The following is a 245,593-nucleotide window of genomic DNA, read 5'->3' on the forward strand; positions in this document are numbered from 1 at the left end:
ATAGAATTATGGAGACAATTATATTTACCTGCCAAAACAATTAACTACAAATATTCGAAATACAATCCCTTACCTAATAACGCTAAATTGACGCGCAACTGATAACTATATTTAGTTGTCACTTTTATTTACTTAGGAAGACCTGTGTTAATAAGAATAATGTGTTTCACAATCAAAGAAAAACTGATTGACCTTACAAGATCATATAATGTTTTGTTGTGATGCGATGTTTCTTTTCGCTCCTCACCTAGTGAGGTCATTATGAAAAATAGACAATGGAGGCATTGAGGCTTGACCGAACCAACCGCTTGATTGTAAAACACAAAGTAGATGAGAATTGTAAAAACCGAGATAAAAAAGGCATATTTAACCGCAACGATTCAAGTGATTTCGGGACTATTTCTCGTTATTTTGGACAAGTCTCGTTAAGCATGATACTTACTTAAGTGACAAATTTTTTTTCAAAATTAAAGCAACTCCTGACATTTAAATGGATGTTATACAGCATATGGCTCGGAAAAAACACTCCAGTAACATACTGGTATATAACCATTGTTGTTCCGACACTATACAGAAGCGAACAAACACCGTGCATTAAACGTGTCTAGATTGGATTTCAAAGACTTAATAAATGATTAGCCTGAAAACTTACGTATACATTTAAGATTATTCACCTACTGGATACATGCTAGTCATTTTCCAAAAGATGGATTGATTAGATATTCCTGATATAACTATACTACCAATAGTTTTATTTTACCTCACTTACTGAATAAACATTTATTTAAGGGCTATTGGCAATACCCAGATGACCAAACTACAGCAGATAGGATGAGGTTTGAACCGGTATTTAGTGGGTCTAATTCCAATTCTTTAACCATTGATCCATACCCCCACTTCGTGGTCATAAACATACTCTACAAGAGGGTAATTTTTTGAGAGGACCAGGCTCTCTGGAACCAGCACAGCCTTTAGCGGCACAATGAGGAATACTGGTGGACCGTGTTTAATATTGTGCAGCCCTACAAAAAGTAGAGTAACACTTATCGTCATTATGAAGTGAGTTAGTTATAAAAGCCACAACTAGATAGTTGATCGTAGCTTGGTCATGTATGATGGTAATTCAGACAGCTGTTTCAAATAAAGTACCTTCTAAACCCAAAGAAAACGAAAGCATGATACCATCGATTCTCCTTAGCAAAGGATAATTCTCAGTTAATATTCATCAGAAAATCTTAAAATATAGACTGGTCGGTTTACTGTAGCAGACAACTTGCAATCATTACACGTTTCGAAACTATATAAATGTGACAAAGACATCCTTATCATATACAATTGTAGCTAAGTCATTGTTATTAAAGATAATTAAAGATAATATGAAACAGTGATTGATATTTCCCTTTCTTAAAGATGACTGAAATGTTCAATACCATATTCCTGTAACTTCCTTTCCGAATGAGGATTACCTCAGTGCATAGGTAAACTGAAATAAAACTCTGCTCTTAAAGAAACTCGCTCCCAAAAAATGTAAAATTGTTAAGTCTCAAGACCTGAGATATTGATTTTTTTCGTTTTAATTTTTATCGAAGTTATTTAGAAAAACGGGACGACCCACGTCACACGAAACCTGAAGATAAAGCCTTTAGTCATTTTTTAAAACATTTATCCTAATCTTTACATGAGTAATTAAACGTCTTTGTCTCGTATTATTTAATAAACTACTTAAGAACGTTTAATGGTTAAAAATTCCTACTAAGGCTTAGTGTTGAAGTGGAGATAACAATAACTTTGTTTTACCCCAATTTACTACTGTATACAGTCAATGGAATTGGCACGACTTTTTTTCTCTTCTATTTCTTTTAGTGTTAGCTAACTGTAATCGTTAGATATTTAGCATTTCAAACAGCTTATCGACCAGTGTCAACACAGCTATTTCATAAACTCCGTAATATAAAAAATTATTTCATTACCACCTGATGGTCCCCTATCTGTCAAATTACAGTGTGTAGTAAATATAATCATTAAATCACTTAATGTCCTACCTCACTTGACAAACATACACTCTGAATGATGTTTCCCGTGAACCATAACGGTGGAGAGGAAACACATTACAAGTACAAGACATGCATAGGGGTTTATACACGCCATATGGTTATTCAACAGTCAACTTCATAAATCCCAAGTTTTCTTTCCCGAACCATCAGACTAACAAATTTATAAAGTAGTTTCGTTAAAGATATTCATGCACATTATAGCTATTAATAGATCTAAAAACTTGTGAAACGGGGTACTTATTCTGACATACGACTATTTTTAAACAGTGAAGACAAATAACTTATTTTTATTAGCCCTCAGTGTTATAAGGACCCAAGAAGCATTAGAAATAACTTAAAGTATTACCTTGTCCCTTAAAGGTCGAGGCAAACCGCAATACTGGAAAAAAACCCTACTAAGGTAACGATAAACAGTACCTGAATGAATATTACACACTAATACATTCAAGATATAGACGGAAATCGCACCGCGAACAACGTGGGCTTTATGGCAGGAGTAAAAACTTTTGACAAGTCATTTTTTGTAACTGACTCTTCTAAGGAATAAACAAGCGAAATGAAACCCAGTATTCACTCACTTAACAAGTCCAGAAATACATCTATTGTAAAGCAAGTAAAGACAGAGGAATTAAGACTTGAACAGCTAGAACAAAGAACGCTAGTAAGTAGCACACAGTGTTTCGATCGGAGACATTCTACATATTCCTAACACTATTTCTACATAACTTTCAGGCCGATTCAGTGATAACTTCCATTAAAGAGGCAAGAAAAAAAGACATTCTGAGGTAAAGGAATTTATCAGTGTTGACTGATTAAAATATCTTGAGAATGACTAGCAAAACACACGAATTTTAAAAATACATAACAGTTTGTGTACAAAAGGTAACATTTAACCGTATCTGAGGTACCATGATAAAAACTTGAGCATATAGAAAATATCAAAGACACATGAAATTCACGAAGTTTATAAAGTGGATACATTTAGTAGTCATGCTTAAAATTTGTTTTGGACGGAAAGATGGGATATTACTCTGAAGTCAGAGTTCTTCAAAAAAATGGTTAGAATATAGTGTCCCTGTTTTCACAGTATCGTCTTCATTAACACCTCATCTAGTTCTCATATTTTCTGTAGGGAAAAATTACAAAATTCAATAAGGAATAGTGTCTATTTCTGGTTAGCAAATACGAAATCAAAGTTAATGCTCTGAAAATACACAAATGAGCCGATTAGTAGTGACGCAAACAGAATTGCGAAAGGGTGTCCCTTAGCAAACCAGCAAAAGGTGCCAAATGCAGCTAGAGAAGCAGAGTATTTGAGGAATTCTTTCGTATAAGTTACAGTCCATATTATTCTTTGCGTGATACGATTGCGTGAGTTAATGTTATGAACTGTTGACTGTGATTCAAACTTACCAGATGTTTGCGAACCTTTTCTTGGCTTTACATTCAACACGCACCCACTACTAGTCCGCTTATATCCACTCTTGCAATCACATTTAAAACTACCAACTGTGTTCGTGCAACTTTCTCCTTCGCTATTACAAATATTGCTGTCAGCATTACATTCGTTTATATCTTCACATACGTCTCCGTTTCCTCTTTGGTAACCGCTTGCACAAGATTCACAATCGTTCGCAGTCGAACCAGAACATTTGTTACAAGCAGGATGACAGGGAACACATTCGTAAGAACCAGGTTTGTTTAAGCAAAAATGTGTAGACCTGTTGCAAGGACCATCAATACATTCATTTATATCAACACATCCTCGTTGATCACCGGAGTCTACTTTGATCCATCCAGCGGCACACGCAGAACAGTTTTCAGGAAATGGACCAGAACAACCACCGGAGCACGACAAATGACATCGTGTACATGATATTGGGAAGTCACTGTGGGACTGGAAATGAGTTTCAAAGGTGCACTTGTCGCATAACTCTCCTGTATATCCGTCGTTGCAAATACAATTACCTGTTCCAGAACGTGTCCCATTACCATCACACCTGCCACCAAAAAAGTAACATGGATGACATGGAAGACAAGAATTCCCAAAGGAGTTGGCAGGACAGCAAAACTTGGTCCGAGTGACGCATAAATCTTCCTCAAACCCTTGTACTTTATTAGAATCAATCCTGTATTCCCTAAGCCACCAATCTTCTAAATGATGCTCAATACTTTCTAAAAACTCATGACATTTAACTGCTTGCTTGACATCACTACAGATCCCTTCAACAATATCGTGGTAGCGCACTTCGCTAACAGAATAGCTCCCTAAGTGCTTTTCTTCCCACAAAGAATTCCCCCCTCCAAAATTTTTGCCAGCTGATTTGTGAAATCCTAAGATAAAACTTTTTGCAGCATGTTTACACTTATTGCAATCATCATCTGGATATATAGCTAATGTTGGGCATATGATATTATTAAGTAATACAAACAGTAAAAGTAACATTTTGACGCCTAGTCGTTTGTGGGTTTACTTCTAGTCCGCAGATACGTACTAAATAAATTGCAAAGATGAATGTAATTTCAGTAGTAGTACACGAATCAACCACGAATCCAGGAGGAAGAGGAAGAAATTGAGCCTAATAACTGATGGGTACCGTGAATGCAGTATGGAGAGGAAGTGAAGAAAGTTGGTAACAGTAGACAGTGAACAAACAACCAGTCGACGCAATTAAAGTGAGTCGAAACTGGGGAAAATATGAACAAGATTTCGGATGATTGTAAAACCAACAATACAAACCACCGCGACTCCACGTCCAGTAAAACTATTGGTTAACTTCGACCAACCTTCGATTTTGTCAATGAGGAGAGAAGAAAAACAAAACAGTTTATTATACACTGACATTGTGATACATAACAGATCATTCTTCATCTAGCTATTTCTCAAATATTAGTAATAACAGTAATGCGAGGACAAACTTATATGACAATTGTGGAAATGCACTTGGATGTCAAGTATGAGTTGATACGGTTGTCTAGAACGAGAGTGAAAGCTCCTGAAAGAAACTGAACGAGGAAAGTTGATACCATTAAAATCATCTAAGTAATATGCGAATTCAGTATTTTATTTAAAAGTGATTATTATTAGCCGACGAACCTCAGACGAAGAAATTGTAGTGGTAACTAAATACCCAAAACTAATGGTTTTATAAGTTTTCCGTATTGATGATGATCTCGTTATTTTTGCCAGACATACACCTAACTGAAGATACTCACTCATTAAACCCCGAACTAACCGCCACCTACGTTAAAAGGTAAGTTTACCATAACGTGGGTTTACGTAAACCTACCCATTCGGTATTTTGTTGTTGCATTCGTGCAAATGCCAGTCGTTGGAATGAACCTTGGCCCGCTCGTTGATCCAAGCAAAGGGGTATAGGTAGACAGCGATACCAAATTATCTGTATTAGTAGCTTCATTTTTTGGTCGCATGTTATGGCTGGTCATGTTTAGGCAATTAATCTGCAGCGGTAAATAAATAAATAAATTTCCGTAGGTCTTCGACGCTTGATGCTGACCTAAGTGGTTTCAATGGATAAATCCATCTGAAAGCGTTTCTCACCAGATGACGAGTAGGTACGCCGTGCTACGAATATCTTACGACTGTTAACCAGCTTAGATCAAACGCTTCCCGATATATCGATGGTCCTTTAAATATATCTTCGAACCTCTTCATTTCTGATTTGACTGGTTTGGCGTACTTCGATTACAAAGATGTTACGTGTAAAGGGCTTGTCAAACGTCGAACACTCGAGGCATCTTAAAATTCATCTACACTTCAAACTAATGATCAACAAGTACTCTTGATTGTACAAAACGCGATCAAAATTGCGTGGTGTAACGGGCATTATTGCATATCACAGCTGTACTACAGGACCACATGAATTCTCAAAAGATCATCGACCAGCTTCTGAAATGCTTAGACCAGCCCAGAACAAATTTGATCATATAATAAAGTTAGGCATTATTCTGCCATCAAGCAACTCATAGGCATCTCCTTTGCATACGGTCCCCAAAGTGGATAACAATGACTTGTCCAAATGATGATTATCGACGAGTAAACACAAAAAACAATCACGATCGTTACCTCCCGTCCCACATCCACTACCTGGTAACCATCTTAAAAGGTATGACTGTCGTTTATCAAACTGACTTAGTGAAAGATAGTAGTCAAATTCCTATGACTACGGCAACCATTCCTAGAACGGCTTACCCCACTGTTCTGAACTTCACAGATTTCTGCTCATACCTTTCGGTCTAAGAAATGCTGTGCAGACTCGTCAAGGATTGATTGATGACGCATTCAGAGATTTGAACGTCTTGCAATATTATATTAATGACTCCTTAACCGCAAGTTTGGATAGAGAATCCCACCTCAAGAATCTAGACCTCGTTTGCCAACAACACCAAAAACACAACTACAGTAAATGAGAAATGAGAAATATTAAACCCCGACGACCCCATCTATTTTCTTGCGCATACGAGTGAGGCTCAAGTAATTCACTTTGTGGGAAATAAAGTACTAGTCATTCCAGAAAACCCAAAATGGACAACAGCCAAGTGATTACAGATGTTCAATGGGCTGATAAAGTTTGCTCTTTCTAATTTATCGTTCTAATTATTTTCATACACAAGATTTTCAGTGTTCTATATAGAATAATAGAAAACATGTGCGAAATAATAAAGTGAATAAATACTAAAACTACAATATTTTGACATTATCGGGAATTTTGACCGACTTTTAACCACTCAGCTTACATTTTTACATAATCACTCTAGCTGGTCCTTTTAAGAGCTAGTTAATTTGGCCTTGATACTGAGAAACTGAGTTTTCTTTTATATTTCTTGCTAGTCGCTCCGTCTAGTCATACTTTCCTGCTAGTTTCTCTATTTCGCAATATAGGTCTTTTATGTTTTCTTCCTTTCCAGCTTTTTTAACAATGAATTTCACATCTTCTGGATATTTCATCTGTATATTTTTCTGTTGCCTTGATGATTTCTGATCTCGTTTGGTTGTGGTTAACTGCTGCCTTATTTTTTCTTCTGCAATCTTGTCTGTGCTGTCTATAAAGACCTACTCCCCACAATGTGAAAACATTACTTCTCTAGTCTTTCTTTGATTGGGTGTCCAAGACTTGGAAATTGTTGCTAAAAGCTATCTTGCATTCGTCGAACTTGCCAGCTTCTCAAAGAGAGGCTGTGACATGTTTATGCTTTACTGTTTGTTCAGCTTTTTGGCATTCTCTAACTTCAATTTGATCACCACTAAGTGGTGATCCGCAGATGTATCAGCTTTATTTTAGACCTTAGGTCTTCCGTGAACCTTTTAAATTATTTTGATGCAAATGTGATCGATCTGGTTCTCCATGGCGTGCTCCTACAAAGCCAATCAAGCAATGTCTATTGATTTAAAGGAAAAATGCTACTGCCTCTGACCATGTTGTTGAAATAATCTTTCTTGTTCCTTCCTTTCAGTATACGTCGCTAGATGATGTCATCACACCCTATGTAATTCATATCCCCATTCACGTTTCTCCAGGACAGCCTTCCACGATCTAATTCAGTCTGTAGGCCCAGTGAAACGTCACTGAGTTCTAACCAAATCATCCGGAATTTGTGTCATTAAATATCGAACAGGTCATCGATCGCTGTCGAAGTCAAGGACAACCAACGCGCATCGATTAATCGTATGATAGTGGTGGTTTCACTAACTTCTCTGTACTCGTTCTTAATAATATATTTCCGTAATAACGTCCTTTGTGTTGTGCGGTTTTTGAAGCATCCATAGTACCTTGATGCGATGAAGAGGTAATCCACGTTAGGTGCTGACCGCAAGGTGTGCTTTCGACGTTAGCTATTGGGCGAACTGTTGCCGTCTAACTCGAGCAGGCCGCCAATTATTCGACATAGGTCATCATTGTTGATGATCTTTAAGCCTCTCATGAAACCAATTCTTATCATCTCCACTTTTGTCACCGGCGGTCGCAAAGCACTGGATGATGTTTATTGTATTCCCTACCATTTTTCTTTGAAGGATGCTTTATTAATCGTAGATACATAAGATTCTCATCCAGTAAGAACGTTTTACGCTTATTTGGATTGCATCAGTGTAAATCCTTATGCGTGGTAATAATTGTATGTCTTTTGCGAATGTTTTTGTGACAAATTTATTTCAATAGTATTAGGTTGTTAGCTTCAACCTTAATTCTTTACCTGGGATTGCAACAAGCAATAATCGTAGGACGGCTCTCAATGGAAATAAATAAAAGTTAATAAACAACAGTTATTCCAACTAAATAAGAGAATATATATCTGCCAATATTTGAATAACCATTTTCATAAGATAGTCAAAGAAAAACAATGATCAACCACTCTACTCCGTGACTGTTAGTTTAATCTAACAAAACCTTATTATCAATGGCCTAACATCCTACAAAAATAGCCTCAAATAGTACAGTTGCATTTCTAACAACGTTAAATAATAAAGACCTATTCAAAGAAGATTTAGAGATATGAAATCGTCGTTATAAGAGTCCTGGGGGAAGGTTTCAATAAAACACAGGACAAACTATTAAATGTATATAAAGACTGTTCGACAAAATGATTCAGAGGGGTTTTCAAGTGATTCTTTTAACTGTCTCTTTTAACAAAATTTCCCAAGTGTAAATTAAAAAGAATTTGATAGTAACTGATATGAAGATTACGTTTGATTTGGATGATCAGCAAGCATAAATTACTGCTTGTAAACTGGCTAGTCAGCGTAAAAAGTGAGTTTAATCGTACACTGAAACTCTACCTGATGAGGTTGCTTGATCGAATTTTTAAAAGGGTTTGATTAAATGAATCCACAAAATGTTGAAATTAACACATTGACTGCGGCTGATATGAATATCAGGGGTTTGGTCAGAAATTTTATTAAATGTGTGAGAAGAACTGTGTTACCACGTCCAAGACAAACATATTTAAGACTTTAAAGCGACAAAACAGTCAAACTAGTTGAAGTTGTAGCGTGGTGTCGAGTCGACACTAACTATGAACACCGCTACAAAGGATCGCGTGCCAAATAAATCAGAAGGCCAACGTTGAACGTAACCAAATAAATCCATAAAATCCCCGAGAAGCCAAATATCAGAAGGCAGTTAATGGACCAAGTCGAGATATATTCGCTGGCGATCTCGTGGTATCGAAAGGATACCGAGATCGTGCCAGGATACAAGCTTGGTTACAGAACGTAACCGAATTCGCGCGAAGTCACAATCAAAGTGTAAGAATAAGAATGGAAGCACAATATAGCTGTCATTAGCACAGTCAAACAAAAGCACATTGAAACAAACACTGGTACAGTTGGTTATAATAATAATTGTTTTTATTAAACCAGTCGTGTTCTCGTGATAAATGTGAGTCACTACAAAGTAATGTGGGATGTGAGGTACTATTAACTGAAAATGTTCTTTCATTCTGGGGTAAGTAACGATATATATAAGTAGATGAGCGTCATGAGGTGGTTGCTGTGATTCACCCGGAAGTGACAAATATTCTAACTTTGTTTTTCGAGGTACATTGAATCTTCAAGATTCTTAGTAAAAAAGTTATATTCCAATTTTTGATCATGAGCTTTTATGAATCACATCTATTCCGTAAAGTTGGGACCTCCAATCAAATAGCGATTTAAATGAAATTCAGGGATCCAAATATTCAATCTTGCTTTATGAAATATCAAACTGTTTTCCCACATAACATTTAAAATAATAAGTTTTATAGCAAACCCTCAACATTTGGGTCTCCAGAAGGATAAACCGAAAGGGAGATGTAAAACAAAAGTCAAACAAAACAAGCAAAAACTTAGATTAAACAGATATAACAAAGTACAGTGAAAGTGGATGGTATTTACAATAATGTTTGAATACTTCGAGTTCCTTATGTACGTATGGAGTTGGCATATCTGAAAATTTGTGCGTTACTCGGATGGAGTTTTTGAAGAGAGAAGGAATGTACTGATTACTTGCTGTTTGTAAAACTAGCTAGAAAGGAAGTGTAAACTTTGAATCCCATAAAAATTATCTTATCAGAATTAATACAATAGAATAAGATTATAAACTGATGCAGTGTAGCGTCAAGCCGCGTTTGACTATGATCACCACTACAGGAAGACTACGTGTCAGTTAACCGATAAGATCCCCCATAAGCCAAATATCAGAAGGCAGTTGATGGCTGTAGTCGAGATGTATTCGTCGGCGATTTCGTGGTATCGAAAGAATACCGAGATCGTGCCAGATTACAAGTGTGGTTACTGAGCGTAACCGAACTCGTGCAAGGTCACAATCAAAGGAAGGAAGAATGTATGTGTTTTTGGTACAGTTAAACAAACAAGTACGGTAAAACAATCCCTGGTACAATTGGTTATAATAATAATTGTTCCCAATACACCAATCGCGTTCTCTTGATAAAAGTAGGTCACTACACTGGTGTAAAACCTGTTTAACAGGGTTTTTGATTTCGTAAGTACTATATTACAAGTAATACTAGAAAAATTTAAGTCACTAACACACTACATAAATCAAACATAACAATGGTCAGTTACAGAATGGATGTTTTTCAAGTTAAACGTAAGTGTATTTATACAACATGTAATAATTAACTGGATCATTGTTTCAAACAAATTTTCATCTTTAGGATATTCAGGATATTCTAATTACTTAAAGTTATTATTAAGCTAGACAAAAAGTCAGATCACTAGGAAGAAATAAAATACTCTGTGAATCAAGTGCTTTTTACTGAATATTAATATAAATATCTTATTCATTTTTATTGACGTTCAATATCACAAATGGAAAACACTACTTAGGTTGGTTGTAAACCGATCATTAAGTTAGAACAGTAATTTTTTAATCAAAAATTTACTACAATCTAGTAAATTCTATAGAGAGAGGGAGAGAAAGAGAGAAAGAAAGAGTAACAAAGTTTCTTAGAAGTCATATTTTAAAGATATTGTGCATAAATTAACTCTTTAAATAATCAATAAAAGCTATTTGATTTACGGGTCAGTTTTAAAGAGTAAGCAACATAATACATTCAGATGAATTATAATTGATGTGAAATCTAAACTGAGAATGCTTCATTTTCCCATAATTAATAATGTCTATGACATCTTTAAAGATTAATGATAAAAAACCATTTAGTAGTTGAATTCATGAATCAATTGATAATGAATGGTAATTTATGACTTCGGAATGACTTTTTGACATATGCAAATGTTATTATGTGGGACTTAATAATAAACGTTTCATTATTCTGGATCTGTCTTTTTGACGGATATTGTAGCAATACACGACTACATCACCAAAGATATGACAAGATTATATATATACAAAGAGAACATACAGTCTTCCTTTCGGTGTTTTCATAGCTTAAAATTATTTTGCTGGAATTTTGTGCTCTGGGATGGATGGGTTAGTCTTGCAGCTTTCATCGTTATTCTTAACAAAATCATCAGCACTAACTTCAAGTACAAGTGAAGTGTTCGAATTTCTCTACATATGGCTCAAAGCTTGACTTGTAGACGTCGATGTTGATTGGCTATTGTTGACCTTTAACGAGTCATTGTTTACTTCTTTATTTTGATTGTATCTTTCATTGATTTGAATCTTAGTCCGTTATCTGTTCATCGTTTTTTTTCTAATTAGATCGATGTCAATGTGTTTATCGATTGTTACAACTCTTTTAAACGATTGAGGAATTCATTCAGCACCCAACCGTATTCACTATTTCTTATCATTCTAGTACGTTCAGTTCAGTATATCAAATAACTATTCACATACAAGCAAATAAATGATTGATTATCAATGTCCGTTCACATGAAACAATCGAATAACATTAACGATCTCTAAATAGTGTTTTTTTGTTAAAAGATTTTCGATCTGAAAATTCTTATTTATTGTTAAATAATGATCCGAGATCAATAATGCAATAACGACCACAATAATTATAGCTGAAATATAAAATTACTTAAATATTCCATTAATTGTACACAATACATAATTAATTAAATCTATGTTTAATTGAAAAACGTTGATTAGAAATCAGTATTATTGAATAGTATTCTTTATTCTTTATTAATATTGCCTTTCTGCAATATCTTAAACAAATCAGCTTTCAGTAGGCCATAGTAACTATATTATCTCTATGGTCTATTACCCTTGTTTGTAACGTATCAAAAAAAATTATTCATGATATATATCATAAAGATCAACGACAACGAATTATCATTAGATTTCAGAAATGAATATCAAAACCTAGGCAATTAGTTCTTAAATTTTTTTAAGCAAAGATAGATAGTGGCTAGCAGTGGAATCCGGGACGCACAGGATGCACATATGCCAACATGAGACTGATCAACTGCAGTCCTAAATAACAATGGGAAGATACAAGTAAAACAACACTAAGTGAATTTAATTAGTTCTTAAGTTCAAACTTTTAAGAATACTATAACAGTTCTGCTTTTTTAAATAGAAAAGTTTATCAATGATTTCGTATTACTTGTTTACTGTAAAATTAACCGGAACTATTTGTTTCTGTCAAAATAAAAGTATTTTACCCTTTCGAGTGAATAATTACTTGATTGAATTCAGTTCATAAAAGTTAAGACATTGATTTTTCATTCCAATTAAAAAATATTTATTTAGTTAAATACATAAATATATTGATACAAGGAGGCACCAAATAGACATGCGCCACACAAATCATTCGATTCATGTGAGGGCTAGGATAGTGCCCGGGTGCCCAAACAGAAGCAGGTGGTTTTCCTAGAGTGTCACATCCCGAGGCTTTGACCTAAAGGTCTAATCCACAAGGCAGTGAAGCAGTGTAAGGAGATGCAATTCTACGGTAGCTGGTGATCAACGATTGGTTCGTATGCCATTTGTTCGCTCAGGACCCTAGAGCTCATGTGCACCATTGGTTTGGACTCAGGGCTTTCCAACTCCCCTAGGTGGATCCCCCGTATCCAAAACCCAGTTAAAGCGCCGGATATTCTCTTCTCGTCCTATCAATTTCGTAAACAACAACGGTGGCGCGAGGAGGCAGTGAGTAGGACTTCCATGACAGTAGTTGTATGCACGTGGCCTTGTGAGAGCATTTCGAGGGAGAGGTGGCTCTCTCCACTCCCAGCCGTACCAGGGCAAATAACTATATAATGTAATAAATAAAAGAACCAGTAATTTATAGATGGATAAAACGCACTAAACAAAGGTTTGATGCTCGTTTACACTTGGTAGTGAGAAACATAAACAATCGTAATCGTCACAATGAAAATAGAGATTTATTCTCTTTTGGAAGTGTGTTTCTCCCATTTATTCGATTTATTCATCTTTTTTTCTGATTGGTTGATAAGTCGGGTCGATTTCAGTGTGTTTTTGTTGATTGCTGATTGACCTGAGTTGTGGTACAGCTTCAATAGTACAAAAGCTGAACCAACTGTTTAAACATTTGAGAAGAATTATATTCAAGTATACTCGGAGTTTAATCGCCAACAACTATTTTTAGCGATACATAACCCTATGTATCGATAGCTTTTAGTACAAAAGATAACGCATATACTTGTGTTAGGTTTACATCACTGAATGACATTGATCGGAATATGATTGAAAATTAAGGAACATTCGATATATGTTTAGTTGAGATGACCATGTAACTAGCCTTCATAAACTACCCAGCTACATAGAAATAGTGTATTCGTTATCAGTTGCAAAGGCAACTGATCCTTAAGTTTCGAATAAGAATTCATCACCAAAAACTTTCAGTTGTAGGGCCTTCATTTTCGTGGGTGGTGGATAACCATCAAGCAAAAACTGAAATCAAATTCATAAATGATTTCTTTGAATAATGCTTATATTATTATAGATAATTCGTATAACATGTTAAAATGATTTCAACGATTTACTAGTTTATACTTGTGATTTATTTCGTTACAGTTTTGATAACTGTTATGGGGTAAATATACTTTATTTTTATCATTACCATTTTAGACATCACATGTACAGATACCTTATAAATGCCTACAAGATTTCGAATGTTTCATACTACCAAAAATATATCAGTGAATATCCTGAGAATAAAACATAACCGTGACATCAAAATAAATACCCAAATGAACCGCCCTGTCTAGTGATGAAGTTTGTTGAGTAATAAGTCGAAAGTCTGCTAATCTCTTACATCATTCTTAATTCCATGCACGAATTTTTCCGTACCTAAACAACTTCTATATTTAACATGTCATACTACCTGTTATTAGTAAGTAGTTTGCCTTTTACCGCATAAATTACTACCAAAGCACTTAATGCATCTACGGTCAACAGTTTTATTTCAATGGCAAAATAGCTATCCTTGATATCAACAAACCACCTTGTTTACAAAAACACACTTATCAGTGTCATTTCAAATTCTCCAATTTAAATCATTCAAAAGTTCTATACAGAACTAGGATGATACATAAACAACAATTTAAGTTAGTTGACTATTAACTCTCATAGTTTATAATGTGCTATTGTTAAAAGCTGGAGATCAAATATATCAGGGTAATAGATTTAATAAAATGTCAAAAAGACATTAAACAATGTTAATTAAGAAAGATGATTGTCTTAACTTAAAATGTCTGTGATATTTCAAAGCATTCACAATTTGCTTTAACGAAAACCTGAAAAACCTGAAAACGATTGTGTCACATCTCACTGTGTTTACCAATTTAAATGTGTGTGTGGCCACACATACATAGGGAGGAGTAATGGTGGTCTAAAAATTAGGATGTCTGAACATGTACCTAAATGGTTGCGGAAACAAATAAAGTCAATTGACCCAATATAAGTAGAGGATAAACATCTATCGTCCTCTAATACCAAACAATTGAAACAGGTCATGCGATTGATATTTATTCGGCTACTGTGGCTTTGTGTAACATGGCGTATACTAAGGTTTACTGAAGCCTTAGCCATACTAAAATTCAAACCCCATTTGTGTATTCAAAAATAGTTTGTTCTCACCTTAAACCTACCCTGGTAATATTGGCTTATTAGCCAGAGTGATGAGGTCTCAAATTGCTCTCATATTATTTCTTTATTATCCTTATTTTCTCTTATGCTACATTTTTAGTCTAGTTGACCTTTTATTTTTGTATATAAATGTTATTAACAAGTGTACTACGTGTGATCAGATTGTTCAAAATGCATTGAGCTAATCTACCACATAGTTCTGATAATCTTCGTCATCTTATTACACTATCGAAATTTATCAAAGGGACTAACTTTCAAATTATCAATTTGTTTCCAAGTAAAACTAAATTTGTTTTAATTAAATCTTGGACCGAAACTTTCAATGAAAATACAGACAAATTAAAGGAGTAGACACTTTATTTTATCTATTATTTAGCAGAAACAAAAACGTTAAGATTTAGAAATCATTATCTGGAAACATATTTTTTTCCTTTAAATATAATAACGGAAATCTCAGTAGTTGAGATCATGAGTCAATTGAAGCCATACCAACATAGAAAACCTGGAAGCAACCAACGGCCAGGTTTTCCATGGTGGTCTTATTTATTTCATCTTACAGTTAATATTTGTACTTAATGAATAGACCATAATACAATTTCATCAGGATAGTTTACAATAGATGCATTTGTAAATGTCTAGGCAAAGTGAATTCATTGAAACAAATCACTTGAACCATCATCTTTCGATAATTTTAAAATTAATTTCTATTAAAAATAGCGTGTATATTCATTTTGGGTTGATTCTAATTGAATATATAATAAAATGAATAACCAAATGAAAAGATACTGAAATTAAAATACAGTTTTGACCAAGGTTATCAACCGAAAATGTTTTTAATAAATAGTCAATTATGGTAGGTTGATTATTGCCATAGCTGGAATTCATTAAAATCATGAAGCTATCTAATTTAAATCACAATTGGAAATCTGAAAGCACTAGACGACTGTTTAGTGCTAGTATTGGGTCCGTTGGCAACTCTCAATCACAACAAAGTAATCGGGAATTGAACCCTAGACCTTCAGTCTTACACGTGAATGCTTAACCTCAACATAAAATGAAACAGAGAAACTTATTATGAAACTTACTAAGTCACAAAATACAACATTTTGTTTTGGTCTCAGTACAGAATGTAAATAAAAATTTCAAAATGTATTTAACTTTCATCGTTTTAAGTTTACTTAAATTCGATTAGTTAACTAATTGATAATCTACCTTTATTTCTACCATATATTTGTAGACTTTATTTCATTTTCCATTTAAAATTATGCTTGATTTATTATCTTTATTTCACTGAACTTTATACGTGATTATTATGTAATCTAAGTAAAGTAATAAGCTTATATCATGAAACAGATCTCGTTTCCGTTAACTAAATTAAACTTATTGAGTATCACATATTGTATATATAATGAAATTTACGCAGTCGAATTTCGGTTGGTAAATATCATTTAGATTCTAAACAAGCTTAAGTAAGTTATGTGAACGTTTTCATTTGTTCAATGATAGCATTTACCAAATACAAGACCTGTCATTTCAAATGTTACACAGTTTTTCATAAATTTACCATATTTCAGAAATTAAGCTTATCAATTGATGTAATTAAGTAGATATTAGGTAGATATCATATGAAAATGTAAAATTATCTTTTCTAGATAGCCTTCACTCCACATTGTATATGACGTGTGGATTCAACCATGTGCCAAGAAAGATACATGCCTAACAATAAAAGTGGAATACTATTCATATCATTCATCACTGAGTAATCTGAACTTAATGTTTCAATAGTGATGAGTATTATGTTCAGTGCAAGTAGACAATTGTGAACTCGATAAATTATAGTTTGTGTCTAAGTTTTGTTAATTAAAAGTCTGTTATTCTTTCTTGTATTAGTTTACTTTATTAGTTTATCTAAACACAAATATACATTTACATAGATGTAACAAAAATGTGACCATTTTAAGATATTTAGAAATTCTGTTAGAATTTATGAGCTTAATATTAAAATTCTTATTACTTATTTCTTTAAAATAATAAATCAAACCAATAAATTATAGTTCAACATCATCTTACAAAGTCAATCAAATGAGTTGAATAAGTTAAAATAAAGAATGATTGGTGTATTGGTTGTTTGAATCTTCCCATTGATGTTTAGAACTACAATTGATCAGTCACTTATCGGTATATGTGCATCCTATGCAGATTGACACGATATTGTCTTAAATTACAAGCATACTTGTCATACATATATGCCGATAAGGGACCGATCTTCGCCACGTTTTACAAGTTAGTAGTTATCTGAACTCGGTAGTTAATTGAATATCGCGACAACGTTTGAAGCGACCGGTACAGGGTTCGAGTCCTCGAGTGAACACCAACAATGGGATGCAAGTATATCTAGCTGACAAGTCCCAAGTAAGACGAACTGCGCTTTCTGGATTCCATTGTTATTTACCATCCATCTCTGCTTATAATGCTAATAAAAGTTCAATGTGATTTTAACATAAATTAGACGAGACTGTATTATAATAAATTAGTGTGATTTAATTGTTTTTTTATATTTTTGACATTACTTTTGTGCGAGTTTCTAAGTAAACAGTTAGTTAAAAGTTTGAAATACCAATCTCCAAGTGATTATATTAACCGGTTTGGATCAGTAATCATAGTTACATAATTTAAAATTACTGTTGTTAATGACGTGTAACTTGTAATAAGCTAAAATAATTTGGGAAAATCTTATATATTACTGATAAATCATTATTGACTGGTCAATCACTTATGTATAGTATTGTTACACAATAAACGATTATACATTTTCATAAAAGATTATATATAAATATATACAAAAGAGTATACACACGAATATACAACATTGTATTGATAAAATTCGACCAATTTGTCGAATGTAGGTATCGTTACCAAGGTTTAACTTGATAATTTCGAATAAGTTGAGCATTGGGTAGATTGTTATAAATAAAAATAATATATATGTTATATCCTAATCAGTAGGAAAATTAAATTATCTGATGTTTCGTGTCTCAGTGTAAGCCATTTCTTTAGAGAATAAATAATCAAATCCAAGGATTTGCTTTTAATTTGTAGAATGTTTAAATGTGACTTGGTCGTTACAATGAATTGTAAAAACTTACAAGGAGGCTGTTGATAATTCATTTTTGTAACTTACTGTTTTTAAATGTAATGAATGTTTATAAATGTAGATATCCTAAGCGATCAATTATGATAACGGTCAATTCTAACTAAATTTTGTCCAATAAACATCAAGAAATGAGAAATATTAGAAGTTAACACCCTTGATAAGAATGTTAAATAAATATATATATATATATATATCCCAATGAGTAGAAAAACTAGATTAGAGAAAATTTATTCTCCGAAGAAGTGGCTTACACCAAGTCACAAAACGTCAGAAAATCTAATTTTTCTACACATTCGAATATTACAAATGTATTATTTATTTATAACAATCTGCCCAATGCTCAATTTAATTGAAATGATCAAATCAAACCTTGATAATGATACCTATATATATAGTGACTAGGTTACAAACAAGACTATTCAGAGCTCTATTTACTTATAAATCTCCCAGATTAGTTACAGTAGTGAAATATTTTACGAATGGGATATTTTAATGCATTGAATAAAGTTGTATTAGCATAACATATGAAACATACCAATCAAATGTTTTATGATTAAGTAAATGAGATAAATTAACCTATTAATTATTACATCTTTGTTATTTGTATTAAATAAACTAAACTAGTAAACAATGTCGAAGAATAACACGTAACGTGTTGTTTACAAAAAAAACAATCACAAAATGTGCACACGTTGTTTTTAGTCAATAATGATGTTTAGTTTTCTATTATTTTTGGTTCGTTTTGAAAAACTATATCCATTAAGAAATGTCAAATTACTGGAAACAGTAATAGTTGTGTTGTTATTTGTTTTATTTTCAGTACACCATGATTCATTTAGCTTGACAAAACGTGAATGATCTGAATAAAAGCAATGAGTGAAACCGGAAACTAAAGTATTCATTTTAGAATTTCATCGTTCATTAATGTGCATAAATATGCGAATATGAATAATTTATTCAAAAGATTCTTTTAAGTATCGCTTTAAACTTAATCCCATGTGATGTGTGCTACGGATGTCGACAGATATATGTTTGTTTTTATCATCAACCGAAAAGAAAATACCTGGCGGAAGAAGATTAAGAAGATAGAACGAAAGAGAATGAGAACAAATGAAGAAACAGTCAAGGTTGAGACAACTGATTAACATTTTGCAAATAAAGTATTTACCGTATGTTTCTTAGATTTTATTAAGATGTTCTGCAATTTATTGTTGAAATACATTCAATTGTTCTCATTTGTGTTCTCATTCACTATAGCAATACAGAAGGTAGAAGTATTTGACTGGATTTATATCATCGTTGGTATATCACCTAAAATAATCATAGGACTGATAAATTAAATGTGTCATTTGAGTTCATTTATAAGGATTTCCGTTTACGATAAGCAAGAAATACATGGTTTAATAAAATGTTTAATTATGAAACATTCATCTTTGTTTTGGCTAAACAGAATCATAGATACAGACTTTAAATTAATATATCATTTGTCACTGAACTAAAAGTTTTTAATCATTTTAACCATTACCGTTTTTTTGAAAAAAGCGGTTATCGTATTCTGATTGAAAATATTATAATTTGAAAATTACATATTAAGCTATTAGTACTTTGATTAAGGTAAATATTTAATCGCTACATAAATTCCAGATATCTGCGCTAAATAACAAACATTAGAAAACCAAAAAATGCATTGTAGTGAACGAGAACACAAGTGAGGACAATCGAATGTAATTCAACACCAAATTACATAACATCTTAATAAAATCTGAGAACCATACTGTCAATACTTACTTATATCGACAGGTATAAGTAGTATGTCTCATCAGTCAAAAGTGAAAAATCTAGCGTCAGAAGGTTAAGAAGATCGAAGAAGAAAGAATGACAATAAAGAATGATTGCTGTGGAAATGAAGGAACAGTGGAGTCTGAGACGATTGATTGATATTTTGAAAATGAAGTATTTATCGTGTGGTTGTTAGATATTCTGTAATTTTTTGTTCAAATACATCCGACTGTCTTCACTTGTGTTATCGTTCACTACAGTATCATTATTTTTTATGATATTTGAATGAAAGCGATAAGAAATGATAAGCATGTTATTTTTCTGATGATGTTATTTACTTTAATATATCCTATATATACATCCATCAAATTGAAAAGACAATCAACTGGGTAATAATTCTACTTAATTCATTAGTTCAAGCATTAAAAAGATATTTTACTGTAAAACATCAGAAATCTGATAAAATCTAAATGTGTTGAAGAAATGAAAATCAGATTAAAAATGAGAAATTATAGTTACAAATAAATTAACATATTTGTAATATCAGAAAAGGTTTTTCTAGATATTATAGTAATCCCAATAGTTGAGATCATAAGTCAACTAAAGCTAGATCACCATAAAAAACCTGGAAGCACTGGACGGCCGTTTCGTCTAATTGTGGGACTCCTCAGCATTACGCATCCACGGTCCCACCTCGTGAAATCTTAACTTAGGACTCCTCAGTCTTGCGCGCAAGCCCTTAGGCACTAGACCACCGGGCCGGTGACTCTGAAGAAGTTGTGTATACTGAGTTACGAAACATGGAAAAACGTGTCGTCATGACCAATTCATTTATTGAATCTGAAATTCGACCCAACAACTGATATTTAATCACTATGGAAAAGAATTAGTAAAATGTAGTTCTACACTTTATATAAACATATTTATAGTGACTATAAACACTGAATATAACATTGACAACCTCTCATTAAATTGATTATGTGATTGATTATTAAACTATACTCACATTTAAAATTATTCTAAATTTACGAGTTGTGACTTCTTAACTAAAAATATCAATAATCATCCGTTTATATAGATGAAAAATTTCTCTGATACTCATTTATGTTCTATTTTCAAAGTAGTTATGATTGAATTTAATCTTTGTAATCTCAAATAAAAAAATTTGACAAAACGAACAATTGAGCGACGTCAGACTGACCTTGAGAGTGTCCACTTAATAACCAGGACTTGATGAGAGTTACAAACCTGCATGAGAAATTAGAATTATGATTTACAGTTGATGGTTATAGTTAGGAATTATATTTAGGGTTTTCATCATGAATTGACATAAACTATAATGCCATGAATCTATTTAGCCAAATGGATGAGTGAACTTCACGCCAAAACTCGAGACCTGTTATCTCATACCTGATTAGTTCATCCATAAATTATAGTTTCACTTGTTCATTCTATAAATCTACGAATGTAACTTGTTAAATATGTTGTTGTATATGACATCAACTTTTCTCTTTCGATTTCTGTTATCAACGGTTTTTAGTTATATAGAATCTATGTTTTAGTTTCATTTATTCTTACTGTTGAATTATTTATAATAAATAGTTATATCGGTGAAATTTCAACTAATTAATTTATTATTAGAATGGAGGTTTGTAGAGATTGTAGGGATTTGAATGGTTGAATCCATAAATCGATATCAATACCATTGGATGCTGGTTCACTAGTCTCGAGATTAAGTATTCGTTCGCAAAACCATGAGTCCCAGGTTTGAGTCCCACTTGCAGAATCGTGAATCTTTACTGTTGAGGAGTTTCATACTAGGACGAATCGGCCATCCAATGTTCCTAAGTTTTCAATAGTGATCTAGCCTAGATTGATTCATGAATTCAACCACTAAAATTTATTTATTACCTGAAAATATAACACTCTTAGAAGTCCTAAAGGAATATCATACTTCAACAAAATGAATTCATTTCAACTAACATTTTATACTAATGATTCAGTTATATAAAAATTCAAAATAAAAATTTGAGTATGCTTTTCATCATTTAATATCAAATTCATAAAAAACTAATGGTAAATATCTATTATTCAATAAACTAATTTTGTACTATTTTTAGAATAATGATTATTTTAATGAAGCGCAAAATTGTGAAAGAACTTTCCGGATAGAAAATACATTACCACTTCTTATTAATTAATTAATTAATTTGAGTTTGTCACTTATAATTATTCTCGAAAAGCACTATTTATTAAGAAAAATGTATGTTATAGAAGTGATAAACTTTTAAGTGAGTTGATAGTTTAATGACATAACTATAAGTTCTAACAAAGCTTTAGGTTATTGACCTTCGATGTTATAACAGAGAAAATATTAGGGAACATTTGTTAAACTTTCTAACCTATTTAGTCTGAAATCTATAAGAACAACTTGAATGTGTTCACTTTTTACTAATTTTCAATTAATAACTAGAATTCTTTACGTTGCATCTGTTTGACAACTTAAAACAGTCGATTCAAATTCTATACCTTGTGTTTGTTTACAAATTAAAACATGTCAGTTAGAAGCACATATACAGTTCTAATGAGACTGGTATGCTTTTTTCGGATTTCAATCAGTTTTAGTTGATTTCTGTTATATCCGAGCGAAGATTAAATCACGAGCAACTTCTGAAACATATTAATTGACTAATATACATTCTTATGGTATAACTATTCAATAATTAGATTACTTATCTTTATATTCCTCTTATTATAAGCTTTATTTTTACCTATAATTTATTATTGTACGATTTACTGTTCTTAAGCTATGTTCAGTTTATTGACTACTGCCTCTCACGTTCAGAGCCACTTTTTGGCTTTATTGTGTACAAATGTTATTTCCTATTTTATGGTGCGTTGCGATCTGTTAGACTGATATATAAACCCAGTATATCTGAAATAAAAGATTCGGTTCAATTCGCATATTGGAAGCTGGTATTGATGTTCTGGACCCAAGTCGACGGGCTAGGCGGACATAGGACCAAATAAGACGCTAGGCTGCGCATCGCGGTCGAACGTCATTGGTTTGGCACAGTGCTAAGATTGAATAAGTCGTATTTTGGTTGGTGGATAAAACACGTGATAACTAGCGGGACATAAAGTCATAACAGTTTCACAATTGAAAAGGATTTTAGTGATCCGTTCGATTTACTGGAATGTTCACATTAGTTAATGCTCATAATTATGAAACATTTATTCAGTGCTTATCACTTTTGTCCAATGACTTAACTCTAGTTAATGCGTTATAGGTGAATAGGATAGTTTGTTGAATACATCAAAAACTAACGGATACCATTTATATCAACATAAAGAATTAAACAATCTCATACTGTTTTGAATGGATTAACTAATCAATGTGTACTTTATATTGTCTAGTACGTATTCATTAATATCATTTCATTTGTTTAATATAAAAAGACTAAACTGTTATTGGCTTACATTATCTCGAGAACTGTGACCGATTTTATTTACTCACATGTTCACACGTTTATAAACTTCATATTTATTTTTATCAATTATTCGTATAAAAACAAAGCTTAAGCTAACACACCCCGATTGGCAATATCTATAATGTTAGTAATGATAACAATTATAATGATTATGATAATAATAAAAACGGTCATCTTAAATAAAACATAATGTTTCACTTTGTTAGTCTGGTTACATAATGATCAAATGAAATACATGAGATATTGATCACATTACCAAATAAAATGAGAATCCATTCAAACCATTTCTGATACTAAGCAGCATATTCTCACTAGACATTAATACCGTTGGATGCCGGCCAGCTCAGCTGTCTAGAGGATAAGCGTACACGCGCTAAACTGATAGGTCCCGGGTTCAAATCCCGAGAGGTGGGGTCGTGGATGCACACTACTGAGGAGTCTTACAATAGGTCGAAACGGCCGTTCAGTAGTCCCAGGTTTCTATGGTTATATAGCTTCAATTGACTCATGATATCAACTATTGAAATTAATACAATCTCCACAAAACCCCTTCTAATAATTAAAAAAGAAAACATTTCAATTAATTTCAATGTAAAAGATAACAATACAAAATTGTATATTATTCATATTGATATGAGAAATTAATTAAAATGTATTCAGCTAATAATAATGAAAATCTATTATACCCTGAATAGAATAAAGTAATTAAAGTAAACAAACAAGGCAAAAGAAATAATTACTGAAAAAATATGTGAAAACTATAGTCAGTTGTCGGGTATATTTCTTTCACATATAAAAAATTCAAGTATCAACTTAATAAAAACTTAAATTTTTAAATTTTTTATTAAGTTGAAAACGAAAAACAGATCGATTGGCTCTGGGTTTGAATCTCGCCGGACGAGGTTATGGATGCATACTGTTGAAAAGTTCCACACGGGGACTAAACGGCCGTCCAGTGTTTCCAGGTTTTCCATGGTAATCCAGCATCAATTGACTTATGAACACAACTATTCAATTTCTGATAAGATTTTATTAGATTTGAATAGATTTTATACACAAATTTAAAATCTGTAAGAGGGTAAATTGTATAATAGAAGTTAGTGTAATTTTATGATGATTAAACTAACAACCCCAACCGAATTGTAATAACTAAAAAAAACATAATGATAACCTAGTTAAACCTGTTATTTTCATATGGGGTACTTTTTTGATTGATCTAGACTAGTACTTATATTTATCAGTAAGGAAAATTGTGGAGTTCATGACAATTTTAACAGTTAAATTCATGAGTTCCATACTAGGATAAAACGGTCATCAAGTGTTTTAAGATTTTCAATAATGGTCTAGTTTAGATCGACTAGTGAATTCAACTGTTGACAGTTATATTTGTTTTAAAAAAAAACACATCACCATGTTGAATAAAAAAAATCTCTTCAAAAACAGTAACATTTTTAAAATCTAAAAGATTGATTGAATACAAGAAAAAAGTCTCATTAAAGTAATCTCGACAACTGGGATAATTTCAACTTTTATCTAGCCAATCTTGTTAGAGATTGAGTAATCAACAATAAAATTATCAAAGATAAATATGTGTACACAATATTTATCGCTAATGATTTTGAATATATTTCTGTAGAAGACTAAACATAAATGGTAGATGAAAAGTTGAGGTTATTTAAATTTTAGTCGCTGGGATTATTTCAAACATAATATTTATATCTAGTATTGTGGTGTGTGCTACTGATGTCGACAGATATAAGTAGTATGTATCATCAATCGAAAGGAAAGTGTCTGGCGGCAATAGGCTAAGAACATCGAAGGAAAGAGAACGAGAACAAAGAATGATTCCTGTGGAAATGAAGGGACAGTCAAGTTTGAGACACTTGATTGACATTTTGCAAATGAATTATCTACTGTATGATCCTCAGATTTATCAAGAGATTCTGTAATTTGCTGTTGAAATACATTCGATTTTCCCCACTTGTGTTCTCGTTCACTACAATATCTGCCACATACTGGGTATCTAATTTCTATCAGGTTATTCGTTCAATTTCTAGGAAACATTCATATAAATCTAGACGAATCAGTTAGAAACATTGTAATAATTAAAAGTTGTGAAAAAGAAACATAATAAGTTTTATTCAATTAGTTAATATGACATATGTTAAGTAAATCATATAATGTACTGTCGAACCATTGACTACTTCACTAATTCACTTCGATAATAAATACTAACAATAGAAACCATTATGCGTTTTGTCCTATTTTAAACTTATCAACTGAATAAACCTTCATCATGATATTGATGTTAACAATGAGACATGATCTTGGTTTTTATCGTTATAATTATTAACGAGTTATCCCTAGTCTATCTGTTTCAATTACTGGTAACAGAAAGATTTCATTGAGGTAATTCTCTCAGGATGCTAATAAAAACTCAAAGTTAACGGAATAATTTATAACATTTTTATTTATTATTGAATGAGATCATAAAACGATTGATATTAGACAACCATTGAAAACCTGGAAGCAATAGACAGTCATTTCGTCTTATTGTATGACTCCCCTGCAGTGCGCATCCACAATCCCGCTCACAGGATTCGAACCTAGGGCATTCAGTCTCTCGCGCGAATGCGACCTGTACTTATTATCTTTAACTCATGATGAAAACTAAGCAGTGAGTCAATTTAATAACAACTAATTAATTTGTACTTTCTTTTACTACTACCTAATTAAATAAATAAATAGCTTTAACTGAATTGTCCTTATTAGGACTTTCTCTTTTGAAACAAGAATAGATTGTTAGAATCTTTACTCTAGTTTTTTTCATCTGCATAATGTATTCAAATTAAGTTGTGTTTCTGTATTATTTTGAGTTTATTAGGGTGCCTAGTCATTGTTAATTTCTTTAAAGTCAATGTATGACATTTGATATATTATTATTTTGACATTTAATCATAAATCGATACCTGAGAAGTAACAGAAAATAAACACTTAATTATTCTAGTGAATATGAACAGAAACTATTTGATAGTTTACATTGTATGTGGTTTTCATTAATATAAAAGAGATCTTTTAATATAGCTGTAAGAGTTTGTTAGTTGTTGGTGTCTAGTAATGTAGTGAACATGTACACAAATGGGGACAATCGAATCAACACAAAAATTACAGAATCTATTGGCAAAATGTCAATCAATCGTTTCAAAGTTGACTGTTTCATTTGTCTAAGATCATTCTTTTTTATCATTCTCTTTTCTTTGAACTTCTCAATCTTCTTCCTACAGACATTTCACTTTTGATTGATGATACATACTACTGGTATCTGTCAACATCGATAGCACACATCACAGTAATGCTGAGGAGTCATCTTGTATGACGAATAGTGAAAACCAATGTGCTAGGCATGTTCTTCTTTTATGACTGATCATTTTAAACAGACTTAAAAGAAAAACATATTCTAATGATAATAATTATTATTGATTACATACTTTCTTTTTCATCTTTGTCAACACTTACCTTTATTATTCTCATTGAGATTATATTTTTACCACTTTGGTTTTCCGTAAATTTGTTTTCTTATTGCTATTACTCCCCGTTACCAAGTTACCTTAGTGTTTATATTCACATCTAAGTTCTTCTGTTGATCGTATATATACATTAGAGTAAGCATTGAGGCCGAATTAGTAAATAGCTTAGTTTTTAAAACATAGTGTCAATCAATAACATAAATGGGATCTTGCTTTCTAACTCGACTCTTAATGAACAATACACCATACTTGAAAGTGTAATCATTACCAACGCTCTAACAATCTAATTAAAGGCATTAAAGATTGGCTGTTCAACAGACAACTAACGTATTTTAAAATCGAATATAATCGAATAACAGATATCTGGATGTTATCGCATGAATAACTTATTTTAATACACGACTGAACTATGCCTATCAATGAATTGAATATCATTGTTAACCTAGTTACTACGTTCGAAGCCGTTGATAACATATGATTAAAAATCACTAATTACGCAGTTACTGGCAGTAATTTTCGAAATTTCAAATGATACTGAACTTTTAAAAAGCCTTCTTTTACACATCATAAATTGGATTTTTGTTTAAAAAATATAGCTAAGAATAAGTTTCTTCACCTGATAACAAAGAAAGTACATAATATTATGAGTGAAATAAAATAACGTATCTCCGTCCTTAAAAAGTTTATCTATATATATCTGCACGCTAAATAAATAAACAACGATGTGGTAACCTAGCAACTGTCAACCGATACAACAATCAACAAAATTAAAATTTAAAAAAAGATGGTGAACAGTAATATTAATCTGATGAAGAACTTGGCGAACAAACTAAAAGTAAACAATAAAAAAAGTTAGAAATAAGCAGCTTATATCGATTTAAATTATTCCAATGACAACAATTAATCTTTGTTTTCTTTTTTATACAACAACAGAATAAAACAAAAAAGTAAAGTAACTATGATATAAAATTTGACATATTGTATAACCCTTAATGAACAAATAACATTTTTTCAATCATAGTTCTTATGTTGTCAAACTATTTTGTAATCCAAACAAAGATTAGTTATAAAATTCGAATAGATAGAAATGATTATGGTAAATTTATATTTACTGAACTTGAAATAAAAGTATAATAATTTTTATATTAAACTACAAATTAATTTTAATAGTTGAATTTATAAGTCAATCTACGTTAGATCAAAGTTGAAAACCTGGAATTATTAGACACTTGTTTTGTCTTAGTATGGGACTCGTGAAACTGTTAAAAATACCATAATCTTCACAAATTCACTTACTGATAATAATCATGTACTCAATAGTGACTAGCTTGAAAATGGATTTCCTGGAGTTCTAATGAGAATCCGTGACCAGTGGAGTTCAATCCGTGTTGGGTGTGAGACAGTTATTCACTTAAGACAATAGGTGAAAGGTTGCGCAAATTCATGGTTCAATTGAAATTAAACATTAACGCCGTTGGATGCTGACTCAGTGGTCTAGAGGTTAAGCGTTCTGCCAAGAGATCGGAGGTTCTGGGTTCGAGTCCCGCGTGCAAGATCTTGAGTGTGTACTGCTGAGGAACCCCATACCAGGACAAAAATGCTGTCCAGTGTTTCGGTGTTTCCAATAAAACTCGAGCTTAGATCAACTCATAATTTCAACCATTAAAATTACTACAACGACCACCAACCCCCATTCTATTAATATTCGGAACAATTATCATGTTCTCTCTTCTATAGATGAATTCACAAAAAGAATATTCATGAATAGGATTAGTTGAAATATGACGGTTTTTCTCTTTTACACTTGAAACATTTACTAATTTTTCAACGCTATAAATAATAAGTTCTTTTTACTAGCCTAACCTAGACCACTGTGATGATAAACTAATTCACTTAACAGCAGATCACAATGTATTTTTACATTCTTTTGAATAATTATAAATACTCATTTATGAGAAGATTTCTTGGAAAGTTGACGACGTGAAATGGGGCAAAAATCCAAACAAAAAATAAAACCTATACAAAAGAAGCCTCTAATCTTCATCAAAACGCTTTGCAAAACCAAAGTTCCTTTTTAACAAATTATTACTGATATGATTTGATTGAAATTTTTGCTTTGAACAAAAGGGACAGGAAATAATTCTTCAAGAATAAAATCTTCATGAAAAGCAGTGTGTCAAGTGAAGTTTTGTTTTTTTCTATCATATACATCACTGTGTTTGATAATACTTGAAGCATTCTCTTGTCAATCTTAAACAAAGTTAATCTAAAACTAAATGTATCGTCTACAAAATAACCGTCATCTGTTATTAACTTTCAGATTTTCATCTAAACATAATTACTATGTTGACTGGAAAAACATTTTTATGTAAAAACATTTTTAATGGATGAATCTATTATATCCTGTTTTATTTATTTATTTAAGCAAATTAATATTGGTACAAAGAGGCATCAAATACATATGCACCACACAATTCACTTGATTTGCGCGTGTGATATGATACTGCTCGGGTACCTAAACCAAGACAAGTGGTTTTCGTAGGGGGCCACACCCCGAGCCTTTGACCTAAAGGTCTGATCCACATGGCAGTAGAGCAACATGAGGAGATGCAGTCTCATGGTAGCCGGTGATCAATATTTAGTTCATACGCCATTTCTCTCAGGATCCTGGAGCCTGTGTGCACCATTGGTTTGGGATCAGGGTTTTTCAACTCCCCTGGGTAGATCTTCCATATCCACCAACCCGGTTAAAGCGTTGGATATTCGCTTCTCGTCCTCTCAATTTCGTAAACAACATCTGTGGCGCGAGAAGGCAGTGAGTAGGACTCTATGGCAGTAGTTGTATGGACGTGGCCTTGTGAGAGAATTTTGAGAGAGTTGACTCTCCCCACTCTCAGTCGTACCAGGGAATTCGGGGGATATTATATCCTGTCGAAGCTTACTACATGGGTAATTTCTGAGAAATATTGATGGACTAATATTATACTTATACTTTTATTGTATAACTGTTGATTAACAAGATTACGTAGACTGATAGGTCCTCGGTCGGAATTTTGCTAGGCGGACTTGTGGATACGCACTGCTGAGTTCCAAAATAGGCTAAAACGGCCGTCCAGTGCTTCCAGGTCTTCCATGATGGTCTAGCTTCAATTGAATCATGAATTCAACTATTAAATTACTTTAATATCCACAAAACCCCTATCTGACTATATATATATTCTTTTTATTATAAGCTTTATTTTGACCTATAGACTATTATTATTTTTGTTTATTATTATGCGACTTACGATTCTTAAGATATTGCGTAGTAACAGTCTCTCACAATCACAGCCACTTTTTTAATTGATCTTGTACAAATATTATTCTTACTTTACGGTATAATCTAGTCTGATTTTTTTGTATATAAAACTAGTATGTTTTAAATACATGATTCGTATCTCGGAGGCTGATATTGGCGTTCTGACCTTAACAAGCACGGCTAAGCAGAAAAAAGATCAGTAAGGACGCCAAAATGCTCAGATCATTCAATACGTCAGTGTCATGTCACAGTGCTAAGATTACATAAGTCCTATTCTAATTGGCTACCTTATCACTTGATATATTAAGCGGAAACTTGTCACAACAGAATCTATCTTTAAATGTATATTTATTCACCAGAATGATATGTGAGCTTGAATACGAATAATGTGGTTGTACATCAATATTTGAAGATCATATTAGTGTCCTGTGATCAGATTGCCGTTGTTTGTAAGCATATATTGGTTCAAATTGAGTTAGTTCACATTTTCAGCTCTTCGATCATGGCAATATGATTTAACTACTGATGCTAATAATTAATCAGTTCAGTTTCTGTGATATACTCATGTATAAAGATGAAATACATCCCGTGATACGTTTGATATTATTAACTGCTCTTTATAGGTAATATGGTCTACAGTAACATATAATTCTACCTATTTACAACTATACATTATTAACCAAGATTAAACTACAAAATTTAAGCCTTGTTTTATTCAAAACTAATTTGATTGTCTACTAACGCTTTATATGAAAATTTGAAATAACACAACTTAGAGAAAAGATTTATCTTGAAATCATGTAGGTTTGGTTATATTTCTTAGGTTGTAAAAATTTCTTTCACAGGTTCATTCAACTGCTTTTACCTATCTGTTAAGCTACAATGTTTTCATTTTAATTCAATCTGAAATATAACTCAGCAAGTATAAACAATTATAAACAGGTCATATTGTGACCATAAATGTATTGTGAACTCAAAATCAACTGGTTTTGAATGTTTCTAAAAGGTTTTATTAAAACGTTGTGAATAATAACATGTTTTTGATGGATATGAACGTGTATAGTGACTAAACACTTTTCATTATGTGTCAATGTCTAAAACATTGTATTACGATTTCTCCGACTAGGTCTCTTTTATTTTTACTATCGCCATGAAACACTCATCACTTACTGGTTCGCTGATATCCTATTATGACATTTATTACCGATCATGAATTGATTTCAGTTGGGTAATACTGAAAATCAATATAACTGATACTCCTTACCAATAGCATTAAATAACCAACGGTCAATAAGTGAGAACTGTTTCATGATGGTAGTAAAAATTGAAAAGATCTAGTCAGAAATATCCTAGTACCATTTTCTAGACATTGACACATAATGAAAAGTGTTTAGTCACTATACACGTTCATATCCATCAAAAACATGTTATTATTCACAACGTTTTAATAAAACCTTTTAGAAACATTCAAAACCAGTTGATTTTGAGTTCACAATACATTTATGGTCACAATATGACCTGTTTATAATTGTTTATACTTGCTGAGTCATATTTCAGATTGAATTAAAATGAAAACCTTGTAGCTTAACAGATAGGTTAAGACAATCAAATACAAACTACAAAATGTCTATGGATGTGACAAATAAACTAGAGTTTTCTCTACGATTTCTTCCAAATTGAACATAGATTTCCTAATTATGTTATTAGTCAAACGGTTGTACATTAGGTTGTCATTTAAAAATCAATATACAATTTATGTGACGAAAATAATCTGTCTACTTTTTAGTGATATGCTAGTTCATGTTTTTTTCGTACAATATATTTACAAATAAATGTTATTACTCTTTCAACCCATAGAAGACACACCTTGTCTTTAAAAAAAAATGACCGTGAAGAATTTAATACTGTTGGTATATTTAAATATACTCATTAAACTGTAAAATATTTTGTTCAACTAAGGAATTTTTCAACAGGTTCATTGTGGTGTGATGTGTGCTACTGATGTCGACAGATATAAGTAGAATGTATCATCAATCAAAAGGAAAATTCCTGAAGGCAGAAGGTTAAGAAAACAAAAGAAAAGAGAACGAGAACAAAGAATGATTGGTATGGAAACGAAAAGACAATGAAATCTGAGACGATCGACTGACATTTTGAAAATGTAATGTTTACTGTATATTGAGATGTTCTGTAATTTTGTGTTCAAGTACATTAGGTTGTCCCTACTTGTGTTCTCGTTCACTACAATAGGTCAGCGTGTCAGGTTCAAGAAAGTTATGCACAGAGGGCAACAGAAAATGGAGGAGCAGTTTTGTGGATTGGTTAAAATTAGACCAATACATCATTGGATTCCGGTCAGAGGTTCAGTAGTTAAGGATTTGGTCAAGAAACAGAAGCCTTTGAGTTTGATTCCCAGGTGATGGATGGTTGATGTGTACCTGTCTGGTTTTCTCTAGGATTTTGTGAGTCTCAAACGGGTGTTATTTCATAATGAAATTTCATCTAAACATTCAATCATATTTGCTCTAGTAGATGCTTTCGTATGAGAACAACAGCTTCTGATCTTGCAAATGTTACCAACTAATCAGTACTGTCGAACTGAATCTCATATAAACAACAAATTGACTTGAATTTCTGCCAGTAACTGCACATTATGCTATATTTGCGAATTTCGAATACATATCAGTTTATTCCGCAACATAATTGTTTCAAAAGTCAGTGAATTATTATCGTTTATTTGAATTTGTAATTATCAATGGTTTCTCAGGTTTAACTCAGTTTATACTTTGACGTAGTGGTTCTCATGGATAGACAATTTTTCAAATGTTTCCTTATTTCGTACCAATGTTTGGTATATTACGGTCATGACATAATTCTCTTTTAATGTACTTATCGCTAAATTCATAAACGTTAGACTGAAATATTTATAATTCTTAAATAGACATACACTTTGATAGATATACTAACTTATGTAATACTTCAAAATATTAAAAATATAAAACTCGATGAATTCACCTCTAATAAACTTTCTTCGACCACATTCCGACAGTGAAGTGTACAACTATAATGCGCAATTTCCAAATAAATTCATGTCACAAAAGAAAACCAACTAAATATGAAATCGAAAATACATTCGTTTTGATACTCTTTATATCAATAAAGCAGAATATTTTCCTAGTTTCATCGAGCAACGTATTTAAAAATGTCTTCCATTAACCCTTTCTCAAGGTGTTTGTGATCTATAATATTTTACAAACGTTATTCGATTGATATATGTGTACATGTCACACAAAATTTTAATACCAATGAAAATTACTTATCGTAAGAAATAACATAAACAACTCATGGTATAATTGATATACCGTTAATATATGAGAAATTTAATAGTGTCGTAACGAGCAACTTCAAACGAACATCAATGCTTATCATCAAAGCAAACAAAATTTAAAAAAATAACACAGATCTATGAACTTATAACTTAGATTTCAAGCTACTCACCACTCGTTCACGTGAAGAAAATCAGTGTTTTCATTTATTTAACAGATTATAACATATTGTTACTCTCATTGTCCTTTAAAACATAATCCTACTGTTTGATAAACTATAACATGTCAGATTCTGTCTATTTAAGCATTTAATGTTACTTCATATTTATTTGAAGGAAAGAACTCATGTAAAATATGCTACTTATCACAAAATGTTCAAACATCGACATTGGCATTTACTCAATGTAACTAAATTTAATCTCTAAAATATGAACTTGGGTTAAAAAGAGTAGTTTATCAATATCCAGAATTGATTATTTAAAAGATAGTATTACATAATAAACTAAAGAAATATTATAGAGCTTGATTTCAATCGAATATATTAAGATAATATGTAAGTAAAATGTTTTCAAACTTCTATCTTTCATCTTCATAAGTATGAATGAAGTCAGAGTTACATGAATATGTAATTATATAAGTAACCCCATTTGTTATAAATGTTGGTTTTTGTTTACCTATATCAAGCGAATAATATAGTAGGTATCTGAATTAGTGATTGTTTTCTATCAAAATTGCATGAACTATATCAGAGATGAAAAAATAGAACAATCCATATAAAGACAGTGGTGGACGGTGGCACAATTTCGTGGATTGGTTGAAGTTAAACATTAACATGACCAGATACCGGCTCAGTGATCTAGAGGTTAAGCGTTTGACGGCGAGGCCCGTAGGTCATGGGTTTGAATCCCGCGAGTGCGATCGTGGGTGCACACTGCTGAGTCCCACAATAGCCCGAAGTGGCCGTCTAGTTCTTCCAAGTTTTTCATGGTGGTCTAGCTGTAATTGACTCATGAATTCAACTACCAAATTACTATAATATACACAAAACCCCTTTCTGTTTAAAAGCTTCACATTAATTTTTTGAATAGTAAATCAAAATTTTTTGAGCTATAAAAGTGATGTGATAAGTAATCTTTTACTGTAAAACAATAACGATTATTTCACCTTTTTCAATGTTAATTTGATGTTGACTGAACGAAATAATTGGTTTTTATAAATTCAAAATGATTTATATTTATAGTAGTTTTGTTTAAATTAATATGATAAATGTTTTAATAGGTAATAAAGATTACCTATTGCGTTTGATTTAAGGAACCTAACCGGTAGAAGCTGTTCAAACAAGTATATATGTCATCGACTGGTAGGTCACTTCTTACTTGAAACTCTCTTCTTATCATTTTGTTAGCTAGATTTTCACCCTTAACATTGTACACTTATGTACACAATCATATATGTATTATTTATTCTTATATATATCGTCTATATCATTTATCATATGTTGTGTGGACGCGAATCATGTAAATACAAAGTGTAGCAGAGCTTTGTATTCGTGTCATCAAGTTCTGTCGTGTCTAAAATAGTGTTTGTTAGTGTTAGTGTTTGTTTGTTCTCTCTCACAGAAGGTTGTTGCTGATGGTATCCGGCCAACAGATATTGAGAATCTTCCGTAAACAACTGTTTATAAATACTTATACGTTTTTTATTGTGGTTGTGGTAGTTCTCCACGTTTCAGCTTCAGTGAGTAGAACTATCTTGACGTTCGTATTGAAGATTCTCACTTTGATATTGGTTGACAGTTGTTTTGAGTTTCATATGTTCTTCAATTAAAAAATGCTATACTAACCCTACCAATCCGTATCTTTACATTCGTGTCCGATCCTCCTTGTTCATCAGTGATGCTTCCAAGTTACGTGAAAGATTCCTCATCTTCCAGAGCTTCTCTATTATGTGTGATTGAGTTGGTGTTCTCCGTGTTGTATTTGAGGATCATGCTTTTTCCTTTGTGTATACTGAGACCTACTGGTGCAAAGACTGCTGCTACACGAGTTATCTTCATCTGCATTTGTTTGTATGTGTGGGATAGAAGAGTCAGGTCATCTGCAAGGTCCATATCCAATTGATTCCGAGCTGTCCATTGTATTCCGTGCTCCAACTCAGATGTCGAAGTCTTCATAATCCAGTTGAGGACTAAAAGAGAGAATAAGGGAGAGAGTAGAATACCTTGTCTAACTCCAGTCCTTACTTGAAATGCATCTGTCAGCTGTCTCCCATGCACGACTTTGCACTGCAGTCCATCATATGAGTTCCGGATAATGTTGACAACCTTCTTAAGAACAATTTAGAATAGTAACACTTTTCATAGTCTAAAAATTCTTAGTAAAATAAAGTGTATTATTTGTAGTACCTAATAAATCACAATGACGTTACTAGTTAGCATAATGTAGAGTTACTGAGATATTTAGTTTTGACTCAAGAAACGTCTAATAAGAAGGATGGTATATCAAAAAGAAATCAACTATAAAAATAAAATAAATAATTTCAGCTATATTTAATTAATCGAAGTTTATTATTAAACTCGGTCAGTCTTAATTAGATATTTCATATAACGTTTAACACCCTTTAATAAACTTTAATGTAATTAAATGTATATATTCGCAATTAGAATATGTTTCACGTAAATGGTGTAGGTGTAATTTATTTGTAATTTTTTTTCGAACTACCACAGCCTTATATAGGACAAAAATGAAATAATTTAAATTCCTTACAATACTCCGTTATAATTGAACATGTTATTAATTTTAACTGACTCTATTTTAATTTAGTCCCTTCTCATTTAAATTCAAGGTATGTCTCCGCCGGGAGACCCCTTGGGGCTACTGTCCCGGACAAAGTGTGGTGGTTGGGCATGGGGTTAGTGACCCCATCCCGCAGAAAAATAACCCGCTAAAAAAAATGCTAACCAGAAAAAACATCCACCTGAGCTTTAAATTTTCTTCCGTTTCATGGATATACGTATATTTTATGTATATTAAAATTCAATTTAACTCCGTTCCAGATTTAAGAATGAGTTAACTGAATAGCGGTTTTTAAAAAAATACTAGTCCTTCTTTTAATACAATTCAATATGTTACCTTCCAACAAATGCTTTTAACGTTACTTAAATTTTTTCGCCATGAGATAACTCAGTTAATATCAACAAAAATATTTTCTGAGACAGGTTATATAAATAGTTTTTAATTAGTTGCTATATTTCTGATGTAGATAGAATTGTACTGTGTGATTATCTTCTTAGTTCAATACACTTATTATTAATCATTTACAATTGATAAGTATCAGTATAGGGTTGTGAAGATTGTTGAATTTTAATTGATATCATGAGTGGATGAATGTTAGACTACAATTGGAAACCTGAGAACAGTGGCTGGTTGTTTAGTCCTAGTATGGGACTCCTCAGCAGTACACACCCACGACCTCCACACGCGGGACTCGAACCCAGAACTTTCGGTATCATGAGCGGATGCTTAACCTCTAGACCACTTGGCCGGCATCGAGTGTCTAACTTCAACCAATCCACAAGATCGCGTGATCGCTCTCCATTCTCTTCAGTGAGTAACTGCCTCTATAACGGATGCGGTTGAACGCCACTGGTCACGGTGTCCTGGAGTTCTGTTGACAAGTCGCCGTCCAGTGTTCCCAGGTTTCCAATGGTGGTCTAACATTCATCCATTTCTGATATCAATTGAAATTGACAGGTAGTGAATATTCAGCAAAACCGTTTTTATCATTTCTTTCATTGATCGTTAGACAAGAGAAAATCACTCTTATTATGTCTTCGGACTACAATGAAACGATAAAATTGCTTACGTGTTACTTCCTTTGTAATTTTTTGTTGAGCTTACTCTAGCTAGATAGCTTCAAATCGTAATGATCAAATTTTCCATTGGAAAATAATGTTTCAAAATACAAATTTACATTTTAAAGCATATACCACATTCATTAATGTATTAAAATATAAACACATGACCAGGAATAGATACAGTAAGATGAACAGAAATACCTGACATGTATTTTACTGAATGAAAGTAACTCATTTGGATTTGATTTTCAATTCAAATAAAAAAACAACTTAAAGATTGATTTTTTCTATCATGACACTTCGAATACTCACATTCATTATTGGACTGTCATCACCAAGTTATTTATTATTCCATATCTTTACAGAAATATGTTATAATAAACGAGCGTCATTTGATAACAGAGTTTATTGACCTACTCATTCATGTGAACTAATTTGTCACCTAAAAGTGAACTAGATACAAATCGTTTTTGAAGGATCAATAAATCAATTAACCTATAATAAGCACTTAATACATATTGACTAAGAATATATTAAATAAACTACTTCCAAAAATGTGTATATTCATGTAAATAAGAAGTAAGGAAATTTCGAAGATTGTTATGACAACATAAATTTAATTATTTGATAAAGTAATTCAAATTTCACTCCGTGTATTCAAAACTTTCTGAATAGTCGTCTTGTTATTCATATTTACTCATGTTAAAGAGCTCTTAAGGTGAATAGAAATTCATTTGTATACTTTCTATGATTGAAGGTTCCATAAAGTTTATCTGTATTGTTAAATAAACGTCAACATTTCTTTCAAGAGGTCCTGAAGAATGTATTAATGAGTTCACTAGTTATCGAATCTATATGTTTAAAACCACGGTTGCTCAAGTGAATATTGATGAAATTATCCTATTATTCAAAGGTTTCAGGAAACTGTAAGATTTCACCATAGTCTATGAATGAATTTAACTTAACAAACCTGTATTGATCGACAAGTTGGTTTGTTAATTTGATATTGAATGAAACCAAAGATAAACTGAAATCCAGCCTTGTTACTTAATTTAATTCACTGATTAGTTCAGTGTAAGAATTAGGATATGCATATCAACAGGATTGTCGGATATATACATTATTTAAGTTTTTAAACTGTGTTGTTCAAAAAAAATACTTAATTTCAGGTTATGTACAACTAATTAATACCAAAAATTCTTCAATAGCCATGATTTAGTATGGAACATTTTGTAGATAGAAATGATTAATTGATTACCTCGGGCTAACAAAAGATACAAAACCAAAACGCATGGTATGTTGAAAAGTAAAAGTTACTCTATAAATTTACACCAATGAATTGATTATAAAAAAAGAAAACCCAAAAAATCGTTATAATAGAAAAGTTTTTTTGTCTGTCTTGCCTTATTTCAAGGATTAAGATAATTAGTATCTTAATAGATAAATTAATCACGATTTCAAAAGTTTCTTTTGAAAAGAAACTATTAATAAACTTCATGAAAATGTACACATTTTACGATTTTTTTCTAATTAACTTACTGGAATATAACTTCTTGTGTATTTAAAAAATAAGTTATGACGGATTTACACTAAGGGCATCAGAGTCGGAACGAAAAAAAATCAAGATCCGATCAAAAGTAAACGTCCACTGTAAGGAACATGTAATTCATGAATATCAACATCTATTAAACTATCCAACATGGTCATTTCATTTATGTCTGTTTTATGAAGTTGAATTATCTCTAAAACGTATGTGATATTCGTTTAGGATTTAAAACTAGAATTTACATTTTTTTAGTGCTGTTATGGTTGTATATATTCATATACATATTATAAGCAAAACATCGTTTATGGTTACTACAATTCATTACTTTTCGTCTATTTTATAATATATTGATTCACTTCATTACTGTAATTGTCTTGAATTTTCATTCCCTCATCAATTTGATTTGAAAACCAAACAAGAAATTTCTATATTTTCACAAGTCAGAGATGTTACTCTAAATGTATGAACTCATGAAAAGTTAATTATTCTATACATATGTGCATATTCATAACTCTAGAATGCCTACGCTGTATCCAACATATTACACTAAAGAATTAACGTGAAATGTTATAAGCACAGATAGATAGTGGCTAGCAGTAGAATCCAGGACTTGAGTTTCGTCCTATTAGCGATTGGTCAGCTGAAGTTACCTGCATCGGAGAGTTGATTTTTACTACAAGATTCAAACTCATTACCGTAGTTTTAAATTTTATGTTGAATATTGATGTCAGTTACGTAAAATTCAGTTCATAAATTATATGTAAACAGCTTTTTATTAAAATTTCATAAAAATCATTTCATTTTCATTATTGTAGGATTACAGAATATACCACCGCTTTTCTTAACCTCGTTTAGGAATTGTAATTTCAAAAACAATAACTTCTGTGGAACCGTTATTCTCTTCGTTCAGTACAAGAATTTGTGAGTAAATAAGTGAATTAACTAGATGGATTAATTAACGCTCCATTTATTCATTCAAATACTATGATAATAACATCATTAATGTGTTCTTAAATATAATGACCATATTATATCTAAGTATTGCATATTCCAGTTGATGAACTTAAAAATCATAATAATCTGACCGTTAACTGCAAACTAGCAATCTATAAATTCAATAGATACCACATAACTTCATCACTTCAGGTTCTGATCATTGATTGACATAATGATAATTGCTATACCAGCATAATTTCCTTTATTCCTACCGACATATAAGACAATAATACTTTTTTATATGATATGACATTATCAAGTTTAAATTAACTTTATTTTACAATTGAACTATTATTTATTTCTACAGTTTTAAATGTTTGATATTTTGTTAACGTTAGTATTTAGTTGTGAATATGACATTTCCAAATCTTGGTTACGAGTGTTAATTATTGTTTTGAACTGACGTAAACCATTTCAATTGAGAAGCAACACTTTGACCTATATTTCGACAGACCCATAATTAAATGGTGTATGATACTGTAATTGTGTGGAACTATCTAGACAACTTAGTATTAGCTAATTAGATCAACATAAACAGGTTTCAATCATCTGATAACTGAAAATCATAATCTACAACATAGACAAACCTTACAGAGATTTACACATTTTATGTTTTTCACAACGGAGTATATCACTGAATCTTATTAATAAAGATGACTATAGTAGAAAGAAGCAATAGATCACTGTCTGGATTTGAAACAAATACCGTCGCTTTACATCTTATTAACTGCTAATAATGAGTGGAGAATATAAACAAATTATGACTTATATCACTTATTTTCCAAAACATCAGCTGTATTCAGTTAAGACAATGAATCAGCAACATTTATTTTGACAACAGAGTATCCAGTTCGCATTACTCTTTTAGAAATGTTAGAATATCAAAAGAGACGTATGACCTAAAAACGTGCTATCATATTAAAAGACTGGTCTGTAACAGATCCTATTAGATAGTTTAGTATTTCAGGCATACTGAAGTTTACTAAACAGATACAGTATTTTTCATTGCTCATACTGATCTAGAATAAACAGTGAAATACAAGATTAAAACTGTTTACTATGTTTGTGACCATAGCTTATAATGGTATGCAAATGAATTGCATCATATCACATGCATACATATAGTTTACTTGATTTCATATATCAATCACCTTTAAACGAGTAATCAATGGTCAAGCTAACGCTTGATTTAAGTTCTTACTATATATTTTTGTCGAAATGTTGTTATTTTTAATAGGAAAATTATGAAGAGAAACACAAAGTGCAGTATGTGAAAGTTTAGTGAAACATTTTGATTTCTTATTCTTTAAATGATAATGAAAACGTCACTTTATTTGGTCAGAAAAAACATTATATGCAAAATGTGCTACATACAAATGTCTTCAATAATTTATAAGTCAATCAGTCAGCTACAATGTAGGACCAGGTACATATATGCACCGATCCCAGTTACCACACCTCATTAGTACTACAAGATGAACACCTAATAATTCACTATTCCTAAGACGTATTGTTAGATTACTAATTATCAAAAGTTGATATAACTGATTTATATATACCGCAATAAGTCATGCCATTTCCTTGGCGTGGTTCAATGAACAAATTTTCAATGTCTAATATAATTTGATAAATGCATTGAAATGATACAATAACTTTAAGAAATATCTTTGTAAATTATAAATCACTGAACAGAAATTTTCGTTTATCTTGGAGATACTTTAATACTTTAAGCAGTATGTCTTATCCTAACCAGAATTAATTGTATCTGGAGTACTACACCTCTCAGATTTTCATAAGATACAACTTGAGTCAGTTTTCAAGAGCATGAATATTACACAATATCACCAGTGAGCATTAATCCAAATTCTTTACGTAATTCGCTTACCGAGTCACAATGAACGCCTAGAAATTTTTAATATTCACCTAACAGGAAGTCTCTGATGAAGTTATTTATTACTATATTGAGCAATTCCTGTACTATATCCTTATTGCAATCTCTCTTTTATATATTACCACCTCTGAATAAAATACTTTTATGAATCCGGTGTCCATCTTGTTGTGTTAATGAGGTATGGCAACTTGGACCGATGCATATATGTGCCTGGTCCTACGTTGTAGCTGACTGACTGACTGACAAAGTAATTTATGAAAGTTTGGTTTTCTTTTAATTCCATTTCAAAATTATATGGTTGAAAGAGATCTAAAGGAAATGCATTCGAATTTCATTATAATCGACATTTGTCATCTACTATACTCAGTGAACTAGTTCTCCGTTTGAGATTCTAACCCATAGCACTTAGTATTACGTTCCAAACAACAGCATCAGATGTTTCTAATTAAACACTAATATTTATCAAAACATAATTTACGAAGACATCTTATGACAGTACTTATAAAAGACAGACGGGAATTCAATCAGAGTTTACTATAATCTGTGTGAAGAAACAGCAATGAATGACTTTAATAATTAACATTTTTAGTCAAATCGATGAATGAAATAGAAAACGTTAAGGATTCAGAATTATAATATTACAGTTTTATTTTCACGCCATTCCTTAATTTATACACCAGAATTACAATTTCGAAAACCAACAGTCTCAAACCACGATTCCCATGATTAATCATTTTGAAATTGTTCAAATTTGAAAATATTTAATAAAGTAGATTAACCTCAATGTAATTTCTAACAAATTCGAACCTGTTGAATATATTTTATTGTTAAGTAAACCTTATTTCGTTGATTGGTTTAAAAACTGACATAACTGAAGATCAGTTTATTGCAGCTAGACTGTGAAACGTTTTTTATAAGAAAAATTCTATAACAATCTGGTTTTAACTTTTAAGAAATGTCTAAAATATCTTTTCCCAAAAATCTTAGGCACCTTGAGAATCCTACTTTTTTTCAGTTCCATTAGATAGAGAATTGGTTAACTAAATTTTAATTATATATTACATACGTATTTATGAATTATTGTATTGTTAAGTGGGACTCTATTTCCAATAATCCATTGATAAGAAATCATTTGAAAAACCATACGTTTAACTTAACTTAAATAACATAATTTTGGGCGCCCATTATTATGTCCGACTGAAGAATAAATGCATGGCAACTGTCAGGAATTATTCATAGGCTTATATATATATATATATTCTTATCGTAAGATTATTAATTAACCCGATTATATATATATATATATTCCTTTTATCATAAATTTTCGTTTGACCTTTAGGCAACTGTGATAGGATTTATTCTTCTTGGTTTATTTCAAATCTATTAGTTAGTCTGTTATACTCACAACCACTTTCAGGTTGATCTTATATAATTTTTCTTTCATTTTATGGTGTGATGCGGTTTGGTCTGTTTTGTTATATAAATAACGTATATCTGAAATACGCAATTCACATAGTAGAGGCTGGTATGTGTGTTCTGAACTAAACAGAAATGGAAGAAATGAAAGAAGCTACCATATAGAGGACCAATAAATATACAGAGTTGGCTCTGGGTCGTTAGTACTGTTTGATACATTATTGGCTTAGTACAGGAATATGGTCATGTAAGTCGATATTTGTGATTGTTGATTTTGTCATGTGAGATTTGACTTGTCATAGGATATACAATTCACTGATAAAAAGTACCAAACTCCAATAATATGATTTCTTTACATTCTCTAGTCTAGTAATTCATTAACAATGATCAAATTGTACAATAAATAGTTTTGACTTCTTTAGTTCGATCCCATTATTAATATCTTCAAATATAAATAACAAAATCTATATCTCAATAAGAAACATAAACAGTGAATGTTTATACTTCCAATTATAAATTCTACTCATGTTTGTCAGTTCAAATTATAACTTTACTTTATATTGGATGAAGCACATAAAATAAATAAATATTGATTATCGAGTAAATGATATGTACAATAGAATGTAAAGAGTACTTTGTACCGTTGTTATATTCTAACGAAAAACTGTTCTATATAAACGATCAATATACAAACATGTATACACTAGTCAAAATTAAGAGCATAAAATTAAATAGACAATGTTAAAGAAAATGAATAAAATTTATCTTGTGGATAAAATGAATTGAATTACGAAACAAAATAAACCAAAACAGAAAGAAAGAAAGAGAGAAAGGAATAGCAACTCCATATTTTTGTACCTGTTTTATAAGTTCATAACACAAAATGCAATGTGTTGTTACGACAGTGATTAGAAATTACCTTAGTAATTATTATTACCAAGTCATTCAATGCGAAAATAATCTTTATAGTTAACTAATTAATGTATTATTTCAATTATACTATTGACCTAATATGGTATTTTATGATAATATTTATAAAGGAGAATAAAAATAAATACAATGGAAAAGTTATTATCAGATTTAAAATTACTATTATTATTTTGAATATAAATGATATTGAAAACTGTATAGTTATGATCACGAACAACGGATCTTCAGATTGAAGATATAAGAAAGAATCATATTTGGAACTAAGTAAACCATTTATAGACGTCGGTTATGATCGTTGTTGATCAATCACTGATATGTGCTATTCTGTTAAATGAAATCTGTAAGGACTGGTACGAATGCCAAGCTCACATCGGCTATTCTAGCCTTTGGACAGATCAACATATTTATTCTTCTCGAGCCACATTTTGACCTTGTCATTTATTCGCTTATTAATCTTAACTGTGATCGTATGTGTGTACATTTCTGACATGAGTCATCATGTCTATAACTTATTTTTCTTCGACTATGAATATCGAGTTATGCTTGATTAAGACGAATTGATTAGCTCACCTTCTCCATTGCCCATCATTTTATTTTGCTTCGCTCTTTGATCAATGATCGTACGAAATATGTGTATTCGAAATCCATTCTCGTATTGGACTTATTTAATTCTGTTATTCACCGACGCGATTTAAGTCGATAATTATATGCGAAGATTAGAGACATGTATATTTCGATAACAAGTAGAAACGATCTAAGTGAAATCAGATAAAGGGCCACTAAAAATCAGTATCTGATTATTGATCAATGTAAATAAGGGAAATAAAAATAAAACATATTTTGGCATTCTCTTTATATATTTCTGATATCAAATAAATCATTTGTCACCATTGTATTCCTTTGACTTTGATTTCGTCAGTTCCATATTAGAAGTAACATGTATAAACAGATGGTGGTACAGCTTAATGTTTTGTTAGCTTCTTTATATACACTGAAATTCACAGATCTTTATATTCAATGAAAACTACTAGAATAGAAACATAATGTCCAGAAAATCTTAAAAACTGCTTAACATCTCAATTGAATAATGAATATTGTAAAACCAAATTTATTTTACTATATAGAATATTGTTAATGAAACTATTCAATAGATTGGTAGAATATTTATTGTTTAATCATAACAATATAAAATAATTTAATTACCCTTAACTACCATAAAATTTATTAATGAATAGGGCTTTAACAAAGATTCATACTAACTATGTACTGATGAAAAGACTTTATAAAAGGATTATAATTAGTAAAGTTAATAGTGAAAAACTTAACCAAGTCAGAAAGGAAGCAAAAAGTAAATAAAACAATCATGAAATAGATTTAGATAAATAATTAGTAATACTTGATGAAATGCTTAAATATAGTGTTGAAACCTTATTCAGGATAAAACTAATGTATTAATAAACAATAATCTGTAAAGAAAGACTATCAACATTGCTAAAAAATATCTTGATCATAAGTTTTCAAGTATTTACAAGCTGGCATCCAATTAAATTCTAATATTATTTTAATACCTTTCTGTTAGTTGAGGCTCTTTACTACATTTCCTACTGCTAGGCAAGTGCAGGATTAAAAGAGTATGTACTTTATTTTTGGAAATAGATTACACTATACGTGTAACCAATAATAATAATGATATATATATATATAATTGTAATTTTGATTTAGGTAAGTTTGTTAATAATACGTGTACTTTAAGGTGACAAAACTTAATTTTTTAAAACAGTACTAGTCTATGACGAATATTTTCTATTGGAGCTTAAAGTAGTATATGAACTGTACTTTTCCAGGGCAAGCTTTCATCAGAACACCATACCCGTTAACAGTCCATTAGACACTGAAGAATTATAAATTAAAGATTACATTTTATTGGAAGTGCTCTCAATCAGATCCATTCTCGGATATTTTTGCGAGCGAAGCATCATAGAGACAATGATATCCTTGAACAAATTTAGAAAAACCTAAGAGTTGAATTTCGTATCCTAACCTCATGAAAGTTGTTCAAATATTTAAATATGTGTACATTTTATTGGAAGACGTTTATCACAGCATAAAACATAATCATACGTCTGAAAGAATGTTTAAGGAACTGTTTTGAAAGGCTGGAGCTCCTCCAGATGGCTACTGAAAACAGGCTTTAAAGAAATTCTAAACAAAAACATCACTTACCGCTTATTTACTGTATGATTCTTTTAATTTTTCTGTTAGTTTACACACTAGATATTTCATAGTTTACTCATGAAATCTTTGAAAGATGGAATATATTATATAACTAGTCGGCCTAAACAAAAACTGGAAATTATCTCTAAATAGAGATATACCTAAATTTTAGTGAATGAATGGCCCACTAAGAATGATATTTTAACCTTATTACCATCAATCATCAACCCATAATGGTGAAATCACAACCTAGAAATCTCTATTGATATTAAGTTACCGTTATTTTGTTTTACTTGGAGCGTTGTCATGTAAAAATTCAGTTTCACATAGTTCATAATAAAATCTGGGTTGAAGGTGTATTTGACGAACAATTATCTGGAAATAATTTCAATGAAATATTAGAATACCCACGACCATCAGATACTGGTCTTATGTATCTGTTCTACTGCAGTGATATGACAGAAAGTGTCAACTACTGGAATTTTTCCATCAAGTCGCAGTATTGAACAGGACATCAGTAGCGGACATGACATTTGAACAACATGTCCAAATTTCCTAAGCAATATTTCAATGTCGTAATACGAAGTTATTATAACATCATTCGAATATACCGCTAGACCTTGACTTAGCTAGGAATGTGTCACTACAGTGTATCAACAACCTGATGTAATAAACCATAGCAAACACAATTATTCGGAAGACTCATGTTTTATAAGTATAAAGCAGGATTTTGACAATCAAATACCTCGTCGACAATAAAGAGTATGGTTATTTTCAACTTTCACAAAGTATTAAAAAAATTCATACAATCAACTTACAATCATTGTAGAAATCAAATATGATTTGGTTATCAATCATATTCAGCGTCTGCAACAATATTAGTTGCTACCACAAACAACTGATTTTGTTGTAATCATAGGACATTTTTATTTATTTAAAAGCTATGTGACTTAACAGAAACATTGTATTCATTTACCATTACAATGATTCACGTTAAGCACCAATGTGATCAACATTGAAGTAATTTATGTTATACACTTCTTAAAATCATCTTGTCTTCCACGATTAAGTAATTAAGAAACATGTTAGTTATTTCAAAATATTATAAATCAAATAAAAACATTTCATTATAAAATTATCAAACTGCTCTCTTTGTATGCATTACGTTGATAAAATACATTATAAATACACTTGTATTCATACTTCAATCTTCTTCTAGATTCATATATTTTTCAAACTTTACGGAGGAATATGCAGCCTTTATATATTAGTACTAATTACTGAAACACATACTACATCTTTGATGGAGTTTTGTTCTTTGAGTTGGATGGTTTGGTTGTGGAGCTTTCATTGTTCTTCTCAACGACATCATCAGCATAATCTTCAAGCAGAAGTAAAGTATTTTTGTGTACATACGCTGAAGAAAACAGTTCAACTTAAAGGTAAAAAATAGAAAAATACTGGAAACATGATAAGTTTAATGATTTAAATAACAAAATCTATTAAAACAAATTGAATTGTCTATTACTCAATTAATCAAAGATATTTAATTACTAGTATAGGGGTTGTGGCGATTATTAAGTTTTTGATTGAGATCATCAACCGATTGATGTTAGACCATCACAATTGAAAGCCTGGAAGCACTGGACGGCCGTTTCGTCCTATTGTGGGACTCCTCAGCAGTGCGCATCCACGATACCGCGAGCGGGATTCGAACCCGGGGCCTTCGGCCTCGCGCGCGAACGCTTAACCACTGAGCCGGCATCTAATGGTGATAGTTTCTAACATCAACCAATCCAAGAAATTGCGCGACCAACTTCCGTTGTACTGAGGTAGATACCTGTCTCTACCCGACAAGGATTAGCTCCACTGCTCACGGCTTCTCACTAGAACTCCGAGAATTCCCTCACGAAGCTAGTTACTAGTGAGCACAATTGTGATTGTCTAACATCAATCGGTTCATGATCTCAATCAAAAAGATATTTAACATTCTTTTTTCTCTCCCCTCCTATTAAGAATCTTTGTAAACAAAAGTGTACAATTCAATGATTATACTTTGCATTAATTTCATATAATCTACCCATTAATTATAGATTATTACTGAAGAAATGAATTTTGATATTTGTATATACAATTCAATAAAAGTTTATAAAATCTTTGTAAACACGTTTCTTTTAGATAAAAATATAAATGTATAACTAATCGTTTATATATTACGAAAACACTTCATTATTCAAAAAAAAGTTTTCAGTCACCTCTCAAGGTTAAATTAGGCTGAGGAATCCCACGATGAGACGAAACGGCTGTCTAGTGTTTTCAGGTTTTCCATGATGGTCTAGCTTTAATGAACTCATGATCTCAACTATTCAAACAACTTATATTTGTTGATTTTAAATTAAATGAAATCGTTCACTATTAATTTAATATCACTATTTCTAACTTTCTAGTGACTGATATTCTAAAATCTTTCAGTATTCATCATTTATTGATTCAAGCATACATTTTTTCCGGTTGCCGTTTTTTTAGCTAGTTATTTTTTTTATACGGAAAGGGGTCGCTAACCCCATTCCCAACCCTCCTCTTTTATCCGTGCTTGAGACCGGCAGTAGCCCAAGAACGGCTTCAGGTGGAGTTTGAGCATATGTTTTACAGGAAAATATCTTTAACTCACACAGTTTTCTCAAGTGTTATTATTCCTTTATTATATTTGAAATGAAGATAAATAATCAAGAATAAATATTAGAAACATGTAGATCTCAGTATTGAACACTAAAAGTAATTATTCCCATAGTCTCAGGTTGTTTATTGCTTCTATAAACATTTAAACATACTGATAATCAATGTAGTAACAATAGATACATTATTAATTCTATAGATTTTCTATTATCATCCGGGGTGACCATGTGAAATAATCAAATTATGAATAGAAAAAGGTGAGTCTTTATATCACCTGATTATTTGGAAGTAATAATCAATTAAGTTATTCTAAGGAGATTATATATTTATCTTGTGATTTGTACCTAATTTTATTTACTTGGCTCTCCTTATTTATGAAAATGAATTGTTTTTAATAATAAAGAATTCTCAGATTATTGTATTCATTTAAAAAGAACCTTTATGTACCGATGTCTTCTAGGAATTAAGTAAATACTATATGGAATAATATTTTGATTAATATTATTAGGAATATATAAATTATGTTTAATTTATAATAGTTGACTAAATTATCATTATAGTGCTAATCAACATATACAATTGTTAACGGGATATAAATTGGATTGAAGTACGTTCCGTACAGGGTTACGTTGGGGCACGCTGATTGGTTATTTCTTATCCAATCAGTGTTGGTGGATAGTTGGAGAGAACTCTAAAATCTTGTGTAAAAACTAGGTATGAACTAACGTTTCTCATATTTTGATTCCTATTTCCATCTGTCCTTGTTATTTAGAATATAAATACGTTTATATTCAACCATGTTCTTATTTGAAGACTTGTCGAGTGAAGTATTGTCTAAAAATACTAAGCAATAAGAGTAGTTGGGTTGCAATAAAAGAAATTATAACAAGAATATCAGTGTGAGTTAGTTTTGCAAACATCATATTCTGATCATTTCTACATCTTTATTGACGATTGAAATAATCTCAAGTGGTAATAAAAAATTTGACTTGATTCATTGTTTAATATTCATTGTCAGTAAGAATTATTAAACACAGTTTTCTCCAAAGACGCAAAAGTATATATATATATATGGTTTGTAGCGCAGATAGATGTCTTTACCTTCATCATGCTCTCTGAACTGTGTGGTTTGATTTCATAGCATTGACTGACTCTCTGTATAATTGTTCATAATTTATTTGAAATTCTTTCTCAACATTTTAGTTTAAACAATTATCATAGTAAAGTCATATTTCAATGCATAAAATAAACAAAACAACAACTTACTCAGTCTGTAGTCATCTCATCATGAAATAGATTACAATGAATGAAAACTAGTAAATTAAACTTTGATATTATCAACACTAAGATCACACCATTATATATTGATGTATAAAGAAGGGCCGCAAATATATAAGTTAACTCGGTTAAAGCATAAATTTAATTACTTAACTTTTTTTACATGAAATACCAGAAGCTTTATAAAAACAAATTATGAGTAAAAAGATAGACAGCATGGATTTTTTTCTATGAAATGTAATTTAATATTATTTCAAATAACGAAATTCAATTTCATCTGATACAGTTCAAATTATTATACAATTAAAATAATTTTATGACGTAAGGTGCTTAAGTAAAGAGGGTATTGAATAATACGCAAAGATGGATAGTGGCTAGCAGTGGAATACAGCTTGACGCGCGTTTCGTCCTATTTGGGACTAGTCAGCTGGATGTAACTGCATCGCAGAGTTGATGTTCATTTAGGGAATTGAACCTAGTACCGTTCAGGACTCACTAGCTAAGTCGATAACGTGATGGCGTTTGAAGTGAACGAAACTGAGTCCGAGTGCCGAAGTGATTATCAACTTTGAGATGCAAGTAGATCCAGCTGACGTGTTTTAAATAGGATAAAATGCTCGTCCTGGATCCCACTGATAGCCAATATCCATCTTTAAGTATAAAGCTTGTATATCAAGGCAATATCGAGGCGATCCGCACAGGATGCACACATGCTAACAAGAGACTGATCGATAGCAGTCCTAAACAACAATGGGAAGATGCAAGCAAACAACATCAAGTGAATGTGTACATTCACTTATATCGAATAAATTATACAACAAGCTGAAGTGTTTTACGGTTAATTTGAAATAGAAAATTTTAGATCAATTTTTTTAAAGCCCATCACCAGCGACGATTTTTAACACTTTATTAAAGTTTATGTGAATTACTCAGATCTTTATATGACGAATAGTTAAACATACATAAATTATTGAAGTAAACATTTAATATTGTCATAAAACTAACTTAAAATACTATAATTTGTATACCTGTTAAGATGATCAAGCATATATTGGTAAAATTAGAAAATTTATAACGATACTACTCCACATTGCATGGTATACATATAATTTCAAATATCTGTCCATGCAATTATACTGATTAGATTGAAGAGAATATCCATATACCTAAATTACTTCCATTCGTGGAGATATACATTTGAAACATTATATTGTTTTGCATTGAATGAACTACAAGAGAGATATAACTTCATATTATTCATTTATCAGAGAAGTATTCAGAACGATCGGTGTGATTTGAGTTTGCAAATCGAATACCAAAATATAGGAAAAATGATTAGTTTGAATATTAAGATATAAGACTCATATACAGTTTATCATTTACTTATTTCCCATTATTCTTAGTCTGTTATTTTTATCATCATGTTTCTCACACTCTCTGTCTCATTCTATATTAGTACAAGTGAACTATTGTCGAGTTCATTTTTATTGATTAAGCTTCGCAATCGTATTGATATTAATTACCTTCAGTTCTGACACATAATCAATTAGTTTCCATGCACCTTCATAAAATAATACATGATTTTTACGAATTCCTATGTAGTATTCTACTGATATTTGTGAATTTAGTAAATTCCAACTAATTCACATTTATTGTTTTTTAATTAAAGAACAGGCAGTTACTTTTGTTTTAATTACGTTTTCTTGTTACTCCCCACACTAGAAAAATAGCATAAAAGGTTAGCATAGTGATTTGAATCAAATACACCTGTTATTTGACTTGTTTCATCAATCAATAATATTGAAATAACACTACTGAAAACCTAGTGTGGTAAAGTTTATGATCAGTTGAAAACACATGAATGTGATCTACAACCATTAGGATAGATTTAATAAACCAACATCCTCATAAAAATTCGTGATACCTACTCATTCAGCTTAGCTTCTTAACTGAAATCTAACTTGTAGAAACTGAGTTCAATCTTATTTTCTGTTGAAAGAATGTTGAAAAATCTTCAAAGTATTTCGTTTATTCTCATTACAAATATCATTGTTCATTCTGAAAGTGAAAATGATAAATTAGCATTGTTGTATAGTTTGTATGGTGTACATTATTGCTTCAGTTAAAGTCTTTCATCAACTCAATTTTTATTTATTTTCAATATTTTAATACCTAGATAGCTAACCCTAAAGAGATATGTGCACTTGTTAGAAAATCTTATAGTTAAACATTCAAGTGTTTATAAAAGTACTGCTGAATGATCAACACGGTATTTAGAGGATAAAAGTGAATATGGTGATGATAATAATAATATCAATAGTCACTAGACAATTAATAAATTGAAATATGTAACACTAACAGATTACATAATATCTAAATATGAAATCGAACATCTATAGCGATTACATAAACATAAAAACAGGAATGTTAGAGTTATGTTGAAACGAAAGAACGAAAAATTTTGAAGAAAACAAAAACGGAAAATATAGTTCATTTGTAGCACAATTAAGTTTCGACTTCCTTCATATTCATTGCAATAAAAGCAATTCTACAAATGTTTTATGAGCATAGAGAATAAATTCGTCAAAATTGATATCGATGACTAAAATAAAGTCAAGTCTGATTGATATCAGATTTTTTTAGAAAAATAAAATTATATATTAAATTTACGATTAAAAAGATGAATAAAAGAAACTAGCTTGTTTACAATTGAAAGAGGTGGGATTAAAATAAATGTTTGTAAAAACTGAAAACAAATAGATCAATGAGAAGAGAAAGGATGTATTTGTAAAATCTCAGTGAATAAATTTGAAGTAAATCCAACGTTTCGCCTGGCAGTCTGGTTCAAGCTTTTTCAAGGAAATAGATCAATGGTTACCATAATACGTAATAAAATAATCAAAGAAGTATTAAAGTATTCGATGAATAGTCAATTTTAATAGTAGATAAATGAGTATCAAGTAATGAAAATTATAATTTTATATGGAACATTAATACTTTTTTAAGAAAGTAGGATGAATTAGAATTATTTACTTTCAATCTACTCTTATATAACCTATGCTGATGCCTAAGGATCGAAGTTGTATTTACGTTTTTTTCGGTATAAAGGTTAGATTTACAGATGTGAATTCTGATAATATGATCAATGTCAAAAATAGGAACTTATACACCTTCTGTATATTTTAAAACTTCGGTCTCATTAGCAAAGTGATGACGATTCCTAACCAACATCTGTATCAATCCACTTTTACAATTTATCACTATTCACATAAAACAATAGTAATCTAAACGAAAATTTGTACAGAAATACAATTTTCGTCTACGCCAGTTATTCATTTATTTTTAAATTTAATATTGATAAAGAAAAATACGACAGATATGAGATAATGAAGTGAAACTTATTCGTAGAGTAAAAGTATTGATCCATTGAAGATGATGAAAGAGTTATCAATTTTTTTCCCTATCAAAAGATGTTTCTTATAGATACTAGATGGTATGACATGTAGACAATACTCGTTAAAAGAATTAACAAACAATTCAAATAAACTTTAATGGTTACTTAAATTAATATCAGATGGAATTTGTTGACATTATAGTAATTTCAATGGTTAAAATCATAAGTCAGTTGAAGCTAGACCACCATGGAAAACCTGGAAGCACTGGAAAGCCGTTTCGTCCTATTGTGGGACTCCTCAGCAGTGCGCATCCCCCCTGCCAGATTAGAACACAGGACCTACTGGTTTCGCGAGCGAGCACTTAACCACTAGACCACTGACCCGGCATCCAACGGTGTTAGTGTCTAACTTCAACTTAAGTTGTTCAAAATAACATTCGTCAATATTTGTAGCGTTTAACTGAATGATGAGAAAGAATAATTTGCCAGAAAATATTAATTACTGACTATTTCATCTGATAACAGAATAAGTGTGCATTAGGCTATCATAAACAACACTTTGTATAGTATCTTAATTAATTTACTTTTAGATGTTACATAGTCCATTATATTTACTACTTTCTATAATGTTGTTCGTCAGTGAATCGTATTTGTTAAGTGTTAAGGGAATCAACATAATCGTCTACACTTAGAACCTATATACATATCATCACCTGTTTTATAAATTACCCATATTTACAGTGTGTTGCATTTAATTCGAATAGTCTGTTAGTAATATTTTCACTATATATGAATCCAAAGTCTATTAAACTTTGTAAAATGATTTTTCCAAGTAGTAGATTGGTACTCGTTAGTTGTTTTCAGATAGTTGAAGAATACGTCCAATTTCTACTGTGAATTATAGTCAGTGTACATAAATCTGCAATTTACCATAGTAAATTCAAAAGTACGCACAAATCACGGAATTTCTTTAAGAAATTAGGGAACGGAAGGAAAATAATAGGGTACATAATCATTTACACTACTCATAATAAATTTGAAAAATGACTATCAGTATAGCACATTACAATCTAAAGAACAATTCATTTCATATTCTAGTTAACCTTAATAAATTACATTCAATCTAATATAGTAAATATGAACAAAACATCAGAATATATTCAGCAACTTATATGAACTGTAGTAGATAAAGAAAAATTATCTAACAGAAAACATCAATTCCATAACTTCTATAGGGTTTATATTCAAAAGTTCGAGAGGAACTAATTCAAAGTCATGACCTATATTCAAATACAGTTGAAAATATTCAAACGCACTGTTTCTCTGTAACTACATTCATGAAATATGATTTAGTTCATGTTATAGCCCAAATCCGCTAATCAGAAGCAGCGAATTATCCATCGGACCAAGGACGCGTAAAGCACGTGCGAGCAGCCTAGAGTTCTGATTGGTCCTGCTTTACGCCTAGCCCAGACAGTTAAGTCCCGAATACCAGTCTCAGCCTCTGCAATATGAATCATTGTATTTCAAGCATACTGAGTTTATATACCAATCAAATAGACCATAACGTAGCATAAAACAGAAAATAACAATTGTACAAAATTTGGCCAATTGTGGCTGTGAACGTGGGAGGCAGTGACTAATAGACAAGGCATAATTCAAGAATTGTAAAACGTATAATAATGGTTCATAGGTCAAAATAAAGTTTATAACAAGAGGAATAAGAATATGAATAGTTTAGTTATTTAACAATTATACAATAGAAATATACATTTAGTATTGGTCCATAAAAGGATCCCAAAGTTACCATTCATTATGTTTATCGGGACCTAACAGTTCATTCATAAAATTCATAAATAGATAATTTTTTTCTCTCTTCGATTCCTCTTATCGAATGATTTTTATTATCTGCGAAACAAAATACTTAGATTTTCTTCAATTTCATGTAATATCATAATAATGAATATTTTAGAATTTTACACTTTGGTAAACTCCCTATTTTTTTTGTTTTTGAGGCAATATTAATTCACCAATAAAATAAAAAAACTTTTTTCCAATAAAAAAAGAAAAAAAAATCATGATTAGGAGTTTTCTTAAAAATCAATACAATTATTAATAATGATCATATGATCACATTCATCCATTAACTGGACTATATACAAACTATGATCATATCAAATGATTATTAAATAAGTCCAATCTATTCGAATGTTTAATTATTTTATAATGTTATATAATCATCATTTTTTTCAATCGATTTTTTATTGATTTTTAACTAGAAATCGATTTATTAAATTATTTATAGATTAAATTAATAATTTAGTAAATATTTTATTTCACTACTCATCAAATATAAAGAAGTAATGAATATATGGATATAAATTTATATGATTTTATTTTATTAAAACAAAATGAATGTATTATTCAGTGATAAGTTTCATGTATAATGATCAACATAACAATTTCTAGGGAGCAATAACATAAAAGACAATTGATTAATTAAAGTTAAGTAGTTTGAGTTTTGAGTAAGTAGTATAAGTGATTGATTTAAATTCTAGCAATATACTTCAATCTACAAGTTAGTCGTGAATAACTTGATTGGATAAACTTTTATCATAACCTCTAGTAAACCCATAAGTTAAATTAGTAACTAACAGCTTTTAGATTATTAGTAAATTCTATTGACAAGTAATCAGTAAATTACTTTTACCTTCAATTCATACTGTCTAATCAGTGTTTTCCTCTCGATGAGATAGTAATTAGACGATGACATGATACTCATTAGATGACTTCTGATTTCTAAATATTAAAGAACATTTTATTGTTATTTATCTACCTTCTTCTTTGCTAACATTGAAATGATACATATCGACTAAGTCACAGAATAGTGGAAACGCTTTCGAATATCAAGATGTCAGATTTAATTATTTAAAATTATAGGAAGTAATGAATCCAGTAAAATCTAATCTCTAAAAAAACGTGATATTCACTAACTAAATCCCTAGTATGAGAAATCAGGCAAACTTTCGTTTGATAATTTTGAAAAAGTGCAAAGCAGATTCTGATTTTTTTGCATTCGTATAGCACTTTGATGTTGACATCAAACGCTCACATCTCCTTGATTATGAACGTTTATAGAGTACATCAATAAAAAGCAAATCGGCGAGACTATAGATTATGGAAGAATTAATCAGATATAAGATAACAAGTGGCGCGAAATTCATTTTTCCATTTGGCTAAATAGCGTAGTTTGGTACTTCAACTGATGTCAGTTCGTGATCAAAACCCTAAATCTAATCCCTAACACTACACATCAACTGTACATCATAATTCTAATTCCTCATGATGCGTTATAACCCTCATTTAGTCCTAGTTAGTAGGTGGATATTCTTAAGGTCAAAGATCATCCATAAATTATAGTCTCACTAGCAAATCTTTTAAACTAAATCTCTAGAATTCAGGTAGCCAATAACTTCACTCGTATAATATATATATGTATATATATAAAGAATACATTACTAATTGATGATGATTTGTAAGACATAACGCGTTAAACTTTTGTTATAACCTGAAGATAGAATAAAAACTCTATCCATTCATTCACTAAGCTACTTAAAATCTATTATTATGATTAAACTTAATATACAATTTATATTGCAATTAAATATATTTAAGGTCAATTCAATTCAAATCGTCGGAGGCTGTAAATAAACATATAATGGTCGAGCAGGGTAAATAATAAGTTTGAATGAAATTTACTTAATGTTGCCAAATGTTCAATATGTGATGGTGACTAATTTATAACTTGATAACGTTATAAACTCTCATTTGTAACTATCAACTTTATCATATTTTTCTGTACATAAGGATAATGAAAAAAATATGTGAACATTAACACAACTATGATCAGAAACCATCCATGTCACCGTATTCACTAAGCTGAAATGTGAACTCAATAGATAGGTCCATTTGTTATAAACTTATTTTACTTGTCGAAAACTAATTTACTTAACCCTCAGCAGCTACTTAAAAGTAAACTGATAAAACTTAAAGGTACATTTTCTTATCTTCAACATTAGATAGATAGAAATTAATAAATGTTGTATTGTTTGTTTGTTTTTTAACCAACAAGATCTTATTGGATAATATGGATCATATGAGCATAATAATAATAATCCTAATAATGTCAGCAAATAAACTTCAGAATGATAAAGTTACCATGATAACATAAGAACAATAATTCATTGTTATTTTATATATTTTCCTATTTTACATCAACAAAATGAAATCAAATAACAGGAAATAAATTATGAATATTTAACAAAAGAAATTGAATGAATAAAGAAATTTACGTACTGCTTTATGAAAAGCATAAAAAACACAAGTGATTTTTTCTTACAAAATAAAACTTATCCAAAGGTTTATCGAAAGAGAATGAACTTAAGTACTGATACTTTTTTTAATTACAGTCAGTCAGTCAGTTACAATGTAGGACCAGGCACATACATACATCGGTCCAAGTTGTTACATCTCATTAGCACAGCAAGGCGAAAACCGGATTCATAGACTGCAGTTAACTCAATCGTGTAATAAGTAAAAGAAAGATTTTATGTAAGGATAAATGCAATTTCATGAAGAATCATTTAATCAAACATTTAAGCTATTTGTATTCTAACTGTTCATTTATTGTATTAAACCTGCCTGTTTCATATCTATTTTAACTGAATAATTATGAATGTTAATTGTATACATCTACGTGTTTTTATGGAAGTCTTATAAGTTATTGTGATGTTAGATACTGGGAAACGTGATAGGAAAACACCTCAATTCTGAGCATATTTTCCTTGTAGTCTATTCTATGAAGAAACAAGGCTAGATTATGTTGAATTTCATGCATTTAATATAACAAACATAAAAACACCATCTCAAAAACATAAAAACAAAATACTTGAAGCAGATGAACTGGTAGGAAGTTTTCACAACTGAACTCGAGTAGTACATATAACATGTTAGAAGAAAATCTATCACATATATTTTTAAATAAGTACAGTTTGAATGTATGTTAAGGAGAAATTTGCTGAAATATTATATACTTAATACTGAGAATTGTTTACTGTGACGAAATACATAGTACTTTAACTCATAGTAATGCATTTATATGTCAAAATATCTAAAACGAGACCAGATCATTACTATGAGGTTTCTACAATTTTTTCCATGGATCAACTCATTCACCAGGTACAGATTCATGTAATTTGTTTCGAACTACAAGTTGGAGGACCAAGTGCACTGCGCGGCCGCCGAGGCTGAAGCAGATATGGTAAGGTTTAAAACTGTGATTTAATAATAATTAACCTAATAATGATTCATTAAAACTCAATCCATTTTTATTATACGCTTGATTCTTATTAGAAGTGTATTCGAAGAATATGTTAATAATTATTTATCTTAATTATACGGTACAATGATACAACACAGGTAATAAAGTTCTGGTTAATATTGAACTCAAGAAAGAAAATAATAGTGTCAATATCAAAATCATTATTGCACACTAACATTACAATGATTAGTAATGAAATACTTACCTGTCTAAAGACATTTCAAAGTGATTTCATACTTTATTCATCGTAGAATGAGAGGTTATAATGATTGTCGAATTTCCGTAGCTGTTCATCATGGTTGGTTCATTTTTCTTTCCTGTAAACGGCGTTCTTCAATTATCTTATCATCGCTTCCATTTAAACTGACGTAAAAAAAGTTTTATGCTTGGAAAACATAACTTTGTCAGTATTTTTACAGACAATGCTGATCTAATCAAATAGTTTTTTAAATGCCAATATTTTGGATTTCAAGTTCAAAATATAGTTATTTGACACGGCAATATAGCATAGAGATCGAATGTCGATGCTTTTAAAAGTGACAGATTTATCAAACGAAGTACTGACACAATGAATTAATTAATTGGGAGAGAATGTTAAGTGGCTAAACATACCTGAATTTCAAACCGATTGAAAAGATCGTAACAAGGCTCATGAGTTGATTTCTTAACAAAGAGAAAAAGCGTTGAAAAGGATAAACGGCGAACCTATTCGTAATATTTTGAATAACGCTCCATTATTTTACCTTGAGGTTTCGTTTAACAATTTGTAATACATCATGGTTGATTCAATGTGGTCTGCTGGCAAGTACAATACGATATATCTGTAATTAGCTTGGACGCGTAAACTAACTCAATAAGTGACTTTTTCTAATTCCAATCTACATGTACAATAAGTCTCCCCGTCACATTAATGAACTATACCATACATTTAATTCACCCACTTATTTAGTAGCATTTAACTGAGCCTAGTCTTTTTTTCAATGAATACTTCTTCAGCAAAAACTACATATCAATTAAATATCTCATATATAGTAAAAATAAGCTCAGTTTTACTTGAGTAAATGTCTTCAATCAGGTGTTTAAGCATATTCGTTTGCTTTTAGTAAAGTTTACATCGTGAACCAATACCAGCTATACAATCGTTAAAATTCCAGAAGCACTGTAAATCTTTCATAAACAGTACGACACCATTCACTTATCTAATCAATGTCCGGCAATCGAAATTTAAATGATATGAAATTAGTGGCTTAATGATATAATTCTAAGAAGATCGAGTTACAACCAAGCAATATGGACCAGATAAGTAATTGAAGTAACATCCCTATTTCTGAAAACCATCAACAACAATCATAATAATATATGTATATATTTTTATATTTACAATCTTTCTTTTAGGTCTCATATCAACAATAATAGTAAGAATGATATTATTAACCACAGTGAAAAATAACAGTAGAGACAAACAAAAACAGCGAACAACAGTAATAATGGTTATATATATACTGAAGATTAATTTTTTAATTCCTAAAAAATAATATTGTCATTTTGAAGTGGAAAGACCAGATTTAGTGATCAAAATAACAGAAATATATAATACACCAATAAATAATCTACAATTAAATGTTATAACTCTTTTTCAATTCATATATCAACAAAACTTATTATAAAATTATATGAAATTGTGTTGATCAATTCGTTCAGAAATCCCACCCCATCGTATACGAAATCGTTTATCACGCCAACGTACTTCACGAAAACAAGCCGCTGTTAAATGCAGTGGAAAAGCTAACAATTCAGAAAATAACCAAGCTACAAGATATTCTAATTTTGTGATACATATTGGAGTTGCCGGTGGATAAATTTGACGTAATAATATATAATCTAACAAAAACCATATAAGGGTATAACACATAAAATATACACCTGGATCAATAAAATTTGGAAAAATATAAGCAAATGTGAAAGCTCCCAATAAAGCATTTGGTAGGCATCTTGTGAATGGTTCAAATATAAAACTCAAAATCGCCATACTTATTCTTAACTGTGACCAACGTAATATTCGTAAATAAAATTGATATAGACAAGGTGATGGTGAATTTTGCCAAGCTGGTTGATGAGATAAAGTTATTTTCCAACCTCGATTAGATATATACTTTGTTATGAAATAATCTTCTGCTAGATAACAGCCAAATTGTTTAAAACCACCGGAATCACTTAATGTTGACTTACGTAATAGACATGACATGCCAGTTACACAATTCACATTAAGAAATGATGCAGTTAAATAGACTTTTGCATGCCAACATGAAAAAAAAACTAACTGTACAACCCAGGTAAATGATGGCTGTTCACAAATGGTTGGAATATAATCTAAATCTATTGATGTTCTTGCTCTCAATGTTGTCTTATGAACTTGATTACAATTAATATGTTTGGAGCGTCCTTGAAAAGATGCAATGTTTATGTCTCGTATAGATGATAAAATTCCATTATATGGCTTCATATAAGGCACTTGATGGATAAGACCAACTTTTGGATCCACTTCTAATGTTGATACCATATCCATTAATGCATCTGAACGCATCCATAAACCTGAATCTGATATTAATAGCAACGAATACTTGGAAGCTTCATAACCAGCTTGTAAATTATTAATCTTCGGGTTAATACCAAATAAATCTTTGGCTATGATAATGTGTGCATCAACATGAGGATATTGTTTAATTAAACGTTCAGCAAGCTCATAAGCTGGATCTTCTTTATCAGCTATACAAAACAGCAATTCAAATACAGGATAATCCATTTGGAAAAATGATAACAAATTAGTTTCTAAATTAGGATCTCTACCAGATAAAGGTTTGAGAATCGAAACACCGGGCCAATGCACTTCAAACTTCATATCAATCATTACGTTATTATTATTGTATATATTACCATTGTGATTATCTGTCGACAGTGGAATAAGTGTACTCTGAGAGGTAGTTATAGTATTAACGTCAGTATTTGTTGTTGATGTAATTGTAGCGTTATTATGCTTTGTTGTCGTTAGCTTGTTAACCTTACCTTTGCATTTATTACAAAATATACATTGTAAACAAAAGGTAATAAGTGAAACAATATATGATAATGGCCATTTACAAAATATTATAAACAATCGACGCATACATCGGCGATACAATGGATATTTATACATTTTCTGTAGATATATTGGATAAGGCACCTGATACAAATGTTTTTTACCATACAGTATAGCACATATGTGGAAGATAAACAAAAGGCAATTTGATGTAATACCAACAATACATAGTAAGCTGATTAAAATCTCCAAAATGAATGAATTCGAAGAGTAAAGATCAGCATAATATATATAACCATAATTTGGTAGTCCTGTTGTTAGATTTAATCGATGGAATTCATTGACAAAGTGGAAGGGATCCATTGGTAGTAATTTTTAAATAATAGTATGACGGTTATATGGAGAAAATGTTGACATGCTCACATTATACATGGTCAACTGTGGTACTGAGGCCGGTGGTAGTGTGCATTAACTGCAGCTGTTACTAGCTAGGTATAAAACGTTCCCGATCATATAATATTTCCAGCAGTAATACAAAAAACTTCATAAAATAGTTTGATTTAAAATTATCTAAAATAAAATGTTTAATATCGATTATAAATTAATAACAGAAAGTGAAGTTTTATCAGTGACTACAGAAAATATATAGGAACAGATTCAAATAAACAGCTGTGTGAATATACTATAAGTTAAATTTGTCATGCTAATTAATACTATCTTGAACGAAGTATTCGGAGAGCTAACCTAATTTTTAAATCATTGAAATAAAATTACTGACCCAAACTTGCTGCATCAATAAACGAGAACTCCAGGTTTTAATTCACTGAACTGTACAAAGTAAACATCAATGGGAATAAAACAATCGTGTTTAGTTTCTAAACAAATATCTAATTAAATTATGTACTAAGCACAGGTTTACATAATCATTTTTGTCTGTGGTGTCTGTGACATTACTAGTATTTCATCATCCGAAAACAAGCCGCTAAATCTGGAATCAAACGCAAGACGGAGTGGTTGAAACGCGCTTTATTTTGCTTGTGACTTTAGGATTATTTCACTTCAGAAAACACAAAATTACAAGTAAAACATGATCTCCTATAATATAAAGAAAAATTTTCAGTAAACGGAGATTCTTTTGAGTGACAAGCAACTTAATGTCACATGAAATTGCAGCTAAAAATTTAGATGGTAAATAACATTGACTACTTCTCTGGCAAGATATACAGTTATTCATCGCACTCAGTCTCATAAGCAACCTCTTAAAATACTTGGTAATTTATTTCCCAACCAAAACAATGAAAAGTATTCTTTCTAAATAAAAACAGACAGATAAGTCATGAATTTCACTACAGTCTCAAACACTCAGTAAACATTAAACTTGTCATTCCTCCTCGTGAACCTGAATTAATGTTGACATTTTGAAAGAAGAATATCACGAAAAAGTTCCTGTTTCAAATCGAATGGCGTTCTAAGCAAATATTTTTATCAGTTTTCTTACTAAGCATTGGTATTACGTGTTAGCGTTTAATAACAGTCTACCAGTCACGTTTAATCATATTTCTGTGACTGGAACATGATTTTTAAGAGTTTTAAATAACTTCTTGATTTTTCAGGATAATGACCAATCACATGCCTGAATAAATGACAAATAAATTGTGGTCGTCGCAATAAAAACTTGATAAGAATCTGATTAAAAGTAATCTGTACACTTTAAGTCATGCATCCAAAAATTAATTAGCAAAATAGAACCACGTACAAACATGACATACGTTTATCTCACAACATAAACAGATAAACAATCAGAAAGCATCAAGCTATGGAGATTTTTTACTATCTTGTGGTGTGATGTAGGCAAAGGAATATATTTACCAACGTTTATTACCAAATGATTTAGATAATCAACTTCTTTGCTAACACATGCTACTAATGTTAATGTAGACTTCAAATAAGCATTTTCGTAAAAGATTCAAACAAAAATGCTAAATAATTGTTTACAAAATAAATAGTCTTCCTCTTATTATTTTTAAGTAGCAAGTTTGCAAGCTAGCGGAGACAGGTGATTAAAAATTAAAAATTGCTCAGACTATTTGGGTTTAAGCAGCCAAACCACACCTATTGAAGGCGTGGTTTATAGTTTCGTAACTTAACCTGTATGTGGATCATTGTTCCTATTTTACTAGTAACAGAAACATCAGTTAATATAACTGATCAGTTTCACCAACAAATACCTTTTAAGGTCATGGCTTGTCTCACACATCTTTGTAACTCATCAAGCAAACAAACAGTAACTGTAGCTTTTCAGGAAGTTGTAGTTGTAAAACGCAGACAGATAAACAAAAATTGACCCATGAATCTAAAACCTGAGATGAAAATAAGACTCAAACAGTAGATATTTGTTAATATAACATTTTCATAACACCACTGATATCACAGAACAGCTTAGATTGCATCACATCATTAGTTATTGTATCATGTACACAAAACTGAAACGTACGTTTTTATGCTAATCTACATATTTGTTACTGAATTACTTAGCTGCTAGTTTAAACACTTGAATCCGCCGTAAGATTATGGGACAGTTAACTTAGCCTTGTATTTGCATACAGGTTTATTTTCAAGGCTGTGAGGCATAGGTATTGTGTGACAGTTTCCTACATTATGCGATATCTTATACTTCAGTAAACCAAACGCCCTAGAAGCTCCACTTATTAGACCACAGGCAATATTATTGTACTTTTTAACGATCTTTCTAAACAAAATGAATCCTAAAGTCTAGAGCTTCAGTTTATGATTTGGAAGTAGGAAAAGTATTCATCTTCATTGGCTTTTAGGTCAGATGTGGCGCTTCACGTTTACGCACAGTTAAATACTAACGCGAAATAAAAAAAGCTTAATAACCACAACTACATGCAAGTAAGTGAGACAACGAGGATCATCGAATTTATCTATGAAATTACTAGTAACAGAACTTGCCTCATTAATTTGACTAGTATTAAAACTACTGGAATTTTGGTAAAAATCGTAACATTAAGTTAGTTTTTGTAAACTGTTAGGCAAGAATCTATACTATTAATCAAGCACATGAATATTTCGATCTCTGTGACATACTCAGTAAAAGAAACGACATGGAATATTGACGAAAAATACAGTAAACAACGTAGGAACAAAATATATAGGTATACCAAAAATTCAAAAGATATTTAGATAATTCCCTCATTTAAGCAATCTCTCTTTTATAGGAATAAAAAACTAAAAACGTACACTGATGAACGTTTTTATGTGAATTAGAGATAAAGCGGTCATGTTCATAGCATTAATTTACGAGTTATATCTGCTTTGTGATTTCTTGTGTGATATAGCTAGAAGATTTTGAACGTACGCATCACCATATGTAACAACTTGATTACTACATTTGCATCACGCGCTAACTTATAAAGAGATTTTTAATTTGCTCATAAGAATGAAAGCACAGAACATAATGATGCAGTTTTAGTTAATTTCGGTTATTGGTTAATATTTTAACAAAACTCGTCTACTCAATCTTCATAAAACTAAATTAAAAAATTTCATAAATTAACCCTATGGATTTATTTCGCACCTTCAGGTATATCTCAGCTCCCTATATAGTTTGCACTCCCACTAAAATATGGTCTCTGTGAGGGCACCACAAGTTAAGCAGAACGAATTCACAGGATATTCAAGAAATCTTCTTTAGATGAAAAGTGATACAATTTTATTTCATAATGTTCGCTCAATAAAAAAATGGCAGCTTTTAAGCTATAAAAGAAATTGTTTTTCGAACTTTCAGTACACATATCTCACCGGATAACTTTGAATACAAATGATAATGTAGTGACGTAATTTTCGATAAAGTAGGCTATTCTGCTTCACAACTCAAAAGAAAGCAGATAAATTCCAAAGTTGTAAAGTCTTGACCGTATTTTGCAGAGAAGAGATATTTTGTAGCATCTTTAAGTGCTGGAAGAATATTGGCCTCGAAAAGCAAAATATAGATAGAAAATCTTCGAAGACGTCTCTGTATAGAAATAAAATTGTTGAAGTAAATAAATGCTTCCGCCAAAATAATCTAGTACAAACCTCTACCCTTGTGGCTTGACCGACATTTACTGATCCATCATAATTATTGACTGGTTGTTTCGCACAGAAAAACTTAAATTATGTACCAGTATTTCAGAACATACATCTAGACCATTTGTCTTTTCAAACCTGTCTGTATCAGCTTCGTACTAAAGTTTTAGTGGCCCGTGGATCTGACTCCATTTAGGTCGTACGAATGTTTGTTATCGCCTATTCTCGTATATAATCGTCGACTTAAATCACGTTAGCCAATAACGGAATTAAATAAGTCAAATAACTAGAATGGGATTTTGAATACATATATTTTGTATATGGAGCGAATAGAGAGAAGAGAAACGATGCAGAGTGGAGATAGCTGGTAAGCCAAATCATTTTTAGTAAGGCGTTAATCAATATTTATAGGCAGACAAAAATAAGCTACAGACACGCAATGAGTCATAGGATATGATGTGTACACACATATACGCTCATATAAAAATAGTCAAGGCTAATAAGCGAATAATTAACAAGGTCAAAATATGACTCAAGTAGAATGAATAGAATGGGATGTCCGAAAGCTAGAATAAGATATATGGGCTTAAAATAATTACTGACACTACAAAGTAATTACAGTCATTTATATTGCAATTCTTCATAACCTTTCTCACGTATACTGTCTTTAGTATGACTATTTTATATGTAAATAAATCTTTTACACCGTTTCCATCACGTTTCACACCATCCCAAACCATTTTAGTCAGCACACATTTTACCCGATCGGTCTTCGTAAGTAATACGAGTAACAAAGTTAACACTGACTTTTCAGGATTTGTTTTGGCTATGTTATCAGTCATCTGTTGATTTTCCTCTTAGTGTAGTAAAACCGGCCCCTTCTATAAACTTAATTCAGATTTCAGATTCGTATAATAGGTCCGTAAAAGTTTTTTTATTTGCCCATCTGAATTATTCTCATAATTGTGGTCAAATCTAGAACTGTAAACACTGATTCCAAATACTATATTTACTTTGGAATCGATCAAAAAGTGATCTGAGGTCATCCTTGATTTATTATTAGTGGGTCCCCCCTACCAAAAGTTCAATTTCAAATGAAATCTTGAAAATGAAGCAACTAATAAAATCGTCTATCTCACATTACTTTCCGGACCATACATAATTTGCCTCAGTGTCAAGAACGAAGGATATTAAATTACGAGTCTACTGCCCAGTAATTTGTTCCACTCCAAACCATGGCTGTGAAATGTATCCTCTAAAAATATAAAACAACTATAGTTTACAAGCATTTCATCGTGAGTGTCATCAAAGCTATGCTCGTATATTTTTTACCATCGAGTTAATAATTTCGAGGTTGGACACAGGGTACTATACAAAGATAGTGAGTTGACTGACGAGATAATTAAAATCTATCAATTGGGAAGTCTAGGACATGTATGACTATTGCTCATCCACTGACTCCCTTGACGCAAGATGGTAGCTAATGTAGGACAAGGCTGGAAGATCTCGAGTGGTGGTCAAACCATGACAAAGTATCAGCCCACGAAAACATTGACTATCTGACTGACCGACGTGCGTAGTTGAAAAGTGTCTGGTTGTGATCCCCATGACTTTTCTAATCCATAGCTAAATGTTTTGGATGACATGGTCGAAAATCGCACAAACTGGCACAGGTTCACTCACTCTTGTTTTCTTTTGGACTATAATTCTACAAATTTCTTGCAATTTTTACTTCACTAATTTTTATTTTCTTCTTGAATCATATCGTCGATACCGAAACTTCCGCAAACTTTTTTATTATTGCACGATATTTAAATGATTGAAATACGTTCAGACTTATCTATCAGACTTGATGTATCGACAACAGATACAACGATTCTAGATAACATTAAGGCGGAGTGGTTACTGAGAGTTGAAAAAACTTTGGATGCAACCAACCCAGACGAGCAATATTCTAGGTCGTTAATAAAACTCGTCAGGTGTAGTGCCTATCATGGCAACAACGTTGGGCTGTCGATAGACCACTGAACTCTAACACTGGACCAAAGCAATGTTAACATTATGCTTATTCATAGCATCTGCAAGCAGATTGAACATATGGATTTATAAACGTTTTACCACGTAAACAAATATTTTAAGATTGTAATGAAATAACATAATAGTAGCTATTCTACGAAGTATTTTGAGAATAACGATCTTACGTGAATGAGCTTTCTTGCTGGCTTGAAGTGAGCTACGACGACTGAACATTTCGACAGACATCACGCAGGAGCTTAACAAAACTCATGATGCCAATACCCACTCATTAAGAATAATTTCGTCATACTGAAACCCTGTTATCTGTATCGGTTGACACACGCCACAGACTTCAAAGAATAACTTGATTGATTTACTCTTTATAGTTAACAAAAACTGTCTAGCCGACGAACTAATGTGAAATTCTTAGGAAACAAACTTACAGATATAATCAACCCGAATATTTAGCAAACGATAAATTATTCCGAAATAAAAGGTTTATTCAGTACACTAATAAACTCCTATGACGGATGTTTATTTTCGGAATCTACTCCGAACATAACAAAGTATAGTGCATTCGGTACATATCATTAAAATGAACATATGTTCCTAACACGGTAATCTATCCACAGCGTTAACTAAAGGTCAACGTTCAAATTGTGATGTCAACATTGTAAGAGTGTCCCAACAAAGTAGAAAAACAAAAACAGTAAGTCTTCCTTACAAGTGTCGATACATTTTTCGCAAAAGTTTGCTCTATTGTCTAATATAGAACAGAGTAATTTCAAAATCACTAATCACCATTGCGAGTGAAAATTCAAGTTATAACTCCTAGTGGTCTACACTACCACAAGTTCATTTACAAGACGTAAAAGTATATCTCTCAATGATTACACTGTGCATAAACTTGGATTTTAATCTTGAAAATTCTTAGATCTTCAACTCAATTGTTCTGATCAATAAACTGTACTATACCTCCGATTCTAGTTTACTATTAGCTGGGAGACACTGTCCCAACTTTCTATTTGGGAATTCTTTACCCTCTTACACAACTGTTTGCTTGTTTACAAATGAACATAAAACGCCTATGATCACCCTTACTAACTGAAAACCAAACAACTTGTTTTGGACAAATCGTCTTATGTTTAGTCACAACAAGAAAGACTATTAGAGGTTTGCATCAGTGAGCGTAAATTTACCGTATCTTCGTATCTTTACCCCATCGTAGGTCAAAACCCAAAAATTCACATCTGAGGAAGTGGTTTACACACCCTGCCACAAACGCTGAACATCTAACTTGAGGTAAAAGAAAGTAATTACTTAGTGCACTTTTAGTGCCTTTAGTAAAACACCATGAAGGCGCGAAAGCGTTACGCAGTCTGAGGGGAAAGAAAATTGAAACATGGTTAGGTTTACTGCAATGGAAATAGCTCTAAATTTGCTAAGGAGATTCAAGTTTCGGATTGTTACTCCTCCCTGTCGGTTAATATATTACGTCAATATTACGCGTATTTGGATTGATGAGTTTCCGGAGTTTCATACTTTTAAGAATCCTCAGCTACTTTTGTGCTTTCTCTGTCCATAGCTTAAGCATTTGCTCATTCGACACATATATCGATATGCCAAAAGCCGTGTCCAAGTACCTCAGTGCCTGCCGATGTTGACATAAACGAAGGGGTGCCTCTTTGTCCTACTTAATGTTCCTTTCTGTTACTGCTATCGCTCTCGTAAATCTCCGTTTTTTGCTGTCATTTGGTTTACTCAATAATGGTCGAACTTATATTTTTGAGTTTGTGTGCTACATTTGTTTCTGGTTCACTTAATTCACTACATGGGTGAATGCGACCGGCGACCAATAGCCATAAGTTACTCTTGTCCATGTTTCTGATGATCGCAGAATATGGATAAGACAAATGGGACGACATCAGTATCAAAACGCCATGACCACTATATTTATGGTATAACCAGGTGGAAGACGATAAAGTCTCGGAATGAAAAAATTTTGAACAGAAATAAAAACAGAGATGAAGTATTAGGGTAATTATATAGAAGAGCTCAAGTAAACAGAGGCTGCTGTGGCGAACAAAGTAAACACGAATGCCGAATGTTTGCACTGTTTTTAAATTCGGGAAATTATTTCGGACTACAAATCAGATATCTAGAGAACAGGTAAAAATCATCAAACATTATTCATCAAGAAGCTATAATGATACCTTATAATATCACTGTGTTATATGAATAATTCATCATATAGGTCGACATCGACTGAACCAGAAATGATGGAAGTAAAAAGGTTTGATATTTGCACAGGATTGTGAAAGTGATCCAGTCTGAATAACATCTGGGTATGTGCGGAAACGTCTGGTAGAGATGAAAATTGAATGTAATGACGTGCACTCAGATAGCTGCATACTTTATACCAACATCTGTAGAATTGTGAAAATTTTGTTTTAACACTCGTTCCAATTACAACAAATCCCAATAAAACATTAGAAATTCATCCTCTCTCCAAATTTCCGAGGCAACGGAAAGAATTTAGGCTTCTAATGGCCTCAAATATCAACTGTGACATTAGAAATTTCAGAAGATGGATGTGAAAATAAGATATTTCAGCGATGACGAAAAACACATTCCATATGGCACAAAAAAATCTTCGGGCAACCTGAGTCTTTTAATACTGTCGACGCATCTTCGTAATGGTGGGTGACCCGGGCCTGGGGTAATAGTGAGAGACATGCCAACAGTTTTTTAACTCATGAAATATGATATAGTGCATAAAAATGTGACTAACATTCCTCAAAGCAAAATCCCTCAAACTTCGTTGATTTTTCAGACCGACACTTTTCAAATTCATCGATTGTTCACCACAATATCACGAGCATTGGATTCGCCCTCCATGCCGTGGAGTCCAGTCCTTTATTCTCATTATTTAATATTTTCATTGTCACCATTTCTTAGATACAGTTCTTCTCTTTTGCAGCCTTTTATAATTTTTTCTTGTCCTGTAAGGCCTATAGCCTAGACAGAATAAAATATTAGTTCCATAAACTGGTTGATTAAAGTTCCTTATTCACCTAATGTTGAGATTTGTAGTTTTTCGGGTGATCGGAGGCTCTTGGATAGCGCTTATATCTACCATTACATATTGGGAAAAGCAAGCAACTGTTCAAAAGTAAGCTTGTCAAACAATAACCAACAACAAATATTTGTCAAAAATTGTCTTACGGAATCAGAACAAGAATTGTCATCATCACAATTCCGACGTTATTGAGTGTAAAGTACAATAGTAATAAGGAAGAATAGACACGTTTGACACCTGTTTGTGTCCAACCACAGCAAACTTATGTATGTCAATCAGTGAAACTTCAATAAGACTAAACAAGATCTATTAGTTTCTGAACCCTAAGGTCGTTTACAGCATGAATGATTGAGCGAGTAACTCAACCTTTTATGTCCCCTAAACTCAGTAGTGCTGAATTCAACCTCAACCGTCTAATAATCTACTTAGTTGTGAATAACCTCAGCACGCATACCAAGCTTATAGTCGCTTCAAAAACGCCTGGAAACGGTGAGGTCTAAGGGTAGCAGTAACAACTAATGTTTCTTACCAAAGGCATGTGTTATTTAGAAGAGTTAATTGCAAGTTATATTGCACGTTTATACGGCTACTGAGTGTTTCTATGGTGCGGTCTAGTTCATCGGTTCACATAGCTCCAGAATAACTTAATCTTCAACGGTTATTCACACCCGTCTAAGTAAATTTTTACTTGTTACAGACTCTTTATCAGTTGAGGCGAGGCAATTCTTCAGAGATATGCTTGATACTCCCTAACCGATATTTCGTTTACGGGCTAGTTATGCTATTCTACTAAGATAATTTGTAGCACCCTAACCGAGGTTCGTGAGCACTCACCAATTGGTTGGCATTTGGTGAATAAAGAATGGTGTGGAGAATTAACAGACAACACACGATGAAGTTTCAGTTTCGGTTTAGAGAAGACAGGAGGCTAGGTAACGATGAATTCCATTTGTTGATGATTCTATGGGAGTAATCTGTGCTGGGCTTTTGAAACTTCGTAGTGTCCTCGTAAGTTCATTACTGTCGAAGACAAGAAATTTTAGGGCACGTCACATGCAAATGTATCCCTAAGTAATTCAGAAACTGTGATCAAGTCACATCTGGTTCTTTGTTATGACAATGGAAATAGGTTTAGTCTAGCTAGTCGAGCACCATACGACAGCACTGCCATTTCTGCAATCAGCTTAGATACGGTCCTTTGAACCATTTCTAACAACTCACTGTTTCTTTTTAGTCAGGGATTAGCCAAAGGTGTACGGTGCTCGACTTTAGATTTCAAGATTACTGTATACAAAGACATGGCTTAAGGCCCAATGTATGGACCACAGGGTTTGAAAATCTTGGACGGCTACTGCAAGGTAACGTGAAACTCCTAAATCATTGTCTGAACAGCAGGTGAAAAGACGTCATTCACCGTGTATGAACCTTTACCTTGGTGACCAGTATGCATCATAATACACTTCGAAGCAACTGCCAAATTTTAAACCAGTCAAATAATTTCTGAAAGTCATTTTGAAGCTCTAAGCCATCAGCCCTACATTTTATCGCTCTCTATACCTAGCTATCGTCAGCGTTTAACGAAACCGATGATGATAAGAAACTAGGAAGGTGATATAATTACAGAATGAACGGCACTGCAACTCCGCCAAATACAGTTTCCCAGTTAAGCAACCTGAGGTTAGGCTGTGCCATTTTTGATGCTCAACTAGAAAGTCATTAATCTGGTTGTAAAGACTCTCGTCAAAAGCTTTGCTGAAGGCAATGTAGGCTACATCTATACGTAATTTTAGGCATTTGAGAGCACACCAACGTTCACAGACTATTGACAAGTTTGTGAGACATGAACAATCTGTCCCAAAGCCGTGTTGCTTCTCAGAAAGAATACGGTTCTCTTTTGGATGCTTAAACGAATTCCGTATAATCTTTTGTAAAATTTTCACAACCACGTTGATTAGGTTCATGGTTCGAAAAATCTCAAGATTATATGTGTCACATTTGCTTGGAAGAAAGGACTTTGTAACGGGAAGAGAACGATGAAAACCCCTCCGCAGCTTTTTGTTGGACAGTATTGTCATTTATTTGTTTTTTCACCTCATCATGTATTTTAACCTATGTTCAGATCTCGTTTAACCATAACTTTTTTTCCTTAGTCTTCCTCGTCTGAGCTTTTATTATGTGAATTTTATCGAGGACTTATCTTTTGTTACCTAATTTTTCACTGCACATTGCCGGACTATTGACAGCAAGGTCGTGTTTGGCTAAGCTCAAGGTAGCGGCGTAGTTCAATGTGTCTCTTTCCTTTTGACTATCTGCTTGGGAGGATTGCTGGAATCCCTGAAGATAGATATTTGATCCCATCTTGTTGGGAATATTTTTATTGATACTCAGGTATCAAACCCATTTTGTATTAACTGTTTCTTTCATTGTTTAGCGAGCTACTTTGCGTTAGAGAAATTTCTGACTGTAGAACATAGGCTGTAACGTTTGAGGTATTTTGTATTTTTGGTATAATTTGTTGTATTTTCTAAATTAGATCCGTCTGAACTGTGTTTTGATATAGTTTAATACGAGTATCTCCAAAACTCTTGGTACGCTACACAGAAGAACGTAGTTTGGCCTATTCGGATAAATTTTGGTTCGTCAATCCGAACCATCAGTCCAGCGTTCAAACCGATTACTGGCAGTTCGGTCTTTACAACTTGCTGCAGTGTTTTTCAACATTTAGCAATTTACTTCAGATTCCGAACAGATTAGAACACAAGCCAAATTCATTCTTTTAGAAACCTAGGGTGCATTTCATTGGGTTCCATGGATTTGCCTATAACAACCTCATTCAGCATACCAGAGGCATGCAGTTCAGTCCAGTTTGTGTGGCGGGTTTATATGAAGTGGAGGAAACGGAATCTTTACGGTATATGCATTCATAAAGTGATTTGAGAATACCTGATCTGTACCATCATCGTCATCTTTTATTGATGCAGTACTGATGTCTCCCCATAATATTGAAATATTTCCTCTTGTTTTAGTCGTTTGGTTCATGTACAAATATAAGCGTTTAGGGTAGTCTTTAGATTCTTTGACAAGTTTTTCTTCGTACAACCTTTTAGACTTGCAGAGGGTTGGGGCCAAAATATTTCAAGCTTCCCGATATTTTGATATTTGCCTCCAGACATGTGGTGTGGCTCGGGTTGACATATGCTCGTAATTGACAACAATATGGAAATCGGAACTAGAACTTATTGATGGTATTGATGGTATACAATGGAGTTTGTGGCATCACAGTGGTTCAACATGTGATCAAGTAAGGATGATTCGGACTCCGGGTTGTATTTAATTGCTTCTTTCACGTGTCGCTTTAGTTCACATGTGATAATCCTATCAATTTGTTTTCGTTCGAATGAACGTTTTGACGGTTCAGTCTTCAGATTTTTCCGGACTACCGTTGAGTCATTAGTCCCCCAATATTAAACATCAACCACGTGATGATCAAGAGTTGAAACCATCTCGTTCACCTCGCAGTTTGGACTGCAGTAGATCTAATCAATTGGTATCCCTTGTCCTTTTTGTTTCAAGCGTCAAACAAATTATTCACACGTCTCACTTCCGCGGAATATGGTATCAATAACAGTTAGTGGAATACTGTTTTTAATGAATAGAGCTACTTCTGTTTTAAGCTTCGGGATTCTGTCGGCTCTCATGAATATGAAACCTTAAAAATCAAGTTCCCTACTGTCAACAGGCTGTGTCAGCCACGTTTCTGTGATTGCACTTACATTCGGCTTGGTAAGACCTATACGTTTACCAGGCTCCAAACTCTTGTTGAGGAAGCTCCGAACATTTGTGTGACAGATCAAAAAACAATTTAAATGGTTTTATGCTAACTCAAAGAGACTTCGGCATCACTCGCTGTTGAAGCCCCGCCACCCTAAAATTTGTGGTGGAACTGGGCCTTAACCACCCGATCCCCAAAGCTGAGCACGAGACAACTGAGAAAATAGACAGTTCACATTTAACGCGGAATAAAACCCAACGATGGAGACAGCGGGAAGATGAATTTAGTGGATTCGAATTAATCGGATGGCATGGCCCAGCCTCGCAGACGTGATTGCTCTGTAAAACGTACTTTCACTCATATTAAATATATTGTTCTATCTCCAGCCTGAATGTGCTCTCCATCATATAATGGTAGTTGTTACAGTACGATGAGCCACTGTAGACAATGGTGTGGCTTCCACGTAAGATCCCATAGAGTAAGCAGTTACATTATGACAAATCTGCAATTTTAGAATTAAATCCATAGCTAGAGCGGTATTAATATCATAGTAGACCACAATTCTACAAATTTGCAGTTTTCGGGCCCTTTTCGACAGCAGCTAACCTTGGTTTCAGTTCTTTATCAGCTTCTCGTCTTTTTATACGGTCCGCAAGTGGCAATTTTTCAGTGCAAAACTATGGACCATTTTTTACTAATGAGTCCATTTCATTGGAAAATTTCAATGCCACTTTTAGCAACCTGATTTGATTCTGCTTCGAATCTATTTGACCACTCAGTCTATAAACCTTTAGTAAGGTGATTCCGGAGATATCCTGAGGAATAGGCTGTTCTAATAGCTGTTTTATCAACTCAACGTCATGCTCAAAACGAGTTCTGGGTACTGAGCTTTTACTCTCCTTGACTATACAGAAGAAAACTGATCTATCACTATGATCAGTACCTAATTTTTCGGTTACTTTTGGTAAACTGACTTTTCTTTAGAAACGTGAGGTTGTGTATTGTTCTTAATCTGCACACACTCATCATCAGACGCTGGAGTCGCCAGCTCAGTGGCGTTATAAACAGTGCTGGATCTTCGACGACTGTAAATTACTTGGGTAGTCAGGTCGCTGCTTTCCCTGTCAGAAATGGACCTAGATTTAAGGCAGGGCTTTCTAAGTGTTTCCTGCTGGCTTCCATTTGCAGGACTTGGGATAAAAGAGACTTTTTTCTCCAGATTTTTTTTCTAACAGAACTCTCTATAGGCCATCCTTCCTCTTTTGGTCCTTGTCAGTTAGTTGATTGTGGGTGATTTTGAGAGAGCTTCTCATCATTTAGTTTATCGAACTAGTAAGTACCATTTGAGCTTTCTGATACTCCTTTTAATAGCACTCACCATTGTAATGGCTTCAGATACCGAGCTGTTTGTGTCCGAGCAGCACTACTGACACAACTACACGCAGATATTTCTGCTTAGTCGTTTGAAAAACACAGGCGTTCAGTTCGTCCAAACTCGTGGTACCATCCTTTGGAGTCATATAATGAACGCCACTTTCCACAGAGTATCGACAGCTTGAGCATTGGCAAGTGCTTTTTGCGCTATCCAGCAGCCAACGAGAGGTTTTAACAAAACTAGACACAAACAATACCCAGAGACATGAGAAACTGATAGTCATAAAGAGTAAAAAGCTGTAAACTGTCAGAATCCAAAGTGCGAACATATACAAAACATCCTTGCACTGAAAAGAAGATGTGATAAATTACTTTTTAAAAACAACGTGGTGATTAGTTTAGTTAACATAAACTCCATTGAATCGAAAACAGTAGTCTTGAGTCGTAAAGAATTACCAAAACAGTAGAAATAAACTCACCGAAGAAAAACACCACTATCCTTTTTAAATAGTGCGTGTAGCGTTTCGTCATCAGAGCTTCTAGACGCTGTAACCTATTTCGCAACAGCTTCGAGTTTAACGAACAGACAGTTTTTCTCTGACATAAACGTCCCCTTCGTTATTCATATCAATTTCACCATTTTACACGTCACTACTCACTGTTCCTTATTACTATACTTTATCTGAAAACTCGTTAACCACAACCCAACAATAGCAACTTATATGAGATCTATTTACCGGTCAGGCTTGTTGTTGATTGATACACTGTAGAAGTTCCCACATCGTTGAGGATTATGTCGATTTACCCTGCTTCCCATCCTGAACATCCATAATTTTGTATTCGTAAATACGTCCCCAAAATAAGTAGCTCTGTGAGTCTTTGACAGGGGTGCTGACCTCATCAGTTTTACTGGACAAACCTAGCTGGGGGCTCTCCGTAATGCATCTACACCAGATCACGAGTAGGTACGTTGTTCTACACATCCATTGTAACTGCTAGCCAGCTTAGATTAGACGCTTCTTGATAGTTAAATAGGCTTCAAAAAATATATTTAAACCTCCTCGTTTCTGAATTCTGAGTCGAATGTGTTGGCGAACTTAGATTATGAAAGTGTTGCATGTAAATGCATTGTCAAAACCCGAATACCTATACATCATTAGTTTCATGATTTCTACTAGTTGGTGCTACCAGGTCATTCATTACCACTAGGTATTGATACATAGATATATCTGCATATTTCTATTGTAGTAAGAACACTACAACAGTGTCTCACATGACACAATCTTTAGAAGTTTCAGCTCATCATCTTGCCAGGTTCAAGGTCACAAAAAAGTCCTGGCAAGTATTTGAAGCTGGCGGAATTTTTGAGTGTTATCTAAGACTGCACGTTGTTGGGCTGTACAACTATATTAAGTTGGCGGTCCAAAATGCAGCCGATTTGAACTTAAACCGTATTAGATGTAGTCGCTTTTCTTATGAATTCCCTGTGCTCCATCCACTGGCGTTGAGTGGCAACACGACTTCGAAAAATGTTAATAACCAATGTGGCTAATTTTTGTGTTTTGGGGAAATTTTTGCGAAGCCGATATAGAAAACTGTGGGGAAATGGCACAAAACCTCAGAAGTTTCGGCAACTTTTGAGAAACCCATTTGCGTTCTGTGATCAGACCCAATTGTTTTTTGGCATGTTAATTGCATTCTGACGATTTCGGGTTATCCCCATTACTGCATTCGGAAAACCACAAGATCGTCAGTAGTACAAGAAACCCAATCAACTTAGTAAAAGGTACCCAAAAGTTACAACTCATCTGACCCATATTTTTCAGTTAACTTGGTAACAAGAGTCGGTCTGTCGCGATAGATAAGCATTGCCGTAATTAGAAAAACTGAGATTTTTGTTAAAATTCAAAAAGAGTACAAATTGTCCATTAATGAATAACGTCTTCGAATTCTTAGCAATTGCTAATGCGTTCAGGTTGATTACATTAGGTTGATTTTGAACTTTCATTCACATTGTTCTTCAAAAAATTACTCTTCTGCATCACAAACTCAGTATCGAAACAGCCAAATTGCTAATGGTAGACTAAAGATTGCCCTGTCATACTAATTATTCACGCGACTATCGTAACTAATGGTTGGAGACTTTGTGTGACACGACTCATAATCGATCACAACGGCGTAGGTATATACACTCTCTGTCTTCCCTTAAACTGTGAGATTAAAATTGCTATATACCCTCCTTTCTATCAACTAGTTCTTTCTTCCTGTACTATATGCTTATACACAATCTTTCCTTTATATATTACTACCATTGAAGTGACTTCTATGAATTCGGTGTTCATCTTGTGCTAATGAGGTGTGGCAACTTGGACCGATGCATATATGTGCCTGGTCCTATGTTGTAGCTGATTGACCGAATCATCTAACCTATGAATCCATATTGTCATGTAAGAGTTTAATTATGTACCAAGGGTATAACAATAATGTTTGCTGAATTAAAAACTCTCAGTTAGGTCTATAAACACTTGCGAAGCCAGCTCAAAATATATGGATAAGGAATAATTATTTCAGTATAAATGTTTACCAAGTTCCCAGATTTGGTATTTACCTTGTTGTTTTGTTATCAGTGTTCTCAAGAAAATAAATGATATATCAGCTGAGACATCTCACCAGTTTTACATCTTTTTTCTTCTGACTCATGTAGTTGTATTTTTCATTTCCAGATTCATTTCTTAAAAGATCTGCCATGTCATATGCTTCAGCGGTCGATATTTCAAAAGTTTCTGACCCATCGTTTGATCAGGGTGCTCATGAAAATATATTCGCTCTAGACATCGGTGGTTCACTTGCGAAATTAGTATACAAACGCGTCTTCCGGTATAGACGTTCTATACCCCAGCAATGTCGTAAAAGTGTCAGTGAAAATGAAATACCTTTTGACTTTTATGAGTACACAGAACACGAAGACGAAGGACAAAAACTATGTTTCATGAAATTCGAAACTAAGAACATAGAAGAATGTTTGGATTTCATTCTTTTTAACATAACACATCAAGGTGCTTCATCCAAAAAAACAATTAGTAAGATCAAGGTGACTGGTGGGGGTGCTTATCGCTATCGTGAACTAATTTGTTCGAAGTTGGGAGTTGAATTGGATAAAGAAGATGAAATGGATTGTCTTGTAAGAGGATGTGTATTTATGCTTCGAAACATCCCAGATGAGTTATTTTATTATGACAAACATGCTACTCCAGCTCATGTCTTTGTTCCAAATTGCTTGGTGAGTACGTTCCCTTTCCTTTTGGTCAATGTTGGGTCTGGCGTTAGTTTCTTGAAAGTTAAAAGTCCCACGTCTTACCAAAGGGTTGGTGGAACGTCTATTGGGGGTGGCACTTTTTGGGGTTTAGGAACGCTGTTATCTGGAGGTAAGACTATATCATGAACTAGTACTCTTCACTTTTTGAAGCATATCTCTTTCACAGTAATCAATAAAACGTTAGTTAAATCACTTCGAATTAAAGCTTTAGTTTTGCTAGTTTTTGCATGAAGTAAAGCCAAGTCATCATCTACAGTCTGATTTAGTTTCAATGGCATCATTGATGTCCCAAAAAAACTTGTACAGTTTCCTGAACAGTTAAATTTTCCATATTATTAAAGTCATGACATATCGATGCCCTTATATTTATGTAGTGAATATGATAAAGACTACTACCGGTTGTTTTGTCTGAAATTCACTGTGAGCGCGATAACTTTTTTCCCTGTGTTACTGTCGTTTTCTGCTAGTAATTTTGATAACTTTAATACTATAGGAAAGTTTACTTTCGATGAGCTTCTGGAAATGGCGGATTCCGGTGACCACCGCAATGTTGACATGTTGGTACGCGATATATATGGAGGTGCGTATGAAACACTTGGACTTTCTGGGGATGTAATTGCGAGCTCATTTGGTTTAGCCGCCCGTCATCCGGAACAACCTCGTGTGTTAGGTGATATGGTGAAATCCCTACTAATTACAGTTAGCAAGTAAGTGTTCAGTATTTCTTTCACTTATCTTACAGCTAATAAATCCCGTGTTATATCCTGTAAACTTTAACAGTAAAGGCGTTAGTAATGACTTCCAATCATACATCATTCTGTCTACTGATCAGATATAATATCTTATTACTATATCAAATGGCATGATCTTTTGATATATGGTGCTTTTTATCATGGAAAAATTTTCTCCAATCTTAGCAACTGAAACTGAAGGTATCTTCAAAATCAGTAGTAGTTTCTGCTATCGATTTATGTTTCACAAGAACAAAAATAATTACTGATACATTCTTTAGACTATCGCTTAGTCGGTCACTGGTATATACTTAAATGTGTGAAAACTCGGACCCCATCAATATCTTTTTTTCTGTTTTTACATTTTTATATGTCCTCATAATTAGAATCTCCTCGAACAATAAGCAGCTGTGAAAACAGGATTTAAGGACGACAGATTTTGATTTGTAATAATAATCCTTTTTTAAAGTTTATCACTCATATGGTGATTAATTACTCGAAATTGAATCGTAAAGTCTCCCGACATCATTTTGTGGTAATGAATTTTCGGTTCTTTACGCTATGTGAATAGTTGCATAAGTTGCGATGTATCAATTAATTTCTCGACCGCCATATTTTTTACGCGTTCATAAAATTATGTATATATCATGAGAAGTTTATTGTATGATTCACTTTTGCTTTATAAAGGTTTTTTTTAATCTATTTGCCGCTTTATTTGTGAAAATTAGCATCAAACTTGAATTATCAACGTAGGTATTCATCTACTGCATTGATCTGAATCGTAATTTTGTGGTTACTGGTTCTTTTTTAACTTATAAAATCATATAAGTGCGTGTCTGTCAACTTCCGTTTGCATCAATACGTAATATCAGTCAGTCAATCAGCTACAACATAGGACCAGGCACATATATGCATCGGTCCAAGTTGCCACACCTCATTAGCACAAGATGAACACCGAATTCATAGAAGTCACTTCAATGGTAGTAATATATAAAGGAAAGATTGTGTATAAGCATATAGTACAGGAAGAAAGAACTAGTTGATAGAAAGGAGGGTATATAGCAATTTTAATCTCACAGTTTAAGGGAAGACAGAGAGTGTATATACCTACGCCGTTGTGATCGATTATGAGTCGTGTCACACAAAGCCTCCAACCATTGGTTATTATAGTCGCGCGGACCCCAACCAAGTAGTCTGCATCTACTAACATGGCTAAAACTGGAAGTTAGTGACCTAAAGCACTGATGCCACGTTTTCGTTTGGCCGCTCCTAATTTTCTTCCAACCATCCCCAACACTAGTCAGCATTTCACGTCGTGGTAATCGGCATTCAGGCATACTCAACACATGGCCCAACCATCTCAGTCGATGAAGATTTACCTCATCAACTGATTTACTATAATCCCCTAATCCCCTGTGTCTAACCTAACTATTAATTACCCAGTGATCCGAGATGTGAGAAATATTTAAAAGACATTTGTGGTCAAATACTAGTATCTTATATGTATCTTCTACTCTTAATGGTTACGTTTCGTAGCTGTAAATTGAAACAGAACGATTTGCTGTGTAGTATGTTCGTCGTTTTAGTGATAGACGAATATCTCGCCCTTGTCATAGGTGACATAAGTTGGCAAAAGCTAGACGAGTTTTCGGAATCCGTGCTGAGATTTCGTCAGACACCAACCCATTACGGCTGACCACACTTCCAAGATAAGTAAAGCTATCGACCGATTCGACTACTTCACTCCCTATCTTTAGTTGACGCAGGTCAGTTCTAGAGCAACAACTTGCATTTAAAGGGAGAGAAACGCGTCCCAAACGTCCTGGCATTGATGTTCAGTGCTACCAAAACACTGCATTTTATCAGCGTCCTCGCCAAACAGAACTATATCATCTGCATATTCCAATTCGATAAGTGGACCTTCTGCTAGGAGATCAATGTTTGGAAAGTTACTCGACGAGAGTGTTATTTCCATCAGTAGGTCTATGATGAAATTGAACAAAAAAGGAGATAGTGGACAGCCTTGACGGAAACCACTTGAGGTTGAGTTCGCCATAAGCTCTGACTCGACTAGTAGTGTTGGAGTAAAGACCTTTCACAAGGTTTATGTACTTCTGAGGTACGCCTTTCAATGACAGACATTGCCACAGAACCTCTCGGTCTACAGAGTCGAATGCTGCTTTTAAGCCAAGAAAGACCACCATTGTCGGACGCCGATAAGCATCCCTGTGTTCTAGAACCTGACGAATGGTGAGTATGCGGTCGATGCAGCCACGACCAGGTCTGAAGTCAACCTGATTTTCTCGCGTTCATAGTTCACAATTCTTTGTTAGGCGCTCCATAATTATTGAAGCTAGTATTTTAGTCAAAATAATCCCTCTATGGTTATCACAGGATGATTTTGACCCCTTCTTATATATTGGGACAATCAGTGATTGCGACCAGTCAGATGGAATTAGGTCCAACTCCCAAATTTTAGTTAAAATATTAGTCAGCCTAATCGCTAAAATTGGACCATCATCCTTAAAGACCTCTGGAGCCAATCCATTTGGACCATCTGTTCTTCCTGGTTTCGGATTAGCTATAGCCTTTTGAACTTCAGGTAGAGTCGTGGGACCTACTTCAATGTCCCATTCAGGCGGTCTGGGAATGATGAGTGGTTGTAGAGTAGCTGAACTTCTCCCTAAAGTGTTCAGCCCATCGTTCTAAACGTCTAGACTAGGAGCAGATAAGAGTGTCGTCTTTTTCCGAGATAGTCTCACTTACACTTGACTTCTTAATTCCAATTTCTTTTATTAGTCCCAAAAGCTGTCTTGTGTTACCTACAGCCGCCGCCTTTTCCATCTCTTGCTTCCGTTGCTCACCACTGCTCACGGTCGTTCCTTCGACTTTTGGTTAACCTAGACCTGATGTGTAGGTATCATTACCAAGGTTTGACTTCATAATTTCGAATAAATTGAGCATTGGGTAGATTTTTATGAATAAAAAGTAATATGTTGGTAATATCCTAATTAATAGAAAAATTAGGTTTTCTGACGTTTAGTGACTTAGTGTAGGCCACTTCTTCAGAGAATAAATAAATAACCAAATCAAAATTAATCCAAGTTTAAATAGTATAAACAAAACAACAAAAATATCATGAGATGGAGTTGTCAAGATAAATATCGAATCAATAGAAATGGTAGTAATGATAATAAAACAGAATAAACACAGAATATGATATAAGAAGAAAGAATGGAGTTGTGGGATAGCAGTATTGAACAGTTTTAAAACTCAGGATATGGGACTAGAAAAATGCGTCCGCCTTACTGCAACCATTTTTGAAACATTTCATTGTCTCCGACTATCAGTTACAATACCCATAAATACCTTGACCGAGTAGCCTGCACCTACCGTTTCTTATTTTAGCCATTTCTACCTCTCTTTCTATCTACTTCAATGCCAACCAACATTGTGCGTTAACATAGACAGTGGTTGAGCATATGCAGTACGTGTCCCAGCCACGTTAGTCGATAGAGACACATCTTCACCAACCGATTTGCTATATTTTACCAGTGTCCTGAGTCTAAGCTTACCGTTGCTTTTTCAGTGGTCTCACGATAGACAGGCTATATTCCAGTAAGATATGTAATCATATACTAGTGATTTTCGAGTATGTTTCAGATTGGTTCGTCTGTAATTATCACAAAGAGATTTATGCCCTTTCTTATAACTCGGATCAGTTAATGATGGAGACCATTCATATGAGATTGTGTCCAGCTCCTAAGCTCTACCATTTTATGAAGCTACAGATCATTAAATATACTTAAATATCGGATTCAGTATTGTATTGTTTATCGACGTAGATTATTTAGTAGGCGGCTGTCCTCCATCTTGGTTTACTTAATAAGTCATCCAGTTCTAAGATGATTCTAACAGTAAACTGATTGTAAACGGAAAACTATCATGATCCAGAGAGCCATGGACAGTGGTTTCATAACTGTTCTTAACTCACCAACTTCACTTATTTCTGATTCCATGAAGAATGAAATCCTTCCCACATAAAACTATGTTTTATCTATCTATCTATCTATCTATCTATCTATCTATCTATCTATCTATATATATATATATATATATATATATATATATATATATATATATACTAACATCATTATTTTTCTTGATTAATATTTACAGTAATATAGGTCAATTGGCTTGTCTATATGCTAAACAGCATAGCCTTACACGAATTATTTTTGGTGGATATTTTATTCGGGGACATGGGTTAACAATGGAAGTAAGCATTTTCCTTTGGGGATGAAAATTACACTTTTATTATGATATGTTCTCGTTAATGAAGCTATCAACCTCCTAGTATACATCCCACTCCTTGGAGTACATCTAGATTGTCATAGTCACAAACAACATAGAGCATGGCGTAAATGTGAGTGTCCAAATCCCCACCATTTACACGAACACAATACGATGAAATTAATATGACATAAAGTAAACGAGTAGAAATTATAATTCCAACGGGATTGATAAGTTAAATATGATGGATACCGTTCGAAAAAATGGAAAGTATATGATAATATCGAAACTTAAGATTCAGAAGAAGACTAACAATAAATTCATCCACGTCTCTGACCGACCTCATTCCACATTGCCTAATATCTTTCACGATAGATTATAATTGCCTACTAGATCTCGGTCAGGAAAATGAACACATCCCAACATAGCTTATTCCCACCGTCAGTAATTTGATTTACTGTTGCCATGTCGTGATTTGGGAACAAATAACACTTTCCCAACATGCCCTTTCCCTAACTAGCATAAAGTATCAGAGTAGATGGTAACTGCGGTAAGAAAACACTGTTTTGTGTGGAAATATAGGGATGAGTACAATTGTTTACAGTATTTGTAATTACAGTTTAGTGATTAGATTAGGATGATCCAAATACTGGAAAAATGCCTTTCTCATTTTCAAAGGAGAAAGTATATCGAAGTCTTCAAAGTCGGGCTCCACCGTACTTATGAGACTTTAATGTCAAATTATGTTTTGGGGTTATAAGATGAGAAACACAAGTAAATGCTAGTATTTGGTCATCTTTGAGAATTATTATTCCGTCAATAATAAATTTATTTTTCTGGATGATAATTATTTTCCATTTGGTTTGGATTTAATCAAATCTGATACTGAAAGTTAATAACAGTTTCATGCTTTGTTTTACTGCCACTGCGATCACGTTCTGTATGCTGCAAAAAGGTAGTAAATTGTGTAAAATGCTTCCTACTATCACTAAAATCAAGGGAATTTATCATATTCCTTGGAGTTCACTAATTCTATCCATTTAGCTTCACCGTTGACATTCTCAATTTAATGTTTCTGTCGAATTATTATGAACTGTGTAATGTTATTCTGCTTTACATTGTAAATGTTGATCTAACTCATTAACTTCATGCTTTTTGTCTATTCAGGTAATTACTTATGCCGTTCGGTTTTGGTCAGGCGGAGAATACAAAGCCTTATTTTTACGGCATGAAGGGTATTTAGGGGCAGTAGGTGCATTTCTGAAAACTTGTAAGAATAATAATTCAACGGAACGAAAAGCACTTTGGTCTGAGAACTATGTAGTTAGCTCGAGTAATACTCCTTTCTCTGATAATCCGTTTGAATCAAAACCATATGCGACCAATCACAGTAAAGGAGAAACAGATTTCAGTAAAGTTCCTCCCCATGATCTGTCAATTGTGAATTCTTCAGTTGGTAAAGTACCGAATCCAAAACACTTAATAATCGCTCAAAAAGCAGAAGAAAGCAAGTCTACTTTAAAGAGTTCTTCAAAGTCTACGTCACAGAAACACGAAATTTCAAAACTGCCTAACTTTGAACTCGATCGTGTATTTACACATTCTCTAGAAATGTTTCATTTTCTAGAGTCACCCGCAAATTATTCACCAGATACATGGGATCTAACTCACGATGAAGAAGCCAGGATTTATTGGTTAGGTTGTTTCGAAGTAAGTAGTATTAAATAGATTTAAGTGGAGTTTTGTTCTCTGAGCTGGATGGTTTGGTCGTGGATCTTCGATTGTTCATCTGAATAAAATCATCAGCACAAACTTCAGATAGAAGTGAAGTGCTCAATTAGTGGTTAAACGCCATGACGTCTCATATAAATGTATGTGGACAACTGTGGACGTACATTCAAGTAAAAAATGTTGAAATCTTGGATGGAGGGAATACCAAAAGCACTAGAGAATTTTTAGAAGCTTGATACTTAAATCAATCAGCAAACATATTGAAATCAATTCAATCTATCAATCAATCAGAAAAATAATAGACAAATATAGGACCGGAAATCGAATCAATGGGAGATACAATCAAAATAAAGAAGTAGTCAATAACAGGTTAAAGTTCAACAATAACCAAACAACATCGAGATCCACAGAACAAACTGTGAGTTATATGTGGAGAAATTCTAACATTTCACTTCTACCTGAAGTTTGTGTTGATGACATTGTTTAGAAGAATAATGAATGTTCCTCGACGAAGCCATCTAGCTCAGAAAAATTTCGAATTAAACAAAACTATAAAATAATTTTCCAACTCATTTTGATTTTGATGGTAATTTCATTTGCTTTATTTTTTAAATTCATATACATTTTAGTAGAACTGAATACTTAAAGTATTATAAAATGCATAAATAAGAAAATATTATATTTAATAAATTAACTAGGTAGAATGGAGGTACACTCAGTAAAAGCCTAATAGGATTCAATAAAAATAGTATATGACATAAGGTACAGTTCAATTAAGACTACAACTAAGAAAAAAACTACTTTTCATTGAAGTATTCATAAAATCGATTATTCAGCGAGTTGAAATTCTTTTTTTTTGCTAAGAAACAACTTTCAAAAGAAATAGGTTGTTAAATGAACTAGAAAATATAAAATTGAAATGAAATGAAGTAGAAAGTTGAAGCAGCGTAAAATTAGTTCACTTATTCTACAGTCCTTGTGAATATTGTTTGAATAGGTAGCTAAGCACAACGAGTAAATCAGTTCCTTCATTATTATTCATGTCAATAGTATGATGCTGTGTATGGAATGTGAACAGCTTCGATTGCAATTGTCTGAAAATCGTCATCCATGGATTTTTTTCAGAGTATTTATTTACTCAATATGATACTAAGCCTTTATGAACTAATAATAAATTAGTAAAAATGGCTAACGTTTACTGCAATTGACCTATAACATGTTGCGTTTCCCACTTTACCCCAACAACACTAATTCCCATGAATTGGCTACGATAAATAATAACGTCCACGGATAATTCTACTGTGCCCAATCTCCAATCTGTGCACGTTAAAAGTCAACTGACGTACCTTCGGTCATATTTTAATTTAAAGATTCACTTTTGTACATTAATTCCAAGACAACAACAAGCCATGAATACGAACTCTCAGTCTGTATAAAACTAGATCATTTATGGCACAGTACTGAATAACAGGTATCATTTTTATTGATATCACAAACTGATATAAGTTAAACAGCCATTGAGAACCTGAAAGCATTGAACAACCATTTCGTTCTAGTGTGGGGCTGTTCAGAAATTGGCATTTGCGACCCCGTAACCGAAAACTAAACCCAGGACCTTTGGTCTTGTATGCAAACACTTAGCCTTTAGACAAGTAAGCTGCAATCTAATGGCGTAGAAGCTTAACTTCGATCAATACACTATCGAATTTGTTAACTTTTCTAGATAATGCAGTAAGAAAACGGAGTTTATCGAAACTATTTCATAATTTAGGGCCGTATATTTTGAGAAAGTGGACTACACATTTACTTGTTGAAACATTCAAGCATTAATAAAAACAAGGATTGCCCCCAAATACCCTGGTACGGCCGAGGGTGGAGAGAGTTTTTTCCCCTCTCGAAATGCTCTCGCATGGCCACGCGTATACAGCCACTGCCGGGAAAGTTCTACTCACTGCCTTCTCGTGGCGGTGGTGTTGTTTACAAAATTGAGAGGACGAAAAGCGAGTTTCCAGCGCTTTAACCGGGTTGGAAAACACTGCGGGTTCACCTGAGGGAGTTGGAAAGCCCTGATTCCAAACCAATGGTGCACATGGGCTCCAGTATCCTGAAGGAACAAATGGCGTGTGAACCAATTGTTGGTCATCGGCTAACATGGGACTGCATCTCCTGACGTTGCTCCACTACCTTGTGTATCAAACCTTTAAGTCGAAGGCTCCGGGCGTGACCCCCTTAGAAAACTACCTGCTTCGGTTTGAGCACCCGGGCAGTATCATAGCCCACACACAAATTAAGTGACTTGTGTGGTGCATACGGATTCGGCGCTATTTGTACCAATATTTATGTGTTCAAAGAAAAACAAGGATCAAATCAGGCTGATTTATGAGACGAAAATGATCCAAAGTGGTATGATTCATACTGTTTTATAGCGATTGTCTTTGTTTTTCTCTTAGATTTGTTTAGTATGACCTATTTTTCACATATAAATGTGTTAACAAGTTAATATGTGATCACATTATTCCAAATGTATTGCGCTCATACATCACATTGCTCTGATAAATTTTATCGTCTTATGGCATTGATCAGGGCAATTGATTATTTTTACTGTAAGTTATGAACAGTAAAAGACAAACCAACAAATAATGAGTTAAATGAGAACTCATTGCTGAAACAGTATAAAAATACCATAAACGAATTTTTTTTACGCATGCACACTATACATACGTATTGGGTCGTCTTATAATAGTTTTCAAAGCTTTGGATTTTTAATTTGTTTGCATATTTCCAACAAAACAGATGATTTATCTCCAGGTTTGTGATCCAACTTGAGAGTCAAAAACCTAATATACTTTGATATCAATGTATATTATGAAATTTATTTGTCCTTCGCTTTATTTATTACTGAGAAATGTATTTCTCACTCACTAAATCAGTTGAACTGTAAGAACTTCTTCATTTTATCAGTGATTTGAGGAAGAATGAATAAACGTTTTATATTGTCATGGTTAACAATTTCTATTAACCAAAATAAGAATTCCAGAGTGATTACTTTTATCAGTCATCTGTAAGGAAATTTCAAACATGTCAATGGAAAGGGAATGAATTTTAAGTCTATGTTTCCTAGTCCAATCGTTTACTAATGCTAGTCGGCTTCTGTTTTTATTTCCTAATTTCTCAGTTTTCTTGGTCTAAAATGTCTCAATAAATTTTGTTTGGAATTAATGTCTGGTAACTGTTAAGTAACCAAGTTATAGAAAACATTTTATTAGTAAAACGTAACGTTTTTTATCAATTACGTCACACAATACATTCTTTTATTGCAATATTCAATATCACTCAGCTTCAATAATTATCTAATGTAATTTATTTGATTTTTGTATATTCCAGAGCTGTATAGAATATCACAGAGCAAAAGCTGAAGAAAGTCAATCTGACACATTATCAGATGCCTCTGACCGTTCACATCAGTTCGCTGAACGATATAAACGATTCCTACGTGAATTGAGTGCTGATCCAAGTGGTCGTGGAGTGCTCACTGTAAGATGCCTTTTATCCGCTCAACAGCATTTCTTACGTGAATATGGATTTGGAGATGTCTTTTGTTTACAGAAAAGAGTAAGCAGAAAATTTTAATAAGATGTAAGAAAACTCGTTAACATAGGAGCTTCGTTACTCGTCTTTCAATCATTGACTACCATTGTCCACTGTCAAACACTAATATGAGTCTCACCGTCTGACTCATAGACATGTAATTTGGCTGTTCAGTTGCGTTAAACATTTCTAATTCTTCATATATAATAAAATATTCATCTTATAATATTAAAAGGACATTAAAAGGTATCTATTTAATGTGTTATCAATTTTATCATAAATAGTTCGTTTTTGTTTTGTTTTGAAAGTTTGAAAATCGAGGTGCTCTTTCTTCTCTTATGGATCGATTAAGTGAACTTTCTAAATTGGATTGGTCTAATCGTCAACTGTCTTTGATTGAAGGTCTTTTGGCTGGTAATATGTTTGATTGGGGTGCAGCTGAGGCAATTCAATTCCTAAAGGAAGCTCCAAAGAATAAATTTGGTGCCGCTGACTTTCATGTTATATTAGATAAAGTTCAGGTGGGTTGAAATCTTTGTACAAAATAGTTGTTTCAGAGGACAAACGCCTAAAATTTTCACTACTGAGTTATAAGTTTTAATCTCATCTCGCTGAATTTATCTTAGAAAGCCGCGCACTATGTTCAGTCTTGACAGGTGTACTTCGTAATCTTGCTTATAAACCTATTTCTGTTTACAAGGTTGTCTCTCAGTGCAAAACATCTTTAAATTGTTCGCTTTAAGTACGCTTTTGATAATACTTATTTTTCATGAACATCGCCACCTTACTTATAGGTATAACTCGATAAAGTTATGCTCATATACAGGTAAATTTCTATTATCTATATCTCTTTTAATTATATTGTTTTTTTATGGAATTATTCATTATTACCAGATATTTATATCTTTTTCTTATAGTCTAGACCTTGGTTAGTTGACAATTTTGATAATTGGATTGATCGAATCAGCGTGTCCGGATCACCTTATCGTTGTATTTTAATTTTCTGCGATAATAGTGGTGCAGACATTATACTTGGTGTACTACCATTTGCTATGGAATTTCTAAATCGTGGATGTAAAGTAATAATGGCGGCTAATTCAAGTAAACAGGATTTAATAAATTAGTAGACTTTGATTCATGATGTTGTCTAGTTACTGTTTAATTATACTCAATTGTTAAAACTATCATCTGTCCACGTTTAATTGGTAGAGGATAGTAGAAATTGAGTAATTACATAATCTAGGCTTTTTTTCTAAACGTCTTCCGATCTCCGTATGTTTTCTTTAAGTAGTGAAACTTTAAAATGCTTTTGGCCATTTCCTGTCACTTTTTTGAGTTGATCAATTTTCAGCATATTACTTATTCTGACTAGATGTTTCTGCGTTCTATTAAGTGGACTTTTGAAAGAGACTATTCCCTGTTGGGTGAAATCTTGGAAGTTGTGGTGTTAGTAGTAAACCGTATGATACAATTATGGATATGGTTGTGTTCAGTGAATAACTTAAATCTTACTAACAATGACTAACCACAATTATTTTATACTAACGAGTTTTTAGTTGTTTATTTTTTGTCTGAGTGGATCATAAATGCATTAGAGTAAATGCACGTAATTCAAAGCATAAAACCCCTATAGTAACTTATTTAGCATAAATATTTTTTGCGACAAAATTGTCATAAAGTAAAAAGGATTAGTACAAAACAATTGTAATTAACACTTGTCAATGTATTTCTGTTACTTAATTTTCCGTTGTTTTGGGTAAAACTTTAAATTAGGTAACAATAAGATGTCTTAGATTGGAGCATACTCATCAGGGCGAGGGTGAAAATAGAATTATAAGCCATATTAAGTCCATGAAATATAACGAAATCCACTGACAAAAATAAAATTTTTAGCAATTGAGTCTGTAAAACAGTAGATAAATGGAAAAATTTCGGTGCTTTTTTATGTTGATGATCACTTTTCTTTTACAATAGTTCAATAAATAAAGTATTCGATTTTCGGCTACTTGATTAAAGGTTCTAATTCTATTCTATTTATTTAGACTTAGATAACTAGTTTGTAGCATTATTCCTATTACTTAGCTCAATGTCAAGTATACAAATCTGTACCTTGTTGATGAGTTAATAATAATAATAATGATCATAATGTTTATGTCTTACCTCTTTTGAGTAAGGATAGCATTTCACTTTGTTTAGCGACTTTTAAGAAAATCTTTATTGATTTTTACCGTAAATTTACTTTTTATCAAGTTTTTGCATAAATTGTGCATATTTCAATGTTTTATTGTTTATATAAGTGTTTTTCTTTGTCTAGGTCCTGCTATCAATGATATAACTTATCAAGAATTGGAACTACTCCTACACATGATAGCATCTTTTGAGCCTTTAATAGCTGAATCTCTTAATAATGGACAACTTATGTTAGCTGAAAATGGCCAAACTTCACCTTGTCTAGATTTTCGTCTAATTGCTAGCTCGTTGGTTCAGTTGGCAGAACGTGAACAGGTAAAATTGTATATATATATATATATATATATATATATATATATATATATATATATATATATATATGGTTATTTTTCCCCGGTAATCCTCTATCATTTGCTCAGTATATGAAGATTTCGAAAATTTAAATGCATCAAACTTTATTTCAATCTGAATAGATCATTCCATAGTTGTTTTTCGCTGTTGTTCAGTAGTAATTTGTAGTAAATAATTTTCAAATTTTTAATTCTAAGTTAAAAAAGAATATAATTTTGTTGATTCACTAGTCCGTTGGAATTACTGACAATTTCTGTCATTATGTATTATGTTATATCATACCGACTCGAATCGTACTCATCTCTGTTAGCATCAAATCTTATAATCTCACTGCATATCTGTTTGTGTTTTCTTCTCCATTCTCTGCTCGGAGGACATATATGAGTTCACGTTATCAAACGTCCTGTAATCATGTTCATATGAAATCGTAATTTGTGACTCTGAAATTGTTCAGTATTTGTAAAATATAATTATGTGCTCAATGTTTATTATATAGGTCGACTTGATTGTCATTGAAGGTATGGGTCGAGCAATTCATTGTAATTTAAATGCAAAATTCACCGTGGATACACTCAAAATAGCTGTGATTAAAAATTCTTGGCTTGCCCGAAGGTTAGGCGGTCAGCTATATGGTGTGATATTTAAATTTGAACCTGTTTCACAGTCAAGATAATAATCTGAAAATTATGTAAATTGTTGTTGTATCAAGAGAGTTGTTTACATGAATTAATTAATTGATTCCATATAGTATTAAAAATGTATCTAGCTCAGTTGCTGAACAATACCTTCATTTCTTATATTCCTTGCTTCTTGTTACTGTAAATCATGCCATACACTACTACTTACTTATTGTTAAATACTTCTTCCGGAACATTCCTTCACAAATATTTGACATCTAACTAATTTTTTCTGCAAATTACTATCAAAGTATACACTAGTTTCTTTCTATTCATCTTTATTATTATTATTATTATTTCTATATAATTGTAATAATGTTACATGAAAACATTTCAGATTAATCAAATATTGGCTGTAAAATTATTTGATTTCTTTGTGATGTATTCTGTTAGTAATAATTATTTGATGATTGATAATGTGTTTCAATCTTATCTTTGTTGCCATGGTTGTTATCTTTGATATTGTCATCATTGTTTACCATCGACTTTTCTCGTGTGTTTTTTCTCATTGTAATAGTTATATTTTTCTCTTCCAACTTTGTATAGATTTGCTGTCCTTTAATATTAGACTTGGGATTAAATGTATTTCTTAATTAACATGTAAACATTCTGTGCAAAACTCATTATTCAATATAATTTTAGTATATTTCAAAATTTCTAGTCTTTTCACTATTTTTAAAATACAATCTACTTTCAATGTTTTTAAGTAGTCTTTCTACTAGTGATATTCTTTCTTTATTACGCATCTATTTAATTGTGTTTTCTTTTTTTATGTATATTATTCTCATCTAGTCCTATTATTAATCATCTCAAAAAGGATTTTAGTTTGTTTAGTAACTAAATTTTTTTAAAAATGAACGTCAATTAAGTTGTGTTCTGTGAATTTGTTCACTTAGTTACTGTGTCAATTTATTTTCAAGCAATACCTTTTTTGTTAATTGAGAAGGGAAAAATTGACGTTTGTCCCTTTTTTTAATAACAAAACATTTATCGCATGAAGTAGCCATTTTTTAAAAAAAAAGCAACGTATCAGTATTTGTAAAATGTATCAATGATGTTCTTAATTTCAAATACACTTTGGATAATATATTTTTTTGCCTCGACATTGCCTTACGTCACAAGCATTATAAAGAGAGATGGATGGCAGTTAGCAGCGGAATATAGGACCTTGGCACATCCAACTGACGAGTCCCAAATGGGACGAAACGTGCATCCTGGATTACATTGCTAGCCACCGTCCATCTTTGCCGACTCAAATTAGGTAGCAAGATTCCTCTCACTACCGAGCAGCACCATGTGAAAGCTTTGAGTCGGACTTTGCTGCCATAAAGTTTGTAATTTACATCTAATGGGACATACAAAATTCTATTGTATTAATTGTTATGATATCTGATGTGCTGTAAAACTGACCTGTAACCTTTCAGAGCTTTCAACATTATTCTTTTATAATTTTGTAAAACTCCTCTATTCTACTGTAAACGACTTACATGCCAAACTTACCTGTTAGTGCGATTGTACAGCATAAGGAAATGATATCATCGAAAAGAAAATTTTCTACAGTGATATGTCTTCATTTCTTTTCATGAATCAACAGGTTTCTTTCGTTTTAAAATTGGAAAGGTTCTTAATGTGGTTAAGTAACCCAACAGTTTTCAGCAATACGCTATCAAGTGTGTAATAGCAAATGCGAGAATCGACTTTCTAATAGTCTGTATTGATAAACACGAATAGTCGAAATTATTTTGAAATACACTCCGCTGAAACCACATGTACTCTAACCGTCTGTCATTTAAACGTCTGACAATGAATTATATCGACATGGTAAAGCCTAAGTTGCCTGAAGTGGAATGTAATAATCCGTTTATAGTACATGGATTATATGATTTATTAAATGATGAATGTCAGTTATTCAAAAAATATGTCGACACCATTGCACAGAAACGTTTTGAAGGGATAACAGGCTCATAAAACGTTTTCGACAAATGAAGTCGATGACCTTACCAGAATCTTGTGAGAAATATGTTTTTCCAACTATAACAGTACGTGTTTATCCACATTCCATAAGCAAGAATTGTCACTCGGTCCAAGATTTTCTGACTTTTCTACGAAAATTGAGAAACGCTACACAAAAATAAAACTCGGAAATCTTGTATTTGTTGTATTATTTATGTATTTTTTACTACCTTGCTAGTGCTGATCGGTTTCTATCGACCTAGTCTCAGTGTGTCCCTTAGTTTCTCAAGCTCACATGCAAACATTCCTGGTAAGTGTCAAATAGCATGAAACTTAGTTACAGGGTTTTCCTGTCAGTTACTTCTTAGAAACGTCTTATATTTCTGAAAATACTACATAGATTCATTTATTGATAATTTTTTATCACTTTGTTAAGTGATTCAACATCCATTTTATTCAATACTTGAAAATTTACGATAATTTAATTCATTTCATGACATAACACTAATTCATCTGTTATGGACATTTATATTTCATACTTGATTACTTTTAACTATCTTTGATAATTTTGTTTAATGATTTCACACACCTCGGTATCATTATAAACTACTACATATAAAAATAACCTTTCTTAATATTATTTTTCTTTCGTAAAAATCGACCAATTATCATACCAACAATATGAGCCCCAAAATGCACTGGTACACCTGAGGGTGGAAAAAGTCAGCTCTGTCTCTCTCTCGAAATGCTTTCATATAGTTACGTGTATACAGCCACTGTCAGGGAAGTCCTACTTACTACCTTCTCGCGACGGGGTTGTTGTTTACAAAATTGAAAAGACAAAAAGCAAAAGTCCGGCACTCAAACCAGACTGGTGGGTACGGAGTATTCACATTGGGAAGTTGAAAGAAACCTTGATACCAATCCAGTGGTGCACATGGGCTCCATGATCGTGAGGGGGAAAATGGCGTATGAACCAATTGTTAGTCACCGGCTACCATGGGACTGCATCTCCTGACGTTGCTCCACTACCTTGTGGATCAGACCTTCACATCGAAGACTCGTGGTGTTACCACCTAAGAAAACTGCCTGCTTCGGTTTGGGCATCCGAGCAGTATTCCAACCCTCACACATATCGAATGATTTATGTGGCGCATATATAGTACATTCTTGTACCGATGTTTATGCTTTAATAATAAACAATATAAACTTATTATTTGAAGTATTTCTTATTTGTGTATATACAAAAACAAACAAGCATAAATTGTTTTTCATAATCATCATTATTATACTTACATAAAAAATATTTATAATAAAATGTCGATTACTTCATAATGTGTATAGATAAACACAATTACGTGAATGTATAGTACATTACGACTATTAAAAAACTTGAACATTTTGTTTTAATTCATTTTTCTAGGGAAAAAAACCTTGATTATACAGTATACTATTCATAATGATAGCGATATGATGACTGTAAAGATGAATTATAAAGAGAAAATAAGCTTGATTATATCAGTAAATATTGAAGTAACAACTGCTCTATTGTCCTTCTAAAAGAAAACACGAAATGAATTAATTAGAGTTTAATGAATTGACTGTCTTATTTTATGTATACTTTCCTATTATTGATTTATTTCACTGTCTTCTAGAGTTTTCCATCGTTTAAATATTTCTTGGGCATATGAGTCGGTACGTTGACCCAAAATATCTAATGCGCCATATTCTGAAAATAAAAGTTTTCCATGACAAAAAAATGATTTTGAACATTAACTAACAAATGTATTTAAAAGGGTGTACGGTACACATGAGCTATAATTTTTTTATCATTATAAATCCCATTTTAAAAAAAGCTCTTCAGATGACCAAGCTATCTTCTTACTTGTATATTCATTTTCACATTTAGAATTGAAACAGTATTAAATTCATCATGAGTATTTCCTACATGAATAATTCTTTAGTGAATAGTTTTAAGATTCGAACTTCATGGCTTTTTAACTCAAATCGATGACCTGTAAAATTACACATATGGCAATCGATAAAATCTTTCTCCGACAACACTGACTGATGGTCACATTGGGCTATAAATTGACTGAAATTAACAACATAAAGCACGGGATCCGATCTAATTGGACTCGGACGCTTTGTAGATTTGTTGGTACACACTTATGAGAAGTGTTAGATATAGGATGAATAAGCTATTTATTGCTTAGTGCACCAATATTACTCCAAACGACGTTCATTTTTCATTAAAACATGAACATATGATCCTTAAAGCCAAATAAATATGGAAATAAACTAAAAATACGATAGAATGTATAAGCATAAAACGATCGTGATGTGTTCAGGATACAAGGTTACATAGACAGTAAGAGTATATAATTTGTGATTTACAAGGGTCAACTTTAACTATATCAACAACACTAGAATATGTACAGTTTTGTCGCTATACTAATAGTCCGTGATTTCATGAGTTGGCAAACTACCTCCATTAAAAAAATTTAACACTAACCATTTCATATTCCTAATTTTAGTCAAAATAGCCTTTATGTATCAAAGGGTCATTTTCATATATATATATATATATTGACTTACTTTTACTGATTGGTCGGATCAGCGGTAAGCATAATTGTAGCTGTTTGTATTCATTGGCAGATCTATTCTGTAATCGAGAGTTTGAAAAAACTAGTTTCGAATTCTCTGGATTTATTTCTTGTTTATTTGATGATTTCATTAGTAATGAAGGTCGAATAAATACACATCCTTCGAAATCGTCCGACATAATCAAATCATGATCCATGACAATAAAAGCTAAACAGAATGATGGATGTTGTAATTCTTCTGGAGTAACCGGACTGAAAATTAAAGAAATACATTTTGATCATTTAAGTCAAATAGTGGATTAATCGATTCTATGATTAACAATACCCAACAGTTGCTTCACTAAACATAATTTTACCAAGTTGTTCGTACTGGAAATTATTGTGCGAATATCTCGATACTATTGTTTATTATAGTTCCGTAGTATGTATGTGATATAGTTATCAATACTAAATTTATTCTTTTTTGAAATCACCATCTAGATGCATGAGATTAAGTGAGTTCTGTTGTTTTTGCCATGACTATTTAAGTACAGAAAGTCTGGGAATATAAGTTTTTCTTTTATATGAGGCGCCTAATAATAAATTAGCAGCCTGAAAGCCAAATAAATTATTAGTGTCTCATGTCAAAAATACCATATCCATGATTGATTCATGTAATAGATTATTTTTTATATTTAAAAGAAGTTAACTGATGAATTTCAAGTGGTTGCAAATATGGTATGATACGTTGAATGCTCAACAAAATTTGATCCTAAGATGATTTACTTAATAACACGATATCTCTTAACAGTAGTTTTCACAAAAAAAAACACTTCAAAAGTGAGAGTATCAGAAAGTGAAGTTTCTGATGAGACTACAGTTTATTTTTCTTTGCCCTTTTCATATTGTGATTCAGTTGTCCTGTCGTGAACAAGAACACGAGTAGGGGCCAATCGAATGCACTTGACGCTAAATTACAGAGCATCCCAATAAAATCTAAGAACCATATAGTAAATAGTTAAATTGCAAAAGATCAATCCATCATCTTAAACTTAACTGTTCCTTTGCAAATATCAGTATCTTGTCTCAGATTTCAATGTTCATGCATTTTCATACCAATTGCGTTCCGTTCCGGTTCTTTCCCCATCGACCTTCTACTAAAATACCATTTTATGCCTGACCGTCGTTATATGCTACTTGTGTGGATATAAGTAACCCACACCGCAGTACAAATGATTAAACTACTTTTTTAAATTTCAGTCCTCATATAGTTAAGTAGTTGAAATCTCTGTTCTGTAAACTTATATGTAATTCAATGAGATAACATTATAAATGATAATCGATCTTTCAAATGTAATCAAGTCATGTATATATTTAAATGCATAAACATAATTAGTGTTGATAAAAATGTACTTTTTATCATACGATGTATTTATTAACTATTTTTTATTATAGTTTGTATATTAAATAAACATGGAATATGTAAACTTATTTTGTTCATTGATAATAATCAGGCATGTGAAAAATATATAATTAGAAAACGCATAAATAAGATAGATACTTTAACGTGGTTTGACATTAACAATCTCATTTATTGGATAATTAAATATAAAGCTATTAAAAAACTATATGCTTAAGTCAATTTTTCTTATGGAAATATAGTACCGTGAAGAATCTAGTGAAACAATGTTTACGTTTATATAAAACAATAAATTGTCTAGTGGTTAAGCGTTCGTGCGCGAGACTGATTGATCTTGGGTTTGAATATCGCGAGGCGGGATCGTGAATGTGCGCTGCTGAGGAGTATTACAATAGGACGAAACAACCATCCAGTACTTACAGGTTTTTCAATGATGGTCCAGCTTTAATTGACTCATGATTTCAACTATTGAAATTAATAAATATTTCGTTGTTTTTTCATAGTTTTAATAAATATTGTTTAGAACAACATATATAAGCGAACAATATTGTTTTTGATTAGATCCTCATCAGGCTCTAATATATAGTGATATTTATAGGCATATGTGAAATTAATAAACTAATCATGGTAGTCAGTGATAACAGTTGAATAGATCACATAGATTACCATTTTCTTTTTTTTTGAAATATACGTTTCACGGTCCAATTATCTAAACACTTTTTATTACGTAATCTTATGAATATTATTTCAGTGTCTATATTTTTCTAATCATTGACCGAATTCCCATTATGTAAAATTGATTTAAGGCTTTATTATTCTTATCACAATTAGTACACTTGTCATCACATTACCAATCTGTACTTTTCACTTATTATATTTATTTATGTAATCTATTCCACTGTTATCATTGACTCATAAACTGCCTTGATTGGTTTAATAGATTCGTATATATTTACAAATATTGCTGTATATTAGAGTGAAGCCTGATGAAGATCTAACTGAAAATAATATTTTTCGCTTATATATGTTGTTCTAAATCACAATATGGGAATTTTTCAAATATTTTTTAAACAATTCAATTTTACAGATTGAAATCATGAGTCAGTTGAAGTTAGACCACCATGGAAAACCTAGAAGCACTGGATGGCCGTTTCGTCCTAGTATGGGACTCCTCAGCAGTACGCGTCCACGACCCCGCACCCCGCAGGATTCGAACCCAGGACCTACTGGCTTCGCGCGTGGGCACTTAACCTTTAGACCACTGAGCCGGCATTCGACGGTGTTAATGTCTAACTTCAGCCAATCCACGAAGTTGCGCCACCGTACACCATTGTCTTCAATTTTATGTTAAAAATTACTGGAATGCTACTAAGCTTAGTTGTAACTTTGATGGTAAATAGTGTAATTAATTCTTTGTTATGAGCTTGGAATTATGTCAATTATCAAGTGCATATCATGTTTTTAGGATTGAAATATAGTTTATAGCTTATTATCATATCTTTATTTTGAACACTTAAATGATTTTCTAAGGTTTCTGTCATGTTAACACTAATAGCCTACGTCAAAAATAGGTCAGAAGGAAAAGAAGTAGGAAATATCTCAAGCCTCTCGGGCTATTACAAATGCCTACATCTTGGAACATTATGTAATATTCTCTACATGTTACCACCAAAATAAATATATAAAGTGAAAACTTTTAACATTCGATATTTCTTCCAATCATGTTTCCATAACCTGATTTTCTGGTCCTAACTAATAACTGCAGCAAATATCTGATAATTAAAAGCTTGTTTATATCATGACAGATAAAAGGTATCGAATTCGGTCACAATTTCGACATCAGGACGCCAACATTAACAATGGATTTCATTCAACGTAAGCAAAACTATGTATAATAATTATCAAATTCACTTAACTCATTCTCCCTTATTCAATCTTTATTCGATTGTGCTGTCTTTCAAGTACGATATGATTGTATTCCATATAAATCACGGTTGGTTACTTATTATATATTTTTCTCAAAGTAAATTGATTCAACGTTTTGATAAGTCATAGATTACCAATTGATACTTTATAGCCTCAGGTTACATTATGTATTCATAGATTTTTAACGGAATTATTTAAAATAAACTGTTTTTTTGTGATTGAGACTTTATCTGTTGTGTCCACTAGGTTGGCCAGACTTCTGGTCTCAGAAATAAATAAGAAATTACACCATACCAATATAAATTACCAGAGACGAAATAAGAGTAGTTTGAAATCATTATTCTTCACTAAGATTTTTAAGAGGAACACATCTGAATAGATAAATGCCAAATTATTACTGAATCACAAGAAGGGATTTCATGCATTACAACGCATGATCATAGCCAAAAATAAAAAATGCGGTCAAATTCAACCTAAAAATGTTAATTATATATTTTCACACCAGTGTATAAACATGACAGTAAACAGAAGGTATATACACTTGTTTTGAGAAGCTAAAAAGAATTTGCATAACCTTCAATCGTCTATTTGCATCTTATGGTGCATTCTGCAATCTCAACTGTTTTCTCGACTGACCTTCAAGTGTTCTGCCAACGTTTTGCTTTCGATGCACTAAAATGCTTCACTCGGTTCTACATTTGTTATAATTTCGAAACCACTACACACTACTTATAAATGCCCTTGAGAATAGCGTCCATTACACCATTCCCAACCTAGCAGTCTTTCATAGAATCTTATATATCTTAACTTGTAATGCTTCAAAGACTCATCGTTTAGCTATAAATCAATATTCAAATAATCGAATGACATTCATAGTGAATTATTAAATGATATAAAATTAAAATGTGCTATTTATTTGTGTTTTGAAAAAAAGGAACTGAGAGCTTTAATGAATTATAATGATATACTTACAATTCAAAATGTTCATCAAATACAGGATCAACTGTATTCTTGACAATTCTTGTTCGTGATGACTTTGGAGTTTCCGAAAATATATGCTTAGGTAGTAATTCAATAATTATGAATGGATCTGATAAACCTTTTAAAATAAATGATGATTTAATAACATATATTTTCTTTCTGAGAGTCTTTTTAATTCAAAAAGAGTAATGTAACAAATATGGAATATAAAAACTGTCGAATTTCTCGCAATTCAAAGATATTAAAGTTGGATATTAGATGGTATTGAAATGTAAAATGGACATATCTCCTAATTTTGTACTTGTCAGAAAATTGTGTCTACATTACAGTATTGTTTTCTACACTATAACTCGAATTCAATACGTTTCACTTCAAACACTATCGTGTAATACACTGAGCTATTAAGTCCAAATAGCTAATGACTTGTACAGATGGTATGAGTTTCATTTGAATTATAGTCTTTAACTTCAACAATGCATTTTACCTGATATAATGACATGTAATGGTAAACTATTTTAAATTTTCTAATCCTTGTTCATTAATTAAATATTTTCTCAATTGAAACAAATTTCCATAAAACAGCTTCTGGATATAGATATTTTTGAGTCAACATAACTTTTTGGAATAGTCATATTACTGAGCGAGTATTTTCATTTAAACACACTTCAATATCATGTACTATGGTCTAATCAATGCAACTATTCGTCAGTTTAATACAACACAATCGTAAATTTGAGTTGAGATTGGTTATCACTTATGAATTAAAATGTATTTGTCTTCAGATAGTCCAGCTGTGTAATTAGTTGTAAAATAATTAAAGTTACTGAATATTCTGATCCAGTTTAGGAAGCATTTTATGGTGTAAATTCAAATTAGCAAATGAAAGACATCAATATCACAATATTTGGAGAAACTTTCTTTTTATCAGTACGGCGTTGTGGAGATTGTTACGTTTTCGATTAAGATTGTGGATTAGTTAAACTTAGACATCAACACCGTTGGATGCCGTCTCAGTGATCTAGAGGTTAGGCGTTCGTGCATGAGACCGAAAGTCCGGGGTTCAAATCCTATACGCAGAATTATGGATGTAAACTGCTGAGTAGTTGTATAACAGAACGAAACGGCCATCCAGTGCTCCCGGGTTTTCAGTGGTGGTCTAACATCGATCAGTTCATGATCTCAATCAAAGACTTGTTTACTCCGAGTAAAGTACCTATACAGAGGTGAAAGTAAAGTAGCTCAGCACACACAACTTTAATAAAATATGAAAACTAAATATAACAATTAACTTTTAAATACTATCATGTTATGGTTAAACCAGAACTAGATCATGAATTAAAACTGCTGAGAAAAGCAAAATATTCATTATTTTAGAAAAGTAATAAAACGCACTGTGCTCCACTATAGGGAAATAGTCAGCTAAATTCGTAAATGCTGACAAGGTGCATTTAAATGAGTAGATTAAATTATACTATACCAATTAAATAGTTTAATTTACCGTTTGAATCAAGTGGTACAAGGTTTGTAGCTCGTTGTATATCTACATATAATGATGTCCGTTGATAACTTATCTTTACTGTCAATTTACCATATGAAGAAGAACTGGCTAATTCCTAAAATAAACAATGTATATGAGTGTTAAGTTATTGACAACTGGTTCTAAAGAAAGCTAAATAAGAAATTTGTAAATGGAATAAACTTTGATATTTTTTGTGTTCAGAAGCAGTTTATTGAATTCATTAGTTTACGATAATCGTGACACGCCTTGGTAATCTGCAAATCTTCGTCACCTATTTGTCCTCTTTTTTTCTTGTATTTATCAAGCGGACAAGTATCTTTCTTATCATTGTTCTATATCTTTTTTTGTAAATTATTTTTGACATTAATTTGTTCATATCCTGTATCATCGTTAAGAGGGCGATTTCTGATTTTATACATTATCACCCTCTGGTTATTACTCAACTTTAAGTGTTGATCGATTTTTAGTACCTCTGTCAGTGACATAAGAGTTCTCTACTTTACTATAAACCTCTGTGAATGAAAAATTACTGTAAATTCACTAGTACAATTCGAGAAAATGAGATCATTGAAGAGAAAGTTTTCCTTGATATAACATCTTCATTGTGACGATTCATTGGGTTTATGTAAACGTTCCTTTGACCATATCAATGTTCTCCACTTTTTAGTTGAATTAAATAATCGAAAAATACTCTCACTACTTTGCATATAGTGATTTTTGCTGAAAAGCGGTCAAGACCAAGAAAAACAAACTCTCAGATTATTTCAATTGTTGTGCGCAATTTAAATAATGTATAGAATGATACGTTCTTGGATGGAATTGAGAAAAACTCTGAAAAAGGGTGTTTTAGAGCAATTGATCTTCATTTTAATATTAAAATAAGTTTTTAAGTAAGTTAGCATTCAACATTTCAACTTTGAATTCCTAGTAAAGGCTAACTGAATGACTTCATTTTGATCAGTCGATAAATTGTGTGCTCATTCCATGTGCATTATTGAAGAATTACAAGCACAGAATTCGTTCTAGCGGCTTCGTTTATGACTGGATGCATTTAAAGGTTTTTTGACTTTATTGTCACCTCTAGTCAAAATGACTGTTTTGTTTGGTTGACCTTTAATCATGTGACTGACAGAAATTTAACGTATCGGTTGACAGATTAGTTCAATGTGGATGTGTCTATTAATTAATCTGAAAGCTATACCCTTAGAAATTTCCCGACAGTTTTAGGATTTCTTCGAAGAAGAATTTTAATGTTTTTCTAGTTGAATTCATGTCTGTTGTTGTCTAAGGGCAGTAAAACCAGTGATAATATATGGAGTACAGACTGATAAGGATTTATAAGGTAAAAACAACTATCCAGTGGATTCTGGTTTTTGTTTGGTTCCCTAACTAACGTTGGTTCATGATATGGACTAAATTTAAAAGACAAAAACCGTGTTAACCTTTCTATTTTATCTGAAAGGACCTAATATTGTGGCACTGATAGATCACATTTCCTACGAAAAGTGGTTATTGTCTATTTACCATTACAAATTGTTTAAGCTGTCCTGCATAAACTCATCAAAATGTCTTTGAGGAGTAACCAGAGGAAAATATTACTTTATAATCCAGTTTCCTGGATACTTTTTCTCACGGTTGGATGGTGAATAACACAGTATCTAAGATATGAAACTACAGTATCTTAGGTGCAGAATTTTTAGAGTACAAGTGTTCTTCTAAATGTTTATTTATTCAAACCAGTAACATACTGATATATGTTAAGTCAGTTACAAAATCTTTGGATTTAATAATAATCATAAAGTTTTAAGAATACTATTCATTGCAATTTTCCTGGTGAATCGGTCCTTAAATAAGTGTCTTGTGATAAGTAAGGTAAGAAGTGCACACAAACGCTCATATAAAAACAGTCAAGGTTGATAAGTGAGTAATTAACACGGTCAAAATATGACTCAAAAAGAATGGATAAATTGGACTGTCCGGAAGCCAGAATGTGATGTGGGCTTAACATAGTAACTGACACTACAATGTTCAACTCATGAATAATGATAGCTTACTTGTTCATTAAGTTTTTCAATGAAATACTGTTCAACCACTTCTGGTGTACTACTGTTATATAGTTGGATCAAATATTTTACATTCTGAAGAATAAAAAGCAAACAAACGAACATACAGTTTTTTGATAATTACTGTTAATATCTAAAGATTATGATTATATTGTATCGTATGAATATTTCAATAAAAGAGAACACATATTGACAAGATCCCTGATTAGACTATTGTGCATATTTGTAGTTCAAGGAATGAATATAATATGCATTTTCTAAAGACAAAAATATGCCAATTTGTATACCAGCAGTGAAACTAAGTTCCGAAGTCAATGAGTCACGGCTCAAAGTTTTCTCCTTATTGTCTCCAGTGTATGCTAAATACAATAACATAACGTTATTTGACCAATTAGTTAAAAACAACGTTATTTTCAATGCAGTATTCAGCTATAAATACTGAATTATGTATGAAATCCATTAATTTATGCTTAAAAGGATAAAAAACTCTCATGTTACAATATTCAGGTAAGTTGTGTTTTTTCCTCAATAATTCTTACGGTTGTCTTTTTTGCAATAGATTCAAATAATTAGATAAATTTGAGAATCTGATGAGATGTGTATGACTTCTTATTGTCCCAAAGGAACGAAACTATAACATGAAGCTATATTTTTTGATGTTTTTTAAATTAAGGAATATAGTAGTTCAAACACGAATTGATCATTGCTAGACCACTGTATGAAAGCGGAAAGCACCGGGAACCTGTCCCATTTTAGTATGGGACTGACTCTTCATCAGAAAGCATCCACGAACCAACTGCCCTGGATATAACCCAAGACCTTTTCTCTAGTACGGACGCATAACCTCCAGACCATTTGGCTGTCATTCAATGATGCACATGTATTCAGTATACTGTACGACCATCTTTCATTAACTGATGACTGGCTTCAAACTTAAGCGTTCAGACACTAGAGCAAAGGTCTCAGGTTCGGTTCACGGCGATATGAGTTTCTGGAGATCCCCGTACTAAGACTAAACAATTATCTAGTTTTTCCTAGTTTTTAATGTGATCTAGGTAAGATCAGTTCGTCATTCATACTATAAACATTCCACAAACTTTCATCAAAGAAAAAGATAAATTTGCCATTGACCTTCAGATAAGCTTATTATGATACAATTTATCATCCTCCAAAATGACTCAATATATAACAAAAAAACTTCATGCTTTCGGTCGAGATCATAATAACATTATATAACAACAGAAAAACATGTAAACGTGACAATGCATATATTAGATAATTAGTATACCTATTTTGTTATTGTTCTTTTTGACTAAAAACTAGGCTTTACATTCCATTCGTTTATTCATATATCGTAATATCAGATTGCTTGAAACTGTTCACTTTAGGATTATGGTATAAATTATTATATAAGTTTTCTAATTACTTTATGTATAAATATGGAATGTATGTCAAATTGAACAAACCACAGAACAACAATATTTGGAAAGTACGATGAATTCATTGTATTTCGTTCCTTTCTCCTTAGCTTCACCTAAGCTAATAAGTCAAATCTTTTCAAATTATAAATTTGGAAAATGAATTAGTATCAAGGTAATCGATGGTTAACCACTGATGTTTTTAAGCATATAAGTCTAGGATAAACCTTCTGATTGTTATAGCCTACAAAAGTTTAATAAGATTTAACTGAACTGTGTTATTCACCACTTTAAATTCATTTATTGTTTTAACGTTATGCACCACATCTACTAGCTGATGGATATGCTGTCAAATTACGTAGGCTTTTTAGTCCCCAGAGACTCAGTTTCCTTGGTATATGTTCAGTAAAACGAGTAGCTGCTCATTTTTTCATTCCTCAGATATACATTTGTACGTAAACCGATATATTTAATTGGGTGTGACATAATACATATATTTGTATACTTTTGTTTGTGTTATGGAGCGTCGAGTATTGTATGATAAAACCAGTTTCGCAGCGGTTATTGTACATATTAAGGCTGTTTTTAGTTTTGATTAGTGTTATTCATGATCTGATCCCTTTTCGAATGACATCAAATAAAAACGTGTTTCGTACCGAGTTTACTAACTTCTGTCTTATGTAGTCAAGATATTTTAATTTATTTAATGACATAAACTATATTGCTTGAAAGTCAATACGATAATTATCTTATTTTGAGTTAAAAGACTGGAGTACTTTATTATGCAAGCATCTTTTATGAGCATTGAATGAGTCAAACACTGAAAACAAACTTCAGCTGCTTCACAAATGTTGAATGAAGCCGTAACAGGCTTTTATTACAATTAACGTTTCAATTCTAAGTTTGTTTAGATTTTGTAAAAGAAAGTTATTTATATGGTAACAAAGCTATTATAGGAGATTTTAATTATTTTAGATTATATGTTAAAATTAGTAGTGGTTAATGATCATCATTTAAGAAACGAAAAAAGAAGATGCATAAGCTTTCATAAATTCGAATTTTTCATGATTACGTGTTACGATTATGGACATACGCCATTTGTGTTTCTAAGCACTTTTCAGTGCAAAACTTGATACCACCCTGAAGATATTAATCGCCTGTCTGTGTCTACGAACAAAAAGACATCAGATCTTGTCTTCTTAAAACATTAGATCGTCTAGGATATTAGATAAATTTAAAATAATGCCGTTAGATTTTCTAAAGTATAATCAGATATTAACTCGTTACAAGAAAGTGGAATGTCTCAGGTATTTCAGGCTTTTACTTGATATAATATATTCTGATTTTGTACTAACATCCATTGACATTATATCAATAATCGACATCTTAAACAGCTTGCATGAAATCTCACACTTAGCTATAATGATGAATTCTTTATTTAAATTTAAATTCACTTAGTGTTGCGCAAGCAAGTGGCTATCATGATTCAGTAGCTATGTGGAGAACACGGTGGTGTTTGAAGCGAACGGTACTGGGTTTGAATCTCGGAGTGATCATCATCGCTGGGATGCGGGTACATCCACCTGACGAGTCTCAAATAGAATGTAACGCGCGTCAAACTGGATTCCACTGCTAACCACTATCCATCTTTGCTTAAAAATCATATGAAATTGGTTTTTCAATAGTTCAGGTATAAAGCAAACCCAATTCACTGCTATCTAATGAATCGATAGTACCCAGTAATATTTAATGGTTGTTGATCACTTTGGTCACAATATCTAAAATCTCTTTTTTTAAAGTTTTGACGAATAGATCTTATTTTAGTCGAATGCTGTTCGACATGATCAAATATAATTTGTTAATTTTCAAACATATCCACATCAGTAATATTTAACGACGGTTAGATATAGAATGTATTTCAGTGGAAGATTGAGAGAGAAAGGCCGGGAAGGAAGAGCAATTGGTATGAAAATGCATGAGCAATGAAATCTGAGACTATGGACTGATATATGCAAAAGGAACAGTCAAGTCTGACATTTTCACCTCTGCTGCATAAACAATGTAGAACAGGGTGAATGTAAATGATCAATGTATTAGTTCTACAATTTCATGAACTAATTTTAATAATTTCAATAGTTGAAATCATGAGTTGATTGAAGCTAGACCACCATGGAAAACCTGGAAGCACTGGGTGGCTGTTTCGTCCTATTGTGGGACCCCTCAGCAGTGTGCATCCAAGACCCCAACTCGCAGTATTCCAACACAGGACCTCTCAATCTTGCGCGCGAAAGCTTAAGCACTAGAACATTGAGCAGGCTAGTATTCAACAGTGTTAATGTCTAACTTCAACTAATCCACGAAATTGAGTGACATATTCACCATTGTCATTAATGAGTTGTTGTCTCACAAAAAACCCAGTTGAACTCCACTGATCATTGCTTTTCAATAGATCTTCATGAAATAGCTCTTGAAGCCAGTCAGTAGTGAGCATATGTTGATGAGTATCAGAAAGGGTTTTGTAGTGGCTTTCCATTGTGGTCTAGCTTCAATTGACTCATGATCTCAACTATTGAAATTACTACTTCTGATACTAATACGACAATTTTCATGCATGAAATCAACGATAGATTATATAGTAATAATATAAGCTGTAATGTATGTAGTTTTTCCATAGTATAACGATCAAGTATGTTGTATGAATGTTGGTTCAATAAGATTATATATGATAATCGTAATTAATAAAATTATAAATAAAGATAATTATTAACTTACATTATATTCTTCTGTTTCTAAACTTCCTTTATTGATTTGATCCTCACCAATTTTTAAGAAAAATTCAAGTAATATACCTAAAGACTTTTTTAATCTTTCTAATGTAGATTTAGCACGAAAAATTTGATTTTTATCTATTTCCATTGGTAAATTAGATATTAATTCATACATTTCATGAGTAGATAGTGGTATAATTGTTGGATTATTATTATTATCTGCATTAAAATCTGATTTAATTTGTAGAAATGCACCAGGACCACCAATATTAGTTGAATTAATTTCACCTTCTTTAATTGTTTGTTCCATATATTGTTCAAGACATTCATGCCATATTGATAGTATACAACGATGTAATAAATTACTAGATACATTAATTTTTAATGTTCTTATATTGGAGTCCAAATAAACGATTAAATCATGCATAGCCTATATAAAAATTGTATCGGTTAATGTGCTAATGTAATTATATATATATAATAAATAGCGTTAATATTGTTCATGAGATGGTGGAGAACATTTGTAGCTCAGATGAATGATTTTGATCGAGTTTTATTCTCTGAGCTAAATGTTTTGGTCAGCTCCAGCTCAGAGAACAAAACTCCATCATAGTATTGCTCAGCTTGTCATTATTCAAATGTTTTTGTGTTCTTTGAGTTATATGGTTTAATTTCATGGCTTACAATTATGTTCTGGACAACGCTATCAGATTTTACATTACGTAGAGATAGGCTGTTATAAGTTATTTCATGGTCTTTAAATTAATCAGTTTTACTAATCTTATTTATATCTGGTTGTCTTCATAAGTTTTCTTTTATATTTATGTATCTTTGTGTTCTGGACTACTTTGTTAAGTTAAACTGTAATCAAGTGACTGATTGACAACCATCCTGATATATTCATTGATTCTTTCACTTCGATAAATGTTATTATTTATCAGAACGAAATTATATATTCCCACGTTAATAACTGCCAGTGTAATTCTGTAGCTCAGTGCTAGGTTGTGCATTAAGAAACTCAGAAACTCATAAGTTTTAAGTCAGGTATTCAAAAAAGACGCACTGTCACCCGTTCTTTCACGCAATAATAGATTTCTCTAGTTTTATGACCCATTTCTAGTTTAAGAACTTGGTTTTGAACAATCAAGACTAACTTATTACGAATTTTATTCTTATATGTCTCATTGACTTCTGAAGTTTGATCGCATTACTCAGCTATTGTTAAAGGTAACTTTTATTAAATGTCTAAAGTTATTGGAAAGCATCCATTTTCTTTATGTTGTTGGGATAACTAGTTGATAGGTTTTTAGTGGTACAAACCTTCCATCCAAAACTGATTGCAATTTGCTTTCAGTCATTCGAAATTCCTTGATTTTCACGTTGACATCAGATTGTTAAGAATAATTTTGAAACTTAAAAGTAATCAATAGAATATAGTCAGTCATTATACATCGACAATGTGACATTAATGAATACCCGGTAAGTGACTAGACTGCAACATGTATACGCTTATGAATGAATAAATGAGAAATATTCAAATAATAAATGGACAGTTAGTCATGATTTCTGTACAACTATTTATCTATCAAATAAAATGTGATATAATCATTCTTCGAAGTTACTCACCTTATCAACAGGAGTTGATCGTAGACTCCAACATAAATGAAAGACATTCTTTCTGATTTCTGGTCTCATCTTATAAATAAATAAAGGAATAAGCTATGCTCATTTTATAACTTAGAGTGATTATGTAAAAAAATGAAAATGTAATTGACTACTAAATAAATGTTAATGATAACAATTACAGTAAGTAAGAAGGGAATATTTGAACTTTAAAATCATGTAACATTATTTTGAAGGATCACAGTGAAAAACTACAGTTGAAGGTTGATACATGCATTCTGTAACTTTTTGAGACATACGGAATTAATGCAATGGTTTATGTACTGAAGTAGTTTACATATACATTCCGTACAATTTAAAGTCTTTGAAAAAAGATACTTTCATTAAGTTACTTAATAGTCTTGATTTTCATATGGTTTTACACTGTAAACGTTAGAAAACAATTGGAGATTACGTAATAATTTAGCATGAGAAAAGATTATAAATAAGTTGACGTTGATCTGTTACGTATTGACAGCGAATTATTATAAGAGGAAATATATGTCTTTGTGATTATAGAGGTCAGTAATATAAACGTGTAGTTTACTCTAGAATTTTTTTAAAGAACTTGAACATGTATTTAGGGAATAGACTCAAACAAACACTTTCATATAAACGTATTTTTAATTGAAGTTCTTGATCCTCATCGCGGATTGACAATTTAGTGATTGGTAAAATGATTACAACGAAATAGAGATTTAATTTCAGTACATAATTAAGATTGAAATGTGAAGCAATCAGTATACATAGTGATTCGGTTGTTTATAAAAATACAGAACTGATAATAATCATCATATGCTTACTACTGACTGGCTTCAAGAGCTATTTCTTGAAGTTCTATTGAGAATTAATGATCAGTAGAGTTCAACCGCATCAATTGTGAGATAGTAACTCACTGATGGCAATGGTGGATGTGTCACTCAATTTCGTGGATTAGTTGAAGTTAGACATTAACACTGTTGGATACTGGCCGGCTCAATGGCTTAGTGGTTAAGTGTTCACAGACGAGACTGAGAGGTTCTGTGTTGGAATACTGAGAGTAGGGGTCTTGGGTGCACACTGCTGAGGAGTTCCACAATGGAACGAAATGGCCATCCAGTGTTTGAAGATTTTTCATGGTTATGTAGCTCCAACTGACTCATGAATTCAACTATTAAATTACCATAATATCCACAAAAACCCCTTTCTGACAATAGTAATAATAATAATGTCAATTTTTATCAACTTAGAATAGTTTTTTCGCTTTTTTTTCCTGAGTTTGTTATTGTATGGAAAAAAAGTTACATAAGATGTAAATGCACTATTCGTGTTGTTAAACTTCTGGTAGTGTAAACATTGTTAACTAAATACCAAAAACTGCATTAGTTAATATACATATATGAAGGTTTTTAAACAATGTCCAACTCATTCGAGAAAGAATTTACCAAAGATAAATTCAACAAAATAGATTTTTATGAATACTTACTTTAGCATTCATACGATAGATTGTTCGATTCAATACACGAATAAGTTCACTATATCCTTTATGTTGAAGACGCTTTAAAGTTTCTAAATGTTGGTAGGGAATTTTAGTTTCTTCATCATCAATCGATTTACTGGTTACATTTGTGGTATCAATAGTCCCACGATTATTGTTATTATTATCATTACTTTTAGTATTGTTACTTTTACCAGTGATAGTACCACAAAGAACACTACTCGTGTTGTTAGTATTAGAAATACTGGGAACAATATTTTTATTATTAGACGACCAAGGAGTTTGTACATTTAAAAATAGTAGAATGCATTGAATAAATTTTGAAATTAATTCCAAATTGTTCAATCCAATAGAGAGCTATAATGATATACGAAAGGGTAATAAAAGTAGCAAGCAATATACGGTAAATGTATCAATGAAATATATCATTTATTTCTGCAGTGCATGTATTACTGTTATACGAACCGTATGGCTATTAATATTTATCCTTCTTTGACAAATGTCTTTATAGTGTAATAACGCTTTTCATTTGCATTTATTTTCCGAAAGTTTCGTTATTATCAAGTCAGCCTCAGTTCCTATTTTTAAATATTTCTGACAAACATACGTTTCTTACATTTAGAGCTGACTAATTATCTCTTTTGTTGACCAATACTAAAAATGAGAGAGAATAACTATCCAGTAAGTAATTGATGAAGCCAAAATATCAACAAACCTATCATCTCTTAAAATCGAACATTCATAAACTAAAAAAATGCAACAACTCAATGGCAGTCAAATGAAAAACAGTAGTTTACTTCAGAGTTACATGTGAATGGATTTCAACATTGTTCTACACAGTGCATACCAGACAGTTTAAAATATGTGACGATCCTTGGGCACTTTAGTATTAATCAGAGAGAATTAACGAAAACATTGGTGTTGAACATTTTAGCATGAAATAAAATAGTCATTGCGATAAAATATTTAAAAATAATCATAGACGACAACTTACTGAGGTTGAAATATCAAACTGCCCTTCTTCATCACAATATCCTTGTAGACGAAGTTTCTCATGTAACTGTTTTGCATATGATAAAGTAACTTCACAAGCAATCTAAAATAGGTTTAATAAATTGAATTATAAACAAATCAGATTTTTGGTAATACAAGTGTAGCTACTTATAAATTTGTCAGTAGTTCAACTATAAAACCTAATGTGCGAGTTTTTAGAATGTGTCCTCTTCAATACGTACACGTTTAGGATTCATCGTTTTATTTAACATCATTGCAGTTAAGAATAGTAATCTGACATATGCTTATCATGAACACTCAAATAGAAAAGGTATATATATATGTATTGATATATATATCAAAAACTACGTTATAAATGCTGGTAACAAAGATCAGCGTTGATTTATTTGTGGCCTCTTTGTGATGTCCACTTACATTTAAACTTCCTTATTGTCTGAATAATACTAATTCTACAATATTTAAAAATCACGTAAAATACAAATAACTATGATGAAATAAGCACCGAAGAATCGGTAAATATGTTTTGTCTATCCAGTGCTTACAGGTTTTCCATCGTGGTCTAACATCAAGTGACTCGTGGATTGGTTGAAGCTAGACATTAATACCGTTGGATGCCGGCTCAGTGGTCTAGAGGTTAAGCACTTGCGCGCAAGGCTGATAGATCCTGAGTTCGAATCTGGAGAGCGTGATCGTGGATGCGCACTACTGAGTAGTCCCGCAATAGGACAAGATGGCCGTTCAGTGCTTCCAGGTTTTCTATGGTGATCTAGCCTAATTGGCTCATAAATTCTACTCTTAAAATATAATTTTTTAAAATTTTATATATGAAAATACATCAGCCAATTATTCTTCAAAAGGCAGTTGAACTACATTAAACTTGAAAGAATAATTGGGTTTCAATTGTTTTTTAAGCATCTGAAACCTATCAACATAAATAGTATCAATCGATTAATAAGAACTTAAATAATCATTAGGTTAAAGTAAATTGGAATATCTTTCACACATATGAAACCAATATAAAAGCATTATTGAAAGAATTTTTGAAACAAATATAATTCGTCATAAATATTATTTGGAAAATGAATCTACTGCGTCAATGCTACTTTTTACAGCTGTTTTTGTGTGTATGTTTTCCTGTTATCTTATTTATTCAGTTGTATATATGTATAAATAATTTGTAATATCAATACTTAACCTCTAAATATGATCAATTACTATGTTGTGCATTGAAATGACCTTTGTTTCTGATTCATAAAGATCTGTTTTGTGATCTTCCAATTATTCAATTTAAAAACAAATTCTACACATATTTTATAAACTAAACTGATAACAATTACAAACTGATAGAGGTAGCACAACTAATAGATGCGAATATTTAAATTTCAAAAACTCTATATTAAAAATGAATCATAAAAAGGGTATTCAGTTCTGTAAATTTAATTCTTTCAAATCTTTTGAAAGAATTGAATAGGATACAAAGTTATAACAAAGTTAATCGATTTGAGATCTTCATCACTGAAGCAGATAATTACTTTACTTTGATCCAAATAGTTTGTTTTTATAGAAGTTTAATTCAAATATAAGGCCTAAATTATCATTGTCGATCAATAAATACACACGCAAACACTCTTAGAAGAATTTACAAAGTTGTGAAAACAACAACATGTAACAATAATAATACTATCAAGCTATCATATCAATAGAAAAAGTTATAAAAATAATCTTTTTGTTGAAGTAAAAAAAAAACTTTAATCAATAAGTTTCCTCTTTAAAGAGAGCAAGAACAAAAATTGGTGCAGAATAATATGAATTCATTTTATTTCGTTAGGTTCTAATCAGCTGCTTACAACCTAAAATATTTGAAAATCAGAGTTATCACAGTTATTGACATACTTATACATAAGAGGATGATTAAAGATGAATATATGTGTATTATGATGTAGCGAAGATTCCGATTGGATTAATGAGGTTATAAAATTTTATTTCGAATAAGTTTGGGCGGGAAGCTCTCAGAACATTGAAACAGTGATTAGAACTCATGGAATTAAAAATATATTGTGATGATTATGTAATGAAGTAACTGAGAATAGATTGTTGGTAATAAAGAAAGATATGAATTAAGACCAGTCAGTTATGAATGATGTAATTTTAGAACTGAACGAAATAGAATGAATTCATATTATTCTGCACCAATCTTTGTTCTTGCTCTGTTCAAAATAATAAAGTGAACTATATGTATGAAATTTTGATCTTTTTTTGTCTTTAAATAAAAACATTAGTAAATTTACAATAATCTAAAATCCGTATATACTACTTGTATCCATGACAATGGAGAAAAGACGATTAAAATTCGCAAATAGATTTAGTTAATTAAAATCAACAACAAAAAATACGAAAAAAACTTTATTCATTTTCATTTGAAATAAAATAAACACATTTTATGCAAATGAATTCGCATAGAGAATTTTTAAAAACAAAAACTAGGTAGATACAACAAAAAAATTAAAAAAAATTAAAAAAATAAAAAAATAAAAAAGAAACATACTTGAACAATTTCAATAACATAATTATATTTAGTTTGTTCATCTGGCCAATTAATCAATAACCATGTATTTATTAATTGAGTCAAATTATTTGTTATTTGTAAACTTGATATTGAATGTAAACCAAAATATTTTTCTATTTTAATTTCATTTGGTAAAAAATTTATTAATTGTTCATTAGTTGGTATAAGCTAAAAGAAAAAAAGAGAAAAACACTTTTTGTTTGTTTTTTTATAATAAATAAAAATAATATTTTAAATAAAGATGGATAATGATTAGTAATGAAATCTAGTTTGATAAGCGTTTCATCTTATTTGGGATTTGTCAACTGGATCTACTTGCACATATGTCAACATGAGACTGATCAATTGAAGTCCAAAATAACAATGAAAAGATGCAAGTCAAACAACAACAAGTGAATTAAAACTTCACCTCATTGTACAAGTAAGTGGCTATCAGGACTTAGTAGCTAAGTGGATAGTGCGATGGCGTTTGTAAGCGAACAGTACTATTCGAGTTCGGTGAACACTAACTATGAGATGTTAGTACAACCAGCTGACGAGTCCCAAATAGGATGAAACATGCGTCAAACTAAATTCCACTGATAGCCTCTATGCATCTCTGCTTATAAAGTTTGTAAATTAAGTCTATATTGAGACAATTCGCACAGGATGCACATATGTCAACATGAGACTGATCAGTTGCACTCCTAAGTAACAATCGGAAGAGACAAGTAAAACAACATCAAGTGGAAGAAAGGTATTTTTTCTTAGAAAAAAATGTCTTCTATTAAATAAATATTACAATAGTTTCATGAAAACCGAATTGATATCATGTGGATTGAAATTTGGAAACTATATTATTAATCAACATATATTTTATAATGTATATCTATGCTTGAACCAATAAAGATATCACTTCAACAAACTGTATACGTATTAACACTATATGAAGTTTTTCACAAACTATTGACAAAAGCCATAAAACTGTTTACTGAAGATAAACTCCAGTAAAGTACACCAAAAGATTACAACTTGATGGTAAAATTATAAGACAGATTACTGGAATGCCTCGAATTCTATTAAGATTATACCAGTAAGAATTTATTTTAAATCAAAGTTCATAAATTAAAAACAGCTTCATGTAAACCAGTTGTCTTTTTCTGATGATAACATCAGGCTCTAAATTTCAAAACGGATTTTATTATAATATAAATGTACATTGGTTGTTTAGATCTGCAACCTATAAAGTACGTCCAGCTGACTAGTTCCAAATCCGCCAATATACTAGTCATGGATTCCACTGCTACCCACCATCTATATCTGCTTTGAATTTCAATATATTTAATAAAATAGGCTATAAGACATTCATTTTGTGCATTAATCTATCAATTACCACTTATTTCAAGAACTAAGCGATTCTTTATTATTACTATTATTAGTGGTTTTATTCAATAATATATTTTTGGTACAATATAGAATTCTCAACACAAAGTATTTCAATAGGTTTCCTTATCTTATTTCCTGATCGATCCTTGCAATAAATAATGAGTGGTTACCAGTTAGATGTTAGCAGTACAGAACTTGACATCTGCATAATGTACTTTTTTTTTCTATGCTTGTATCCAGTAACCACGATGTTTCTAATTGGGCTCTTTTGCAATCTGTACAGCGTAATGTCATAAACGTTTCACAAACGCACCTGAATAAGTTATGAAACTAATATGATATGTTAAAGCGAATAAGAAAACAGATAACTTGTTGAAATATCCAGATGACAGGAACAGGTAGTCTTAGTCGAACCAGATGCTCTAAACTATGCTTCTTATTGATAAAGTTCATGATTATCAAAAGTAACAAAGTATATAAGAGTACAAAATGTATTATTGTTATCAAGAAACTAAAAGTTAAATTTTTATTGAACATAGAAATCAATTCAAAATAATATAGAGACAAGATAAGAAACAATAATTACGTAATTAGTTTGTATAATATACTACAAGATAAAAGCGATAAATCAAGAAAAGAATATTCACAAAGGAAAAGAGAGAAAGATTAATCGATTACATAAATAAAGATATAATTCAGGTTTCATTGTGTGTTACATGAAGACTTGAATATTGTTTTCAATTTTGAGTGTATATCCTTGAAAAATTAAATCATTAAAATAAACATCTTGTCATAACCATTTAATTCTACCTTTTTTATATAGAAAAATGTACTCAGAAGTGTATATTCTTACAGTAATTATCAAATTGTATAATATAAAGAATATATTCTTAATTTTCTTTATACATCATTCCAGCATAGCTATATAGAATATTATTAATGGTTAGATTTCATATAATCTGATGAAATATATTGATTTATTTTGTAATTTATTGTCATTCAAGTTGACCAATTGATTTGTAAATGTGAAACTTATTGTTAAAGTGTTTCTAAGGGACTTAGTTACAAAAAACTATCTGAGAAAAATAATAACTATATATTCACTGATTGAAATCATGAGTCAATTGAAGCTAGACTACCATGGAAAACCTGTAAGCACTGGAAAGCCGTTTCGTTCTATTGTTGGACTCTTCAGAAGTGCGCATCCACGATCCCTCACTCCGCGAGATTCGAACTCGCGATCTATCAGTCTCGCGCCAAGTGCTTAACCAACTAGACCACTGAGCCGGCATCCAACTTCAGCCAATCCACGATGTTACGCCATCGTACACCATTGTCTTCATTGAGTTGATATCTCACAACAGGTCCTGGGTTCGAATCTCGAGGGGTGCGCGATCGTGGATGCTCACTACTGAGGAGTTCCACACTAAGACGAAACAACCGTCCAGTGCTTCCAGGTTTTCCATGGTGATCTAGCTTCAGTTGACTCATGATTTCAATCAGTGAAATTTCTAAGATCTCCAAAAAAACCCTTCTGATAACTATATATTCAGTTACTTTTTCAGATATATACATGATTTAATCAGAAATATATTTTTCAAATTCTACATTCTCTTTAAAGATCTATTGAATACATTGAACATGAATGATCTATCTTTGCCTTTTAATAATTAAATAATAATCTCATTATGCCTTATAACACAATTTTTTAAACGAATCATTTATTTCAATTATTTTTCAATACAAATAGGGTAGTTTATATGTTATGAAATAGGAATTAGTAAACGTATAATCAACTTTTCTAGATCATTCTATATTGTACATCTATAATTATTTGATCTTTAATATTAAAATTTGAATAAGTTGGAGAATGGTATGATTACGAAAAAAGGAAGAGTTCTTATAAATAATGATAATAACAGTTTATAAGGTTAGTAAACATCCTGAACTTTTATACAGAAAAAAGAAAAAGAAAAGGAAAATTAATATTTAATTTCTTTTATACTTAATTCTGTTAAAATAAAATTTCTATTCGACTAAATAAAATCTTCTTTATAACTAACTAGTTATATGAATTAATTATAACATCTTAATTTTTGGGTCATGTCCTGAAATATTAAATATACCATTATTAAATATAAGAAAATTTCAATCATAACTGGATTTTGTTATTTATTCCTCCTCCCCCCGCCGCAAAACATATAGATAAATAAAAAAATAAAACCAACTCCAATCGTTTTTGATTAAGATCATGAACTGATTGATGATAGACCACCGTTGGAAATCTGGAAGCACTGGACGACCGTTTTGTCCTATTGTGGGACTTCTCAGCAGTGTACATCCATAATCCTGCTCTCATGATTTGAACCCAGAGCCTTCAGTCTCGTGCGCGAACGCTTAACTTACTAGACCACTGAACTGGTGTTATTGTCTAACATCAGTCAATCAATCAATTCGTTTTCTAGTGATTTAATATTATAGATTTGAATTAAGATAATGTCAGTTTTCAGTAGTATAGATAGATTATTGTGTATTCAAATGATCTATCAAAAAATCTTATAAATAAATAAAAATGTTTTATTTATCAATTTTTTAATGTATGCAAAATGTATTAATGATGAAAAGATACATGACAGAGATGAATGATTTTCATATTTTTATTTAAGCAATGAAAATAGGTAATTAGGTATAGTGACTTGGTTTCGAGATAATTTCTTATGCTTCACATATTAATCACTATGATAACCGTTATTAAATAAATCCTGACGGTGAATACATTTAGAAGGTAATGTAAAGCGATGATCACAGTTTGTTATTGGATAGCGCAGATTACAAATTTACAAGCACATCAAACGAATACAGAGATAAATTGAGAAGCAAATTAATTTGTAAGATTTAAACACATTTGTATATGAAAAAGTGAATGGTTCATCGGGCAGTTTTTAAGCAACTAAAATTTAAGTTGAAGAGAGGGTTATGTGCGTAGGCTGTCGCATGTGATCAAGCATACATGTTCATACAGTCATGATAATAATAATAATAATACAAAGAAATAGTCGAATTGTTACTGTTCGAATAACACTGTCTGTTAAATAAGTTAACTAATAGGCTTGATAAAATTGATCGTAAACAAACTTAATTGTAGAAGAGATGATATTTGAGATTAATGGAATTGTAGTTTTTATTTCATCAGTATTTCAAAACTAATACAATTTATTGAAAACACGAGCAGATCTCAACTAGATCACTATTGAAAACTTAGAAACACTAGACAGCTATTTTACTCTGGTATGAGGTTGAATCTTAAGCAGTACACATCTATGACTCCACAACTAAAGATCAAAACCCAGAATCTTTGGTTTCGTACTTATATAAATTTATATTAAATAAAAGGGGAGATTCAAAAATTCAACTTTGTATTATTATTGATAATAAAGATAATTTGTTTACTTATAATAATTGGATACGTGAAATTTCATTTACATTATAAATGTATTGTGTATAATCAGAAAGATTATATTTATATCATAATATTCCCATTATAATTTTATTGATTGGGTTCATTTCTTCTTTACACCTAATTATTTGTTTTTATCTAGATCGTTCTAGGAATTGTAAAAAGTACTCAGTAGTATATATTCATTAGATATAGAATAATAAAAATGTTCTTCAGTATAGGGTTGTGGAGATTATTAAGTTTTTGATTGAGATCATGAACCGATTGATGTCAGACCACCATTAAAAACCTGGAAGCACTAGACGGCCGTTTCATCTTAATGTGTGACTCCTCAGCAGTGCGCATCCACGATCCCGCTCGCGGGATCCGAACCCAGGGCCTTTAGTGTCGAGCGCGAACGATTAACTTATATACCACTGAACCGGCCAATATCCAACGGTGTTAATGTCCAACCTCAACCAATCCACAAAATTGCGCGACCATCTTTCACTGTACTGGGGTAGATACCTATCTCTACCCGACACGGATTAGCTCCAGTGGTCGCGGTTTCTCACTAGGACTCCGAGAATCCCCTCACGAAGCTAGTCACAAGTGAGCTCATGGTATAGGGTTATGTAGATTATTAAGTTTTTGATTGAAGTCACGGACTCATTTATGTTAGACCATATATATATATATATATATATATATATATATATATGGATTTCGAACATCTGAACTGATAATTATATTTATTTTATCTTGTAGCCAGTAGATATCCAATGAAGCACTGCGTCAACATTGTATTACAGTAAAACGGTCTACAAAACACTGGTTACAGGTCCGAACCCTGTTCCATTTACTTAATTTTAATCAAACCAGTAGTGTAACTACGGATCAAACAACTAGAGTTCTTCAATATCAAGTAGGCTGTTATGTATTTGGGAAATGAACTTAATTGCTGAACGTTTTTGGCAGATTTTTTCGAATGTAGAGAAACTAGCTTATTTCATAAAGATTTTAGTATTGTAAGTAAATTCTCTTTCGCATATAAAAACACACTTTTGAATTCACGAGCGAGAATTAAGATTTTCCGGCCATTAAACTAATACAAATATGCATATCAAAATTGTTTAAATGATTACCAAGTAGTCCCACATCAGAACGAACCGGCCGTCGAGTACTTACAGGTTTTCCATGGTGGTCTAGCTTCCATTTACTCATGAACTCACCTATTAAAATGTTATAATATCAACAAAAACCCCTTTCTGATGAAAATCTTTAATCGCTTATCACACTATCAGACAGATAATACTTTTGTTAAAATCGAGTAAATCAATTATAGAGTGGGTAAATTTATTACTAATACACAGTTTACACTTGAAGTGAATGTTAAGTATCAACTTTTCACAACTTTGATATGTTTTATTTCTAAAGTTTATAGATTATTGATTGTATTGGTTGCTATTGATGATTCCATTCATATTTAAACGACAGTCGATCAGCTCCTATTTATTCTAATATGAAGTTTGTTAATACGCTATAATTTATCTTTTTTTGTCAGAATATCAGTCCAATTCTATATGTATTTAAATGTAAATTGACTTCATATAGCAACTTAGACTAGTATTTAATCTGTTACTTTCATAACTATTAAAAGCAAAATAATTAGAAGATTTTATTACATAGTAACTATTTTTGTCAGGGTTATACGTATCTATTTATAATAGAACAATTATTTTCATTCAGATTAATAGCATATGTAATTATGAAAACTCATCTTTGTTAATGTTTCTAACGCAACAATAATTATGTTGCATTATGATCGATAAATATTAGTAAAATACTTTCAAATGAGTAAATATGATAATTATTCTCAGTTGTTATTGAGTGACATAGTTAGATGAAGTTAAAAAAACATGGCATATGTTCCAATTGTTATTATTCACATTATCTAAGTATCGTTTGTTTAGGAATAAACAGTGCGCATTTGAAAAGTAGTAATGTGTAACTAAAGAGAGTACCTCATTGAAACTATAAGTTGTTGAAAACTAGAAAATAATAAATATCATGTCAAGTTATGTAAAACATGTCTCTCTTGGTCAACCACGTAATAAAAATTCATAAGATGATAGCATATGTTGAGAATTGATTTTAGTGGAATTAGTAAATGTTTTGCAAATATCATCATCTAATTCAATAAAAGTAAGTCATTTCATTTTGAGAATATCAGTCTGTTACATCTTTTGACTGAGTAGCTGCTCTAGAGTGAACAAAACATCTACCCTTAAATGGATACTTACATGAGTGTATACTACTTTCGTGATTTATATTTGTTATATCCGAATGTGTATTTTAATGCATATATACATTACACATCCCCAAATGAATGTTGTGTACAAGAAAATCAATGAAGAGACTATATAAAATCTCTTTATAATCAAACAAACAGAGTCTAACATAAAGGTTAAATTTGCAACTTACCTTAACAGACTAGTCGAATCAAACTGAAAATATCTAGATAAATCAGTTGAGAGGGAACACCTGATTCTAGGTTTTCATAGTGAACAATAGGAATAGACACACAGTCTTAGAATATAGCATCACGACAAACTTATTTATTTATTCAGAAAATATTACGATGATTCAATTTGCATTGGCACTAAAACATATACATATTAGCTTGCAGTTAAACCTATGATTTAAATAACTGTACCATACAATGACTGAGAAACAATTCCATTTTCCTAAAACCAGCTGTTTTTCATGCTTTAACATAAACAAACCAAATTACCATCATGTGAAACCTCATAATCTTTGAGCTTAACGATCATATAAATTCTGATGTGCATGTGCATGTTAGTTTACATGTTACATGTCATAATTCATAAAACGACTGGTTCAAAATTAATGACATACTACACTCCAAAACTGTTGAATCAAAATCTGCAAGATACTCCATTCTCAATAAATGATCTAAAAGTTCTCCTCACACTGCGTGACTTGAATTTCTTAGTTGAATAGTTATTAGTAAGGACTGTAAAGAAGTTTGGTTTTACGAGTAAAAATTTGTTAATTTCTCCAAGGTTTTTATTGGTACTCTAAATGATATCACGTCTTGACTGAATTAACCTAAAGCTGAATGAAATCTTTAAAACTCATAGAATTAAAATAAACAAACCTTGATTATTTAACTAATCTCATTGTAGTGAAGATGAGAATTTATCATAAATTGTTTTGCAGAAAATTCACTTTTGAACTATTGATATATAGTTCATTTCACTATTTATTCACTTATTATAAATGAACGAATGAGAGCATACATATTTTAGAAAAAATTATTTCTTACGATAATCCGTACCATGAACGCCTATATAAATTTTTTATAACGTGTAAATATAAGTAAGATAAACCAGTGAGCTGAATAGAAATTACCAAAAACTGTAAGGCAGAGACGTGATTGCAATGACACCCTTACTCTGAGGCTATTCAAATGTAACCACAAGAATGAGATTTTGATAATGGCTAAAGTGGAATCTAAGAATCCCATTTCGTCCTGTTCAAGACTCGTTGGATGACTATATCTGCATCCCAGTGTTGATGTTCACACCATGACTTGAACCTATAGCCTTTCTTTTCAAAAGTTCAATGCATTACGGCCTAAAAATATGTTATGATCTAATAGCAGTATCGAAACAGTTCTCCAAGGATGCCTATATCGTAAACGAGACTAAAATAAAATTGGAGTCATTAACATCAACATCTAGAAAACTCCAAATCTTGCAAATAAATCGATCATAGACTAAGATAATCCAATGACAAGACAAAGTTTATAAGAACTATGTGATATGTTAGTACGTTACATATCGAACAAATCTTATGATACATCGACTTTTTAAGAAATGTATATATAAAAACTGAAAGGTCAAACAGGACAAATGGGAAGATAATAAAGACAAAAAGATAAGGAAAAACAACATGGATCATACTACTCTAGATAAGAAACCAATATTACCAGATTAAGATGAAAGTGTGGACAAATAGTTTTTAAATAAATAGAATTGGTTAAAAATTTCTATGGCTAAAGTTCTAATAAACTTTTAACAATCGCCTCTGAATACTTCATTATAACACATCAAAAAATGATTTGATATAAACCCTATGACTTATCTCAACTAAATGTGTAGCAGTGAAGTAAAATGTTTGTTTATAATGTTCGCCAACCAACCAACTAGAACTTATCCAGTTTTGTAGCCATGAATAAGATCAGTGTATTAAATAACAAAGTTCAAAGTGTACACCATCTATCAAAGAGAAGCAATATACTTCAAAAGCAAACTAGTCTTTCATTTGCACAAAAAGCTTCCCGTCTTCAGTGGAAACATGATAGTTGAATCAAACGTTCTATCCATAAAAGTGTACATTGATAGGATAGTATCTCAATTTTCATAGATATTGTTTAGTCCAGTACAAACGGGATTCGATAAAGAGCTTATTCAAAACTTGATGAGACTATAATTTATAGACGACCTTTGAGTGAAGCCTTAGTGAACATTAGAACGTTCACTTACTAGGGTTAAATGAGGATCATAAACTAGTGTGAATAATTAAGATTACGATTTACAGTTGATTCACGGTTTTCATGAAGAACCGGCATCAGCTAGTGCCGAAATGCTATTTAACAAAATGGGTGAGTGAGTTTCGCATCAAAATTCAAGACCTGTTATCTCAAATTTTTTTCGTTCGTCACCCAAAAGTTTACCTATGAAATTAAAGGCTAAATACAAAATTTTAGATAAGTGGTGGCACAAAGAAAACGCTGGTTCAAATACTTATATAATTAATATTATACTGAAACGTTTACCAATAAATACATACTAACATAGAAACTAAATAGGTTAGAATAAATCTGTTTGTAGAACTGTATATATCATAGAATCAAATTTGTAAGCAATCAAAATTATATCCTATTTATAAAGTTCATTATCAGATTAAAGTAGATTTCATTAATTTCACACATATTTCAATGTAAATGAAATTATCAACAACTTTTTGTTCACAATTCTCACTATATCTCACTTTACTTACTTACTTACGCCTGTTACTCTCAATGAAGCAAAGATCGCCAACCAGCATTCTCCAACTCACTCTGTCCTGGGCGTTCCTTCCTAGTTCTATCCAATTCTTATTCATTCTTTACATGTCTGTCTCTATTTCTCGACGTATTGTGTTCTTCGGCCTTCCACTTTTCCTTTGGCCTTGAGTATTCCATGTAAGGGCTTGCCTTGTGACGCAGTTATGTGCTTCCCTCAATATGTGTCCTATCCACTTCCAGCAGTTCTTCCTGATTTCTTCCTCCGCTGGGATCTGTTTTGTTCTCTCCCACAGTACGTTGTTGCTAATAATGTCTGGCCAGCCGTTCTGAAGTATTTTGCGTAGACAACTGTTAATAAACACCTGTATTTTCTGGATGATTGCTTTCGTAGTTCTCCAGGTTTCCGCCCCATACAGTAGAACTGTCTTGTCATTTGTATTGAAAATTCTGACCTTGGTGTTGGTTGACAGTTGTTTTGAGTTCCAGATGTTCTTCAGTTGTAGATATGCTGCTCTTGCTTTGCCGATCCGCGTCTTCACATCTGCATCAGATCCACCGTGTTCATCAATGATGCTGCTTAGATATGTAAAGGTTTTTATATGTTCCAAAACTTCTCCGTCAATTGTGATTCTATTGGTGCATGTTGTGTTGTGTCGGGGAATCTTGTCTTTCCCTTTGCGCATATTGAGACCTACCGCTGCTGAGGCTGCTGCTACACTGGTTGTCTTCCCCTGCATTTTTTGTTGCGTGAAGCCTGGAGCCCCTCTGGACCTACTGCTGGTTCCCAGTTTCAATAAAGAAGGAGGGTTGAGCATGGGGTTAGCGACCCCATCCCGTAGAAAACTAACTCGCTAAAAAAACTCTAACGAGAAAAGTAATTCATTGTATCTTACTTTAAGTGAATCTGTTTTATTAAATTGACTTTCAAAAAAAGATTGTTTACACTAAACAAGATATTCAAGAAATAATAATAAATAAATTTAATTGTTAATTATGTTAATTACTGGGTAATCTGTCATTATAATTAATATAGATCATGATAATCAAAGTAATTTATGCATTCAATACAGTTAGTAATTATAACTGTCATAACAATTCGAAATGTCATATGTGATTTATGTAGTTTTATTTACCATTATAAAGTCATTTAAATTTGATGTTTTTCAAATGTAACGCAAATCAAAAAGGTGTAATCATAAATAGAGTACTAGATTTTGGTTAGAATAGAACTTCAACTAACTGAGTATAAATAAGATAATTCTCAATGATTTATCTTTTTTTTGAAATATATCACTAAAGTTGTTTAATAATCTCTCATATTGTTTCTGGGTATCAATCTAGGTCTTAGATATTATAATTAGCTAATTTACTAATAATTATTCACTAATTATAAGTTGTTCAGACATCATTACTAATTGATTCATAAATATGAATTCATTTGTAGAACAAGTAAATATCAATTGAAGGTAACCAGCATCAAATGAATATTAAAATGCTTATGATTATTAGCTATTATTTTATCTTATTTCTGAAAACATAAATTCTGATCCGTCAAAAACAAGAAAAAAGAAAACATTTTATCAATTAGTAAACATATTAACGTCAAATAGTATGTTTTACATTTCCAATAATTATACGAAATTACTTTGTATGTCACCTAGAAACTCAATTCCAATGTTTAAACTAAATTCAGGTTTTATAACAAAACATTTAGTTGGATAACAAGATTAAGAAGTTTATCAATATCTTATTTCCTGGATTTAAAATCATGTAAACGTTTATCTTTATACTGTATATTCACTGTAATTAGTTATATTATCTGGTGTATACTGATAATTAATAATTGAAAGAGTTGCATATTATTAAAATTCTATTGCTCAATTATTAATCTCGTATATTTATGGATCATTTGTAAACGTAACTAACGAAACTTAGATAAAATCCTTTAAACTTTACGAGAAATATCTGTATTTATCTAATGGTATTTATTCTAGGCAATTAATATAATAATCGGTTTATTTTCTTTAATATATATAGAGCTTAAATTCTTAATATATAGCGTACAATTTGAGCACAAAAACGCTAGAACCCTCCAAGTTGCAAATAAGAAGACAGAAGAAGACTGGAGAAAGTGCTTGTTGAGCGAAAATCAAAATGTATAAAAGATCATAGGTATTTATGGATATTAGCGTTTGTTAAATCAACATTATAATTCAACCAATCCGCAAAGAAGCATGTTATGCTACTAGCCAAATAGTAGCGTGCCACACTGGTATTCTAAAAAGCTTCATTACGTTCTGATTGGATGGAACTCTCCGGCTCCTTTAAAGCCTCTGGAGGCTCCGTTCTTGGAAGCCGTCGCATCATTTTCAATAAAAATAATTATCAAGTAGAGTATTATGAATACTCAATCATCAATCCTATTTTTAATAGATATGTTATAGAAACCATCTTATTTTCTGTTAATAAAATTCATAACATAGTGGAAATATCATATCTTACCTTCCAAGAGCCTCTAGTTTCGTATCCTTTATTCGATATTTTACTGAGATCAGTCAGTGATGTGTACTAAGACAAAATGGTAATGATAATCACATGCTGATGTGTGATTTGTTTCACGAAAGAAATTATGGAGAAAGCGTGACGATCGATCATCACCTATATCACATGTGGAGCAGTTACACACCAGTAACAATGTGGGATAACCACATAGAGTCACCAATAGATTAAAGTTTCACATACAAATCACTGAATCCCAGATCAGTAGTTTAAGATTAGGCGCACGACAGAACACCGAAGGGTAGTGGATTTGATCTCTAATTGGGTGGCGGTTGCACTTGATGGAAAGCCATGCATAAGGACTAAATGATCGTCCGATAAATCCTGATTTCTAGTGATTGTCTAAATAATATCAGACCATAATTTCAACCATAAAACCCATCACTCCAAAGATTAAACTAAATTACTTTCCGTTATCTTGAGAAGGAACAATCTGTATTCAACTAATGTTATATTAGAAATGCATCAAAATTATTCAGTCTCCTTGTTTCACACTAATCCAATTCTGTTCACTTGAATTAACTATTTTATGTTTCTAAGTTGAATTATGATATTACAATATGATAATGTACTGAATACTTGCATTATAAAGAACACTTTGTTTTCCTTGGACAGAATTCATAGTTTATTAAAAATATGATTCCTATCCTTAGAAAGGAATTGTTCTGCATTATGTCAATATTTAATCATTTGATGAAGTAAAGAAGTGGAATGTTGTATTATGCTGTATGCAATGGAACAACAAATAGGTGTATTACATACAACAAGATTTGACGATTTCATATCTGTAGTCAATATTTAAGATTAAATATCAACAATCACACAATCATTTTCTGACATGTTCAAATATAACTTGAACAATTAAATGTATCATTTAGTGTTGTAGATGACCTAGATCAATCATTTGTTTAAATGAGGTCAACAAAAATTCAATAAATGGAAATTAAACCTCAAATTTAATTCATACCGGAAGTAAATTGAAGTTTGCATTAAATCTTATTATTATCTATTATTATAATTATTACTTGTCATGAGTCAATAGAGCCAATGGACATTCAATCTAATAATTTTGTAAATGATATCAAAATTGGTTGTCATAGATTTAATATCCTAACAACAATAAATTATTGATTCTTCTAGAGTTATTCTTTTATCTCTATATAAATTAATTAGTGATCTATCAAACTTTTAAAAAATATAACTGTTTTCTGTTGTATTACAAAATTTAAAGAAAAAATAGTTATGATCTTCTACATCAGTACAGTATTATTGACGTGAATTTACAACTGTAACTGACCAACTGATTTACTAATAACAACCAACATTTGGTGTCAAACTTAATGAAGGTCATATAAATTCATTACAAAAACGAAATATACATATTTATACATTAACTGACTTAAATATAATTGATATGGCTTTATCAGTTTAATATAATTACAATAATTTTATAGTTGAATTCATGAATCAATTGAAGCTAGATCACCATGGAAAACCTGAGGGCACTAGATAGCCATTTCATCCTAGTATGGGACTCCTCAGCAGTGTATACCCACGATTCGAAATGACTGTCCAGTGCTTCCATGTTTTTCATGTTGGTCTAGCTTCAGTCGACTCATAAATTCAACTAACAAATTACTAAAATCTCCACAAAACCTTTTTCTTATAATTACAATATTTATTAAAAAGTGATCAGTAATTTCATTTCCAAGAAAAAATATCCATGAAATTATAATATAGAAATATAATTAGCAAGCAATTAAACTAATTTGGATAATGGTTGTTATCGAACAATAATTGTCTATTTTTTTTTTCAAAATCGAATTCAACATTTAGAATTTCTTGTTTTTGTGATAAGACTATGCACTGAAAACTAGTTGGGAAGATTAATTGGTGGGACTATAATTTATGAACATCCTTTGAGCGACGCTAAAATGAACTTGAAAATGTCCACCTGCTAATTAGGACTTGATGAGGGTTATAAAGCAGTGTAAAGAATTAAAATTATGATTTATACTTGATGGTTGGGGTTAGGAATTAGGTTTAGCGTTTTCATCACGAACTGACATCAGCTATGATCTCGAAATAGTATGAATTTCACGCTAGAATCCGAGACTTGTCATCTTAAATCTGATTGGTCCGTCCATAAATTATAGTCTGGCCGAAAAAAACAACAAATTATTAATAAGGCTAAAACAGTACATTTTCAAATACACAATTGAGCAAAACTATTTGACTGATAATTTGGGGTTTGACCTATGATATTGGCCTTTATATCATTCAAAAGTGATCTTTATTTCCCAGTTTCTCTTTATCTTATTCAGTACTTAAATGAGAATACATTGGTTTAATAAAAAGTTGGATTGTTTTGTATGGGTTTTTTATAATTTAGTTGAAACAATATCACTAGAGACTGTAGAATGCCCCAATTTCAAGAAAATCTTAATTTATTATAGTTTTGTGACATGACAGACGTAAGCTACTTAGACATGTTTCTTTTTTCAAACCTTTAAACTAGCAGTCGGTTTACGTTAGCTATACGCGTCATTAACTGAATAGATTATTGTCAATATTAATTAGAAAACATTTTTGTTATTAGTTTTTATCCTAGAAAGGGGAATTTGTCTACAAATCTCATGAAACAAGAATCTCACAGAATTCCAAATCGGATTTTGCAGTGTAAGAAACGATTGTTTCAGAACAACTGGTTAAAAAATGTATTTTTAACAAGATTTGTGTTTAAGACTGTTAAATCTAAATTTTCTACAAAACCACTGACTTCTATACCTAATTAAACGCTTTGCATTACCATAAATTTTAATTGGTCAAATATATGCAGAAATTGTAAACAGAAGGAATCATCTGCTCATTAATATAAAAATTTATGTTGTTTGGTCGATATATGTTTACTAATTATCTAACGGATAGCTTCTCTCAAATGTCTGTCTTTATATGCAAACATCATTTCATCAGATCTTGTGAAGCTACGCACTTCCACCTCTCATTGCATATATCATATCGCTGGAGATAGAACCTTTTATCTATAGCATCCTTACAATATTAAAAGATTCATCATTATTATGTGCGATTTACATGTTAACTGACATATTTTACACTGGTAAAGCTAATTTCACATTGAGAATCGTGAACTATGAATACAAAAATGTCACAATCTCTGTTAGTATAAAAAACTTCCCTTATATAATATACTACACGAACATTTTACCTCAAAGTAATAAGGTGAATTCTAAAGAGAACGAAACATACTCAGTTGATTTCACTGCCAGACACTCTATTCGATTTCACTTAAAAACCTATAATAGAATGCTGATAACGATGCAATTTGCTCAAGATGTTCATTAACCAAAAAAGGCGATTCAAATCAGATCCTTAACATCAACAAATGGGAGATTAAAACTTATACAAATAAGTAAATAAATACAAACTTCATTACTGTAATAGAAAAATAAAAAGAATGATATGACTAAAAAGATCAATTTAAAATAATAATTTGTTTGTAACTGACTATCACATATTCTCTACCTTCACCAGTAGCCCTCGAAGGGCTACTGCCAGTCCCAAGCCCGGACAAAACAGGGTCGGGCATGGTGTTAGCGACCCCATTCCGTAGAAAACTAACTCGCCAAAAACGCTAACCAGAACCACATATTCTCTATTGATGATTGTAGTACTGATAACAACTAACCAAATATTTACTTCATGTAAATTGTAAAACGTTTTAAAATGAATAATGATTACTGAAACCGTATGTACATAACGTATATGTTAACTATACAGATGATACAGTGCGGTACAATGACTAATTCCAATGACTTTGTAAATGTTCGCTTATTGTACTTTCCCAACCGTTGTTGCTATCTTGACGTGCTGTTTGGCTAAACGGCTCCATAAGAACTCGGAAGGATAGGGACACACGTCGTTGCCTTTTCGTCGTTTCTGCCTACGCTCCCATAGACTGCAGCTCGGATGAAGTGAAAGACGAATTCTTCAGAAAGCTAAAAGTTCAGACATAGTACTCGTAGCAGGTAACTTTAATGCCCAAATAGGTAGTTTAAACCAAACAGAAAGGCATTTAGGTGGGTATTTTAGTACTCCGGCTCAACGAACAGATAACGGAGATCATCTGCTGCAACTGTGCTCAGAAAATTGTTTATTTTTAGCAAACACAAATTTTAAGCATTAGGAGAAACATCGTCTAACATGGCGATCCCCTACACCAAACTAACAATGGACTCAAACAGACCATATTGCCATCATTCATCGTTGGAGAGGGTCGGTAGAAGATTGTCGCTCATTCTGGAGTACCTGCTTGGACTCCGACCACGCCCTAATACGGGCACGCATCTGCTTGCGCCTTACTGGACGCAAAAAGCCTCAGTAAAACGAACAATTAGAACTGAATTGAGTAGCGAGAAAACCAAAAGTAGGTTCCAGGAACAACTGAGGTCACGATTAGGTAGTTCTGAAAACAAGGTTGACCCAGATGTTGCTTGGAAAGCTATACAAACAGCTATGGAAACAGCAGAGACATTTGTTAGCGATTTAAACCACAGGGTTACAAGGAACCAATGGATTTTTTCAGGGTCTATTGCACTGATGGACTCTCGTAAACTCATCCCATCAGGTTCTGAGCACGATGAAGAGCGAAAGTAAATCAAATCTAGGTTAGGCAAAGTCTAAAGAACGATCGTGAGCAGTGGTGGGCAACGAAAGCAAAAGAGACGGAAAAGGCGGCGGCTGTAGGTAACACCAGGTAGCTCTTCAGACTCATAAAAGAAACTGGAACGAAAAAGTCAGGTGTAAGTGAGACTATCTCGAAAAAAGACGACACTTACCTGCTTCCAGCTCAGACGTTTAGAACGATGGGCGGAACACTTTAAGGAGCAGTTCAGATGGCCTTCAGCTACTCTACAACTACCCTCCATTCCCAGATAGCCTGAATGTAGCATTGAATTAGGTCCCCCGACTCTAGCTGAAGTTCATAGGGCTATAGTTAATATGAAACGAGGAAGGGCAGCTGGTCCAGATTAATTGGCTCCAGATGTCTTTAAGTATAGTGGTCCAATTTTACAGATCAGGTTGGCGAATATTTTAGCTAGGATCTGGGAGTTAGACGTTATCCCATCTGACTGTTCACAATCATTTATTCTCTCAATATATAAGAGAGAGTTAAAATCATCCTGTGACAACCATAGAGGGATTAGTTTAACTAATATAGCATCTAAAATACTAGCCCCAATAATTATCGGACGCCTAACTAAGACTCATGAACTGCAAACACGTGAAAATCAGGCTGGTCGCAGACCTAGTCGTGGCTGCATCGACATATTCACCATTCGCCGGGTTTTCGGATACTGATTTCCTATCAGCAGGTCCACTTATCGACGTGTAATACGCAAACGACATAGTCCTGTTTGGCAAAGATGCTGATAAAATGCAGTCTTTTGCTGGCATTGAGCAACAATGCCAGAATGTTTGGAATGCGCTTCTCTCCCTCGAAATGCAAGTTGTTGCTTCAGGACTGGTCTGCGTCAACACCTGAACTAAGGATAGGGAGTGAAGTAGTCGAACGCGTCGACAACTTCACTTATCTTGGAAGTCTGATCAGCCCTAATGGGTTGGTGTCTGACGAAATCTCAGCACGGATTCGAAAAGCTCGCTTGGCTTTTGCCAACTTGCGTCACCTGTGGCAAGGGCTAGATATCCGTCTATCAATTAAAGGACGAGTATACTGCGCAGCAGTTCGTTCTGATTTAATTTACGGCTGCGAAACATGGCCGTTAAGAGTCAGTAGCGTAGGTGTATACACTCTCTGTATTTCCCTAAACTAAGAGATTAAAAACACTTCATATCTTTCTTTCTACGTACTAAATCTTCCTTCCTGTACTATATTCTTATATGCAATCTTTTTTTATATATTACCACCATTGACTTAACTACTCCTATAAATCTGGTGTTCATCTCGCTGTGCTAATGCGGTATGGCAACTTGGACAGATGCAAATATGTGCCTGGTCCTACGTTGTAGCTGACTGACTGACTTATTGTACTGTAAACAGTAAATGGGTTAGTGAAAACTCTTAATCAACTAGTCTTGCCTTTTTAAAATTTTTCAAAATTTTTTCTTGTATTTTTGCTTTCACCTATGCTATGGTATCTCTAACCATTGATGTAACATGTTTTCATCCTAATCTTTTTTTTTCTACTTCGAACGTATATTTAGTTTCTTCAAACACATTAATGTGGATTGGTCAGTGCTTTTAATTATCATGATCGTTTTAGTTTACTCCGTAATATGAAAATGATACCCACAATCGTGTTGCTTAAAAATATTATGTAATTAATAATTTACATCAAAAATGCTGACTAACTTTAGTCAAATAAAATGAAACTGATGACATATGATCCTAAATAGTTTTTAAATCAGGTCAATGTATAATAAGAGGAGTTACCAACAAATGATATTCACATTTATTATGCAACCTAGTAGTCATTCGTTCACACATATAGGTAATATTGTTTTTTTTCAGCTGTAGTTTAACTTCATTTGATAATTGATGGGTTTTTTATATTTCAGTTTGTTTGATGTTTATACTCGGGCAGAAAATCATCATTTAACTGATACATAATGATATTTATCGTAATTAATACAATAAAACAAAAAAATATTTCATAAAATTCTCTAGAGCTGACAACTATGGTCTTAATTTATGAATAACTAAGTATCCATAATACTAAATGTTTTTGAGTAAATTAAATACTGAGTACAAGAACAAGTTTCTATGACCAAGTTACAATTAGAATTCGGTTATAATTCAATGACAATCTTTATTGTTTATCAGTAAGTTTTGATACTGTAAAGACAAATTAAAAGCGACTCTTATTCTTATGTGAACTTGATCAAAGAAATTTAATCATATCTCAAAGAAACATGCAATTTATATGACACATAAAAGGTTAACATGTGTGATTGTTAGTGAGATTAAGAACGAAATATATATGTTGCTTAATATACCAAATATGCCAAAAAATACAATTAGAAGAATAAATGCCATAAAATAGTGTATTTCAAGTTTTTAATAAAAATAAGTGGTCAGTTTAAATTATCTGATATTATGTAGTAATATATATTCTAGTGGCTTGGCTTCGAGATAGTTCCTTACATTTAGTTTACCAATCACTTTGATAACCGTTATCATTTAAACCCCAACGGTGTAAGAGTTCAGAAGGCAATGAAAAGCGGCGACCAAAGTTTATTATTGAACAACACAAATAATAAAGTTACAAACAAGTCGAGCGAATTGCAGCAGATAGACTCATGTATGTGAGCGGATTTATAGTCAACTCTGATCAAGGCCCAGCGAGGCAAGACAAAGTCTAAGTTTGTTGGGGAGAAGCAAAATCAATTGACAAGACCCAAGCATATATATATATATATATATATATATATACATGATAGCGATTATAATAATACAAAGAAATAAACAAATTGTTACTGTTCGAATAACACTACCTGTTGAATAAGTTAACTGAAGGACTTGACTAAAATTGACCGTAAACAAACTTAATTATAGAGTAGTTGCTATAATGTTATGACATAAGTCATTTCAATTAAAAACAACCATTAAATGTATTCACATAAATAAATCCAATTAATTTTCGAATCTTTTGAGGAGGGATCGTGGATGCGCTCAACGGAGAAGTCCCACAATAGAACAAAACGGCCCTTCCAGTACTTCCAGGTTTTGCATGGTGATCTAGCTTCAACTAACTCATAATCTCAACTATTAAAATTATATCAAATACTTTAATATATAAAACTGACCTGATCATTTTGTATATCTCCATCTAAATTAGATAACAATTGAGAATTACATTGTTGTATCCAATATGAAATAACTGGTCGAAACCATGTATACCAATCGAAATCAATTAATTTCTTTGGTTCACTAAATAAATCAAATAAATATATCGACTAATAATCAATAATTAATCGTCAACCAGTATTCTATACTATTTAATGGACAATTTAATTTTCAAAATAAAACAAAATTCTTATTGTTTAAAATTCATTTAAATAAACAGATGACAAGAAACAGTTTGTTAACCTTGATAGTTTCTAACATGACTGATAAACAGTTCAATAAAAGAAATTTATTATTATCATTATTACGGTTGGAGTTAAATTACAAAGATAATTTTCTCTTTCAATAAACATTAGATAAATAGAATAACTAATTGTATGTGGCAGATGAAATTGGATCTAATTGTTGTTGTTTTTTGTTTTATTATTTAGAAATTAACACTACTGTAAGAATATGAAAACTGTGGTGTATAGATTCAATTGATTTATAAGAAATTTAGTGAAATCATAATTGTACAATGATCAATTGTTTATATTTTATTATTTTATATTCATAAGCCTTATGAGCAGAGATTGGTTTCCTCTGCCAACTATTTTCAATGTCAATTTTAGGTTTCGATAAATGGTTTTAAAAAATGTTTTTAAGCATTAATTGTCATGCATAAAATGAATCTAGTCATAATTTTAATGGTTGATATCATGAGTAAATTAAAGCTAAACTACCAGGAAAAACTGAAAGCACTGGACGGCCAGTTTGACATATTGTTGAACTCCTTAGAAGTGCGCATCTACGATCCCGCCTCATGAGATTCGAACCCAAGACCTATCAGTCTCGCTTGCGAACATTTAACCTCTAAACCACTGAGCGAAAAAAATTGTTAAACAATTTTGATATGAAATTGCAATCAACAGTTTACTATACTAAATGAACTTACCTAGATTTTATTTTGATATCATACATATTTTCAAATTTTTTAAGTAGTAAATAAAGAACAAATAATGATTTCAATTCTATAGATTTTGTTAAACACTGTTTACCAGTTGACAAAGATGATTTAGTTTCCAATTCTTGATTTATTATTGGTAGTACTAGATTCTGTAGAACATTGATAGTTATGTAATCATGATGTAGCTAAAATGTAATATAGATTTGAGTGATAAATGAAGAAAAATGGTAATTTTTTCTAAAATGGTTAGAAAATCTTACAGACCGTAGTTCTTTAACCGATTCTCTTAGATGGAATTACTTCAGAAGTGATATTTGATAGCAATTTCGTCTATATGGTTTCCAGTGATTTACAGATCAGAATATTTTTCCTAGTCCATGAGGCCAAAAAGTGTTATTACTGCTCAGAAATATATAAATCTCAGTGATGAACTCAGTGTCAGAACAGTTTATTTCATATCCATTGTCTTCTACCTAAAAAGCAAACTCGGTGAGATGCTAGTGGGTTATCAACTAACTTCTCGTTTAAATTCAACATCCATTCTATTGATAACTCAGCCTTGCTCATTTTCTATCAAAATATGATTTGTAAATAACATACAAAGTTATTTAGGAAAAGCATTTCGTCCTACATAGTACCTATTGGATGAGATGTTCATGTATCCTGGTATAGATGCTCACATTTGGACTCGAGCACAGCATCTCTTGCTTCAAACGTCACTGTATTATTCTCTGAACTACTGAATTCAGATAGCCACTAAAGAGATCTATAAGTTAGATTTTTATGTTCTTGTTGAAAAGGCTTTGACATTTGAAAAGCTCAAATCATCCCTGAAACTTTAAAATATTCATTTTTAAGCTTAAATGAACCTTCAATATTAAAAGAAAAGGATCATTAATACATCAATAACATTATGACGCTAAAAATGACTAAAATATCTGCAATTGTTTAAACAACTCACAGAATTTGCATAAAATTTGTACATATTTATAAAAGGATCCAAATCCAGATACCTGTAATCAAAAGAAGAGAAAACAAGTTTGATTTAACCAAATTATCTCACTATTTTTTCTAAATACAAAGTCGATTTTATGCTGAAGTGTGCGAAATATAGGCCCAATAGTCGCCATCATGAATTGAATTTAGTTAGACAACCACAAAAAATCAAGAAAACCTAAGCTTTTTCTTCCTATTATGAAAATCCTCATATTTGGATGCCTAGATTCTTAAGATCTTAGAGCTAACCTCAAATGGTTTGCATGTTAAGCGCTTACTCTGAGATTTAAAGATCCCAGATTAGACCTCTGGTAGGCATGTGGATACATACAACAGAGGAGTACCATACTAGGACAAACTAGCTCTCCAATGAAAGTGTATTCAACTGTTATCTGACGAAGACTTGTCTGTGATATAAGCTTTCAAATTAGAAAATTTTCACAATATCTTATGATAATCATTAAATCTGCTCAATTCACAACATTAGAAATTCCCTTATTTGACTAATAATCTTGACTACCATTGAAAATCTAGCTGTTTATTTATACGACTGACATTTGTTTAATTTACATTATGTAATTTTCGATGTTTTAGAATAAGATTTATTGCAACTACTATATACCTAGAATATACAATGCAATGAGAAATGTATGAATCTAAACAGCTGTATTAAATGTTTGTACGTTCATTCAGTTGTTGATCATTGATAACAAATTTTTGTAATATGTGATAAAATATCAAAACAATATATTCAAGAGCCCTTGAATTAAGAGACATGTTTACTATGTTAACCATCTGTTGTTATTTTGTTAGAGTTTAGATTTAAACGATCAAAATGTATTAAATATAAATAATTGTTTGCTTTTAGATAAGGTGAAATGTGCTAATATCTATTCATGAAGTTAAAGAGAAAAAATACAAAGAAACTGAGGTTAATTTCAAAGATATTCACATGAAATTAGTTTCTAGCTTGGCTTTTACAAATATTGATAAAAAAACCATAATTTAAGAAATTCTGATTGATGGCTTATCAGTGTTCTTCTTATACCGGATCTATGCAATGGTAAGATAATGTCTAATATATACATACAGTTTACTGTCAAATCTATAGACTTGATATTCTGTTCACTACAACACTAACCATTGTAAATCCTTAGTTTTCCAATGAGAACTAAATAAAGTACAGATAAGTTAATACAATACAATGCACTTCTTTCAGGTCAAAGAGTTTAACATACACCGATCATCATTATTTTGCTCTGTTCATATTAGACTTGGGTTCGAACTAATAATAAGTTAGATAATCACCTAATGACTGTCATACTTATGGAAACAGATCAGAGAGTTCTTTTTGTTATTAAATATCTACCATAACATACCTACTATTAACAATCATACTATTTTAAAAATTATTTTTCGTAAAAAAAAAAACTTATTAAGTCTCAATGAAATTAGAATGATCACGTAACTTTGTATTTGATTATCTTTGAACCAAAAGAATTTTAGTCTGTTCTACATGTATTCTTATAAGTTTATTATATTAGGAATGCTTCTTTGAATACATATATTAAAGTGAATAATAGCTTATTCAGTTGTAATATTATTTCTTTTTATTCATTATGACCTTAAATTCACAAGTCATTAAATTACACAATCTATTATTTATTCTAAACAACAAAAACAAAAAAGCTTTTTAACTATACTATAGAAAATAATAGAACTATAACCTTACTAATTATACGAAATATATGTATACAACTGTTTAGGTTACTTTTCTATTGTGTATAAGAACCAATACGGTATACATCATGTATTATTATTATATCATAAGATAATAACAATACTACTAATAATACTATTATTAACATAAATAAGCGGTCGAATGAAACTAAATTGGATTATTATGTTATTAATATGAATCGTTCATAAGAATTATATTCATATATTCATTATCGAAGAATAGAACCAGTCATCCATGATGAATACTACTTATAATAACAGTGAATATATAGTATAAAATCATAATAGAGAAATATATCTTCATATACTGATTATTTTATTTTTTACAAAACTGTTCTTACTTTTTAATAATTGGTGAATAAACTTCACAACATTTTTCCAAATCAATAATCAACAATTTAATCAATAATATTAATTGAGATATTTCATAATGTGCCAAATCCAACTTCTAATTAAAACAAAAAAAAGTGAAACTAATTCATCATAGAAACAAAAGTTGCTATAATAATTTTTTTATTATTTTCAACATGATATTTTCATCAAAATAGTCAATTGATTTTGATAGAAATGATAACAGAATCCGTTTTATACTAATTAGTGAATGTTAGGCAATTTCATATTATCTTTTTTTGTTAAATTATTTTAAATGATAAACTGTTATATCTACATTAAAGTTTACTTCAGAAGTCTACTTACTTGCTTACTTAATTACTTATTTACGCCTGCTACTCTCAGAAGAGCATAGGCCACCGACCAGCATTAATCGTCAAAAACAAAATCAAACAAACGAGTGTAAATATGAAGTACATATTATTATATCAATTGAATAGAGCACTTTATGAACTGTACACAACCTTACCAGAATAAAATATACATTAACTGTGAACATGGGTTAATTCGTTTCTACCAATTAATTATTATCTTTAAAATCAACTAGTTAGTAATTTAACACAATAAAAAAAAGATAATTTGTAAACATTTAAAGTAGTGAATGTCAGTTACATTTACAAATACTACCCAAATGTATATATTAATGAAATGAATTTAAAAAATACTTAAATGGTTTCCGTTGTATCAAGCCTAATTACAAAACACAAACAGAATTACATTTTAAACAAAATGAATTTTAATAATAATTATAGTAACTTGTTCTCTAGGCAACAAATCTTCAAATGTCATTTGTTTACAATTATCAAAGTAAAATAAACTTCTGCAAATAAGTTTAATTAGTGATTTTTTTTTTTTAAAAAAAGGATAGAAACAAATTTTATTAAAAGCTTTTTAAACATTTTAGTAATATAATAAGTTTTATTAATAAAATAGAATTATGCATGAAAATGTTGGAGATATCAGGTCAGGATACATCCATTAAAACAAAGTTGACAAAAGATCAGATCATATACAATAATTTAGGTTTTATATTCCTTTTAAACTATGTTTGCTAGTAAAAAAGAATGAGAAAATTTTACAGGAATAAAAAATAATATGTGTTTGTATTTACAGATTAAATTGTTATATTACTTAGTATATAAGCGAACTCGCGATCTAACAATAGATAATACATTATAAGCACATATGGATAGTGGCTAGCAGTGGAATCCAGTTTGATGCGCGTTTCGGCCTATTTGGAACTCGTAAGCTGGACGTACCTGCATATCACAGTTGATGTTCACTTTAGGGACTCCAACACAGTACTGTTCTCTTCAAACGCCATCATGTTGTCCACTTAGCTACCGAGTCCTGATAGCCACCTGCTTGTGCAACGTGATGAAGTTTAAATTCACTTGTTGTTGCTTTACTTGTATCTTCTCATTGTTTTTTAAGACCTCAATTGATCAGTCCCATGTTGGCACATGTGCAGGTACATACAGACGACGAGTCTCAAATAGGACGAAACGCGCGTCGAACTGGATTACACAGCTAGCCACTATCCATCTTTGTCTATAACGCTTGTGAATTAAGGCAATATCGAGGTATGCATATGTGCCAATAAGAGATTGATAAATTACAGTCCTAAACATCAATGGGAAGATTTAAGTAAACAATACGAAGTCCCATAATACGGAGTCTTACAATAGGACGAAACGGCCATCCAGTACTTCCAAATTTTCCGTGGTGGTCTAGCTTCAATTGACTCATGATCTCAACTATTGAAATTACAAAAATCTCTACAAAACGCCTTCTGATACTAATACAAAGTGAATTTAATTGATAATATATTAATTTTAAACTTACATCGGTTTTTCCCATAACGGCGGTTTTGTGTTTTTCATAACGTGCAAGAACAAATTTCTAAACAAAATTCCAAAAAATTTGAATGAAATACATATTTGTTTTCATTTTATTTGTAGCACAATAAATACGTAACACAATTACGAAGACAACAATTGTTGATTTCACAAAAAAACTGTGGTTGGAATGAAAAAAAGATACTCGAAATGCTGTCATATAAAACATAATTGTCTACAAATAGATAATATGTTACTGCTGATATTACTAGCGTTATTTAGTTTTAAAAAAGCTGAACTATTTAATGCATTTTTGTATTGGTTGTTTGAATCTTCCCATTGATGTTTAAGATTACAGCTGATTGGTCTCATATTGACATATGCGCATCCTGTGCGAATCGCATTATAAGCAAAGATGGATGGTGGTTAGCGGTGGAATCCAATACACGCATCATCTAGTTGTACCACTATCCAAGAGCTGATGTTCACTGTGGAACTCCAACCCAGTACCGTTCCCTTCAAACTCCATTGCATTATCCACTTAGCTAACAGTACTGGGTTGGAATGCCGACGTGAACATCAACTGTAGGATGCAGGCACATCCAGCTGATGAGCGTTAAATAGGATATAATGAGCGTCCTGGATTCCTCGGCTAGCCAATATTCATCTTTACCAAACAATGATTTTAAACTAGTTTGTCAGGGATGACGTCTGAAAATAAAATTATTTATTGAAATGTATCATTTGTAACTAAAGATCTTTATTACTGGCCGCTATTCAATGTATAACTTTATGTATGGTTATCAATCTTAAAACTAGTTTTTACTTATTTCAAATTATGACAATAATTTCTAAATATTTTTTTCGTTACATAACCAGAAAGAGTCACATTCTACATTTGGGTTAATTTTGAGTGTATAATATATAGATTATTGAGTAATATCTCCTCCCCCCTTCAAAAAATGCTTTATTGTTTTACATCATAATTGTTCTTAAATGTATACAGTATATAAGGAATATTTAGAATTCAGTAATAAGAATTTTCCATCCAAAGATATTATTTACTAAAGCTAAACATTAGTATCTATAGTGATTTGATGAATATATGAGTTGGAAGTTTTTGAGTAAGTATGATATGACGCAGATGTCAAGGAATAAATTGATGAAACAAAGGAAACATTCCTACAACTAAAGAACACCTAGAATCAGAAAAAACTGATATTGTAAAGCAAAATCAGAATTTTCAACACTAAAATGAAATTAGTTTTGTTGTATTTGGCTAAAAATGAAAAATTACCACAACCATCATCTGAAAGGTACACGTATTTATGAGCAACTAATAATGCAAGATATCTCAGGATCATTGGCAAGAGTTCATCAACAATAATCTACTCTAGCGGAGAACAAATCACCTGCCAGTGAATGGGAGGCTAGCAAATGACTCTATGGTATGATAAAACAATATTTACGGAAACATTCACACTACTTCACAAGGCCAGCTCTTACTTCGAACCCTCAATGGAAAAGGAAAGGGAACAAATCGAAGAAAACATGACTCCGGCAATTACAGCTATACAGCCCAGGACAGAGTTTGTTCGAGATCCTTAATTTACTGCCCATAGTACACGAAACCCATAGTGCAAAGCCTCTGGCTGTGAAACTGGGTGACACGGGATCGAATCTGTCAGGGTGTACCAGTTCCCTCACGATTACAGGTACACCTTGACGACGAGTGCCAAGTAGAAAGAAATCCGGTTCCATGGTTTCCCGATGACTACGTACAACCACCATCTTATTTAGAGGTTTTAGTCAACAAAAGACGACCAAGTAATAATCTAGAAGTTAAGGAATAATACGAAGATTTACGTGTCAGAAAACTGAAAGACGATTGTTCACCATTGTAAGCACAACTTTATAGCTTTATTAAATGATTTCGTCGTAGAGAAAACTTCACTGAGTTCCATTGATTCTTTACTCAAAGATACAAAGGGTGTCTTTAAGTATTCAGTAATGGTTGATAAGTGCAATAAAGTTTTGTTAAGGGAAAAGTGGATGCCTAAAAAAAGCAGCCAGAATTTACAATTGTGCTAAACTTAGATTTGCATGTTAGTTACAAAACAAACCGAAAAGTAACGTCCATTTTGGTTGAACGTTTTACTATTTTCTAATAATTAACTAACCGGATTTTTTGAGAGGAAACAAAATACAACAATAAACTTTACAACAATTAACTACAGAAGTACAACGTGTAAAATTCAACATTTCATTAGTCTACCTTAAATGACGTAAGAAATTCTTTTTGTAATGAATTAGAGAAAGGTGAACTGAACTGATATAAACGTGAATTATGCAACATACATAAACACCTTTAAATAATATAAAGTAAAAATAAAAGAATTGAACAATTGAATGTAGAATTTCAAAAAATTAAAACATTTTTAAAATCAAATTATCAATAACCGCAATTGTTTGAATCAATATATAAAGAGAAGTCAATTAAAACAAAATGATGTTCAATGATTTGAGTAGGTTAGATCTTTTTTGACTTTATTTAAACTCATATGTGTTTAAACGATGAAAAGACTAAACGATTTAAATAAATTGAAATTTTAAAATGAAAATCTTATCACTAACACATATATGAAGTAATAATGTGATTTCTGTGGTGGTATTCGTTACAGATCGACTTTCAGTTAGAGCTCTGGTCAAGAACTGAACAGTTGTCACGCTCTATCATAAAAATATAAGTGATAAATGTTGACCATTTTTGAGTTCGGACCTAGAATATTCCGATTTCAAAAAGAGACCTAACCATTAGATTATTAGCTTGGCTTCTGATCTAAACAACTTCGTGATATAGCTTGACAACTTTCGCATGTTGCTGCTTATTGTTATTTCACATTTAAAATAACTGAACTATGACTACGATCTCTTACTAGAACTCATTGCACATATTTCGAAATAATAACACATTTAAAATTGAATGTTCTGCAATACTCATTTTCATATTAATGTAAACATTTGTAATTTATTTGTTGATAGCGAAATATAGCGAAAACATTGGATTCTGACTCAGTAGTCTAAAGGTTAAGTGCTAGCGCACTAGACTCAAGATCCTGTGTCAAAATCCTACGTGCGAAATCTTAGATGCGCATTGGTGAGAAGTCCAGAACTAGGACAAAACTGCCATTTATTGCTTTCAAGTATTCATTGGTGATCTAACATTGATCCATCCATGATCTCAATCAAAAACTCAATAATCTCTATAACCCTATACTGATAAAAACATTATACATCTAATAAAGCTTGCATAAACCTTATTTGCCTCCCAATGACTTTTCAATGGCTGAGATCATGAGTCAATTGAAACTAGAACACCATGGAAAACCGGAAGCACTGGACAGCCGTTTCGTCCTATTGTGGGGCTTTTTTCCGTGGGACTTTTTTTTCTTAATTGATGAAATTAGTCTATAGTTCTAAGTTTTACAACAAAATTAACATCAACTAACATGCAATGAATAACTTTTAATAATTTGAAGTTGTTCATTAAACAAGGAAAACAACCATTGTTTATCATTATCATAGACAAACGGAAATGAAACTAACTACTCATCACCAAAACAGGTAAAGTTGTTCTTTTTTTTCTAATGTTTTACAACTCACGAAAAAAAGGATTAAAACTTTCTTCGTATATAGCTATTGATTTCACTCTTTCAATAAATTTAAAATTTCATGAAACACCATAGAAATGATGATTCAAAAGAAAAAATAGGAAACTTATTTGGATGCGCACTGCTGAGGAGTCCCACAATAGAACGAAACGGCCATCCAGGGCTTCCAAATTTTCCATGGTGGTCTAGCTTCAAGTGACTCATGATGTTAACCATTAAAAATATTTAAATTTGTTTATATTTTATTCACAAGAGTTTAAGGTTAACAACGTTACGTTTTGTTTTCATGTTAATCAACTAATTATCTTCATTTTCTTAGTCATAATCCAGTATCAATTTTACATTTGAATGTGTGTATAATTAATGTAAATCTTATCGGGTAGTTGTTTAAGAACCTTTTTCTTCTGTATCAATTTAGCATCTGAATAACAACAAAATCATGCTAAATATCTCGTATATTCCAATTTAAGTTAATAATCAATTCATTATAGTCTTATACTTAAAAACTTTGGTTATGACTGCCTTGCTAACTGTTCTACCTGATCGTTGCTATTTGTTATGTTGGAATCGCTTATTACTTCTATTTGTAAAGCGAGGAACCAATACAATTCCCATGAAACGAATTAAGAACACTAAGAATGATACAATGAAGATTTATTAATCCCAAACATGTTGACAACACTAGTCGAAAATACACTTGTTTATATATTGATTGTAAACCTATTTTGATTACTGATTAGGATAAAACCACATATATGAAAAACACCCCGGGGTCATAACAAATCACATGTTCCATGTCATGCTGAATATAGTTCATGTTAACTTAGTGTTAGAATGTCATATAATATCCCACTGGAAATCAAAACCAAATGCTACACTAAGTAATTATCACATTGAATTAAAACAAAAAACGGAAATAATGTTGAACAAAAAGTACTATGAGGAAAAGAATGTCATTTTATCCTTTCATCCCATTATATCAACGTTATATGCCAATAATGTCAACAATCAATATTTAAATTATACTGTAATAATTATAATTTATAAAAGTTAACATTAGAATATCTAACTTACTCAAGTAAATGATTCAAATCTAATATATTGTCTGACTGAGCATTATAGAAGATTAAATTATAGTTACATATCATAATTAAAGAATGTTCTGTAAATACTTTAAATGAATCTGATAAATAATTTAGCTACAATATAAAAATAACATTCGAAAGTTTAAATATGGTATTCAATTATAGTTAATATTTTAACATCAAATTAAATTTTAAGTATAATCCACTTATTATTCTTTATTAAGTTGATTAGTAAAGTTAGTACTTGAAAACTGGAATGTTAGATGTGATAAAAATCAACTAATCTCAACTGAATAGTCATCTGCGAGAGTAAAGAATACCATATGTATTCATTTTATATTCATATAAGTAAAGATACAAAACACAATCATTTGAAGTAAATACTTAAGGGCTGATTAAGGAATGAACATATCGAAGGTCATAAATTACTAATTCAGACCACTATGTAGCTCACATATCACTAGTAATTATAAATTAATCAGTATGATGATTATCTAAAGGCACGACACATATAGAAAGCAATGTAAACGTTATTAACGACATAAAGTGGTATAACCTTGTGCAAAACCTCATCATACAAAATGGTCATTATCTATATTTACCGGAGCATCACTAAACTGTAAAACGTTACGAAAAGTTTGTTTACAACTTTTGCAAACTAATACCATCATCTTGAGAACTGTTCGAAACCCCATAACGTTGAACAGACAATTCTTTTATACCCAAGACTCCTCAATAGTATTTTGTTGAGGAATCATCATGAATAACATGTTTTATTACTAGGTATCTTAAGATCCAGGGTGATCCTCATATCACTGAGTTCAATTACATTTCCAACTATAGTCCATACACAATATATTCTGTTAATTAGTTAATGTCATTGGTGTGTATCCGATTTATTCATGAGGCAGTACAACATAACCAGTTACGTATGTTCACTGGAAAATCAGAAAGCCATATCGAAATAAGCCACTAATGAACGCAACTATTGTCTGTTTGATTCGCGAAAATTGCAAAATCTGATCATCATTTATATCACGAATAGTCATATCACCGGTTCAAATAATACAAGCAAACAACTTATTACACTGATTCTATTAAGGAAATTTCAAATTCTTTAACAAATCCAACAAGATAAAAACATTGCGGGCTTAAATTCATAACACAGAAGATATTTATTAACGGGTTGAGTAATTATACTGAATCAAACAGTTAGTTAAGCGAACGATAATGCCCTAAAACAAGAACAAAGGAAAATCACTTTCTGTATCCATTTGAAATCAGTTGTATAATTACCAACAATAACCAATCCTAAGCTAAATTTACCAGAAATGGTATATGGGTGAAAGTAACCCATTTCATAATAGATTGAAAGCTTTTTGTTTAAAAACATTACCTAAGAAAAGAGTATTCTAAGATCCATGTAGGTAGCAACATTTATCTCAATAATCGAGTTAAAGATCCTTTATGAAAAACTTTAAAATTGACTGTAAACTTATAGTATATTTTCCGTGTTAACTCTACACATTTTCCTAAGCACATCTTTTATGTTCACAAATTTCAGAGGTCAATTAAGTTAGAATACCATGCTGATAGTTGGTTCATTTAATACGAAACTAAAAATTTTGTACTGTCCAAAATCAAACATGAAGCATAAATTTAAAAAGGCGTTAACTCTTAATGAAAATAAATTCATTAATAAACATGTCATAGTACAAACACTATCAAGCAACAAATCATTAACTGGTGTGGTGTATGCTACTGATATCGACAGATATAAGCAGTAGGTATCACTAATCGAAAGTGGATTGTCTGAAGGCAGAAGATTGAAACATTCAAAGGGAATAAAACGAGAACAGTAAGTGATTGGTATGGAATTGAAGTAACAACAAAGTCTGGGACATTTGATGGATATTTTGCAAATGAAGTAGTTACTGTATGATTCTCAGATTTTACCAAGATATTCTGTAATTCAGTTTTTTTTACCAAATCAACTATTATGTAAGTCATTTCGTTGCTATTAAAATGTATTTGGATGAATATGATGAAAAAATAGTCATGGTGAAAGCATAATTTGTAAAACATAAATGAACAAAATCTTTGGTTCATATTATATTTCTTCTAGAAGGTTATAGGTGAATTTGAACTTATTTGTTGCTTACAGTTCCCCATTACTTTGATTTAGACAACACTATTCTACTATTCTATTGACTTCAACAATTCGATTGGTATAATTATCATTTTTACATTGTGTACGTAACCAAATGTCATAATTTCTTTCTTCTTGGAGTGTAATGATTCACATTATTTTTTTGTGGTGACTTATTTGAATAATACAATTTCTGATAACTCTTTATAGATCAATAATTAATATCTTCATGAATACAATGAAAAATTTGAATATACACATTGTCTTATCATTCGTAAATGTACTTCATATAGATGAAGTTTTATAACTTTGTACAAAACAAAAGTATTGAAGTAATGATTATAATTGTGAAACAATAGTTTGATTTTCTATGAAATGCTCTATTATGATAACAAATTTCAATCTGTCAGCAATATATCTTACCTCTTCTCTAGTAAGTAGTTTATCTGACCATAATGATATAAGATGTTTGAATGTATGTAAAAGAATGATTTGATCCAATGATCTAGTATAATTTAATCGAATCAATGCTATCCACTGACTGTAAATCAATGAAATAGAAAAAAAATGTTAAAACAGTTTAATGTCATAAGTTTACGGTTAAATGCTTTTTATTATTTCTTACTCAAACTTACCTTACAATTGGAAATTAGTGAGTGAATGGAATGATTTTGAACTAGGTAAATTGGGGATCTTTATGCGATATATATATATATATATATATATATATATATTGCAGTATGGAATGACTTCTAGTAGCCAAAATGTCTAGTGTTATAACACCAACTCTTACGTGAACAAGCTCTTAAATACCCAATAAGTGTATGTACATTTGCAAATACTTTTACAGTAAGCTGATCACTCATTTTTTTAATAGTAATTTGAACTGTTCCAAGTGTTTAGGCTAAAAAAAGGCTTAAGACAGTACTAACTTCGTATATTTGAGTTGGATATTTTAAAATTCGAATTTTGTACATTCAGAAAATTGAATATACTATTAATATGATAATCTTACAAACTTTTATTCACAAACAGATATAAAATGTGCTGTGATCAGTGTCTAACAACATAATGATATGGTTAATCTTCAAGATTTTGTTCCCCCTAAATTAATTAATTGAAGTACATCCAAAAGTCTTACAAACAGTAATGTCTTTAAAATATACAAGTTTCTTGTCTAATACTAATTTAATTTGTATCATGTAACGAAATGGTCAAAACAAAAGTAAATTAATTTTGAATGATAAACATTACCATATTTGCTATTTTTTATTCATTTACTCAAACTGTATACGGAACATGTTTCCATTATTGATTAATTTAAGAAAAAAAAAGCATTGAATATATACTCCCTGCATCATATATATCTTAACTTGACTAATAACTTGATAACGTAATAACAATATATAATTAATAAATTAGATCATTTAGTAAATTACTTAAAATTGTACCGAATCACCACATGATTGATAACATGCATATAATTTAGATATAAACAAAGAATTGAGCTCTAATTAATGTCTCTTTTTTTCTAAAGAAAAGTACGAACTATTGCAAATTATTAAAATATATGTAACTTACCACATGGCAACTTGTATTTCTGTCAGTCCATTTTGAATAGCATGTTGATGAAGAATAATTTCACCTTCTTCAACTATATTTCCATTCCATGGTATTCCAGTACTCTAAATAAATAATGATGAAGATTGTAAAACAACACTTAATAATACTGATAACGAATAAATTATCAAGGTATTAAATCGAACACGCTAGATTTTTGATTGATGAAGTCATATATAAAAGTGTTTATATGCATTATTTATGATATACATAAGAATTACTGAATAACGTATCCATTATGATGTTTTCATAATTGATTGGATAATGTTAATGATTTAATAAAAATGAAGCTTTTTATACTCATTTCGAAACCTTGAGTTGTTAAGCTTCTAAAAATTTTCCCTTTGAAAGCCAGCTTAAGATAGAATAACAAATTTAAAGTGTACTGAATATTTTATGTTAACGTTTGTCAAAATATAAAGGTGGAAAGAGCAATGGGTCGTCAATACTGTCATGAATGTCTATATTACTGAATTATTCGTCCGAAAGTCAAGTTTTTTTGTTAGTGATAAATAGACAGCACTATTCAAGGAACTAGTACGACCATAATGTTGTAACTTCTATGACACAATTCCTAATACATTGAAATTACACAAAATTACCAACAAAGCGTCTTATCATTGGTTACTCCGGAAAAAGTGACATTTAACAAATACGAAATCTTAAGAAAAAACATTTCAAACTTAGTAGGTTTAAATCTAACCCCTATTGTTCCCATTTTAAAATAACGAAAAATGTTGATTGACATATTATTTCAGTAAAACAAAAATACATTTCAATTCATATAAAAGGTTGAAATTTTAAAGTTTCAATTTTTATTCCTGTACTTGAATAAAAATCTTTGTAATTTTATATTACATTTGATAACTTTACCTCAGTAAGTTAATTAGAACAAACAGTGTAATGTTAACTGTATACAATTATTTAGTTCACTGTAATAAAATGTTATATTTAAACATAAACTGATATAGAACATTATAAGTAACTTACCGACAAACTACAGTAATCACATATATTTTTATGACTGAGTGGTGTTAAAGTCCCTAAAAGAAAACAGTTTTAAATCTACTTCTATATATATATTATGTATTTAAGAAAATAGAACAGTTTGATCTAACAACCAATATTGTACTCATCACTATATTTATGTATTTATAGTTTAAATGAAAGAAAATAAAATGCTACTGGATGTTTGGTGATTAAATCAGTGTTAGCCACATGTTTTATTTTATTCGCTAGAAGATATAAATATATAATGAAACCAAATAGAAACAGTTAACACTTCATCTCACAATGTTTAATGTACCTGTATAGATGAATAAGTAATCAGTTATAGTCATGAAAAGATTCATAACCATTGCTTAAACAAACAATTTTTTTCTATAATGGTTAGTTTTGTTTTTCTATATTTAATTATTGTTCTACAAATTTGCATGTTTCAGCTTCATTTAACGCTTTTCGATTAAAATTTAACAATCCCTATGAGTAACAAAATTCAAATGGAAATTTTATGAGTTTAACTATATAGGGTTAGACTATAATTTATGAACGAACCAATCAGATATAAGATAAAAGGTCTTGGATTTTGGCGCGAAATTCACTCATCCATTAGGTTAAGTAGAGTTTTAGCATTATAGTTGATGTCAATTCGTGATGAAAAGTTTATATCTCATTCTTAACCTTAACCATCAACTGTAAATCATAATTCTGATTCCTCACACTGGTTTGTAACCCTCATTAGATGGACACTCAAGGTCACTTTAGAGTGCTTCAAATGTCGTCCATAAATTATAGTCTCACCATTAAATAATTTGTAAACACATTATGTTTATTTTAGCATAGTTTACTAAACGGTAAAAAGACAGTATAACTTATTTTGTTATTATCAACTAGTAATATATTGTTTAATCATCAGCATATTCATTGTTTGTCGATTCTATCTATAGAACATAGTCAACACGGATAATTGATCAATATCACATTGCTTATGACTAGTGAATAACAAGTGTACAATGAATGTAGTCTTGTACACATGTTAAATATATTAAAATTAATACTTAAATAATGTATATACTAAATATGAACTTGAGATAACATAGAGATAATTCGAATTATGACAGGATATACTGGCAGTAAACCTATCATACATTAACTTGTTAAAATATTTTGTTTGTTTGTTTTCTTTTTTAAATAAGAAGGTCAGACAATCAAATCAGTGAAAAACCTTTCGACAAAAAAAGGATAAAGAGGGGTTAAGAAAAAAGTATAATGTTCACACCATTTTTTTAAAAGAAAAAAACATGAAATCGATATATAATTTTTTTCAAGAAGTAGATTGATTGACGATGATAGTGTTTCGAATCATATAATGATTGTTGATTGTGTTTTACAATATAATTCTCAGTAAACCACCGATTACCACGACGCGCAATGTTGACTAGTGTAGGGATGATTAGAAGAACGTTAGGGGCAGCTAAACCAAAACGTCACTAATTTCTAGTCTGAGCCATGTTGGTAGATGCAGACTACTGGGTTGGGGTCCGCGTGACTATCGTAACCAATGGTTGGAGAATCTGGGTGACGTGGCTCAGAATCAACCACATTGACGTAGGTTCATACACTTTTTGTCTTCCCTTAAACTGTGAGATTAAAACTGATTTATATCTTTCTATGAACTAGTTCTCTCTCTCTATGTATTGCATCCTTATATGCTATTTTTCTTCATGTTACTACCATTAGAGTAACTACTTCTTTGAGTTTGGTGTTCACCATGTGTTATTGAAGTGTTGCAACTTGGACCGATGTTTCTATGTGTCTGGTCCTACGTTATAGATGACTGACCGACTGAAATCATTCTTTCTTGTTCTCAAACATTAGGAATCACTACCAAATATAGAGGTTAAGCGTTCAGGCGTGAGACCAAAGGTCTTGGGTTCTACTCCCACGTGAGGAATCGTAGTTGTGCACTGTTGAAGAGTGCCATACTACGACTAAACGGCCACTCAGTGCTTCCAGGTTTTTATTGGTGCTCTAACTTCCATCGATCCATGATCTCAGCCAAATACTTAACAATCTCCACAACTACATACTGATAAGGTAATTATTACCTTGTTACTCGAAGATAATAAGTGATATTTCATTACAAATTTAGAGTACAATTTAAAGAAACATAACATTTTTTGCATCAACGTATGAATTAAAACTGCAAAACCATTAGTATCTCCCAGGTCTTTTCACTTAACTTCAATAATCATAACTTTGTAATGAACGAGAACACAGGTGGGGACAGCCAACTGAATTTCATTACAAAATTACAGAGTTCTTTTGTCAAATATGAAAACGATACACTAAATACTTCATTTGCAAATCCTCTATCAATTGCCTCAAACTTCGTCGTTCCTTCATTGGCATAACAATAACTCTATGTCCCCGTTCTTTTTGAATTAATCTTACAAGCGTTCTGCTTCCAGGCATATCACTTCTGATTGGTGTCATATACTACTTATGTCAACATAAGAAACATACACTACCATTTATCATTGTACGGAAAATGCGGTCATCACCTAATTTTATTTTATTTATTAAGGATTTTGTTTTAATTTATTTCAAATAAAAATGATGTATCAAAGAACACAATACGTGTAAACCCTGTCAATTAACATTTCTAATGAAGTGAATACTGTATTGTTAACATTTTCAACTGTTTCTTAGGTTGCATTCTTTAAATAGCCTGTGCAAACAATGTGGAAAGAATAAAATTTGTTTATTTGTTTCCGTTAAGTTTATATAAAGCTTAACGAATATAAATAACCGGAAACGATATTTCATTCAATCACAAAGGAACTAATTACAAATTAATACAACTAGAGAGTTACATAAAAAAAGTGTAAGTGATGTCTTGATCCGGGGACGCAGCATTAAATTTTTATATGTAACGTTCCCCTTACAAACGACACGATATATTATTTAACTACTACTTAATTACCTAGAAAAATAATTCCATGTATTTACCAATTATGCAAACATACTTTTAAATATTAAGTAATATCAGTATGAAACAATTAGTCCCTTTGATAAATTTGGATGATACAATGAGAAAACGAATGTTATCAGAATTATATAATATACTTGCTCAATAAATGTCACTCTGATTACACATATATTTATTGAGAAATATGATATACAAAAAATAAAAGTTCCACCTTTAGTCTTCTTATCGCATTATCCAAAATTATCAGTTCTTGGTTAATGTAATACTGAAACAAAATATTCACATTACTTTACATTTTAAGAACATATATTTTCCAATATTAATTTGTGTCCATTTAACTAAGATAATATTTTGGATATTTTCATATGTCCGCTATTTGTATGTGACAAATTATCATAAATTAGTACGTACGTGTATAATTCAGGATCATAAAATATGCATGTATAAATTTTCATTGTTTTCAATTACTTAAAATCGACCTATCTGAATTGAATGATCATAAATATGGATAAACTACAATGAGTCTAAATTGACTTCAGTTGCTTCTTCTTTGTCACTGTAAACATTTTTTCAACTTAGAAAGATATAAGCTTTCAAAACGCATGATAAGTACATTTAGTAGTTGAATTCATGAGTCAATTGAAGCTAGACCACCATGGAAAACCTGAAAGCACAGGACGGAAGTTTCGTACTAGTGTGGGACTCCTCAGCAGTGCATATCCACGACCCCGCCTCGCGAGATTGGAACCCAGGACCTCTCAGTCTCACGCGCGAACGCTTAGCCTCTAGACCACTGATCCGGCCTGCATCCAATGGTGTTAATATCTAACTAATCCACGAAGTTGCGCCACCGTCCACCATTGTTATCAATGAGTTACTATCTCACAACACACTTTTTTAAACTCCACTGGTCACGGCTTCTCATTAGAACTTCAGGCAATACTTCTTGGAGACCGTCACTAGTGAGCATATGATAATTATAATCAGAGATGTGTTTTGTGGATATTATAGTAGTCTAGCTTCAACTGACTCATCAATTCAACTATAAATTACTACAATATTCACAAAACACCTCCCTGATTATAAATACATTTGTCAAAACTATTTATTTGGAAATGGTCTGATATAAAGTAAACATATTTTGTTTTCACAAGTAATTCAATAATTTCTTTGTATGCCACTGTTTGTGATTCAGCTACAGATCTACATCCTTTGATAAAAAAATTTAATGTTTTAAAGTACAGTACTGAAGCGATGAAATTATTTCTAGTATTCCCTAGTTAGTTTAGAGGTTTACTGTTTATATTTATGACTTGTTTACTTCATTATTTGTAATTAAAGAAAAGTATGACTGAAAATTTACTGTTATAAAAATCATAGCACTCGCAAAGGTAATAAAACGTAAACGCAATGTCTGAGACATAACATTTAGAAAAAAAGTACATCATTACTAATTCACATTCGTATCATCTGATGTCAGCGATTTCATGTATAATCAAATCAACTTTGCCATCCCATTGCTCTATCAAAATTTATAAAAGGGATCAACTGATTTAAATACTATTGTTATAAGTAGACAATACATTATTTGTTTTTGAATAATTCATTCATTTAAACTCCATTCATTTACATAAATGAACTATTTAAAATGGTTAAATATAACATTATCAGTGAAATTATGATAATTAATTCTTATCACTAGATCATCTTGCTATGTTTGAAGCGATTACGAGTTCACCCAGTCTGCGAACGGAGCAAAGACTCTGTGACCATAGACCAATAAGCTAGCTATTCTAATGCGTCTCAGCCCCGCTAACTAGAGAGAGAAATTCAAGTTCGAAACAGGGAAATATATACCGTAAGTAGCCAGAAACACGAGCAATCACAACCAGTTCAGTCGGAAACATACACATTCATATATTAGTTTGTACACCGATTTTTGATCATTAATCAGAATTCATCAAATATCTGAAAAATACTTCATACAAAAATATCGTATATTATACAGAATAAAATGTCATAGGGGGTAAACGAAACGAATACTATACTGAGTGATCATCAGATTGAATCAAACTGAATTAATGTTGAATAAAAAATCATAATGAGTAAATCACTCTAATTTTGACCATTCACCCAAAAAATAAACTGTTCATATTCTACTATATTTTTCATAGAGAACTAAAAAGATCTTGTTTTATTTCTCATTACTTGAAGTGTTAATTAAAATCATACAAACTAGGTTAACTTACATTTTCTTGTTTTAATTGATAAAGTGAAAATAAATAAAATAATTGAATATGTTCTTGAATAGCCACAGTTTTATCACGTTCAACTTCATTTAAATCATTTTGTGCGCTTAAATTAAGCGCTAAATGAATTTCACCTTGAACTTTTGATCGATTTGAACGACCTTCTAATTTGAACCAACTATCTAAACCTGTAGATGGTATATCCTACATTATAGTTAAATCATAGAATTAATATCAATTATTAATAGAAGTAATTTTCTTAAAAAGAAACATGGGTTACATTAATTACATTTCCTTATTTTAAGGAACTAGATCTGATAACTGTACTATTCAATTCTAGTAATGAATATTCTTTTACAAAAGATTTACTAATTAGTTGTGTGTCACTTATATAAATGAAAAGTAAATTCGAGCTATGAGAACATAAATATACTACTTCAAAGGAATCGGCTTTCTCATCACGTAATTCGATTTTAAAATGAAGGGAATTCAAAAGAAAACTAGTTGGTTATTCTTATGAGATCATATCATAATAATAAGCATTCACTACCCTATGAAAATTTACTACAACCATCCAATTATAAACTGTTGTACATCATTGCAATAATGAAATATCCTTTTTTTTGTTTTCTCTATTTAAGACTTCTGTAATCGCTGAACGATTAGAAGTGATTAGTTGTGATTTTACTAGTGATAAAACATAAGTAGGTATTTGGATTTCCTTATTCTTGTAATGTATGCTATGAGTTAAAGAACAAAGAATCAAGAACCACTAGAAGAATATTATTAAATTCATATCAAAATTCATTTCAATGTACTGTCTAGTGAGTTCGCTACCCATATCCATATATCAAAAGTATGGAATTCAAGAAAGTAGTCATAGAATTAATCATACAGTTCAGCCATGATTTGTAGTGTAAACATCTTAAAATGTGTTGGAAGATGGAAGTCATAACAAAGTTGATAATAACCATTAATCAACGATTTCATCTTTCAATTCGGTAAATTTCTTTGAATATATGGAAAGTAAAGCGTAAAACGTTTTATTAATCAAATTTAGTTAATAAAGACTAGGGCTTTTTTGTGCAATGAGTACATTTCACGTTCATTTTGATAATTAAAGCATGTAAAACATGTCACATAAATATAAGTACTAAACCTCTAGATTTCCTCGCTTGCCCTGTAGCTTGGATAAAATAATTCTCAAATCAAGAGACACTGTTACCGATTTGGCCATTTCCCTAATAAGGTTTACCTGATATTACTACCACTAATAATTGTAACAACAATCAATATGCTTTCACCTATAACTATTGTTCTCACTAAATTTCATATCAAATAAAAGTGATGATTAGCAAACAATGAATACAAATTTCGTTTATGTCTGTACACGTAATATCTATCAGATATCTTCTATTTCAACATCCAATGATATAACTGATACTCATTAATACCAATCTGTTTTAACTTATGAATTCAAAATAGCTATTGAAAAGTATACCGAATAAGATATTAGCACATTTTCAGTTCAAATATAACAGATTAGTGAAACTACAATAACTGGAAACAAACGATTATAAGTACGTTGTATTTGTCTATGGTTGAATAAATTGGTACATAAACTGTTAACTTACGAGAATCTATTGGGATACAATGATAAATCATTAAATTCAAATAAATTCTTGATGACTGGTTACCATCACATCACAACCATTATCTAACAAACGACGAGATTAATTACATTTGTTCATAAACATTCAATCAGACTGAAATTAATTTTCTTACTGACTGATTAATACAATATTCCAAAGAAATGGCTTAAGAATTGGTTCGGTAGATTGTGAACTATTGAATAATTACCCAATGACACTGTGAAGTGATCATCAATAGTATTCAACATATTGAATTAATCATGTTTTTTTAATAAACATGTCAACATTATTCTATAAGTTTTATTCTGTTTGTATATTTAGTAGTAAATAAAACAAAACGAAGGATCAATTGTTCACTTACTTTGATATCGATTGTGACACAACCTAAAAAATCATCCATATCACCAGTTTGATTTTTACGTGCTGATTGACTAACTTGTTTAAAGTAACGACCTAACTGTTTTACACCACGAATTTCATTTAAACTCCGAACCGCTTCTAATACACTGGTCTCTTCATCATGATCCCTAATAGCAGAAAGATAAATTAATTGATCAAATTATCAATGATTGTTTATATGGTTATCAATAATGATGATAATCAACCCGAAAGTATAATACATTCTGGGACAGAATATACACAAAAACATCATTTTTCCAATGATTAACACAAGGTTTTAACTAGCGTTTAGAATGTATGTAATCTCTTAGACATAAATTCATGTTGAATATATTTATCCGTAAATTTACTGTATTGTTAATTTTATTCAGAGAATTATAAATTAAACCGGTCGCTTGTCCGATTACCGAACGATTAGATATGTGATTCTTTGGTTAATCTTTGGTGTATAGTTAAATTTAATTCTACTTGAAAAGTTCAGAAGCTAAATGTAAGTTGTTACAAGTAGACCACACACATTCACCGATCAGATCAGCCTAAGATAGAGCATAAGAAGTGTCATTCGAACATGAAATCTATGCATAGGTTATAAATAACCGATAGACTTCCATCATAGTCAATAAAAAAATAAGTAAAAATAGATAATAGATATGTCCAAATACATAGCTGATTATATGTCTAAATTACAGCTAAATGATTGTTATCAATACAACAAATATTTGACACAATTATTATCAGTCCATGATCAGATAATTGTTGAAAGTGCTATGAACATATGAACATAATGTGTTGCATGTAAACAAATTTAAGACCAAATGATTATTCAACCTAATCAGTCTTCACTAAATACCATAATAAATAAATTTTTTGGACAAGTGCCACTGAAATGTCAAAAAATGATCCGTATATTTAAATGTGGACCTATAATTCGACTATTATTAATTGGCTCCCAAGAAACAACATCAAACCATGTAAAAAAAAGAAGCAGGATAATGACTTTGGAAATACCAATTACTCACTACCTGTCTCAGTTTCATTTCTAGCCACTTTTTTCTATTGTCGACTTAAATATACAGTGCAAAATTACTAATGAGGCAAAATGATTTTATTTAACATAGATTATTTATGAATCAAACAATGTTAGACCATCATTGAGAACCTAGAATCTTTGAACAACCATTTCGTTCTACTATGGCACTTCTCAACAATCTTCACAACCATATACTGATAGATTATTTACGAAAAACTATTTAAAAACTTATGATCAAGATGCATTACATCCTTTTTTAACTTATCAAAATTACATTGTACCGTATCAGACTTGCACGCAATAGATGAATATGGAATATTCTGTTCATCATAATGTAAATTTCATATCCATTTTTTTTCTCACGCTTACAATAGTCTATATCTTTCTAATGAAATTCTTATTTCAATGTAAAACATAAACAATGAACGATTGTGATAATCGAAAAGGAGAAAAGAAAAACATAATTACATTCCATTGTATTGTATATGTTACATTTATATTTAAGTTAAATTTAATAACTGCTCTTTTTCGTTTATTCTTTAATTAATTAGTATCATTGATATACAATTAAGTCATTATTCATCTTAATAACATTCTGTAATAACAAAACAATAATCAGTCAATATAAGTTAGTTAAGTGAATTTTCTTGTAATTTTCTTGCATTTTTTTCATATCATTATACACACGTTTCATTTTGAAAAGTAAAACTTGATAATAACCAAGAAGGGTTGTTAAAGTAAGGAAGAAAAACAAAAAAAAAGGAGGGAATTTAAAAATTATGAATAACTGAAAAGAAATTTATTAAATTCACTTGATGGTGTTTGCTCGTATCTTATCAGTGTTGTTTAAGGACTGTAATTGATCAGTCTCTTGTTGGTATATGTTCATCTTGTATGGACTGCTTCAATATTGTATTAGGTTACAAGCTTTATGAGTAAAGATGGATAGTGCTAAGCAATGGAATTCAGGACGTGTTCAATAATAAACGAACATAGGATGTTTTTGAAGTAACCGATTTCAATTCGACTTATTGCTCATATTATGGGCGGAAAAAGTTTAAATAATGATGTATCATAGTAAAATGATCTGACGTTTACACAAGACCTCATTATTCATTTTGTGTAAGCAACAAAGTAAATATTAATTCGTTACGGAATATGAAATCTACGTGAATATATGTATACTAATTAACAGTGTTATAAAACTTATCAACTGTCTGTATTTATAATAAACATTGAATGAAAAATTACATAAATTTTTTATTCTAATGTCAACTGAATACGGAAATCAAGGTATGTGTGTCATGGTTTCTATCTGTTATGCAGTAATTAAACGTCGATCCTTGAACAATTAATCTAATGAATTATTTATGAAGCATACCAATCATCATGAATATCAAATATTGTCTCTGTAATCTACGAAGATTATGACATACATAACATGTCATATATAACATATATTACTAACTGAATATTAATGTTGCTATAACTATTCTTCTCTAAAGATGATGACTCAATAAAAAGTAATTTGACCATAAAAAAGGATTTATGATGAGATTGGCAAGTAAATAAAATATAAATAATGATTAAGGTATATCTTCTTCAGTTACATTTCATCTCAGATTTATTGTCAAATACTGAAAACTTGTATTTCTTTTTGTTTTGCAAAGTGTAGATTCAATGTGATAACATGAAATCCAATAGTGAACTAATTAAGTGAGATTTCTGAAAACATTTTGTATCAGGCAAATTCACTTAAAATCTATATCAAAAATCTAAATGACCAATGATACAGAATTTCTTATTCTGTTATTCAAACTTATCCCATGTTTGATAATGTTATAATGGACGGCATAATTTTTCTATAAATGATCACTTTACAGTCTATAAGTTTTAGTTAAATGTGTATTGTAGCTGGTTGTGTTAACGCTAATTTTCATTTCCCACCAAAACAGAAATATTTTAGTCTATTCAATCTCTTTGATGTGATGTTAATTCTCAAGATATACAAGCAACTATGATAATATACTTTTCATGAGAACCATTTTACGTTTCAGTCTATAAATAACATTTTACCTCACTTTAAAACCAGAGCAAATCAGTTAAAACTGCTTAGCAATTACATTTTATGAATACAAAACCGAACAGTGTCCAACCTTGATGTCACTGACGGCCGGGTTCATAAACTTCAGGGCCTGTCATGACAAACACTTAGATTTTAGACAATAAAGAAATCTTAAAATAAAATTGAGTGTTTAATTTACTTCCGGTTTGAATTGAATTTGAAATCTAATTTCCATTTATTGAGTTTCTGGCGACCTAATTTAAACAAATAATTGATCTAAGTCATCTACAACACTAAACGATACATTTAATTGTTCAAGTTATATTTGAACATGTTCGAAAATGATTGTGCGATTGTTGATAATTAATCTTAACAAGTGACTACAGATATGAAATCGTCATATCTTGTTGTATGTAATATTATGTATGTAATATTATTTAGACAATCATTGGAGATCACGATTAATTAGACGATCATTTAGTCCTTATGGATGGTTTCCCATCAGTATGCATTCACGACCCTATTGGGGATCGAACGCACTACCTTTCAGTCTTCTGTCGTGCGCCTAATTTAAAACCACTGAACTGGGATCCAGTGATTTTTATGTAAAACTTTATTCTATTAGTGTCTCTGTCTAGTCATCTCACATTGTTACTGGTGTGTAAATACTCCACATTTGATCACTCTTTCTCCGTGAATTGAATCATGATACAAGTCACATCAGCATGTACTTGTTGTTACTATTGAGTCTTCGTGAAGATTGATGAACTCAGTGCACATCACTAACTGATCGTAGTGAAATATCGAATAAAGGATACGAGACCCAAATTTCTCGAATTCAAATCACGGTAAAATCATGTATTTTTAATTCTGAATAGTCCACTACTATTATAAAACGTCTTTCCCGTGCTACCTGATTGTCATTGATTGCCCATTTGAAACAATCTCGTGCTGTCTGCATTAAAATTTCTGTATTCACAAATAACCTATACTCTACGCTTATGAGATCAACTTTGGGACCAAAAATTTCTGAAACATGAGTTAATTTTCGGTAATCTGCTCTCGTTTATCTAAGAACAGTCATCCTGTAATACATTACGAACTGCTATTTAAAATGTTATGAATATCCAGTTCATTATACTTTGATGAAATTTTGCATTGGTACCACATATATTCTTGTAGCATAATCCAAAAAATAATTTTACTCCACTTGCTTTTTTACGCTTGTTTTTTTTACTATTTACTGCTTTCATCAAATAGATATTTCTTTGGAAAATAAAGTTCTATATTTCCACTTACAATATTATATTCGTATTACACTTATTGTTTACAATTATTTGAAATACATGCATTTATTCCATCAGAGTTCATTCCCATGATAATATTGTATATTATTAAAAGTGTACAAAAGATATATTTAATAACTAACTTGGTCGATAGCATTCGATTTGCTCTGAGAAGGACCTGATACACATGACATTAACCACCACCCAGTGATCAATCAACTGTGGATAACTAATTTCATTTAATAATCAAACTATATAGACAAAATGTTTTTTTAATTCTATTTTTGATTATAAATTAACTATTATAAGTTGGTTAAATAAGAAAGTTAATTCATGTAGTGAATTTCCTAAACTTTTGAACAGAGCTTAGTCATAGTATTCTATTTTACTCAACTTCGGAGACTACCCAATACTTCATTTAGTGCGTAAACCTTGTGTTACAAATGTAAGACCTCCGATAAAATATTATTTGCTATACTCTTTGAGCAGTTGAGTTCTCAAATACAGTAACGATTTATTAGGACTGAATCTTGTCGAATGACAAAACTATGATATTTACAAGTTATAAAAGACTTAGGATTTAGGTCCAAAAACTACTTCTCTTCAAACTACATAAAATCATTAATGAACATTATTTCTCAAGTAATTAGGTGATAAATACGTCCAATTTTAATCTGTTTATACTTTATTGAAATTTCACAGAAGAATCAAGAATCATCAAAATGATCCATATAATATACAAAAACAGAGTTTGCTGTCCAAGTCATTGGTATTTAATATCAGGAAAGATTTGTTCGTGGATATTATGGTAATTTAATATTTAAGATCATGAGTCGATTGATCCTAGACCACCATGGAAAATCTGGAAGCACTGGACAGCCGTTGCATCCTAGTATGGGACTCCTCAGAATTGCGCATCCACAATACCACCCCGCGGGATTAAAACTCAAGACCTATCGATCTCGCGCGTGAACGCTTAAGCTCTAGATCACTAAATTGGCAACCAGCGCTGTTAATGTCTAACTTCAACTAATCCACGAAATTAAGTGACATGTCCTCCATTCTCTTCAGGAAGTTACTATCTCACAACAGACCCAACTGTTCAGTGCTTCCAGGTTTCCCATAATAGTTTACCTTCAATTGACTTATGATCTCAACTATCAGCATTTGTTAGTCTATTTATAAATCTTTTTTCTATATACCAAATTAATATTATAGGCCGGATCTTAGTTTTTTAGAGCTGGATTTCTCACATCTACTATATTGAATAATTTTACTCAAAATATTTAAAAGGTTTTTGTTTCCTCATCATCACAATATATACATTTTGATAAAAAGCTAAGAAATAATCTTTTAATCATGAAAGACTAATCTATATCATTGAAATAATTTTCGATATCTACAAATCTTAATTTCAGATGAAAAAAAGGGGATAACTGCTTTACAAATTTATTGTCTAATTTCCACTTATTGACTATCACGTGATTCGAGTGTGTGTGTGCTTTTTTTTCACTAACAACTAAAATCTACTCATTTATGTTGTCAGGTCAATAGATCAATATTATTTATGCTACTGATCTTATAACAATCCTGTTTGGTTTTCTAGTGAAAAGAAATTAATGGGAATATTAAAAATATGCATGTTTAATCAATGATTGGTCATGCAATGCTTTATCATATACAAGTATCTAATTATTAATGAATGACATACTTCCGGAAGAAACAAAAAAACTGGAAACATGTAAATATAATGAACTTAAACATGAGCATTTGCTATTATTAATTGTAGAGATGAAAGTGATAGAAATAAAACTCATAACTATTCATTTATACCAGAAATATTCTATAAAATCTATAAAAATAAATTCCAAAAATTTATTATCCTAGGTGACGTGTCTTGTAGACTTATATCATGTGAAGAGCTATTTGAAAACTTACAGAACTAGGAAGGTGTTTCGTTCTAAAACTGAACTCTTCATCAGTAAGCATTTATAACCTATCATGGAACCAAACTAAGAGACCTTCAGTATTCAAGGCTATAAATTAATATTTAGATAACTGAGTTGAATTATAATAATCCATGTACTCGATTTTAATCGTTTCACACTGATATGGAACCAAAAGAGGAGCTGATATAGCATCACATCATCACTTTCTGGTCACCAAGATGAAATTCAAACTCAAGAAGCACTTGAAAACGGTGCGGACAACATCACAAAAGTTCAATACGGCCTTTCTTCAGGATACTAACAAACTCAAGAAATTCAAGATAGCCCTCAGCAATAAGTTCCACGCCTTTCATGATCTACTCAATGGAGAAGGAACTACTATGGAGAGCAACTGGAAAGGGATAAAACATGCAATCACTTCAACATGCCATGAAGTCCTGGGTCACAAGAAGCACCATCACAAGGAATGGATCACTGTTGATACACTGGATACGATTCAAGAAAGGAGGAACAAAAAGGCAGCAATCAATACCAGTCGAACAAGAGCAGAAAATGCCAAGGCACAAGCTGAATACACAGAATTAAACAAGCAAGTGAAGACGAACATCAGAACTGACAAACGTACATATGTGGAAGATTTAGCAACGACCGCGGAAAAGGCTGCAAGAGAAGGAAACATGAGAGAACTGTATGACATAACAAAGAAACTCTCTGGAAATCACCTCAAACCAGAACGATCAGTGAAAAGCAAGGAAGGCAAGGTAATCACAAACATTGAAGAACAACGAAACAGGTCGGTAGAAAACTTCAAAGAACTCTTGAATCGACCATCCCCACTAAACCCACCTAACATCGAAGCAGCACCCACGGACCTCCCAATCAATGTTGGCCCACCAACAATTGAAAAAATCAGCATGACCATCAGACAAATCAAGAATGACAAAGCAGCAGGACCAGACAACATTCCAGCAGAGTCACTGAAAGCAGACGTAGCGGCAACTGCAAGGATACTCCACATTCTCTTCAGCAAGATTCGGGGTGAGGAACAAGTACCAACAGACTGGAAAGAAGGACTTCTGGTCAAAATACCAAAGGAAGGCGATTTCAACAACTCTGATAACTACACGGGCATCACTCTTCTCTCAATACCGGGAAAAGTCTTCAACAGGGTATTGTTAAACAGGATGAAGGACTCCGTAGACGCCCACGTTTCTTGTTGGCATATGTGCATCCTGTGTGAATTGCCCCGATACAGCCTTAAGTCGCAAGCTTTTTAAGCAAAGATGGGTAGTGGCAAGCAGTGGAATCCAGTTTTACTCGCGTTTCGTCCTATTCGGGACTCGTCAGCTGGATGTACTTGCATCTTAGAGTTAATGTTCACTTCGGGACTCAAAACTAGTACCAGTACAGTTTACGGTAACTTTCAGTAATTAATACCATAGATAGTATTTGCAACAGAAAAAAGCTCTACTCAAAACTACAATACTTAAATTATCGTATTCACTGCTTTGTTTAATTAAAATTTAGATTTAATTGAATTATGTAACAGTTACCAACTATGATTAAAATACTTTCATTAAAAACAAACAAATGACCATATGAAAATTATTTTATTGATTAATTTGACTTACCATATATCCAAATGTAACTTATCACTTGATATATCGTCTATTTCCCTAGATAAAATGAAAATATATGAAACAAGATTGTTCAAATGTATAATCATAATGAAAAAAATAGATTCATAGTTTATTAAAGAATAAATCAGTAAAGAATTTATATTATTTAAACTTTTGAGTTAATTTAATGAATTTTATTATTTAGTTAATGTTGAATAAAGTACTGAACGAAACTAGATTATAAAAAGAAGGATTTCAACATTAAGGCTCCAATGTTCTTTTTATGTCTGGTTCCATGTGTTTGTAGGGCTCGATTTTTAAAACTGTAAAAATGTTTAATAGTGATATATATAACTAGAGTAATGTAATCTACTATGAGGGCACAATTACACCACACCATTAATTGGATATAAGTATAGCTTAGTTTATTTAAGACGATAGAACTATAAATGATGTTTATCAGTAGGGGGTTATGAAGATTGTTTAGTTTTTCATTGAGATCGTGAATCGACGAGTGTTAGACTACCGTTAAAAACCTGGAAGCAATGGACAGAGACCGTTAGTTCTGCGTTCGAATTCCACGTATGGTGTTGAGCATGTGCACTACTGAGTAGTCGCATACTAGGACGAAACGGTCATCCAGTGTCAACAGGTTTTCAATGGTAGGCTAACATCGATCGATTCATGATTTCAATTTCGTGGATTGGTTGAAGTTAGACATTAACACCGTTGGATGCCGGCTCAGTGGTCTAACGGTTAAGTGCTCGCGCGCGAAGCCAGTAGGTCCTGGGTTCGAGCCCCGGGTGGTGCGGGGTCGTGGATGCGCACTGCTGAGGAGTCCCGTACTAGGACGAAACGGCCGTCCAGTGCTTTCAGGTTTTCAATGGTGGTCTAGCTTCAACTGACTCATGAGTTCAATCTGTAAAAAAATAATGTTTAGACGGCTATTTTAAACCTGAACTGGGAAATATGTACTATAGTTTAATTTTCTTAATCAATTTCAATTTTTCTTCAAATAGTCAAAGTCAACTAATAATATTAAATAATCTATTCAAAATATATGGACTCACAATTAATTTGTAATCAGTTTATAATGTGACTTAATTAGTATAATGAGTTATTTTTTATTAACTATTCTCTGTCTTAAACTGTCCTATCATAGTTTCGAAACTATGTATCCAAACTGATCAATTCCCTAAAAGTTACTGTAACCAACTAAATAAATACGACTCTGTTTTAAAAAAAGTTTATCATCATTGAAATTAAACCAGATAAAAATAGACAAGATCAAAGTTATTAAAATCTCAGTAATTTACCCGATGACGTAACTAGTAAATGAATACAAAAAGACATTCATTGCACAAATGTATTCATTTAGAAATGACGTAGTTAATTAAAAACATCGAAATGTATTCATATTTCACACACTCTATCCTAATTTAAAAACGGATATACATCTCAACTCATCTGTATTACATTTATGTGTGTTTCAATTCAATTTATGTCAATATAAATTAAATATGTCATAATTTTTCTAATTGTAAAATCTACTATCATTAAGAAAACAATAACATTATTCTCAAACATTTTTGTTTTTGTTTTTCTTATTACACACATATATATATATATAGAAACGAAAATTGACAAATGTTACAGAAATCATCTTCAGGACAGTATCCACCCTACCCCACCCCACCTTTTCACCATTCCAATCTTCATATATTTACCAAAACAAATACAAAATAGGAGGGAAGGGAGTGTATATTTTTTCATTTGAAGAAAACATAAAAATATTTACTTAAGTAAAAGCATATAAGTAAATTTAACAGATTTTTTTTATTTGCTTCTATGTATCACATTATGACACTTTTAATTCATTCAATTTATTATAATCTTTAAACAAATTCATTAGTGAGTAAATTATTAATTTCAATATGGAACATTGTTTACTGTTTATCATTCCCCCCTCTTAAGTTCATTTATATATATGCATATCCATGTTTACATTGTAATGAAAATTACAAAGAAACGTATTATGTATTCATCCAAAACACTTGACAGTCAACGTAACTAACTTACATTTTTTTTAAATAAATAAATAACATTGAAATGTTTATACAATTTAAAGTATGATACTGTTTACAAGAATTGAGTATTTGGGAAAAAAAAGATATCCAAATTAAAATGAATGAGAACAAAAAATAAATAAATAAAAGAGAAAAATAATGATAAACCATTGAATACAATAATAATAATAACTAAATCAAAATTAAGACGGGAGAGAACTTTAGTAGCCCGTTGGTCTGACTCCATTTAGATCGTATGGATGTTTGCTATCGCCTATTCTCGTATATCGTCGTCAACTTGAATCGCGTTAGTCAATAACGGAATTAAATAAGTCGAATAACGAGAATTGACTTGAGAATACACACATTTTGTATATGAAGCGAATGAAACAGAGTAGAGCAAAATGACACGTAGGGAAGGTGGCTGGGAAGCCAACTCCATTTTAGTCAAGCGTTACTCAATATTTATAGTCAGACAAAATAAAGTTCCAGATATGTGATTAATGGAATAAGAAGGGCACACACATATACGCTCATATAAAAACAGTATAGATTGATAAGCGAATAAATAACAAGGCCAAACTATGGCTCGAGTAGAATGAATAAAATGGGATGCTCGGAAGCTAGAATAAGGTATATGGGCTTGGCATAATAACTGACACTACAGAACTAATATAAATCAAATTGGATGCATGAAATAAAATACATCATTATAGATTTATATATAGTTCTGTTTATCATCTTGAAGAGAGTATGAAGATAAATTCTAGCGAAATTATATGAATTTACTTGATTTCGTTTAGTTCATATCAGTTGCTTACACCCTGTAATATTTAAAATGACAATTATAAAAATAAATTCAAATTATGTACATGAAAGGGTTTTTTTTAGAAGTTGATTCGATCATATATCGATTGTAGCAAGAGTTGTAGAATGTTTTTTCACTTTAATTATTCAATAAAATTTATTTACACCTTTGCTTTAACTATACTGATATACAATCAAAACAATTTCCATAGAAACTCTTTCATGTATATAATTTGAACCCATTTTTTTTAAATTATGGTTTTTGAATATCACAGGTTATAAGCAACTGATGACAAATAATATGAATTCATGCTATTTTGCTAAAAATTTATGTTCTTATTCTTTTCAATTTGTCTTTATAGTTGAAAAGTATTTTTTGAATGTAAATTACCTTTCTAATTCATTTTATTATGACATGCACTTCTAATTTAGATTGATTATATGGGAATTATAATAATTATCATAAATTACTTCCTTATTTGCATATCAAGTTATTGATGTAGTAATGTAGTGTGTGCTACTGATATCGACAGATATAAGTGGTATATATCACTAATCGAAAATGGAATGCCTGGGGGTAGAAGGTTGAGAAAATCGAAGGGAATAAAAAGAGAACGGTGAGTGATTCGTATGGAAATGAAGGAATAACAAAGTCTGAGACAAGTGATGGATATTTTGAAACTGAAGTATTTACTGTATGATTCTCAGATTTTACCAAGATATTCTACAATGTTATATAAAATACATTTAGTTGTTCACAATTGTGTTATTTTTCCTTACAGTAATAACAACAAATTGACTAGTTATATTTTGCTTAAAGTCGTTCACGCGTCTACTTGAACAAATTGAAATTGTCATTCAGTTATTCTCCTTACAAACTTTTAGGCACTTTTATTGTCGCATAACTAAATATCATCCATTACTGTTAGGCAGATAACTAATTTAAGTAACCAAAAACGTAATACTCTTTGCGTATTACACAAAAGAACTGTAATTGACCTTAAAAATATTTGGAATCATTTAATTAAAAACAACAGTATTCGATCAAATGTATTGAGCCTTCATAACCAGAAGATATCATTAGGACTAATCATTCAGGGTTCCCGATTATCATACGTTAAGGAGTTTCGTAATACATTATTTTGAAATTTGTCAAAAATTTATAAATAATCACTAATTGTTACCCTTTGTCAAAAAGTAACATACAATCAGGAAGAATGTCTCACGAAAAACTTCTTCAATCGAAAATTTTTCACTATTTTCTTATTATTCATCATAATAAGAGCTTTTTGACAATATATTTCTTAATACGATCTCTTTCTAAAGCTACTTTACCATTATTGTATTTGTATTTGCAGATTTTATTAAGTAATCTATTGAAAAGGGAATTTATAACAAACATCTGGCAATCCACGAACTCAAGCCCAAACTCTACATGCAGAAACGATTTGTCCAACCTCTCATTCTTCCCTGTCCCTAATTCCCTTAATAGTTAAATCATACAAACTTGGTAATCATTGCCCCTATAACGGGCATTTACTTTACGATTGTTAGATTTTATAAAGAGTCTTGTGATTTTGTGTCAAACACATTTGATTGTTCCCACTGGTGTTCTTGTTCACTACACTTCCATTTTTTGTTACCAACACATTATATTGATAAATAGTTTAAAATTATTAAAACAAAATAGATTGTACTTATCTAAACAATGATTCTTTCTTAGTTTTTTTTCACAACAAATTATTTGGAATAATTAAACAATTCAGTAAAAGTACATTTATTTATGTGTTTATTGTTAAGAAATAAACGAGAACTTTATTTACCTCTATTTATAAACATAAATACAATGTTTATTCCAAAGTTAAACGTTAAAAAGAAAAACGATTAATTTCTGATGTTTATTTTCATCCTAAATATTATCCTTGTTATTATTATTATAACCATTAGCTTCAATGTTGATAAATGATACATAAATATATCTCATTTATTTAGACTAGTTGTTATGAATTCTTGCTTAATTTAAAATGAATAATCTTAACAACTATCCCCAAATGATTTAGAAAAAGTAGGCAAAGAAATGATGAAATCAAATCTAATAGTTTTACAAATCAGATTTTTTTCTTTTTTAAAAGTTGTTGTTATCATTTAGGAAAGAAAAAAATAGAATGTGACATTGAATTGATTTCGTTTTGTTTAACTGAAAGAAAAATATACATAAACAGTTAACTGTTTAAACCTGTTTTACCAGATTATTTGTTTATCATTACTATTCCTTATCGATTAAAAGCAAATAAGATTTTTTAATATATATATCAGTATGGGATTTTGTGGTGATTTTCGTGGTTTAATAGTTGAATACATGAAAAGCTGGAAGCACTGTACGGCCGTTTCGTCTTAATATGAGACTCGTGAATTTAACTATTAAATTAATAAAATCTCCACAAAATTCCCTTCTGATAAAAATCATGATGTGCTCAATAGTGACTGGCTTCAAGGGGTATTTAAGAGGCGTAATTTTCTTGGGTTGGTTGAAATTAGACATTAACATCATTGGATATCAACTCATTGGTGCACAAGCTAAGCGTTCACGCACGAGACCGACAGGTCCTGGTTTCTAATCCCGCGAATCGGGTCGTGAATACGCACTGCTGAGAAGTTTCATACTAGAACGAAAAGGTTGTCCAGTGCTTCCAGGTTTTCCATGGTGGTCTAGCTGCAATTAACTCATGAATTCAACTATTGTATATATATATATATATATATATATATATATATATATATAAAGTATTTACATCAAATTTATTATACCAGTTTGTATTGAGGCTGATGAAATTAATAGAAGTGCTCTATATGTGCCTCTACTAGGTGTCCGGTTTTACCTCTTATCTACTTTATGTAGACACTACAGCTGGAATTTGAACGATAAAAAGTCCATATGTATTCGGTTAGCCGCTTTTGATGGTGTAAATTATTAGAAACAGCGTATAAGTTATGATTTCTTTATAAATAGAGCAAGATCATATCTTATTGTTTGTAGTCTTGTTTTATATATAACAAAAAATGTATATTCTGTACGATTCAAAGTATAGGTAACTCAAAATTGTTTAGTTCTCTCGAATTATTACCTTACACAATGAAATATACACTATTATTAAGAATTATCAACAGGATTATTCATCATTGGTTAAATTGGGTTTTGACAACTACATTGAGTGTTAAAATATTTTAGTCCAATATTTTACAATCATTTCAACCAAAAATAATAAACCTCTGTTTACTTATATTGTTGATGATTAGTTATCTTACAAACAACAAAAACATTGTACATGAGATAATAAAAGAAAATATATAAGACTTGAAATTGACAATCACATGATTCAATGTATATATCTACATTGACCTATTTTAGTGTAATGTATAAAATACTATCTCAATAGTAGTTTATTAGACAAAGACCAGACTAATACAACCATGAAATAATCAGATAAAAATAGTATTACTTATCTGATCAAAATGAAGAAAATAATATTTACCTTTATCAAAGCTATATAATGTAAACCAATTTTTTAAGAAAAATAGTAAGATGAAGGTAAACTAGTCTTACTAATTCACTTAATGTTGTTTACTTGTATCTTCCGATTGTTATTTAGGACTGCGATTGGTCAGACTCTTGTTGGCATATGTGCATCCTGTGAGGATTGCCTCGATATTGCCTGAAGTCACAAACTTTATAAGTGAACGGTACTGGGTTCGAGTCCCAGAGTGAACATCGACTCTGAGGTGTGGGTTCGTCCAGCTAACGAGTCTCAAATATGACGAAACGCGCGTCCTGGATTCCACTACTGGCTACAGTATGCACATATGCCAACAAAGGATTGATCAATCGGAGTCCTAAATAACAATGGGAAGATACAAGTAAGCAACACCATGTAAATATAACTTCACCCTATTGCACAAGCACGTGGCTATCAGGACTCAGTAGCTAAGTGGATATCGCAATGGTGTTTGAAGCGAACGGTACTGGGTTAGAGTTCCAGACTGAACATCAACTCTGAGAAGGTACATTCAGCTGACGAGTTTCAAACGGGACGAAATTCGCGTCCTGGATTCCACTGATAGTCACTACCCATATTTGCTCAATCTTATCAAGTTATGTATTCTCTGTTTTGAAGTTTTCTTTATTTTGAAACAAACTATTATACTAGCAGCCTATAATTTTCAATATGTATATACTTATGTATTAATAAGTTAACCAGGAGCTTACATTAAAGTAATTATGAAGTAATTGGGAGAATTTATAACATTGCTGCAAAGTAGTCACTTTGATTATACATACAGTTAGATCAGTTTCATGTTTCTTTACTGGTTTTTTATATTAACTTGAGTTTAATATGTCTATATAAACTGTATAAATGTATAAGATGAATTATCTGATTGTTTGTTACATTTCATTTAGTCTACAAATAATGAAGGCTAGTTCATAAAAAAATGATGCAGACATATTTATATATTTTCATTCACTTCCTATCGTAGAAGAAATCATAACCCGTTTGATTTATTCATATTTAAATGCTGTAAAAGGATAACGAGAATTTATACATTACAGGAAGTCTTCTCATCATGCTAGTATTACTTAGTAATCATACCAATACTATTCTATTTGAGAATTTTGATAAAGAAAATAAAGAATGTTATATCTTCTAAAAGGATGTCATTGTATATGCTTCAGAATATCTATATTAGAACTACAATTACTTCCGTTCTTCTTTCATCAAAAAGATAGTAAAGTAAGTGTTGTTCAAAGAAAAAGGCAGTTTTGGTTAATTAAATAAAGTAAAATTGAAGGTTTTGAATAATCTACAAAGTCTACATACACCAACAAATAGAATGCACATACTTGATAATAACATGTTTCACGAGAAGTAATCAAGTTTTCTAAATTTATCAAACCAAAATTCTTATTATTAAGTTATAGACGTTAATCGTACCACTAAACAAATTATATGTGGTGACTTGACGAATAAAATGTATAAGCATTGAGATAGTGGAGAATATTTGTAGCTCAGATGGATGGTTTTGATGGAGTTTTGTTTTCTGAGCTAGATGGTTTGATCGTGGAGCTTTAAGTTTAAGGTCAACAAGAACCAATCAACATCGAGGTGCACAGAACAACCTGTGAAACACATATGGAGAAATTCGAACACTTCAATTCTATCTGAAGTTTGTGCTGATGATGTCGTTCAGAAGAACGATGAAAGCTCCACGACCAAACCATCCAGCTCAGAAAACAAAACTCCATCAAAATGTATAAGTATTCAATAGATTTCTAACTTATTGCACATAATTTTGGAATGCAGACACAAAAACATGGCAAAATACTTGCTATTGACTTATTCTTAAATTTTTTTTATTTTTCAAGATTATTTTCAGAACAGTGGTTATTTGGATTGAAATATTCCGACATATTCGCCTGCATATGAATTTAATTTTAATTACTAATATGATTTAATCTTAGTAGACCTTATTTTACATTGCGTGAACAACTCACACTTTGGTGTATTTATATTAACTATCCCTCTAGCCTTTATAAGTTTACTGCCGGTTCACAGCGTGGATAAGAGATGAGGGTTAGGCATAAGATTATCAACTCAATCCTGCAGATAACAATTTTGCTAAAAAATGCTGACCATAAAAACTGTAAGTATTTATACTGACAGTTGAAATCACGAATGGTCTTAGTTAAACGAACTTTGGAAACTCTGGAGCATGAGATGGCCTTTCCGTTCTAGTATGAGGCTCCTCACTAGCGTGTATCCATGAGCTCTATCGGGAAATGAATCCATTTTCAAGTTTAGAGAGTTGCACTGCATAGGAGCTCCATACTAAGATAAAACAGCCATCCAGTTACCCCCTCCCAGGCTCTCAGTGGTGGTCTAACTATGATCAGTTTTTTTATTTAAATTATGGGCATGTTATAATCTTCAATCAACCCTACATAATGGTATTTATATTGAGTTTAAAGTTCACAGGGTACTGGTACAAATGAACAAATCTATGATTTAGTATTAAAACAAACAATTCGTATTTTATTTCACCGTAAGTAATTAACAGATAAATACTTTGGAATACATTATATATTTTAAACCATACACAGTTCGGTTAAACAAAATGAAGAATCTAGTCTATTTTCAGCGGACAATAATACCAGAAATTTCAATTTCACTGGGTAAATTAAGGTTTTTACTTGATAAAATTGTTGCATTTAGGAAAAGAACTAGAAGACGATGCACAAAACTTCCATTTTATTGGTTTAATCATTAGAAGTTTATGTACCTTATTCAACTACTTAGGATAAAAAATTTAACCAGCAATTTCATCCCTACTTATCTTTTATTAATGAGTTTGGTCTTCTAGAGTTGATATCGACAGCTGCCTTTGTGTGGAAGAGCCATAATCTTATTTTCTTAGGTTGTTTGTTCTGAACTTGATACCAAATCAAGGAACCTTCATGTATTTTGATGTAATGTTTTCTATCCGCCAAGTGATGAAAGATGGGGTTGTTAATGGATTTCTCGACTCTGTTTCCAAATTATCAAGGTATATTTTCACGGACATGGATTGATAGGACTCTCTGAGTCCTACCTATGTGACTATCTCTACAGGAGCAATCAAATTATTGTGTGCACATAGAAAAGCCCAATATTATTCAGGAATAAAACCGTTTGTCCAAGGTGTGATTTTACATAAATCATATAGAGAAATATACCAATATGTCGACTTAGAATATTTATCGAAAGGAAGTTTGACGTAGCCAGGATGCATGCGAAGGTCCTAAACAAACGTGTAGATGCACAAAAATTAGAGGATCGGATATCGGTGATGAGCTTTTCCGTATATGCACACTAATTTAACTGCTCCTGTGGAGATAGTCGCGCATGTAGTACTCAAAGTCTTATCTATGCATGCTCATGAATATGTACCTGTATAGTTGTGAAACGGAGTCACGAAATCTGTTAACACCGGAACACTTTTTTACTCGGGAAGCAGTTTATTTTGTAAAATAAAACTAAATTACTAGTACTGAAATGATTGAAATGCAATGTGAACTTGGAGCAGTCTATATGTTAAATAAAGTTGTAATATTAATGATCAAAACAAATATCAGTCAAATATGAAAAGTGAGAGATGTTAATGCAATTACAAACGGAAATATATGTTCGGTCCAGTATTACGTAATATGCAGAATAATATAAATTAGGCCAAAAATAGTGATGAATAGCGATGAGTACTAAATAAAATTCTCGAGCGTTTTCAAACGGTAAAATAAAATGAATTTAAGCTATAAAAACACAACGCGAAAGGTTGTATGTACATTAATCAAATTATGTCCTCATATCACCAAAAGGATTGTTAATTAATTAAGCTAGAAGTTGCCCAAGATGAATGCGACGTTTTCTGCTCTATGCCCAGATCATCTATTGCTTCAGCCGTTTAAATTATTCTTATTATGACAGGTTTAGGTAGATAATCATTAACGCGATATATTACTGTCAATGACTGTTGCATTTTAGCTAAATGATGCGTTAGCACTTAATGAGCTAGGATTAAATCGTTGGCAGTCTTAACCATACCTTAGGTTAAATATAGTAGAATGTGCTTGCGAGAACGAAAATACAAATGTCTAGAAAATTAGTTAATATAAGTTGCTCTACAACACCAGTCGAATCGATATGTACAGTAAGAGGCGTATAGTCCAGGCGACTGATCTTTCATTCTCAGAGTAACCATCAAACCAGTAGAAAACATCAAATATTATTATCTTCCAGAATGATTAACGTGATTTCTAACATAGCTTAAGGCCATATATGATTGCTGGTTACTGAACGATGATAATAATACTAATAATGACATATTCAACTACAAAAACCACTATTTGAAACCGCTTAACTTTAAACCAAATTGAACAAATAAACGCGATAAGTCACTTATTTGGTGTTCATATTATCTCTAAGACCTTATTTATTCTTGAGTATTCCATTAAAAAATTTGTATTACCTATTCGAGTAAAACATTGAAACCATGTTATTTGTCTCGTTAGAATTTCCACACATATACTCCCAAAATAATATTATTGTTTTGTAAAAGACAGGTTTATTTTCATGAAAAATTAACACTATTGTTGTGTGTGCCACTGATGTCGACAAAAATAAGTAGTATGCAACATAAATCTGAAATGAAATACGTGGAGGTAGAAGGTTGAGAATATTTAAGAAAAAGGAAACAAAACAGAGAATGGTCGCTATGGAAATGAAGGAACAGTGAAGTCTGAAACAATTGATTGACATTTTGCAAATGATGTATTTACTGTATGGTTCTCAGATTTTATTAACATTCTCTGTAATTGTATGTTCAAACATATTCGATTGTCAGTATAGGGTTCTAGAGATTATTAAGTTTTGATTGAGATCATGAACCGATTGATGTTAGACCATCATTGGAAACCTGGAAGCACTAAACGGACGTTTCGTCCTATTTTGAGACTCCTTAGCAGTGCTCATCCGCGATCATGCTCGCAAGATTCGAACCCACGGCCTTCAGTCTCGGGTGCGAACGCTTAATCTCTAGACCACTAAGCCGGCCGGCATCCAACGGTGTTAATATCTAACCTCGACTATTCCACGAAATGACACGACCATCTTCCATTATACTGAGGTAGATACCTCTATCTACCCAACACAGATTAGCTCCACTGGTCACGGCTTCTCACTAGAACTCTGAGAATTCCCTCACGAATCTGGTCATTAGTGAGCACATGGACGTAACGGCCGTCCACTGCTTCCATGTGTTCAATGGTGGTATAGTATCAATCGGTTCATGATCTCGTTCACTATACTATTGTCTACATATTATTGATATACAGAGAGTAAGTTTCATTATAAACTAACTTCTTAATCTGAACAGAACAAATTACTTTGAATATAAAAAACACACAAATTAAACTATGTATTTTATTGAATGATTCTCTGTAAGAATTTAAATTTTTTATGGATATCGTTCCTTACTACTAAATAAATATTAATCTATGCACAAAAGTCAAATATACATAAAATGTATTTCAATATAAACAAAAATCATATATATTTGCAATATTCCAAAAGTAAAAAAAATAAATTTTCTGGCGTTTCGTCACTTAATGCAATCCACTTCTTCAAAGAATATTTTACTTTTAATTATAATAATCTATCCAATGCTCAATTTATTTGAAATTATCAAGTTAAACCTTAGTAATAATATCTATAATCTGTATTTGTTTACATAGCAAAATTCGATTTTACGCCCTTGTTGTATTCATTAAACAAGCTGTAACTAACATGTATTAATATTAAAAAAAAGCGCTCTATTGTTCAATAACTTTTGTAGATAAACAAAAAACAGAATTATTAATTTTATCTATTATTAACATGATAATAAACATTTAGCGATTTAATCGTATCAATGAATGACAACTATAGATAATCTTTACTTTAACATTATAAATGTTATAATATTCAAAATAGGAATCAAAGAATTAGAATGATTTTAAAACAAATTATCGACCGCATAAATTTTTAAAAAAACTTGGATACTGTATCATTTCATAAAGTTTTTCATTGCTGAGTAACATGTAAACAAACATTTTTAAGTTTTAAATTTTGTTTAAAAATATCTGGTTTAGTTTGATAATTAAATAAATTTATTTAATCTATGGACTATATAAACTAGTATCATTCAGATGAAGAATTAGCGAAAACCAAGAGCCACCAAAATTTTGATTTCGTTTTAGAAGCACGCTGGTAGAATATATATATATGTATCCTCACTTGTGATTGATCTGTAGTGAACGAGAGCACCAGTGAGAACAATGAATATTTTAGTAAACTCTGAGAAGTATAATGTAAATACATCATTTGCAAAATAGCCACTAATTTACTCAGAATTCATTGTTCCTTCATTTCCACAACAATCATTCTCTGTCCTCGTTCGCTTTTCTTCGATCTTCTTAGCGTTCTGCCTTTAGGTATTTTACTTTCAACTGACGGTATATACTACTTATATTTGTTAATATCAGTAGCACACACCACGGAACTACGTAGGTTCTAGTCACTATAAATCTCAATCAGAGCACGATATTTTACTTATTTTAAATGAGAATTTACAAATATTCAACGCCTACCAGCTTTCAGTGGTCATTGGTTATTATTGCAAAGCTCTTAATTACTTAATACTCACTACTCTTTATTGTTTATTTTATTGAACAAGAGGAAAATAAACAATATAGGCACTGGACAGAAAATATCACTCTACATAATTTTAACCATAAAACACTTAATATACGCCTCAAAACCTTTCTAAAAAAATAAATGGAATTTTATTTTATGATACACTTTGAGTGATATCAATTAGTTTAGATGGGATTAGCTGGGTTTTGGTGTTTAGTTGTTTTTTTTTAAAAAGGAAACACGAAATAGCAATTTAACACAAAAAAGAATTAAACTTTAGATAATGACAGTAAATGAAACCATTTCATTCTTAATAATTTGTTTAACCTGGTTGGCGGGTTTTTAGGAAGATAATTTTCTATGTGATGGAGTTGCTGACCCCATGCCTAACCCTCTTCTTTTACCCAGTTTTGAGATCGGTAGTAACTATAGAAGAGCTACAGGTGGAGTTTTCAAACTTAATAGAACAGAATAATTATATTGTATTGATTACACAAACTGCATCTCAGTTATTAGAAGTAATAGTATGAATTATTCATTTGTGTTAAGTATAAACATTTTTAAAAATGTCATTATGTTATAATCGTCTAAGAGCGGTCTGTTATCACATGGTGTTCGAAAAACGTACGTGATAATCCCATGAGTGAATTATATCAAGAAATGGATGAAGCCAAACTGAATGAACATTAAATTGTACTGAAAAAATGTAAGCAGCATCAAAATAATGTCTTAAACAATGTAGTTCATGTAAAAATGAGAGTAATCCACTTCAATATGTACCCACAATTCAGTGCGTACAGACGTTTTTTTCAATAATTTTACTGAAGGGTTGTGCAAGATCATAGATTGATTGAGGTTAGACATTAACACCATTGGATACCGAGTCAGGTTAAGTGTTCGCACGTAAAACCAAAAGTCCTGGGTTCGAGTCCCACGTACGGTATCATGGATGCGCACCATTTAGGATTCCCATATTAGGACGAAATGACCATCTAGTGCTTTCACGTATTCCATGGTAGTCCAACAATGATCATTTCATGATCTCAATTAATATTCTCTTTACGTTGGGTTTACTCATTACTATATATGTACGTATTTAATTCATTTTACAACATTTACAACATTACATGAAACCAAAAATCTACTAAACAAGTGTTCACTGTTTACTTCCACTTGAATAATGTTTTCGATACTTCTTCGTAATAGACATTAAGTACCATCGACAAGAATAAAGATCTCATTTCTTTAAAAATACTGGCTGTTAACTAGCGATTATGTTAGTATTGATAAGGTGGATTATTGCTGTCGTTTGATGTCTTTAAGTATTGTATGCACGTTATTATTAGTTGAATGATTTTCATCGATGGATTAGTAATATACTGTATAGCCTTTTGTTGGGGACAGAAACATATAATTGTGTATGATACTGCATAAGGTTTCTGACTGTATGCATTTACATTCTTTTATATTTGGGCAATAGGTCATCATGAATATACACAAAAGCATTCATAATTCTACGTGAAAAAAATTTGAAAAACGTAGAACATTGATCTTAATTGTTATGTTGCTTTTTATGAAGAACCGATAGTAAATTCAAAACCATTGAAAAAAGCAAGGGGTTACAAAGCAACAGATCCGATGTTATTTTTGGATCTTCACGGCATTCAGCTTTATGCTTAGAGACCAGTATTTTGTTGCTTCACCCACAACTGTTAATGCCGAATACATTTGTTCATATTACCGACAATCAACTTCCATCATTAACTGATACCATTCAATTTCTTTCATAGATAACTTCCTCACTCTTGACACTATTAAACTCTACTACTCACAAATTTTAACTGAAAATCTCGTTTTACCAATACCATAGTTTGTTAAACAACCATAAATGCTAACTTACAAGTCATTTGAGGCTTAGAATATGTAAAACACAATAGATCTGATGAGACTATGTATAGGAAATCTTATTCATTCTTACTTACACCTTTCCCTGAAACCCTAAAGCATTCTGAATTTTCTGTTGATATGTTTCTTTACAGTAAACAGTTATTTTCACTCTGATTTATATAGTTTTAGCTTATCTAAAACAATCACTGAACTTTAATATACCGTTTAATTGTAACTGACTATTTCTATCTGGCTTTTATTATAAACCACTACAATGAATTCCACTAGATTGGTATTTTGAATTTCAATGAAATTCAATTTGACATTTGTGAATATTCGGTTAATTTAGAAAGAGTTCTTTAGTCATGTTGTTATCAAATGTAAAAAAAACAGCGTAAACTTAAATCCATTAGATATATACCATTTTTAGCGTGTACAGAATCAAACTCATTAAATTTGACTTTTAAGTTGTTTTTTCTTTAATAGTTTAACCATTTAATAAGTAATCGCTAAGTGACAAACGGTTTAATTATAAAATGACCAATATCTAAATCGATTGGTTGTCATATGCCTTAATCTTAGCGTGACAGACTTCATATTTTTTTTGAAAATCTAACTAAACATCAAGTCTCTACTGATTCGTTTCTTTTTAACAATATATCAATGTGATTTAAAAGTTGAGATCATGAGTTAATTGAAACTAGACCATCATGGGAAACTTGGAAGCACTGGACGGCCGATTTTTCCTATTGTAAAACTCCTCAGCAGTGCGCATCCACGATCTCGCCTCGTGAGTTTCGAATCTAGGGCCTATCGGTCTCGCGAGCAAACGCTTAGCCTCTAAATTATTAGTTACAGACTATTTTAAGAAATATAGTTAACAACACGATATAAACAAATAATTGTCATTCAAGTTGATTATTGCAATCACATCCTGTTTACTGTTTATCATTTTATCTTATTTTAATTTACATATATTATTCATATAAAATACTTCCTATATGAAAAGAAAAACAATAATAATTTATGTTTTCAATGGTATAAACTTTTGACAGCTATGTTCATTTACTACTGATTAAAATAATATACAGAAAGGAACATAACAATTAAATAATCATCCGTTAAAATAAAGTTTCAGAAAAAAGTTACGGATGGATAAAGTGAGTAATGACCAGAAATGGAATATTTAACTATAGCAGTAATCATTTAATTGTCATTTCATTAACATGATAATTTATGGCTTCTCTTATGTTGATCATTTTATAAAAATAAATCCATATATCGGCAGTAAAATGTAAACTTGTCAATCTATTGTAACAGTGGACCGTTTTCTAGGTTAGAGAGAAAAATTTCAACCAATATGGGACATAGGGGTGAAACCATCGCGACACCATCTATTTGTCTATAGATTTCACCGTTGAATTTGAAATATACATTCATAGTACATTTTAGTAATAATTATTTAGTGATCTCCACAGGGATTGTAGTTTCTATTTCTTGTTCTCTAAATTGTTCACAAATGTATTCTACAGTCTCTCTGAGTGGGACATTTGTGAAGAATGACGTTAAGTCAAAAGGACATCATCGTTTGGTCTTTCATGTTTATGTTTTTGATCTTGTCGATGAATTGGAATACATCTTTAATATTGGGCTTTACTAGATGTTTATGGAGTGGTTTTAAACCGGTTATTAACCAATTTTGCTGAAGGAGTATGGTACATCTCTAAAATTGGTCTCAATGGGATATCCGGTTTGTGTATTTTGATGGTCCGTGTAACCTAAGTAAATGTATACCTATCGGCTTAGCTGTTTCATATTTGTTTGGTGAAATTATCTTTTGATCTTTGATCTTTTTTTAAAGATATGATCAATTCATTCTTTGTCTTATTTTTGACATCTTTTTGGTTACTCAGTTCACAAATCCCTAGTAAAGCATAGTATTAAAGATGTATTCCAATTCATCGACAAGATCAAAAACATAAACATGAAAGACCAAACGATGATGTCCTTTTGACTTAACGTCATTCTTCACAAATGTCCCACTCAGAGAGACTGTAGAATACATTTGTGAACAATTTAGAGAACAAGAAATAGAAACTACAATCCCTGTGGAGATCACTAAATAATTATTACTAAAATGTACTATGAATGTATATTTCAAATTCAACGGTGAAATCTATAGACAAATAGATGGTGTCGCGATGGTTTCACCCCTATGTCCCATATTGGTTGAAATTTTTTCTCTCTAACCTAGAAAACGGTCCACTAACACAACAGATTGAAAAATAGATCCTTCTATTTTAAAAAACCAAACAATCAAATGATTGTTGATTTAATTAAATAAAAGGATAAATTGCATTAGTAATATTTCTACCACTGTGATTTAAAGATGAATCAAAAAAATATAAGTATTCTATCTTTTAAATTAGATTGTCTTTCAAACGATATTAGCCAGTGATTGTGCCACGAGTAATTTTTTAATCATTATAACATAGAATATAATTCGAACTAACTAGCTAATTAATCCCATATTTCACTGAAATCTAAGCATATTAGTAGAATTCAGTCTATGGTCAACTTTCTTTATCTTTTTTTCAAATAGTCGTCTATAGATATCGTGATAAAATAATATAAATTAATTCATTGGGAATTCAAACAAACTAATCAAAAAATCTTATTGCGTCACGAATTGCATAATTTGCTTCCCAACTTTATATTAGTTTTATTGTAAACTGTCTACTTCTAAATGTATTCGACATGTTTAGTTTTTATCACTTGTCTATTGTGTGAATTTTTTAGTTTAAATAAAAAAAATTATCAACTATGTTCGTATTTTAACTTGTTTTTGGTGGAGTTTTGTTTTCTGAGCTGGATGGTTTGGTCGTGGAGCTTTCATCGTTCTTCTGAACGACATCATCAGCACAAACTTCAGATAGAATTGAAGTGTTCGAATTTCTCCATATGTGTTTCACAGGTTGTTCTGTGCACCTCGATGTTGATTGGTTCTTATTGACCTTAAATTTATCATTGTTTACTTCTTTGTTTTGGTTGTGTCCCCCATTGGTTTGATTTTTGTCCCTATATTTATGCATGATTTTCCTGATTGGTTGACAAATTGGATTGATTTCAATATTTTTGTTGATTGCTGATTGACCTGAGTGCCAGGCTTCTAAAATGACATCAAGTTCACAATAGAACAGGAGTCAAACAACCAACTAGCATTCTTGGATATAGTGATCACTAGAACCGACACAGGAAAACTGGAAACTCAACTATATAGGAAACCGACCCATACAGATCAAATCCTCAACTACAACAGCAACAATCCAAGAGCTCACAAAATCAACTGCGTACACACATTGTTCAAGAAGGCGAGGGCACACTGCAGCACGAAAAATAATAAGAAATACCTGAAGGACATACTCCAAAAAACACCAACCACACGCAGCATCAGAACCCAAGTCAAGCACAAGAATCAACAAAAGGATCACCCTACCGTACATACAAGGAATATCAGTAACCGCAACGAGACTGCTGAAAACCTTCGGGATAGATGTGGCACATAAACCGATAAAATCACTACAATCAATCCTATGCAAACCAAAGGATGAAATAACAAAGGAAAACAAATCAAACATCATCTACAAAATAAATTGTACCAACTGCGACAAACACTACATCGGACAAAACGGACGCTCCTTCCACCTTCGCCTACATGAACATCAATTAGCAGTCAAACGCCATGATATCTCTTCCCTTATATCAATACACGTGGATAACTACGGACACTCATTCCATCGGAAAAATGTAGAAGTCTTAGATGAAGGAAACTCGAAAAACATCAGAGAATTTTTAGACGCCTGGCACTCAGGTCAATCAGCAATCAACAAAAATATTGAAATCAATCCAATTTGTCAACCAATCAGGAAAATCATGCATAAATATAGGGACAAAAATCAAACCAATGGGGGACACAACCAAAACAAAGAAGTAAACAATGATAAATTTAAGGTCAATAAGAACCAATCAACATCGAGGTGCACAGAACAACCTGTGAAACACATATGGAGAAATTCGAACACTTCAATTCTATCTGAAGTTTGTGCTGATGATGTCGTTCAGAAGAACGATGAAAGCTCCACGACCAAACCATCCAGCTCAGAAAACAAAACTCCACCAAAATCATCCACCTGAGCTACAAATCTTCCCCACTATTTTAACTTGTTTTTAATAACATATTTAACTTATCAGTATAGGGGTTGTGGAGATTAATAAGTTTTGATTGAGATCATGGACCGACTGATGTTAGACTACTATTGAGAACCTGGAAGCATTAGACGGCCGTTTTGTCATATTGTGAGACTCTTCAGCAGTGCTCATCCACGATCACACTCGCGAGATTCGAATCCAGGGCTTTCAGTCTCACATAGACCACTCAGCCGGACGGAATCCAACGTTGTTGGTGTCTAACTTCAAACAATACACGAAATTGTGCTACCATCTTCCATTGTACTGGGGTAGATACCTGTCTCTACCCGACATGGATTAGCTCCACTGGTCGCTGGTCCACAACCCTGTACTGATAGTTATCATGTGCTCACCAGTGACTAGCTTCGTGTGAGAATTCTTGGGTTTCTAGTGAGAAGCCATATGGTGACTTTAGAATCTTCACAGTTGAATTCACGATTCTATCTAAACTGGACAACCAATGAAAATCTGGAAGCACTGGAAAGCCTTTTCATCCTAGTATGAGATTACTCAGAATTGCTAATCACAAGCCTGGGACTCGAGCCCAGGACTTCCTCGCGAACGCTTAACCTCTAGACCACTGAGCCAGCATCAAAAATGTGTAAATATCTAACTTCAATCAATCCATGATCTCGTGCAACCCTTTATCCATTGCTTGTGGTGAGTAACTCTCACACACCCGACATGGATGGGACTTCACTTGTCACGGTTTCTCACTAAAATTTAAATACATCACTTCTACCTGAAATTCGTGTTGATGATGATGCTCAGAAGAACAATGAAAGCTTCACAACTAAAGCATCCAGCTCAGGGACAAAGACCTACCAAAGGTTTTATGAATAACAGATTTCTATCATCAGTTAGAACAATACGACAGAGTCAGTAAATCCACTGAAACTTTTCGAAAGTGCATCAAATTAAAATACCACGAAGCATTATGAAAGAGTCATGCTATTACAAAGAACAAAATAAAACCCCCTCAATAAATGTTAAGTTTATCCTTACATTCAAACTGAATATTTCCAAAGATTATGGTAAGGATAAGAGCTCCTGATAGAACACCAAACTTGTATAATATATCTTATATTTTAAACACTCCAGTCGATAACGATTCATATCGAAACACCTGTTTTTCTAAACTAGGTTTTAAATATCACCTCTTCAAAGAAAGACCTTTTTTCTTAGATACGATGGCTGGAACTGTAAAATAACATTTAATATTTTGACTGAATAGATTTATGAAACATTTATCAGATAACTATACTCTACAACTTAAACAGACTTTTATTTCCTTTTACTTACAGATTTTGAATGAGAAAACATCATATTGAATGATGGCATGAACGATATCAAAAAACTCAAAGTAAAACTGAAAATAAGAAGGACAAAATATTTGACAGATGTTTTGTTCTACTACCGGAATTCCCAACAGTGTGTGCCTCCGATCCCACCAGTGATCTTAATGCTTCAGTATTTCATGGTAGCTTTCATCAGTATGGCGTAATGAGAGTCTAACCAGCTCAGTATGAAAGCTAAATAATCACAAGTTACTTAGGTCTATTAAAAACAACATTTTTATAACAATCAAATGGCCACTTTTTATTCACAAGTTTGCTTAAGGACGGAGTTTATCTGGAAAACTATAGAAAACAATAGATCACTAGACACTTATTTCACTAAAGTGTGAAAACCTTCAGCTACCAGTTTCCTAATCCTGTGAATGGGTTACATCCAGGACATGTAAATCCCTTATCACCAAACCTTTGGTGATTTTAGTAAGTGACTAAACCTTTTAGTGGTATAACCACTAATAACAAATGTAATGCCGTACTGAAGATTTCAACTACCGAACCTTAGAAAAACTACTAATAAAAAAGTGCTTTCACCAAAATATAGAAGAATAATCGAAATTACTTCAAAGAAACGTATCTCAAAACAGGCTGAACATTACAATTTTAAAATCTATCTCTTGACTGTACTTTAAATTTAGCTAATCGCTATAGATATCTTACGCAGTAAATCTGACTAAACACTAAAACAAATGTATTTGTTCTAATTTAAAACGTAAATAGAGTTATGATGTTTAAATTTATCAGTGGTTTTATTGTTGGGCTCCATTCATTTATTGAGTTCAACATAATTTCACATTTAAATCATAGGGAAGCATGACCTAAATCTACTAAAATTCCCATACGATTGTAGCCATACCATAAAGTAACTTATAATTATTATTTGCGGAAATCTATCACTGAAAACTGTTTAGAAATGTTTAAATTTCTTAAGACATACGTTTATGTTTACCCTTGAACTTCGCCGAACAATGGCGCCTATATATATAATATATAATATATATTATATAATATTATATATACATATATATATCGCAATAATGATGGATTACTAACATATTACCGGAAGACAAAAATTATAGTAAGATATGTTCAGTAGCTAATTCGCTGTTAAAATCTATTATTCCTAAAGGGCGTGGCACCAAATTATATGTCCTGGTGGTCGGTTTTAATCACTATGTAATAAAATTACTAGTTTTCAATATTTTATTATGCATCATTTATTCTGTTCATCTTACACTCAGGTCATAATGCTTTGCACAATATATGAACATACATAAATAAGGTGAACTGTTATGAAACAGCCAAAAGTGTCTATTATCCATAATAATTTTTTAAAGAAAAAAAACAAACATTTTAAGTGTAAACTAACTGATATAATTTGTAAAACTAAAATGTATTCACATTCACAATAAGCCATGTTCATAGGTGAAGGAATCTTATAATAACTATAAAATGAATAAATCACGCTTTAGTCATTATATTTCACTATTCACTTATCAATCAGAAAATTTCAGTTGTATACTGAGAATTTCATAGCTTAAGATAATAATGAGTGGGACATTTTCAAAACTTGCCAATTTCTATAAGGTCTTTTTATGAAATAGCATTTATATGTATCAAAAATTAGCTGAACTATAAGTGGTCTCTCACGTAATCAGCTGTTGGATTAATATTTATGAATTAATAGTTGTGTTTTAAGCATTTTATAGGTTATGATGGAGAAACTCTGGAAGAAATGGAAAGTTTCAATTAACTGGGTAGCATCGTCGATGAATGTGGAGAATCTGATGCAGACGTAAAGGCGAGGATCGGAAAAGCAAATACAACATTCCTACAATTGAAAACCATATGGAACTCAAAACAACTGTCAACCGAGATCAAGGTCAGAATTTTCAATACGAACGTCGAAACAGTTCTACTGTATGGAGCTGAAACTTGAAGTACTACTACAACCATCATCAAAAGCATACGGATATTTCTAAACAATTGTCTACACAAGATACTTAATGTCTGTTGGTCGTATACCATCGACAACAGTCCACTGTGGGAAAGAACAAACCAACTTCCATCTGAAGAGGAAATTATGAAAAGACGTTGGAATTGTATGGGACAAACATTACGAAAATCATCAAACTGCATCACGAGACAAGCGCTAACATGGAATCTTGAAGGGAAACGGAAAAGAGAGGGCCAAAGAACACACTGCGTTGGTAATTGGAAGCAGACGAATAGGATGAATAACAACTGGAAAGAAATGGAAAGGGTTACTCGGAGCAGGTTTGGATAGGGGATCCTGGTGAGCGGCCCACGTTACTCCATGAAGGGTAACAGGTGCAAGTAAGTAGATATGAAAATAATTCATTTTCTTTTATATTTACAAATAATAATATTTTATTAATTAAACAGTAAACATTTTAAAACTGTCATATTAAAATTTACAACTCTACCATCATAGCAACAAATAAGTGTCATGTAAATTTGAACAATTAAAGAAATTTTTATTGTATCGTTGTTTGAAATGAAATTATTCAAAATGTCAATGTCATTTATTGAATATAAAGCAAACAATTGTTTATTTTCCGAGAGGGCTTTTGTTGATATTATAGTAATTTAATAGTTGAATTCATGAGTGGCGCAATTCCATGGATCGATCGAAGTTAGATATTAACACCGTCGAATGCCGGCTCAGTGGTCTAGAGTTTGAGAGTTCACGTGCGAGTTCAATAGGTCCTGGGTTCGAATCTCGCAAGGCGGGATCGTGAAGGCGCACTGCTGAGGAGTCCCATACTTGGATGAAACGTTCGTTTAGTGCTTTCAGGTTTTCCATAATGGTCTGGCTTCAATGGACTCATGAATTCAACTACTAAAATGTTTATTTATATAAATAAACATTGTGGAGTCAAACATATTTTATTCAACTAATAATGAATTTGTTGATGTAATATTTTCAGATTTCATCTTATAAATAATCATTGAAAGAGTTCTTGAATATCTGGGCTACCTGTTCCTGTCATCTGGATATTTCAACAAGTTATCTGTTCCTTGTCTGTTTTAATACATCATTATGCCTGTTAGTCTGATAACCTATTCAGGTGCATTTGTGAAAAGTTTACAACATTACGCTGTACACCTCACAAACCAGCCCAATCAGGGACATCGTGGTTGCTGGCTACATGCATCGAAAAAAATATACATTATTCAGATGTCGAGTCCTGAACTGCTAAAATCTGCCTAGCGACCACTCAATATTTATCGCAAGGTTCGATCAACAAAAGAGATAAAGAAACCTGTTGAAACAATGTGTACTGAGAATTCTATATTGTACCAAAAATTTATTATTGAATAAAGCCACTAATAATAATATCACGTAATTGGGATGAAGGACAACAGTTATGTAAAATTTCATGGTAAATATAAGATAAAAGAACAGCTTTAATTCATGCTCCAAACTTCAAGATCTATACAAACCCAGACTGTATTCTATGTTGTGTGTTAGCTTAGAAATTACTAAACCCAGAATTATATGAATTTGAAAGAAATTTCCATGACAATAAAAAATGAAGAAATACTGTAACTTACAGTCGAAAACTTTCATTCCAAACAGGATTTAATGTTTGCTCTTTGACCTGAGTTGATTTCATTATTCCAACTGGGATATGTCCTTCTTTATTAACTACAGATTTAGACGATGCAGCACCAGCCATTTTAAATGATTCATTATGAGATGTTTGTAGTTTATCACTTTGGTTTGTTCGCTTATTAAGAGATTGACTAAAACGTCGAAATGATGAACGCGTAAATGTAACACGATTATTATCGAAACCCTTTTTTCCTGAAGCGTTTCGCATTGTTTGCACAGTTTCTAAATCATTTTGACTAGATGTCGTAGTTGTAGTCTTTATAAATGAATCAGGAGTTGTAGATTTCTCATTCTGACCCACATAACGTCCAAATATTATTCCTAGAATACAATAAGGATCACTGAATCCTACAAAAACACAATGGCAGAATAATTATATTATTTTAAATTAATTAGTCGTAATTATTAAGCACACATTAAAAGGTTGTTTTATAATCACCGTTGTGTAACGAATGATCCAAAGATCTTAATTATACAAGAGAAAAATACCTATCTGCAATAAAAACAAAGAATTGAATGATATTCTACATGAATTCAATAATTTACAAAACTCAAGTATTTCTACATAAATTTGGAGATGAACAGAATTTCATTTCTTTGGTGCTTTAGTGCGACGGCTCTCAGCAAAGGTTAATCATATTGACAGCCAGGTCAAACGGACAGTACACAAATTTCTGTGATTTAGTCCTTTGACCAAAGTGGAAAAATTAGCTTACTCTCTATCCCCGACAATATGACTAATTTACCCTGAAGATACTATCGAGGACAAATTGGATAAAACTCTATAGATGCTTTCAAAAATTTCTATCCTTTTAAGTTCAATGCATGTTTGTCCATAAGCGAGTCTAAAACTACTGATTATTCTGTTTATAAATACCTAACCAACTCTAGTTATGTAGTCGTTCTATATTATGATTTAAAAGTACTTTAAATCAGAAATGTTTAAAAAACAGAAACATTGTCAGTTCATCATTTCAGTTCACATTTCCGAATCTATTTATTCAAAAATATTTGCAGGCCTTCATTTAAGCTAAGTCTTAAAAAAACGGCAATTAATCTCTCCCAATTTTAAAAGACCTACACATCAGAATTCCTTCATCATTGTTCATTAGTTACTCGGTAGTGTGTGCTATTGACGTCGACAGATATAAGTAGTATGTATCATCAGTCGAAAACGGAATGCCTGGAAGCAGAAGGTTGAGAAAACCGAAGAGAAGAGAACGAAAACAGTGAGTTATTTACATAGAAAGGAGGCAACAATGAAGTCTGAGACAATTGGTGGATATTTTACAAATGAAGTATTCACTGTATGGTCCATAGATTTTTCCAAGATATTCTGTAATGTCGTATTGAAATACATTTGGTTGTTCCCACTGATATTCTTGTTCAATACAACTTCACTAGCAAAATTAATTTCATAGAAATTATTCAGCCAAGAAAATCTCGGTCTAAGGTAAACTTTGTCATAGCTCAGGTGTCTATATGTGTATTAAACACCAAATAATCATATGTTAATTTTTTTATTAAGACTACATGTATGACTAATGTTGATTTATACAAGTGATTTTTATTTGTTTGTATCATATGACCGCTACAAATGTCAATCCAATTAAATTTGACTGCTTCTTGCCTTCAATTTTGTTTTCGTGGAATTGATAAGTTCAATAGGTTTGGAATTATGACAAGTTGTTTGTTGAAGAAACAAATAGAAACTAATGCAATGAAATAATTGACGATAAGTTTAAATTTAAACAAGCTATGTATAGTCAATGGCTTTATTTACTTTCAAGAGGTTCAGAATTTTAATCGTCATATTATGGACCAATGGTTCTTTAAGAGAGAAATGAATAATCCTGATGGTGTAAATTCTCTACAGAAAATAAATACGAAACTGAGACACCTGAATTCTAAATTTTTGTTTTTATTTTTAGCTGGTACTTTCTTAGGTGAATACAACTCTGATGTTACCATTTATGCTCAGACTATTCATTATCATTTCTACTTAGGTTTCTGCATCAGTTATGATGTCCAAAGTTAAATAACTCTTCAAAACATACGTAAAAAGCTGAATATCTCCTACATTTGTAGTTTACAATGTATGTAATACATTACTTCATAATGAGATTTATCCTAAATTTTAAGTCCGTTCTTTAGCGTTACATTTCCTATCATTTCTATATCTTGTAATTTTTATATCCGATATTGACAATTCCAACTTCTACTGTGGAAGTTTCTTGCGTATAAACTAATCTACCTTTCAGTTTCCACCTCATATCTGCGTGTTAAGACATTAAGTCGCTTGTTCACTGACGCTGAGGATAGTTGAACTATATATCTCACATGCTTCAATTTGTCTCCATTTTTTACAACTATTATTATCAATCAAACGATAAAATCGCAAATTTTTCATAAAATGTTTATGGATACTACACCAGTATTTTTAGTGTCAAGTAAATCTTGTTTATCGTGTTTTAATGTTCTACCGTTACTGGTTCTGTGGTGTATGCTATTTAGGTCGACAGGTATAAGTTGCATGTAACACCAATCAGAAATGGAAAAACCTGACAGCAGATGGCTAAGAAGATCAAGTGCAAGAAAATAGAATGAAAAATAGGAAGGAATATGGGCTATAATAATCGAATCATTCACTATTCTTATTTGTTTATTTCTTCAAACGTTATCCCTCCTAACAAATAGATACTACACTCTGCACTGTGCCATGCATACATACAACTTAGGTAGATACTATTATAGTGTATAAGAACACGAGTGAGGACAACCGTATGTATTTGAGAACGAAATTACAGAATATCTCACTAAAATCTGAGAACCATACATTAAATACTCCATTTGCAAAATACCAATCCATTGTTTCAAACTTGACTGTTCCTTTTGCAAATATCAATCCGTCGTCACAGGTTTTATTGTTCCTGCATTTTCATACGAATCGCCTTCCGTTTCTGTTCTTTCCTTCTCGATGTTCTACTGAAATACACTCTATTCCTGACTACCGTTATGTACTACTTATGTGAATATAAGTAGCTCACACCAAACTATTAGTTCATATGTTAAACATTGTAAAACAGACTGTGTAATTTTGAACAAATTATTTTCGGATTTTCAACAAATTAAACAACTATTCATAAAAATACTTGAAAGCTACTTGAATAATTGAAAGTGAAATACATATATGATCACAGGGATTTTTCATCTTTTCTTTCGATATCTTTCCCATTATTAAATGTACTACAACCAGACAAGCTTAAAAACATTCAACCCATCGAATCGTTTAGTGTTTTGTTTTCGTAATGAGTATAGATTACTTTTTAAAAGGAAAAACTAGGAAAATAGTTGGAAACGCCCAAAATTTGAACTCTGAACAATAGCCAACATGTACTTATGTAAATGCATGATAGAAGGTTATCGATCACTGGAGGCTGGTTGATCACATTGTCTCTACTGAACTGAGTAAGTATATGCAGAAAAGAAGAAATTTTTATCCGATAAAGATGTTTTCTGTATTTTGGCTAAAGCTTCTACGTACAGTTGTCATTTTTAGGTCCAAAACTGTGAAAAGAACTTTCCTATGAATTAATTCACAATAATTATTATTAAAATGTCTTGGTGTTTTCCTCATCAAACATGAAACTGAATACAGTAGATGAAAACATTTACTATTCTTTGCCGTACAATACTACTGGATACTTGTCCTAGTTAAATACATATATAGCAAGAATATGATCAGTCAACTGATTAGTAAGTCAGTTTTCGGTCTCATCATACAGTTTGCTTTAATGTTCACTAAACTTGTCATCTACAAAGCACATGAAGAATATCAATTTGATCTGCCCAAATATCTTTTTATAAGCTCCTAACAGTTGTAAACTATAGGTTGTATTGCTAATAATAACAACAAGCAAGTGAGTGTCTAAAACGTAGTCTTTTAGTAATTAAAAAAACCACTGAAGTCAAATTCTGTGCTTGATGAAAGCTAACATAATAACCACTGGAGCCCAGGGTAATAACCACCAAGCCAGGGTACATGCAGTCCAGCACGAAGCCAGGTGAATGTATCATCAAGAAGGCTGAAATATCAAACTTACATAAATAACAAGTGGGACTGATATAATTAATGAATAAAATGTGGATTAACATTTGATGGGACGAATAATGCAAATGAAAATAACTACAATCAGTTAAAACCATTAAATTAGTAAATTTATTGTTGTATAACTAAGATAAACAACATAGTTAAAAGTAATGTAGATCTTCATTATCTACTTTGAGTTTTGTTATCTTAATCATTATGATAAAAAGAATATACTAATTAATTAGTATTAAGGTTTTTTCAATCATCATTTTATTTAGTACATGGACGTGACACTATATTCATGAAACATTGTGGATTAATGTATGATATGATGGGAAGAAAACTTAAAATTAGATTGATTTCTTCATTATGATTTTTTTCCAATTCAATGTGATGATTATCTAGTGTAACATTCAGTTTCGTTTTCTCGTATGATATTTTATTCTGTATAATATGCGATATTCTTGTATTCAATTGACATGAACTATGCTCAGTATGCGATTTGTTATAACTAAGTATTTTTAATATATGTGACTTTATCATAACTATTAATCAAAATGGGTGTGCGAATCAATATATAAATGAGTGTATTTTTGATTAGAGTTGTCGTCGTCGTGTTTTGGGGTTAATAAATCTTCACTTATACCCATCTTTGTATTTTTACTTTCGCGTCGTGGGAATTTTCAGAGGTCCCTCGTTTCCAGTATCAGTGATAAATGATTCTGACATAACAATCAGTGACGACCAGATATAACAAATAGCGTTCAATCGATAAGACATATCAGTATATCGTTTGGCCTCTGGTTGATTCTACTTGATACGTAGTCCTACTGAATTAAATGCTTATATGATAATGGAATGAATACATTATATTTTTGCCTTGTCCATTATCTATCTATGCTATGCTTGAAACGATTACGAGTTCACCTAGTCTGCGAACGGAACAAAGACTCTGTGACCAAGCACTAATAAGTCAGCTATTCTGATGCGTCCCAGCCCCCCTAACTAGAGAGAGAAGTCGAAGTTCGAAACGATGGCAAATATTCCGTAAGCGGCCAGAAACACAAGCAATCACGACACATAATGAGTAAATCAATCTAATTTTGACTTCTTACCCCGTCATAACAATCTAATAACTTGATTATAAAAACTTAATTTTGCATTAGTTTGTCAATAAATTCATATTTTGCACTGAAAAACAAATCAAACACAAAAATCTGTTTAATCTTTAAGAAAAATACTCACCATTTAAATCTTTGGCTTCCAAGTTTTTAGCTTCAATAACTGAAACATTTAAAACTACGACAGGTGGCTACAAATAATATTCAAATAAAACAATGTATAGTATGAAAATATGCACTGAGGTAGCTTTTAAGTAAGAAATACATTATAGTACACTTGACAATATAATTTTAGCATAATAAAATATAAAACCAAATTATTTATCCCCTTAACCACTCATTATTTTCATTATATCACAGTTTGCAATGCAAATATAGGTTTCTTTCCTAATTACCATGCTACGTAATTATCTTTCTGCATATTATTTTTCGATAATCCTATGAGAAGACGAAGTTTATCACAATCATGTAATACGTTTGGACAATACATTTCGAACAATCTAATCACATGTAATATACTTGTTAAGACATTTTGATATGAAAATTAAAAGGTCAACTGGACAAATTAAAGCTAAGCCGTAACAAAGAAATAATAATAATAATAAAGTACACAAAAACAATATGATTACCACTCTGGAGAATAAATCGGTATTACCAGGGTAGGTTAAGGGTAGGGACAAATTGTTTTTGAACCCACAAAGGAGGTTTCAGTTTCTGCGTAGCCAAGGCTTCAATAAACCTTACTATACGTCCTTGAAGGCTTTTGTATAACACTACAAATGTTGATTTTATATCAACCTTATGACCATTTTCAATCAAATGTTTCGCAATGGAGAATGATATCTGTCTATCCTGTGATTTTACTTGACAATTGGAATTCATTTGCTTCTGCAGCCATTTTAGTATTTGTTCACCCATGCATATTAGTTATTAAATTTTTCACAGGTTGAAATGATGAGTCAATTGAAGCTAGACCACCATGGAAAACCTGGAAGCACTGGACGGCCGTTTCGTCCTAGTATGGGACTCCTGCATAGCGCTAAACATTATTAAAGTCAGTTATAAATTTAAGTATGAATTTTCAAATTGAAATACTGTAGTGTGTGCTACTGATGTCGACAGATATAAGTAATATGTATTATTAATCGAAAGTGAAATACCTAGTAGTAGAAGATTCAGAAGATTAAAGAAGAGAGAATGAGAACAGAGAATGATTGTTGTGGAAATGAAGAAATAGTGAAGATTGAGACGACTGATTGACATTTTACAAGTTAAGTATTCAATGTATGGTTCTCAGATTTTACTAAAATGTTTTATAATTGTGTTCAAATACATTCGGCTGTCCCCTACTTCTGTTCTTGTTCGCTACAATACTACCATACTCCAGTTTACTCTGAAAGATACTGTATCACGAACTTAAAGTATGTTCATAACTATATTGATAACACTACTTAGTTCAACAAAGTGAAATATATACATTAGAAGTATTTCTCTTTTATGAACAAACTGATTGTATTTTTTAGGATTTTGGTATTAAAGCTTATAAGAATCATTTGAATCATTTTTGATTATTTTTCTTATCTATCGAATTTTATTAACATGGAGAAAATCAAGATATGGGCCACCATTGAATATTATGAGAAGGGGGTTTTGCGAAACTTTTTAGTAATTTAATAGTTAAAATCATAAGTCAATTAAAGCCAGATCACTATGAAAAACGTGGAATGCCGGCTCAGTGGTTTACAGGTCAAGCATTCTTGTGCGAAAACGACAGATCCTGAGTTTTAATCCGGTGAAAGGGATCGTGGAGTCCCATACTAGGACGGAACAGCAGTCCAGTGCTTCCAGGTTTTCCATGATGGTTGACTTATGATTTCAACTACTAAATTACCGTTGAATGGTTAGTTTATATCCAATTTATATTATTAACTTATTCCAAATTCCTTTACAAGATATAATGTTTTACTAATCTTTTATTCATAAATCAAGGACCTAGTATAGTGAACGAGAACACAAGTGGGAGACAATCGAATGTATTTCAACACAAAATTAAATAACATTTTAGTAAAATCTGAGAACCATAGAGTAAATACTTGATTTACAAAATATCTAACAATTGTTTCAAAAATGACTGTTCCTTTTGCAAATATTAATCAATCGTCTCAAACTCCATTGTTCCTTCATTTTCATATCAATTACTTACTGTTCCCGTTCTTTCTTTCTTGACTTTCTAATGCCACATATTCCAGCCCTGACTACTGTTATATACTACTCATATCAATATAAGTAATACACACCATACTAGTATTAAATTCATTAAACTTCTAATTATATATCGCATGTTCAAACCTTAGTTGTTGAGAGATATCACTAGTAAATAGACAAAGAGTTACTAATACAAGTAAATACCAAATAAAAATAAAACTATTTTATCAACTAACAATGAATTCATGACATTTAATTTTGGATCCCTTTAAATGTCTTTTCCAGTAAATAAATATTTCCTTTTATTTTCAAAATAATATTTAGGTTAAGTTTTGAATTCAATCCATAATAGGCCATTTTGTATTCGGATCATTTAACAATAACTATGCCCATAATTATGTATTTTACAACTATTCATTTATTTGTTTAAATTACAGTCTTAATAATTCATATATATATATATATATATATATATATATACATCTTGAAATATTGAATATTGAATAATGCCTAGTTAAGGTGTACTCATGTTTTACAAATTTAATTATTACTTAAATTTTTCTGTTTGCTAGATTCCTTTTCTTGTTTTGGTTCATTTTTGTTTTATTTCCTACCATATCATTTACTTAATTATGATTATACTTGAATAAGCAGTTAATTCTTTCATTTGTTTTTGTTGTTGTTGTTCCCTATTTCTTTTCAACTATTCATGATAATCATAGTTTATCTGTTTTAAACATACATTTAATAATCATTTTTAATCAGATTTGTTTCGTCACATTTTTTGGTATTGAATAGTGAAATGTTTTTAAATAAGAACTAAGAAAGTTTTCAATAGTTGAACTCATGAGTCCATTGAACCTAGATCACCATGAAAAACTTGAAAACACTGGACGACTGGTTTTTTATATTGTGGGACTCGTCAGCAGTGTGCATTCAAGATCCCATCTTTCGAGACTCAAATTCAAGACTGATAGGTCCTGATTTTATAGAAAACCAAATTTATTTACTTTATAGTCACTAAATGAAACGTTTATATTTTACTTCATGTTGATTTACTGTTAGAAATTACACTTTGACATTATATGACCTGATATGTATTGGGAGAGTTGTCAAAGGAGTAGTTTTCAATCTGTTGTCTGAATGATGAAGTATTATGTAAATGATTCACTGTTTTTTTTATCTGCAATGAAATCATGTTGGGACAAGTAAAGCAGACTTTTTGGTTGATGCATTATTGTGATTTGTTTATCAGAACACACTTTTATACCAGAGTTGAACAATATACAAAGTAGCCTTTCAATTTTCAGAAATGTTTTTATTAATTACCGAGATGCGGATATTTTTACAGTCATATAGACAATATCAGTCGGTCAAATATGATAAGATAAGGATTGTTTATTGTTTGACAAAGTATGAATGCAGTGTGACGATTAAGAGCTTAAGGAAATCAAACATTGTTAATTCAGACACTTGGTGTGAATTGTCAGAGTTTTCAAAATTTATATATCCTACTTGTCTGTTTTATTCAGTAAAATTTTGTACATTCTAAGCAAAATTTCTGAAATTATTCCTCATCTTTTGCGTTCATCACTATATTGCAAACCATTCACAAAACAAACTACTCTAAAATAGTCTATCTGTTCAAAAGTTACATTCCACAATTCGGCTTATATCTAAACGTTTACTGGCTATTTATATAAACTCAGCGAGATAGTGTTTGGTGTTATTCGTGAAGAAAACCACTTGTACTTTTTTGTTATACTATAAGTGGAATTTATGATAAGCACTAAAAATCAGTTCGGCTATCTATTCTTGGTATTTTAGGGGAACACTTGTATTCCCTACATTCCGTATTGTTTCAAGAAAAATAAATTATTATGAGATACGAAATGAGACAGTTTCAAATGGATAAGTGACGAATAAATCAATTACAACTAACAATATTAAAGCACATAGTAGATTTCCTTTACTTCAGTCGAACTCTGTAACCTATCAACCTCAAATATATATATATATATATATATATATATATATATATATAATCCTGTATAGATTAGATAAAAATAATAAAAATTGTGAAACACAAAGTTAGAACCTTAGTTTATTTCAATAATCTAATAGTGTAGTAGAAGTAGTAGTATGATCTCAACATAAATCAATAAACATTCTTTCAACTAATTACAAATTAAGGTTGGTTAAAAAACTTTTGTGAAACCTGAAACAGCGTTTGCTTGTTACCTAACATTATATTCCATAAATCCTTGAATTATATCTTTCTTCAATTAAACGAACACAAACGTTACTAGATATTAATTTGTTTTCAGTGTAAACATAAATAAGTCCACTAAAAAGTGGAATACCAAAATTTATTTATTCAATGGAGTAAATATTTACCACTTAAGCTGAACAAAATTTCAATGGACTCTGACTAACCGACTAGCTCCCAATTTTAAATGTGACACGAGTTATTAAGTCATATAACGGATGTAAAGAAGATGGTAAATTGCTTATACATTTGCAGGTTTTGTATTCTATATACCATTTTCATCACTGATCGTTTACGGTTCACATCAAATGATAATGTCAGTTACAAAATTGTCGATGCAATCATGTTACACCACTCAATCACAACGTTTGGCGTATGTATTGTGCTGTGAAATATTTCGGCTAACTATATTGGTTTGCCCGTCTTATGATACCAGGAATATCCTCCAACTAAGAGGAAAAGCAGAATTTGAGAAACGCTTCTATTCTCCCTCAAGTTACATACATGAACAGATAATATAAACTGAGCGTTTGTTATTATTTACTGAATGGACTATTGCTCTATAAAACTGATGCGTTAATTGGAGTGATCTTTACACACCCTTCGCTTTACAAGCTTTCCACCTACATCTTATGTGTCATCGTTGATATACTGCGCCGATAGACTAAAATCTGAAGAAAAAGAAAACATCTGTCCTCCAGCTTTCGGCTAAAACCCACAGTTTTTGCATTTAAAATGTATAAGTATAGCCTTATTTCCCAAAAGGCTAACTAGTCACCTGAATAATTGTTTGCCATTCATTACTCCATCTTTATCTTCAGCTAGAAAGTTTGCATGATACTTGTGTCGAATTAAATGAATACACAAACTAACGAGTGAGTTTCAAACTGTACATAGTACTGCCGTAGGATTAGCTCTTTATCATAGGATTAAAAATGTAACTGATAAATTTACACTTTAAAGGAACAACGGCTGAATCGAGACTACTTTTTTAAATCTTACAAACTATGTCGCGATTATGTTCCTGAAAGGTTACCTAACATGTAAAAAAAACTCCACAAGCATAAGCTGATAAATTCTGTAGACTTAAGGATTATTCATTCTATTAGTCTATCTGTATATAGTACATTTTATTAATACTGAAAGAGCTACCAAGTCAACTAGAGTAAAACGTGAATTAAAAAATTCCCATGCAATACCGTGAAACGCGTTTGAAAGAGATTTTTGGAACTCTACTTTAGCTATTGTTTAAACTAATATTTCATATTATATGGTAAGTTGTCTAAAGTCTTAAGAAATAAGTGCCACAGTTTTTAAATTCTAACGACAACAGTTTTACACCGCTTTTGATGTTTTAAGCTGTGTCGATGGCAAATGATAGGATGCTGAAACGATTTATTTGCAAGTGACAGATAAAGTTCATACATATTCGGTAGACTGACAGCTTGATAGTCGACTTATTATGTCAAACCGTGACTTCTTTTTTATTTTGCCTCAAGTAAACAATAATGTGTCCAAATAAATAATCAAACCTATTGTGTCTAAATGATGTACGAATTAGGTACTTAACTGGTTTAAAACTCACAACAAAGTGTTTGATAATCACATCACTTATTTAAATTAAATGTGGTTTGATTATTAAAACTATGAATTATTGTTCATCTGACACGTTTTGAACAGAATTTGCAAGAAAATTGAATGCACAGAATGGTTAATTTCCCAATTTTAAAATTATCCACTTATCAGTAGTCGTTTACGTCGAAAATATCTATTTTACGCATTTAGCTTTGAATAACGTTCCTTGGGTCAGGCAACCTGAACTACTTTATTCTAAATTGAGGATTAAAGACAATCACTAAATATCTGTGTAAGAAACTATGTCCGACTATAGGTTCGATTTTATGGCAAAAGTAAGAGTTGTGTGATGTTTGTATGAACTAAGGATTTTTCGCACCTGATGACTGCCTGATTTTGAATTCCAGATACAATACGTTCATCTGTACTCACCTAATTCTTTGTAGCCTGCATTGTGTTATTTCGAGAACTCCTAATTAATCTGTTAACAAAAAACGCCTGTATGTTTTAGTCTCTCAGAGCTCTTTATTGCCCATATCTTCTGCAACGAATCAAAATGGCAACATTTAATTGCTCAAAGCTGGTCTGACATCAAATTATTTTTACTGTCAGATGAGAGAAAGCTGTAGCTGATAGATTAACGCATCCAGTTATATATTTGGCCCCGTAAAATATAGTTTTTATGAGATAGAAATTAGAATAATTTGATAACGACCTCAAAAATGCCTAACAAAGTCATAAAACCAGACAGAAAAAGTGCTTATATACCATAAAAATATTACCATTCGTTTTTCAGATTATAAAACTTCAAACAAAAGATAAAAACATCTTTCTAATATTGAACGAACGTATAACTTCCAAAACTTTTTAATATTCTTAAACTAACCTCAGCCTGACAAGCCTCCGTACGAAGATCGTCGTATATCTTTGTAGGTAAGTCGAATACGTTTTTCACATATTGGTCAATGACTTCAGCGCTACATGAGAATTTGCTGCTGGATTTCCCTATTTGATTCCTCATAGTATATTGCACCCTGACAAATAAATACTCAACCTGTAAGAATAAAGATCAAAAGTTATGGGTTACATCGATTTCCTCGAAATCATCTTTGACGAGTTGAAAGTTTTCAGGAATCTCAGGAGATAATAACTTGTGATTTAGATCAGAAACACTTTTCTCCAGTTCCTCACAGGATAAATTCGTGAAAATTTTACAGTCGTACATTGAACTTCTGTCTAGAAATTTAATTATATCCGTCTACTACTTTCGTTCCACAATGATTATGTTTCTTCTCGATAGTATGAGAGCATTTTCATAAACGTTCTCTTTACCGAAGGCTAACAACTGAACGATTCAAACAATACGGAACGGTTTAGCTTTTCTGTGTTGTATTACGAAAATATACCTTATACAATATATATAGCCCTCTTATTAGGAGTTTCAACCATACAGTTAGATGTGACCACAGTTCTCTCAGAGGACAACTTCAAGTGGAATATTGATAGCCATGTACCATCTTCCTTCTGAAACAGTCATGTGTGATGCGTGTTTCAAAAATTATCATTACTAGCATTATAATCCCTGTTGTTTTTGCCACAGTTGTCCTTATTATGAATGCTTCAACTCTACCTGTGTTAATCTTTGTTATGTCCATTTTTCTATCTTTCTTGCACACAATTTTTTTCCTTATTCTACGTATTTTGTCTGTGTAGTTGTTCCAATCATTAGCTTTGTTTCCCTATATTCTAATCTTAGAATTTCCGTGATGCGACTGAAAAACCTGACCACTGATATTATAGCTGCTCTTTCCATCATCCCTGACTTAGAACAAACCTATTCATTTACACCTATGGCATATTAAATCCTAGCCATTGACTTAATCCACATGGACTAGTGTAGCTCAGTGGTCGAGCAATATTGACGACGCAGAACTATCCTGTTACACCAAAAAGTGACCTCAAAGTTCGTACAGAAGGCATATGACTTGAGCATTATATATGACTTTTCCCATAGTTTGGCTAGAAAAAATACCTCATTTTGAACGTTTTAAATTGATAGACACCGTTTGAATGATTTTGGTTCAATTACCTGTGTGTACGGCTGGTGAAATTTTACTGAGCCCAGATCAAGTCACTCGGCAGTGGGGTCACTGAATATCGTACAGTTCACCGATCCACGTCAAAGTCAAAAACAACCTATGCGCATCACTTAATCGCACGCCATGGACTGGTCCGTGCAGCGGTGTTCACACTCTGTTCTTTGCACCTAATCCTGCTAATATATTTCAGTAGTAACGTGGTTTGTGTTGTACGGTCATCAAAGCAGCCACAGTATCCTGATGTGACCAAAGGGTAATCCACGCTAGTTACCAAACATGAGGAGTGAATTCTACGTGAGCTGGTTAATCATTATTTCTGTCCAACTCGAGTTGGCCTCCCACCATCCAAAACACATCGTCTACTTTAGTGATCTACATGTGTTTTCTCGATATTTCAGGCCTCTTATAAATTAGTTTTAGACAAAATTTGCCAGTCATACACAAAACATTCTGTAAGAGAGAGAATACCTAACAAATTCCTACAAAGTGTTTTATTGTATAGTATTTTTATCTCTTTGTTCTCTCACTCTATTCTTTATTTTAACTTCTACTCGGGCCTTTTGTAACCACGTTCTTTAATTTTCTATGTCTGGCTTTCTATGACCTGACTTTGGTTAAAATTTGCCTCTAATATTTCGTTTCGCTGTTGTATGCTCCCGAGTCATTGATAATATGATAGTGTTTGACTGAACTTGAGACTCGATTGATGACCGCTGGCTTTTAACTGCATGCTGGAACGGTAACTTGAATACCTGCATATGTATATTTGATTCCATCTTGCTGGGGATACTAATATCGATTTTCAAGTACCAAACATTTATTTATTAACCATTCCTTCTGATGTTTAACATGGTATATTGCTTTGGAGAAACTGTAGTGGCATTGGACAATAGCCACACAATCCACAAAGCTGTGAACACGAGACTACTCAGAAAATAGATATTCAATATTTAACTCGGGGAAATACCTAACAATGGAGAAGGCGCGAAGAATGAATTGAATGGTCTGGAGTTGATCGAGTGGCATGGCTCAGCCATGCAGACGTGGTCTCTGCTGAATGTTACCTTATATCTTCTATTCATATTAAATATATTGTTCTTTCTCTAGCCTAACCTTGTTCTACATCATGTATTGGTAATTGATGCGATACAGTGAGTTGGTGTAGTCGATGGTGTGACTTCCACGTAAGATCTTATAGATTAGGCAGTTATATCATGACAAATCTACAAATTTAGGATTAGGTCTATTATTAGAGCAGTACTAATATCATAGTAGACCATAATTCTACATTGGTGAGCCCAACTAAAGAAACGCAACCTATTATTGTTAATCTTTATTTCCACCTTAACCTTCTCAATCGGTTTTTATTTTTGTAAACCCAGTATTCTAATAGTCCTTTGATTAATGGTCACATATATTGTCGTAATGTTATATCTATTAGTTCACATAAGTTACTAGCTCAATCGATAATAAAAGTTGATCATCTATATCAACTAATTAGCTTTGATGGTTCGTTAACAAGCTTTAATAGCATTTACCTGCTTCAGCGACATAGACTTGTTTAAACATCAAGCTCTAGCAAATATGACCTGTAAATAGCGTAAATATACATTGACTAACAATGCAATCAAGGATTGAATAGTTATCTGGATCTAATTCTTAGTGTTCCTTCGCTTAACACCTCATCCTGTTTTAAACTATGCACTATCCTGTAATATCTTTTCTTCCGACCACTGCCTGCCTAATTTCATATTCTCGAGTTCCATTGCCAAACAACAAGGATGACACTTCTCCAAAAACATACGGTGAGTTCCAGCTATAAGTTTTCTGCAATCATAAGGTCATTTTTAGATGGTTCGTTCAATGACAACCACACAATTATCTGGGTTCATTCGATTGTTCTGATCCGAGCGAGTGGCAAAAACCTCAACAGCATCAAGCACCCTGGAATTAATTGCCATACTGCATGTTTTATTCTGGATGCTTTTGGATCAATACTACTCACGAATGGCGTTATATATGTCGTCCACTGAATAATCTAATTTTCAAAAATAACCAAGGCGAGTTCAACTATTTTACTGGATGATTTTTTTTGTACTTAAGATGTATATGTTTTTCAGTTGCTTTTGCCATATATTTGTAAGTGTCACTAAGCTAAATGCAGTAACTTCTTATGGAAGGTTTATAACGCATCATATTCCTGCTTGAAGTTTCACAAGCAGTCTTAACTTTAAAATTATTTATCTGGTCATGTTCATTATTTTTAAATTGTCATATACGTCAACAACCTGCTTGTTAACCTGGCCCGCACATACGTTACACTATATCTTCATGTCTCCTAAATTTAGGAATCATCTGAATCGCCTTTAACATTTATCAATAAACCCATCATAGTCGTTGTTGCTAATCGTATTTGGGTTTATGGATTGGTTTATCATATTAGCAGCCTAAAATGCGAACATAGTTTAGATAATAAGATTAAAAATTTAGGTACTATCAACTGCACTAGTAAAATAACTAAATCCCTAGGTAGCTGTTAGCTAAACAAACGTTTAAAATAAAAACTCCGTAGCCTACTAGAATTAACACTAAACGAATCTTTCTGAATTAAAATTTATAATTAAATTAGGAGTCTCGGATTCTTTAACGTTATAAATTTCTGATAATTTCGAATCACCTAAAGCAACAATACCTATTTTTCTACTGACTAATCCTCAATCAACACTATAACTAGTTAAACGTAATAGTTTCAGGATATCGTCATAAAGCATTGTCATGACTTGACAATCACGTAATATGATTGATAAAATTAATGAAACTATTAACAAAATCGGTCAGCAAATTGATTTACAATTATCACTAGTGTTGTTTTTCTTTTATCTTCATTCACTACAGATGATTACAGTATGTTTCTCTATCGGTTGCTAATTCAGTAAATATCTCAAAACCTTGTCAGTCTAATTGATGGTTTAGCGACACAATCCTGCATGCAAATAATCAGTATAAGCAGTCGAGCAAATCTCCTGCAAACTGAAAACATTAATGTCGAATTTACCCCAACACTGACTAAGGTTCAAGCCATTATCATAGACATGAGTTGGGAGTGTACTCCCCTTGGTTACAACTTATGTACTCCCTGATAATCACATGAGCATCACTCACGGTTAATCATCTTGTAAAAACGTATTTGGCCGAGTACATCTTATAGCACCACATCACTGAGTAATGTGACACAGGCTTAACTGATTTCAGTAACTTATAATCACCATATCTCATTTAAATCGTATTCTGCCCGCATACGTGCAACTAACTTGTATGCCCAATCAGCCAGCAAGTATAAATATAAATAAATAGTCTATCGCAGATCAGAACATTGAGTCTAGAGCATGTCTCTTACGAACACACTCATGTTTAACGATTTTTCCTAGCTATCTGTCCAAAATTCATACAATTATCATTCACGTATTTAAATTTTGTTGTGATAACCATTCATGCGTATTAGTAGTATTACTAAATTCTATCACGGTCAAGTAAAAATGAGGTTGAGAAAATCTCCCCGTAACTAAATAAACCGTATCAAACTAACTGGAACACTAGTTGGAATTCTTCCCCACGGTATACTTTTGTTCCTTCAGTTAGCCTACTAATACATATGCAATTGGAATTCAACTCTTATGGACAACTTACCGGCATAATTGTTATCTGATTTCATAATTTAAACCAAAACTAATACCAATATTAACATTTCTACAATATTCATTATTTTAATATTTCTAAACACAAAATAATTACTGCCTATAAGTTAAGTTATTAACACGCATCGTTTTATTATTATTATTGTAATCCCATTTTTTATAGTTCAAATAATCTTCAACCAAATTTTCATTTTAAGCGTGTTAATCATGAAAGCAGATATTTTAAGATTATTACATGTATTTCCCGACCAGATGCTGCCGTCTTTTTGATTTATCTTTCAGCTTATCAATACACGGAGGATCCTTATTATCCTTGGTAACCTCCGGCGCACGACGATCCCATCCAATTTGGTATCGAACCAACATCACGTTGATTCTGGTGGGAGAGTAGTGTAGTGGCATTGGACAATAGCCACACAAAACCACTACTATATAGCACAAACTGTACTCTATGAGGCATTTTACACTTTTGATATACTTTTGCTCTCTGTGCGTCAATATCATATTTCGGACACCGCACGTCACAATATTTTGTTCGATAAACTTCTTCTACCCTTCTTTTACTCTTTCTGCTTCCATTTTTCAGCGTCATCGTGAAACGACACCAAACATATGTTTACAGAAGATATAATTTCAAAACCTTGTCTTCCATTTTACTCCTACATCTCAGAAAGTTTTATAGCTCACAATACTGGAAAAGTAACATGGGAATTATCTGTAGGTTACATAAGCGTTTTTACTGCACAACTATACATTTCCTGAAATATTTCACACTGTAAACCGTTTTTTACCTTATTACCACTATTTATTCACCACAATTTCTTGGTGACAACGCAGCGTCTAGTAAACACGCCAAGGCTTATACTGGACACTAAATTTTTATTACCATTATTCATATTCATCGGAGCTGAGCAAGTGTCAAACTTAATATAAGAATACCTCACAAAGGTCCAGAAGAAAGCAGACAAAGTGAGAGCACTATCGAACTTCATGTTCCTGACATTATCAGGAAATGTTTACCATAGTATTCTCGAACTGAACGTAGGATCAAGTGGGTGCCCGTCTTTGAGACCAGCAAGCTGATTCATCATGAATCGACCAAATCAGATGAAGTCTCAAAATGTATCCGCGCCATTCACACCAGTATGCTTTGACATTCACAAAGGGAAACACAAGGTTTTGAGCACAAATGGAATTACACTTTACGATAAAACTCTAAATAATGTTGGTTGCCTTCATACACCTGAGCAGCGCTATTGATAAAAAAGGAAGATCTGATGATTTGCAACCACAGCCTCTCAAAGGAGGGGCAACGTTACTGAAGTTGAAGAATACCTAAAACAAACTATTTGTCACTCAACACCAAAATCACAATTTTCAACGCAATTGTTAGTTCAGTCCTACTGTATGGGGTTGAAGCCCAGAGTATTACCACTGTTGTGACCAAAATGGTAAAGAACAAATATTTAACCCAAAATTACTACGATTCGCGCAACCATGTGGAGCCATTCGCTCTCATACATATAGTGTGGCTTATATTTAAATATATGGTTAATAAGTCAACGTTAATAATTAAGCACTTAATAATGAATCAAAATACTACAGACATTTATAAACAACCGTCTACGAAGTTATCCTATGTTCACTGGCCAGAGACAAAAATTAATGTACACTATAAAAGGTACATTTTCAAGAAATCGTGTTAGTGTAAATACATAAACTAAGTCTTTATCAAATGTGGTCCTTAATGATTATTGGGGAAATAAATCTACAGTACCATGAATACTGCTTTTTTGATCCAAATGAGCATATTTTACTGGGTGGTGGCACTAGGAGATCCGTTTGCGGTACAACATCATCCGACTGTAATTTATCACCCTTATCAGTCAGGCAGACGGTTTAAGTAACTCTGTAGTTTTTCAGTAAATCCTGACCACTAAAAGCCACGAGGAATCAAGAAGCATTGAACCGCTCTTTCTCCTATGAGACATCACAGCAATACATGCTTACGACAACAACAGTGACCGAATGTAGGGCATTTAGGTCTCCAGAAGAGCACTTGACTTTCAGAAAAGTGAGTTGATATTCAATGGCTTAAATTCTCAACGTCTTCTGATTTGTAATGCAGCATCAACATTATCTCTTGATATTGGTCCCACTTATCTCACAACGGATATGTTTGAAATTCATTGGCCATGAATACCGGAACTGTAATTTCAGTGAATAAATACCCATAACTAAACCAGGTTAGAAAAAATGACAAAGTTGTGTTTGATAGTGAAAAACTAAATCTAAAGTATATATTGATAAAAGAATGGATAAACCAAAAGAATGAAAGATAGAAATGAATACTACAAATAAAGATCAAGAATACATTGATTTAAATCAGATAATATGTTCCTATTCCAAAGTAATTTGTATTTACTAACAAAGCTCAGTTAAACAGCCAATTACTTCATAGACTGGTTTCATATTACAATTTCATCAAGCTACAATATTCCCTGTGTAAGTACAAAAATTTAATTTTCTAAAGTATTTTGCGTGCTACTTATAAGTAGTATAAATAAGAAATTGAAAAGAGTCCCTACTGGCAGAAGAGGAAAATGAGTAGAAAAAGAAAAATAGAGGGCGGTCGCAGTAACAACAGCAATGGAGAGACGGTGGAGTTTGCAGCGGACATATTCAGGAAAATGTTCAAATAGTACACATAATGCATGATTTTCAAATTTTACCAACGCAGAGTGTATGTTTTACATGAACCGCTGTGTTTTGCCCTGCCTAAGCCTTTGTACCTTACAGAAGTATCAAACTATTTTCTAAAGCCACTGATCACTGCATTTATAACTTGAAGGGTTATAATTAATTCACTACTGTATAACATATATAACTGTTCACTTTTCAGATTGATTTGTTGCAATAAATAAAGTTATTCTACTAGTATTGTATCATTTGATTCTATTGTACTTAGGAAATAATTTATTGTAGTCTTCCATAAAGTACAAAACGTTCACATGATGTTAACCAATTTGTTGTAATTTTATTAGAGCAATCGCTATATATATCAATAAATGTGAGGGAACTAGATTGTTATGCCCAAGTACAAAGTGAATGTATGAATATATATAACAATTAAAAGTATTTGAATTAATGTGCTAAGAATTTCGAAATAGTGCTATGCAGGTCAGACAGAACTAGATGAGCACAAATAGAATTATTGCATTCGAAACTCTCAATCTTAACTGAACCAAGTTCAGAAGAATCATCAATCAGTACAAGCATCACAATATAATAGAATAATAATATAAAGATGAGAATTACATAGTAAACATGGTATTATGAAGATTGAAAAAAAAACATAAGTCGATTGAAGTTTTACGTACAATAAGCAGAATAGAGATAAAAGCAGTAGTAAAAGAAAACAGTAGTTCAAAGAGACCTTCAAAATGAAGTCTAGAAAAAGTATAAATATTGAGAATTGATATCATCAGAAGACTTTGATATAAATGACAGTCCTCCTTTAAATGTGATAACTTCTAAAAAAGAAAATTCAATAAAACTTTTTTATGATGACGATTTATCTATTGTAATTATGATTGATGATAATGTCTTAGATTATAATCGTTTGAAGTAAATCTGACAGATAAGTTAATCTTTAAACTTTTGTCCAATTTTTCATTGGATTTTCATTAGAACTTAATAATTGAAAAGACCGTTTCACATACTTTTCTAACTATATCTCTTCATCATCAACTTACACTTCATGTACGATTAAAATGAAATAGATCTACAAAAAAATGGTAGGACTGATGGCAGACAGAATAGTTTATCATGCAGTCAGTTATTTCACAACTGTTCACTTCACAATAAAGCTACCACTTAGTAACCCGAGTAAGTATTGCCAAAATTTTCATTAGATTTTCATTAGAATTTAATAATTGAAAAGATCATTTCACATACTTGTCTAACAATATCTGATCACATGTCATCAACTTACACTACATGTGTTTCACTTACTTAGTCAAACGACTAAAAATAATTTCATAAAAATTATTCTGATATGAAATCTAATGACTACCACATATAACTAATATTTTAAAAAAAAAACTGACTCAGATACATGTAATTCATTTATTGATTGTTTAATTGTTATACATTTTGAGGTTTTTTGAATTTTGTAAACGTTTAGTGATAACAGACTAATTTATTCACTTGACCACAACATTTTATGTGTGTAATTAATGACACATAGAAAACTAGACATTAAGTCATTTGTTTTCAACTTTTATTTATTTATTTTTTATTATTATTATTATTATTATTATTATTATTATTATTAATGTACCATTAGATCGTAAAGTGAAATCGAATCTTTAATACACAGCCGTATGACTTACATATTTGTAAATTACTTAAATAGTTTATTAATTACTACTGTGAAATGATTAGATGCAAATTAAATGACTTTTTTCTATAAAAAACAGAAGGTGGTAGTCATCTGGTAATTACACTTATTTCTGATGTAATAAAATTGTAAAAGATAATTTGGCTTGAATGAGTAACAGATTCATAATTTTATTTTTATTTCATCTTACATCAAATATATGAATTTCCTAGTATTGCCCCCAAATGCCCTGGTACGGCCGAGAGTGGGGAGAATCCGTTCTCCCTCTCGAAATGCTCTCACACGGCCACGCGTATATAGCCTATGCCAGGGAAGTTATACTCACTTCATACTCGTGGCGCGGGTGTTGTTTACGAAAATGAGAGGACGAAAAGCGAATGTCCGGCGCTTCAACTGGATTCCAAATCAATGGTGCACTGTGCTCCAGTATCCTGCGGGAACAAATGGCATATGAACCAATTGTTGGTCACCGGCTACCATGGGACTGCTTCTCCTTACGATGCTCCACTGCCTCCTTAATCAGACCCTCAGGTCGAAGGCTCCGGGTGTGACCTCCTAAGAAAACCACTTGCTTCGGTTTGGGCACCCGGGCAGCATCACAGCCCTCACTCAAATTAAATGAGATTTGTGTGGCGCATATGTATTTGGTGCCTCCTTGTACCAATATCTATGTGTTCAAATAATAATAATAATTCTAGTATTAGAGAAATACAATACCAGTTAAGTGTTTCGAAGTGAATTCCATAGGTTTTATTTACTACTTCTATGTTTTATGACAATATTCAAAACAATATTTAGTATTAATTAATGTGTAATGCATATAACTGGAATATAGGTGACAGAGAAACTTTATAAATTATTCTAACCTTTAAAATCTAAAGCTATCCACATAGAAAGTATGCCTTTTAGAAATCCACTTTTAAGTTAATTTCTAAAGTCAGGCAACAACTAAGCCATATTGGTGCTAACATTGGTAAACAAATTAATCAAGTCCGAATACGAATCGTATTGAAATTCCAGAAATCAACGAAAATTTGTATTCGAAGACCTGAAAATATAGTAAGATATCCTGATTCGCTATGATCATTTGTGTATGCGATCCAGTAATTTTGTGAATTGTAACAACTCTAAAATGAGTGGATATTCTCCGATCTCTCTGATTTACGATGCATATTATTAAATGAATCCTGACCAGTAAACAATCAGTCTACTAATGATCCTGTAGAATCTGACGGATGTCAAAATGAAATATTCAGAATCAGTGTTGCTATGATGTTGAATATGTCTATGTGGGTGGAAGTGACTATGAGCTCACATCTATCTATAAAGAGAAGCACACTATCTTATTCAGCTACTCCTAAATGTTGTATTAAGGGAATCTTGGTGTTATTCATTAGTAGGAAATATTCACTACTGTAACCTCCCATAAGCTAATGATAGTAATCGTAATAATGATGTTACAGTGTTTATCTAAACTATTAGTACACCACGAGAATTTCTAAAAACTCACACCTTCAAATACAACCCCAGAAGGTCAGATAAGAGGTCATAACTGCATTCATACATTTGGGCATATTATTTGTGTAATTATACTCGTAAAATACAGGAGCAGAACTTATCGTAATCTTGAAAATTTGAATCATTATATAACTAGGACACCTTTGATTTGGAGTTATGTAACATTTTTATGGTTAACTAACCGTAATTCATAAACATTAAAAGATATAACAACAACTAATGAGTCAAAAAGGTAACCTATATACAGAACCATATAAACATACTACAAAACAACCATTTATTAAACATTCACAAAACAATAGACCAACTATTTTAACTGGTAAAATTACTATAAATATGATTTTAAATTTATTGTATTCCGTGTACTTGGAATAAAATACTTTTTATTTTTTGAATAAATAAAAAGTAGTCAAACTTTGACGGCATTTTTTTCTAACCTAAATGGTCTATTCATGAACCTCCAATTGTCTTTCTCGACAACGTCATCAGCAAGTAATCCAATATGTAGTGAGTTATTATAATTTCTCCACAGTTCACTTGCCGCTTGTTCAGTTAACCTGGAATTTTTTTGATTATTGTTTTCATGTTTATCTTGATTGCTTTCACCTCTGACCTTGAAGTTGTTTATCATTCTGTTTGATCGTAGATCGGATCAATTTCATTATGCCAATTTCATCACGCCACTCTGTGGGCGTGGGTTCGAATCCAACTCCTGACACTACACATAACTTGGCCTGGAGTCCCTCCGAGGGCTACTGCCGGTCCCAAGCCCGGGTAAAGGAGGAGGGTTGGGCATGGGGTTAGCGACTCCATCCCGTAGAAAAATAACTCGCTAAAAAAATTATTCAGAACTTTTAAACTCTGCCGTGGGAGTCAGAAGGTCTTCATTTAGAAGAACTATGACGCCTCATGATGAAAGCCGAGTTCCTTCGGAAGTCACGAGGCCGATGCTCCTTCTGACAACCAAGACAACCATTTATTTAGTTACATGGAATACTCGTGCAATGTGGGAGACCGGAGGAGAGTCTTCCAAATTGCTGCAGAAATGAAGAGATACAACCTAGAGGTGCTTGTGATCAGTGAAACATATTGGACACAAGTTGGACAACAACGACTAACTACAGGAGAGCTCCTGTTATACTCTGACCATGAAGAAGAAAATGCCCCACATACACAAGGAGTTGCATTATTGCTGTCCAAACAAGCACAAAATACACTTATAGGACGGGAATCTCATTCACCAAGGATCATCAAAGCCATCTTCAAAATAAAGAAATAGGGCATTTCAATGAACGTCATCGAATGCTATGCGCCTACCAACGACCACAATGAAGATGCCAAAGTTCAATCCTACAATAGGCTGCAGTCAATCATCGAGAAGTGCCCAACAAAGGACTTGATCATTCTGATGGGTGATTAAAATGCCAAGGTTGTAATGGACAACACCGGATATGAAGACATCATGAGACGACACGGGCTGGGAGAAAGGAAAGAAAATGATGAGAGATTTGCAAACCTATGTGCCTTCAATAAACTGGTCATAGGCGGAACTATATTCCCACACAAACGCATGCACAAAGTCACATGAACCTCACTGGATCACAATACACAGAACCAAATCGACCATATTTGCATCAACAAAAAGTTCAGGAGGACAATGGATGATTTGAGAACCAAGAGAGGAGCTGATATAGCATCAGATCATCACTTGCTGGTCGCCAAGATGAAATCGAAACTCAAGAAGCACTGGACAATGAGGCGGACAATATCACAAATGTTCAATACGGCCTTTCTTCAGGATACTAACAAACTCAAGAAATTCAAGATAGCCCTCAGTGATAAGTTCCACGCCTTTCATGATCTGCTCAATGGAGAACGAACTACTATGGAGAACAACTGGAAGGGGATCAAAGAAGCAATCACTTCAACATGCCATGAGGTTCTGGGCCACAAGAAGCACTATCACAAGGAATGGATCACTGTTGATACACTGGATAAGATTCAAGAAAGGAGGAACAAGAAGGCAGCAATCAATACCAGTCGAACAAGAGCAGAAAAAGCCAAGGCACAAGCTGAATACACAGAAGTAAACAAACAAGTGAAGGGGAGCATCAGAACCGACAAACGTAAATATGTGGAAGATTTAGAAACGACGGCGGAAAAGGCTGCAAGAGAAGGAAACATGAGAGAACTGTATGACACGACAAAGAAACTCTCTGGAAATCGCCGCAAACCAGAACGACCAGTGAAAAGCAAGGAAGGCAAGGTAATCACAAACATTGAAGAACAACGAAACAGGTCGGTAGAAAACTTCAAAGAACTCTTGAATCGACCATCCCCACTAAACCCACCTAACATCGAAGCAGCACCCACGGACCTCCCAATCAATGTTGGCCCATCAACAATTGAAAAAATCAGCATGGCCATCAGACAAATCAAGAGTGACAAAGCAGCAGGACCAGACAACATTCCAGCACAGGCACTGAAAGCAGACGTAGCGGTGACTACAAGGATACTCCACATTCTCTTCAATGAGATTTGGGATAAAGAACAAGTACCAGCAGACTGGAAAGACGGACACCTGATCAAGATACCAAAGAAAGGCGATTTCAGCAACTGTGATAACTACAGGGGCATCACTCTTCTCTCAGAACCAAGAAAAGTCTTCAACAGGGTATTGTTAAATAAAACGAAGGACTCCGTAGACGCCCAACTTCGAGACCAACAGTCAGGATTCCGTAAGGACAGATCGTTTACGGACCAAGTCGCAACTCTACGGATCATTGTGGAACAATCAATTGAATGGAATTCATCACTCTACATCAACTTCATTGACTACGAAAAAGCATTTGATAGCGTGGACACAACAACACCATGGAAGCTTCTTCGATACTACCGCGTGCCTCAGAAGATAGTCAATATCATACAGAATTCCTATGGTGGATTAAACTGCAAAATTGTGCATAGAGTACAGTTGACAAACTCGTTCGAGGTAAATACCGGTGTCAGGAAAGGTTGCTTGCTCTCACCCTTTCTCTTTCTCCCGGTGATCGACTGGATCATGAAGACGTCAAAATCTGAAGGGGAGCACGGGATACAATGCATAGCTGAAATGCAGCTGGACGATCTAGACTTCGTAGATGATCTGGCTGTTCTATCGCACAGGCAACAACAAATGCAGGAGAAGACGACCAGTAAAGCAGCAGCCTCAGCAGCAGTAGGTCTCAATATACACAAAGGGAAAAGCAAGATTCTCTCATACAACACAGCAAGCAACAATCCAATCACAATTGACGGAGAAGATTTGGAAGATGTAATGGCCTTTACATATCTGGGCAGCATCATTGATGAACACGGTGGATCTGATGCAGATATGAAGGTGAGGATCGTCAAGGTAAGAGCATCATATTTACAACTGAAGAATATCTGGAACTCAAAACCACTGTCACCCAACACCAAGGTCAGGATTTTCAATACAAATGTCAACACAGTTCTACTGTATGGGGTGGAAATTTGGAGAACTACAAAAGCCATCATCCAGAAGATACAAGTGCTTATTAACAGTTGTCTACGCAAAATAATTCGGATCCGTTGGCCAGACACTATTAGCAACAACGTACTGTGATAGAGAACAAACCAGATCCCAGCGGAGGAAGAAATTAGGAAGAACTGCTGGAAGTGGATAGGACACACATTGAGGAAAGCATCCAACTGAGTGACAAGACAAGCCCTCACATGGAATCCTCAAGGCCAAAGGAAAAGAGGAAGACCAAAGAACACATTACGCTGGGAAACGAAGATAGACATGCTAAAAATGAACAAGAATTGAATGGAACTAGAAAAGAAGGCCCAGAACAGAGTGGGATGGAGAATGCTGGTCGGCGGCCATTGATCCATTGGGAGTAATAGGCGTAAGTAATTAAGTAATATTAATAACATCACTGATTGTGACAGTGAACAATATGAGTTTAATTCCAAAATAAGTCTCAATACTTATATAATTATAGATATATGTTACTGAAAATTTCCAACTAGCATAAAATTGTAGTTCATAGTTTTCTACAGATTGTCTTTAATCGCCTAACACATACTTAAAACTCATTCAGCTAATGACATCATCCAATTTCAAATACAAAGCAGGATTTTAATGAAGTCTTCTGAAACGAATCTTACATAGGTGATGATCAGAATGAAATAAATACTTATTGTCGGTTGGTTTATCAAGCCTATACACCTTATTCTAGCTTCTGGACAAGCCAATTTATCCGTTCTTCTTGAGTCACGTCTTGACCTTTTTAATTTATTCACTTATCAACCCTGACTGTTTTTATATGTAGGTACATTTCTTATCCTGTTCATTACATGTATATAATCTATTTTTATCTGGCCATAAATATTGATTAACGCTTGATTAAATAGATATGGCTCAAAGGCCTTTTTCACTGCACGTCATTTCGTTTCGCTCTCTTCTATTTGTTTCATCCATCTCATTTCCTGTCCAGATCAGTGAGTGTACAAGATATGTGTATTCGAAAATCCATTCTCGTATTTGACTTATTTAATTCCCGTCTCCTATATATAGCTGAAGCCATTGGAATTCGTACATATAACCCCAATCTATGTGTACAGAAGAAATACGTGACTCCCCTATCCCTTCCATGGCCAGTTATAACTTAACTAACAATTTTTATTTTATTTTTTATTTTAAATTTTATTATTATCATTATTTATTTATTTTATTCTGTGTTATTGTTAACCTTATTTCCACATCCATTATTTGTTTGTCATTATCCGCCTCTTTGTATTCTTCACTATCTAATTATTTACACACATCTTATTACGTAATGATTTTTAATGTTTTGTGATTACTATTCCTAGTCTATTTACCCATGTTTATTTGACCTTCTATTTCCAACGATTAACTATTGATAAGAGCTTTGTTATTGTAGTTTATTATTCTTACCACTATCTGTTCACCTGTTTTCGTACTATCAACTTGTACTTTTACCTATTATGTGTAGTGACTTATTCTATTTCATTGTGATTATTGACTCATATTGCCTTGATTGGTTTAAAAATTTTCGTATAAATATTCATGTATATTAGAGTAAAGCCTGATGACGATCTAATTGAAAACAATTGTTCGCTTATATGTGTTGTTCTTATTTAATTCCGTTATTCACCAACGCGAGTTAAGTCGATGAAATATACGAAGATAAACGATACATGTATTTAGACAGCTGTCAGACATACGATATAACAGGAATCAGATCCCGAGCCACTAAATACTGTTTAAACACAATCATGTTTAATGTTCAATATAAACTATTTATCGGATAAAAACGGAAATTATATTCACATGATATGAAATATCAATTTTTTTACCAATTCACTTTCTCACTGAGTTTCATTATTCAAGCTTTACAAATGTATATCACACACTTCCTGATAAATATTGCAACCTACCCTCGAAGTTGAAAATATATGACGTACATACAAACATACAATTAAACGATTAATAAAACGTTTTAATTGACATTCACTTGCTAATAACAATTTAGTGTTTGTTAACTGATATGAAATATTACTGATATGTAGATAAATAGTCTAATATGGGTTTCGAATAAACAGTTATATAAAACTGTTATGATTAGTATAGTGTCCGTATCATTTTACTTAAAAATTATTCTATGTAAACAATATCAATGATGATACATCGTCCACTTGAATATTTACAAATAGAACTGTATACTGTTTCATCTGGCTTACTTTTAGTCCAACTAATTTAATTGGTTTGTAACTGTAAACAGACTGAATGAAGTAGTAGTGACCTTTAACCTTTTTCTAAAATTAATGGATGTATGAGTTTATAGGATGCAAAATAATGAGTTTATTTCATGGTCGACATGAGTAGAAATCTAGCAATCTGTGATATCGATTTAAATCATCTTGTAATATAAGGCAATCATTATTCAATAACATTGGTGATTTGATTTTACATGTCACAGTTTCTGATTAAAATATCGACAGATCTATTGTGAGGCTATTCATCAATGATACACCAATCACTGTATATTTGGAACTTTTGTGAAGATAATTTGTATAAACTGAAAATAAGTTTCATCATTAACTGATATCAACTTAAGATTTATCGACATATAATTTATACACGTTATCCTCTTGTTCCAAGTACATACGAAACTACTGAATGTTCATGAAATGAATATCTGTAAAACGGTTTTAAAAGTATCACTATTTTTAAGTGTTGATTTAACTGAAGTAATCTTCAGTTTTGACAAAAAGAATTGTTGAAGAAAGTTCATACATTGAACAATCGATACCGCCTGAATACTATTTTGATGGTCAAATAAAGCTGACGAGAGAAAGTAAAATAAATCTGATCAATATGTGTATTCCTGATCAAATTAGAAAGGGTATATATTTAATTAGCATATGTAAGTCTATGATTAGATGGATGAATGGATAGATATTGAATCATTTAGAAAATGCTTTTAAAGTCACAAAGAATATTACGTGATAGATTAAAAGATAACGAGAAATAGTAAACAGAATTTAGATATGCATAATTCATAAAAACCAAAGTATAAACCCTACCATTTAAATACTCTAAATGATTTTACAATTAATCATACAAGCAAACAGTACAATAGACTGTTCAAACATTCAAAATCATTGAGACAATTGTATCCAAAAATTGAGCTTAAAATATGATTTTATTGCATCTCAATTATTCATACAAACATGACAGATAAGTAAAACCAATTAATTCTTTGTATTGATTTAAATATGAATATCAGGTAATGTATGTTTTCATTATGGTGAAAACGCAGTATTTACAGTTTTATACGTATAGATGCTGAAAGATACATATGATTTAGGTGAATCTTATTAAAACACTTTAAAATTTACAATCATATTCTGATAACTAAAAGAACAAACGACTTAAAAATTGTGATCATGTAATTAAAATCTATACTTGACTGATCAAATAATTACCAATCTATCATATAACCAACCTAACTTCATTTGACACAATTAAATAGGTCAACTGAGAAGCAACGTAATATGGTTATAATCAGAGAGGGGTTTTGTGGAGATTGTTGTAATTTAATAATTGAATTCATGAGCCAATTGACTCATGAATCCAATTATTATAATATGGTTATATTATGTCGTTCGAAAAGTCATTTAAATCATACACTTCGTGTTATATATATAATATTAGTCCATTAATAGTTCTCAGAAGTTACTTAATACTCTTAATTTTATATGTTTCTTGTTTTCATCTGAATAACCTCATGACTCACATGTTATAAGACATATCGATTATTGAAAAAGTGACTTACAACAATAGTCAGCTGCTTGGACTGACAGAATGGAATGTAAACCATTAGGGTTAAGATTCGATTGCCTAAACTAATAAAGCACACAAAGCGTATTATTGGATTATATAAGTGGTTCGTCACAGCGAATACTGGTAACGAGTATAAATTCAGGATTAAGAAACAGCCAACTGCTTTTTTATGGTTGCATAAGAGTCAAGATAGAGAAAATGTAAAATTAGGATTGCAGATCGGTTCGTTACTCGAGTTGATCACACAAGAATAAGGTTGAAAAATGTGTGAGTCCAACTTTGAAATTACTAATATGTTAATTATTAAAGGTAATTGCATATCAGTAAAGGTTTGAAAAAGGCAGTGCTTGGAATTAGTGTGATAGCCAGGACTCAGAAGAGGATTGTACAAACTTTTTCTGGATGAAGTGTTTAGATCTAGTTAGGTTTGTATGACTGCAAATGTATGTAATAGACAAAATATGTAAGCATAGGACAAACTGGATAGGATTCGATGTTAATTTGAATCCTGTATCCTCATTTAATTGATGTCCTGTATCTTTCAATCTGTATTCCTATGTAATTTTCTCATTCTTAAATGCAAAAGTATACCTCATTTCTAGCACCTTTATCTTTGTACAGTCTTGATAGCAAAATGAATGACCATATTTTTTATTCAGTTTTATTGAGACTATGGCATTTCTGTAATCACTAATTAACTGGTATTGACATTTAATCTAAATGTAAGTTACACAGCAGTATTGATCCATTATGTGGAGCTAACTGAAAAGAAATATTTCTCCCCACACTCAGCATAATTTTATTCACAAATTGACATACGCTAAAAAACCTTTGTAAATCTAAGAGCACTGAACAATTGTCTGGTTATGCTTTTAACAAAAGATTCCCGCAAATGAGCACATAATCTAACTCAAGGATTCCTACTCACCCATCGAGTATGAGTGAATAAGATTACGACACATTTTCCATTCTCACTCAATTTGTAACCTAAAGCTGAATTCATCCAGTGTCCCCGAGTAGCAAACTCACTTTTAACTACTTTAACGTCACAGATACCCGGTTCCCATCAAAAATTTTAAATATCTATCTGAAGGCTGACAGTCACTCATAAACATACTACTATTACTGATTTATATGGTCTAGTGGTTACTTGAATATGATTTTCACTGGTGTGAAATCATGAAGTAGACGGAAGCTAAAGGCAATAGGTTTAACGTCTGGTGGAACCGCAGATGTTCAGTCCTGAGGAGTTCTATACGGCAACAAAATAGCTGTCTAGTGCCTCATGCTTTTTTATGGTTATCTAACAAAGATGAGCTCTTGATGTAAGCTTAGGACGATTATTTTCCATTATTACCTCTATATCTTCTTAAATAAAATTAAAGACTTTATAAAGCGCGTGCACTTGATAACCAAGCTATAACTGATGAAATAGTAGTATGTTGTAACGTATTTTCCTACAAACATAATACATTTAATAGTCCATACTTACTAATTCAGAGAATAAACAATATTGTGGAACAATTATCTGAGGTCATTAGTGAAATGTCCCTTATTACTTAAGACCACAGAAGTTAGTTTTCTATATAAACTTCATGAAAAATATTTTATAGCCAGTCACTAGTGAGCACATGATGACAGTTCCAAATGATTCTTTAGTTTATATCAGTTCTGTAACAACAATTTCAGGCAATTTTTGTTTAATACCTGAATTCATAATTCGACCCAAGCTAGAACACCATTGAAAATTACAACAATCTCCAAATTCCCATTCTGATAATAACAACAACAATAATGTGTTCACTAGTGACTGGCTTCAAGATGGATTTCCTTGAGTTCTAGTGAGAATCTAACGACCAATAAAGTCCAATCCGTGTCGGACGGAGACGGTTACCCACCGAAGAAAACGGATGAAGAGTTGCTTAAGATCATGGACCGATCGAAGTTAGACATTAGCACCGTTGGATGCTGGCTCAGTTGTCCAGGGGTTTGGCGTTCGCGCGCGAAACCGAAGGTCCTGAGTCCCACGTTAGGGATCATGGATGCACACTGCTGAAGAGCTCCATGCTAGGACGAGGCGGTCGTCCAGTGATTTCAGGTTCTAAGTAGTGGTCTGGTTTAGATTTAACTATTAAAACTACTACAGTCTCAACAAATCCTTATTCTGACTTTTGTTTAAATTAATGTTTAAAAAAGCATTTTCGATCATACAAATAAATCATAATCGCATCGTTTGCATGACCTGATAACCAGACTGATTTAAACTGTTTATACATGATTTCAATCAAAAATGCATGATAATGAATATAAATGTTTAGCGTTCTTATTATATGCACTGGACATGTAAATAGTCGGGTTATTTTTGTGAAAAATTATATCAGAATAAAAAACAACCACTAAACATTAGTTGTTTTCGTCTTGAAGCTTAAATCTATGAAAAATGCCGTAGTCTTTAAATGTATGTTTGTGCATGAGTCCTATATAAACTGGAAACTATTCTTTAAATCTGAATACACAAATAATCTATAGATTTATGCAAGTTGACAAATGATTACGCAGCTAACTAACGAATATTATTATCAAAACAGAGTATGGATATTGTGACAAATTATAATCTCGTGTTAATTAGTCGATTATGTCAGTTGACCGAAGAGTGTGTATTCATGGGTGTTCCCGAAACAATTTACTAATCGTAGTTTTATAACAAGGACCGACTTTATCTAGATAACTATTGTTAACTATTTAGTACTGGGCAGCTAGTATGAATGCAGCTAAACAGAACACTTGTCACACTGCATACAAATCCCCTACTACCATAAGTATAAATTCCGTGGTACATCTATATCCAGGCACCAAATGATGGTCATAACTTACTTTGAAGTACAAATTGTATCCCAAATCATTTGATTCATTACATATTCCACCACTGTATGTTTGATTTAGCTTCTTTCTCTGACTGTATTTATTTTCTATCTCGGTACTAATTACATTAATTAGTTTTATAAACAGATAAACACTCATAAAGAAACCACAAAGGCGACTGTGGAGTGGTTCGTGGCTCTTACTGACGGCACAGATCAATGAAGAGATGGAACAATGAACTAAGTTTATGACGCCAGTCAGTCAGTAACAACGTAGAACTTCGTACGTACGTACATCATTTTGAGTTGCCATACCACAGTGGTAGAGGTGGTAAGAGTATAGGCAGTAATCGGAAACATTAGGGCTTGAAGATGTTATTCAAGGAGTATAATACAGTGAAATAAATTTGGAAAGAGGAAAAGAAAAGGGACACAAAGAATACAGAAGACTAGAATTTGGGAGAACACAAAGAGTGGATGCACCTGCGCCATTGCAAACGATTTTGAGTCATGTCATTCAGGGTCTCTAACCATCGGAAAATTTATGACACTTCTGATGAGCGTTTATGTAGATAACGCATTGAGAACGGCTCACTCCAAGCCAGATTTCAGTCAGGACCGTGTAAAGCTTTTGAACAGTATACGTGTAATACAACTGTTAACCATATTTCTCAATACTCTTGAGTGTTGTTAGAGGTATGAGGGCGGTTTTCACTTCCCGGTTGCCCACACCAGTCACATACGACCTTTTTGTGAATAATTTCCGTGTTAGCTCCGTACTTGTTGAGACCTTACCGCTAGAGATGGAGGTCCGTGAATTAGGGTGCGGTGCACATATTTAAGGTCGATATTTTCTAACCCTACCCGTCCTTGTGAGGAGGCAGCATCGCTGTTACGCTGGTTGTATGTAGGAAACACCTTACCGCCGTCACAACTCTGTAAAGTCAGCAGTACGACTTCGATTCTGGACCTCGGGTTCGCTGCTTTCAGTCTTCCCGCTCTTCAACCGACCTGTCTGGTATGGTAGGTCCCTGAGAAACGGATGTTCCAGGCGGTATCGTTCGATTGGTTCATTACGACAGGCAAGCCGACCACCACATCAATGTAGCAACACCGAGTGGATGATATCTCCTTCGTTTTCCGATAGTCCATTTACTTATGGATGATTGGTGACTGACCAAAATATGTGGCACCTTTTTACTGACTTCCCTAAATGGTCGTCCATCTTAGCTAATCGATATTCGTGTCAATGCCTTCTACGCGTTACATTTTGAAAGTTTGTAAGAATAAACGGTTGACAATGCACCTTTATCTGTTTGGTCAGAATAGATTTTAAAGAGATACAGGGATTTGTCTTTCTGCTTATTTTACCCTACTTGCTCAAGCGTTAAAGTCACCTGCTGCAATTACTAAATCTAAGGACCCAATTACACAGAAGTTGGACTACGTCCATTATAACCCTTTTTTATTTCTAATATCCACCATTTTGATGGATTTAAACAATTAAAGCTTCAACATGCATTTTGAATGATGATTGTAGATAAGGAAAGGAATTTATTACGTTCTGATTGTTGATACTAGCTGTACGATTAAGGTGAAATAGATCTGGAAAAGAGGTAGAACTGATGGTAGACAGGGTAGTTTGTCATACAGTCAGTTGTTTCACAACCGTTCACCTCACCAAAAAAGCTAACACTCAGTAACCCGAGTTAACACAGGCTTCGTCGACTTAAGAACATGGATCCAGTCCATAACTGTTTAAAGACACCGAAACATGACCTCTATTCCTGTTTGAGGTTTCTTCAACCTTTCGGTTTGCACTGGACAATGACGAGGCCAATGGGGTATTAATTTTGTAATTTATTACTGCTAACTTCTTGCATTTGCAAGCAGTTTAATACCCGCAGTATAACTCTAGTATGATAGAGTGATATTGATGTTCACGAAATATATATCCCACTTACTTTATATATAAACTGTCGCATTAATAAAAAGATAAATTTAAAAAGCCAATACGAACGCGGTTGAGAGGCATATATTCCTGACATTCGATAATGTAGGCAAACGATAAGAGATGAAAAGAAATGCATGTGAGACAAAAACAATCAACTCAGTGAGTAACAGGTGACTCAGTCTTTATAGGCATGAAAGAGATAAAAGTATACGGAAATACATGCTAGCATACGCACATGTACAAAGCATACCCAAAGTCACACGAGTCAATGGCAAAGCTAAATACGCGATAAGTAAAGCGGGGAGATGACAAACAATATGCTCATCCAGAGGCTCGAACAAGCCACGTAGGCGTGTGACGGGAGATATGCTACAATAATATCGCCTAAGACACAGACTAACCATATGAAACATTCTCCCGCTACAGTAAGTTCCCAACAGTTGGTAAGACATCGCATTTTGATCTAAAAATGTTTCGGTGAGACTATAATTTATGGACGAAACAATCACATTTAGGATAACAGGCTTTGGATTTTGGCGTGATATCCATTAATTCGTCTTATCGTTCTAGCTGGTGTCGATTCGTGATGAAAACCCTAAATCTAATTCCTAACTCTAACCAACGACTGTAAACCATAATTCTAATCCCTCACACTGGTTAATAAACAGTCCTAGTTAGTGGGTGGACACTCTGAAGGTCAGTTTAGTGTCGCTCAAAGGTCGTCCATAGATTATAGTCTCACCAATGTTTCCTTCAGTCGAAACATGTCTTAATCAGCCTGTCTGACATGGAGAAATCGTCAGGAACAGGTGTGGAGGTTAATCATAACAAAGTACGATTATCACCTTAATGTAGCAACTATGGTAGAAGTCTTACCATCTAGAATACTACTAATTTAAAATGCCTACAGGTTATGTGACATTTGAGAGTCAAGAATAACAACTAAAATAAAGTTTCCACTTTCCTCACTGAGGTCCTATACCTTTTAATTCGTAGCTGTAATTATTTAAGAGGACAACGATCAATCGCATACTACCCGATGATGAAAAAAGGCAAAGTATGAGTGGAGAAAATCACACTGATTACAAACAAGTTATAAAAGAGGGAATACAAATAAATTATCAACGAAATATAGGATTATGTACATCAAATTAGTTCTGTATAAAAATCAAAAAATCGAGATTGGATTACTGTCTTAAAATCTTAATATCTGCAAGCAAATATTTTATACCAGAGGGTATGAAGCTGCACTGGCGACACCACACATATTATGAGAATCCTTTAAGATTTTGATGTAACCGTTTTCACCCCAATCTTCACCCCAACTATTCTTTATAAGCCAGTATGAATGACCATTTTCTTTTCCATAACCCACCACCAGAACCCCATGATCAAGGGCATCTAACGTACCTTCACAACCAATATCTGAATAGACACCTAAATAATAAAAAAGGTAACAATAGTAAACATATACACATTTTTGTGTAAAAAATAAAATTCTACGCAACTTCAAAAATAAAGATTTTCAGTTAGTGCTTAACTTGACTGTTCTGATATGAGCTTGACTGACAGTCAGTCAGTCAGCTACAACGTAGGACCAGGCACATATGTGCATCGGTCCAGGTTGCCATACCGCATCAGCACAACAAGATGAACACCGGATTCATAGCAGTGATTAGGTCAAAGGTGGTAGGAAGCTCAAATGTAATATTACCATCGACTGAAATTAAAACTAGTAAACAAATTTATAAGCTTTATGCACATAACTGTTTCAAATAACAGAACAAAATGAGATATTCAAAGTTAAGTAGTCCTAATGAAGTTTGAATGGGCAGAAACCGTAGCAGCACATAATTAGATCTCAAGTTTCCAAACAGGAAGGTGGTAGGGTATTCAGTCAGTCAGTCAGCTACAAAGTAGGACCAGGCACATATGCGCATCGGTCCAGGTTGCCATAACTCATTAGCACAGCAAGATGAACACCGGATTCATAGGAGTGGTTAGGTCAAAAGTGGTAATATATAGGAGAAAGATTGCATATAAGGATATAGTATAGGAAGAAAGAATTAGTTAGTGGGAGGAAAGATATGAAGTGAAAGTATTAAATTATAGCTGATGTCAGTAAGTGTTGAAAACCCTGACCCTAATTTGTAAACCTAACTCACAATTCCAGTTCGATGTCGGAAGCTTAGGGTTGAGATTTACAGTAAGATTAGGAAAAGGGCATTACTCTGTTTTCTACTACATAACGACTAAAACTGAGGGCTATTTAAAATGTAATTAAAATATAGATATGCAACTGTTTATTGTGACAAAATCTTTAAAGATCTTACCATTGGATGAGAATAATAATCGTTATATATGAAACCACCTACCTGATTTGTACATAGAAAAACTGGGAAGACCAGCATTAATGGCAACTGAAACAGGACCTTTTGTCGCCACAGCATCCATTAATGCACGCTCGTCACCTTCGTGTATGCTTACATAGCCTGAAACCTGAGCCACAATGTTTGAAGCGTTAAATAAACATATCATATTTTCCGTTCCATTACCAGATATATATGGATAGGAAATTTCAGAATCAATGCCCTCATTGTCGCGAACATATTCGAACGCTGAGTTCATGAGACCACCAGAACAACCATTATTTCTGTAACTCTTGCTACAATCAACCAATTGCTGCTCAGACAAATTAACTAAATGGTTGGTTTTACGATAGTGTTGACCTTCTATAGCTCCCGTTGTAGAGAATGCCCAACATGAACCACATTGACCTTGATTTTTTACATCGGTTACTGCCCCTTCTCTTCGCCAGTCAACGCTGCCCGGGAGTTTAGTATGTTCTGATCTAATAAACGTTGATCCTTTATGTTTCATAGCACCACCAGTAACTTTATATCCACGCAACTTCTTAAGTTCATAGTCAGTCTGCAGGTGTGAATGATGCAAAACTGGCTTACTTTATCAGTGAATTCATTGACACCCATTTTGTACGTCACTTTGCCTTCTTGATAGGCGTGGTTGTGCTCCACCATCTTGACGAAATTAGCCCCGAATATAAAGAATCGCCTTGTTTCTTCATGAATGCTATCATAAACTCGTTTAAAGTGAATTTTGAAAAATTTCCAAGCTGATATAATGTCAGCAAGCAAATCAACATTTACAGAGCTAGACACACCACCTTCAATTACCTGTTGCTCGAGAAGTCTACCTAAAGATAATGAAGGTTCGAGATTTGACCACTTTTTGTAACCAGGATCACCAACAACAATCACAAACAAAGCACTCAAACATAACAAGCACCGCATAATTAGGTCGAGAATTAACACTCCCTCCGGAATATAGGCCACAGACTGCACTGAGGAAATAACACAGTGACTGATAAAAACAAACTTTAACATGTGATTTGCTATCATTTTTTGTATGTTATACTTAAAATTCTTCAAACTTTCAGTTATTTTTGAACCTTTGACGTCAGCGAGACATTGCTGTTTCGTAACGTAACAATTCACTGTTCACATACAATTATGACGTAGTTGGGAAGCACTATCTAGATTGTGGCGGTAAGTCCACAAAATCAATAGCTCTGTAAGTCTTCGACATTGGATGCTGACCACATTAGCTTTAATGAACTCGACTAGCGGAAGGCGCCCGGTCATGCACCCGCACCAGATCACGAGTGGGAACGCAGTGCTCAACTTCTTCTGTAATCGCCAGCCAGTTGAGATCAGTCGTTTCTCGGTATATTGATAGCCTATCAAATTTATCTTCGAACTTCCTCGCTTCTGACTTTTGGTTTCAGTGAGCAGACATGATTCAATCACAGAGGGTGTTACTGGTTTAAGTGCTGTCAAACAAGAAATACCTGTGGCATCTTTAATATATTACTCATATATATGTGTTAATCCTTTGTTTCGAATTTTTTCAATTATTGTGAATTCTATTTACAGAAATTCATACATTAGCCCTATAACAGATACATCATAAATTCGTATTCACTAAAAACAGTTCAGTTACCATCTATTACCATATAATGTCCAAAAACAGGTTAACGCGGAATCGCACCAACCTGAATTTTTTAAACAACTACCAGAAATCCATGTTCACCAACATTCTTTAGGATGGTGAATCAAATGTTAAAATTTTTAGGGCTCATTTTTGCTGAAACATCTGACTTTGGTCTATCTCTGACTAGATAAACAGTGGGTTTCACTTGCTTGAGTTTACATTATTACAAATAGCCACGCCAAGTTGACTTAACATTCACAAAGGTAGTGAACAACAACTCCCTCAAACAACTAACTAACTGGGATAAAAAAAGACGTCACAAAAACAAGTATTACAGAAATTGACGTGTGGCAGCAAAAACACTGTTATTAATTGATGAATAACGACATCCAAAGTACACGATAACATGAAACATGTACGTACGAAATCATAGCTTTACATTTTTAGCGTCCCATGTATTACAGAAGATATTTTGAATTTCCCTCCAGAAAAGGATCCACACTACACGCATACGCTTGTTAAAAACTGTTTTTTAGTGATTGATGAAAATATTTTAAAAAATAAACTACTTAGTCGTCAGGAGGGCCGGTAGAAAACTAGCAGGAGCAGTTCTAGGTGATCACAACATGTTTGTAAGCTTTCTGTGTACGTCTTTACATCCACATTCACTAAAGATGAAGAATCCACCAATTCTCCTGGAAGTCGGAGTACCATTCCGTTGGTTTACTGTTATACGTCGGCAGCTGAAATAGAAGCTTTCAAATATTGGCGAAATTATTCTACCAACTCGCCTGCTTGTAGGCAGTAGGCAATCGTTCGGAATCATGTGGTGGCTAATAATGTAGTAAGACAACGGGTAAAGCTAGATTCCATCTGGCATGCACGGTCCGTAATAATAATTGAAGGATAGCCAAAGATTGCCACCCATCGTTCAACGAAAGCTCAGACCATTGTTTTTACAGTAATGTCCTTGACAGATATTGCTTCTGGCTATTGTGCGAAACGGTTTACACACGTAAACATATAAGTGTTTATTTAAATCCGGCAAAAGTCCTACCGAGTCCAGATGAACGTGATCAAGCGAGCATCTGGGGTTGCGAAAGAGCACAGAAAACATTTGTTGTAATTAGGCACCTTGGATTTCCGAATGCTTGGACAGAAGCCTTCTCAATCCCTCGAGTCTCCATTCATACCAGGCCAGTGAAATAGTTCTGTGAGCTTCATGGTGGTCGGAACACATGGATCAGAATGTTTGTAAAGTGTGTTGAAGATATTGGATCAATAAGGTTTCTGCATGATTGGACGATCTACAAAGTAAAGTTCTCCTAATCGTCCTCATCTGTCTGATTTTTAGTTTTAAGGACGTCGATGATAATTTTGTTGAAGATAAGTGTCTTCTATTTGAATCTGAGACAGTTTAAGAAGGTCGGTCCCTTGAATACTGTTCAGGAAATTTATGCAAGACACAGCGTCCGAGATTCTATTGTTTGCCCCAGGAATAAATCAAGAAATATAGTACGGTTTTTGAGGCTCTTGATGAGAGTCTCTGTTTGGAGGTGAGATAAGAGAAGAGGTGAGAGGCTTATAGTCACTCTGTAACAGCTTAGGTTGGTTGGTTAAGAGTTGACCCCAAACAACCAAGTATATGCCAAAACAGTATTGTTCAAGTATTCATTCACTTCCTTGTTCTGTATAAGCGTTATATTCCCTATTATCTTATATTGAATGTTGAGAGCCTTTGTTTGTCTGAACAGATAATCCCACGCTCCACTGTGACTGCGCTAAGATCGAAATAAAGACCTATTCACTACTTGTCTGGTTTCTTCTATCAATAGCACGAGGGTTACCTATAGACACGAAATTGGTGAGCCCTTTTGAACACAAATTTAACCTCATTTTTGTTATTAATATTATATTTTTTGTACTCAATCGTAAAAGTAGACCTGATTATCCGTAAACTAAGTTGGATATATAAATAGTTTTTTTCTTTTTTTTAATTACCTTAAGTTATTCATGTTATAGAAACCATTTTTTCGTGCTAACTTTATTGCTATATTTGTCACATACCTCATGTCAGACTCAATAGAAACCCATAATCTGGATGATTTGTCACCAGTGGAGATAGACACTGTTAGGACTACGAAATCCCGACTTCCAGAATTTGATCGTAGTGATCCTGAGTTGTGGTTTGCTCAACTAGAGCATTATTTCACGAGACACAATATCAAATCTGAAGGGATTCGCTATAGAGATTTGTGTTCTATCCTTCCTCCTTCAGTCGCCAAAGAAGTCCGTGACTTGATTTTAGATCCACCATCACCACAACCATACGCCATCTTAAGACGAGAGATAATGAACCGTTTATCATTATCAGATAGTCAAAGAATTCAAAGACTTTTTCAAGGTGAAACACTAGGTGATCGGTCGCCGTCACAGTTTTTATGTCACCTCCAAGTCTTAGTGAGTGATAACACAGTGGGTGAAGCAGTCCTAAAACAAGGATGGATACAAGCTCTCCCATGCTACGTCCAACACTGTTTGGATGCACAAGATCCTGAAACCTCATTATCTCATTTAGCGCGTATAGCCGACAGAATAATGGAAAGAGGTCCTCCAACTGGATCAGGCACAATAAATCACACACAAAAAGTAGAATTAGCAAAAGACCCCGTAATAGAAGGACTCATTGCGAGTGTTAAGAGTCTCACTGAGGCTGTCACCAGAATGCAAATGGGTCATAGAAACAGGAGCAGGTCACCACAACGACCACGAGCCAAGTCACAAAACAGGTCACAAATGTCCAGACAATCTGGGCAGTTTTGTTGGCACCACTGGAAGTTTGGTGTCAACTCAACCAAGTGCATGCAACCATGCGCCTGGCCTAAGCATAATCCTAAGGCAGCGGGAAACGAGTAACCCCTCCCCAGGTCGCGACGACTGAGGAGGGGCGCCTAAACAGTCGCTTGTTTTATGTTAGAGACAGAAACTCTGGCTTGAATTTCTTGGTGGATACTGGCGCTGCTCTTAGCATCATCCCTCAAAATAAAACTGAGATTAGTCGAGAAACATCATCAATTACACTTCAAGCTGCAAATAAAACTAAAATCGCGACATTTGGGCAGAAAACTTTAACCCTAGATTTGGGGTTCAGGAGGCAATTCCCTTGGGTTTTCACGGTAGCCGACTTAGATCTGGCAATACTGGGGATGGACTTTCTAGAGAGATACGAATTTCTAGTTGACACCAAGAAACGGCGATTAACACTAAAAGAAACTTCGTATTACACAAAAGGCAAAGAAAGTCACATCAGCTCTCTTAACTTGATTCAAACTCCCCCAGTAACAACAGCGAAATTCCAAGATATACTCGCGGAATTTCCAAACTTAACTAAACCAAACCCACAGCCTTCTAAAGACAAACTAAAAGTAAGTCACACTATCAAAACCGAAGGTGCACCGGTTTTTGCAAAACCCAGGAGACTAGCACCAGATAAGCTCAAAATCGCTAGGGCCGAGTTTGATTATATGCTACAATTGGGTATTATCCGTCCCTCTGATAGTCAATGGGCATCCCCTTTGCATATGGTCCCAAAGAAGAGTGAAGGTGACTGGCGACCGTGCGGGGATTACAGAGCCCTAAACCGTCAAACCGTACCAGATAGGTACCCAATACCTCATATCCAAGATTTCACAAACGGTTTACAGGGTATGAACATATTCACTAAAATTGATTTAGTCAGGGCATATCACAATATCCCGGTGGCTGATGAAGATATTCCCAAGACAGCTATTACTACACCCTTTGGCTTATTCGAGTTTGTACGCATGCCATTCGGCCTGAGAAATGCGGCACAGACATTTCAAAGATTCATAGATAACCTACTTCGAGATATGCCATTTGCGCAGGGGTATATAGACGACTTGTTAATTGCCAGCCCCGATTTGCAATCACACGAACAGCATGTACAAGCAGTGTTGAAAAGACTGGATGAACACGGAATAAACATACATCAAAGTGTGTTTTCGGTGTTCAAACTTTAGAATTTCTCGGTCACACAATAAGCCCAGAAGGGATTAAACCTATCAAAAAAGAAGTGGATACCATCAAACAATACCCCATACCTAGTTCTCTAACACAACTGAGAAGTTTTCTAGGTCTAATTAACTTTTATCGCAGATTCATACCAGGTTGTGCACAATTAATGCAACCTTTGACAGATTCACTTAAAGGAAAACCAAAAGAATTCAAACTGTCTTCTGACGCCATCGAAGCTATTAAACAGCTTAAAGATAAACTGGCTCAAGCAACTACGTTGATATATCCGAATTCTCTTTCCCCACTTGCTTTGATGGTGGATGCTTCAGATAAAGCAGTAGGCGGTACCCTTAACCAACTGGTTAAAAACGCCTGGAAACCAATTGCTTTCTTCTCGAAAAGACTCGCTCCAGCCGAAACAAGGTATTCTACCTTCGGGCGAGAACTTCTTGCAATCTACCTGACCATTAAACACTTCCGACACATGTTAGAAGGTAGGGAATTTATAGCCTTTACGGATCACAAACCATTAACGAATGCATTAAAAGCGAGAGCCGATAAATACTCACCTCGAGAAGTCCGACACCTTGACTATATATCACAGTTCACAAGCGATATCCGACATGTCAAAGGTCAGGACAATCAGGCGGCAGATGCTTTATCCAGACTAGAAATGAACGTGCTACAGCAGTCTACAGTAAACTTCGAAACGTTGAGGCACGAACAAGAGCAGGACCTAGAATTACAAAACCTACTTAAAACAAACAATTCAAGTCTTAATTTAAAACAATTCCCATCACCTATCGATGGTATTCTAATTTATTGTGACACGACCAAGGCAATGCCGCGACCTTTCGTTCCCAAAAATATGCGAAAGCTGATATATAATAACTTTCATTCTTTGTCTCATCCTGGCGCAAAAGCTTCAACAAAACTAATCAATGCCAGATATATATGGCCGAATTTACAGAAGGATGTACACAAATGGGTTAGAGAGTGTTCAGCATGTCAACAATCAAAGATTAATCGTCACACAAATTCACCCATAGGTGTTTTCTCGCAACCAGATGCACGTTTTGCCCATGTGCATATCGACTTGGTAGGTCCTTTACCACGTTCAAACGGTTTTACTTATCTGTTTACATGCATAGATCGATTTACCAGATTCCCTATAGCCATCCCGATAGCGGACATCACAGCGGAAACAGCAGCCAAGGTTTTCATGCAGAACTGGGTAACCATTTTTGGTACACCCATAACAATAACGACGGATAGAGGAGCGCAATTCGAATCCGAACTATTTAATAACTTGGCTAAACTTCTAGGCTCCAATAGGATACGCTGCACTGCATATCATCCTCAGGCTAATGGGATGGTAGAACGTTTTCACCGTCAGCTAAAAACCGCCCTTATATCTCACTCAAACCCCAATCAGTGGACAGAATTCCTACCGTTAGTTATGTTGGGAATACGAACATCTGTCAAAACTGACGCACAGTGTTCAGCTGCGGAACTGGTTTTCGGAACAACTCTGAGACTACCAGGTGAATTTATTAACCCTAATACTAACAGTCAAAAACTTAATTTAGAAAATTATGTAGATCAACTACGGGACCACATGTCTAAAATTAAGCCGATTAATACTCGTGAACAATCGCGCGCCGTATATATACCTAAAGACCTAAGCAATTGCACGCACGTCTGGATAAGATGTGACAAAATAAAAGCACCACTCAGTCCTCCATTTGAAGGTCCTTTCAAAGTCGTCTCAAGAAAATCTAAATATTTCGTGATAGAAAAACATGGAAACATCGACACAGTAAGTATTGATAGGCTAAAGCCGGCTTATCTAGATCATGAACCACCATACGTGTTGTTAGATCGTTTAACTGACAAATCCATTACGGAATCGAAATGTAAAGATAATAAATCTTTACAAATGACTAAAACGGTTCGCTGGGCACATCCAATTAGTCAGTCAAGGATGTTGACAGTTTCGGCTGCAGGATAAAATCTAACCACACAGCTAATCACACCCTGCATCTACTTAAAAATATTTTTTTTTCCTCATTCCGTCTCACCGACAACTCCCCAGACCTTTTACCTTTGATATATACGTGTTATGTTAAATATTTTTTTTAAAATACTGGACACATAAGCTAGGTATTCCGAAACGATGGCTGAGAATTTTAATCAAACTCATACAACTAACACTGGCAAATACAACGAATTCAAAAAGCAACCCAGGCGAGTTTTATAATTTCTTTTTCTGGTTAATTAACTATGTTGGCTGTACTTCTTATATATTTATATACATTTTCACGTAGACTGGCTATACATATATACCATATGAACTACTTCTAAAAGTTTTCGGTTGAGGATATGTTTAGTAGCTTGATACGATTAATACTACTATTAATAAGTAGTTTTCTAGACAAAACATTTTGGATTAAACCATAGTCAAGTACTTATTAAAGTTCTCATCATTTTTTTTTCATGTTTAGGAAACTTACGTAATGACTTAACCAGTTTCCCTGCAGCATGCTTTTTAGTGTGATCATATAACCCATCTTTATTGGCAATATTCAGAATTTCTTTAATTTCTGACATTTAAGAATCAATAACCGTGAAGATATAGTACAGTGCGTTACTGTAAGGTCACTATGTCAGCCGCATTGATTCCACATACCTAATTTTAAACAACTTATAAGGGAACTGTTTAGTAATCATAACATTGAACTGACAATATGAATATCACGACTATGCTAACGTTAAACCAATTATTATTAGTGGCCCATACAAAGTCCTGGAACTTAACATTAGCGTTATAAAAAGACATTTTATGTCAATAACTGATATATATATATATATTCGTTAGTTTAAATATAACGTAAAATGGAAATTTGCTAAACTTGTAGTTTTTTTTCTATAGTGATAATATTCATGTAAACAAAGAACTTATACTTTTCCAATATGGCACTTTGATATATCAATCTGTCCTCTTGTCATTTTTTCTCTCATATGTGCGTGACTTACGGGCAACAAACATAGTATTGAAGGTGGGCCTGGTGAACAAAAACGCAGGCTCCACACGCACTCGAACCTCTGCCCTCCTGAATGCTAGACCGCGTGCTTAGCCGTTAAGCCACATCAGACCACGGAGAAAGTGACTTCAATATTTCCTTACACCAATTAATCACTCATAATACTAATGAGTAATAGGACTTACACACTTCTGAGGTACAAACCAATTCGTTACTTGGATGAATTGACGATATATTGCTTCAATATGTCATGCATACCTAAATCAAACAAGAAAAAGGTATTTGACACAACTGTACTTGATCCGCATACTCTACACAATTTTTTTTTGCTTCTTAACCGTATATTCCTTTCCTTTTCGTGGAGTATTCTGATGCACCCTTGGTTACGCACCTAGTTGTAAAACGCGGTCATCACAGGCTCAAGGTCACGCGTTTGATCGATTTTGTTAAAGAGTCCAACTTCTAGCAAGTTTACCCTTTTACATATATGCATTACAAAAGAGTATTTTTTTTTGTTTTCATGGTTTTTCGTGCACAAGATATCTACACTATGTCTATTCTCTTCCAGAATACCAATCCGTTCTGGAGACCAAGCACTTACATGGAACCGAACAACTATCAATTACATTTATGTATTTCCATTTTGTATCTTATTATTTTATGCAGGCAGTGGAGCAGTTCTTCAGGTTTGCTTGATTTTCACCATTACCTTTGAAGTAGATTCTTCTTTACTTTTTACTTGAGGGCGACTCAAGAGGCAGGTGAGTAAACACCTGATAGCCGGTCTGAGCACGGAAAAATCGTACCTCACCAACATGGTGTTGGATAGCCCGCTCGCGGCACTTCCTCAGATATTCTTATTCCACATTCTCACACTTTCTCTTGAAAGCACGCAGCAGACCGTCGTCGATAGTTGTAGAAGAAATCACATGCTACAAAATAAGATGACAAGCTAGTAAAGAAGAGACATCCATGGACTATCGTTGACAACGTCAGTCGTCACTGATTGTAAGTCAAACAGTGAGGGAGTTGATAATTTTCCCTTGGGATGAGAAATAGAACTAAGGTGTTTTCGATAGATAGGTTAATCGAACCGACGTTCCTACGGAAGTCGATTCTAGGGGGAAGCTAATGTAACAGCTTAGGTTGGTTGGTTAAGAGTTGACCCCAAACAACCAAGTATATGCCAAAACAGTATTGTTCAAGTATTCATTCACTTCCTTGTTTTGTATAAGCGTTATATTCCCTATTATCTTATATTGAATGTTGAGAGCCTTTGTTTGTCTGAACAGATAATCCCACGCTCCACTGTGACTGCGCTAAGATCGAAATAAAGACCTATTCACTACTTGTCTGGTTTCTTCTATCAATAGCACGAGGGTTACCTATAGACACGAAAACTCCACTTAGTGTTAACAGTTCCGTACAGCACAACGCGCAGCACCAAGTCCTCTTCAGAAAGTGCTACACGTTGTGCCAGTCCCTTAAAACCACTTTGCAAAGACTTTTGAGCATTGTCAAGTGTTTTATACTACTTGAAAATAATAATAATTTATTCTCAAATAACAGTCTGTTATATGAGGCATGCCAGTTTACAGGCAAGACCAAATTCTTAAAAAGATACAATTTTCACTGCAGTAAATTACTCAGTTGTGTTGATATTTTATAAGATATGAATGTAGACCCGTTTTGTCAATATCACATTTGGCCGGCTTTATGAAGGTTGTGTTGCAATGTGCAACTGATAGTCGAAAATAGATCCATTTGTAATCGGAGGCTCCTAGAAACCCCAACCTTATATCCCTCTTGAATATCTGAGGCTTTAATGATGGTGCAAGACGAAGTCACCCGTTCCATATCTGTTTTCTGTGGCATATCTCGAGAGGGCTGAAAAAAATGTGTGGGAAAAAAAGGACGAAAGCAGAGCAGATAATGTTCATAGAGGAATAGTTAAGGTATGACTACATGGTCCAATTCTCTTTTATTAAGACACTTCTTAAGCAAGAGGATTCTGATATGTTAAACAAAATAAGTATAAACAAGGTACGAGTGGATGAAAACCTTTATAAACCAAGGTGGTTCAGAAAGAAGCTCAAAATATGAGATTATTTGTAGTCATAAAATACAGTGCTGAAAACAGTATTCCGATACACAAATGGATACCTCCCATGTTCGTCGAAGCTAATTGAGCCCGTTATATTTTTGAAGATTTTATAGGGTCGTGAGCAGGCCTCGTCTTTAGCGAGTTGTTGAGTTTACTTGTAATAGGATTACTAGGTAGGAATTAAAACAGATTCAGCGTTTTAAATACGACACAAAGAGGTAGTTTGCATAACTAATCAGCACCAATACCGTTGGTTTGTGACATGCCACTAGACTATAAGAAGCCGTATTCAAACAAAATGTTCTGCCCTACAGACATGGGCGGACTGAAGTTACCTCCTTACCATCATGTTTGCTGGTCAGTAACGCCACCCTCCCTCCTTTTGTGATATTAGGCTCTCTCACGTTTGTGGTAAGTATGAATACTGCTATAATCAAAGCATAAAGCCATGGTTAATAAACAACGAATAATAAAAAAGGATAAACCATATGTTCTGTAATTTAGTTATATTCATATTAATAAAAACGAGGCTCTTTATATTCTTGTTCCGTCTAGATATTAGGCGGCCCATAATAAAGTGCCACATTGGTGGGAGGGAGTTCATGGAATAGTTGAAGCTCTTTAGAGTCTAGTAACAGCATTATTAGTTTTTTGAATTTGGTAAACGTGTCACAGTTATGGACAGGTATTGGCAAACTGCAGCACTGTAAAAAACTTACAACTCATTTGTTTTTGGTGTTTTACGGTAAGTAGTGTATATGCGTTGTTTCATAGTCCATAGGCTGGGTCATGGATCGCAGATGGGCAGGAGGTTAGAAATGAGAGTCCATATATCGCTTTGTAGAAAAATATTAGATTATTCCTCAGCTTACGGTGCCGTAGGTTTTCTAAAGAGAGGTGATTACATCTATCTGTGTAATCGAGACTGGAGTTACTTTCCAGCAGTTGGTGTGTGAAGCGTCTTTGAACATCTACTCTTACCTTCTTTGTGGTATTCATATTAGAGAAGATAAATAGTGGTATTCAAGGGAGAGTCGTGCACATATTTTGTAGAGAGTAAGCTCAGCCTCTGTTGAGAAATTTCTCATTATGAAACTAATTAGACGTCTACATTTAGAAATAATAGAGGAGGCATGTTCTTCAAAACTCAGGCTTCCTGTGTAATTAGTTCCTAGATCATGTACTGATTTGAGTTTCTGGACTCTACTTTTATTTAAGTGAAGTTGCAGTTTATAGGGATGCTTTCAAAAATGCATGATCCCGCAACTGTTGAAGTTAAATGGTAATTGCCATTTGTCACTCCAGATAGTTAAGTTATTGAGTTCATTTTGAATCAGGGATACACTTTCACTTAGTCTCGGGCTAATAACTGTATACTATTTTGGGATCGTCAGCATATAAGTATGGTTTCCCAAATTTAATGATGTTACATATATCGTTTATATACATAAGAAACAAGAGTGGACCTAATACGCTTCTCTGAATGACTCCACTAGTTATTGGTCTAGGTGGTGAGTTATTGTACTTTACCATCTGTGTACGTTCGGTTAAGAACGAAACAAACCATGAATACAGTGGGTTGATTATTCCGAAGGACTTTAGTTTGACGATGTGTAGTTTTCCAGGCAGTGAGGTAACGCGCTGTAGAGAGTGGTATCGCAAATAGTTTGAGAAGCAAAACACATAAATCACCACCTCCACGTTTTAGCATACTAGCCGGAATACCATTTGGTCCATCAGTGTAGGAGTGTTTCAATGTACTAACTCCCTTGAAGATATTTTTTACATTAAAGTCTATATTGGTAATTTCACATGGAGGTGCTGGGATTGGTTCGGAATCATTCAGTGGTTTCTCGTTAGTTAATGAGAAACAAACGTGTTCACTAAATAGACCCGCAACACGTTTAGGATCTTCGTATACTTGTATGTCTTTAATAGATATGTTCCCTCTCGATTTAGAATGTTTGAGTTTATTTTGAAAGAGTATGATGAGTGTAGAGGAGTTCGACAGCATGTTCTACCTGTGCGACCGTTTTTAAAGTATGCATAGCCCCTCTTTGGGCAAATATTTCTGTCCTTCTTACTAAGAAGTAAAGGTCATTAAAGTTGTGGAATTGAGTACAATGTCTTTGAAGACGTCTTCGTGTACCGACCGCAATATACAGGTCTTTTGAGAACTTAGGTCTACAGTATTCCAAAGGTGCGATTTCTTTGATGATACTTCTGATATCGTGATGAAATATATTTGTTAGCGAGTTAAAAAAGTAGTAAAGAAAGTTTCTTGATCAGTGCTTCTTAGGTAGTTGTGGAAGTTTTTCAATAAACCTTACGATAGTTTCTACGAAGTGTTACAGTTTCACGTTTACCGGTTGTGGTTTTCATATTAAGGCTACATATGACAGTGTTATGACCAATGCCTGGAAACATTTTTCCAATATACACAGTATTGGGGGTGTTGAGTTGGATGGGTTTACAAGAATAGCAATGGGTGTTCTGGTGCCAATGTGTCCAACCGAAAATGACTTAGCGACGCCTCCTTTCACTGTGAAAAATGGTTACTTCACACCGTCCTTCACGTTGATGATTTTCGTATTCGCATGAAGCTATCTGATCAAACGTCTTACAGATATTATTGCGAACTGCGTCGGCTCTGTTTATATTGGTTGGATTCGCTCATTTATATAACTGAACGGCGGCGACCAATGACTAATAAATAAATATAAGTTTATTTATTTCACTTTTTCTATGTGACTACATGCCTTGTGACTATGAAGTGCCCTCTTTTGTGTATTTCAACAAGTTACCATGTTTGGATGTATCATAAACAATTAGTCTTTTTGACGTATTCATTACAACCAAGCATTTATCTATTTATCCAGACCCCTCGTTTCCCATAACAGGTTTAGTTTGTAACAGTCTGTCAGGTCGATTAATTTAACTCACAACCAAAGCATAAGGCTTTGCACTTAGCCTAATGTTTTTCGTAAATGCTCTGCTTACACTTATACATTTCTTCTATAACTTCTAGCCCATGACCCATATTCACACTGACAGTTCAATACATTCGGCACTCAACCTCTTAAAATTGGTTGGGTTTGGTATACAGTTATTTTGTAGGTACACTCCATATCCAGTCATCCCGATTTATGATTATTTTCTTGATGGGGCTCAAATCAGACTCTCGTGAGGAACGTTAAAGTTATTTTGACCTGAGTAGCTTACATTTTTAAAAATCAATCTCCTTTTAAAAAATATTGTGTTCGGCTTATACATCTCTTAAATGACTTACTGGATTTTAAGTAGCATGAATTCACAAGCTCCTGAGTTAAAGGTTAGTCGTGGTCCTAATTACTGGTCTATGAAACACATGAAGAATCAGGTTGTGCGCCAAATGTGATGTCTAACAGAATGGTACAGATGGGAACTAGGAGACGAAAGGCTTATATTTGAAGAACGATAAATATTTACTGATTTGGATATGAAACAAAATAGCAGAAATCGTTTAAGTAACCTAAAAATTCATAATCGTTATTAATCTTTTTATCAAGCACCGACCTCTTATTCTCAAGGTGAGTCTACGTTTGCATGCAGTGGGCAGTTTAGGTAGAACAGCGAAATTAAGAAAAGGTAAAAAACAGGATACTAAGAAGCCGCAACCACAAAAGTACAAGTCATGATGAATACTGAAAAGACTGAGTTTTATGATTATAAAAACATATTCTTCTATGACAGTGTGTTGCAATTTTTTAAGTAACTCAGATCATCCCAATGAAGGAATTTTACCACAGGGCCCTCGTCAAAATTTAGATCATTGAGAAATTCTATTGGAAAGAATAAACTTTCATGTACTACCTTATGCTTTTGGAATATAAATCTGTGTTTTATAGTATTTTTTGCCGACTGAAATATAAACAGTTTCCTGAGTAGACCAGTTTAACCAGTGCACTCTGCTAGCTGAAGTATACGGGAAAATGATGAGATATGTAGCTAATCAAAACAGCTTTCGGCTCTACCACATCTCCTCATGAAGTACCTATCGTTTCTCACATCGAAACTTATAAGTAGGCATAGAGAAAATACATTTATCTCCCAAAAAACTCACAATATCACAACACCCAAATGGATGGTCAACGACGTAATAAAAACGGATTCACGGTTTCATTATTCTGGGGAAAAGTACGTCAGTTTTCAAAATGTATCCAACATTCATCAACCTACAAATCTAACCGAGATAGTCAAGTGATTATTCATTACTGAGTGTTGTCATTTGCCTGACGCAATTTTTTGAAATGAATTTTTCAATTCAGGGAAATTAACTGGTTGGTTCCATACTTAGGCAAATTTCAAAAAAGTTGATTTGATCCAAGAATGCGAATTCTTCCACTTGCTGAGATATAACATTTCTGTTACTTTTATTGTACCAGAAGTTGGACTTAAACGCACAGTGAATACTTTCATCACTTTTTAAGTTTATGGAGTATTTTTCACACGATTTTCTCCACAGTCTTCTTTGTTGCTTCGTATCTGTGTATTCACATGCACCATTTTCCCCATTCTTTCCTGAGTTGGGTTTTTTGTTCTATCCAATGTTTGTTGCGTAAAATATCACAGGTTGAATTTGGGTCTTTGATGCATGTTTATAGTAACTGTAGTAACGTCAAATTTTTGACATTTTGCGATTAAACGTTTTAACTTTTTTATCAAGACCGCGTTGTACATGAAGGAAATTCAGAGTCATCGATGCAGTCAACTATTCTTCCTGTACCCGGTTCAAGATGATATGCAGTGTGATTGGTACGAGATGGTTTCACAAAATCTGTACCAATCCATCACTAGCTTTGCAAAACCGTTGCTGCAAACCGACGTCAGCGAGGCCGTGTGGAGAATGCTAATTCACTAGTGCGATTCTCCTAGATGAAGCCTTGAAGCTTCCCACTTCGATGAATGAGTTACCAAGTGTTGATGCCCACTCGGCAGGCTTGATATCATAAGAGGTTCAGCCGATAGTGCTGTCAGCTCAGCTCTTGCTCCTGCAAGGTAGACTGAAAGTACAACTTTCGGTTCACTCAAAGAAGAG

General features: G+C 32.4%; 5 protein-coding genes across 8 annotated transcripts; 1 reads left to right on the forward strand and 4 right to left on the reverse strand.

Moving 5' to 3' along the window:
* Positions 1-2,834: 2,834 nt before the first annotated feature.
* Positions 2,835-4,868, reverse strand: CRELD2 (Cysteine-rich with EGF-like domain protein 2). The gene has a single exon (XM_051211650.1). It carries the CDS (start codon positions 4,498-4,500, stop codon positions 3,220-3,222), a length of 1,281 nt encoding a protein of 426 aa, XP_051071735.1. The 5' UTR covers positions 4,501-4,868; the 3' UTR covers positions 2,835-3,219.
* A 55,731-nt stretch (positions 4,869-60,599) lies between these two features.
* On the reverse strand, positions 60,600-69,230 carry MS3_00003792 (uncharacterized protein). Its single transcript, XM_012938734.2, has 3 exons — positions 68,874-69,230; positions 68,616-68,830; positions 60,600-62,895 (listed from the first exon to the last, which is right to left on the reverse strand). The coding sequence occupies exon 3, from the start codon at positions 62,686-62,688 to the stop codon at positions 60,919-60,921; it is 1,770 nt and encodes a 589-aa protein (XP_012794188.1). The 5' UTR covers positions 62,689-62,895; positions 68,616-68,830; positions 68,874-69,230; the 3' UTR covers positions 60,600-60,918.
* An 8,762-nt stretch (positions 69,231-77,992) lies between these two features.
* PANK4_1 (Pantothenate kinase 4) lies at positions 77,993-94,622 on the forward strand (the record flags this gene model as incomplete). 2 transcript variants are annotated; one of them, XM_051211651.1, is made up of 10 exons in its annotated part: positions 77,993-78,441; positions 79,379-80,080; positions 80,465-80,678; positions 84,882-84,981; positions 86,163-86,705; positions 90,111-90,560; positions 90,599-90,835; positions 91,232-91,415; positions 92,629-92,819; positions 93,352-94,622. In XM_051211651.1, 5 exons carry the CDS (start codon positions 79,402-79,404, stop codon positions 90,354-90,356), a joined length of 1,782 nt encoding a protein of 593 aa, XP_051071736.1. In that variant the 3' UTR covers positions 90,357-90,560; positions 90,599-90,835; positions 91,232-91,415; positions 92,629-92,819; positions 93,352-94,622. The 2 variants fall into 2 exon arrangements, with proteins under 2 accessions (XP_051071736.1, XP_035588976.2); XM_035734236.2 differs by lacking the exon at positions 77,993-78,441 and having other exon boundaries at positions 79,879-80,080; positions 90,111-90,338; positions 90,623-90,835.
* A 2,408-nt stretch (positions 94,623-97,030) lies between these two features.
* Positions 97,031-204,750, reverse strand: CTSL2_1 (Cathepsin L2). The gene is made up of 26 exons (XM_051211652.1): positions 204,506-204,750; positions 204,305-204,472; positions 197,494-197,560; positions 192,098-192,506; positions 167,912-167,956; positions 159,913-160,078; positions 157,900-158,103; positions 151,621-151,724; positions 150,463-150,580; positions 147,880-148,004; positions 145,410-145,500; positions 143,142-143,198; positions 141,248-141,354; positions 139,132-139,183; positions 138,159-138,355; positions 137,185-137,308; positions 116,864-117,052; positions 114,299-114,400; positions 113,293-113,661; positions 111,792-111,860; positions 110,170-110,595; positions 105,971-106,054; positions 103,896-104,010; positions 102,389-102,515; positions 98,084-98,343; positions 97,031-97,214 (listed from the first exon to the last, which is right to left on the reverse strand). The coding sequence occupies exons 1-26, from the start codon at positions 204,641-204,643 to the stop codon at positions 97,114-97,116; spliced, it is 4,014 nt and encodes a 1,337-aa protein (XP_051071737.1). The 5' UTR covers positions 204,644-204,750; the 3' UTR covers positions 97,031-97,113.
* A 7,846-nt stretch (positions 204,751-212,596) lies between these two features.
* CTSL2_2 (Cathepsin L2) lies at positions 212,597-231,940 on the reverse strand. Of its 3 annotated transcripts, none has more exons than XM_051211653.1 (4): positions 230,286-231,940; positions 229,698-230,253; positions 222,500-228,759; positions 212,597-212,745 (listed from the first exon to the last, which is right to left on the reverse strand). In XM_051211653.1, exons 1-3 carry the CDS (start codon positions 230,739-230,741, stop codon positions 228,548-228,550), a joined length of 1,224 nt encoding a protein of 407 aa, XP_051071738.1. In that variant the 5' UTR covers positions 230,742-231,940; the 3' UTR covers positions 212,597-212,745; positions 222,500-228,547. The 3 variants fall into 3 exon arrangements, with proteins under 3 accessions (XP_051071738.1, XP_051071740.1, XP_051071739.1); XM_051211655.1 differs by lacking the exon at positions 212,597-212,745 and having other exon boundaries at positions 228,383-228,759; positions 230,286-230,532; positions 230,569-231,940; XM_051211654.1 differs by lacking the exon at positions 212,597-212,745 and having other exon boundaries at positions 228,383-231,940.
* Between the last annotated feature and the right edge of the window lie 13,653 nt (positions 231,941-245,593).

The sequence above is a fragment of the Schistosoma haematobium genome, chromosome ZW (genome assembly GCF_000699445.3).
Source record: "Schistosoma haematobium chromosome ZW, whole genome shotgun sequence".
Lineage (NCBI taxonomy): Eukaryota > Metazoa > Platyhelminthes > Trematoda > Strigeidida > Schistosomatidae > Schistosoma > Schistosoma haematobium.

What these genes read in the sequence shown, in the direction of transcription:
- CRELD2 (XM_051211650.1), bottom strand. Translation starts at nt 4,500, where the DNA reads ATGTTACTTTTACTGTTTGTATTACTTAATAATATCATATGCCCAACA.
- CTSL2_1 (XM_051211652.1), bottom strand. Translation starts at nt 204,643, where the DNA reads ATGTACGACTGTAAAATTTTCACGAATTTATCCTGTGAGGAACTGGAG. An exon ending in GGAAGCCAAAGATTTAAATG is followed by an intron (nt 192,507 to 197,493) that starts GTGAGTATTTTT and finishes GTGTTTTTGTAG; the next exon opens with GATTCAGTGATCCTTATTGT. An exon ending in AATTTCTTACGTCATTTAAG is followed by an intron (nt 143,199 to 145,409) that starts GTAGACTAATGA and finishes AATTTTGTTTAG; the next exon opens with AAATTTGTTCTTGCACGTTA.
- MS3_00003792 (XM_012938734.2), bottom strand. Translation starts at nt 62,688, where the DNA reads ATGGATCCCTTCCACTTTGTCAATGAATTCCATCGATTAAATCTAACA.
- CTSL2_2 (XM_051211653.1), bottom strand. Translation starts at nt 230,741, where the DNA reads ATGATAGCAAATCACATGTTAAAGTTTGTTTTTATCAGTCACTGTGTT. An exon ending in TCAATGAATTCACTGATAAA is followed by an intron (nt 230,254 to 230,285) that starts GTAAGCCAGTTT and finishes TCACACCTGCAG; the next exon opens with ACTGACTATGAACTTAAGAA. An exon ending in TTTTTCTATGTACAAATCAG is followed by an intron (nt 228,760 to 229,697) that starts GTAGGTGGTTTC and finishes TTTATTATTTAG; the next exon opens with GTGTCTATTCAGATATTGGT.